The 203,329-nt window shown below is 41.5% G+C and overlaps 1 protein-coding gene across 1 annotated transcript; it reads left to right on the forward strand.

Annotated features, from left to right (window-relative positions):
• The first annotated feature begins 26,843 nt into the window (after positions 1-26,843).
• TRPM6 (transient receptor potential cation channel subfamily M member 6) lies at positions 26,844-177,071 on the forward strand. Its single transcript, XM_075278405.1, has 39 exons — positions 26,844-26,933; positions 48,946-49,025; positions 51,472-51,510; positions 53,647-53,827; positions 54,202-54,415; positions 64,544-64,672; positions 65,176-65,343; positions 68,896-69,070; positions 70,437-70,560; positions 71,625-71,697; positions 72,646-72,746; positions 78,127-78,261; positions 81,614-81,667; positions 82,534-82,674; positions 83,861-84,004; positions 89,154-89,434; positions 90,513-90,741; positions 91,769-91,921; positions 94,611-94,745; positions 94,857-94,985; positions 97,855-98,106; positions 98,243-98,417; positions 98,526-98,640; positions 99,107-99,306; positions 100,942-101,074; positions 103,939-104,948; positions 105,089-105,201; positions 110,062-110,191; positions 118,225-118,322; positions 118,842-118,882; positions 124,342-124,367; positions 126,751-126,798; positions 128,821-128,886; positions 132,316-132,602; positions 134,592-134,674; positions 135,127-135,332; positions 146,043-146,094; positions 170,436-170,542; positions 176,652-177,071. Exons 1-39 carry the CDS (start codon positions 26,916-26,918, stop codon positions 176,753-176,755), a joined length of 5,949 nt encoding a protein of 1,982 aa, XP_075134506.1. The 5' UTR covers positions 26,844-26,915; the 3' UTR covers positions 176,756-177,071.
• Positions 177,072-203,329: the final 26,258 nt, after the last annotated feature.

Below are 203,329 nucleotides of genomic sequence, written 5' to 3' on the forward strand. Positions count from 1 at the left end.
CAATATACAGGATGTTAAAGAGGACCTTTCATGACTTTGGGCACAGGCAGTTCTATATACTGCTGAAATTCAGCTCACTGTCGGCTTTCCCGAACTGTGCCCCGGGTGAAGAGCTATCGGTCCCAGTACCGTAGCGCTTTATAATCAGAAGGGCGTTCCTGGCAGTCTGTCAAGAACGTCATTCTCCACAGCAGCGCCTATCACGCTGTACAGTGTGAGCGGGGAGGAACGCCCCCTCCCTCTACTCACAGTGCTCGCCCACAGATGAGTATTATCAGGAGGGGAGGGGGCGTTCCTCCCCGCTCACACTGTGCAGCGCAATTGGCGCTGCTGTGGAGAAGGACGTTCTTGACAAAATTGCTTGACCACCTCACACACACATTCTGTGTAGGTTTTTGCTGTCCGCTTGAAAAGTGGGACATCTTTAGGAACTGACAGTTAAGGACACCCACGGACAGTAAAAGAACGCACCCGATGTCCATTTAAATCAATACAAAATGTCACGGACACAGCTAGTGTCCGATGCTAATGTCCGTGCAAGATTTTGAACAGACATTAGCAGCGGACACTAGCTGTCGGACACCGACGGTAGTGTGAACGCTCCCTTACTTTTTGTGATGCGAAATATCCTGCTGTTATATACATTCTTGCTGCATGCCGTTGTTTTCATGTTGGTACTTGAATGGTGAGGCACGCCTTTTCCTTCACAAATAGGCAAGGATACAAATGCCAGAAGACATTATTCTGTTTCTACATGTACAATGAAACTGCCCTCCTCTCACTACCTTGTTTTCCTTGCTATTGGGTGCTGGGTTTGAGCATGCACTTCACTATAAAACAAGATATTGCCCTGGCCATTGCCCATCATTTCTGACATTCTATCATTACATCGGCGCCATGTGCAGGCTGAAAATTTCCTGAACTCAGAACCTGGGCCAGAATTTTTAATAGCTGTCAATTACAAACATATTATATGCTTGACAAAATATGCATCAAGGAGCAGTTGTTGGAATCGAAAGAAACTTTGTGTGTGAGTGCAATGATGATATATGTAATTACTTACAATATTAGAACTCAAGGATAAACTTGTGAGGGAAAAATTGTACAATTGGAAAAGAGGCTCAAGATAAAGTTGGACATGGGGCCATAAAAGTTCTGTATGGAATCGTGGGGCACAATTGCTTACAAATTGTTGAAGCTGAGTCTGTAGATCCTGTAACTTGTAGGTTGCCGAAGATTACTTTCTAGTGGTACTAAAAATGCTCGATTGGCCAAAAATTTGGTGACTGCACAGGCCAAGGAACTTTTGCAGTTTGGTAGAGACATTGCTAGGAACGCATCACATTATTAGGGGGCATTCACACGGAGTAACGCAGCGCTGATTCTGCAATGATAATTCGCATAAGGATCAGCGCTGCAAAACAGAATCCCATCAAATTCAATGGGTTCCGTTTTACGCGCAGTACACATCGAACTCAATGGGATTCTGTTTTGCAGTGCTAATTCTTACACGAGTTATTGTGCTAGAATCAGCACCATGTTACTCTGTGTGAATGCTCTCTTAGAAGTGGGTTTTTTGCAAGGTTTCATAGACACACACACACTCTCTCACACACACTCACACACACACCTTACCAGTTACAACCATTTAGGTGTATGTACAAACTTTGAGGACATGAAGAGTTTATTGTGATGGCGTGATGCAGAATTTTCTTTGAAAATCTGCAATTTTCCTCCGCTGACTTTCTGCCTCTATTATACCTATATGGAAAAAGTCAGCGTTTGCTTAGGTATAATTGACATGCTGTGAATCACAAGAACATCAGCGTTAAAATCGCAGCATTTTTTTTTTCTGCAGTGTTTGGATGGGCTTAGCCAGAATGCCATCTACCGTATTTTTTGGACTATAAGATGCACTTTTTTTCCCCCCAAATTTGGGGGGAAAAGAAGGGTGCGTCTTATAGTCCAAATGTGGCCGCCTGGCATCCGCTGTAATAGAGAGGCGGATGCCGGCGAGGGATAGACTCCGGCACACCTCATAAATGTTTATTTACAAGTCAGTTGGCCGGTATGGGGTCTCAGCCGTTTTGTGAGGGAGAGAGTAGGGGTTGGTAACTGGTCACTCACTATATATTTTGCCAGTCTACAAGCTATAGTATCATCAATCTGGACGCTGGCTGGTGCTGACATGAAGCAGACAAGTATCAGCCCAAGAAACAAGCAACAGTAAGCAGAAACACAATCTAGGATTGGTGCAGTCGGGTGTTCTACAGGTAGGGCCCGACTACTGCTGCTTCTTTCCTTGCCTGAGGACAGTGAAGAAAGCAGCAAAATTATATTGAATTAATAAAGTGTCTGTATTGGCCAGGCTTTAATATTAACTAAGCGGGGTTTCTAAACACAGGTGCACGCCTGCGCATCTTATAGGGAACATTGACCAAAAGAGAGCCCCCACTGCAAAATGGTCTGGTACAAGTGCACTAATATAGATGACCAACTGTCATGTATAATGGCTTTCCAGAATATAAAACAAGCAGTTGGAGCAATGTGTCGCTCTACAGCAAAGACACTCGCGCTTAAATGCTTCTATATTCAAACCTGACCTCTATCAGATCAGAAGTTGGATTTGCCACTAAAGACAATACAGTTCCTGCCTGTGTCAGTTTCTCATTCACAATACCACTGCAAAACAAGATGTTGCTAGCGATGGCAGATCATGCAATTTGTTATGACATCATCTTTCCTTCTGATAAATGCATGTTGGTGGCTTGGGCAAAGACAGGATACATCATCAGGATGTGATTTGTCAGTTTCCTATACAGCTCTCCCTGCACAAATCAGCTCTTCTAGCAGCCTCCAAGGAGTGCTGCATAGTTGTGCTTCAGGGGAATTGCAGTGTACCCCTAACAGCTTCTGGCACTTAGACGCTGCTAGAACAGCTGATCTGTGCGGGGCCTGGATGTCAGACCCCAACAGATCACATACTGATGACATACCCTGTGTACAGGTTTTCAGGCTGGGTTCACATATGTGTCGGAGTACAAGTAAACACATTAAACAGTTACACAGGCCAATTTTGGGTAAAGTTCTAAATCAGCTGCTCACATAGGCCTGCAGCACTGATGTATTGGAACTAGTAAGGAGAGAATCAGCCTCTCAGTCACCCATCGCAGCAATGACATACCAATAGTATTGCTGGGTAAGTAAATGTATTCATCCGAACAGCACTAACCTATTAGGAAAAAAATGGTTAAGAGTGACAAGACACTGCTCGCCAGAAGCTTTGTGTGACCTCCTTCATGAACTCATGTACCTCTGTATGGAGGAATTTATCACGTGATCCCCTTCTATCACCATTTTATGGACATAACGTCTAATCCTGTTGTACATGTGCCTCTGAATTACAGCAAGCAAGGGGAGACGGTGGTTGTGAAAGTAATGCAAGTCAGTAATTACTGACAAGTGGTAAATTTATTTTTTGCCTAATTTAAATCCATGTAGCTATACTTATATAACAGTGGGCCATCCCTTTAAGGAAAAGTAATAGATGATTCTGTCACATATACAACCTACACTCACCGGCCACTTTATTAGGTACACCTGTCCAACTGCTCGTTAACACTTAATTTCTAATCAGCCAATCACATGGCGGCAACTCAGTGCATATAGACATGGTCAAGACAATCTCCTGCAGTTCAAACCGAGCATCAGTATGGGGAAGAAAGGTGATTTGAGTGCCTTTGAACGTGGCATGGTTGTTGGTGCCAGAAGGGCTGGTCTGAGTATTTCAGAAACTGCTGATCTACTGGGATTTTCACGCACAACCATCTCTAGGGTTTACAGAGAATGGTCCGAAAAAGAAAAAACATCCAGTGAGCGGCAGTTCTGTGGGCGGAAATGCGTTGTTGATGCCAGAGGTCAGAGGAGAATGGCCAGACTGGTTCGAGCTGATAGAAAGGCAACAGTGACTCAAATAGCCACCCGTTACAACCAAGGTAGCCAGAAGAGCATCTCTGAACACACAGTACGTCGAACTTTGAGGCAGATGGGCTACAGCAGCAGAAGACCACACCGGGTGCCACTCCTTTCAGCTAAGAACAGGAAACTGAGGCTACAATTTGCACAAGCTCATCGAAATTGGACAATTGAAGATTGGAAAAACGTTGCCTGGTCTGATGAGTCTCGATTTCTGCTGCGACATTCGGATGGTAGGGTCAGAATTTGGCTGCATTCACACTGAGTAAACGCTAGCTTATTCTGAATGTAGAACACGTTCAGAATAAGCGGAGTCTAAAGCAGCTCCATTCATCTCTATGGGAGCCGGCATACGATCGCTCCCCATAGAAATGAAGGGGCTGCTTCTTTCACTCCGAGCAGTCCCATTGAAGTGAATGGGATGTGCCGGCGTGTACGCTCCGGCATGAGCAGAGCTTGCCGTACATAAATAAAGTGGCCGGTGAGTGTATATGGATATACCGAAAATAATTTTATATATATAAATATTAGGTATCCAAACAGCACTAAAAAGTTATAAAAAACAATGTTCATGGTAGAGGTCCCATCACACTTCTAGACTTGGCTGCAGAGTATATATACAAGGTGTCACATGCAATCATAATAATTTAGAAATAGTACAAATGCATATATATATATATATATATATATACACACAAATAAATAAATATGAAGTGCGCTACCAACTAAAAAAAGAATGAAGTATGTGAATAATGCACTGCCAAGGTAATAATAAAACATCAAGGTTTACCTGTGCAGTCAGTGTCATGATATGAAATGTATTGGAAGCGAGTCACTACAGTAAAGTGAGCATATGACTAATTATCCCCTAAGGTAGTCACATTACCAAGAACAGGATGGGACCTCCACCACCAGCCCCAATGCACGTTTCGCCCCTTTTAGCTTCGTCACATGACCTTATTCTGATTGAGCATGCTTTTCATTTACTGAAGACAATGCTGGAGAAAGACCTGTAAACAAACAGCAAATAAAGATGACTGCTATAAAGATCTAGCAAAGCATCTCAATGGTGGAAAACTCAGTATTATGCTCAAACATTCCAGACTATAAGCTAGTATGTACATTTTTGCAGTTACAGAGATTTCCCATAGATGGAGCTCTTTGTCTTTATCAGTTATTTCATGTACATTAAGTAATATACATTGCAAAATTAAACAGTACTTGGAGTATTGTAGAAACATGTCTGCATGGAGCTTTTCATCACATTCATATTAATGTATGTTTTTATTAACAGCTACTGGTTGCCTATGCAAATTTCTCATCATTGGATACAAAAACAAGTAAAATTTGGATCTGTCATTGATCACAAATGTTCTAGATCTGCTCCTAATGTTCTGGATTTTGTTAATTCTTTGGATGATTAAAGGGGTTGGCCACTTTCAGACCTATATTGACAAACAAATGTACAATAAAAAGATATACAATATTCCAATATACTTTCTGTATCAATTCCTTACAGTTTCCTAGATCTCGGCTTACTGTCATTCATTCTGTTACTTCTAGAAGAGAAAACTCTGACCCTGGTCATGTGATTTACGGTCCATGGTCATGTGATGAGCACACAGGTGCACAGCTCGTTACCAGGCAGATATCTGATTACTGACTGTGATTATAACGAGCGGCACCTGTGTGCTCATCACATGACCATGGACCGTAAATCACATGACCATGGTCAGAGTTTTCTCTTCTAGAAGTAACAGAATGAATGACAGCAAGCCGAAATCTAGAAAACCGCGAGGAATTGATACAGAAAGTATATTGGAATATTGTATATCTTTTTATTGTACATTTGTTTGTCAATGTTAGTCTGAAAGTGGCCAACCCCTTTAAATTAAAGGAACTGTTGGGTAAGGGAGCCTTCACAAGGAGTTTACACTCCGCTCATTCTGAACGTAAACTCGTTCAGAATGAACGGCGTTAAAACAGATCCCATTGATTTCTATGGGTGCCGGCATACGTGCGCTCCCCATTGAAATCAATGGGAGACTTTTTTCCCTATTGCTTTCAATGTGATACGCGCATATTGCAGAAAAGCTGTGTTTTTGAAAAATGCAGCATGTCTATTTTACCTGCAGCAGCTAAGAGAAGACTCTCAGGATCCTCCCCCACTCCAGAACTCTCTGCCAGGGATATACACGTTATACACAAACTATGTATGAAGTAGCAAACTATATACATCACAAATATGGTATGTAAATTTTGCTGTGTCTCGTGGGATGCTGCAGTACGATCTACATGTATGTTCAAATGTGGCTTATGCTGTCTAGTAGCTGAATATTGGTTGTTATCCAGTTTATCAAAAACATGTGCAACTAAGAAATGTTGTAGTAAGATAAGTGTCTGATCCCTGGGGGTCACTGCTGAGATCCCTATCAATCACAAGAACAGAGGTCTCGAGTCACTACCTTAAATAATCACCGCCTTAAATAGTCACCGCTTTAAGTAATAATGCTTTATTTCATTGGAAAATCAGTTTTAAGGCTAAGTTGGGACCTCTGTTGGAGACTCCACTGCAGAAACTGATGAAAATTGGTGTAAATTATAGTCTATGGGGTCTGCGGGTAACTGTGGTTTTAGCGGTATGGCTCTCTGTTGTTCAGGTCCCCTGGGGGACCTGAGCAATTGAAAGTCCAGTGCAAATATGAACCTATCCTAAATCTTTCTACTTGATCATAAGGTATGTAATTTTTGCTATACACAAAGTTCTGCAGAAATACTTGAAAGCTTCAGGACTGATCCACGTTACGCTGGGTTCACACCTGCGTCTGGGGTCTCCGTTCTGTGGCTTCCGTCTTCTGCATGCCAGAAGACGGAAACTACAGACCGGGTCCGGCCGTGCGCGGCGGTGAGCGTTTTGCGCTCTCCGCCGCGAAACCGGATTTTTTTTATCCGGACACAGAGTACTGCATGTCCGACTCTGTGTCCGGATTATAAAACCCGGTTTCGCGGCGGAGAGCGCAAAACGCTCACTGCCGCGCACGGCCGGACAGCTTTCTCACCCATTCAAATGAATGGGTGAGAAAGTCTCCTGCAGGCTTCCGTCTCCTGCATCTGTTTTATGCAGGAAACGGAAACCTGCAATAAGGACCGACGACGCAGATGTGAACGAGCCCTTATTCAGACGTCCCTCAGTTATCTGAATCAACTGTGTAAACTCGTAACTAAACATTGATAAAGGAAGCCATGCATCTTTAATAATGTGACTACATTGCAATATTTTATTGCCATCTGTTCAGGACACAGAGTTCTTGTTATAAGTGACAAAGTAAATTTTAAAGACCTGTCTATGTAGCAGGATTAAACCAGGCAGATGCAGAACATGCCTGGTACAATTGTATGTGTAAGTTTCAGTAACGCTGGGTTCACACCTGCGTCTGGGGTCTCCGTACTATGGTTTCCGTCTTCTGCATGGCAGAAGACGGAAACCATAGATCGGGTCCGGCCGTGCGCGGCGGTGAGCGTTTTAGGCTCTCCGCCGCGAAACCGGATTTTTTTATCCGGACACAGAGTACTGCATGTCCGACTCTGTGTCCGGATTATAAAACCCGGTTTCGCGGCGGAGAGTGCAAAACGCTCACTGCCGCGCACGGCCGGACAGCTTTCTCACCCATTCAAATGAATGGGTGAGAAAGTCTCCTGCAGGCTTCCGTCTCCTGCATCTGTTTTATGCAGGAAACGGAAACCTGCAATAAGGACCGACGACGCAGATGTGAACGAGCCCTTACACATGCAAATTGTCAAGAATATTTACTGCTGATTTTTTTTAAAAAGTTGAAAGGCGTATTTTCAAATCCACAGCATGTTCAGTATGGAGCAGAAATGTTGTGAAATTTTACCAAAGATTTCACTCCTTCAGAGTATAGGGATAAAATCCATAGTCAATCAAAAACCACAATCCACAGCAAACATCTGCATGTAAAACAAGCAGATTTTATTCCAAAGTCATTGTGGCTTCACTGCAGATTTGTGGAAAGATCAGCTGCAGTGAAGCCACAATGCAGTGCAATGACTCTGCAATAAAATCTGCTTGTTTTACATGCAGATGTTTGCTGTGGATTGTGTTTTTCAATTAACTAGGGAAAAGGTCCAGACACAAAACTCATTACCCAAAGGGGATTAGGATGTTATCCTTGCTGTCTACACGATGGGGGTCTAGCCACAAATCCACCATACCCTTCGCCTGACTCTACGATCATCTGGTGAAGAAATATCACAAATTATGGTTATTTGGTTTCAAGGATGGAGGGTTGGACTTGTGACATCACTCAGGGAGGAGACTGGCAGAGTTAAATGGTCTCACCTGAGGGGACAGAGGCGGTTCTGACTCTGGAAGCCATGTGAGCAAACTGAGACTCTCTAAGGGTCGGTTCACTCTAGCGTATGTGTTCCATCCGGAAGGAGTCCACATGAGGACCCCCCCCCCCCCCAGACGGAATATAAGCGCAACTGCAAGCGCTGTGCAGTTAAACTGCACGGACCCCATAGACTATAATGGGGTCCGTGTGCTTGTGGGACGTACGCGGCAAGCACACGGACCCCGTTATAGTCTATGGGGTCCGTGCGCTTTAACTGCACAGTGCTTGCAGTTGCGCTTCTATTCCGTCCGGGGGGGTCCTCATGCGGACTCCTTCTGGACGGAACACATAAGCTAGTGTGAACCAGGCATTACTGACTTAAAGGGGTATTCCCATGATGCTTGTTCACTAACCTGCAGGCTGTTGTGCTCTCTTCACTTCCTGCTTTTGTCGGCACATAGGTGGGCGGGGTTTCACTTGCACGGGATTGGTTGTAAATGAATTACCACAGTGTGAAGCTGATGTAGCAGAGCTGGATTTGAGTCAGTTTGCATTACATACAGAGGTAATGGACTCCCTATCTCAGCCCTTATCAGCCAAATTCAATTAAACCGACTGATAAGAGCTCAGAAATCCCGGAGCTCTCACCTCCCCTATCTGAGAAGCTCAGCTACTTAAAAGACACAAACAGCTCAGAGCTGCTCCCAGCCCCTCCCTCCCCCTCTGAGAGCAGGCAGCTACATCACTTGACAAATGAGCATAATCCCAAGGGCCATAGAAATGGAGTGTAAACAATGAAGTGAATAAATTAAGATAGCAGCCAAACAAAGCAGTTTTGATAAAGCAATGCATTTAGGAAAAAAGTCTTAAATCCACATAAACTAGCAGTATAGATAGGATCCTTGTGATGGGACAACCCCTTTAAGCGTGCACCCTGAGGCCTAGGAGGAGATCCCAGTGAACCAACTTACAGACTCATGTTGGTATTGTTTCTTATCTATCTTTTATTCCCATTTTATGTATTGTATTGTACTTTTATCTGTATTTGCTTGTCATCCACTGATATCTATTTCTGTATATGTTAGTGGCTAGTACAGACCCACTCAGGTTAATAAATATATAAAATTTATGGGGCAGTACAGTGGCTCAGCGGTTAGAAGTGCAGTTTTGCAGTGCTGGAGTCCTGAGTTCAAATCCGTCAGGAACAACATCTCCAAGGAGTTTTTTTTAAACTATTTTTTATTGAAATTTTTAACAAAGAATGTGGTACAAACAAATAAACATATATAATATCAAATATTAATCCAATCAACAATGAAATACATCAAACCAAGAAGAGAAGGGGGAGGGGGATAAGGGCAGGGAGTCACAGACCATTAAGGATACAGTAGGAGTCCCAAGACGACCATACAACTTGGAAGGCCATCAAGTATTTCATACTTTGAACATCTTTCACCATGGCCACCAAGTCCGGACCAGTAGGGGGGAGGATCTCCTCCAATGAAGGGCTATAAGTGTTTTGGCCGCTGTGCAAATATATAGAAATAATTTAGAGGACTGCTTACCTAAGTGAGGGGGAGGGAGGTTGAGCAGATAAGTAAGGGGATCTAATGGGACACCCTGTATAAAAACCGTAGCAGAAAGAGATTGGACTTCCAATCAGAAGGGTTGTATGTCAGGACAGTCCCAAAAAACATGGCATAAGGAACCGATACCAGTCTGACAGCACCAACACAGGGGTGAAATGCTAGATTTAAGAGAATGGAGCAGGGCAGGAGTATGGTACCAGTGTATTAAAAGTTTGTACTGGGTTTCATGGAATGAGATACAAGTGGATGACTTAGCAGCACGGGACCAAATAACCTGACAGTTACTGGGCGAGATCTGCCTACCCAATGCATCTGACCATTTAGTCATATAACGATGGGAAATGGAGGGCCGCCCCCAGGAGAGGAGCCTATAGATGGTTGAAATGAGGCCTGCAGTAGAAGTGCCTGCTCTACACACTTTCTCAAAGATAGTAGGCTTCGAGACAGTGAGGGATCCAAACTGGGAGAGAGCAAAGTGGACAATTTGCTGGTAGTGGAACCACTCCGTGCAATTTAAGGGTAGAAGTGAAGTAGTTGAAGGGCCTGAGCTTCAGGGTCAGTGGGTCAACCAAATCAGCTATATGGAAGAGGCCCAAAGCACTTCAAGGTCGCACCATAGAGGCAGTGAGTCCCCCGGGAAAAGCGGGTTGTAAAGGAAAGAGACCATAGAGGAATGGGGGGAGGCTAGGGGAAAATGCTTAGAACACTTAAGCCATATTGCTCGCGTAAAGCGAATGGGGCCGAGGAGGGTTGCGGGACCACAAGTACGAATTGGGATGAGTAAGTGCTAGCCAAAGTTTTTCGATTTCAACCCACCTCGTGTAGGCCCTTGAAGCAGCCCAGAACGGAATACACCGGAGGTGGGAAGCCCAATAATAATGTAATATATGCGGGACCGCTAGCCCCCCCTCCTCTCTTCCTGATAGCATTACTGAAGGAGGGATACAATGGCGTTTTTTATTCCAGATACCGTATATACTCGAGTATAAGCTGAATTTTTCAGCCCAGTTTTTTTTTTTTTTTTTAAATTTATTTATAGGAGGGGCGGGGGGGGGGGGGGGTGTCTATGACCAGCCGCAATAGTGATGAATAGAATCTCCCATAAAGTAGTGCAAAAAAAAAAAAAAGTAGATTTAAAAAAAAAGTTCTAAATCCCTAGAATACATATAAAAATAGAAAATGACTGTGACACACATACACATTAGGTATCCCTGTGTCTGAAAGTGCCCGGTCTACTGAATATAGGGGATCTGCAGTGCTCCTATTCTGTCGGAAAGGGGTTAATAGGAATACTGCAGATACCCTATATTCAGCCAGCCTGAATTCCAAGTGGGGGAAGAAAAAACCCCAGTCCTCAAGCTCAGGAAAGGGGCAGACAGACAACCAAAACACCCCCTCCCCTTCCCCAGCACCCAGCATCTACTGCACCCCAAAACTCCAACCATTTTAATTTTTGAAATTTTCCAGTAGCTGCTGAATTTCCCCCCCTAGGCTTATACTCGAGTCAATAAGTTTTCCCAGTTTTTTGTGGTAAAATTAGGGGCCTCGGCTTATATTCGGGTCGGCTTATTCTCGAGTATATACAGTAAACTGGAAGATTGCTTTCTGAAGGGTGCGCAGATCAGACCGCAGGACAGTAACCGGGAGGGTTTCGAAAAAATAAAGCAGTTTTGGGAGGAGGGTCATTTTAACAGCATTAATACGGCCAATAAGGGAGATATGGAGGGAACGCCATCTATCTAAGAGGGCCTGGAGATCACTGAATAGACGAGGGTAATTGACTGAGTAAAGGGTGGAGTAGGAAGGGAATAGGTGAACCCCCAGGTAGCGGAGAGATTTAGCATGCCACTGGTAATTATAGTTGGACTTTAGGAGTTGAAGGGCCGTATCAGGGATATTAAGGGGGAGGGCCTCCGTTTTAGTGGGATTGACCTTATATCCGGAGAGGGCGCCATAAGCGTTCAGCTCACCAAGGAGGTTAGGGAGGGAAGTGTGAGGGTCAAGAGGACATGTCGGCGAAAAGGCTAATTTTAAATTCCCTATCTCTGACCATAACATCTGTGATATCAGGATTGGAGCGAATCCGAGAAGCTAAGGGTTCTATGCATAATGCAAATATAAGTGGGGACAGGGGACAACCTTGACATATCCCATTACGGATAGGGAACGGGGAGGAGACTGAATTAGGGAGTTTGACCACTCCCGAAGGGGAGGAGTACAGGGCTCCAATAGCCATGAGAAAGTCCCTGGACAAACCAAAACTTTTAAGGGTGGCCATCATGATGGACCAATCAAGGCGGTCAAAGGCTTTTTCCGTATCAAGGTTCAAAAGGAGTGCAGGGGTAGACAAGCAGTTCGCTACATCGACTAAGTCCACAGTCCTTCTGGTGTTGTCACCCCCTTGCCGGCAAAGGACGAAACCCACCTGGTCCTTGTGGATCAAAGACGGAAGCCAGGTATTAAGCCTATTAGGCAGAATTTTAGTAAAAAGTTTGAGGTCAGTATTCAGTAAGGCAAAGGGCGGTAGTTAGAGCACTCTTGATGATCCTTGTGGGGTTTAGGGATCAGGGTAGTGTGGGAATGGAGCATGGACGGAGGTATAGGAGCTCCCTCAAGGAAGGAATTAAAAAGACATTGCAAGTGGGGGAGAAGTTCAGGGGAGAAGGTCTTATAATAAAGATAAGAGAAGCCGTCTGGACCAGGGGCCTTTCCATTGGGTAAATTCTTAAGGGTGTCACAAAGCTCTACTTCTGATATGAAAGCATTTAGAGAGGAGAGTGCAGCAGGTGAAAGCCTAGGGAGGGAGCAGGAGTTCAGGAAAGAGCAGAGGTCAGCGTCCCGAGGGGCAGTACCCACTGGGGTTATAGCCTAGGTTATAGCCTAGTATAATTGTCCTGGATTAGAGAGGCAATAGCATCAGGATGTTGTTGTAGGACACCGTGTGAATCACTAATGGCATGGGGGACAGAGGAGACCTGGTGATCACGTAGAGTTTTAGTCAAGAGAGCATGGGCTTTATTGCCCCTCTCCTATTAACGCTGGCGACTGTAAAGCAGAAGGCGCCTAACATTCTGGGTAGCTAGATCACGGAGGTCTGCCCTGGCCGCCACTAACCGGCGGAGGATGGAAACTGAAGGGGAGGCTGCTAGGCAAGCCGATAAAGCTTGGATCCGAGAGGTTAGTGCAACCTCCTTAGCCTTCCTATCTCTCTTCAGTCGGGTAGCTAGAGCACTGCAGTGGCCCCTCATGACAACCTTATGGGCCTCCCATAGGGTAGAAGTAGAGGGGACCGAATCAGTATTTAGTGAGAAATAGTCCCTAAGGTGATAACGCAAAGTGTTGCACGAGGTGGGGGAGTGGAGGAGGGAATCATTCAGTCTCCAGTGACAACACTTGGTAGGAACAGAGACCGAGGATAGCAACAGTAAAACGGGGGCATGATCGGACCACAAAATGGGACCTATATCTGCATCGGCTATAAGTCGAAGGGCCAAAGTGTTACAAAAAAAAAAATCTATTCTGGAATGTGTCTTATGAGGGTTGGAGTAGAAAGTGTAAGATCAAGCAGTGGGGTTATTTAGGAGCCGAAATTATCTGGCTAGGCGGAGCTGCAGGGCAGAAGGAGCCGCACCAGACAATGTCAGTTTGTCCGAATTTTTAGAGAAGACCATATTGAAATCACCACCCAACAGCAAGGCCGAGCCAGAGAAATCCTGGAGGCGGCGCAGCACATGTTTAAGAAAAGGAATCTGAGAAGAGTTGGGGGCATATAAGTTACAGAGGATAATGGGACGACCCTGAAAAAGACCTTCAAGGATGATGTAACGACCATCTGGGTTTAAGTGGAAGGATGTGACCGAAATGGGGCAGGAACGGGAGAGGATGATAGTTACACCCCCGTTCCTACGAGTATTAAAGGCAGAATAGGCAAATGGGATATAGCGTTGGGCAAAGTTAAAGTTACCTGAGTGATTAAAATGGGTCTCCTGGAGGAAGACCACATCTGCTCCAAGAGAGCGCAGTTCACAGAGAACCAGATGGCGCTTGGAATTGGAGCCCAGGCCCTTGACATTCAGTGACACACACTTTGCCATAAGGAGGTGGGGGAACAACTACCAGCAAATGTAAATGAGAAAGTGTATAGGCAAATCTCACCCAATCCATAGATGAGGAGGCCATCAGTGGGGACCGGAGGGCCATGCACAGGAAGCAGGTGACTCCATACCCGAACATCAGGGAAGGGGAGAGAGAGAGATAGGGAAGGGTACAAAAAAATAAGACAAACATGAGTATCATACTAAACCTAAGTTTGACCGGGGGCTACAATCAAGCAGTAAAACAGATAAAGAAATTACAACACAAAGGGTCCAGTAGTACGAACCACAACTGGGAAATGCCCCTACAGTGGAGGGGTGGAGAGAGGCCATCCGCAAGCGGAACAAATAGAACTATAAGGATAGAAGGTGTGGGAGCCTCCTACTCTACCTGCAAGAGAATGCAACAGTGGTAAAACAATGTAAAACATAACAGTAAACACAGTGCAATACAGGGAGACCTGCGAAGGAAGCAAAGGCACATAGGGGGACAGAAACACCAATAGAGAACTGAATATCAACATCAATCAGCTCTCAAGAGTTCAGAGTAGGACCTGGAGGAAAGAAAAAGAAAAACAGTAGAGTAAAAGTTGATGCTGAGAGGGCGCGTGATCCAAGCGCCGGCGTTGGGTAGTAGCACCAGGAGGGGAGGAATGACCCCTCTTTGATTTATGCTGAGACCAAACCAGAGATAGAGGAGAGGGAGGGGGGAGCAGCCAGTTCCCAATCAGGTACATCTAAGGGAGGGTTAATATCCAGAGTCGAACAGAACTGCTGGAGGTCTGAATGAGAGCGGAGAACGGCTGTGCGGCCATTGAGCCTGGCTGAAAGCGCAAATGGGAAACCCCAACGGTATGGCATTCGGCAGTCCTGTAGCAATTTCAAGAGAGGACGGGGGTGTCAGCGTTTCTAGAGGGTTATCCATGATAGGTCCTGATACAATTGTATCTTAGCTCCTTCAAAATCAATTTCCCTCATGGTCTTGGCTTTGGCTAGAATCGCAACCTTTAGGGTAAAATCGTCTCTGGGAGTAGGTCCAGGCCCCTTAGGACGCAGGGCTCTGTGGGCCCGATCAAGCTTAATTTTCGCATGGGGGGCTCCTGCAGGATAGAGTTAAAGATAGCTTCCAAGGTAACGTGTAAGTCCTTCTCATGAGTCGCTTTTGGTAAGCCCTGATACGGATGTTATTCCTCCTACCCCTATTATCCAAGTCCTCAACATGGCGTTGAAGATCCAGGGAGAGGTGAAACTGAGACAGAACCGAGTCCTGTAAGTGGGAGATGTAAGCACGAGTCTGGTCATGGTTGTCCTCCAGGGTCTCTACATGGGTTGCAATGTGATGAAGGTCTTGTCTTAAAGCAGAAATTTCAGCTCGAATCTCTGTGCGTATTTCATTGCGGCATACTGCAGAGACCTCAGCAATTAGAGATTGAGTAAGGAAATGGAGCCATTGTGGCGGAGGAGAAGATGAGGGATAAGGAAGAGGACTGAGGGGAGAGGGCAGCTTAGGACAACATGGAGGGAGTAGCCCCTAAATCCAGTTCAGTCCCCAGTGTGTGAGCAGAAGGTTGTGGGCCTTGAAGCATGTTCTATACAGGGGGACTGAGGGGGGAGAGGCAGAGCTTATAGCCGCAGTGCTCAGGTCTCCCAGGCAGGCTGCTGGAGGGGGTGTAGTCAGATCAGGAGCCAGGGTTACAGGGTGATCTGAGGGCTGTGAGCCTTGAGGGATAGGGGATGCAGGAGCCTGCAGTACCTGATGTGTAGATGGAGATGCAGGGGGGGCTCCATGTAGCGGCGCCATCTTAGGTTCCAGGGCTGTAGCCGGGTGGGAGGCAGGAGATGACATCGCCGGTCCAGGGGTGACGGAGCACACAGCTGTGGACTGCTGAAGCTCCAGCGATGCAGCCAGAGGCAGGAGCGCAGCTGCTGCGGCTGTAGTTGGCCTGGCTGCGCCCTGTAGTGAGGCAAAGAGATAGGTGTGTGGTAGGCAGCAAGGAGGGGGTCCCAGGCTGCCTGGTGGAGACCGGAGGGGGCAGCAGGTCCAGAGGAGGAAGCAGAGGTGTTTCTATGCACCATGGGGCCGACAGCAGAGTGTATGGAGGTCCGTGCAGTGCAGGCAAGGTAGGAGCCGAGGTGAGCAGCGTCCTAGCACATTGAGTCCCAGACCATGCCCTCATCTCCAAGGAGTTTGTATGTTCTCCCCGTGTTTGCTTGGATTTCCTCCCATTCTACAAAGACACACTGATAGGAAAAAATAAAATAATGTATATCGTGATCCCTATATGGGGCTCACAATCTACATTTTAAAAATAAATAAATACATTTTATTGTTTCATATTATTCTATGCACCCAGGCACACTCATGGGGTATGAGTGGAAAGGAAGAAGGGTGATCGCAGGTATGCCAATTGGCTTGGTAAGGCAATATCCTTCACAAGGACCATGTCTCATTTGCAGAACCCTTAAAATACCAGTGCAATGAAAAATCCCAAAAAGTGACCCCATTTTGAAAATTACTGCCCTCAAAGAACAATGAAATGTGAAATTGAAAAAAAAATTGCCGAAAAACTGTCACCTTGTGAAAATGAAAAATTTGGGGCTAAATTGACAGGGTTTTTTTTCAAAAAAAAAAAAAAAAAAGCACCCCACAGATCGTTACACGATTTCTCCAGAAATTAGCAATAATCCACATGTGGTCATAAATTGCTTATATGGGTACAGGGCTCAGAGCTGAAGGAGTACTATTTGGTTTTTGGACTGCAGATTTTGCTGGAATACTTTTCAGGTGCCATGTCGCATTTAAAGGGCTCCTACAACTGCAGATGTCTGAAATTCTAGCTGTCGAAGAAGTTTAAGAATTTAGACTAAATTTGCCATTTGTACTGTAGAGTAACAACTGCTGAAAGATGGGCTTAGCAGTAAGATTTGAAATGTTATATAATATTATTACTACCGAGGTTTCACATTGTGGAAAGCCAGGGGAGGATTGAGCAGTATAAGAACTTCCTATATATTCCCCATTCCTTTTGTAGCCATGCTTGGCTTTGGCTGAACAAAAGCACTAAAATCTACAACCAAAAAAGCTGCGTTTCCGCAACATGGAGCCGCAGCCTAAAGGAGATGATCGGTGAGATGATTGTCAGACGAACATGATGATTTCAGCAGGACCTGCTGACTATCTAATGTATATGGGGCCTCCTGAGTCTCCCTGGATGGCAGATGCTGGGAGATAGAAAGCTTGGCCGGTTGGATTTGCATTTCCCAATCCTATGGTTCTTGTGGAGCTATGCCACCATCAGAGGTGTCTGGCGGCAGCTTTCTGCCCTTTCTCCAAGTCAAGCATGCAATTGTACTTTGGTATTGAAAGCGTCCCTATGGGGGCCCATGGGGATACCGCACCAGCTCCAAATTGTGTTTAATTTTATATCTTAATTGTTATTTTCTCTCATTAATAAATGGATCTGGTTTATCTGATACTCACTTTATTCTCTTTAGTTGATTGATGGTCAGTCACAGGCCATGCTGTGGTAATCCATCAGCAGCTTCTATGTTGTTCTGATATTCTGCCCAGCAGAGGCTTCTGTCATCTGATTGGCCAGCTGAGTTTTGGCGAGTAGATTTCTGTCAGATGTGGATTCTGCCCAGCAACTACTCTAAACAGCTGATTGGACAGCTGTGCCGGCCGGCGGGAAAAATAAACAAATACAAAGAGGCGTTTAGGGCTAGTTCACACGGGGATTCTGAGTGTGCACATTCCCTCAAGGCTGTAGCTCCGGATTAGGCCCAAATGAATGGGCCTAGTCCGGATGGTGCTGTCATGAGGCAGATGATTCAGCCGCGGAATCCGCCTGAAGAAAGGGCAACTCGCTTCTTTTTTGCGCGAGCGGGAACAAACCGCTAATGCAAAAAAGAACGCTAGTGGTCTACATAGACCTCTATTGTGATGATTATTGATGCCAAATCCACCTCAAAATCTGCCCCCTCTTGCCCCATGTGAATGAGCCCTGAGGTGTCAGTCATCACTCTGTCAAGACATGGAGCAGCTCCCACCCGCCCACACTTTTTTTTTTAACCATTTCAGTACCGGGCCAATTTGTGATCCAGGACCAGACATATTTTCGGGTGTTTTTATGTGCGGTTTTGAGGGCTGTAACATTTTTCTCGTATGTCTCACTAATATTCAACTAATTTTTGCGTCTTTTTTTCGGGGACACATAGGGCTTTATTTTTATGTTGTTTTTATTTTCGAATGTGTTTTAATTTTTTTTTATATCTGGGAAAATATAAATAAATAATAGGAGGGAAATTGTGTCTGGTTTTCACTTTATTATTATTTACTAACACAAAGTGCTACTGAAAAACTTTATAAAATAGTTTTCTCTCTCCGTTTTGGTAATTTTTATTTTTTATGGTGTTGTCGGGGGTGGGGCTATAACCTTTAATAACGGCGTTTTATTAGCGTATTATTTTATTTATTTTTTTAAATTATTTTATTTTCAATTTTTTTTAACTTTTTTGTTATATTTTATTTTTATTTATTTTTTTTCAGATTGTGTCCCCATAAGGCGATAAGAGACCTTTGGGACATCTGATCACTTTTTTTTTTTGTTAGGGAGGCTGATTCCCCCTATAACTGAGGCTGCTATATTTAGCCTCAGCTGCAGGAGGAATCCAGCCTCCTGCACACTGTTCTTTACACTTACAGAGCTGATCTGGGTCCTGTAAGACCCAGCAGCTCTTGTAAGACACTGAGCCCGGTGTATCACGTGACCGCCGGGTCAGAGGGCGGCCGCATCATGGCGACGCCCATAGCTGTGTATACAGCGCTGATTGAGTGCTGTATACACAGCGATCGAGAAGCCTGGGAAGGGAATAAACCTTCCCTGCCATCTCTCTGGGAGCTCCGGCTGAAGTTACAGATAGCTCCCAGCTTCAGTAGCTGCAGAATCTCCGTGCAGCTGCTGTGTTCTGATTGGACGTACCGGTACGTCCTGTCAGAACTAGGCAACCACTTCCAGGATTTTTATAGTCTATGGGCGGTCCGGAAGTGGTTAAATCATAGTTTATTGTTGCAATACTTTATTAGTGGGGAATTTTAGTCTCCAGCTAATGCTAAGAGGACTGGTTTCACTGACTTTTTGGTTATTGGTTGTAGTTATTTATTGATTATTATTATATTGATGATATTATTATTATTATTATTATTATTATTATTATTATTATTATTATTAGTTTATTTTAATTAATTATATATTTTGGTAACCCCATAATAAATGCATTGCGGCCTTTTTATCCAACAGAGATATGTTGTTTGTCCATTATTTATTTATAAGTTTAAGGTTGAAATATTAATAATTGGAGCACATTGGGGCGTGTATCACCATGAGTGAGATAACTGTTGGGTGATATCTATTTCATGTGTTTGTACAGCATAAAACAGCCCAGAATTGGTAGAGGCTATTCTCCATCTTATTTATAGGCCAGAGTGAAGACCAGTTACAAAGACATCTCTTTATCTGGAGGTTAGTTACACAGATAGTATACCTTTTTTTTAGTAGGCACCATGTAGTGGAACTGTGGTAAAAAAATAAAAAATAAAAAGATTTCTGCTTAGTTTCCACAGATTACAGCTGATTACTGGGGTTCAAGCAGCAAGGCAATCTATGATGAAGGACTACTCCACCACAAAAGCATGGGCAAAGTTGACAACCCCTTTAATTCAATAGAAGCTTCTCTGGTGCTCAAGCCTAATTGTATATTTTAACACGTGGTTGAAATTTGACCTTTTCCTTCTACATCTTCAATTGGAAAAAAAGCTTAAAATTAATTTCTAACTCACCAACATCACCTTTGTAAGGGTGCATTCAGACTACGTAACGCCGGGCGTGTATGAGAGCCGTACACGCCGGCATTACGGCAGACTGCCGAACACTTCCCATTCACTTCAATGGGAGCGCTCGTAAACGCCGCTTTTACGAGCGCTCCCATTGAAGTGAATGGGAAGTGTTCGGCAGTCTGCCGTAATGCCGGCGTGTACGGCTCTCATACACGCCCGGCGTTACGTAGTCTGAATGCACCCTTAATGATTTTCCACACCAGGGAATGACTGGGCTTAAAACCAGTTCACATATTCACCTGGGTTTAAAGCAAGGGACAAACTGTGCCAGAGTACACATTGGAAGTGTACTTTATATTTTTCTTGTGCTGGATTTTGAAGGGCTCATACCAAAATTAATGTTGTTCTTTCCTCCAATTTTTAAATGGAAACCTAGCGCAGTGATATTGTACTTCACACTGCTTGCAGAACGTATCCAAGAACTCAATGGCTGGAGGCTCCAAGTTTGCTACATACCAGGATGAGGCAGGTATGTGTGTGACCATCGTCTATGGTGATAACTCGGTGCTTATCTTCCTTGTGCTGATCTTTGCTTAGATTATAGTTGACATCTGTGTGCTTTGAGAGGTTCACAATTGCTGTTTTCATTTAACATTTCCCTTTAAATGAAGAACACACAGTCAGGAAGTCAAGAAGAGATACTATATATTACTGTAGTTTTGTTTAATACTGATAGAAATTCAAAAAGATGTTTGTCCATTGATAGATACTTTGAGGCTGAGGTCCCACGTTGCAGAAATGCAGTTTTTTTGTTGTAGATTTTGCTGCAGTTTTTCGAGCCAAAACCAGGAATGGATTGAGCAGAAGGTAAGAGTATGTATGAGGCTAAGGCCCCACAAGACGACCCGCAGCTATAAAGCCCTGCGGGAAAAACTGTGTCAGGAACGCATCGCGGTTCTTCCCGCAGCGCGAGTTTTCCTCCCTGGACTTTCTGTTTTAATTAAATCAACGGGGAATCTGCCAGCGTTTCCATAGATATAATTGACATGCTATGATTTCCAAAGCTGCGCCGGTTTTGGAAATCACAGCTTGTCTACGCCATGGTTTTTACCACAAAGTGGGCATGGGATTTGCATGAATCCCATCCACTTTGCAGTTACTGTAAAACACTGCAATTTTTCCCTGTGGTGGGCAAATCGCGGCGTTTCCGACCCATGAGGCCCTGGCCTAGGAGCTTCCTTTATATTTCCTATTCCTTTTGTAGCCATTCTTGGCTTTGGCTCAAAAAACCTCAGCAAAATCTGCAACAAAAAAAAGCTACATTTCCGCAACATGAGACTTCATCCTAACGGGCTATTCCCATCTCAGATATTTATGGCATTATTATAGAATATTCCATGATTACTAGATAAATGTAGGTTCTTACTCAGACATCAACACAGACAACCACCACACAGAGTGCAAAGGTGGCTCCTAATTCATTTGTACAGGAGTTCCAAAAACAGTTATGGGACCCGGCTCGACTATTTTCTAAACTCCTGTAGGTGTGGGTCCCAATGGTAGGACCAATATCTATCAGGTCTATATGGCTGTGTATTATAGGTTTTCTATGTATTTCTAATCTATCAGAGAATCCGAACAACTGGAAAGAAATAGTTTCCTTATATCGGACAGAAACAGAAGACTTTGCTTTTGTCTACTTTCTTCATTGACTTCTATTGTAAGAAACAAATTGCTAAGTAATTAGCCAAAATCCCATCCACTTTGCAGGTAATGTAAATGCAGCATTTTTTGCTGCAGCATTTCCTCTGCGGGCAAATTGATACATTTTTTCTGATTTCATGATCCTCTGATAAATCAGAACAATGGGAAAAAAATGGTATTGTGAACACAGCCTAGGTAATAATTGTTGTAAGCAACAGTCAGAATGGTTTTAGGGGAAATTTTGCTCTGGATTGACACATTCTCGAAGATTGGTACTGTAGATAATGTCAGAGAATGAGTTGTAGCTTGAGACAGATCTGGCATAGTTGTCATCACTCCATCATAACAAAAAAGGATCATTACCCAGGGGGGCGTCTTATTGGTGACTCCACTGGCAACCTGAACTTGATTCACATGTCCCCACCAGTCACCTTCCCCAGATACTGCCCTGAGTAATGATCTTTTTTGCTATGATAGATCATTGATAACTATGCCAGATCTGTTGTCGAGTAGATATTAGTGAATCCTAATGACTTTAATAAGACATGTTTTGGGTTTTTGGATTTGAGATCTGTCTTTTTATTGTCAGACTTGGTATTATTTTCTTGATATAAACTCTGCATTGTTTAAGGGATGGAGCCAGTACATATTGTGTTTATGTGTTTACTCTGTTTACGTCATGGATATGGTTGAACTCATAAGTAAAAATATCCATCATTTTCATTTCTTCAAACTGTCTCCAAAAATCATCTAAGCAGATATCCCAACTATTGATTAATGTGAATTTTCTTGCTATGGATGGGGGTAGATGACTGTCAAATTGTTTACCGCAAAGATCAACTGCATGGTTTTCTTTCAACTGATTCTGCTTAGTGTTACTCTCTGTATAGAAGAACTAACAATATCAAGTAAGAATACAGAATGAATTGTAAAAATAGAAGTCCAGGCATAATTGCCAGGTTGTGACTAGTTCACCATTTAGCAACTCACAAACCATAAGAACCTCCTCTGTTGTTTCATCTGTAATGATACTAAACCTCATATATCGTATCTTTTTTTGTGATAAGCGGTTGTTAAATTTGTTAACCTTTGCACTTATGTCAGCAAATGTTTCAGTGGCTCAGTCTTTAACACATATGCATTAAAATGTTACTCTTAACACTTTTATCACCTACTGACAACACTGTAAAAGCACACATATAAAAATGTGCAGAGCACAAACCCTTGGGACCTTGTTAAATTACATCATGATCATAGAAAACAGCCTAAATCCAGTATTCAGCCTTAACTTGACTAATAATATATCAGAATTTAGTTACATTGTTTTACTTAGTTGTGGTTAGCTCCTTAAAGGGAGTCTGCCACCAGAACCCAGCATATCAAACCAGACAGATAGATAGTCACCTGGATCAGTGTTTTCCCCTTTTGAATCGGTACCTACATTACAAAGGTATCAGAGTTTTTTTTAATATGCAAGTGATTTCTCTAAAGCAATGAGGGCATTAGTGCGTACCTCTACGGAGCATCGGCAATGACCTCATTGCTCCAGAGAGCTCCTTTGCATATTGACAAAAAAATGTTTTATCGTGGCCAGGGGAACACTGATCCGCAAAGGTGAAAACTGCAAGGAGCTCTACAGATCACAAGAACAGGGGTCCTGTTCTCCATGTATGAATGGAATGACAGCTAAACATGCATGCTGCCACTCCATTCATCTGTACTCAGCCTCTCTTTGGCAGTCCCATAGAGAGTAATAGAGCATCAGCACAAGTTATTAACTGCAGATCTATCAATTTAGGTACATGGAGCACCTCAGTCTCATTATTTTGCGAGGTCCCAGTGGTTTGACCCCTACTAACCAAACACTTATCACCTATCTTGTCAATAGGTGGCAAATTTAAAAACTATTGCCTTTATATGTTATAAATTTTGCGTCATTCACTGTGCTGCTTTGATAACCTAATAATTTTATTCACTGAGTCGATTTGATTAAATTGATTCTAAATATGTATAGTTTTTTATGTATAGTTTTACTTCTTTTGCATGGATTTGATGGGTTGTTACTGACGTCTGGTGAGAATTTCATGTGAATAGCAACTTTACGATGAGGCCCCATGTAGTGAGATGAAGTAAATGTACACAGAAAATCCACAGAGTTTTCAATTATACCTGTAGGGAAACCACGAGTGTTTTGTTAGTATTATTGACATGCTGTGACTTCAAAAAATATGTTGGTTTTGGAAATCACAGCATTTCTGCTGCATGTATTTTTCTGCTATGTGTAGATGGGATGCAAGCAATTCCATGTGGCTCCCCAGCCTTGGTGTTTCCACAGCGGACAGAAATCTCAGTTTACCTGTTGCTGTAAGGTTATAGTGAAAACCCGTGAATCTTCTCCAGTTTTCAGGTCTCTGCTATGCTGATCCAAATAGTAGTTGAGGAGGGATATTTAAATCCTGTTCCTGCTCATGTAGCTGCCTGCTATTTGGTTGTACTTACATATTCTGATTGTTTGAGCTGCACTGCTCTATATTGACCTTTGGTATGTTATGGGAAATCCATTTGTCTTCTAATTATGGCTCTGATGTTATATCTCAGTCTGACCTTTGATGTATTACTGGAAACCGCTTGTCTCCTGAATTTGGATCTGATGACTCTCAGACCAATTTGATTTTTGACTTGGACACGTTCACTCTCCTGATTGATCTTGCTGGTTTTAATCTGCCTTGTAAGTTTATAGTGGATTCTGGTTTGACTTCAGATTGTGGAGCGTTTATTTCTTATACCAATTTCTGTGCCAATAACTTGGGCCCCAAATTGAGCACAAGTCCATCTGGCTGCTTGGCTGGCGTTGGTGAAGGCTTTTGGGTGCCCGGGATTTATCTCTCAGTGCTCTATGAGATTGTCAGCCAGTTCCTGCGATTTCTGATATTTACCCAAGAGACACTGTCATGACATCAGGAAACTGACTTACTGATATGGAAATGAACACACTTGTACTGTGGCATACCTACATTACCCTGCATATATCATCCTGTTTCCAACAAAATAATAAAAAAAACCAATAAATTTGATCCTCCTCTTTTCTGGCATGGGCCTACCTGCCAGTCTTTGATTACTTGGCTGCAGCAATGTCGTGTCCATATAATGCTAGCATTACCCCTTTTCCTATAATGATATACTCTATTACTGTATCTTTTTTTCTGTCAGTCCTATAGCACAAAATTTTCCTTTTTTACTACTGTAGTTGCATGTACTATAACAAACACTCACATACTTGCAACATTTCTGATGGTACCAGAAAGAAATCAAATAAGTCATTAAGAGAGGTCTTTACATCCACGGGTGCATTCACACGATGTAACGCCTCGCTGATTCTTGCACTATAACTCGTGTAAGGATCAGCTCTGAAAAACAGAATTCCATTGACTTCAATGGGTTCCGTTTAGCGCATGTAGCACATTGAAATCAATGGGAGGCTTTTTAACTCATTGATTTCAATGTGTTACGCGCATTAAATGGAACCCATTGAAGTCATGCAGTGCAAAATCACGGCCGCAAAATAACGTGGTGTATACAATCCTAAATCCCATTGAAATCAATGGGAGCGTATACGGCGCGCAAACTCTCACACGCCATATACGTGCCACATCACGCGGCACGTTACTCCATGTGAACGCACCCTTAGATGCTGCAGTCAATAGAGTCCGTAGCATTTAAATGATGTTGAAGCGGAGGCTCCCTCTGTGAGACATTGGTACCCCTGCAAATACGATTATGGGGTGCCTTTGCAGTTACATGTCAGCCGGGGCTGCTAATGAAGGTCCCCAAGTCTAGTTACAGTGTATGTATTAGACCATGCCAGAGGCACCGCCTAACAGAGGAAACCTTACCACACCTGGGCCTCAATACCAAGTCTGCGCATACTTAATAGTGGGAGACTACTTCCCCATGGGGAAGCTACAAGTTTTACAGTTACAATTTCCAAAGTAAAGTTCAACCTGTTTCACTACATTACTATCTCCTGAGTCATTCAACATCAGGGCTCTTCCAAACACCATCATACTGTCTCAGGGTAAGAGCAGCCCTCTCTTAATGGAAGCTCCCCGGTGTACTACTACTACCACCACCATCCGGTAGCACAGAAGGTCTCCCTCATCGGTGTCCTGCCTAGGAGTTGTGCTGGGGAGATTGGTTGAGGGCACTCAGCCTATCCGGTGGCGCAACTACCGTCACAACTACAACCATTCTATAGTTTCCTCCATCTGGGCTTCGGCAAGTTTACCTGCATAGAACTGCATTTTCCCACACTGATGTGAGTGAGACAAAAATGAAGCAGAAAAGCATTAAGATATGCAAGCGTTTTTTATACATTTTGCTGCATGTGGCCTTAGGCTTTGGTGTTTTTTGTTTTTTTTTTGTAAATGACCATGTTCAGTGTATGTATTTTTTTCAGGTGTTTAGGGAAAATTAGAAAAAGAGCCAGAAAAAACACAGGAAAAAAAACTATATTAGGCTAAGGCCCCACGGGCCGTAATCGCAGCGCTACAGCGGTGCGGAAAGAACCACGGCGTGAACGCACTGCGGTTCTTTCCGCAACCCTTTCAACAGAAAATTCGCAGAGTTTTCCTCCGCGGACTTTCTGTCACAATTATATTTATGGGAAAGCCGCAATGGCTTTGCAAATTAAAGCATGTCCGCGCTGTGATTTCTTCCGCAAAGTGTGCATGGGATTCGCATGAATCCCATCCCCTTTGCTTGCACTGTAAAACACTGCAATTTTTCCCGCAGCATCTCCGCTGCGGGCAAATCGCAGCGTTTACGTCCTGTGGGGCCCCGGCCTTAATAAAATAAACACCATTAAAAACGCAAACAATTCAGAATTATTATTATTATTATTTTTTTTTTTTACAAGATAGAAAACACCATGAGAAAACCGTGTGTGAAATTAGCCTTTACAGAGTTTGCTCTACATGGTATACAATCATTAGTTTATCTATTGTTTATCTATTATCTAGTTATCTATTGCTGCTATGGGCCATGTGCATGCCATGGTTAGCTTTGTTCTGCAGTGGGAGCCATAAATGAAGCTCAGATTGCAGGAGCAGATCAAGGATCATTTTTGTACTAGATAGATCTTCAGCAAGGTGCATGTTGGAAGGATCCTCCTCCTCCTCCTCCTCCTTCTGCTGCTGCTGGATCTGCATGTGTGTTCCTGGAGGGGGGTTGGAGATATGAGGCTGTTCATTGCCCCCTGTATGAAAATCAGATGAGTCTGCATGCCAGGACTGGGAGGATCACTGCTTAGGGAATCCCTTGGGAGATCTTATCAATTACCACCCCCTGTGGAGTCTCCAGAGCCATGAAGGTGCAGCTGAAGGTAATGTATAGAGTTAACAAACTGAAGCTGAGTCTTTCACCTGACAGGTAAACTTTTCACTTGTGAATATGGTGCTAGGCTAGATAGCCTCTTTGTATGCAGATATTAATGCACTACAAAACTCAGCATTCCCTACTTCATAGCAGTCCTGCTGGGACTTTGAGTTTCCCAGGTAGCTTGACTTTCTATTATGATAACAATAATTTATTGCATATTATACATGTATAATCGGCCACTGGCTATATTTAGTCACACTGTCCGACTAAAGTGACAAGTATTACTTAGACTGCTGCATAAGAAAAAACCTGGAGTTCGGCTATATTATGTAAAAACATTGGGGTGTACGCTGGTAATGACTATAAAGCAATACATTAATAACAGTGGCGTTTTTGTTATTTCACCTGTTGTTGTCTGTGGATTGTCAGAAAAACCCTGATATTTGATGTTACTATGGTATCCTCATGGTGTGTAGGCTAATACATTTTGTCATACGTGCTGTGTATACACATCAGCATGATACATTGTCATAAATGCTCTACTATCTTAAACGCCATAATATTACACATCCAGGGTAGTGAAGGTGGGCATGTACGTATTGTGACAGGAAAAAAAAGTGGCCCATAGCAGTGTATAGGTTTACCATGGCAACCATACAGCTGGGATATATTATGTTTAAAACCGTATTTTAGATATTCATATTGGCATAGCAGTCTGTATCTCTGCCCGATTATACAGCTTTATGATTTAGGGCAGTTCACACAAATAGTCCATTTGGAGGACTGCAAAAAAGAAACATTGTTTATCCAAGTGGAGATCCATTTTTGAGCCATGTCTGTTTCATGAATCTGTTTTTCACTTCCATGTGTCACATGTTTGTGTTTTTGTTTTTGCCATTTTTTTTCCATCCCCTTTATTTTCTCATAGATCATCTGCATATGAGAAAAAAGGTTTGCATGAATGACTCTGTTGACTACAAGGACTCATTCATATGTTGAGGACTTGTGGGGTCTTTGCTCTTTTGCAATTGGCATCAGGGGTTGCTCAGCTTTTCACGCCTGTGAAAAGCAGATCCTTTTTTAAAAAATTTTATTCATTGTCAATGTGATCCATATATATATGTATTTTTTTTCTTCACGGACCGATAGACTTTCATTCATGTGATGAATTAATGAAAAACATGGTTCCATAGTTTTGTTGTTTTTTTTCCCCTGCATAGTTTATAATTTCAGCAATGCCTAGCACATGTTACTACACTGTCTACCAATAAGTATTTGGACACCCATGCAAATGAAGATATCTGCGGTCGTGATGTACGTCACGTCTTCCGCTGTTAAATATCGTGTAGGAAACAGCATTGGCATTTGTCTCATGCAAGATGCCACAAACTGCAGAATTGTCCAGTTTCGAGAAAGGGGTAATTGTGTGGTACCACAGAAATGGTCGATCCTTAAGGGACATAGCAAGCGAACTGAATTACCCAAAATCGACCGTGGCCTATGTTATTACAAAGTGGAAGGTGAATGGTGATTGTCAGAATGTGCCCCGAATTGTCAGACCTCCGAAACTGCAGCCGTCCAAAATCGGTGAAAGAACTTACCTGTCTTCTCCAAGCTAAATGGAATAAAATACCACTACCCGTCATAAAAGGACTTGTGGAAAGCATGCCCCAGAGGGTTGAGGCTGTAATTGCCACTCGTGGAGGTTCTACCAACAATTGAATATGAATAAATTGTTGTTTTTCTATTCTATCACAGGTGTCTTATTGGTAGACAGTGTATGTTACCTATACGCTACCGGACATTAGGCTTGAGACCGACAATGAGAAAATGCAGTATTTTTGGCTGCTGTGGGAAAAAAAACATTGCATTTTACAGTTACAGCAAAGTGAATTAGATTATGATTAATCTTATCCACATACTGCGGGAAAAACCGCCATGGAAAAGCTGTTTAGCTAAAGGTTTCATAGGAGAAGAAAAAAAGTAGAGAAAAACACAGTAAAAACTCAAAGCCAAAAAATGCAGTGCATTTTGGCTGTGTTTTTTTTTCTGCATTGTTTAGCTGCATTTCGCAATGTGGGGCCCTAGCCTTAGGCTGTGGCCACACACCGGCATGAGTCACGCAATTAAAAATTGGACTTATCATGGCCATAGGATTCTTGCACATCCGCACAATTTCTCAGATTACCCCCTAGTGCCACTAACAGTATGACTACCAGTACCACACCACCTGCCAATACTACCTCCACCACCTCTGCCTCTTCCACTTCCAAAATAATGCTGAATAGTCTCATCCAACTCCATAAAAAGTGGAGGAAAACTCTGATTAGGAGAAATATATCTTTCTCCACAGTTGCCACATCTCTACTATGGATTTGTGTCGGTAAAGAAAATGTTTACAGTCAAGAAAGACCCTGTGGCCTTTTGCAGACGACCCTGCTGTAACCGGCCAGTCATGAATTAATAGCACAGGCTTCACACGGGGGCCTGTGTGCTGCCTGTGCACGGGGCGTGCTTTCATGGCTCCATTCATTAATTGAATAGGAGCCATGAAAGCAAGGGCCGCAAAATAGAACAGGAATAGGACCTGTTCTATATATTTTGGCCCGAATTATCAGCCAGCACACAGGACCGTGAAATTCACAGTCATGTGTACGGGCCCATTGAAATGAATTGGTCAGTGTGCTACCTATGAAATACACGGATAGCACACTGACCATGGCCACGGTCATCTGCAAGGGGTCTTAGAACTAGGAGTAATACACAGATTCCTAACTCAGGATTACACCACTCTCGGATGCAATACCATCCTGTGACTGAGATGAGTGCGTAAGTAATCAGAAACTTCATCTTCATTCTCGGAAAACAACAACAATAATGCTGCTACTGGCAGTGCCACTGAAACTAGAAGTGTTGCTGTTCCCACCCACATTCTTATTGTGTATATTTGTATGAGTGTTCTACCTTTCCCCTCCTTTAGCCTGTCTCCTGCGCTGTTTCTTTCCCCAGTCAGTTTACTGCATATCTTTTATATGAGTGGCAACAATTGTGACACTGTGGGGTAAATTTATTAGTTATCTATTATTTATATTTATTACAAAAGGCTTCATAATTTTCTTGGGCCCTTCACCAGTTGGGCTGTTTATTAAGAGGCTGCAGCCTTTTCATCTACTGGCGTAGATTTTCAGTCTACCTGGCACCAGTTTCCAGTTTTAATACATCAACTTGGCCGATGCATCTCCAGCCTCAGCTCCCTGATTCCCACCCGCAATATTTGCAAAATGTACTGCCAAGACATGGATCGGGGCTTGACGCGTAACTTTAGAGCAAATAAAGGTATTGAGCCAAATGTGCGCCTCAATATCACCCCTCTAAGGCCTTGTTCACATCTGCGTTGGTATTCCGTCTGGAGGAGTCCGCATGAGGATCCCCACCCCCACCCCGAACGGAATACCGAACGCAACTGCAAGTGGTGTACCAGTTAAAGCACACGGACTTCATTGCTTGCCGCAAGGATCATGTGGACAGGAATGTACTTCACAATCTACTTTCCTGTCCACATGATTCGTGCAGGCAGCGTGTGGCCAGCATACGGACCCCATTATAGTGTATGGGGTCCGTGTGCTTTTACCGTACAGAGCTTGCAATTGTGTTTGCGGAGTCCATGCGGACTCCCCCGGACGTAATACAAATGCAGATGTGAATGAAGGGTAAGCTAGAAAATGATGCCCTAAAAAACCTTTAATATAATGGGTTTATTCACTAGAAGGAATGATTTTATCAATAAAAACAATGTCAGACACTGTGGACAGATAACAGTGTAGAACGTTTCACTAAATAATGGAAAATGTGACCCTGTATTACAAAAATAAAAAGCTCTACTGCAAAAAAAAGGCTTAACAAAATGAGATAATTGGCAAGGGTAAAAGGTAAACTGTCCAGTGTATGTGGAACTCTGTGAGAACAGCATTCACACAGACTGTAAACTTATCTCTCCCCCCCACCACATCTCTTTCTGTCTGTATAAAAAAAAAAAAAAAAATTCAACCTGTTTTTAGAGTGGTCGAGGAATTTATGTCAGGAAAAAATCCGATTCATGAATTAGGAAGCATTTTTTGAGGCGCCTTTTTTTTCAGTTTTTTTTCCTCCAGCACAGTGAATGGACCTTGAAAAAACTGCCTAGCGTTTTTTGAGGCATTTTTTGCCAAAAAAAACATGCCAAAAAAACGCTAGTGGTTTTTCCACCTCCCATTGATTTGTATGGATTTCCCGAGGCAGAATCCGCCTGAAGAAATCCTGAGGTGGAATCTGCGTCAAAATTCGCCCCCTCTTGCCCCGTGTGAACGAGCTCTAAGCTCCTCCTATGATTCTGTAGTTCATTGTTTTTTTTTTGTTTATGTTTTTTTTTATATGAATGTCTTTTTGATCACTTTTTCTAGCTTTTTTTTTTTTTATGGAGGGAGTGTGTGTGTGCATGATACATATAATTTTTTTTCCCCTGCATTCACTGTTTGGGATAGATAAGGCTATTTTTGGATAGTGTGCACTTATGCCCATATGAGATACGGATGAACTTCACACTGGGTATGCGTTAACCAATCACCGTTTTATTTAGTAAAGCATGAGTGAACGTTTTCAGTCCGATGGACCTTCCTCAGACTTTTATGTATCGGCAGCATTTCTACTGCATGAACCTTACTGGCTATATGCCATATCTATTCATATCCATTAACCTTGTTTTGCAGGCCTGGTGGGGATGGACTGGAGGCCTACAGCTTACAACCAGTGGCAGAGCCATGTTCAGAATCTTCTGCTGTCATCATACATAAGAGTCTGAGGAAGGACCGAAAACGTTCACTCATGCTTTACTAAATAATATGGTGATTGGTTAACGCATACCCAGTGTGAAGTTCATCCGTATCTATTATTAAAAGGGGTGGGACCCTAACTTCACCTACCAAGGGCAACGTCTGTATCCCTACGAATACTTATGCCCATATGGGGATACGTAAAATATTTGTATAATTTTTTTTTTTTTACGTTATGAGTTTTTTTTAAATTAAAAAGTGTGTTTTATATTTATATATATTTTTATATCTATACTTGAACCTGGGATTTGCTAGTCCACAGTGCAGTGCATCGCATATAGGCTCCATATGTGAAATAGAGATAGGCAGCCAGGAGGCCACTGTTCAGCCTCCTGGCTGCACTGGCAACCCAACGTATTCCGTGGTCTTGCCACAGGCACAGCTCTTGTGAGCATATTATATGCTCAGCATGGCATAATAGTATGGTGCAGACCAGGAAGGAGTTAAAATCTCCCACGTGTTGTGAATCTTCCAGGTTATACTTTGCTTTTTATTCACAACAATATTTGTGCATATCTTCTGATAAGAATTTTACTGCTATTACATTATATAACTAATTTTAATAAGTTATGTTTTGCAGTCTGCTATGAGTACTGCACAGAGATAAAAGTTGAAAACAAACTGTATAAACAAGAAATGTTCTTTGTCACTGTTTATCTCTCACGTTTGCCTGACATTAGGTTCACACTAACATTGGGGTTTCTGTCCTTTGGACCACTTGGATTCTGGATACTCCCATACACACATTGTAGAAAAAAATCCACAGCAGAAATGCTGTGATTTCAAAAACACTCCCACTTATGTAAATCACTGAATATCAGTTATACCTACAGAAATGCTGGCGGTTTCCGTGTAGGTTTAATCAAGACAGAATATCTCCAGAGGAAAACTGTGTGGATTTTCTGTGAAAAACACTGCAGAAAAAAAAACAAAAAACAAGATGCGTGTCCGCCTTAGTCTTTTCAACAGTGTTTTTCAGCTGCGGCCTTCTGCGTGGGGCCTTAGCCCGATGTGGAGCATTCAGTATGCTGTATATAAAAGACAGCATTCTGTGCTAAGCCCCATACACTGACGAGCAAAACTTTCAGGCTCCATATTTCACCATCCACTATAGGTTCGAACGTGAGACTACCATCATTTATAGACAATCATCTTGGCCATCTCATACATAAATTTGACTTACAACTATTTAACATATGATTTAGTTATGCAGATTCTTGATGTCTAATGGCATTGTTCCTGTTTTCCTCCTGGTGGTGGAAAGATATTTTTCTTCTTCTATGCTACAAATTACAACCTGTTCTCGCAGTATGTTATTAGATTGATTTCTAAGTGAAAGTTGAATCCTCGATTTGAAGGTTCAAATCGAGGATCAGCCATGAAAAAGATTTTCCAAGAAAAAAGTAACAGCATGTAAGTGATCTTGTCAGTTGAAAGAATACCAAAAAATGAAGTCCATTCATCCATTCAAAAACCAAGAGGCAGACGTCAAGGTAAAATATCAGTGTCAACAAGTTGACGCATCACAAGATTTGTCAGTTCTGGGGCGAGGATAGAAATTACTTCCTCCAGTTGCCCCCACAGTTTAATGTCCCCCCCTCCAGCTACTCTCACAGTTTAACATAAAAAACACTAATATTCGTCTCTCTTCGTTCCTCGTTGTCTAAAGAATCTGCTACCGGAAGCTTCAGAGAGCTGCAGGTGCGATGTGCGTGACGTCATCCCATCGCACCTATAGCTCCAGAGCACACAGGGGCTGAATGGCAAAGCCGGGAGTGGACAGAGCTTCGCTGCACCTTTGTATTCAACTCCTCTAAGTCTTCTGGACATCATTACATTGTGCCTACAGCTCCCATAGCACATCGGAGATAAATGATGAAGCAGGGAGCAGACACCTGCTTGCTTCATCTTTGTATTCAACTCATCTGTGTCTTCCGGATGCAGATGAGTTAAAACTGGGACATACTTCCCACCAACCTGAACAGCGGGACAGTACCCGGACTCCAGTACTGTCCCACTGAATCCGAGAAGGTTGGGTGGGACGCCTAAACTGTGGCCATGCATCACTGATTTGTACATTACATTACATAGTATATAACCCTTGCATAAGAACTAAACAAGGAAGTTATGTGTACTGTCATTATGGCTTGTACATGTTTGGTAAGGCCTTGTGCCAAAAAGAAACGCCTGCGGGAAAATAGTAATGCTGTTCATTTCAGGAGGCGACTCCGTGTTGGCAGTCATTATCTTTTATTTGAGGAGGAGGCAAATATTTCATCATGTCACTATGTAGCAGGCTATACAGTTACCAGAATATCACTTTCTTTTTATTTCTTTTTATAGGTGTAATTCATTATGCTGAAAAACAGGTGTGTTATGTTTTTACACTGAATTAACTCTGAGATAGTCAGGGGGACTTTTGTAATGCCAGTTCTTTTTTTTTTTTTTTTTTTTTTAAACACAAAACTGTTTTGTCCCCTTGTCCCTATGTTGACATGTTGCAAATGCATGTGAACTTTTCAATGTCAAAGGAGCAATCAGAGGGATTATAGCTGAAGCAGCTTTTGTACACTATAGAGTGTGCAGCCAAAGGCTATTCCGATCACGACCTGCTCTATAAGTATTGGAATGGAGTTGAGGCTGCACACTTAGTTGTGTGAATAAAGCCTAAAAATTAAAGTGTGAAATTATTTGAAGCTCTCAGGGATTGTATTGCTGACTATGCAAATATAAAAAAACAAAAAAACTCGATAGTCTTCAGTAGTTGATACCTTTTTAATGGTTAACTCATAATGATGACAAATTACTGACGTTTCGGACCTCTAGGGTCCTTTATCAAAGTAAATTTTAAACATTTCTGAAGGATGCATATTTATATACAGTGGGGCAAAAAAGTATTTAGTCAGTGACCAATAGTGCAAGTTCCACCACTTAAAAAGATGAGAGGCGTCTGTAATTTACATCATAGGTAGACCTCAACTATGAGAGACTAAATGAGAAAAAAAATCCAGAAAATCACATTGTCTGATTTTGTAAGAATTTATTTGCAAATTATGGTGGAAAATAAGTATTTTTCGGACTATAAGACGCACCTAGGTTTTAGAGGAGGAAAATAGGGAAAAAAAATTTTGAAGCAAAAAATATTTAATATATGGGAGTTGTAGTTTTGCAACAGCTGCAAGGCCACATTGACAGGTGACCCTGCAGCTGTACGTGGATGCATAGAGTGTTTTTTTTGCGGGGCCAGCTGTACTTTTTAGTTATACCATTTTGGGGAATATCTATTGCTTAGATCACCTTGTATTGAAAAAAAACCCGGTGGTTTATGATATATGATATATATATATATATATATATATATATATATATATATATATATATATATATATAATTTTTTTTTTCTAGGGACAGGAGGTGATTTAGAACTTTTATTTATATTTTTAAGCTTTTTTTTTTTTTTTTTTTTTTACTATTTTATTCCCCCCCCCCCCCCCCCGGGGGGGCTTGAACCTGCGGTCATTTGATTGCAAGTCCCATAGACTGCAATACAACTGTATTGCCGTCTATGGGACATTCTGTCTATTAGTATTACGGCTGGTCATAGAGACCAGCCGCAATACTAATACAGCAGTGACAGGCCTGGGAGCCTCATTAGGCTCCTGGCTGTCACCCGAACAGGTCGGCTCCTGCGATATCGCCGCCCAGGAGCCGGCCTGCAACTTTACAGGTACGGGGCCGGTGGGGACCGGCCTCGGGGGAGAAGGGGCCACTGATACTGACCCGGCATCCGCTGTACTAGAGAGGCGGATGCCGGGGAGGGATAGACGCTGGCACAGGTGCCGGGCCTGAGACATCGCTGCGCTCCACTGTCCTGCATGAAGCCATGCAGGGCAGAGGAGCGCAGCGATGTCTCAGGCCCCGACACCTGCATCTATCCCTTGCCGGCATCCGTCTCTCTAGTACAGCGGATGCCAGGCGCCACATTCGGACTATAAGACGCACCCTTCTTTTCCCCCAAAATTTTGGGGAAAAAAAGTGCGTCTTATAGTCCAAAAAATACAGTATTTGGTCAGTAACAAAATTTCATCTCAATACTTTGTTATATATCCTTTGTTGGCAATGACAGAGGTCAAACGTTTTCTGTAAGTCTTCACAAGGTTGGCACACACTATTGTTGGTATGTTGGCCCATTCCTCCATGTAGATCTCCTCTAGAGCAGTGATGTTTTGGGGCTGTCGCTTGGCAACACGGACTTTCAACTCCCTCCAAAGGTTTTCTATAGGGTTGAGATCTGGAGACTGGCTAGGCCACTCCAGGACCTTGAAATGCTTCTTACAAAGCCACTCCTTCGTTGCCCTGGCGATGTGCTTTGGATCATTGTCATGTTGAAAGACCCAGCCACGTTTCATCTTCAATGCCCTTGCTGATGGAAGGGGGTTTGCACTCAAAATCTCACGATACATGGCCCCATTCATTCTTTCATGTACCCGGATCAGTCGTCCTGGCCCCTTTGCAGAGAAACAGCCCCAAAGCATGATGTTTCCACCCCCATGCTTTACAGTAGGTATGGTGTTTTATGGATGCAACTCAGTATTCTTTTTCCTCCAAACACGAAAAGTTGTGTTTCTACCCAACAGTTCCAGTTTGGTTTCATCCGACCATAGGACATTCTCCCAATACTCTTCTGGATCATCCAAATGCTCTCTAGCAAACTTCAGACGGGCCCGGACATGTACTGGCTTAAGCAGTGGGACACGTCTGGCACTGCAGGATATGAGTCCCTGGCGGCGTAGTGTGTTACTAATGGTAGGCTTTGTTACATTGGTCCCAGCTCTCTGCAGTTCATTCACTAGGTCCCCCCGCGTGGTTCTGGGATTTTTGCTCACCGTTCTTGTGATCATTTTGACCCCACGGGGTGAGATTTTGCGTGGAGCCCCAGATCGAGGGAGATTATCAGTGGTCTTGTATGTCTTCCATTTTCTAATTATTGCTCCCACAGTTGATTTCTTCAATCCAAGCTGGTTGCCTATTGCAGATTCAGTCTTCCCAGCCTGGTGCAGGGCTACAATTTTGTTTCTGGTGTCCTTTGACAGCTCTTTGGTCTTCACCATAGTGGAGTTTGGATTCTGACTGTTTGAGGGTGTGCACAGGTGTCTTTTTATACTGATAACTAGTTTAAACAGGTGCCATTACTACAGGTAATGAGTGGAGGAAAGAGGAGACTCTTAAAGAAGAAGTTACAGGTCTGTGAGAGCCAGAAATCTTGATTGTTTGTAGGTGACCAAATACTTATTTTCCACCATAATTTGCAAATAAATTCTTACAAAATCAGACAATGTGATTTTCTGGGTTTGTTTTCTCATTTTGTCTCTCATAGTTGAGGTCTACCTATGATGTAAATTACAGACGCCTCTCATCTTTTTAAGTGGTGGAACTTGCACTATTGGTGACTGACTAAATACTTTTTTTCCCCACTGTACAGAGCAGGCACACAGGGTGTTAGAATTCCAGGAGGAAGGGGGGGGGGGGGTTTGTTGTTGTCTCTACCAATTACTAACAACCCCCCCCCCCCCCTTCCTCCTGGAATTCTAACACCCTGTGTGCCTGTATATAAATATGCATCCTTTAGAAATGTTTTAAATTTACTTTGACAAAGGACCCTAGAGGTCTGAAACGTCAGTAATTTGTCATCATTATGAGTTAGCCATTAAAAAGGTATCAACTACTGAAGACTATCAAGTTTTTTGTTTTTTTATATTTCCAACCCACTGGCTAACACGGTACAAGAACGAACATTTTCCTTAGACTATGCAAATAAAATAGTTCACTTAGGCAAAATGTGCCATCCTACTTCCTTATATTATTGGCCTCATTTACCCCATAAGATTTTGCCTCAATGTTCTTATTGGTGCACTGCCCCTATGCTTACCAGAATGCCAGTTTCAGGATTCTCTATCCGGCTGCTGCACCTTTAACGTTGCCATGCCAACATAGGAAGCTTTTTCGGTTTCAGAGGCTTCCTGGCTTGGTCCAGTTAGCAGCTGAGGAGGCCTATATAAGACCCTGCCCTTCTGACACAAGCACCAACTATTTAGTTTTCTATTTCTAGTTTGGCTCTCATTTTTGTGTGTGTACCTGTTTACTGATTTACCTTTGTCTTGCTCCCTAGATACCCTATTTGCCTCCTTATTCTGCTTTGACATGCATGCTTGGATTTGTGACCCTTGGCTTGTTTCCCCGATATTGCTTTCGTCTTCTGATTCTACCTATCATGTCCTCTACTGGTTTTGAGTCTGCTTGTAAGACTTCTCTTATCTCCATGCCACTGTATAAGTTTTAGTGGACTTTGTTTTGGTTTCTGCAGGAGTGTAATCATCTGTTTAGTGACTATGCAGATTCCCAGATTCAGCACAAGTCCAACTTGCCACACCATTAGCTCTGGTGAAGACATCTGGGGGTCTGTCTTGGCTTGCAGAAGTGTGCTATTTTTAAATAGTTGTCTCTACTCCTCACAGTTATCAGCCAATCTCCTGCTATTACTTTTATTGTGGGCTACATTTTTAACAGCCAATGAGTAACAGCCAGCAGTGTCCCAATGCCAGGGTTTTGCTCTTCTGCTTTAGGCTAGGGCTACACAATGACTTTGGCCGTTACTCCTCTTGCAACACCAAAGATTCACCCTGGAGGACCAGGACCAGGTCACCCTGAGACTCCTCCTAACTAGGGGTCGCAATGCACATTATTGATGGAGAGCAACCATGGGTCATACAACTGGAGTTGCATCCAAAATTTCCAAGTAGCCCCAGACCTATTGACAGGCTGTACAAGCAGACAGCCACTCACATATAACTTTATATAGGATTGCCACTGTCCTTCTTGTCAGAGAAATTAGGCAACTTTTCTGTATCATAAGTACAGTGCTCTTTGATTATTACTGCTGATTAAAGGGGTTGTCCCATCACAAGGATCCTATCTATACTGCTAGTTTATGTGGATTTAAGACTTTTCCTAAATACATTGCTTAAGCAAAACTGCTTTGTTTGGCTACTATCTGAGATTATTCACTTCATTGTTTACACTGTGTTTCTATGGACCTGGGGATGATCTTATCTCTCCACCCAGGACAAGTGAGGTAGCTCCCTGCTCTCGGGAGGGAGGGAGGGAGGGGGAGCTGAGTGCTTGGTGCTTGTATTTCTGAGCTGTTTATCTCCGGCTCTTCCAGTTATCAGTCGGCTAATTGAATTTTGCTGATAAGGGCTGAGACGGGGTGTCTGTTACCATTGCATGTAATCACAGACCTAAATGAGAGTATATTGCAAGCTGAATCTTGGTCCTGTCTCATCACCTAACAAATGCAGCTTTGCTACATCAGCTTCATATTGTGCATCTTCCAGTGATACTGTGCTAATTTATGTACAACCATCCCTCATTACTAGAAAAGTTTAGTTTTTTCAGCTCACCCCTTTCAATGTCCTTTAGTCCTGTGTCGGTGTGCACGGAAGCTGGTGGACTCATCCGGCTGCAAGATATCCAAATATAGAAAAAAGATCCAGCACCTCCCGACGTCTTAAAAACTTCCAATCTTTATTTTCAATACATTAAAATGGAAACATGGCAACCATCATAGGGTGGAAATATGGCTACTCGTTTCGGGACACGTCTGGTCCCTTCCTCATGCCATGAGGAAGAGACCAGACGTGTCCCGAAACGCGTAGCCATATTTCCACCCTATGATGGTTGCCATGTTTCCATTTTAATGTATTGAAAATAAAGATTGGAAGTTTTTAAGATGTCGGGAGGTGCTGGAACTTTTTTCTATATTTGGATATCCCTCATTACTGACTGCAAACAAGTACTGCTATGAAGAGATTTAGCAGAGCTGACTTTGCCTGTGAAATAGCAAGTGAAACCCCACTCACCAATTTACCGAGAAAACCAGGAAGTGAACAGAGCATACAGCCTGCAAGTTGGTGAACAGGCGAGTTGGGAATACCCCTTTAAGTTAGAATAGTATTGGGATATATTCCAATTGTATTTTCGCAAGGCAAGGAAGGAAGTTGTTCCTAGATTAGTTCAGCCAGCAGCTGTTTCTTCCCACATGCGCCTTTGGTAATAAACATGGTGAACTGTACATTATGTGTATAATAGGTTTCTCCAATTATATTTCAAGCATCGATTACTCTAGTTGATGATGGTATTGTTGTTTTCTACCTATTTATGTAGGTGTTGACTTTAAGTCTTTGTCTAGGTTTTTCAACAGCTGAAAGAACTGATAGTACCTTAAAGGCTTTAAGTTGTCATAGACTAAGGTCGCAGCAAAAAAACCCCCAAAAAACGCTGTGGGAAAAACCGCAGCGGCAATGCATCACAATTTTTAGCCGCAGTGCCTTTCAGCCTCTGCACACTTTCTGCTTCCATTATGCATATAGGGAAACCGCCATTGTTTCCATAGGTATAATTGACAGAATGTGATTTCCAAAATCATAACAGTTTTGGAAATCACAGTGTGTCCACCGTGCATATTTTTCCGCAAGATGTAGATGGGATTTGCTAGAATCCTATCCACCTTGCAGTGACTGTAAAATAGCCATAGCCAAATTGCAGCATTTACGCCGTGTGGGGCCCCAGCCATACTTATCATTCCCTCACATCTTGTGATTTTTGTCTCTGTATATTCCCTAAGAGCAATTGTTTAACAAATTGTGATCTCTCTAGCTGTGTCTTTTGTTCTTTCTCGCATACAGTGGTTTAGGTCTGACAGACTATTTGGAATAGCTACTGAAAACTGTCATCACTAAAAAGATTGTAGTATCCTAAAGGGGTTGTCTCAGAAATAGAACTCTGTTATTAATGTTGATTCGCTTCAACAGTTGGGACTGAAGATAATTTTATGGAAAAAAATTAAATACTCTAAAAAGTAGTTGCAATCCAAATAATCCACATCAGTTTTTTTTAAAAAAAACCCAAAAAACAACCAAAAAAGCGGATCTTGCAGCAAGAAAATTTTTTTTTTATATTGTCCAGAATTAAGAAAAACAAAAATGTGAATTTGTTATTGCCAAAATTATAACATCCTTTTTCTTTTTCTTATATACACAGACCCTAAAAACATCCCACAACAACAAAAAATAACCAATAAAAAAAGCTAAAGTTATTCAATACAATATGTGTACCCAAAAATGGTCAACAGAAAAATTCAAACGCTATAGCAGTTTGTTATTGACAAGTGTTTCTTGAGATACCTATGAGCAGCAATTCATTGGAGAAATTGTGGTGCTCGCCAGAGGTAGCCTGACTGCCATTAGATACCGAGATGAGCTCCTCAGAACCCTTGTGAAACTATATGCTGGTCCGGTTGGCCCTGGGTTCCTCCTAATACAGGACAATGCCAGACCTCATGTGACTGGAGTGTGTCAGTAGTTCCTGCAAGATGAAGACATTGAACCTGAATCCGATTGAGCACATCTGGGACATCATGTCTCGCTCCATCCACCAACATCATGCACCACAGACTGTGCAGGAGTTGGCAGATGCTTTAGTCCAGGTTTGGGAGGAGATCCCTCAGGAGACCATCCACAACCTCATCAGGAGCATGCCCAGGCATTGTAGGGAGGTCATACAGGTACGTGGAGGCCACACACACTACTGAGCCTTATTTTGACGTGTTTAAGGATATTACATCAAAGTTGGATCAGCCTGTAGTGTGTTTTTCCAGTTTAATTTTGGGAGTGACTCCAAATCCAGGCCTCTATTGGTTAATAAATTTGATTTCCATTGATGATTTTTGTGATTTTGTTGTTATCACGTTCAACTTTGTACAGAACAAAGTATTCAACGAGAATATTTCATTCATTCAGATCTAGGATGTGTTATTTGAGTGTTTCCATTTTTTTGAGCAGTGTATATTGTGTGAGGATTGGCTCAGTGGTAGCAGCAGCAGACCCAGACAGTCAAAAACAGACACAAAAAATGCAGGAGTAAACAGGGTCTTACCCTGTTTTCTTTTTTGGCAAAAACTGGCAAAAATAAAAAAGCCTTAACTTCAAGCAAAACGGTAACAAAAACACCTGCTCTGCTGAGCAGCTACCTAAACAGGTAATCTCCTAACTAAATGTGTGGCTTACTCTAGCCACACGGACAAAACTCAGGCAGAGAACTGGTAGTAGTTCACACCGGAGTCTCACCAGTCTTCACAACGTAGGACAGAACCCGGCACCTCCTCTCTCTCCCCCAAGAACTGCCTAGGACTGTAGTCTTATCAGGCTTTATAGGCCTGTATTGAGGCCCAGCTCCCACCTGTGCACGAAAACTCCTTCCTGCTATAGGATAACAATTGGTTAAAAAAAACCCAAAAAAACAGGTGAGGTTTTTCTACGGCCCTGTATTGCCCTCACTCACCACACATACGTGAGGAATCTGGGAGAGATACAGTCCTATGAAAAAGTTTGGGCACCCCTATTAATCTTAATCATTTTTAGTTCTAAATAAACAGCATTCCAAGAAAAACACATGCTACCCACTGTAAAATTTGGTGGAGGTTCCATCATGCTTTGGGGCTGTGTGGCCAATGCCGGCATCGGGAATCTTGTTAAAGTTGAGGGTCGCATGGATTCCACTCAGTATCAGCAGATTCTTGAGAATAATGTTCAAGAATCAGTGACGAAGTTGAAGTTACGCCGGGGATGGATATTTCAGCAAGACAATGATCCAAAACACCGCTCCAAATCCTCAGGCATTCATGCAGAGGAACAATTACAATGTTCTGGAATGGCCATCCCAGTCCCCAGACCTGAATATCATTGAACATCTGTGGGATGATTTGAAGCGGGCTGTCCATGCTCGGCGACCATCTAACTTAACTGAACTTGAATTGTTTGTCCAAAATACCTTTATCCAGGATCCAGGAACTGATTAAAAGCTACAGGAAGCGACTAGAGGCTGTTATCTTTGCAAAAGGAGGATGTACTAAATATTAATGTCACTTTTCTGTTGAGGTGCCCATACTTTTGCACCGGTCAAATTTTGGTTTAATGCATATTGCGCATTTTCTGTTAGTACAATAAACCTCATTTCAATCCTGAAATATTACTGTGTCCATCAGTTATTAGATATATCAAACTGAAATGGCTGTTGCAAACACCAAAATATTTAGAACTAAAAATGATTAAGATTAATAGGGGTGCCCAAACTTTTTCATAGGACTGTATAGCGTCCATCCAGGACTTTACCTGTCACTTTCTCACAATATATATATTATACACGGGTGAGTATTGAAGATAATCTAACAGACAGTCCGGTTCCGCGCTCACTTGGGAATGAATGATGTTTAATGGATTGAAGTTTGATCAACAAGTTGTTTGTTGTAATAAACTACTTGTTGATCAAACTTCGATCCATTGAACATCATTAATTCCCGAGTGAGTGTGGCACTGGACTGTATGTTGGATTACCTCCAATACTCACCCGTGTATATCAAGTCGACCTTGTGTCGTTTACCGGTAAACACTGCCTTCCCCACTTGGTCACTTAGACGCACAGAGGTGCGTATGTGACGTATATTGATTTCTGTAAGACAACCAAGGACTTGGAGAAGCGTGGTTGCTCTTGCCTATCTTATTTGTATTGTGCAATATATAGCTTGATAGCAACAATGGTGCGGACCCAAATAGTCAAAGATAAGGACTCAAAATATGCAGCAAACAGGATGATTTAGAAAAAACAGGAAAATAAATAAACCTTGACTTCAGGCACAAAATGATCAAAATGAAATACAGCCTTAACTTCAGGCAAAAACAAAATAAAATCCTGCTCGTCTGAGCAACTAAATAAACAGAGCTGATATTCTATCTATACATGTTGCTTACTAACTGCCACACGAACAAAACAAGCACAATATTGTCTCACCAGACTCAGGGTTACAGGACAGACTTGGATGCCTCCTCTCACTCCCTCGATCTGCATTGGATTGCAGGATCTGCAGCCTTTTTCTGGCCCAGTAATGAGCCAAGGACGCACGCCTGGAGCTGAGGCCTACTCAAGACTCGCACTGGACCATACATAGGTTAAAAACCTGGGGGAGATATAGCACAATTCCAGTACTTTGCCTGTCACCTTCTCACGAGATATGTAAAGCAGCTGCCAAGTAATGATATAGCTTACATGCTAAGAGATATCATTACTTGGCAGAGAACCCTGTTGAATGTATTTTTCAATGTGTATGTATGTATGTATATATAAAAAGCTAAATATAGGGCCCTGAAATAAATAAATATATATATATATATATATATATATATATATATATATATATATATATATATATATAGGTCTAGAAGATTTTGATACTCTTCACTGATCGTCCAATACTTTGATTATATTGCTGATGTTTTTTTAATTCCTGTTGACTGCCACAGACAGGAAATCCCTTGAGTTTCACACTCAGCCAATAACTGGTGGTAGTGGGTCACTGGTGTGGCCAGTGCTAGGTTAATCTAGCAGTTCCAAGGATTGTCTAAAGACATTATGATATACATGGTAAGGCTGGTTGCTGATCACCGTGCTGCAACCGGCGGGCATGAAATAAAAGCACGGGTGGCACACTGGGGGCATGGGATGACTCCTTGTATCACTGTTTACATGCAGTGAATCTGTTAACAAACTACTTTTCCCATTAACCATCTGCCTGCTCTCCCCTCCAATGAAATCACAGGTAATAAATCACTCCCACATCTGAGGTCACATGATGCTGAGATGTTTCATATAGGATTCTCGCTCCCCCCTCTCCCGTGGAGCAATAAACACAGAGTGGAAGAGCAGGCAGATGCATCATGGGAAATGGGTTTCTTCACAGATTCACTGCATGTAAATAACAGTGATACAGGGTGTCTCCTGTAAAATAAAGCCAAGAAAAGGGTCCACAAGTGAACAGTTAGTATTTAGCACCGCTCTAGATGTATTTGCAGGTAATTTTTGGAAGCTGAATAACTGGAGGTGTGCACATGCGCACTAAGACCACAAGAATGTTGCGTGCATGCGCCTTGCTCCATAGCAACAATTATTTGAGTGTTTTCTCTGCCTGAAACATGGAGAAGAAAACATATTTCTTTAATAAGATATATTACACAGTTTCTTTTATTAAGCTATACTATTCATTATGAAAAGTTGTTTATAACTGTAGGTACGCTTTAAAGGGATTCTAACACATAGGAAAAAGCCTTAAAGGCTATTCTTGTCTACCTTTAGAAATCTTTCCCATACGCTCAAACAGGCCCCTGTGCCGCCTGAAGACTCTCCAGCGACGCCCTTCTTCTGCAGCCGCGAGCATCCTCCTGCGTTGTCTTCCGCTGACTGCCTTCACTCTTGTAGCGGCCACAGAAAAATGGCCATCAAGACATTGGTAAATAGAGGATAAATACTTTTCATTTTATTACCCTTTTAATAGTATACTAAATCAAACAGAGCAAATACGGAAAATGAGGAGAAAGACATTGTGTTAGTCTCTATGTAAATCTTAACAAGGCGTCATTAACTTGTGTATTCATTATGACGTATCTTTCTTTGTTATCAATTAGAGATGAGCAAACAGTAAAATGTTCAAGATTCGATATTCGTTTCGAGTCGCCCCTCAATATTCGACTACTCGAATCGAATATCGAATCCTATTATACTCTATGGGGGGAAAATGCTCGTTTCAGGGGTAGGCAACGTTCGATCAAATTAGACTTGCCAAGTCCAAGAGTGAGGGTCGGGCTGGATCCTCCGAGAAGTCTTCTCCGTGCAGCGTCCCCGCGGCGTCTTCCGACTCTGAATTCACTCTGCCAGGCATCGGGCCTGGGCAGAGCCGACTGCGCATGTCCGCACTACAAGCGGGCATGCGCAGTTGGCTCTGCCCAGGCCTGATGCCTGGCAGAGTGAATTCAGAGCTGGAAGACGCAGCGGGGAAGCTGCACGGAGAAGACTTCTAAAGGTAGGAGAAGAACCAGCGTTGATTGGCCGACTGTATAGCATTCGGCCAATCAATGCTGGTTCTGCATCAAACTTTTCCATTCGAATAGCGATCGAATACCTACTCGATCATCTCTATTATCTATCAAATTTTCTTTGTCTGTTGAAGTTTAGTTTAGTGGAACATATAGGTCTGGGTCTTGCAGCTGGAACACAAAGTGTTCTGTTGTGACCTAAGTTTAATTTTAATTCAATACAACCGTAAGGAGGTGAGATATGGACCGGATGTCAACCATATTTCCCAGACCAAACTGTGAACTGGGACCTGAGCACCCAACATTATAGTCCTCTATGATGCTAGTAGTCTTTAAAAGAGCAGAAAGATCTTTTTATTGATCTGGAAGTGCATCTGGAAGGGCCTGACGTACCATATTTGCCCACAGACGTGATATAGAGAGAGGCTGAAAATACGTATAAACCCCACTAAAGGAATGGCAATTCCAGAGGAGAGTCAGAGTTCTTGTGGCTACTCCCAATATACAGCATATTCTTAAAAAGATTATCTCTGTATTGCTTCATTGGTTTGTGGCCACAAAGGTACATTTCTTTTCACAGTAAAGGCTCCTGAGCAGCACTTTTATGGTTTCGGGTCTGGCAGCCTCCCTTTAACATGTTATGTGTCAGTTTGCAACATCTGTATCGGTAAGCTTTATGTATAGTTAGTAGAGATGAGCGAACACTAAAATGTCCGAGGTTCGAAATCCGATTCGAACAGCCGCACACTGTTCGACTGTTCGAATGGATTTCGAACCCCATTATAGTCTATGGGGGGAAATGCTCGTTTCAGGGGTACGCAAAATTCGATAAAATTATACTTACCAAGTCCACGAGTGACGGTCGGGCTGGATTCTCCTTGAAGTCTTCTCCCGGCGCAGCGCCCCCCGCGGCGTCTTACGGCTGTAATTCACTCTGCCTGGCCCGACGCCTTAGCAGAGCCGACTGCGCATGCGAGGGCATGCCCGCGCATGCGCAGTCGGCTCTGCCTAGGCCGGATGCCTAGGCAGAGTGAATTCCAGCTGGAAGACGCCGCGGGGACGCTGCACGGAGAAGACTTCTAAAGGTAAGAGAAGAACCAGCGTTGATTGGCAAAATGTATAGCATTCTGCCAATCAACGCTGGTTCTACATCGTACCTTAAACTTCGAACAGCTAGTAGTACTCGATCGAGTATGAGTATTTTGAATACCGTAGTATTCGATCGAACACCTACTCGATCGAACACTACTCGCTCATCTCTAATAGTTAGTGTACTTGAAAATCCGGTAGAGGTAGAGTTCATTCACTCTAGTAAAAACTATTGGGCAGATTTATAAAGACTGGTGTATTGTTTGCCAGTCTTAATAAAGCCACTGGCTGGCTCAGGGAGCTAGTGTTTTGTGAAGAGGCTTTGTCTTTTTCATAAATCAGGCATTTGTCCTGGCGCTTGAATGGAGATCTATACTAGTTAGAAACTAATGTAGATTTCCGTTATAACTTGTGCATCCCCTCCCTGCTGCATCCACATTCGCAGAACAGAGGTTATGGTACACAGTTGGCGCTAAATTTGCACTACAATATCATCCCTCAAAACTGGTGTAGAGGGATTGATTAATGTCCTCCTATGTATATAGAGATTAAATTTAGCTAACATTGGTCGAGACCATTAACCAGGAACCTCACGTTTGTCCAAAGTCAAAAAACGTTGGGATAACTTGGAAAACCTTAGAAAGTGCATGTAAAGAGAGCCATGTTTTGTTTGCATACTATAAAGTAATGGTGGTTTAACATTCTCTTACTTTATTTTGGTTCTTATTCTTCATATTTAAACATGCTAGGGAATGTGAAGGCTAGTGTGCTATGTGCTATCTGGGTATAACATGGAAAGCGCACGGAATGAACAGTGACACATTGTAGTCAATACACCATTAGTCTGTGCAGAGAAAAACTAGGCATGCTGTGTAGGGTTGAGCCGATCTTGAGATTTCAGGATCGATTTCAAAATCTGATTTCCTATCATTTTCCAGCCTATCTTGATCGTGAAATTTGCTCCATCGCCGATCAAGATCCGATTTTTTTTTTCCGATCCCGGTCTTCAACCCTAGTCAATGCTTCTCTATGGGAAAAGTCACTTAAGGTTTGAGCCGATCTTGAAATAATCTCCGACCCCAATCCCGCTGGAAAAGATCGGTTTGAATTCCGATCGCGATCGTGAAATTTACTCGATCGCCGATCGAAATCTGATCTTTTCTGATCCCGATCGCTCAACCTTAATGCTATGCCATTAAAGGTCAAAACACTGACGCGACACCTAAAAGGATCATATCTAAATCTGTGGTATTATGTTTTAACAAATCTTTAACTGGGGGTTAAGGCCTTATTAGATCTGGGCAATTAATCATAAAATAACCAAAGCTGAAAGACGGCTCACATAATAGATATGAACGTGCTCACATCCATTATTTCAATTATTTTGCATTCATGCCATCCTGTCTTGTAAGCCTTTAGCTAAAGTATATTGTCACTAGCTTTACAGGATTGCTGATATTTGAATAACCAAAACCAAAATTTAGTGGCATGTAAAATGGAATGACCTAAAATAATCGCTCATTAGTTGTAATCAAGGTAAAATGTCCAATTTTTGCAGATTTTAGGAACTGGACATCTGTCCTGTAACAAGTTGGGTACCTGTGTGCCCATCACATGAAATTTGGACTAATTTTTATCCAGTGGAGATAAGCAAAATGTATGACAGCAAGCAGAGATCTAGAAAACCGGAGGAGTTATTACAGAAAGTATGTTGAAAAATTGTATAATTTTTCATTACACAAGCTATAACATGTATTTGCTGAAACTGGACAACTGCTTTAAATAGTGGGAGGCACACATTGCTTCATAGCTAAAGGATTCTAGGAAGAAGGTAAAAGAATACACTTAAATGGGGTAGATGAGCATATTGCTTCATTTTGCTAATTTATACATGACTACTGATATATAAAATTATGAACATAGGTATACTCTTACTTTTAATGGGTTATAGACTATAAGTCTATAATATATCCATCAGAAGTTTTCTTTAACTTGCGGTATCTGATCATTTTTATCTAGCACTTTGACACAACTGTAAGTAATTTTTTTTATCTAATTGTGGTATGTTTTTATTCTGTAGTCCCAGAAATCTTGGATTGAAGGCATATTCTGCAAAAGAGAATGTGCAAAAATTATACCAGCTTCCAAAGATCCCCACCGGTATGTTGTTGGCAACTAAATCTTAAATACTTAAAACAATTTAATTCTGTCACTGTAATAATTGTTGTTCTTGGCACCAGGATTGGTTAATGTATATATGGATTTTAGTGTAAGACCACATGTGGAAATGCAAAATGTTTTTGGCCGCTGTAGAAAGGCAAGTGTCAAAAATTACCATCCCAGCATTGAGAGTACAGTTTATGACTTCCTGACAAAGCTCCTTTTTTTAAATCCGACATGTATCTCTTTTAACTTTTACTATCCTTTGACTTGTAAGCCTTATAATTAGAGATGAGCGAACAGTAAAATGTTCGAGGTTCGATATTCGTTTCGAGTAGCCCCTCAATATTCGACTACTCAAATCGAATATCGGACCCTATTATAGTCTATGGGGGGAAAATGCTCGTTTCAGGGGTAGGCAATGTTCGATCAAAATATACTTACCAAGTCCACGAGTGAGGGTCGGGCTGGATCCTCCGAGAAGTCTTCTCCGTGCAGCGTCCCTGCGGCATCTTCTGGCTCTGAATTCACTCTGCCAGGCATCGGGCCTGGGCAGAGCCAACTGCGCATGCCCGCGCTACAAGCGGACATGCGCAGTCGGCTCTGCCCAGGCCCGTTGTCTGGCAGAGTGAATGAAGAGCCGGAAGACGCCGCGGGGAAGCTGCACGGAGAAGACTTCTAAAGGTAGGAGAAGAACCAGCGTTGATTGGCCGACTGTATAGCATTCGGCCAATCAATGCTGGTTCTGCATCGAACTTTTACATTCGAACAGTGAGTGGTACTCGATCGAGTACGAGTATTTCGAATACCGTAGTATTCGATTAAATACCTACTCGATCAAGTACTACTCGCTCATCTCTACTTATACTGTCTGAAAAAGTTAAACCACAATTTTAAAAATTTCAAGAAACTTAGAATCTTTCGAAAACCCATTTTTCAAGGGTCTAATTCTGTTCTGGAGCTTTGAAAGAAATCCCTATAAATCACCCCATTTGAAAAGTAAATCCCTTAGTTAAGTCAAAATAGCATATAAGAAGCTGAACCCTTTAAGCTTTTCTCAAAAATTAAAACAAAATAGAGGTGAAATTTGCACATTTCAACATTAGAAGTTTTATTGAAAGTTTTACAAATTTTACAAAACCAGAGGGGGGGGGGGGAGGAAATAACATACAGAGATGTCAAATAATGGCAAAACTTGGGGGAGAAAGAAGGGGGGGGGAGAAGGGGGAGTTGCAAGGTGGGAAATGAACAAGAAACGGGCAAATGCTCTGGCGCAGCAGAGCTGAGAAACGAAACATATGCAAAAACCTCAGAACATATGAATATCAATTGTCAGAGGAAATAAGGATAAGTTGAACAGACAAAACGCACAGGGGGACATTACACAGGGGACACAGAAGGGAAGAGGGAACGGAAGTCGGCAGAATAATAAAAATGGTTCCAAAGGAGCCAAGTCTGTTGATGTTTGGTATCATCCTGACGGAGCTCAGCCACCAGGGTCTCCATAGTTCGCAAGGCAAGAACCTCATTCAGCCAACAAATGAGCGAGGGAGGGGTTGTGGACTTCCATAGCCTGGGAATGACAGAGCGAGCTGCCACCAATAAAAATCCAAGATGTCTACGGGTAGGATTACGAAACGTCCGGGAGAACAGGGAAAGAAGTAGCGGGGCCGGGTCATCCTCCAAGAAATTTGCACATTTCAATTTCTTTTATTAATACATTCATATAGCCCTAGCATTTACACATTCACAAGGGGTTAAAGAAGAAAATGCATCCTACAATTTGTTATGCAAGTTCTTCCAACTTCCGAAATACCACACATGTGGTATGGGCACACGGCAAGATGCAGGAGGGAAGGAGCGCCAGTGAACTTTTGGAAGGCTGATTATGCTGATATCAGTTTTAGGCGCCATGTCCCATTTACAAATGCTCTGAGGTGCTAAAGCAGTTGAAACCCCAGCAGGTGACCTCATTTTGGATACTAGACTCCTAAAGGAATTCATCAAGGGGTATAGTGAGTATTTTGATCCTATGTGTTTTTTCACAGAGTTTATTACCATTGGGGTGTGAAAATAAAAAAAAAATAAAATTTGTCTTTAGCTCCAAATTTTTCATCTTTACTAAAGGTTAAAGGAGAAAAAGCAACCCACAGTTTATTACACAATGAATGAGCAACCTCCTGAATACATAAATACTCCATATGTGGTGATAAACTGCTGCCCGGGCACATATCTGTATGACTACACAGTTGTCTGTATGGTCACAGAGCGATTCAGGACAGCAGCCAATAGGGAGGCACAGCTATCCACATGTGCTCTGAATAGTCAGCATCACTTTAAAAGAAATAGAAGCCTTCAATAAAGATTAAAAAAATATATATATTAATGCTACTTCACAATAGTATATAATAGGATCTGCTATAAACTAGTGTTCTTTCTCCAACAGATGCCACGGGGGATGCCAGGTCTGCCAGAACCTTATCAGGTACATTACTTGTAATAATTATAATACTGCAATGTGTAAGTTCTTTGGTTATGAAGTTGTCATGAGTTAACTGAGTATGCTAGGGACGATGATGAGATGTTTGAGAAGACTTAAGAAAAATCCAGTCATTGCTACATAATCGCGCTAATGTTTGCATGTCTGTATTAATGGATATTGTACATAAAATGCTTTGACTCATTTATACTATGGTTTTGGCCATTGTGCATTGACTTGCTTAATATATTTCCTGTCAGCAAACACACTTACGTGTTTGCTTTATAAAATTCCTGCCAATAGACTATGTTTAAGCAGCATGGAGTAAACCAAGGCAAGTTATTCAGAAACTGATTAAACTTTTATGGTGCCCTCCACAAAATCTGCAAATACTCCACAGTCTAAGCAGTAGTCTAGTATGTACTTAGGATTTTATGTTTTTTACTTCGTTATTCATAAACCTTACATGCAAATAAACCACGCACAGGATATTAATCCAATATAAAGCAGGAACTATTATAATGTAACTGAAATAACTATTGTACTTGTGCCATAAATTGTTTAATTTCCTTGGTAAAACATGTCAGGAGATTTTGCATAAAGCAGCTACTATATAAGTAAATGGGTTTACAGGAGTACGGTTCAATTACTGGCTCTCTTGGTATATGGCTCCAGAATATTGCTACTACTACATAGTGTCACAGAATAATGCGCAAATAAAGCCAGTGTCCAAATAATAGCCAGCGAGCCATGGGTCCATTAATCCTTCTTTCATTGCTTATCATTAAAATAACATCCAGGCCAGGACACCAATCCCAAGAGTTATGCATTTGGCTCACACCTTTCTTAAGTGCTGGGATAGATTACATGTTTAAAAACCTGTGTGTATTATAATGTAATAATATAAGATTATACCATTTATAAATGTATTATAGAATATAAATATGTTTTTATATTCTTTCTATATGTAGTGCTGGTTTACTGGTCTTGTTGTTAGTTCAGTGATATGTAACAGAAAAAGGATGTTATGGATCCTTGGCTTTCTAACTAATTGGTTTTACCCCACTGTCAGGTGAGTGGGGTCAAGCAGGAGCTACTTCTACTTGTACCTTTGTTTTTCTTACGCAGGCAGCCGTTTTTGCATAAAATTTCTTTTTGCTGTTCTGCTAATGAAGCTCACGTTCACCCTTTGTGCTCTGAGAACCGCAGTGTCATACCCTTGAGAGTGTTCATTCCCTCCTTCTGGCCGTTTTCTTCATGCCCCCTTCAATGATGAGCTCTCATGGTCTCCTCCTCATCAGTAGCATCAGAGCCGATAGCGCATGCGTGGGATCTCACAGAATATAGATGCTACAGATGACGCAGTGAAGAGGAGGAAGACTATGAGAAATTAGGCATGTGGGAAACTTCATGATTTGCCATTTCTAACTAATCCTGAGCTAGTTTAAGCATCTTGAGTGCATCAGCTTTACTGTGTAGAATGATCATTCAGCTATGTCATTGTTAGAAGTCCCACAGCAGCTGCACTAACTCAAAAGGACCATGTCAGCAGCAGTGAAAAAAAAGAATTGGGGTAGAAACTATAGCCTTTAGTGGTGAGAAGAGATATGAGTAGAAAGAAGAGGGTTTCATGAATTTAGTGCCATGCGCATTGCAGTTTGCTGTGATCATAAAAGGGAGAGGACATCTGTAAAAGACAATGCCCCAAAGTTTTGTTTCTTTTTTTTTTTCCTTTCTATTACATACAATGCTAAAAAAAACACCAGTGAAATACAAGAGAGTATGCACATACCAATAAACTATATGTAGAATACAAGAAAGTGCCAACATAAGCTTTCTACCTTTTCTGCAGTCCAATGAATATAATGTTTTAGCTTACTTATAGCGCCATCATATTCTGCAGTGCTTTACAGATATTGCCAGTCACTGTCCAGTTTAGGGCTCACAATCAACATTCCCTATCAGTATGTCTTTGTAGTGTGTGAAAATTCCAAAGTACCCAGAGGAAACGTAAATACGGGGAGAACATACAAGTTCCTTGCAGATGTTGTCTTTAGCAGGATTCGAATCCATGACTCCAGCGCTGCAAGGCTACAGTGCTAACCACTGAACCACCGTGCTGTAAACACTCTTTGTTTTTAGGTGTTGCTGTGGAAGGTTAATTGGCGACCACCCTGGACTAGATTACGACTGGCCAATATATTCCGTACCACAGGAGGTAAATGATGAGGAATGGTCAGTGCAGAAGCATACAAAAACCAGCCCCACAGACGCTTTCGGCACCATCAATTTCCAAGGTGGTCATCACACATACCACGCAAAGGTACTTAATGTGACTTTATTTTTATTTATTTTTTTTTTTGCAAATGAAGTGTATAAATCCTGCCTGTTTAATTTATAGATTCTTTTTTAAGAAAGGTTTGAGGAGATATATATATATTTTTTTCTACAGTACGTGACCGCTACAGTGTCCTGTAATGATAGCCAAATGCTATCAGAGTGACAGTTACACCTATAAATGCCAGTAGAGTCACCCCCAAACAAGTACAGTGACTGCCTCTCCATTTACAGAATGCATTTTAGACAACAGGAGCAATAAAAATACATATGCAGCAAGCTCCACCTAGTTGTGCCCGCACACTTGTAGGACATTTACCAGAAGTGTTTAGTTCATAGACTTCTTATTTTTGTTTTTAGTATATAAGAGTATCCTATGACACCTCTTTGGACCAACTCATGCATCTGATGATAAAGGAATGGCAAATGGAGCTTCCAAAACTAGTAATATCCGTTCATGGGGGAGTCCAGAATTTTAAGTTTCCTTCTAAAGTCAAGCAGGTTTTTGGCAAAGGCTTGGTGAAAGCTGCAGAGACAACTGGGGCATGGATCCTAACAGAAGGCATTAACACAGGTATTTATTCTTTCATCTCCTCATCAGTTGTTTGAAAACTGTTTTTTATTATCTACAATGTAGAATACAACATGTTAAAGCAGACTTACATACGAGCATACGTTGTACAATTTTCTTTTTCGGGGGAAGAAACCAGAACAATCAGTAGGATAGTAGTAACAAGGTGGAGAGAGGGGGGGGGGACAAGAAAGGGGGAGGGGAAGCGTAAGGGGAGTGGAGAGAATTGAGGGGAGAGGGGGTAGGGAGAGGGAGAAGGATGGGAGCAGAAAACTTAATGGGATCAAACTAAGGACCATAGCGGATGGACGGGTAGGGGACCGTGGGAGGGAATCCAGAATATAAGTTAAGTTGCGATAGAAATCATGCAAATTTGACTTCTCGGCTACTGAAACCATAGCAGAATGACCGTATAGCAGCATAATAACAGTAACATAGTAACGTGAAAGGAGCGGACAGTGGGGGAGACCTAGTGGGTTGGCAGCGAAGTGGCGGACAGAGGGCCTGTCAGCAAAGACCCTTTGGCTAACAACCAGGGGGACCACATTTTAAGAAAGGAGGATTTAGTCATGGAGTTCCAGTGTGCCAGTTCTTCCAACCAGCAGATGTCTGAAACTTTAAGAACCCATTGGACTAGTGAGGGAGGATTGGTGTCCCTCCAATGTAGTGGGATGAGGAGTTTCGCAGCAGAGAGCAGGAAGGTAGCCAAATCCTTTTCCCCCCTACGTGGGCGGAATTGTTTGTGAGGGAGCCATAAAAGGACGTTTTCAGGGGAACGGGGGATAGATACTGAGCAGATCTTATCAATTACTTTAAGAACTTCATTCCAATAAGGAACAATAAGAGGGCATTGCCACCAAATATGCAGGAGATCCCCGATTCCCGCTGAACACCTCCAGCAAACATCTTAATTTTCTAAAACAATCCTAGCAAATTTTGCTATGTCCTGACAGAAAAAGTGGCTAACATAAATCTCCACCTAAAAGTGGGAGGCCCTTGGCAGTGTGGGATCAGTTGTGGGGTATCCCTATTGTGCAAATGGAAATGTTAGTAAGTTTGTAGCTGATACTGATATCTGTCACGTCTGACTGAATATGTATTATAGATATGATATTATATAACCAAGGGTAGCTCTTATAGGACAGCCTTTTCAAAATATTGTCCATTCTATACAATCCTGCCTTCCACTTGCTATATCTACACAGATATCAAGAGTTTTTACTTGCAGTGCTTTATCCGTTTTATGACCTGGACATTTTCCCTGGTTCATGACTGGGTTTTTGTATTTTTTATATATGCAGCTTTTGAATTTTTCTTTCTTTTCTTTTGGGTTATTCAAATAATTTTTTTTTTTTTTTTTTTAAAGTATGGAAGAACTTGTGTTTTTTATATTTAAATTTTTTATTTATTTTATGTTGTTGAAACATAGCTTTATATAGTGAAGTATTTTATTTTACATTAAATAAATTAAATAAATAAATTTTAATTTAATTAATTCATTTATTTGTCACCTTTTGGGGTCATTACTCTCTTGCTAATTTACATTGACCCCAGTTATAGGAGAAATACAACCTGCAAAAATTAACTGAAGAGATTGTGTGTCGTCTAGAACCCAGCAGCTCATAAGGGGGAAGCCTCAACATGGTGGCTCCTGTAGCTATGTACATAGTGCTTAAGCTAATTCAGTTGACACTCGCAATAATATAATGAGAGATCCTATAGGGGAGTACTGTGAGTATCCCCTTGTAATGGATCTATCAACAAGGAGCATGTCTTGTAATTTGAATTGGCTTAGACTAAAAACACCGGGTTTAAAATTTTCTAAGTAGAAAGTAGAGGAATCCTATCCTACTAATATTATAAATGTGAAAGTTTGTGTTTGTTCCTCAATGATGCAAAAACCGCTTAACAGATTTGAATGAAATTTGGCACATAGTTTGTAACCTCGATTAAAACATAGGCTACTTTTTATCTTGGTAAATGGCATGGCTTCACAACTGTTATGAATTTATGTTAATATACTATATTAAACTGCTCTTGCAGCAGCTTATCTCAGGTTCTGATAAATCCAGGTCTGTTATCTTTCTATGTAAACACTCAGCTAACCCTCAGTCCATTCTGTACATGTGTTTGCATATTATCTGATCAGCTCCAGACAGCATGCTGACACACTGGATGGGAAAACACCTTTGATCCAAATTGGCATGCCTGGAAAAAGAAAATCTAATTTGTTGCAAAATTCTAAAACAACGACATCTATGAAGGTAGCCAGAAGTCACAGAGTTCTCCTCAAGCGGAGCTGACGGGGATCATCGGCACTAACACGCTCGTTATATGGTGTGCCAGCGAGCTGCCGAGATGCTGGAACAATCACGGGCACAGCGCAAGGAATGAGTTTAGTGGCAGGCTAGCTTGACAGTTGCCGAAACGCTGGAGCAGGCGGATAATCAACGCCAACAACACGCTCATTATATGGCGTCCCAGCAAGCTGCTGAGATGCCGGAACAATCACAGGCATGGCATGGGGAACAAGTTCAGCAGCAGGACAGCTTAAGAGCAGCTGATGCGCCCGAGCAGGCAAACCATCAACGGCAGCAATTTGCTGAATATAGGCGGATCATCAACACCAACAACACACAGACGAAGTCACGGGCAGAGGCTAGTTACTTAATAAAAGTTTTCTGCACAATGCTTTGCCACCTTTAACAAATGGTATATTGCAAATTGTGGACCAGGTGCTTCATAAATGTAGTGCTCAGTCTGAACATATTGGGGCAGATACATATGAACCTCAGACCTCTTTGATGGAAAAGAGGAACTTACTCCTTTCACCATCTTTTGGAACTTATACCTGAGTTTCAAAGAAACCTAAAGAATAATCTGGGACAAGTAGTCAAGGCAGAATAGCTCCTTCAGATTATACGTTAAATTTCTTTGAAAACCTGATTTGCATATTCCTTAACTTGAATTTTTAGCAGGACATGCATGGTCTAAGACGTCCCTGTACGATCGGGTGTAATTTGTGCCAAAACACTGTTTACCTGTTTACCCCTCATCTGCTATAAAAAGACAGACGTTTTTTTTTTTTTTTTTGCTTATCTGCACAGTTGTTTTGGGAGGGAAATTTATGAAGCCAACTACCCCATATTTTTTTACATCAAATAGTCGCAGAATAGTGTTTTGTTTTCTTTTGGTCTTTTTTTGTGCTAAAATTTTATTAAAGGGGTTGGCCACTTTCAGACCAATATTGAGAAACAAATGTTATTGTTTGTAAAATGAAAAGATATACAATTTTCCAATATACTTTCTGTATCAATTCTGCTTGTTGTCATTCATTCTGTTATTTATAGTGAATAAAAGTCTGACCATGGTCATGTGATTTACGGTCCATGGTCATGTGACTAGCACACAGATGCACGGCTTGTTATCAGGCAGACATCTGATTACTGTGCTGTGACTATAATGTGCTGTGCACCTGTGTGCTCATCACATGACCATGGACTGTATATCACATGACCATGGTCAGAGTTTCATCCACTAGAGGTAAGCAGAATGAATGTGAGAGATTGATACAGAAAGTATATTGGAAAATTGTACAACTTTTTATTATAGAAACCATTATTATAGAAACCATAACATTTGTCTCTCAGTATTGGTCTGAAAGTGGAAAACACCTTTAAGTTTTGCCCTTTTGCACCTGTCACCCTAGTTTTGAAACGTGGGTAGGAAAGTGGACATGGGTTGGCCTGCTGAGTTGATGTAGGGTGTTATTGAATATGTGGGAAACAGCTCATGACACAAGTGTTAGACTTAAAATATACCAAATTTATCAAAAATTGTGTAACGTTTCATAAATTTGGCACAAGTTATAGCAATGCAGAATCCAGCAAATCTGGTTTTAAAAGCTCCTCCATGACAAATCTTCCTTTATATCGCATGCTTCCCTTTACAAAGTACTTGCTAAAAATGACTGCCACTAGTGGGGGCTCAGTGCAAAGGACATTATACAGCTATAACTGAACTCTGAGTACTCTCACTCAATACATTAAACTCCCCTAGTGATGGCTGCAGGAACATGCTAGGTCTCTGTGGCGGGAAGGAGGTTGAGTTTACAGGTAGTCCCCTTTTCACCATGAAACCCATAACAGGGTGTTTGCTTCTATGGTGCATATACCATGCCCTTAAATACATTTTAACCCCTTAAGGACCAGGCCATTTTTTGGTTTCGCATTTTCGTTTTTCCCTCCTCACATTTCAAGAGCCATAACTTTTTCATTTTTCAGTTCACAGAGTCACATGATAGCTTATTGTTTGCGGGACAAATTGTACTTTGTAATGGCACCATTCAATATGCTGTGCAATGTACTGGAAAGCTGGAAAAAAATTCAGAATGAGGCGCAATTGGAGAAAAAATGCATTTGCGCCATTTTCTTATGGGTTTAATTTTTACAGCATTCACTGTTTGGTACAAATGACATGTTACCTGTGTTCTACGTGTCAGTACAAACGCGGTGATACCAAATTTATATAGTATTTGACATTTTTTGATACTTTTAAAAAAATGATAAACTTTGCAAAATAGAAAAAAAAATTTGTGTCGTCATGTTCTAACACCTGTAACTTTTTCATATTTCCATGTATGGAGCTGGTTGTGGTGTCTTTTTATGCGGGACAAGATGACGTTTCTATTGATACCATTTGGGGAAAGATCCGATGGTTTGATCACTTTTTATTCAATTTTTTATAGGAGGCAAAGTGTTGAAAAAAAACGCTTTTTGGCTGTTTTTATTTTTTTTGCCGCTACGCCGTTCGCAGTACGGGATAAATGTTTTAATATTCTAATAGTTCAGGCATTTTGGAGCGCAGGGATACCTAATATGTTTATGTTTAATGTTCTTTAATTACTTTTATAGCTGATCTAGGGAAAGGGGGGTGATTTGAACTTTTATATTTTTTTTTATTTTTTTAATACTTTTAAAAACTTTTTTTTTTCTTCTGTTACATTTATGATCAGACCCCTTAGGTACCTTGAAACCTAGGGAGTCTGATCGCTCATACTATTCACTGCAATACTACAGTATTGCAGTGAATAGGAAAATCGCAGCACTTCTATTAGACGATGCCTCTGGCATCGTCTAATAGATCTAGTGCAGAGACAAGCCTGGAAGCCTTCAATAGGCTTCCGGCTGTCATAGCAACCGATCACCGCCCTCTTGTGACGTTCAGGAGGGCGGCGATCGGCAAAACATGGCGGCGCCCATGCCGCCGGCGCCGTTTACACACTGCGGTCACGTTTGACCGCAGTGTGTAAAGGGTTAACAGCAGCGATCGGCTCGGGCACCGACCGCTGCTGTTAGTGGCAGGTCCTGGCTGTATTATACAGCCGGCATCTGCCGTGTATGGAGCGAGCTCAGCGTGTGAGCTCGCTCCATACATCCCCATGCGACCCATGACGTACAGTTACGTCAAGGGTCGCTAAGGGGTTAATTTTTACAAGAGGGAAACCATTTTTCCAAGAGGAAATGTTAAGTTGATAAGCAACAACTATCATATTTAATGTATGCATGGTTTTATTGAATAAAATAATTCTATGCTGGGTTAAAGTGGTCATATCTCCTGCTGAGCCATCGATCAGAAATACTGTACATACATATGTTGTATTATTATATCCTTTAACTAATACTGAAGATATAATAGGACAGATAACATTGATCCTCCAAAGGGTTTTCGGCCTTTCCTCACCATTTCCAGCCTTGTTCTGCAAATATGATGTCAGTCATCTCACCTCAAATAAACAATAAAGTGTGCAGAGAACATTGTGCAATGTAAGTGAGGCCTTCTGTGTGCCTTATTGATTTAAACTGGAGGGTATTAAATCCTTATGTAATCTGTCATAGGCTTCACTGGTTTTAGTTTCCATAGTTTGTTTTATTCTTGTTTAATCTTTCATCTATAGTTGTGAGAAAAACAAATGAAACCTTTTTTTATGTTTTTACATATTAGGACATAATAAAAAAAATATCTGATCTTTAGAAGGTCTTAAAACTAGTTCACAAATGGAAAATATTCAAAACAGTTGACAATCTTTTCCAGGAGTGAATTTCTGAGCAGATTTACTCCATGGCCTGACTCTGCAATGTTCAGAGAAATTGCAAAAAACATACAGAAACCCTCCCAAGAGCTACGTCTATGATTCTACAGGCCTCAGTTAGCATATTAAATGTTCAAGTTCTTGACCGTATCATTAGAAAAAGGCTTAACTAGTATGGTGTCTTTTGGAAGGAGTGTCAGGAGAAAACCTCTATTGTCTAAAAAGAACACGGCAGCGTAGCTTAAAGGGGTTGCACTGGGGCGCCGGTTCTCCCATATTGATGGAGTAGCCCTGCCTTGGGAAATCTAATAAAGCTATTTGCATTTATCATATTGAGAATTAATTATCAATAAAGGGAGTCCATCACTAGCATATCAACCCAGCCCCACATCTAGATAGGGTGGGATAACCTGAATCAAACAATTCAAACAGTGTTTCCCCCTTGTTAATTGCATGCGTTGTCAAGATATTGATGTTTTCCCCACTTCCCCATGCGCCTGCCTAGAGTGTGGCTGCATGTGTTTACAGTTGCTGAAACTAAACTGATCTTTCTCTATCCCGTCCTTTTTTCTTCACTTTTTTCTATTACTATAAGGAGTATTAGTATAAGAACTTACCATGGGCTGGAATTTGATGCAGAAACTCTTATAAAGAAATCCTTTTTGAGCCTTTTTGTCTGAAGCATGCCTCCACACAGACAAGGAAGACTGGTTTACACTAAGGAGACACTATTACACCTTAGAAGCATGCTGCAGGACAAGCTGGACAAGCATGCTCTTACCATCCCCCACGAACTAATAAGGAGACTTAGAAAACGCAGAAAACGCGGAAAACGAGCCGGCATACTGAGACGCGAAGGAAGAAAACGCAAAAAGCATGTGATCCCGTCCATCATTATGGGGAATGTGAGATCAATTGTGAATAAGATGGATGAACTGACAGCACTGACCAGACATCAACAGGAGTTTCGTGAGTGCAGTATGATGCTGTTTACAGAGACTTGGCTTACTGAAATCACTCCGGACATACTTGCCTCCGTGGAGGGCTTCAAACTTCTTCGGGCGGACAGAACACTGGAGAGCGGTAAGCGAATAGGCGGAGGAATTGCAATATTTGTCAATGAGAGATGGTGTAATCCAGGACATATTGTGGTTAAGAAACAATTGTGTGGAAAGGATATTGAACTGCTAGCCATGGGCATGAGACCTTTTTACCTGCCAAGGGAACTATCACATGTTATTGTACTAGCTGCCTATGTCCCCCCCCCCTCTGCTAAAGCTGACGCTGCCTGTGAAGTCCTCCATGCTGTTGTGAGTGAGCTGCAATCATCTCACCCCCATGCCCTGCTCCTTGTGTCTGGAGACTTCAACCATGTCTCAGCATCCACTCTACCAGGCTTCACACAGTATGTAACCTGCCATACAAGAGACAACAAGACGCTGGACTTGCTCTTTGCCAATGTAAGGGATGCATATAACTCATCTGCCCTACCACCCCTAGGCAGATCAGATCACAACCTGGTACATCTGCGACCCACATACATTCCACTGGTGCGCAGAGAACCGGCGGTTACCCGTACCGTGAAGATTTGGTCAGAGGGAAGTGTCGAGTCTCTAAGGGACTGCTTTGATATAACTTTATGGGAAGTGTTTCAAGACTCATTTCCAGAGGACATTGAGGGACTCACACATTGCATAACGGACTACATTAATTTCTGTGTGGACAGCACGGTACCAACTAGGAAGGTGAGATGTTTCTCCAATAACAAACCATGGATTAACTCTGAGATTAAAACTCTCCTCAAGCAAAAAAAGAGAATTTTTAGGTCTGGGGACAAAGATGGCCTGGGGGCGGTTCAGAAACAGCTGAGACAATTGATCAGGGAAGGGAAAGCCAACTACAGACGGAAGATGGAGCTACAGATGGGGGAGGGTAGAATCTCTGAGGTGTGGGACAGCCTTAAGGCAATTTCAGGACACAAGGAAAAGACAAGGCACCGAACAGTAGGGGACAGGAAGTGGCTTAACGAGCTTAATCTATTCTTCAATAGATTCGACTCCAAGCAAATGCTCCCTCCACCAGCATGTCAGCCAACCGCCCTCCCCTCACACACCAAGACCCAACCCCCACCGACCTGCGGTCAACTGCAATCTGACTATCTGATCCTGCAGGAGTCTCAAGTGTGTAAGGAAATGAAGAACATTAGAGCGAACAAAGCGGGGGGACCTGATGGTATAAGCGCAAGAGTTCTTAAAATGTGCAGTGACCAGCTGTGTGGTATTATAACGCACATGTACAATATGAGCCTGAAGCTGGGGGTGGTACCTCAACTGTGGAAAACATCTTGCGTGGTACCAGTCCCGAAGAAACCCAACCCGATGGGCTACAATGACTACCGACCTGTAGCACTGACATCACACCTAATGAAGGTCCTAGAGAGACTGGTCCTGACACACCTACGCCCCCTAGTGAGCTCCGCTCTGGACCCCCTCCAGTTTGCCTACCGGCCAGGCATTGGGGTAGATGACGCCATCATCCACCTTCTTCACAGAGCTCTCTCTCACCTGGAGAAACCCGGGAACACTGTGAGAATAATGTTCTTTGATTTCTCCAGTGCGTTCAACACCATTCAGCCAGGGCTACTGAGGGAGAAGCTGAACCTTGGTGGTGTGGACCATCACCTGTCCAACTGGATCCTAGACTACCTGACAAACCGCCCTCAGTATGTGAGAGCCCAGGACTGTGTGTCTGACACTGTGATCTGTAATACGGGGGCACCTCAAGGTACAGTTCTTGCCCCATTCCTCTTCACACTGTACACTGCTGACTTCAGGCACAACTCATCCAGCTGTTACTTACAGAAGTACTCCGATGACTCTGCTATAGTCGGCCTTATCACTGATGGCGATGATAGGGAATACAGAGACTTAAACCGGGATTTTGTTGAATGATGCCAGCAGAACCAGCTCAGGATTAATGCTGGGAAGACCAAGGAGATGGTGGTGGACTTTAGTAAACGGAGAGGTGCTCCGACCCCGGTGGAGATCCAAGGAACATGTATTGAGATAGTCAGGACCTATAAGTACCTGGGCGTGCTCCTCAATAATAAACTAGACTGGGCTGATCACCTGGAGGCGCTGCACAGAAAGGGCCACAGCAGACTCTACCTGCTCAGGAGGCTGAGGGCCTTCGGAGTCCAGGGGACACTTCTTAGGGCCTTCTTCAACTCTGTGGTTGCCTCAGCCATCTTTTTCGGTGTGGCCTGCTGGGGAAGCAGTATATCAACCAGGGACAGAAATAGACTTGACAGGCTGATCAGGAGGGCCAGCTCTGTCCTGGGGAGCCCCTTGGACCCAGTACAGGTGGTGGGTGACAGAAGGATACTGTCTGTGGTGACCTCCATGCGGGAGAACAAATCCCACCCCATGTATGGGACCCTGATGGGACTTGGCAGCACTGTAAGCGACCGTCTGCTTCACCCCAAGTGTGAGAAGGAGCGCTATCGCAGGTCCTTCCTTCCAACCGCGACCAGGCTGTATAATCTACATCAGACCAAACGAACAGCTCTCCGCACAGAGAACTAATGATTATGAGGATGACCATGAGGTCTTCCTCTTTCTCTTCTGTTTTTCCTTAGCTGCCATGGACTCCTAGTATATCTTCTCTTCTCAGCTTATCTGTGTCTACGTCTGTAACATATTACTCTGTATTATCCTGTATCTGTATTACTATGCTGCTGTAACACGCTGAAATTTCCCCAAGGTGGGACTATTAAAGGATTATTTTATCTTATCTTATCTTTTTGTTAATGGCTCGTTGGAACAACTAAAGGTTTTTCCCTTCTCCAAAGAGGTAAGCACCAATGCTCACATTTCTTAAGGAGAGCTTATTTGCTCATTGACAAAAAACGCGATATCTGAGCAGTAGAGGCATTGATTAAACACTATTCTATTGATTTAGGTAACTCTAACCTATCTACAGGGCTGGATTTATATACTCCTTGTAAATATATCTTCTTTCATTTTATATTCTCTTTCCAGGAGTGTCCAAACATGTTGGTGATGCCTTAAAAGCTCATGCTTCCCAACACTTGAGAAAAATATGTGCCATTGGCATTCCACCCTGGGGAGTTATTGAAAATCAGAAGGATCTTATTGGAAAAGATGTGAGTATATCAATACCGTGTGTGGTTCTCCGATAATTTCTCCTGTTGGTCAGCAGAGATGGTTTAAATCTAAAATAGAGTAATGTGTTCTTGCTTTTTTTTTTTTTTTATTTTTAATAAAACTTCTTGAAGCTTACGTTTTCTTCCGTCTCCTCTTAGTGACTTAGGTTCTCAAATACTGCCTGCCACGTCATTTTGGACTTTTCTCTACATTCCCTAATTCCCCCATGTTTTATTGCTCCTTTTCATAGGTAATGGTCACGTTGACCTTATTGGATTACCCTATCTTTCGTGTAAATTTTTGTATACTTATTCCCCTATGTATGACGCCATGCATATGTATACTTTGTCATTGTATTGTTGCAGAAGTTGTATTTTATTTTTATATGCATGTCCAATTGTGTTATGATCTTCAATTATTGAAATACAATAAAAATTATTATAAAACAAAAACAAAAAAACTTCTTGAAGCTTTAACTTAAATTAAAAAAAATATATTTCAGGCAGTTTGTCTCTATCAAACTCTGGTAAATCCATTAAGCAAGCTTACCACTCTGAACAGTATGCATTCCCATTTCATCATGGTGGATGATGGTACAGCTGGAAAGTATGGAAACGAGATGAAACTTAGAAGGAACCTTGAGGAATACATATCTCATCAGAAAATACATACCAGTAAGTTTGGAACTAGTTTTAATTTTATGATTGTTAGACAAATAACATTGTAAGTTCCCACAATGGTAGAAATAAAAACTACATATTGCTCAGTAAAAAAAAAATAAAAAAATAAAACACTGTTTACATAACTCTGGAATACAAAAATGTTACAGGTGTCAGAATTTTTTTCTTTAAAATTTCGAATTTAAAACCTGAAACTATATATACATTTGGTATCACCATGTTTGTATTGACCCAGAGAATAAAGCTAAAATAATTTTTAATGCACAGTAATTAACTAAAACCTGTAAAACTTTGCTCAATTGTGGGTTTTTTTCTTTTCTTTTTTTTTCTTTTTTCAATTCTACCCTTTTCTGATTCTTTTCTTCTGGCTTCCTAGTACTTCCGTTGTATTCAATATCAAATGGTACCATTATGAAATATAATTTGTTCCAAAAAAGTTATGAATTTTGGACGGCGGGAGTAAAAAAACAAAAATGCAAAAATGGAAAATTGCCATGTCCTCAAGGGGATAAGAAATCCAATATCAGGGGTCGGCAACCCCTGGCACGCGTGCCAAGACTGGCACGCGAGGCATATTTTGCTGGCACGGCAGGCAGCCCGCAACTTTCATACACTAATTGAGAGAGAGAGCGTCCTTTCAGTGCTCTGGTAGAGCTGCTGTGTAGGACACGCCCCCTTCTCTCACTGCCCACCAATCAGAGGTGAGCCTCTCACTGCACAGGATAAGGGCTCCCTGGACCTGCTGCTACACGTGAGGAGCTCCTGCCGTCTGCAGCCCTGAGGAGGAGAGGAAGCAAAGTGAAAGTAAAAACACCAGGTACGTGTGTTACCAACTATTGTCATTACTGTCAGGCATTTGGGGTTATTACTTTAGTTTTAGTAACTCCATGTGCCTCACATTAATAGCAGTTAACCCCATCATGCCCCTCACATTAACCCTGTGTGGCTCACATCAGGGTTACTGATATGTGAGACATATGGGGATACTAATAAAGGATCTATATAATGAAGATATTCACTTATTACCTCCATATGTCTCACATATCAGTGTCCCTTATGTAAAGCACACAGGGGGTTAATGTGAGGGACATGATTTGGTTAACTGCTATTAATATGAGGCACATTGAGTTGTAACCTGCAATGCACATGACCAGACTCTTTATCTACAACTGTGGATAAAGTACAGACCTATATATTTCAATTGACCCATATATACAGCCATTCTTTTTGTGGCTGTGTATCTGGGCCAAATTGAAGAGCTGAAAACTATTGAGCAGGTCCTATATCTGTCCTATACATCCCCTATATCTGTCTGCATTTGCAGCCCTGTCAATTCATTTTAACATATAGGTCAGTGAAAACCACATCCGTGCCATTTGTATGCAGGAGGCCTAAGGCTGAGGCCCCACATTGCAGAAACGCAGCGTTTTTGTTGCAGATTTTGATGCGGTTTATTTCAACCAAAGCTAAAAATGGCTACAGAAGGAATGGGAAATATATAGGAAGCTTCTTATATGTCTCCCTCCTGCTCAATCCACTCCTGGCTTAGGCTCAGAAAAACACAGCAAAATATGTAACAAAAAAAGCTGTGTTCCAACAACGTGGGGGCCTCCGCCTTAGGCTAAAGCCCCACGTCAGAAACAGCTTTTTTTCGTTGCAGATTTTGCTGTTTTTTTTTTTTTAGCCGAAACCAGGAGTAGATTGAGCAGGAGGGAGACATATAAGAAGCTTCCTATATATTTCCTGTTCCTTTTCTAGCCATTCTTGGCTTTGACGGAAAAAAAACGCAGCTAAATCTGCAATAAAAAAGCTGCATTTTTGAAATGTGGGGCCTCAGCCGTAGTGTGATTCTATTGGGTGGTGACACTATAACTAGATGCAATTATAGCCAAATCCAGTTCCTGGGCACCAGTGCATTCACTTTGTTGAAAGTGTGACACCGATTAATTCCTGGCTGGGGTTTTTCTGTTACTGCACCACCAGGAACTAAAAGTGACTGAAATTAATCTGCGTTTCACTTAGGGAGCGTTCACACTACCGTCGGTGTCCGACAGCTAGTGTCCACTGCCACAGGTATGACCTTACTCTGCTCCCAGTCACATACATTACCACTAATTGTGGGTTACGCATGTACTTACATTGCTTCTAAAGGAAAAGAACATGTGTATCCAGGCAAATGGTGGTAAGTGCATGTGGCTGGGAGCGCAGAATGACAGCACCTCTATGTTGTGGTTTGTGCTATATGACTTTAGTGTAGGTGTCGTCAGCTTTACAATTATTGCCCGGCACTCTGAGGACCTCATCTTTGATTTTTTAATTTAAATCGGCACGCCGAACAAAAAAGGTTGCCTACCCCTGTCCTATATCCCCCATGAGCGGAAATCGCCTCCACCAAAGATTTCCAGTAGCTTCATATATGATTTTCATGATGTATTGAAGGTACTTTGGGCCATTTCTCCCTGATGACGTATATCGATTTATCATTATTTCTGGGATGCCTTGCACATGCAGTCCACTTCAACTTATGCCACAGCATCTCAATGGGTTTAGAGCAGTGGTTCTTAACCAGGGTTCGATCGATCCCTAGGTCATATGCACGGTTCATTTTGTGTACCAGTAAAAAAAATATATACATATGTCTTGAATTTGGATAAAAATCATATTTGATTTATCACTAAAAAAGGTTTCGGTGAATGTGCATATGAAACTGGTGGGTTCAGTACCTCAAACAAGGTTAAGAACCACTGGCTTAGAGTCAGGACTATGACTTGGCAATTCCAAAGTACAAATTTTCTTTGTCATTCTGTAATGGACTCATTTGTATTCCTGGGGTCACTTTTTTTTCATCTTTTTAGCTTGAGGTCATAGACTGTAGCGCTTGTGTTCTACTGTAAAATGTTCTGAGATATCTAAGAATTAATTGTGTCCTTCAATAATCAAAAGTTGTCCAAGTCCAGAGTTTGTGTTTGTGTGCAATTGTTTTGCTTTTAAGACATAGCATTGTACATTAGCGCTGAAGGTTTTGTTCATAGAACATTTATCCAAAAGCATTGGAGAACATCTACAATAGGTGATCTTGGGCAGTCATCAGACAGACTGCAAGGGTTCTTTTTTTTTCCTTTTCTTTTCCTTTTTTTTTCATTCGTTTGTTCGTTCTCTTCATTATGCTCTCCCAATATATAAACATCAAGTCTTCAGTAGATGTCTTGCTCTTCAATCTTCGCTTCATTTGGTCAAATCAATAAGGCTGGGTTCATACCAGTGCTTGAAGTCTGTTTCTGTCTGCAAGTGTATTTTTCGCCCTTTTCGGGCAGAAACCTGGCTGATTCATTATAGTTTATGGGGTCTGCGGGTTTCCGTTGGTAGCTTCTTTTTTAAGTGGATTAGGTTTCTGTTCTAGGTGGGGGGGTGTCCCCAAGTGGACCTCCCAAATGGAAACCCAGACGCAGGTGTGAACCTAGCTTAAGATATACAGTAAGTACATATATACTGTAACATATATAAAATGCATAGATAACTACAAATCTAACCATTTTTATTTAACAGGAATGGGACAAGGTGTCCCTGTAGTTGGCTTGGTAGTAGAAGGAGGTCCGAATGTTATCTTGATGGTATGGGAATATGTCCGAAGTACTCCATCCGTTCCTGTGGTGGTATGTGAAGGGACAGGGAGGGCAGCAGATATCTTGGCTTTTACACACAAGCACACTGCAGATAAAAGGTAAAATAGTTTTCATTCCTATTGTTTGTTAAAAGGATATCATATTACTAGCTTTGCCAGTCTGGTTTCAGCTACAGTACAGCTACAGTAAAATACTATATCAACTAAAACACAAAGATATAAATAAAGTACTTAGGCCCCGTTCACATGGGGCTAGGGACTGCTTATTTTGGTCCTGATATTCACGAGGAAAGCCGCGTCAGAGTAGGACCAAAATGCGCCTGCCGCGATTGTCGCATCTTCCGACAGTCGCTGCTTCCCACTCCGGAGTAGGCCCAAATGAATGGGCCTAGTCTGGAGGGTGCTTCCGAGAGGCGAATCAGCCGCAGAATCTGCCTGAAGAAAGGGCAGCTCGCTTCTTTTTTCCTCTAGCGGGAACAAACCACTAGCGGAAAAAGAACGCTAGCGGTCTACATAGACCTCTATTGTGAGGGGGCGTATTTTGAGGAGGATTCAGCGCCAGAATTCCCCTCCTCCTTCCTTTCTGTTAAATCCACTCCTGACTTTGGCTCAAAAAACTGCGGCAAAATCTGCTTTAAAACAAAAAAAAAAAGCTGCGTTTCCACAACATGTAGCATTAGTCTAAGGCTAAGGCCCCACGGGCTGTATCCGCAGCACTAAAGGGCTGCGGGAAGAACCGCTGCGTGAACGCATTGTGTTTCTTTCCGCAGCGCTTTTAAAAGAAAGTTCTGAGTTTTCCTCTGCGGACTTTCTCTTATCATTATATCTACGGAAAGCCGCCGGCGTTTCCGTAGAAATAATTGACATGCTGCGATTTGCAAAGCCACAACGGTTTTGCAAATCGCAGCGTGTCCGCACTGCAGTCTTTTCCGCAAAGTGGGGATGGGATTCGCATGACTCCTATCCACTTTGCCTGCACTGTATAACGCCGCGTTTTTTCCCGCAGCGTCTCCACTGCAGGCAAATCGTGGCGTTTCTGGTCCGTGGGCCCCGGCCTAAGGGAGTTTCTCTTTATAGTGAATTTCCAGGTTCCTCGCTTATGAAGGCCTATTTGAGCGTCAGTTATCTGATCATCTTTTAGTGCATTAGCTTTGTAGTCTGTTTCTCCCTGCTATAATTCTAGGAGTCAACTCTTCATGTTCTGATCTGAACATATAGAGCTGTATACAGTATAAAGCATGGGGAAAATGTCTGCAATGTATTACTACCTGTACATATACACATATTTATACATTTATTTTGGTAGAGATCAAGGTACAGGAAAATACTCAGTGTATATATTTTTATTTGGTTTGATTTGTGGATCAGAATAATTAATGTACATTATTAAAATCATGTTGACCCTGTGAGAGTAAAAAGTTCATATTGTACTTTTGCTAAGTTTCCTAATGTCTGTCTGCTATAGAGAGATTTCTGCACAACTAAAGGATGAAATTCTGCAAATGATCCAGCAGACTTTTAGTCTCGGTCATAGACAGGCTAATCACGTTTTATTTATTCTCATGGAGTGCATGGAATACCGGGATTCTGTAAGTGTTGTCCTCATTCCTAAATTACTTTTCCATGAAATGGATGTAGAAATGTCATATTTACTAGATGTCATCAAACACTGTATTTTGGATTGGATTTGGTATGGATTTTAGGTTTATTTTAAAATTGAAATTCCAATATACTACTTATCTTCGTTTTGATCCTTGTTGTAATAATAATAATAATAATAATAATAGTAATAGTAGTAATACTGTAGTAGTAGTAGCAGCAACACTGCATTCATTTTTCTATACTTACATTATTGTTGTAAGGGAATTAGATTATTTTTAGAATTTACACTGGAATTACATGTTCACTTGGAGTGAAAAAAAAATGAAAAAACTGATATGATAAAACACATGAAGTCTTGACTTCACATGTTTTCTCTGTTTTTAGCATGCTCTCCTGGTTTTAAGTTATTAAGAATGCAGTTTTCTTACATAGGAAGGCAGATGAGGTTAGCCAAGATAAACAGGTTGTCTTATCTAGAAAACTTACTGTAAACTGGATGTGGTCAGGTGATCGCTACAGGTCCAACAGCTAAAATCAGTGGTGATCAACTGTTATCCCTAGGGACATAGACACATCTCTGGTGTTGGAGCAGCATGTGTTTACAGAGGCTTTCTGATTTGTTTATAAGTGGGGGTCCTATCTATATCTATAATATGCTCTAAAAGTTCTTAAGCTATGTAGTCCAAACAGTTTCAGATGTGGGAAAAAACAATCCTGTTTTTCCAATAAAGTGTGCCAGTTTTGTCTATTGGCTTTGTCTGATATTGTACCTTATCATCTTTCCAGAGGATAGGGCTGAGCTGCAATACCAAACAGAGCCTATGAGCAAGATGGTGCCGTTACTGAAAACTAAAACTCATTTTTTTAAAATCTATTATGTAGATGGCAGCATTGTTGTGTTAATTCTAAAAAAAAACAAAACACCCCCCCCCCAAAAAAAAACAAAAACAAAAACACTTTACTGCATAAAAATCATCTAGAATGTTATATTGGGTTTAGTCTTTTATCTTTAACCAGTATGAGAAAATAATTACTATATCTTTTCTTCTAGATCACAATATTTGATGCAGAGTCTGAAGAACAACAAGATATTGATATGGCAATCTTAACAGCTCTTCTTAAAGGTTTGTTGCATATTTCCTTCATGGTTAGAGCTATACCCTGGACTGGATGGTAATGTACATAGCTTCCATACAGTCAGTCACTCCAATCAGCAGAAGCACAGTTCTGTACATTTTGATAGTGGGTCCTGAGTATCTGGCTGCCATAGATTAAATATTAATGACCCAACCTAAGGATAAGCCATTATAGGAGTTGCGTCACCAAAGACATTTATCTCCAATCTACAAGATAGGGATAAGTGTCAGATCGTTGGCAGTCTGACTGCTGGGAACCCTAGTGATCAGGAGAACATAGGGTCAAAAGTTCCCAAATATGCAACATGTGAATGAAGTGCTCATAATACTTCTGTGACGCTGCCAGAGATCACCATCCTGCAGCCAATAGAAGTGAATGAAGCATCCAGTCCCCCAGTCTTCTGATCACTTGTGGTCCCAACTGTTGGATCCTTGGCTATCTGCCGGTTTTCCCTGGAGCGATCAAACATTTTGCCAAAACTTTTTTTCAAGATTAAATGTTAATTTTGAATAATTACTTTACGGAAGTAGCAGAGTAGATCTAGTCATAGAACTATTTCTAGATAAATGAATGCTTTAGCTTAACTTAGTAGGTGTACTTGCTCTCCTATAGAAGACAACTGGCAAAATGATACAACAACAGGCTCATCTCTTGTGCATTAACGGATTAGACTTTGCTGGACATTAAATAAATTGTGATTCAATAATCTATATTATATTTCAAAACGCATAAAGGGTTTGAGACATAGCCAAGAATACAATACATGCCAAGTTATTGTGGACTGTCCTGCTTAATATGCCATGTGCCCATTTAGTTGCTAGAATAGGGAATCAGATGTGTATGTGTACATCTGATATCATTGCCTGTAGTAGTCTACAGTAAAATATCTGAAAAGCAATCTGATTGTAAATTTTGCATATTGTTCTGTTTTATAGGTACTAACATGTCTGCAGCAGATCAGCTGAGCCTGGCATTGACTTGGAACAGAGTGGATATTGCTAAGAATCATATCCTAGTGTATGGCCAGCACTGGAAAGTTTGTATTTTATAATGCTAAGATGTTTTAGTAGCATTGTATCTCCTAAAACAAAGCTGTCCCTTTTACATAAAGCACCAGAGTTTAGACCAGTTTAATGAACAAAATTACACTTTTTAAGAGGGTTTTTAGTGTTGGTGTTCACAACATGGCGCAATGATCCTTTTTCACCCTCCCATTGCCAATTGCCAATTTGTACATGTATTACATAATACATTTCGGCAAGGTCATAGAATGCCTGCATTATCCCTGGGGCTCTAAAGTGGCTTAACAGTATCTCTGCTGCTGTGAGGTGATGTTAGTATTAAAATTGATATTCATTGTCCATTGGACTTATCTAGAATGCTATAGGTTAAGAAAATTTAGAGATGAGCGAACACTGTTCGGATCAGCCGATCCGAACAGCACGCTCCCATAGAAATGAATGGAAACACCTGTGACGCCGGCCGACGGCAAAGTCAGCGTCACAGGTGCTTCCATTCATTTCTATGGGAGCGTGCTGTTCGGATCGGCTGATCCGAACAGTGTTCGCTCATCTCTAGTTAAGATCTAAGGTCTGGAGGTCTGGTACTGATACAATTTAATACTTCAACTATATGGTTATACTATTAGGCAATATTATATTTAGTTTATAATGGAGGGGTTGTAGGCTAGAATAGACATGTGTACCAAACGCTCTGTTTCCCTGCGCCCAACCGTCCAACCAAATTACAGAATTCAATCAATGTGTGGCTACCACTAGAGGGGGCTTACTACATAGACATTTATAAAGCTCCCATCTCCCCCTAGTGGTGACAGAAATATTTAGAATATTTCCTTAGCACTGCATATCAGGCACACTGATGTACATTATATAGTCATTGTGCTTGGTACTGAGGCATGATCTCATTTATTCAGTGGAAATGAGCATAGTCATGTATCCAATAAATGTAATATGACTCCCATGAAAAGTGAAAGCCTCACTCGCCTGAGTGTCCAGGCCTCTTAAATCATCTCAACAACGGAGGGGGTGCCAAGATTTAGACTCCCTTTCCCTATAGATGTGATAAGATAGGTCCTAAAAATCTAAATCCTGGAAAATCACTATGAGCTTTTAAAACTTTAGATTGTCATACATAAATGTATCCTTATGTAGTCACTGTGTGGGGGGAAAAGCTTCATATAGTTATCACTGTCTAATGTTATCCTTATATCTAACCCTATTGCCAGCTCTAGTGGTTGGAATTTAGTGTAATGACAGCATGGACCTGAACCGGAACAGAACAGAACCTGAGATAATCACTATTTCAAAACTGAGTCAGAAATGTGATTTTATATGCAGTGTGGACACAGTCAGGAATTTGACTTCCATGTGTAGCAGTTCATACTGCATGAAAATCACATTTCAGACTGAGTTATCAAATAGGTTCTGTTATAGCTAGTGCTTAAACTTGGTGAATGGTAATCTCAGAATCTCAGCTTTCTTGTGATACCAGAACCATTTTTCTGCTTGGTATGAAATTGGAGATACAGCCATTTGAAATGGCCTTCCCACTTTTTTGGTAAATGCCCAGTTCTCTTCATTGACTTCAGGTATTAGCTTGTCAACCCCTCCCCATATCAAATTTGCCCATAATATTTCCAGACTATATGAAATATCCTACCCCTTTGTCATGCTGTTTATAGAAATGAGGCCTAATGGAAAATTGCAGTAAATATTTCTATCTGCTCAATGTGTAAAGCCATGAAAAAAATGTGTTAAAACACTCAAGGGTAGAGAATATAGTATAGAAGTAAACCATTAGAATGCAGTGCAAGGGTTTCAATGTTCATTTCATTTGTTGGACTCATTGTGATTTATTACAAAGTCTTCTGTCATTCTATGAAGTTTCTGGGGTTTAAATATTCTAGATATTCCATCAAGGGGCTGAGCTTTACTTCCATCATCATACTGATCGGTGAATGACGCTTTTTTTTTTTTTTTTTGCTTTAGAATGTTCTTTTTCCATTTTATTTCTACCTCTCTTAAACCTGTTTTAACCTGCTGTGGTATACACATGACCAAATATGTGTAAACTGTTATTTTCCACTTGAATGAACATCCACTGATTTACAGCTTCAGATGCCTAGAGGAACAGATAACTTTATAGCTTCCCTTTAAAAACCCATTATTTGTGGGAACACTACTTTCTAATCAGGCTCCGGATCATACCCTCGGGTATCTGAGTTAATTACTTTTTTTCAATGATGCTTGTCCATTACTTATTCTAGTTATAGCCTTGTACCATTGAAGTTGTAATGCCTTGGGACAGACAGTTTTGCTTTAGAAAAACTTTATCGTATTTCTTTAATTTTATCTTGTAGGGTGATGTCAGACGCTAGGAAACACCTTTTTTCATATTTTTAAGTGTGTTTTTTCTGGTTTACAATATTTATGGACATAGTACAACCTAGTGTACTTCCAAGTGTCATCTGTTTTGTTTTTTTTGTTTGCCTTCAAGATAAAATGGATGCTGTCTTTTTTTTTATTGGTGAGCATCACCTTGCAATGAATCTTTAAAAAAAGGACAGGCCACAGAACGTGTGAAAGACCCTTTGTTATCATGCTTTGCAATATTGTCAATTCCTTATTACAAAATAATATGCAGGTTTTTAAACTACAGTTCATATGGAGGGATCTAAAATGTCTGAAGGAGTGTTCTGCACCTATACCTCATAATATGGAAACAATAAAGCTAGTTTCACTCCTGTGCCCGAATTCAGTTTGGGGATTTTGTTCCCCATTCCACTTGATAAATGCAAGCAGGACTTTTCTCTCTGCATTTTTCGGGCGGAAACCTGCAGAACTGAAGATGGAAACCCAAGTGTAGGTTTGAATCTATAGTAACTAGTATAGAATTTGTAGATCCCATAATATATTGTCACAATACCGTATTCCAAATGCTACACATAAGAGTATTGCTTTTGCTGCTGCAAAAAAGGCTAATAAAATTCTGGGATGTATTAAGACAAGCATTGAATCTAGATCAAGAGAGGTCATTATTCCGCTGTACTCTTCCCTGGTCAGACCACACCTGGAATACTGTGTACAGTTCTGGGCGCCTCAATTCAAGAAAGACATCGATATATTGGAGCAAGTCCAGAGAAGAGCAACCAAAATGGTGGAAGGTCTGCAAACCATGTCCTATGAGGAGCGGCTAAAAGAACTGGGACTGTTTAGTTTGCAGAAGAGAAGGCTGAGGGGAGATTTAATAGCAGTCTACAAATATCTGAAAGGTAGTCACAGTGCAGAGGGATCTCCCCTATTCTCATTAGCACAAGGAAGTACAAGAAGCAATGGGATGAAACTAAAGGGAAAGAGATACAGATTAGACATTAGGAAAAACTTTCTGACAGTGAGGGTAGTGAGAGAGTGGAATAGGCTGCCACGGGAGGTGGTGGGCGCCCCATCAATGGAAATCTTCAAGCGGAATCTGGATAAACATATAGCTGGAATGATTTAGGAAAACCTGCACTCGCAGGGGGTTGGACCCGATGGCCCTTGAGGTCCCTTCCAACTCTACCATAAGAATAAGAATATAGGGGACTGCTACATGCAAAATAGATGACCCACACCACTTAAAATAACAAACTGTCCTGCTTAAATCACTATATTGTGCATTTCTCACTCTTGTTCTGAACTTCATAGAACCCTGTATCTATTCCGACCCATATTAATGGACCAATCCTTAGGTGCCTCCTGATCAGTATAGATACAGGGTTTTATTAAGTTGCCAGAAAGAGTGTGCTGTTGTATGTAGAGATGAGCGAACAGTTTCGAGTAGCCCCTCAATATTCGACTACTCAAATCGAATATCGAATCCTATTATAGGCTATGGGGGGAAAATGCTTGTTTCAGGGGTAGGCAACGTTCGATCAAATTACACTTACCAAGTCCACGAGTGAGGGATGGGCTGGATTCTCCTAGAAGTCTTCTCCGTGCAGCGTCCCCGCGGCATCTTCCGGCTCTGAATTCACTCTGCCAGGCGCATCGGGCCTGGGCAGAGCCGACTGCGTATGCCCGCATTACAAGAAAATGGCCGCTTACAGTGAAAGCAGTCATTTTCTTGTAGCGCGGGCATGCGCAGTCGACTCTGCCCAGGCCCGATGCCTGGCAGAATGAATTCAGAGCCGGAAGACGCCGCGGGGAAGCTGCACGGAGAAGACTTCTAAAGGTAAGAGAAGAACCAGCGTTGATTGGCCGACTGTATAGCATTCGGCCAATCAATGCTGGTTCTGCATCGAACTTTTCCATTCGAATAGCGAGTGGTACTCGATCGAGTACGAGTATTTCGAATACCATAGTATTTGATCGAATACTACTCGCTCATCTCTAGTTGTATGATATAGTTATTAACCATGGAGGTATCTCTGTCGCTCATCTCTCTCTCAGCGCTGCAGGATATTTTTTTAGACTTGTAACACTAACTCTCCAGCAGTAATTTTCTTTGTCCCACACAAAGTTTAATTTTTTTTCCAACACTCAGGATAAATGCTTTTATATTTTGACATTTTTGGGCATTTTTAAATTTGGCAATATCAATTGTTTTTTTGTTTTTTTATATGTGAAATGAGGAAGATAGTGGGTCAAATACATTGTCCCCTTGTGCCAAAAAACTGGATGATATTGAGGTGCTCACAGCTTTTCCACCAAATTATGTGAATGTTGGCAGTGCGGGTTGAGGAACGCGGAGGGCTAAAGCATCTGCACATTGGTCCAGCATATTTATTATAACTCATGCCAGTTTTCTAGCATGAATTACAATAGAAATCTACTGGCATAGATTTTCATTATGGTACTGTAGAGATAAATCTCTCAGTCCCTGTGCCAGCTGGGCCATTTATTAAAAGTTGGTGTACAATACGCCAGTCTTAATAAATTTGCCCAGCGTTTTGAATTTCCTAGTCTTTTAAAAATATATATATATTATTTTTTTTACTTCCTGTATTGTAATATATTGTCATTTTATCACTGTTCTGTTACATCATGTAATAGAGCTGCTAGCAGGACAGTTGTTTGTGCCTTTAGGGGACTTCTGGCTCATGACAACGAATTGTCACACTGTTCAGATGTTGGTACTTAATGGCACAGATAGCATGGTTATGTAGCGTTATTGGTATTGTCTCTGACCGCTGTTGCTGCTTTTATAGGCAGATGTCAGCTGTATAACACAACCGACTTCCATCACATGAGGAGTGGGCTCTCTTAATAATTCCAGAGGACTTGCTTCATATTTGATGAAGCCGTAACTAGTTTTCACTTAGAGCTAGTGAACGAAATTTACATTATAAGACCCCAACTTGACATTTACCGTACTTTAATTTCTGTTTATAACTAATCTCTTATAACTTTTCCTGAAAGGTTGGTTCTTTAGAAAATGCCATGCAGGATGCCTTGGTCATGGATCGTGTGGACTTTGTGAAACTGTTGATAGAATATGGAGTGAACATGCATCGTTTTCTCACTATAAGCAGATTGGAAGAACTGTACAATACTGTAAGTATACTGGGAAATATTTTGAGATGGATGCAGATTGTTGGCAACCCTTGTCCGTCTTCTTGTTTTCAAGATTCTTTTGCTGACTGTAGTTAGTTTGCTGTAAATAGAAAGAAAGTAATCCTAAAACATGGCGTGTAGGCTATAGGACAACAGCATGATTAATAATTAATCCTATGATTAATGATTAATAGTAATACTATAACTGGCTATAATGAAAATGTTCTGCAGCACTTGATATGTAGCTATATACCGGTCTTATGGCATACTTTGGGTTAATATAAATGTATTCATGTGGAATGCTTTCTCCTTTTGCCAAAATTACATGAACACTTAAGGCCGTTTTCAGGAAAAAAAGACCTGCACTTTAGCACAGAGATGTACAATCGTTGTGGTATATTAGATTCTGCCAGCGGTACCTTTTTTTTTCTCCATTACCATAATACACGATTGCTGACCAGCTGCCATTTAGGGGCCATAGTCACATGCTAAAGCAATAGTTTCCCCACTCTAAACCTACCGCTTATTATACTGGTCTCATGTCCAAAATCAACCCTAGGCATAAGGATCTCATTTCTCCAGGGCCGCATAGTTTGTACTTGGTTTTATCTAATTAAATTAATTACTTACTGATCTACTTATGAAGAAATATAAACCAGCTTGTGCCAGTACTATAATACAAATATTCTTGTCTCAAAGACTTACCCAAAAATATGTAATGTAGCAGTGCCCACAGGGGTACTTAGTCATGACCATGCCCCTAGAATTGTTTTTGCCCCTAACACTCTAGTGATGGATGCTTCTTACTTCTCCACTTGGGCCCTCAGCTCTCCCTGGCATGGCACAGTGCATTCACTTTACTTCATACAGATATTCATCATACAGCATCTCAACCAGGCTATGCATTAGTATAATATACCACATTGATTGTTTGAGAAACTACCCAGTTCTTATATTTTCCGAGATCCCTGCTCCCTGAACCCCATCTTCTCAATCACTCTGCAGAGGCCATAACTGCTAATAACCTTGCAGGATTTTGCTACTGCCGGTGGCCTGAGGGCGTGCCAATCTGAGGTGAAGTTGGTAGAAAAATGCCAACTCCAACTCTGTTTTCAAAATAAAAATATTACTTATTACAATATATATTATTAAAGTTGTACAATAAAATGCTAATTAACCCTCTCCTCATTTGCTGATCATATACGTAGGTCTCAGTGTTCGGGAGTATTTAAAATACTTGTCCAGTATTTGTATTTTGCAATTAAAATACTTTTAGGAAGTTCAAAGAATATAAGGAAAGATTGTAGCTCACCGCTCCTGTTGGTTTGTAAGTATAATCCACTGGGTGCACGGCCAAATGGCTCCGGACTCCTGGAGCACAGTAAGTCCAATCACATGTAAAAAGATTAGGTCTGCACTCCTGTATTCCTTAAAATTTCATCTTTATTCCATTCTTTTAAAAGTTCATCTTCTTACAAATATAAAGTGTGCAAAAACTCCCCAAAGTGACTTAAAAAATCATCACTAGCTCTAACTGACGCGAGTACGCCCAGAATCGCGTCAGCTAGAGCTAGTGATGATTTTTTAAGTAACTTTGGGGAGTTTTTGCACACTTTATATTTGTAAGAAGATGAACTTTTAAAAGAATGGAATAAAGATGAAATTTTAAGGAATACAGGAGTGCGGACCTAATCTTTTTACATGTGATTGGACTTTTAGCAAGTATTTTACATATTTTAATTACTGTCTAAATTCAAAACAAATGTTGTAATTTAAATAACTCGCCTCACCGCAAAAACAACAACGCGAGTAACGTCATCACTCTCGTTTCTCGTATCTCGCGAGAGGTGCGATGAGAGGAGGGAAAATTCCAGCGCGTTCCATCAACGCAAGTCCGCCTTGCAGTGAAGCATGATTTATTTTTAGTTTTTAATCATCCCGATTGCGTAATCCATTCCGTAAAATTACTTCAAAAATGGAGGAAAATCGTAACACCAGTGAAGGGGATGCAACCGACAATGATTTAGATCTCGAAGACCCACATCTCCCTGCAATTTTGGACGGAATTTCAAAATTAGACAATTTATGGTCGAGTAACCGGAAAAGCTACTTCGGCGTCATTGCTCATTGGATCTCAAATGATTTGGAACGAAAATCAATCGCCATTTTCTGCAAAAGGCTCGTTGGGGAACATTGTTACAAAGAAGTTGCTGCAGCTTTATACCACACGCATGAGAAGTTCAGTTTAAGCGTCAACAAAATTTTGTACACTGTCACTGACAACGGCAGCAATTCCGTTAAGGCATTCAATGAATTTGGTGAAGAAAATCCATGGTGTTCTGATTTCTGTGCCTCTGAAGACGTCGATTCGGAAGATGAAGATAGTGGCCGTGTCAAGGATGACGACTTACAAAGGCAGGACATTAATGAAATTCTTCAGCATGAAGAAACGGACAATGACAGCACCAAAGATGCCCTGGATGAAGGTGATTTAGGTGATGCCATTATTAGAGATGAGCGAGTACTGTTCGGATCAGCCGATCCGAACAGCACGCTCGCATAGAAATGAATGGACATAGCCGGCACGCGGGGGGTTAAGCGGCCGGCCGCCGTCAAAATGGAAGTACCAGGTGCATCCATTCATTTCTATGGTGCGTGCTGTTCGGATCGGCTGATCCGAACAGTACTCGCTCATCTCTAGCCATTATCCTGCCTCAACACTTAAGCTGCTAGAGCCACACCTTGAACTTGCTTGCCACAACCGACATCAAGAACACTTTTACAAGCACTACAGGATCGGGTCAGTACAAAAAACTGTACCGGGTCACTTCCATTTAGCCTATGTTCAATTGTTCCATTTTTTTGTTTTTATTACATTTTTTGTTTACATTTTTTCAAGTATTTTAGTATTTTTAAAATAATTTAGAAGTAGTATTTAGTATTTGTATTTAAAATACTTCAGTCATAAGTATTTTGTATTTAAAATACTTTCCCAAAGTATTTTTCCCAAACACTGGTAGGTCTACATATACCCACCATATGCATATGCTGGACCCATATTCACTGGTATACTTTTATATTTTAAAATTAATATTTTATCATTTCTATAGTAAAATAGAATTGGTAAACCATGCAGTATTATGGTGGTGTGTGTGTGTGTTTGTTTTTTTTTCTTTACATTGGGAAAACAGTTTTTCATTGGAGGTATATGTTTGGGAATACTGTACATGTACTGTATAACTCCCACAGAAATAAAGACTGGGTCTAAACAAAACCTTACATTGACAGTAATTACATGTGATAAAAATCTTCACTGTGTTTCAAGAAAATGCTCTCTTTTGTATCTTTAAAGAAACAAGGACCTACAAATCTGCTATTGCACCATCTTATTAGAGATGTAAAACAGGTAAGATTTTAGAATTTGGATTAAAAAGTTAACATTGTGAATCTCTCAGAAAATTAATCTACTTGTCATTACGTCTTAAGGAGGGATTACATGTTGAACAGTTATGGCATATTCATAAGACACTTTATCCTTTATTCCCCCCACATCTGCATTGGGAAAGATTTAGGGTGTAGTGTACATATTAGTTTGTCAGCCAGTTTTGTGGAAATAGTCGCTATGGTCAGATTGTCTATTGTGTATAGACCCCTTTACTAAGCAGGGCTGCCCAAAATGTGTACTATGATAATTTCTCCCCACAATGCTGCTGTTTGTTTAACAAAATGCTCAGGTCAGACCCTTTATGTATTCAAAGGTATTCGTCGAAGGTAAGACAGATCACTAGGTTAGGGTTGCATAAATCAAATGGTGTCTGCAGCGCTGAGTTGATACGTTAGATACTGGTGATAGACTTCCTGTAATACATCTTGGTAAGATAATCTATGTTTATTTAAAGTATAATTTGCATTAAAATCTGAAAATTTGATGAGACTCTAGGATTATTTTAGACCCCTTGGACTTTTTATAAATCGAAGAAAGAAAGCCACATGGGACCTCTGTGTAATGTATGTTACAAATAAGCATAGGGACACTTTTGTGGTCTGTACTATATATTTGTGAACCTGACATTGAAGGATTGATACATTATAATCACATCTGAATTTTTAGATTTCGTGTGGTGTTACACTCTGACTGAGTTTTATCACACTAACATGGAAATAATTTGCCTATTTTATTCAGGAAATTGATATTTATTTTACAAGTAATGCAATATGACTTAGAGAAAATATGTACGTTTGACTATGTCTAATTCTATGTTATGTACACAGAGTAACCTCTCGCCAGACTACAAAATTACCCTAATTGATGTTGGATTAGTAATTGAGTACTTGATTGGAGGAGCTTATAGAAGCAGCTACACAAGGAAGAGTTTCCGTGCCTTATACAACAGTCTCTACAGAAAGCAAAAGGTGTTTTTTCTACTTATATTTTTTTATACCATACTTTGAAAACTAACAGAGGCACCCAATTACCCATTACACATGCACCTAACTATGTGCGTATCACAGTACTGTACAAGAAACATTGTAATATATTTTGTCAGAGAATAATTCCCTTCTGAACGTATATGAATATTTTCCTTCTCCACTTCCCTTTTCTGCTAAACTGATATTCACTCTGACATATTTGCTAGATGGTCAGAAGGTCACAGATGTGCCAGATTGCATCTCACAATAGAAGTCTATACAGAGGGGAAGAGTAAGCAGGAGAATATCAAGAAACTAAACAAAACTAAATAGCAGGCTTTATATCCTACCTCAAATGTTTATATTTTCACATCAGTATAGACTAGCTATAGGGCGTATCTATAATGTTCTGTATGATCAGCAGATTCTCCTTCTGTGTTGTTTATGGAAAACCTCATAGCAGGTATCTCCATCCACCAGCTCTAAGACAACTGAGAGTTTGAAATAAGATAAGATAATCCTGTAATAGTCCCACCGTGGGGAATTTTCAGTATATTACAGCAGCATGATAATACAGATACAGGATAACAAATAGTAATATATTACACAAGGAGACACACATAAGCTGAGAAAAAATACTAGGAATCCATAGCAGCTAAGGAACAGAAGAAGAAAGAAGGAAGACTTCATAATCATAATCATTAGTTTTCTGTGCGGAGTGATCTTCACTTGTTCTGATGTAGATTATGTAGCCTGACCGTGGTTGGAAGGAAGGACTTGCGATAGCGCTCCTTCTCACACTTGTGGTGAAGCAGTTGGTCATTTACATTGCTGTCAAGTGCCATCAAGGTCCCATACATGGGGTAGGATTTATTCTCCAGCATGGAGCTCACCACAGACAGTATCCTTCTGTTACCCACCACCTGTACTGGGTCCAGGGGGCTCCCCAGGACAGAGCCAGGATAGAGACTACATACAGAAAACTGATGGAAAATTGCTGAATGCAAGTCATACAATGGCGAGACCTAATGTTATTCCTCATGTACACGTGCAAAGTATGCAAATAGACTGTTAGACTCTCTAAAATTCATATAGATTTACATATACTATTATACCAACTTGAAATGATAATAGGTAATTGCCAATAAAATCACTTTTGTTTTTTCTCCCTCTTTGATCTTTCTGCCAGAGGAGCAACAATTCTAACAGCCTAGCACAAAACTTGTCTCATCTTTCGTTAAGCCAGAACAGCCAGATGAACAGCAAGCATGCTTCACCTGAGAATACCTTGCATTCCCAGTTCCTGCGGACAGCACAGCCTTATAAGCGCAAGGTGATCCTTCTAAGTTTTAGATCCAATTTAATTGAAAATGTTCCGGTAGAGTCAAGTTTCTAATCTACCATGTACGTGTGCCAGGCTGCAAGTTCTAATTCAGGGTATGATCTGTAACAAAAAGTCTTTCAGCACAGATGAACAATATTTCATTGTATACCGCATGTGTGTCTTGCTTTATTTGGATAAGACATGTATTGTGACTCTTATCTGATGATATAGAGTGAAATGCATATCTTCACCAATCCCATTGATTTTGCAATCTTCTGTATAACATGCATTTCACAATAAACTGACACAGAACATTTAATGTTTCCTTCGCAAAGAGAAACTTTATTGCAATTCACAAAACTACACCTAATCTTCTGCCAGAGTTCTATTATCCACGACCAGTGATAGGGCAAGCTGTTTAGGCATTGAAATATGGCCACCGGTGTTATTGTGCATGTGTTCAGCAAAAAATTATTTACAGTTTCATTACTTTGTGTAGGTCACCTATCATTGGCTTTCTATATTATTAAAAACTGGACTAGCACAGGGTACTGCCTCAATAATAATAGTTTAATTTTATATAGGGCCAATATATTCTGCAGCACTTTACACATCAGAGAGTACATGACAGACATCTGACATTACATTGTGACAAAAACTTAAGATATCAAACAATAGGAGTGAAGGTCCTGCTTGCAAGAACTTATAATCTATGAGAAAATATGGGTGCACAAGACCATTTGGTACAATGGTCTAGCCCTAATAGATAAGCTTAAATAACTGAAGCTATATGAGCCTGTCACTAACCAGTATCTGTGAATATACAGATACTAAGTGCGTGGCGTACAGGATAACCTCTAGGTGGAGGGGGTCAGGTTCTGAGGAATAGAGTAGATATGATAGTTAAGGATAAGAAATGTTTATTTAGTGTTCGGAGGTGTAGAACAATATGATCGGGTCGTGGGATAAGCTTGCATAAACAGATGTGACTTTAGGACATGTTTGAAGCTACTATAGTTGGGTAATAATTAGACTGATAATTAGGGTAAGACATTCAAGAGCACAAGTGCTGCTCGAGAAAAGTCTTGGAAAAGGGAGTGAGATGTTTGGATAACTGAGGATACTAGTCTAAGGTCATTGACAGAACGGAGAGGACTGTTAGGGTGGTAGACAGAGACGAGGGAGGGAGAAACGCCTCCCTCCCTCTGCTCACAGTGCTCGTCCATAGACAAGTATTATCAGGAGGGGAGGGAGCATTCCTCCCCGCTCTCACAGTACAGTGCGATAGTCGCTGTTGTGGAGAAGGATGTACCTGACTGACTGTCAGAAACGCCCTCCTGACTGTAAAGTGCTACGGTACCGGGATCGATAGCGCTTTACCCGGGGCACAGATCGGGAAAGCCGATAGTGCACTGAATTCAGCGCAGTCGGCTTTCCAGCAGTATATGAAACTGCATGTGCCCAGTCTGATGAAAGGTCCTCTTTAAAAGTGTGGTTGATATATGTGAAAACTATTCTCAAAATCTTACCCCTACTGTATACTTTGAGATGATTTATTTCTTGTTTTGATCTCCGATGCAGTTTTGAAGTCCATCAATGGATTAACATAGTTCACCATTTACATCAATAGACATACACATACCTTTTAATTCAGATAGGATCTAGATATTGATGTGGGCTGTGATTTGAATCTATAGAAGGTCTGTATAACAGTTTACTTATAGATTTTTGCATGGAATGCCCACTGAAATGTGCATAGGAGCAGAACAATGCACTGAAAAGTTGACAGAAAGACAGATGAAGACAGAGCAGCCTCTATTTACATCATTCGCTCTAATGTTAGAATAAAGACTGAAGAAGTTTTATTCCATCTAGTTTTAACTCCTTGCCGATATCCGCCGTAATAGTATGGGGGATACAGAGTTGTTAAAGATGATTCCCACCTTGTAATGTAATAGAAAGCGGAGAACCAGAGCTAATGCCCATGATCAGAGTTTACTCTGATCAAGGGCGATGCAGGACAGGACAAATTCCTCCTCACTTCCCAAAGTAGAAAATGGCAAGATTGCAGGACCTGACCTGTTGCTTTGGCAGCCAGAAGCCTTATGAACATAGTTTAAAAAAAAAAAAAACCCCTAAAAGTTCAAATCTCCTCCTTCCCCTAGAATACATACAAAACACATACACTTTAGGTATCACTGTGTCCAAAATTACCCAGGCTGAACGCCGTAGCAGGAAGATAAATCAAAAGTGCCAAACCACCATTTTTTTTCATTGTTTCGCCTCTGATAAAAATTTGAATAAAAATTGATCAAAGCAACATTCCCCAAAATGTTAGAACTAAAAAGTACACTATGGCCCCACAAAAAATACTTCCTCTGCATCCCTGTACATGGAAATATAAAAAAGTAACAGGTGTCAGAATGTTGACTTTCTGGAAAGAAAAAAAAAAAAATTCCAAAGTTTTAGATTTTTCAAGGGGTTAAAATGTAAATAAAACTCTATAAATGTGGTATCCCTGGAATCATACTGAAACATAGAATAGAGGTGACATGTCATTTTGGCTGCACAGTTAACACCATAAAAATGAAACCAGTAAGAAAGTTGCACAAATGCATTTCTTCTCCAATTCCACCCCATTGTGATTTTTTTTTTTCCAGCTTCCTAGTACATTGCACAGAATAATAAATGGTACATTTATGAACAGTTTGTCCCACAAACATTAAGCCCTCGTATGGCTCTGTGAGCAAAAAATAAAAAGTAGTTGTGGTGTTTGAACGGAGGGAAGTAAACAAAAAAACAAACAAACCGCAAAACGAAAAATGTCACTGGCAGGAAGGGGTTAAACTCAAGATACATTTTTAAGTGTAGGACTTTATTTTTTTATTTGTAAAATAAACATGATGTGTGTTTGTTTTTTGTTTTGTTTTTTGAACGCAGTGAATGTTGACAGATGCAAACAGAAGGTAGTGGTAAAATATAGGAGTTCTGTTTAATGCAGTTATGGAGGGGGATAGACAGTTTATTCAGTTGTTACAACATATTCAGATTCTGCACTTTTCTCCTTGAGTTTTACTGAACTGGAAATTAGAGTTATCTTGCCTGAACTTGAGGGTAAAACTACTATATAAATGTGAGCAGTTGGATGTGTTTTATGCAATAGTCGTAAATTTGAGAACAGTCATAACTCTGAAAGTATTCAGGTCAAGTACACAGATGAGAAGCAGTTTCATGTTTTATTGCTACCTGTAATATAATTTAAGAGGTCAAGATGAACTGTTAAATATGCTGTAATGAAAGATCCTAATCAAAATTAGCCAAATAATCTATTGAAATCAAGATCTTTATAACTTATGTTCCAACGTGAACCATGAGCCAGTTACAATGCTGATCTGCAGCAATGGCAAATCATTCACTAACGCCTGTTTGACATCTGCGGTCGGGTCGTTCCATTCCCCTCTCCGCATGAAAAATGCTGAGGGAAAAGTCCTGCAAGCTGCAATTTTCTCTCTGCGTTTTCCATGTAGAAGCCACGTGGACCCCATTATAGTCCACAGGTTTCCTAAGTTAACCGGATTACATTTCCATTCAGGAGGGTCCCCATATAGAAAACCCATGCGCAGATGTGAACCAGGCCTAAGACCTTTTTTTTTTTTTTTTTTTTACTACCTACTATAAAATATCATACAAAGTTTGATTGTCTCCTATCCTTCAAAATAGAGTGTTTCTTCTTCAGCAGTTTTAGGAAGGACTGAATAAAAGAAATTAACCAATAACGTAAAGCCTTTCATACTGTTCCCATCTTTAGTCTAAAGAGGACTTCTAACATAAGTTTAGGTGACCTCATCCTGGGTGCATGATTCCTTTCATAGTCCTATATTTAGAATAATAAATTCTCTGTAAACTAGGAATATGCAGTTTACCAGCGCTGATTGGCCAGTGTACAGCATTTGGCCAATTAACGCTGGTTCTGCCGGAGGCTCGTCTGTGAGGAGGCGGAGTCTAAGATCGGACCACAGCAGTCTCCATTGTGGTCCGATCTTAGACTCCGCCTCCTCACAGACAGGCCTCCGGCAGAACCAGCATTGATTAGCCGAATGCTGTACACTGTATAGTATTCGGCCAATCAACGCTGGTCAATGCATTCCTATGAGAAAAAGTCAGCCCCCACATAAACACATGTGGGATGCCATCTCTCCCGATTAGCAAGGATGAGCCAGCTGCAGAACCAGCGTTAATTTGCCGAATACTATAGAGTTTATAGCATTCAGCCAATCAATGCTGGTTCTGCAGGACGAGTAAGGGCCGGTTCACATTAGCGCTTGCCTTCCGTCTGGAAGGAGTCCACAGGAGGACCCGCCGAACGGAATATCAGCGCAACTGCAAGCGCTGTGCAGTTGAAGTGCACGGACCCCATAGACTATAATGGGGTCTGTGCGCTTTAACTGCACAGCGCTCCTCCTAAACACTCTCCTCCTGCTACTCGTGGACTTGGTGACTCTCCTTAGTCGAATAGTGTTTTCCCCTGAAATGAGCATTTTTTTCCCATAGACTATAATGGCATTCGATATTCGATCGAGTAGTCGAATATTGAGGCTCTACTCGAAACGAATATCGAATCTCAAATATTTCCCTACTCTCTCATCTCTACTGATTATATCACTCAGTATGCACTTGTGGTGAGATTCATTAAAACTTGACTTGTGTTGTTGAGATTTAATACTGGGACTGGCCCACCGTTTAGGGGTGATAAACACTGCCAGAGGTGCAAGTTGCTCCCCCCTCCCCATTCAGAACATATGCCTGCTCAGCAGAGCTGAACAGGCACATGTAATGGGGGATGTTAGGAGGGTCAGCAGCCATGAAATATATGCCCACCTTAACATCTTATGTAGGTGAAATTGTTCATCATAGGTGTAGCATGAAGTTCTTTGGACCAGATAGCTTGAAGTACAAGATGTATGTCCAATATAAACTTTTTTTCTAATATAGTGAGAGGGGTCTATTTAGTATGAACTGTGAGACTGAGGTATCCAGGTATTTTAACCACCATTGTCCCCTGCCCCTTTATACATATCTCATGACTAGCATATAAGTCAATTTTTGTCAAGGATTCACATATACTGTATTATTTCTAACCATTATGTCTTATTTAAAGGAGAAGACTACAAGTACGCTGAAGTCAAAGAAGAAACCAAAGGATGAGATGAATTCCATGGAAGATCCTGAGCTAGCTGGTTTTGTATATCCCTATAATGACCTCTTGGTTTGGGCAGTGCTGATGAAGAGACAAAATATGGCTATGTTTTTCTGGCAGCATGGAGAAGGAGCTATGGTAAAAGCAGTAATTGCCTGCAAACTGTACCGAGCAATGGCACATGAAGCAAAACAGAGCAACATGGTCGATGATACCTCGGAAGAGTTAAAGAAATATTCAAAGTACGTTCTCTAAAAAGGAAATTGAGTGACCATACTGAGTCCCTAGAATATATCTATTTTTTTTATCAAATTATACAAAACAATATATGCACAGTAAATATAAACTCCAAGTTAAGACTGCACCAGTATACAAAATGGTGCTCCCCATCGGCACTATCCCTAGAATATATAGCAACAAATAGGCAGCACTCCACAGATAACATGAGAAAACCGTGAGGGTAATTTATTATTAAGCCATGAGCTTCTGACAAGCAGTGAAATGGTGGCAGTATGCAAAATTTTATAGTGTGCAGATAATTATTCCAAATAAATAGCAATTACATAATTATCACACTTACAATCCACATAAATAGTGATACATTGTGCATTCATATATGATATTGTCATGTGTACACTCACACTCATATCCAGACATAACATTATACACATCTATACTAGTCCCAAAGTGGCAAATTCCACATTAAAGGCTTTGGGCTGCAATATGTCAAAAGGATGGATCCACTCAAGTTCCCTCACTTTAAGAATTTTTGCATGATCACCCACCCAAGGTGGGATGTGATCAATAATACAAAACCTTATCTGTTTCTCTGTGCGTCTAGCCTTCTTAAAATGTTTAGAAACTGGTAAATCCAGATTTTTCTTCCTAATGGGGTAAGGCTGGTTTAGCCGGGTCTTTAAATCTAGTGTTGTCTCTCCTACATACAAGGAGATTGTGACACGTATATTACATTGTATATTATATTATATTATATTACATTATATTATATGGTTAGTGTTACATGTAACAAAATGGCAGATTTGGAAGGAATCCCTCGTATGTAGATGTACAAACTGGGATCCTTTCTCATGAGGGCACAGTTGATACATCTCAGACAGGGAAATCAACCCAACATTTGGTTTTGCAGTATAGGTCTGGGCCACTTTTTTTAAGGAATCCATGTCTGATCTCACCAATTTATTGTGTAGGCTGGGTGACCTGCGATTAAGAAAATAAAGAGGATTTCCAAGACACCAGGGATACAGGGATATTTGCCTTCCTTGAAATTGTAAAATTTAACTGGTACCTTATTTTGCTCAGGGAATTTGGCCAACTTACTGTGAATCTTCTGGAAAATGCGTTCAAACGAAATGAACAAATGGCAATGAAGCTTCTAACATATGAACTAAAGAATTGGAGCAACTCAACATGCCTAAAACTAGCTGTGTCATCTGCTTTACGCTCCTTTATGTGCCACACCTGCACACAGATGCTACTGACAGACATGTGGATGGGGTGCTTAAAAATGAGGAAGAACTCTTGGCTCAAGGTATATTTGTGTATTGTAATCAGATGACTTCTCCTTAAATACAATACCTGCCATTGTTTAATTTATATATAATCACATGCATGAATATCAGTTTTATTCAAACCCTTCCAGACATTCGCCGTAATAGTTTGGCGGATATTGGGTATTTAAATATGGCGGCCGCTCAGGAACAGTGCAGCCGCCATAGCCGACAGGTCTCTGCTGTATTATTCAGCAGAGACCCGGGGTACAATTGCTTGTAATCAGTACCCATACTGATCACAGACATTAAACCCCCCCCCCCCCCCCCAGCACCATTGTCAAAGCTGACCGAAGTGCCATTTGCTGTCTCCATGTTGCCGGGGATCAAACCAATAGACATTCATCAAAAATGGTAAAACTAAAAATTACACCTGACCCCGCAAAAAAAGACACCCCTACTCATCCCTGTATACGGAAATATAAAAAAAGTTATGGGAGTGAGAATATAGCGACTTTGCAAAAAAACCCCATTTTTTTTCTTTAAAGTTTTGGATTTTTGTTAAGAAGTTAAAATGTAAATAAAACTATATATATAAATTTGGTATTTCTAGAATCATACCGAAACATAGCATACAGGTGATATGCCATTTTGGCTGCAAAGTGAACACGTAAAAACAAAGCCTGTAAGAAAGTCGCAGAAATGCACTTTTTCTCCAATTCCACCCACTTCAGATTTTTTTCCCCAGCTTTCCTGTACTTGTACAGTATAATTACATTATAAAAATAATTTGTTTTGCAAACCTTAAACTCTTAATATAAACAGAAAAATTAAAAAGTTATGGGATTTGGAAGGCAGAAAGTCAAAAACTAAAATCAAAAAAGGTCACCAGCGGGAAGGGGTTAATGATCGCACAGACCTGACTTGAGAGCTTCATTCTATCTTTATACCAATGACAAGTCCAGAACCTTTCTTTAGTATTAATTAACATAGAAATTATTGCAACACATTTATTTGCTTTAGAAACTCATTTGTGACTGTTATTTCTTAATCTCTTGTTGTTTTTAGGTTGTTTTAGGAATTCTATTTCCGCCCTGTATCTTGATGCTGGAGTTTAAAACAAAGGCAGAAATGTCACATGTACCTCAGGCACAAGATTCTAACCAATTTGTCAGGTTCTATGTAGACACCCCTTCCCCTAATATAAGGTTGGAACATACGGTTGTGAGTATTGCTTCTCTTTTAAATTACTGTAATATTATGTGTATTATTAGTATTTTTTTTCTTATAGCACCATTAATTGCAGGGACTACATATAGTATTGTGCAAAAGCTTTAGGCAGGTGTGGAAAGCATACTGCAAAATAAGAAAGCTTTCAAAAATAGATGTGTTAATGGTTTGTTTTTCTCAATTGAAGGGGTTTTCCTCCTCTTCTCACATCTTGTATTTTTCAACAAGCTGGTGGAATGGCTTGTATTCTTTGATGGACAGGGCACTATGAAGTACCTCAATAGATATAGACATTGCCTTTACCATGAGAGATTATGTATTATCATAACTAGAAATGTAACAAATGCAGATGAAATAATATGCACAGTAAATGTATATTATATTACACAGGTTTGGAGAGAAAAAATTACTTACACGAGAGAATGGACTTGCAGTCAACTCAATGTTATCTTTGTGTTTATATAAAGCTTTAACTCTGTCCGAGCTTTTATCAGCAAACCAGAATTAGCTGATCTGATTGTCCTGTCGGCAGTGCATAAGAGCTTTGCAAGCAAGCACGATCTGGAGAACTCAGTCCCCACAAAGCGCAGTGAGTCACGTCATCCGACCTGATATCAAATACAGGACGGGTGCCTTGACAACTATGTGTAAACAATGGGGAGGAATAATCTAACATAGCAGGTAACCAAAATAGGATTGCTAAATCAGTGTATTTAGGAATTTTTAAGTTTGCATAAGCTATCAGTATAGATAGGATCCTTGAGATGGGAATACCCCTTTTAGAGGTTGTCTGTAACCATTACCCAGCATATCAACCCAGTCCCACAAATAGTTAGAATCAGTTGAATCAAGCAGAGTTTTCGTTTGTGAATCAGTGCCTCCATTGAGGAATTGCTATTTTTGTCAATATACAAATGAGCTTTTTGGATCATTGAAGGTATTGCCATTTCTCTAAAGAGGTAAGTAGTAATGCCGGTTTTGATCCAAAGAGTTCATTTGCATATTGACAAAAACTTTTATACTAGGGGAAAATACTGTTTTATTCACGGTACCCTATCCTATGTATCTACGAGGCTGGGTTGATGTGCTGGGTTCTGCTTCAGATTCCTTTTAACAAAATTAAGTGAAAGAACAAAAGAGATTTCTAAATCAAATCAATATTTGGTGTGACCACCCTTTGGAGGAGGAACCTAGAGGTGATGTTATGGCCCCCACAGAGCCCCGATCTCTATCTCATTGAGACTATCTGGGATTACATGAAGAGATAGCTGGTTTTGAGAGAGTCTACATCGGTTAATTTCTCCTCCTTGCCGAGTTCCTTCAAAAACTGTGTGTAAGTGTGCCTAGAAGAATTGACGCTGTTTTGAAGGCAAAAGAGTGGTCATGCCAAATATTGATTTGATTTAGATTTTCTTCATTTTCTTTATGTCCTTCATTCAATTAATTTTGTTAATTGACAAAAATAAACTATTATAATACTTTTTTTTTTCTTTTTAAAGCATTCTTACTGTGCAGCATTTTTTCCATACCTGCCTTAAACCCCTGCACAGTGCTATATGTAATACCAAAAATGAGTACAATAAACATGAACTAAATGAGTGACTGACTGGTACAGTAGGAGAGAGGACTGTGCCAGCCAGGACATACAATATGTAAGGTAAGGAAACAGTAGATGGGTAGAATATGCTCATATGATATTATAATAGCCGCAGAGTTACTGTGGGCTGTGGACTTTCATGGAGAGGTTGGTTTTCAGGTTGGATTTAAGATTTTGATCATGGGGGACATTCTGAGGTGTTGGAGTAGTGATTTTAAGCATAGGGGATGCACAGTAAAAATCTTTGATGAGGAGATGACAGAAGAGCAAAAATTGCCTGTCGGGAGGTAACAGGAGATTGGGTCAGAGGTGTATGGAGAGGACGCTTAGTGGATGGCTTTGTGTGCCTTTGTTAATCTTTTTTAATTTGAACACATTTGGCAATGGATGACTAGTGTAGGGATTGGCAGAGAAGTGAAGGGAGAGATAGATTAACCAGGCAGCAGTGTTATGGCTGGATTGGGGAAGGTTCGAAGAATTTAAGATGGGTAGCCATTTGTAAGGATATTGTAGCAATCTAGGAGGAAGTTTATCATGGCATACATAAGCATTGTTGTTGACTCAGGGTGAGATTATTACAGACCCAAGAAATGTTTTGTGGTGAATGCAGCAGGTAATAATGTATTGGATGTGCAGTTAGTTAGATAGACTGGAATCAAAGATGACAGAGGCCATGAGATTGTGAGATTATTGACGACATTAACTGTGACTAAACCAGTAGGTCTGGTGGAGGCACAGGGTGAGATAGGAGAAAGATGACTAATTTTATTTTCTCCATGCCGAATTTTAGAAAAGGGAAGAGAAGGAAGAGGCTATAGTTGATAGGCCCTAGGGGATCCTGGACAGCAGAGAGTCAATCTGGGCCAAACAGATAAATTTGATTTGGTTGGGAGGGTATGAAGACATTCTTATTGCCTTCAGCCTGGTCACAAATCTTGCTCCTGCAGACAGTGCTTTGGATTTTCGTTAAGTGCTCAGTGTAGTCCTTATTTATTTTGGTGTCACAGGCTGCTTAACTGTGTAGTATTAAGTTACTGAATAACTTGCATCACTTTTCCTAAACATTTCTATTTTTTCCTCCAGCAAAGCTATGATGCTGAGAAGGGGCAAAAGAATTCACCTGAAGCAAGTAATCTCAATGCACAAATAAGCCTACCCATAACTAGAAAGATCAGTGAGTTCTACAGTGCCCCTATTGTCAAGTTTTGGTTTCACACTGTAAGTTGAGTTGTGTAGCAGTGTCACACGTTGAAAAATCTACTACAGAAAGATATTTTCAAGCACATATGCAGATGTATGTATTGATACTTTTCTTCTTGTTATTTCTAGATGGCATACTTGCTTTTCCTTATGCTGTTCACATATGTAGTGTTAGTGCAGATGGAGCCAGTGCCCAGTGTCCAAGAATGGCTGGTCATTACTTATATCTTTACGAATGCTATTGAGAAAGTCAGAGAGGTGAGTGTTTCTAATACATTAATCTGGCCACTTTGGTTGTTTCATTTGTTAGGATAGGCTAAAGTAAGAGAGATTCTTGATATTTATTCTGCTACTCTTTTAGAAAGATATCCTGGCGATAAAATTATCTCAAGATGTCCTGCTGCTGGGATCCCCAATGATCAGCTGTACTCTGTGCTCCTCAGACTATGGATACTACAGCAGGGTGTCAGTTATATATACCGTATTACAGAAGACACCCACTGCCCATGATGGCCTCTGTAAATGGTTGGAGGTGACCACAAACTACCTTCCCACTGCATTGTACATACAGCGTTAAGCTCCAAGGAGATAAGTGGGTGCTGTTGTATCGACAGTCTTTGCATAAAAAAATTGGTATAGGCAAATATCTAACATTTTCTAATATATTTTCAGATAGAAATGAATTTCTGTTCTTCGGGTTGATCAGGCAGTGTAGGGGATAAAGAGAAGTAAAACAAGCTTAGGATGATGCTAAAAGCAAAAAGAAATTTTATATCGGAATCAAAACACTTTGCTCACATGAGTACATATCAGTACTTCTCTATAGATGTACTGTATGGTCCTGGGGCTGTGTTTGATTGAGAGACAGTTAGAGCAGATTCTTCTGTACTCACTGTATGCCAGCTAGTTGCCACCTACCAGCTCAGAAAGAACACAAATTCCACAAACAGCAAGTAAAGGGGGAGGCCAAAACTGTAGAATACAAGTCATATAATGGGCAGAAATACTGTTAGTCCCAATATACACACAAGTAACAGCTTATCTGGAAAAGTCAAGTGAAAGGACAGCATCTAGATAGGGCTTTTGGAAAGCTAAAGCATCTTAGGGCAGGTTCACATCTGCACCTGCTCTCCGCTCCGGTTTTTTTAACCGGTCTTAAAATCGGATATGCAGGACTTTGTGTCCAGTTTAAAAAACATACAAAAAAACCCCAAAACGGTTTCGCTATGGAGAGGCAGAAGACGCTCACAGGCGGACACTTTGCAATCCCATTCAAGTGAATGGGTTTGAAAACTGACTGCTGGGTTTCAGTCTTCTGTCCAGTTTCTTGGGCAGAAGACGGAAACCCGCAAAACCGAGACCGGGTGCAGTTGTGAACCCGCCCTCAGTTGTTCCCTATTAGGATATATAAACTGAAGTGAGTAAAATGGCTTGTACAAGACAATTACTATATTTTCTTTTGTTGAGTTTATTGTATTGTCATAGAGTAGGTGAAGTTCATAAGGATAGTAAAATTATTGTTAATGTTTTTATTGCTTTTTTACAAAAGAATTATACAGTTCCTTCATTTTTTTTTATAGACAGAAAATTTTTTACATCTGCTGCAGGAACTTTTATATATATTAAGAATGTTTGTTTAGGGAAAACTTAACTCCGATCATTATCGGATATGAAAATGTTTAAAATCTCATCTCATTTTTAACCTTTATACCTAAAAGGGTAAGGTGATTGTTGCTCAACATATTGTAACAAAATGAGCCACTGTTTCTGAGCCTTTGGACTTTCTAGTAGGATTTAATATAAAAGACATTTTAATTAAAACTGTTGAAAACTAAAAAAAGTTAAATATTACAAAGCCTCTACAAATATAATAAAGAATGTGAACTGTGGATTATTAAATATATGTAATAGCCAACTAATTTAATACACTCTGATGTTGCTGTAGGTATACCCACAATTGAGGCAAGTTATCAGAGGCGTAAACCTGAATCTCCTGGTTTTGTTATGATGGGAAGAGGCACCTTATAGGCCCCTATGGCTCGTGGTGCCTGGGTGCAACTGCACCCCCTCTAGTTAAACTCCTGCAAGTCATGCTTGTAGCTGTATCACCTGGAAATGGTGTAGAGTTCCTTAGCTTTGCGTGCCTGCTGAATGTCGTAGAGTGCTGATTGTTCTGTAGATATAAGGTCTGCTTCATGCTCCATATTTACTTCCTATGTATATCATGCATGTGACAACAGACTGCATTCATTATTTATGTGAACTATAGGTGGTTCATGTAAATTAGAAGTAATGTTTATGCTTTGACCTACGTATAGTAGATTCTAAACGTATTCTCACATATTGATGATTAGCAGTAAAGTCTAGTTTCTGATGTAATACTTAGTTTCCTGAGCCTTTCCTGGTGTTAGCAAACCTTTAACTTTCTTGCAAGTAATTGAAAATGTGTAGCCTGTTATTATGTAGAGGTGTTCGCTGTTGATCATATCAGGTACTTGGCATGGGCTGTTACCTAGACTTTGTCCATTCTTATCATCAGGATCACACACAGAGTAATTGGTTGTATTATTATGCACATCATGTTTCTGACCTTCCATGTGCCAAGTGTTCAATGAGGTTGAAATGTCCCTTTAGGGCTACGCCATGTTTACAAAGTGCATGGAATCGTTGGGGTCACATACTAAATAAACTGTGATACTATGAATGCCTTTGTAATAGAAAAAGTGGTGTGAATTTAGTGCTCTTAGATTAATTCAAGGTTGGCAACATTTGCTACTAGAAAATTTAATGAAACATTACCACACTAAATGCTAAGTGTTTTCCCTATGTGATTTTTTTTTTTTTTTAAACTTTAAAGCATAAATAGAACTAAGAGGTAAAAAATATAATTGCGTCATTGTTAAAAAAATAAAGAATTACAAATTGTTGCTGTATGGTGGTAACAAAAGAAGGAAAAAAACAAGTTGAGGCTAAGGCCCCGTGTATTGCAGTATATTGAGAAATCCATTTACTTCTATTCTGGACTGCTTATGAGGGTAGTATTAAGGGGTTAATGTCACTTTGTTGTCATCAGTGTCTTTACATCTCTTTCCATGTATATTCCACAAATGATGTTCTCTTCTTTTAGGTTTTTATGTCGGAACCAGGGAAACTACTTCAGAAAGTCAAAGTCTGGCTCAGTGAATACTGGAACGTGACAGACTTCATAGCTATTGTTTTATTTGTGATCGGTTTTGCCCTACGCTGGGCTGATCCACCTCTGCAAACAGCTGGGAGAATAATTTACTGCCTAGACATCATATTTTGGTATACACGACTACTGGATTTCTTTGCTGTGAACCAGCAAGCTGGACCATACATTACTATGATTGGGAAGATGGTAAGAGCGAAACAAATGGACAAAATATGGTTGTAACTGTATCTAACTCCATATATCAGCTGATCTATCCTAGCATCTTGTTTGTGCTACTAATCTATGGGGTGTTTTTTTTTGTTGTTGTTTTTTTTCAAACTAGACATCAAACATGTTTGGTATTGTGATTATAATGGCTATTGTTCTACTGGCCTTTGGTGTGGCACGGAAAGCCATTCTTTCTCCATCAGAGCTTCCTTCATGGACCCTGGCTCGTGATATTGTATTTCAGCCATACTGGATGATGTTTGGTGAAGTGTATGCTGATGAAATAGATGGTAAGATATAATTCTGCTGGTACTGTAACATTAGTGATTATAGTGTTATACTGTGTTGTAGAATAAGGTTATAATTCCTTCATGTATGTCTTTTGCACATGGTTCCAGCTTGTGAAGAAGATCCAGATTGTCCTCCTGGCTCATTCATCACCCCATTCCTGCAAGCTGTCTACCTTTTTATTCAGTACATCATCATGGTCAACCTGCTGATTTCGTTTTATAAGTAGGTGCCAATTGGAATTCCCTAGGTGTCCTAAAGGTGGAACAAGGGGGCTGCCTTTTGTGGGATTTGGGCCAGCTGTTCGGTTCTTAGTTTGTCTTCCCTCTTTTCCTACCCCAACAACCCTTGTCATGTTCATTAGACTATTTGTTTGTGACGGATGGGTGTCCTCCTCATTGTCTTTTATTTGACTGCTTCCCATCATACTTTTGGTTTTTATGTTATGCCTACTATATAGGGGGCAGTCATGAGTCTGCCTTATTGGACGCAGGGACTTCTTTATAGTGCATTTTTGTTTTTTTGTCTGTGTGTCCTACCAAAACACCCTTTTCTATATGTGGGGGCAACACTGACTATTCAGTAGGGTTATGCCTACATGAGCACTCACAACTATTTTATAGATTATCCAAATCAAGTGTATCAGTGACCTTATCCATATAACAACTTTTATTTGTATTTTATTGTTTAGTAATGTCTATATGGCGATGAAATCTATATCTCACAAACTGTGGAAGTATAACCGCTACCGATATATCATGATGTACCATGATAAGCCATGGCTTCCTCCCCCATTTATCCTGCTGAGCCATATATATCTGCTCATCCAACGCCTTTGCCAGCATCACTATCACATTGAGAATGACCAAGATGAAGGTGATGTTGGATTAAGTAAGTAATTAATACTTCCATAATTACGTGTTGTGTTTGTTTTAGTGTTCAGTGGAGAATAGAAGTGTGTCCTTAAGGAATCTGTTATGATAATATACTTCTAACATCAGACTGTTTTATATAGGACATATAACAGGCAATCTAGCAGATGAAGTAGCAGATGTGTTGTAAGATCACAAGAGACAGGGGTACTGGTGATCTGAAACAGTCAAGTAGTTTAAACTGGGGCAACTGGAGGGGGACATTAAACTGGGGGCAAATAGAGGGAGACTTTGTCCCCCCTCCAGCTGCCCCCAGTTTAATATCCATCTGCAGTTGCCCTCAGTTTAATGCCCTCCTTCAGCTGACCCAAGTTTAGTGTCTGTCTTCATCTGTCCCCGCAGTTTAATACTCCTCTATCTGCCCCCAAAGTTTAATCTCGTCCTCTATCTTCCCCCCAGATTATTGTCTCTTTCATATGCCCCCCCCAGTTTGTCCCCCCTCCATCTGCCCCCACAGTTTAATATCCCCTCTTCATCTGCCAAAATTTAACATAAAAACCACTGATACTCACCTGTGCTGCTCTGTCTCAGGTGTCTTGTCCCGGAGTGTTCAGGGAGCTGCAGACTCAATGTGAGTGACATCATCACCTTGCGCTTACAGCTCCCGGAGCATATAGGGGGCACAGTAGTGAGGCAGGAGCTGTCCACTCCTGCTTCACCACTGTATTCAACTCATCGGTGTCCTCTCCAGACACAGATAAGTTGAATCCTGGACATGCTGCCTGGGACTGCGGGACAGAACCCGGAATCCGTTACTATTCTTCTGAATTCGGGACAGTTGGGAGATATGTGTTTGGCAAGCTGTATACCTTGAATGAATGAATGAATCTTTAGTTTTTTCTCTTTAAGATCTCTTATACTAGGGGTACTTTTACACTATGTTTGCAGTGTATGTCCGTGGATTTGTTGATTTGGAAAAGGCAGTAGAAGTGCTATTTCAAACAGGAAAATGTTTACCAACATATATCTTTTCTAATACTCTTTTGGCCTCTGGTGAATGGAGCCTGTGGATACATTTTGACATTCGATGAGCTCCTTGTGAATCCAGCCTTAACCGTAAACTGTTCTATAAATTAAAGAAACCCCAAAGGCCCGACGGACATGAAGTAGCAGTGTAGTCAGTGGGAAAATGTAAATTCGCCCCATGCCTTGATGTGTTTAATCAGTAGCTCTATTCTACAGGGCTTTATGGCTTGCTTTGACTGTAGCGAGCTGTAGAAACCTGTATTTTCCCTGTGATTAACACACTTGCAACCCACAGTTCAGCTTTGTTTTCATCCTTTTAAACTGCCTAATTAAATCCAGCTCCGTGCTGACATTATTGTACAATGTGGACATTCACAGGCTCACTTCTAATGTATCACTGGGAATCTCATTGTTGTTACAAATATCAAACAGACTCCTACCTCACCAGACCTAGCGCCATGCTTCTAAATGTCTTTCTAGGAAGAGCACTACTGCCACCTTGTGGTCAAATTTCATACTTGCTTCAATATTTTATCATTGTCTTGCTTTATTGTTCTTATTGTTTCCTAACACTCTGTATCCCCTTTTATTAAAAACCATTAAATGATTTTTTTTATTTTTTATAAAGAGCTTTATCTTAGTGATGATGAATTGAGAAAACTCCATGACTTTGAGGAAAGATGTGTGGAAACTTATTTGCATGAGAAGGATGAAAGTTTACATTCAAGCGACAGTGAAAGGATTCGCGCTACATCACTAAGGTATGGTTTTGAGTACCAGTGAGCCTTTTAAAAAACAAAACAAAAAAAAAAACAACAACAACAAAAAACAATGAGTAATAGCATCTATTCCTCATATTGTATGTAATGCAATTGCTGCTTCCAATAACAGTACCAATAAGGCTTTCTTCACATTTGAATCGAATACCACATTTTGCTAATTATTTTTCTTAAATTCTTTATAAAATTTTTGAAATATAAAAAATAAGTAAACAATATTGGACCCATGTAGGGGAATGTAGGCACTGAAGAAAATGCCGCAGGGTGACGTCAGAACAATAAATAAAAGAAATGGAGCTCTACAATGTAGAATCTAAGAGCGTTAAGAAGAATAGATGAAGACATAAGCAAAAGGAAAAAGGGATTAGAAGTGTAGAGGAAGCAGAATGAAAGGAAGGGAGAAGGAAATGAGAGAGAAGAAGAAGAAAAAAGAAGAAATGGAGAACAAGTCGGGACTAGATAGGCGATGTTAAATGGAGTCTGTCACCAGAATCCGGAATATGAACCCAGCCCTGCAGATAAAGCAACAGGGGCATTGCTGCTTATCACTTTGGCACAATAGTAATATCCTTATTGTGGCAAAAAGCTAATTTGCATATTGACTTAAACAGTGATACCTTGGCAATGAAGGCACCAAATTACAAAGAGAAAACACCTTTCCGTTCAGATGACCCTGACCTGTCAAAAGCCCTCAGTACATTTTGGTTGCGTGTGAGTCAGAGAGGGAGACACCCAAGTCATGGGCCCAGTTCCCTAAGGAGGAGGAGAAAAGTCTGGGGCCCGGGACCGTAAGGGCTAGTTCACACGTTGTTAGGTGGTCGAGGAATTTAGTCAGGAAAAATATCTGCTTTAGGGTGCATTCACACTACTGATATGCTGCCTGATTCTGAATGTTAAAACACGTTCAGAATCAGCACGTATACAGCAGTTCCCATTCATTTCTATGGGAGCCGGCATACGAACACTCCCCATTGAAATGAATGGGCTGCTTTTTTCACTACAAGCGCTCCCATTGAAGTGAATGGGAAGCGCTGCGTGTACGGCTAGCTCAGCTCATTCCGAGCCGTACACGCGAGCACATCCCATTCACTTCAATGGGAGCGCTCGTAGTGAAAAAAGCAGCCCATTCATTTCAATAGGGAGCGCTCGTATGCCGGCTCCCATTGAAATGAATGGGATCTGCTTTATACGCGCTGATTCTGAACATGTTTTAACGTTCAGAATCAGGCAGCGTATCAGTTGTGTGAATGTACCCTAAGGAATTTTCTTTTTTTTTTTTTTTTTTTTTTGGAGTGTTTTTTGACATGAGGCGGTTTTTGGAGTGTTTTTTGAGGTATTTTTATTTTCAGGTTTATTCCTCTAGCACAGTGACCTGTGAATTGTTGACCTGTCAATTGAGCTGGTCAACAATGTTAAAATCACACAAAGATTTTGCCAATTCAATCAAGGGCAATTATGTGGCACACAGGCTTTTCAGTATTGTCAGGCACCAGGGCCCTGGTCCAACTTCTACTGTAGTTGTGTATTTCCTATAGATGCACTACTGGATATAACATTTCCAGGATACAGTATGACCTACCCTAACTTATTGATGGGGCTATATCACTGGTTCTTTCATTGACCATGGAAGACATTAGCGCATATAATCAGGGGGAAGGATGCTAAGATGGCAGCCACTGACTTCCTTACTCCATTATAACAGAGAATTTCTAACTCCCTACACATTTAAGCAAAGAAATATAGAAGGATCTATCTTCCCATTCCTGACATCTTCATTTGATCAAAACAGCTTGATGGCAATTCTACACCAAGATACACACTGGATTAAACTGAGTTGTAAAAAACCCTCATACTGAACCACACATGTTTGCTCAACAGCAATGGACTGTGCCTACCAATTCAACAACAAGCCTTCATATATATTGCTATGGGGCTTGTCGAGGTACGTGGTCTTCCGGAACGCTTCCTATGGACGTCCTGAACAGTTCCATCCGCTTCAAACTTCTCTCTAATTCTAGTGATGGTAATTCGTGTAGGTGGTTCTTTGTTAAACTCCCTCCTAAATTGTCTTTGCACTTCTACTGCGTTTTCATACTTCCAGTAGCATTTTAGAATAAATTTCCTTTCTTCAAAGTCAAGTCTGTATGCCATCACTCGGTTTAATGGGTTCAGTCTGTAAAGAAAGAATAAATAATTGAGTTATCAGCTGCTAAAATGTGTATACATTTTTTGGGACACCCTGTATGTGTGTGTGTGTGTGTGTGTGTATATATATATATATATATATATATATATCTCCTGGACAACCCCTTTAATGGTAAAATGAAATCCACCAGCTAAGAAACACAACCTTTCAAAAGCACAGACAATGTACGAAACTTGGGCGTACTTATTGATGGGAAACTGTCTCCCAAGAACTAAATATCCTCCAATATCAAATGTTCATACTTCCGCCTGAGGAACATTGCAAACATCAAACATCTTGTTTCAAAAAATCTCTCAATGCTTCAATGCTAGTCCATGCCTTTATAACCTCAAGTCTGGACTACTGTAATGCGCTATAAGTAGGTCTTCCAGATAAAGAACTATATTGCCTTCAACTAGTCCAAAATGCTGCAGGGAGCTCAATAACTAAACAACCCCGACATGATCCCGTAAGCCCCATTCTCCACTAACTACCCTGGCCATGTATAAAATAGAGAATAATGTTTAACCCTTTTAGGACGCAGGGCCTGATGGAGATAGCCAAGCAAAACACAATACAATAGTAATATGACTACTTGTGAGTGTTCTGTTCAGAAGTTTAGTGTCTTAGTTTAATGCATGCTATGTTGTTTTTTTCACAGAACTGAAGAAATGTTCTTGCAGCTCAAGGAGATGAATGAGAAAGTTTTCTACATAAAGGACTCCTTGGTAACTTTGGATAGTCAGCTGGGACACTTACAAGACATTTCAGCTTTGACAGTGGATACACTGAAAGTAATCTCAGCAGTGGATACATTACAAGTAGAAGAGGCTTTTATACAAGATCACAAAACTTTGTCATGCAAGAAGATACCTCATAGTTGGAGTAATGTCACATGTTCTAAAAACAATAGCCAATATAATTATTACAGCATGCCGCCATCACTGCTGAGGACATTGGCGAGGAGTCAGTGGCCTTCAGAGTGCCATGATCCTTCTAAGCAAGCATTTTCTTTAGAACATTGTAAAACAAAAGAAACTGAGACAGAAGGTGACACCAAAAGTTGTGGTATATCATTAGAATGTAAGCCTACTTCACAATATGGAAATTTTTTACTAGTTCCTTCTACTCCCGTTAGGAAGTCCTACTCTGATGAACCTGTTTTAGACTTCTCTGTTCCAGAAGTTATTAATGGTGAAACCAAATATAATCTTTGTATCCCTCCAACTGACCATAATGCTAGTGAGCAGGAGGATTCAGAGAATAATAATAATATGCAGCTGGCAATCAATAATGAGCTAAAGATTCCAGAAATAATTGTAGACCAACATAATGTGAAAGCTGTTGGTGAAAATTTCACAGGAGGTTTTGTGAACTGGGCATTTTCAGAAGAAGGTGAAGTTGGAGTTTTTAATGGTGGCAAGAACCAAAGACGATGTATTCACCCCAATCACTGTGAGGATTGTCAATGCTTAAATAGCTTTGATCAAGTTATCCACCTCAAGGACACAAGTACACATTCTCATAGCACTAGTAAGGATATAACAAAAGATGACCAACAGCAAAGCACCTCATTCTGGGGCAACCATCTTAATAAGAACTGGAATTTCAATAAAACTAGTTTTAAGGGTCAAAAAGATAAGAAAGATGGAAAGACAAGTATGATAAAAGGTATGCTGTTGTATTAAATACAAATAACCTCCTGGAACCCCATTATTGATGCTCAATACTGTTAGTGTACAGTATGGGTGCAGAGTTATATGCTTAAGCATAACCTTTTGATACAGATGTTTAATTTTCTTTTCTTTTAGAAATTGCTAAATATTCTGAGATACGTCACGTTGCAAGGGCTAGAGAAAAAATACGGAACACTTTTAGAAGATCAAACAAAGAGAAGAAAAAGCAAACACCACTTCAAGTGCCTGTAAGTCCGACAAAGCAATTGTAACCATTACTATATTAAGAAATGACTAAGTATACTCTTAAAAATAATTTGTCACAATGCCTGACATGTTTTAATTGTACTGGCCATAAAATAACAATCATTTTCCTTTTATAAGTGACTGTGCTGTTTATACAGATACTAAGCACAGTATCATTGGTCTAGGACACTGGCAATCTTAGTATTGACTACTTAGACTCATAGAAAGCTTGTCACACTGTCATTGTGTGATGGTGGTGACAGCTGTGTTACATACAACTAGGGCTGGGCGACTATGACCCAAATCAAAATCAGCATTACTTGAACGTTTTACCTAGATTACGATTAATGAATGATTATTTTAGGAAACTCCCCTTTTTTACAAGCCACGCTCCCTATGTATGTGTCACGCTGCACCATTTAATTTTGGTTTTCGTTATTTACAAAACAGCAGTCCATATTGGACTATGTACAGTTAGTGACCTATCCATTAACCAATGGCATTGTGAGATAGGATGGCATGGATGCAAAATAATTGCTATAATCAATGTCAGCAAATTCACGCTGATTAATGGAGGTTACAGACAATTTTGGTTACATTTTTAATTGCCCAACCCTACATGCAAGGTTTACTTACAGCTTTTGATGTGCTGCAAACCCACAGCTAAGTTTGAATGTGTTTCATATGGATTTTTCTGTGGAATTAAACCCTATACTTCAAATTCACAGCAGAATGAGGCTGCAAATTCACAGATAAAATATGCCCCAATTCAGATCCCAACTTGAACCCAAAGGCTGGGTTCAACCATAGTAGAATTGCAGTAGATTTACAAAGGTTCTGACTTTTGAGCTAATACTTTTTAACCCATGGCCTGTTACTCCATTAGCTCCTATATCCACCTATGTCTTCTTGTCACCTTCTGTTATATTCTAAATTATGTAACATCTTACCACTCTAGTATCCCCTACCACCCTTGTCACTCTGTTATTCTCTTTTTTTCCCCCTATTGCCCTCTGTTAGACTCTATCACCATATGTCACTTTTTGCCAAACCCTGTCACTCCATCAAGAAACTAAAATAAGTAGCAGTGACACCAGGAAGACTGTGAGGTTTCCACTGAGGAGGATAACCCCATAGGCCTAAAACTTCAAGCAGTTCCAGCTACCGTTAAGACAGTATGTTATGTGCCGTGATAAGAGAACGTCTTCCTTATTTCGAATACAATTTAAATGTCTGGAGTCTTGTGATTTCCTGAATTGTTTTACCTTCATACATTCTAGAGAATTCACACTGCACTGTATAAGCAATGCCAACACTCCAACAGTTAAGATGTTGTCGTATATCATATTTATGCCCATTTCTAAGGATAAAAAAAAGGAATTAAAATGAACCTCTGCTGATTTGTGAGCCAATTCCTGAGATGGCTACTGGAAGTATCAAGGAAACTATGAACTAAATAGAGAAGGGTGTTACAGTAGTCTAAGTGGGAGATTATGAGGACATGGACTAGCATTTTTGTAGTTTAATGGGTGAGGAAAGAGCTGATTTGATGAATGTTCTTGAGTTGGTGGCCAAAGGAGTTATTGAGGGCTTGGATGTGATGCTTGAAGGATAGGGTACAATCAAAGGTTACACCCAGGCAACGGTCTGGGGTAAGTATGGCACCATGATTTTTGATAGATGGGTACTGTAGGGTGGCTGTGTAAGGTGGGGGGAAGATGATTAATTCCATATTCTCCATGTTGAATTTGAGAAAGAGTGGAGAGGAAGGAGCCTATGACTGCTAGACACTCTGGAACTCTGGACAGCAAAGCTGTAATGACGGGGCCAGATAAATATATTTGAGTGTTGTCACCATAACAATGACTTTGAAAACCATGGCAATCTGTGAATTGAGTCTGAGAGTGTATATGGAAAAAGTGAGGGGTCTCCTACAGAAAGTGGGCATGGTGAGAAGGTGGTGTTAAGTAAGAGATGCTGAATGTGTGGTTGATGTATGAAGAGATCATAGGAGAGGACCATAACTGTTAAGGTATGAAGAATTTGTAAGAAGATAGTGGTTAACTGTGTTGAACATGAAGACAAGATCTAGGAGGGGGACAACAGAGTAGTGTCATCTGTCTTTGGCAGTCAGTTATCTTTATGACTTTGGTTAGAGCTGTTTCTGTGGAGTGACTGGGTCGGAGGCCTGACTAGTCAGTGAAAGAGTAAGTTGGATGAGCGATAAGAGGATATTTCAAAGTGGACATAGTGTTCAAGGAGTTTTGAGGTATATCGAAGCAGTGTGAGAGGGTGAGTTGGCTGGACATGGCATGTTTAAAATCAGAAAGTAAGGCACCACTTTTTAGAGATGATTGAAGATGGTCGAAGAGGTGGGTTAGAGCAGGAGTAAAGACTTCAGTGAATTTAGGGGTGAGGTGTTCGAGTGTACAGGTGATAAGGTGGGATTTTGAAACTAGGATGGAGAGCTTTTCATTGTTGATGGTGGAGAAGCAGGTTGGAAGAAGAGCACCAAATAGTTGAATAGAGTGTTTGTGGGGGTATTGGTTAAGCCTCTCTCTCTGACTCCTATTTGAAAAACAAAAATTGACACCATCAAAGTCCTCAGCTGAGATAAGTGATGATGGGAAGGGAAGTTAAAAGTATTAAATAACTGTTTAACTGAACTGGGGTTGTTGTATAGGACGATACAACTGTGGTGAAATAGACCTTTGATGAAGACTTACTATGGAGTGGAACACAGTATATGGTGTCAGTCATATTTCAGTGATACCAAGAAAAGAAAGTTTGTGAAAAAAGAAAAGATTTTTGGTTTAATCTTGTTTGTTACATATGGAACAAGCACTCCATAATTCATTGAAAAGGTGGAGGAGGGGCAGGAGCAATGAATATGGATTTGATGTTTTTAAAGGGTTTCATGAGTTTGTGTTGGTTGTGTGGTGAGAAGAAGATCTGACAGTGAAAATATGCTGAGGTGACCCAGGAAAAATCCAAAACCAGTGTTGGTCTGGGATGCTTAGGGCTCACCAGTAAAACTACTAATATAATTTAATAAGTAGTGGTCGATTAAAAAAGAATGCACATCCCCCCTCCCTTCCCGGTTTATTCCATGAGGTGCTGCATGAGGCACTTGCCCCTCTTAGCTGCACCCTGTCAACATGGCTTTACCTCTCTTTCCTGATCCAAAGCATGGTATCCCTTTAAAATTGTGGTCATCAATATGGTTCCCCTTCGAGTTCCCAGTTTAGTAATTGTTTAAAATTTGGTCTAGATCATAATTTCACTCTCATTTTTAGCTTGGGGAAAGTTAGCTCGGTAGAAGCAATAGTGTGGATCCAAAAGTCAAGACCGGGACACAAAATGTGCAGCAATCTGGGTTTTTTTTTTTTTTTTTTGAAAAAAACAGGAACATAAATAAACCTTCACTTCAGGCACAAAATAAACAAAACAAAATACAGCCTTACCTTCGGCAAAAACAAAATAAATACCTGCTGATCTGAGCCACTAGCTAAACAGAACTGATGACCTAACTATACGTGTGGCTTTCTTCCAGCCACACAAACAACACAGGTGCCACACTGTCTCACCGGACTCAGGGATACAGGACAGAACCATACACCTCCTTTCACCTCATGGAAATGCACTGCAATGCAAGAGCTGCAGCCTTTTCTGGCCCAGTAATGAGCTTGGGCTGAGGCCTACTCCAGATCCACCCTGGACCACACATATGTCAGAAAGCTGGGGCTAATAAATCTGGACTCCAGCACCCTGCCTGCCATCTTCTCACACTTGGTATCCCTTTAAATGGTGGCCACGAGCATGATTCCTTTTTCTCGATCCCAACATGGCTAGCCCTTGTATTCCTGGTTCCTAGCTAGGCTCCCCTCTCAATCCTAGACCCCAGTATGTTATCCCCCTCATCTACTGTCTCTATCCCTGTTTCCTCATAGATTGTAAGCCCTTGTGGGAAGTATTCTGCCACAGAATTTGCAGGATAATTTGCAACAATTGTTTTCAGTATATATATATTCCCTATGGTATCTCCAGATGGGAAATTAGGCATTACACAGTGTCCATACAAATCAAAAGACACTCTTTGTAACCACTCTCAACACTTGCCAAAAGATGAGGATTCTGGAAAGAGATGAAACTTTTGAATAACTGACTGCCTTGACTTACTTTACTTTTATGATGCTGGATTCCTTTGTAGACACTGTGGGTTACATTTAACAGTATAAGCCAAAGCAAGAAGTGCCCTGTGATGTGAAATCTAATGGCAGAATACAGGGGTGCTGTCAGTGTATGTTTAGCCCAAAAGAGTATCTGAGGATTCTCCGGTGAGCCCAGACTCTTGCACAATAATGGACCAGCAGAAGACATTGGGAGATGTTGGAGGGTGGGCTTCCAGAACAATTTTAGCTGATGGGCCCAATCAATCTTGGTTCTCGGTACTGTTTAATAAGGCATAATACTATGTGACAAAAATCCATTTGAAAGTCCCAAATTCTCACTTTTTTTTGTTTTTTAATTTCTGTTTTGGCAGCTGTAGCAAATGAAGAAAACAATACAGTGACGGAGAAATCTTATACCATTTATTATGCTGGATTTTATGTTCAGGTTACCTAAGTGAATGAATGTTTTTAGTGTGGGTTAGACAATCTTTAGGATTAGGAAACCCATTTTGTAATGTGCACATAGAAGAAATGGACGGTTACATCACTCCCGCATTTGCTGGGATGGAGTAACATTGTCTGCAGGTTTAACTTGACCTGATGACCTGATGTTACTGGGAGATAAAATGTTCTTCAGCATAGGTAAGATATCCTACGTCTGGGCTTATTTCTGACGGTTTCCTCTTGCAGGTGATTACTGTTGATAGTTGTTCCCAGAGCACCCAGATGAGCTCTGGACCGGCAGAATGCAGCAGCCTGAAGAATGAAGAGGAGGAATATAGCAAGAACAGGCTCTCCGTATCCAGTTTTAATCAGCTAAGTAAGTGGCCACCTGCTGCTACCAAAACAATATGATCTCTTTCTTAATATACGTTAATCTCCCCAAGTAAGTGTCTACTGTAGCAGAGCAGATTCCTTACTTGTTCTTGATGTTCTTCTGCACAGATGCTTCTAAAGAACAAGCTTAAAGTAAAGTGTGTGTATATATATATATATATATATATATATATATATATATATATATATATATATATATATATATATACAGAATATATTAGTACAAAAAGGCCCTTTTTTCCTTCTAGTAGCGCCACTATTATCCCTGGACTGTACGTAGTATTGCAGTTCCAGTTGTCTGAGATTAGTGAATCATGGTTTCTTTATGCCAGAAATGGAGTCATTCTTGTCCATAAGCTATGTCTGATATTGCAGCCTTGTTGCACTGGAGTGACCAGAGCAGAGCAGACTCCTCCGGGAGATAAGGGTGTTGCAATTTCTGGTAGCAAGCTGCCATGTTTTATAGTGATATGCTACCCCTTAAGAGCTATATTCACTTTAATACAGCAAAGGTACAATATCGCGTATAACGTATTTACAATATAAGGGCGGGTTCACACGGAGTATTGTGGCTCGTCATTTGGTACGTACACGCCGCAAAATCACGGCCGCAAAATAGTGTACGTACCAAATGACAAGCCACAATACTCCGTGTGAACCCGGCCTAAGACAAAGTTTAGTCCAGCTCACCTTAGTGATGCATGGATATGATAGGTTGACACATTGAGGGCAGCAAGTAAGAAAAAAAAATCCAGTGTTGCGATTTCCATAAAACTTCAATGGGTTATAGCATGCAGTTAAAATCCATCAAGCTTGGATCAGTTCTTAGTTATAACTAGAGATGAGCGAACATCATTCAATCGAATATCAGGCTGTTCGAGGTATTCGTTTCCAATCGAACACCACGCGGCATACGCAGTAAAAATTTGTATCCCCTCCCACCTTCCCTGGCACGTTTTTTGCACCAATAACTGTGCAGGTGAGGTGGGACAGGAACTACGACAACGTAGGCATTGAAAAAAAAATTGAAAAAACCCATTGGCTGCCGAAAACATGAACTCCCATTTATAAGAACAGCGGCGGCCATATTCGTTAGATTTGCAGTGAGAGATAGGGAGAGAAACATATCTGCTGAGGGCTAGATAGGCATTAGCTTCTAGTAGGCAGGGAAAAACTGAAAAAAAACAACAGCTCTTTTCAGAGCTATATACTGCAGGGAGAGGAGTCGAGCTTTCCACAGGCTTTCCCCCCAAACACCTAATGGGGATACCGAGCAATTCATTGCAGCTACATACAGTCCTATGAAAAAGTTTGGGCACCCCTATTAATCTTAATCATTTTTAGTTCTAAATATTTTGGTATTTGCAACAGCCATTTCAGTTTGATATATCTAATAACTGATGGACACAGTAATATTTCAGGATTGAAATGAGGTTTATTGTACTAACAGAAAATGCGCAATATGCATTAAACCAAAATTTGACCGGTGCAAAAGTATGGGCACCTCAACAGAAAAGTGACATTAATATTTAGTACATCCTCCTTTTGCAAAGATAACAGCCTCTAGTCGCTTCCTGTAGCTTTTAATCAGTTCCTGGATAAAGGTATTTTGGACAAACAATTCAAGTTCAGTTAAGTTTGATGGTCGCCGAGCATGGACAGCCCGCTTCAAATCATCCCACAGATGTTCAATGATATTCAGGTCTGGGGACTGGGATGGCCATTCCAGAACATTGTAATTGTTCCTCTGCATGAATGCCTGAGGATTTGGAGCGGTGTTTTGGATCATTGTCTTGCTGAAATATCCATCCCCGGCGTAACTTCAACTTCGTTACTGATTCTTGAACATTATTCTCAAGAATCTGCTGATACTGAGTGGAATCCATGCGACCCTCAACTTTAACAAGATTCCCGATGCCGGCATTGGCCACACAGCCCCAAAGCATGATGGAACCTCCACCAAATTTTACAGTGGGTAGCATGTGTTTTTCTTGGAATGCTGTTTCTTTTTGGACGCCATGCATAACGCCTTTTTTTATAACCAAACAACTCAATTTTTGTTTCCAAAATGAAGCTGCCTTGTCCAAATGTGCTTTTTCATACCTCAGGCAACTCTATTTGTGGCGTACGTGCAGAAACGGCTTCTTTCTCATCACTCTCCCATACAGCTTCTATTTGTGCAAAGTGCGCTGTATAGTTGACCGATGCACAGTGACACCATCTGCAGCAAGATGATGCTGCAGCTCTTTGGAGGTGGTCTGTGGATTGTCCTTGACTGTTCTCACCATTCTTCTTCTCTGCCTTTCTGATATTTTTCTTGGCCTGCCACTTCTGGGCTTAACAAGAACTGTCCCTGTGGTCTTCCATTTCCTTACTATGTTCCTCACAGTGGAAACTGACAGGTTAAATCTCTGAGACAACGTTTTGTATCCTTCCCCTGAACAACTATGTTGAACAATCTTTGTTTTCAGATCATTTGAGAGCGGGCTGTCCATGTTCGGCGACCATCAAACTTAACTGAACTTGAATTGTTTTGTAGAAAGAAATGGTCCAAAATCCCTTCATCCAGGATCCAGGAACTGATTAAAAGCTACAGGAAGTGACTAGAGGCTGTTATCTTTGCAAAAGGAGGATGTACTAAATATTAATGTCACTTTTCTGTTGAGGTGCCCATATTTTTGCACCGGTTAAATTTTGGTTTAATGCATATTGCGCATTTTCTGTTAGTACAATAAACCTCATTTCAATCCTGAAATATTACTGTGTCCATCAGTTATTAGATATATCAAACTGAAATGGCTGTTGCAAACACCAAAATATTTAGAACTAAAAATGATTAAGATTAATAGGGGTGCCCAAACTTTTTCATAGGACTGTACGTTCAACACAGCTTTGCAGCCGCTGTCACCCCAAAAAGGGAGACAAATAATTGCAGCTATATACGTTCAACCCAGCTTTCCAAGCCGTATCCCCCCCAAACACCTAACAGGGAGACAGAGCAATTCAGTCCAGCGATATACGCTCAACTCAGCTTTGCAGGCGATGTGTAACCCCAAAACAGGGAAACAAAAAAAATCAGTGCTTTTCAGGCTGTGTGAAACCCCAAAACAGAGAAACAGAAAAAAATCTGTGCTTTTCAGGCTGTGTAACCCCAAAACAGGAAAACAGAAAAAAATCTGTGCTTTTCAGGCTGTGTAACCCCAAAACAGGAAAACAGAAAAAGTCAGTGCTTTTCAGGCTGTGTGAAACCCCAAAACAGGGATAGAAAGCAATTAGGTCCGGCTATGTACGCTTAATCCAGATATCCAGGGTGTGCACCCCCAAAACCTTGGTGGCAGACACAGAAACTCAGTCATGCTATGTACGCTCAATCCAGATATCCACGGTTTTTACCTCCAAAACCTAGGTGGGAGACAACGAAATTCAGTCATGCTATGTACGCTCAATCCAGATATCCATGGTTTTTCCCCCCAAAACTAGGTGGGAAACAAATCAATTCAATGAGGCTATATCAGCTCAATCCAATTTTTAGGAGTCTACCCCCAAAAGCTAAGTGTGACACACAGCAATTCAGTCACGCTATATAAGCTCAATCCAATTTTTTAATGCTGTACCCCCCAAAACCTACCAGGGATACACAGCAATTCAGTCAAGCTATATCAGCTTAATCCAATTTTTGGTCAATACAGATCTGCTAGCAGGTTCCGGTCATTATCACATATGCAAACATGCCTGGGCCTTGGGTGCAGTGTGTGTTCTGTCGGGCAAGCTGATGAGCTTCAGCATGGCCTGCTGACGTCTCCCCATGCCAGTGCTGCAGCGTTTCCAGCTCGCAGCTGGGGTCAATGTTACGGTGGCGAAGGAGGGTTTGTGAGATGGTCCCAGCTTTGACTACATTCACCCAGCCTGCCGTGAGATGTAGTGTCCCTGTCCGCATGCACTTGTCCATACGTCGGTGGTCAAGTGCACCTTAGAGCAAAGCATGGAACTCACTGATATTATGGGACACGTGGTGTCGCAAGTCGGGGACAGCACACCAAGAGAAGTAGTGACGGCTAGGGGCAGCATAGTGAGGTGCTGCAGCTGCCATCAGGTCACGGAAGGCCTGAGTCTCCACTAGCATAAATGCCAACATCTCCAGGACCAGCAGTTTTGAGATGAGGCCGTTGAAGGCTTGGGCATGTGGGTGGCTTGCACTGTACTTCTGCCTGCAATGAAACGCCTGGGAGATGGGGAGTGGCTGGGAAGAGGCGCATGATGGTGCAGGCAAAAAGGGCGGATGAGGGTGAACTCCTCAAAGTGTCAGAGGCAGATGTGGAGGTGTCCAGGCTAGTGGTCTAGACTGAAGCACCAGCACTGTAAACAGTGGAAGAGTCAGTGTCGGCAATGCCGGGCGACGATTGTCCTGCGTTTGCTCTCTCCCACTGAGCCCAGGGCTTGCCCTCCAAATGATAGCGCACGCAAAAGGTGATGAGGTTGCTCTTTTCAGAGTCCCTACTGAGTTTCAACTTGCAAAGTGTGCAAACTGCACTAAATTTGTCATGGAACTGGTGACACTAGGCACCTCAGTGGCGGTAGTTTGGCCAGGGGGTGACGCTAGCCTCCTGTGTGACATTGAGATCATCTGCCACTTCGTCATCCTCCTCTTACCCCATCAATATACGCTGTGAAGCCGATAGGAGTGTGCACTGACTATCCTGCTGGTAGGTTCTGCTCCTATGCCTGACTCCTCAGCGTACAATGCGTTATCCCTGATAGCGAGGATGGATTCTTGCATCACACACAGGAGCGGGATTGTTACACTCACAAGTGCGTCGTCTTGGACTCCTCAAAGACACGAGGAGATCTTTCATAAGTTTGTCAACATGGGCGAGTTTTGCATGATTGGCTAGTACACGGAAAATCTTTGGCCTTGCTGCCTCTGGACATGCCTCTGCCTCTAACCACCTTTTTAGCTTGCCTCCACATCTACACTGCTTTCGCCCCTAGACATTAGACATCACCCCAGTCCATGCCTCTGCCTCTAGCCACCTTTTTTCCTGATTAGCTTGCCTCCACATCTACGATGCTTTCGCCCCCTAGACATCACCCCAGTTCATGCCTCTGCCTCTAGCCACCTTTTTTTCCTGCTTAGCTTTCCTCCACTTCTACATTGCTTTCCCCGCTATACATCACCCCTGTCAATTTAGGGTTGGTCGGCCTCGTTGTCCACCAACTCCTCTTCCAATTGCTCACTCTCCTCTTACTGCAAACCGCACATGACAACAGCCTGCCCTCATGGCAACTGTGTCTCATCATCATCACTGAGGACGGAAAATGCTGGTTGCGGGTCCACAACCACTAAATCGCCAGGTGATGGTGGATGCTCCAGTGTTTGGGCATCAGTACACACATAGTCACCTGGTAGCTCCTGTGATTCGGGAAGTGGTTCAACAGAGGGAGAGACAGTAAAAGGACCCGTAAAGAGATCCTGGGAGGGGGCAAGGGTGGGATGACTCTGTTGGGAAGATTGGCCATGTTGGGGGGAAGGAGGGTTAGACTGTTGGGTATGAACACGACTGCAGGTAGTGGCTGACTGGCTGGTGGAAAAGCAGCTGGAAGCATGATCCACTAGCCATTGTAACACCTGTTCCTGGTGCTCGGGCCTGGTCTGCGTTGTACCCTGCTTAATGCAGCTGTCATATCAGGAATTGTGATGAGTGCATGCTAATGTTTCTTGTCCAGTGGAAAGGATGGGATAGGATTTCACATAAATCTGCCACCCATGGAAACTCATGGTACAGAAACTGAGGGAGCTGACTTTGATGAACCCTTGGGTTTTGGAGATGGAACTCCATCAATAGTCTCTGCTGCTCACACGCCCTGCTCAACATATGGTATCTACGGTTTCAGCGTGTGGTGATCTCGCACAACAGCCGGTGCTTCGGGCAGATTTAGGCGTTGCTGGAGTGTATTGAGGCTAGCATCAGCTACTGTAGACTTGCCAAAGTGGGCGCACAAGCACCGCACTTTAACCAGTAGCTTGTGTAGATTGGGGTATGTTATTAGAAACAGTTGCACCAATAAGTTGAAAACGTGGGCCAGGCATGGACCGTGTTGGAGGCTGGCAAGCTCCAGAGCCGCTACCAGGTTCCGTCCATTATCACACACAACAAAAATGCCTGGCCACAGGTGCAGCGGGGAAAAAAATATTGCCATATCATTCAGGATGGCATCCCTGACCTCAGAGGCAGGGTGCGGTCTGTCCCCCAAGCTGATGAGCTTCAGCACGGCCTGCTGACATCTCCCCACGCCAGTGTTGCAGCGTTTCCAGCTCGTAGCTGGGGTCGATTTAACGGAGGAGGAGGAGGGTGGTGTTTCAGCACTCCTGCCAGAATGTTGGGCGGGGAGACAAGGCAGGCCGCCACAGTTTGCGACCCGGTCCCAGCCTCAACTACATTCAGCCAGTGTGCCATGATTGAGATGTAGCGTCCCTGGCCGCATGCACTTGTCCATGCGTCAGTGTTCAAGTAGAACTTTGTACAAAGCGTGGAACTTAGGACCCACCTGATGTTACGGGGCATGTTCTGGTGCAAGGCTCAACTGGCCTAAGGGCAAAAAACTCTGCTGGTGCAAGGCTGAACTAACTTAAAGGGCTTAAAACTCTGAAGTCACATCAAAGGCCTCAATCTCTGCTGGTAACTCAGCTTAAGGGCCTCTAACTTAATTTGGAAGGGCTCACATTAAGGGCCAGAAAAGTGAATTTTGGAAGGTCTTACCACATCACGCACACACACTTCCACAATGACAGTTAAGGGTGGTTACTATTGGATTTCCCATTGCCTATTCCATCTGTGGTTGTCATGGGCAACGTGATTTAAAGGCGTGCTTGTTAATGTTTCTTGAGCTTAAATTTGGGTTTCTGTTCATCCATTTGGAGAAGAAAGAAGGTTTCCAGGTATTTTCCCACTTTGATAGAAGTTTATTTGAGTGTAGAAAGTGTGTAGTTGATAGGCTGTGATGGTGGGGTAAAACTGTGACTTGGGCATGTTAGATGTCCCCAGACATGCTTCCCCTGCTGTCCCAGTTGCATTGCAGAGGTTTTGGCATCATTTCCTGGGGTGTCATAGTGGACTTGGTGACCCTCCTGAGTCGAATGGTGGGTTTCCCTGAAACAAAGCATTTTTCCCCATAGACTATAATAGGGTTCGATATTCGTTCGAATAGTCGAATATTGAGCGGCTATTCGAAATGAATAACGAATATTGAATATTTTACTGTTCGCTCATCTCTAGTTATAACCTTTTTAGTATTGTGCAATTTCTGAAAAAAATCTGATCCCTTTTAATCTCAGAAAACCCTGTAACCAATTTTATTTCTATTGAAAAATGTGAAAGAACTGATTAACTGTTTGTGCAAGTCGTGAGGGGTTCATGCATGATATGGGTTCAAAGAACAGACTCCATATTGTGCACACCCAGGCCATGCATAACAGTGTGCATCAGCTTTGTGTGACCAGTGTATGTGTGTTGTTCAATCTAAAAGTTAGTGCTTCCCCCTGAATGGCACCTTAGGTAACCTCCTACTGTGCCTATCCATCATCTCAGAGATTTAATGTCCTTTGGGGGCCTGGGGGACTTAGCCAGGAATTGTCAATTTATCCTTGACAACCCTTTTAATAATCCTCTTGATCTGATAGTTTGAGATCTTGTGTATTAGACAATGACACCTCCAGTTTTCAGTGATATGTCTCATAATATCTAGAGTTTACTAAACTAAATATCTGGTCACTTTCCTATCCATCTTTCTGTGACTGGAGGCTAAGAAATACTGAAAGGTATATATTTTGCATCTTTATAACATAATGTATGTACTGCTTAATAGTATAAATCTTATATGATATATTCTACTGCTTTTTATTTTTATATACCATTTCTTAGTATGTAAAGCAGGGCTGGTATATAGTATATATGTATTTTAGATATTGTGTGCTGCATATGAAGACACAAAACACAGTTCTTTTTCATTTTTGACCAGGATTGGAGCACATGGCTTATGTTCGGCAGCAACTTAAGGCTCAAGAAATTGGAAGAAATCTATTACAGACAAATGAATACTTAAGACATTCCCAAGAGGTAAAGAGAGATGAGGAAAGACTTGAAAATTATGGTTTTACAATATTTTGTGAAATTGTTATGTCAATATTTTTACTAGTCATACCTCTGGTCTGTAAAAAGAATTGCTCCCCAAAACATTGGATATTGGGGGAAACTATAACCCAGGCTAAAGTCACATTTCCACTCTGAAAAGTAATAAAATGACGGATACAGATGGAACACACAGTGACTTTAATGGTAAAAACAAAGCTTTCTTCCGTCTTGTTTACTTTTCTAAGGAAAGAAAAAGTCCTGTGCTTCTTTGAATAAGCTTTGTGTTTATTACATAACCTCATTTTCTATAAAAATCCAGAATATAATGGAGCAGTTCTGTTGATCAATCCCATTCCATTTGATGTTACTTTCTATGCACTTTCAATAATCATTTACAAGTATTTATTGCATAATATAATTTCTCAGTACAATGCTGAAGGTGTTTTACTGTGTAATGGTTAATGGCGTGCTGGATTTTCTCCTCATCTTCTGGTCTTTCTTTAGGAGCTACACAATAGCACGGCTCAGCTGAGGAGGAGTTCCTTGTAAGTACAATAATCACCACCAAATCAGAGACTTTGCTTTGGCACTGTACAAAAGACTTAGCACATGCTCTTTTTCCACTAGTACTCGAGTATCTAGATTACCCTCTTATAGAACATTATTAGGACGCGCCTACACACTGCTGCTTTGGCAATGTATGAAGCATCTTGTACATTCATTCCTTGCTCAGTGTGCTAACTGTATTCATTCACTAACTGATGCAGGAGATGTATGGTGAGATTATGTAATATGATTGCAAGTAGCACAAAGTAAAAAGTGGGTTGTTATGTGGGTTGGAAGTGACAAGACAAGATATAATTTGGATATAACATATAGGAAAACTTGCCAGAATGAGTCAGTCCTAAACATATGCTTGTGTATAAAATTCAGATGGCAAATGAGATGGGGATCGTATTGGGGTAAATTGACAGCAACATATAGTTACACTAGCATCTGCCAGTGATTTCATCTGCGGGTCGGCATTAGCGCTGAGCCGCATATAGTCAGCCAAGTGCTGTTGTGTGTGATCGGCGCCGTGCACCCCTACACCGTCCACCTGCGCGCTGCCACCTACCGCTTGCCCCCGGCCACCCTTCTCCCCCTCGCCTCTGCCCTTTTCCGCCTGCACCCCAGCCCTCCTTCGCCTAGGTCCCTTCCCCCCCTGTGCGCCCTCCGCCTCCTGTGCCCATTCCCGCATGTTCCTTTCCTACAGACCCCCTTCTTCATCCTATGTGTGCCCCTGGGCTCCCCATGCGTCCACAGCCCGCCTTCCCACTGGGTTCCCCTTGCACAACTTCCCACGTGCGCCCTCATGCACCCCCCCTGCTCCTCTCGGCAACCCACTCCCCCCCTTCTCGGCACTCGCCAACACCCCCCCCCCCCCGCTCCTTTCGGCACCCCCCCACCCCGCTGCTCTGTGCTCCCACAATGTGCCTATGTACCTCTGCGTCCAGCCGAGAAGTTCATCAGCCGAAGTGTGTCCTACTTTCCCCAGCCGCCAACATACTCAGTGAAAGCGGGCAGCCGACCGCCGCATCACAGCCTCGACAACAAGGCTCCATGCCTGCGTTTGTCTGGACTGCAGCTGAGACGCCATGTTAATTCACTTCTCTCGGCGCCCGGCTTCTTCCTGTCTAGCACCGCCCACTGCAGCCCGTGGCCCTATTGGACAACTGTTTGAGGACCTGAGATGACGTCATCTTGGGTCCTCTAGCGTACAACCAACATAATTTAGGGGCTCACAGTGGGGACACCCAGTCCGTGACGGTGATTCTAACCAGCCTATGTTCTAATCTGGGTGCCATTGCAGTCGTTTTGGCGTGATTGAGGAACAAACATCCAAACACACAAACTTTCACATTTATAATATTAGTAGGATAGGATATATATTCAATGGGTTTTTTTTTCTTTATACACTACTTTCTTGTAGCTTTTATTATAATCTTCTGTCAATAGTGTCCATTCTAAAGCCAGACATACATGGGCTGATTTTTTTTTTTACTTGTACCACTTCAAGAACATCCCATTCTTTCTTTCTTAGGGCGGGGTCACACCAGCACCCAGCCTCCATTTTGAAGGTTTCTGTTTCTTGCCCGAGAAACTGGACAGGAGACGGAAACCTGTAGTCAGTTTTCAAACCCATTCATTTGAATGGCTTTGAAAACTGTCCGGCCGTGAGCGCCTGTGAGCGTTTTGTGCTCTCCGCGGCAAAACCGTTTTTTTTTTTTTTTTTTTTTTTTTTTTTAACCGGACACAAAGTCGGACATGTAGGACTTTGTGTCCGGTCAAAAAAAAAAAAACGGTTTCGCCGCGGAGAGTAAAAAATGCTCACGCTCACGGCCGGACACTGTCTACCAGGTTGCCATCTTCTGTCAGCAGAAGATGGAAACCTGAAAGCGGAGGCTGGGGTGCAGATGTGAACCCGCCCTCACTGCACAAGGTGTATCTGGACATGTTTATGGCTCATAGACCATCTATGGTGGGGAAACATCTTCCTCTGTATGACTAATAAAAGTGTATTATATGAACATTTCTATACAGAAGAAAGTATAACTCGGTACAGAACTATTTAAATGGTTTGTATGGACAAGCCACTGTAAGATCTGTGGGATTTCAAGGGTGCTGAATATTACAATGTAGATTGCTAGGATCTACATGAGGTTTTGTAAGTACTGACTGTAGACCATATTCATATTACCTTAGATTCTACACCCTGAAGGTGTCTGCAGGCACTTCTTGGTTTCTTATGCCTTGTTTATGGGAAGAAAACTATTCCTGAAATAGAATCTTGTAATGACATGGGTCTTGAGGTTTCATAAACTGACAAACACCTAGAGGGCAGGTTTTATGGAGAAGTTTATCATTTTCACATCCAGGAATTTTGTGTTGTGTGTGGTTTTTTTTTTTTGTTTTTTTATTTTTTAGATTCCTAAATTTTGTTTGTCATTACTATGTTGTTTTCCCTTCAGTTTAACTCTCCAAACTGTCTGCGTGGTCAGTTAACTATTGCATGATCCATCATCAGGTCAGAAGCCAAATCTGGGGGCCAGTTCATATAATCCTTAATAATGTCTGTTTTATTATTGTCTGTCCATCATAGAATGAGAGCAATGGACATTATAACTGCAATAGACTGACTGATGCAAATGGAGCATGATCCTAAGACATGATGGAAACTTTCTTCTGTCATGTTACTTTTGTACTAAAGAAAAGTCCTCAAGTTTTATCACCTTCTGAAAAGTAGCAAACAGGATGTATATTTTTTTTTATACAAGAGTGAATGGCAACAGACGCCAGACATAATGGGCTTCATCTTCATCAGTCACTCTTGTGAGAGTACAATGGACATTATTATTGTGAGTGTGAATTTTCCCTGAGGTGTAATATGTGTATTCTGACTAGTCACAGATTTAAGCCAGACACTTTATAAAATATTTAGATTTGAATCCGGTGCACACAACCAAGTGTACATTCGATGTGGGGTTGAGATTGCAGTGGAATACACTCGTAGTGCTGTCCGAGTGTCATCCGAGTGCATTCCGTGATACATTTGCATCTGTGGGAATTCCCAACACACTCTGTTCCGAGATGGATGATTATAGACCAGGCCCTATTCTACTCCACATCATCAGAACAGAAAGAATAAGAAGACCCCTATATATAGGAGTGCATTCGGATGTCACTCATTCCAGTGTCATCCAAGTGCATTTTGCTGCAAATTCATCCACACATTGGAAGCACTTGGTTTTGTGTATGGGACCTTACAGTTACTAATATAGGTAACATATATATATATATATATATATATATATATATATATATATATATATATATGAAGAGCTCAACGGAAAAATGGCCTAAGTCCAAAAATCAATATTGTGAGAAAAACGAAATTTAAAGTTTTAGCCTAAAGCAAACGGGCATTATTGTGGAATATATCTATCCAATGTAATCAGCTAAATATGGCTTACACATCGAAGGCGCTACAGCACACGTATCTTTATGGTTGCCGCAGCAGTCGGCTTAAGTGCAATCTTATGCTAATATCGTCAAATATACCGTAAAAATTATTAAACGATGAAGAATAATAATTACCTGCCTCCCTTTTCGGCGCTAAATATGTGCAAAAGTCGATTTAGAGCCTTTTAAACAATAAGACAAAGTTTTTACACTAATATAAACAACAGACCGGAAGTCACAATTTCAATGAAAAAATGACCAACGAGAGTGAAGTAAGTAAGTTTGTATTGGACTTAGGCCATTATTCCATTGAATGTAAATTCTTCTGCATTGAAATATATGGACTTAGGTCATTAATCCTAGGTACCTTGTAAACCCAATGCATAGAACGAGGTACAAAGAAGCTTTCTAGGTAATAATTTGAAATATGACAAAATGTGGACTTAGGCCATTTTTCCGTTGAGCTCTTCATATATATACTGTGTATATATATATACTGTGTATATATATGTGTGTATATATATATATATATATATATATATATATATATATATATATGTGTGTCTTGGCATGTAGATACAGTATATATACACAGGGCTAGTGTGATAATTCCCCTACCCAGTACCAGTGTCTTATACTGAGTAGCCATTCACATTAGATAATTGTCAGCAGATTTTGCCAATCTCAACAGGTTTTATAGGTCTTATATGCATGGAGATGGCCTGACTTTCTCCAATATGTTGAGAGAATATGAGGATATCGGACTATAAGGAAATTTTAGTCTCGGTTTTAGTAATCTCAGGAAAGATTTGCCCAAGATGGCAACTGACTTTGGATTGAGCTACATCCCCATCCAGTAGATCATTATTGCTGGGGAAAGATGTCCCCAGGCCACAGTGACTGTTAGGTCATTCGGGGAAGTTTACTGCTTATAGCCTAGGGTTAGGACAACAAAAAGAGGACTACTAACGCTAGGTTCACACTAGCGTTCACCTGTCCGTTCTGAGCTTTCTGTCTTCTGCATGCCAGAAGTCGGAAAGCTCAGACCGGGTCCAGCCGTGAGCGGCGGTGAGCGTTTTATGCTCTCCGCCACGAAACCGGATTTTTTTTATCTGGACACAGAGTACTGCATGTCCGACTGTGTCCGGATTAGAAAACCCGGTTTCGCGGCGGAGAGCATAAAACGCTCACCGCCGCTCACGGCCGGACATCTCTCTCACCCATTCAAATGAATGGGTGAGAGAGACTCCTGCAGGTTTCCGTCTCCTGCCTCTGTTTTAGGCAGGAAACAGAAACCTGAAGTACGGAGTTCACAACGCAGATGTGAACAAGCCCTCAGGGGTTCTTTGCTTATGCCTGAAGGAAGACTGAAGACCAAGGATGTGTTTTGTCCAATCCCCCTTCATATTTTGTTTGTTTTTGTCATGGCCTTGTTTGATAACCTTGGGTAAAATTCTATAATATCATGCTTGAGTTTACGGCTAAGCATATGGTTGACTGGACTAAAAAGTTGAGTTGATTATACTTATTGACTTAAATTTATTGGTATCAGTTATAACTTTAATATAATCTTTTATTATTGAAGGTTAGTAAATATACTCGATTAAGAATCAGTGTATGTTTTTTAATTCTAGGTTATGGGTTAGGATAATATGAGTTATAATCCCATGCCCCATCCTCTGTTCCCCCTACCAGTGAAAGGAGTCAGAAATGGTACATATGCCATATAATCCCTTCTTCTTATGGTTATGGACAAGAGAAGAAAAAGGAAGATAAGCAATTATGATAAGCAGAATAAAGGTCCATTAGATAAAATTTGGTTAACCACATTAGATGTTGGGAAAGAAAAGCTAGACATGATTAAAAAAAACAAACCCTAAAACATAAAGTGAGAAAAAATGCTTTTTTTTTTAAAATCATTTGTGATATTTAGATGCTAAGTTTTTTTTAGCAGTTGGTATAACGCTTCACATTGAAATGTACATTTTGTTTTTTGTTGTAGATTTAGAAATTCAGATTCCATTAAAAGTAAGTAAATACTGTAAAAACAATGGATAAAATGTTTGTGTTTTTAAAAGGGGGCTTACCACCCTCCTAGCATATTTAGCTGCTACCACTACATTATAGAGCACATTACAATGACTAACAACATATCTTTGTTATGTATATCACTTCTATAGATTTGAAGAAAAAATAATCTAATGCAACTGGTGCACTGTGGTGGGGCTTTCAGCTCCAGGAGCACTGTTCTTACTGATCATGTCATAACAGTGGAAGGATCAATTCTGACTGCACTGCTGAAGTCCCAGTGTCGCTCCCAGTGCACTATCTGCCTCATTTGCATAAGGCTTCAAAGTATTTTTTTTCCCCAAATCTACAGAAATGTCATACATAACAGAGGAATGATGTTTATTTACCACTGTAATGTGCTCTGTCGTCTGATGGTAGCAGTTTGATATGCTTAGGAGAGGTGGTTAAATTGTTTTGTAATTCATATATATTTATTTTTTAGCATACTATGTCACTGTATCTTTATAATTGTATGAAGCACAGTTATGGGGAAACCAACCATCTAAAGGAAGTCTGTCAGCAGAACCCAGCATGTCACTCCATCCCTGCAGATTGATGCCTGATATACTGGGCTCTGGTGACAGACTCCCTTTAACAAGCTGAGAACCAATTAGGACAATTTAGATGTAATTTAAGCATCTGTAGAATAGTATCATATGTATGAAATATATGGTGGTACAAGTAGGTCACGAACTTCAGCTATTGACTGCATAAGACCTTAGAAAAATGAAATTTATCCAGCATGGTAGACTGGTGACATAGTGGAATGGTGACATGGTAAAGTACTTGTGATTTTAAGAGCAACTATTGGCTATTTGTAAATACAAGAACCATAAATTAGTACACGGGACATTTCTAAAAGCTTGACATTCCAAATATTATTTAAGACCAGGTATGTTTAAAGCAGGGGCTCATGTATGTGATCATATTACAGCTACATACAAGCTCCATGTTGTACAGACACGATGTAAAGCACTCATAGAGGGTCATATCATACCAAGCTATGCCTGTGATTTCATGCAGAGACATACCAAAAGAGCTCAGTTAGTATTATGTGTCAAGTGTCCCCTTAGGGCTCGTTCACATCTGCGTCGTCGGTCCTTATTGCAGGTTTCCGTTTCCTGCATAAAACAGATGCAGGAGACGGAAGCCTGCAGGAGACTTTCTCACCCATTCATTTGAATGGGTGAGAAAGCTGTCCGGCCGTGCGCGGCAGTGAGCGTTTTGCGCTCTCCGCCGCGAAACCGGGTTTTATAATCCGGACACAGAGTCGGACATGCAGTACTCTGTGTCCGGATAAAAAAATCCGGTTTCGCGGCGGAGAGCGCAAAACACTCACCGCCGCGCACGGCCGGACCCGGTCTGTGGTTTCCGTCTTCTGGCATGCAGAAGACGGAAACCACAGAACGGAGACCCTGAACGCAGGTGTGAACCCAGCGTAAGTATCAAGGTTTGATATTGTGCAATTTGTAATGAATTGTACATACAATGTGCATGCTTCATCAGACAATGTAGTGGTGGGATATTCTTCCCTAAAAGCCTGATTTACAAGGTTGAGGATATCTATAACATGCTTAAAGGAAGTCTATTACTTCCTCCATGCATGTCCATTTGTCAACACACATTACAGTGATAAACAAACACACCTTACAACAAACCTGCCTGTTATGTCTGTCACTTTTGTAGATTTGGAGAAAAATGTTGAAGTCTTGTGCAAATGAGACAGTTGGTAGAGAAGGAGCGGGCTGTCAGCTCCCTGGAGCACTGCTCTTAGCACTTTCTACCATCTCCTGCCTGTACCAACCAGTGCAATATGAATTGATCACATGGCTGTGACATCACCCATACTACCTGACCAACAAGAACAATGCTCCCAGGGCTAATGGCCCATTCTGATATGCCAACTGCCTCTTTTGTATTGGACTTAAAAGTAGTTTTTCTCCAAATCTACAAAAGTGACATACGTAACAAAGGAATGTTGTTACAAAGTACAATACACTGCATGCTACTAAAACAAAAATATTATATGACATTTTCATAAAGCAAGAAGGTCCACTATATGTCCATGTTTAATATTTCTTTGATCCATGATAAGTGAATGAAAATACTTAGGGGGCACTTGCTGTATCGCAATTATTGAGCTCTCTTGCCAATGGTATTGAGATAATGGAATAAAAGAGATGCTAAAATTGATATGGAAAAACTGATTTGAGTGCTCTCTCTCTGTACTGGAAATATCAGATATTCATTTACTGGTGTTGACAGCACTGCGGACTTATTACTGAAAATCAATACTTAAATTATAAGTCCATTACAATGACTTTCATCCATTTTATTGCAGAAATGGCTTCTTTAAAAGCATCACAAGACTTAAACAGTCATTACTCAGGTGAGTCAAAGAAGAAAAGTTATTTAACTAAAACTAATTCTAAAATCTTGTTGAATATCCTTGTAGCCACATATGTATGACAGTTCTGAATTACCAGCACTATTACATCAAAGAGTTCTCACAAATGAAGCCTAAAATAAAGTACATGGTGTGCAACAAATCTATAGTGTTATGCAAATTTTATCTTTTTCCAAATCTTGTCTCTAGCACCCTTGTTGGAAGTTAACTATCCTAGAAGTCAATGTCTGAAACTTTAACAGGCCTTGCAACATAGCTATGATGTAAGCCAAACTTGGCACTACTCTTCAGACAACTGTTTACTATGAAACAATGGTCTTCAGATATAAGTGTCTGATTGAACGTATAGCCTAGTCATGTCACAAGGCCTGTTACATGTTTGGACATTGACCTTTAAGATGGCTAACGTCCAACAGGAGCGACTAAGAGGATATTGTTCTTTTTTGAAAGGTCTCATTTTTGTTGACATTTTCCCTTAGGTTTTTAAAACACTTTTGGTGACTATTTTGGCAATCTTGAAAGCTTTCAAAAAATTGACAATTTTTGATGTAAAATACTGTGGTACATTTTCACCAGCCATTAGGTTGTGTAACTTTGATAAGTATTAGTTCTCCAGTTATGCATCTTGTTACTTTCAGCAAATTGACCCAACATAGTTATTCTAACTTATGCCAGTTTTTTGGCACGAGTTATACAGGACTGGCATAATTTTCCATTATGGCGCTTGGAGCCTCTTGATAAGTCAGGCATGCCTTGAGTCTGTCATACAAAAAGTCAGTCTTGGTAAATCTGCAAATATTTGTTTGAGGCTCATCATCTAGTGATTTTTTTTAGGCATCTTCAGTAGTTTTTTAATGGCTAACTAAAAATAATGACATATTGCGAGCTTTCGGGACTACTAAGTCCCTTCATCAGGCTGGTATAACACAATATCTGAAGGCAAACATATTTATACAGAAATAGAGTGTTAGATGCAATATTGATGGAAAGCAGTACATGTAAATAAACAGTTTAAAAAAACATATAAATCAGTTCACAGGAAGGTTCACTGAGTTTATGGTTCCTTTGATCAGTCACATGGTGTCTAGTTGTTGTAAAATGTCATAAAACCCTGTGACTGGTTTAGCCCCCTTTGGAGTGTGTCAAAGGTCCTCATGAGTGTATATTCCCATATCCTTCTATGATCAGGCAGACACATGAAATTTCAGTTTGTGCAACTTTATGAGGACCTTATAGACAAGGGGCACAACAAATACAAAAAGTTACGTCTGTTGGATGTAACAGATAGTGAAAATGGGTCTTTTGGCTCAAAATTTACTGGTATTTGTGTTTTAGTAGTAAAAATCAAACCTTCCTCTGTATGTGTTCACCATTGGCTTTATTCTGTTTTTACTTCCCTAAGATCATAGGTTTACATTTTTTTTTTTTTTTTAACTATTTGTGTTAATGTGAACAAAAAACATAAAAAAGGGGAATTCCAATGAAAGGGAACATGCCTCAAAATCGAGCAGAATCAAGACCATTGATCACCTTTCTTCATAGTGTTAGATACTTCCTATATCTGACTGGCATAGTAATGTCCAAAAGCAACACTTTGCCCACCCCTCGGCTTTTCTTGCACGTTTCCCTGATCTTTATGATGTATTCATAGGAGATAAAGTTGCTTGATAGTTACTTGATATGTCTCATGGAACAAGGATGTGTTTGCTCACAGAAAAAGAAAGGAGTCAAGCTGTATAGGGGAGAATAAAGAGGCTAAAAAGAGTGAAAATGATACTGCAGAAAAGAGGTTTTTTTAATTGATGTTGTTGGGGGTATAATTGTGTGCACCACTCTGAATTTTTTTTTTCAGTTGATGGGATACAACTATTAAGTTATACAATCAAATTGCACATGAAAGCCCTTATATAATATATATGTAATTTCTAGTGTAAACTGTAGAAAAATATTTTTGCTCCTTGAAAATGTGAAATTTTGCATTATAGCAGTTTCTTATTGTTACAGCTGTGGAAAGAAACAACCTAATGAGGCTTGCACAGACTATACCATTTACCCCAGTGCATCTTTTTGGTGAGCTCTAATTTTTCAACATATCACATTGTTTAGAAGTGTGTTATATTGATCAATTCATAGATGTAATTTTTCTTTAGAAAATGTATTCTTTGTTAGACTTCCTGATATTTTGTATTGTTTAGTTTACTAATGATTCCAGTATGCTTAAAGGTTTAGTTGAAGATCAATCTTCCAGTAATCCCTACAATTCCTCCCTGGTTACTATATTAGATTATGGGAAAATTTAATTTTTAGTTAAATAACTTTTACTTCTAATCTGGGAAATGCACCAACTAGATCTGAACGTTTATTGCTTATTTCTACATCCATTATAAAATATTAACTTAATTAAATTAATACATAGAAGTGTCAGTCATTGATTATTTAGTATCTAGTCTTCTTGTTAGCACTAGTCACCTTCCTAGGCCAACACCAACACCTGTATACAGGGCATTATTGAAATAGGTAAAGTAGAAAACAGAAATATAAAATGAAATAAGTGGGGGATCCTCAGCAATGTCAAAATCGGGAATTCGGGAATATTTTATAATGAAACATTATAAAATATGTGCAATAAACAGGAAAATCTCCACATAAGATCAACTGAGACTGCAGGCTTACAAAATTAGTTCCCAAATAATGCTCCCAGAAATGGGCACCATGGTGTCATTCACCCTTTAAGTTCTTCACAAATGCCTTGAGCACAGCCGTCTCTGCAGGCTGTTTCTGATGTAACATAATAAGATGTTTCCACAAGCCCTCTCCGTTACTGCTTTGGACTCCAGAACTGTTACTGTGAAATAAATGTATTATTCTTTTTGCTTCCTGTGGTATGGAACAATATTACCTTCCTGATCTGATTTTGTTTTGTAACTCTGATTTGACCATAGCGTACCCTGTTACACTGTTAAAATTTGTTGAAGTCCGATGGACTACGCAAATAGCAGTCATGAATGCAGCCCAAGGCACCACATTGACTATAGAGGGGTCTTGCAGCCCTCTACACTACAATGGAGGCTCCATGCAGAAGTGAACATAACCTAAAGCAACAGGCAGTAGTCTTAGCAGGTTAGCTGCAGCACCCTCTACAACAGCTAGGTAACCCACGACCATCTATGTTAGCAGCACTGCAAATGAGATTTCTACCAATCTCATTTACATGATAGATCTAGAACCACAGCAGTCAGAACTCACAACATTTGAATTATATCTGAGGGTCACACCCATGGTTTTCCACTTTTGCAATAGAAAGGTTTGAAAGACTTACAACAATTCCAGCAGGTGTGCTGCAGCAAAAACCACCCAATTTTGAATGTTTTTTTGGCTTTGTGGCTCAAGGGCCTACACAGCCCTGGTGCCTTCCCTGTTTATCAGGGAACCAAGTATCAGGGAAATATGACAGTATATGCAGTATATGTTTAATATATAACTTAATTTTTTTATTTTTATACTTGTCCCGTTATATTCTGTGTCTGATAAACTTTAGCCAGTATGAGATGAATCTTCAGCAGATGCTTTCATTTTGGAGAAAACTACATGCATTTGCCTATATATAGCCATATTATTATATTCCATGTTTGCTTTTAAGGCCCGTTCACATGGGCACAGAGGGGGCGGATTATAGCGCGGAATCCACGTCATAATCCGCCCCCTCACAATAGAGGTCTATGGAGACAGCTAGCATTCTTTTTTCTGCTAGCAGCATGTTGCCACTAGCGGAAAAAAGAAGCGAGCTGCCCTTTCTTCAGGCAGATTCCGTGGCTCGTTGAGCCGCGGCGTCTGCCTCACGCCAGTAACCTCCGGGGTCGGCCCATTCATTTGAGCCAGCTCCGGAGGGAGAAGCTGCAACTGTCGGAAGCCGTTGGAGGCAGATTTTGGCCCGAGAGTGGTGCGGCTCCCCGCATCACTCTGTGCCAAAATCCACCCCTCCACCCCCCGTGTGAACGGGGCCTAACATGGTTTGTTACTCTATATTCAGCTGGTGACCTGTCATGGTGGCTCATGCTACAGACCCCAGAATTGTTGGAGCAAAAATACAGTGCTCTAGCAGCCACCTCAATGCTTCTGTTATCGTAGCACACTCTGCGTTGTAAATGTCCCTCTATTGGAGAAAAGCTCCATACTTTTGACCCAGGTCACTATTTGCTCCTTTAAAGTGGACCTTTCACCATTTCCATCATCTCAGCATTTTGCACCAATAGATGCTGCTCCACTGTCTCTAGTGCAGTTGGCATTTTTTCTGTAGCTCTCACTAATCTCTAATAATCAATGCTGTTAGTTTTGGTGCCTGATATACTATTTAGACTCTATACTGTCAGGATGGTGGTGTCAGGCAGAAGCAGGCAAGGGGTGTGATTCTGAGCTCTGACAATGGCTGCCTCTGATTGGAGCTCTGAATCACACCTTCTGCCTGACACTGCCCTTCTGACAATACAGAGCTTAAATAACACATCAGGCATTAAAACTAACTACACATATTGCTCAGGAATGGTGGAGGCTAGAGAAAAAATTCCAACTGTGCAAGAATCAGTGGAGCAGCACCAATTAACATATTCTAAGAACTTGGTGGAGGTGGTGAAAGGTCCTCTTTAATGTACTTATTGATGTGTATTAAAAAAATTGCTATATTGCTAGTATTTGTATATAGGACTTTAAATTCAATAATTTATTATTTGATGCAACTTAGACTGTAAAAACATCCATAATGTCAGTGCCTGATTTATGAGGAGATGTGTGCCCCCTCATAATTGAGGCAAACTCCCCGTTAGTGCAGGGGATATAAAGACTGGTGTTTAAAATGCCATTCTAAATAAATCTGCCCAATTAACTTCATTTTGGGTGTTGCCAGATTACTCGTAGACCTAGAAGTCTTACAGGGAAGCCTACTACTGCTGAATGACTCTATACACAAATTTTGTTGTTCCTTTAGACTAGAAACTAGGAGTGGATATAAGTTCATGCACTTGGCTATATATCTGTTGAAATGTCCCAATAACTTGTGCATTTACATTTAACAATAGTATATGTATACGAATGAAGTAAAGTAGAAATGGAATAATTGGGTGCTGAAGCTGTAGTGGAAGGTTATGCTGTATCTGTTTAAGAGCTTTTAAGCGTTCTTGTGTGTAAGAATAGAGGAAATAGATAATACATCTATGAGTGCCACAACTTTCCAGGATTTCAGTCACCGTCGTGAAATTTCTCAAGAAAACTGGAAGTGATCTTTTTCCTTGTATATGTCTTTCGGAAGTAACCTCTATTAGACCGTACCATTTTCTGCATTATAGCAATATGAACTTAATTCCAAATAGTTGAAAACACTATTGAAAATGTAAAGAAATTCTGTCACATTTGAGAATAATGCAAAATTGAACTAAGACACTTTGACCTTTATTGTGCATTTTTACATGCATTACAGTAACTTCTTTTAGCATGTTTGTTTTACAGCTGGAGAGGAGGTTACTGTATATAGGCTTGAAGAGAGTTCTCCAACTTCTCTGGATAAAAGCATGTCCTCCTGGTCTCAGAAAGGAATGGCAGCAATGCTTCAGGTCATCTCTGCTGAAGAAATGGATGGGGGTCTGCGGAGAGCTCTAAAAGTTGTATGTACATGGTCAGAACATGACGTCCTGGATCCCGGAGAAGTCTTTATAGTGAAATCCTTTCTTCCTAAAGTGGTGCAAACATGGCAGAAGGTTTTTCGTGGTGACACCGTATTGCAGCTTTGTTTAAGGGTAATGTCATATTAACATATGGGCACGTGTAAAAGAAAAGATAATATATTTTCAGGGATATTTTTAGTATTTAGGAATATATATGCACAGCATGGTGGCTCAATGGTTAGAACTGTTGCCTTTTAACTCTGGGATCCTGAGTTTGATTTGACCAAAGGCAACATCTGCATGGAGTTTGTCTGTCCTTGTTTGCTTGGTTTTCCCCCTGTTACTCTGCTTTCCTCCCACATGCCAAAATATACTGAAGCCTAAATTGGTTTATAAACTACTAGTAGAATACCCGCGGCTTCACTCGTAGAAAATATCTTAAATTGTTGGTTATGTTGGCTAAAATCATCCGTTTCTTTTCAAGCCGCGAGTTGTTCACTTGTCTCAGCTTTTTGACACAATTTTGCTTCCATAGCTTTTGGATGAACTTACCCAACAGATGGTCGTTTTTTGGGCGGCATTTAAAAAAAAATAGTCCTTAGTATTCTGTCCCTTTAGTATTCACCTGACACTGATAAGAGATGGAATAGGATGAATAGTAATACAGAGCAGCCCTCACACAGTAGTATTACTATGACCTGAAGGAGCTGACATCTCAGTAATGAAAACCGCCTCACAGGCAGACTTGTCGAGTTGCCCATACCAACCAATCACAGCTCAGCTTTCACTTTACCTCAGCAGTTTCAGTGATGAAAGCTCCCGGTATAATAAGCAATAATGACAAGCTTACCATGAGGAAATTTTTGCCTGACCAGTATTGCTGCTCATTAAGGCTGCTTGCACACTACAGTATTTTTCATGGGTTTTGGGGCCGCGGTTTCTACAGCTCCATAGACTTCTATGGAGCCTGCAAAATTCACAGCTTTGTGCACAAAGAAGTCTATGGAACCACAAATCCATGGCCTGGAAACCTGTGAAAAACCTGTGAAAAATTACGTTACCTGTATTCTTTGGGCCAGTACAATCACGATGATGCCAAATTTATATAGTAATTTTAATGTTTTGGTACCTTTTAAAAAATTTCAAACTTTGCAAAATAGAAAACAAATAGTGTCGCCATATTGTGACACCTGTAACCTGTGCTCAGGTTTCTGTTCTTCGGTTCTTAAAAGGCAGTTATTCGCATATTCCATAGACTATATTTGGGTCTGCCAGATTTCTGCCCGAAAAACGCGGAGAAACAAAGCAATGGGGAATGGAATTCCTGAACAGTCACACAGCACAAGTGTGAACCCAGCCTTAATCAGTCACATGGCCTGATTGCTGCTCAATCCCTTTCAAATGAATGGGATGAGATGCAGTACTAAACACAGCCGCTGCACAAATGGATGGCACTGTGCTTGGTATGTACTGAAGAGGCTGCAGTGCTCCCATGAATGTTGATGGCTAGGGGCTTGGGTGCCGGACCCCAGACAATCTTTAATTGATGACCTATCCTAAGGATCAGGATCATCAATTATAAAGCCTGGGAAACTCTTTAAGAACACTTTTGCTCTCTAGCGTAGTATTAACTCAGCTGCTGTATCGTGATTTGCTTATTTCCCAGGAGTTAATCTACATTCTTGTTATTCCGTCTTTGCGCTGGAATAATAAAGAATGATTAATTTCTGACTTCTTGAGGTTCTAAATGAATTGTATGTGCTACAAATAGCCATCTATAAATATTTACTGCACTTGGTACACAACTAGCAGCGGTGGAATTTCTACAGAGCTAATATTTCATGTCGTGGGTGCCCTGGTTTCCAGCTTCAACAAGTGGGAGTCCTAATTATGCTACTAATTGCTGTCATTCTATAGGGTGTTGCCAGCTGTGTTGCATACAGTCCTTCCTTCCCAAGTTGAATCATGCAGACAGCTCTAACCCTGTACTGTGCACCACAGGTGCAATCCCTCCGTCTGTATCCAGGGAAGAAATGATACAGGAATAGCAAAAAGGTTTCAACAAGACAAAAAGACTAATGGAAACCATTAAAGTTAATATGCCTGCTTTATATCATATAGGAAATTCAACAACAGAGGGCTGCACAGAAGATGATTTTCACGTTCAATCAAATGAAACCGCACAGTATTCCCTACACACTGAGGTAACATTATATTTATTATGTTTGCAGGTAATAGATTAGGTTACTTTTCCTTTATACTTTAGACATTATGATGTTCGTGTCCATGGAGAAATTTTCTATCCTATATTACCATATTCATTGTTAAGTGAGAAGACTTGTTACCGTACACTATTGTACTATGTACTACTACTAGACTGATCTGTGCAGATTATTATCTTAATATAAAGATGTGTCCAACCTTGCCTTCCTTTTAATATATAATATTGGGGTCTATAAAAAAACTTGTGCAGACATACACCGCATAAACAAAGCCTGACAGAGTGATACATTTTCTCTAAGCTGGTCAGTTACTGTTACTCTTTTCTTAGTCCATTTCATTAGCCAAGAGAAAGGACCCTTCTGTATATTCCTTAAGTCAATGGCTTTCAATAATTTTTTATGAGCTCTATTTTTTTTATTTGTTTTGCTATTAGGTTCCTAGAAGTGTTTTTGATCTACTGTCATTCTGCTAATCAATGGTTGACAATAGAAAAATATATGACTGGAGAATTCAGAAAGTATAATAACAATAATGGAGATGAAATAACCCCCACCACTTTACTGGAAGAGACACTGTTGTCATTTTCTCACTGGACCTATGAATATACCAGGGGAGAGCTACTTGTCCTTGACCTACAAGGTAAGGTTAGCATCTGAGTAGATGCTATAGAGAACACATAGAAAGTAAGAAGCTTCATGTCATAGAAAATACAGAATGAGACTGCTTTATTTTATTGGACCATTGAGTGAAGTTTACAAAAAAAAACTTTAGAAAACTTTAACTTCATTAAAGTGATATTGTGAGATTGTTTTTTCGTGACACATTGGACTTTGTGTTAGTCCTAAATTCTGGTCAATTTATTTTGTGTTTCATTATGAAAAAATAGAAAATTTTGTGAAAATTTTCATACTTTGAAATCTTTCATATAGTCATACGACCAAAATTACTTCATATAGTTTACCATATGTCAGATTTATGTTGGCATAAATAATAAGCCCCCTGGACCCAGTACTGGTGGTGGGTGACAGAAGGATGCTGTCTGTGGTGAGCTCCATGCTGGAGAACAATCCCATCCCATGTATGAGACCATGACATCACTGGGCAGTACTGTCAGTGACCGACTGCTTCACCTCAAGTATGATAAGGAGCATTATTGGAGATAATACCTCCCAACCGTGGTCAGGCTGTATAATCAACATCAGGCTAAGCGAAGATCACTCCACACAAAGAACTAAATGATCCTGATGTCGTCTGGATGGATGGATTTTCAAGGCCTTTCAGGGAGTTTTGAAAGGCCTCTGTAATATAACCTCCCATGAACCACCTCATTCTGAAAACTGCACTCTTGAAATAATTCAAAACCGCATATAGGGAAGTTTTTTTTAACCCTTCCATCGTTTCACAGGAATTAAAATAAAGTCAAGGTGAAATTTACAAATTTGTTTGTTTAACAAATACATTCCCTAGAACTTACACATTTACAAGGGAGTAAAAAGAGAAAATGTATTTCACAACCTGTTAAACAACTTCTCCCAGACATGGAATTATCCCACACGTGGATGTAAACATTTGTATGGGCACACAGTAGGAAACTAGACCCCTCAAGGACTTTAAGGGTATAGTGAGTATTTTTTTTAAAATGTAGATTGTGATCCCCATATAGGATCACAGTGTACATGTTTCCCTATCAGTATGTATTTGGAATATGGGAGGAAATCCACGCAATCACGGGGAGAACATACAAACTCCTTGCAGATGTTGTTCCTGGCAGGATTTGAACTCGGGACTCCAGCACTGCAAGGCTGCAGTGCTAGCCACTGAGCCACCGTGTTGCCCCCTGGGTATATTGAGCGTTTTGACCTTACAGGTGTTTCATAGAATTTTTTACCATTGGGAGATGAAACTGAATGAGTTAAATTCAAATGCAACCAACAATTTGTTACACAAGTTCTCGTGTATACAAAAGTACCCCTTATGTGGTGGTAAGCTGCTGTACAGGCACATAGAAGTCCTTGAGTTGGAAAAAACAATACCTGGCTTTTGGAGGACAGATTTTACTGGAATTTGTTTTCGGGAACCATGTCCCATTTTCAGAGCCCTAAGGTGCCAGAACAGAGGAAACCCTGAAAAATGTGACCCCATTTCGGAAACTAAACCACTCTCCGGCATTTACTAATGGATATAGTGAGTACTTTTTGACTTTTCACGTGTTACACATAATTGAGCTGTGATAATGGAAAACAACATTTTTTCCTATAAACTGTTGCTTTAAACCAATTTTTTTCATTTCTATAAGGACTAAATGGCATATTTTTCTTTAAAATATTGATTTGGGGGCGTTACCTGAAATGGACCAAATGCATCTTCTACTAGCTCACGCATCTTTCTCTGAATTTGGTGATTTTGGGGGTTACCCCCCGCTATTGCTACCTCTCAGACCCCCTTCTGAATTGCCTTGCCTTACTTAGTGAGGTCTACGAGCCTCCCTGTACCTACAACCTGGCAGCATCAACTTCGATTGCAGCCTCTCCATGTGCCACGGCTCCATCATTGCAGTCCTGAAGCGGCTAGGTGTGCTGTCTGGGCGAATCCTCACCAGCGGCGCCTGTATCTATCCGCATACACTGCTACGGCACCTCCCATGCCTGCTCCTGACTGCCATCTAGCTCTGTTCCTGCAACCCGCACACTGCCTCCATCTTGGACCCTGTGGGCGGTTACTGCCGGGGTCCTAAATTCTGCGGGCAACTGCACTCCATCCTCCCTGTGTGGCACGGCCACCATGTTGCCCAAGCTACAGCAAGATGTGTGGCATAAGGTACATAACCACTGTTTCTCGGTCTCTCTGCACTTATTCCAGTGTGTGCCTCTGCCTAATTTGTCTCTGTAGTCTTGCTACAGACTTATTATTGGAGGTGAAGAATAGAAAGGATGAGGGTACTGATGCCCTGGAGGAGGATAAAACCTGCCTCGATGACTATGCTCAGAAGTTTTAGGCAATTGATTTCAAACTGGAACACCTAGAAAATAGGTCTAGGAGAGCTAATATCCATATTAGAGTGGTGCCAGAATCCATAACCTCACTACGCGAGTCTATTACAATGCTGTTTACAACCCTGATTCCACAGTTCGACCCCACACACACACACTCTTTCTCATGAATCATATTCACCAAGCTGGGATGCCCTCAGAACCCAAATGTGCCCAGGGACATTATTATCAAGCTGCATTTCTTGAAGCTCCGTGACCAGTCTGAAATCTACAACCTCTGTCGGAGGCCAATGCGTCTACATGATGAGCAGTGGCGTAAAAAGGGTCTTGTGGGCCTAGGTGCAAACTTTTGTCCGACCCTCCCCCCCCTTTCTCAAGTGGTGGCACCCACGCCGTATTATATGCCCAGCAGTGGCCCCTTATACAGTATTATATGCCCAGCAGTGCCCCCCCCCTACATTATTAAATGTCCAGTGGTGTCCCCCCACAGTATTATATGCCCAACGGTGTCCCCCCACTGTATTACATGCCCAGCAGTGTCCCCACCCCTTAAACACAGTATTACATGTCCAGCAGTGTCCCCCCTACACAGTATTAGATGTCCGCAGTGTCCCCCCACAGTATTATATGCTACCCCAGTTTCTATGTCCTCACTTCTCTGTTGTAGAGGTTGTAATACCTTAGGCACTATTCTCCATATTTGGTGGACCTGTCCTCTAGCCCATTGCTTTTGGATAGTTATCCACAGAATGGCACAACAACATTCATTTCCATTCTGTCCCAGTTTTTCTTCTTGGCCTTAAGCCTACTACTCTCAAATACGCCCAATATGAATTACTCCAGTTCATTCTAATGGCTGTATGAATTAATCTCGTCTTCAATTGGAAAAGAGTCTAGAGTCTCTCATTGACAGATGTTGTTCAGTGAGTTGATGCAATAATGCTCCATGTAAGGATTAATATTACCATCTCTGTCATTCACCCATTTTGACAGTGTTTAGACACCCTGGATTAATAGGTCCAACATCCCAGGTCTGCCATACTGTCTTCAACTATAATTATGTAATAAGATCAAGTGCTGTGCTAATACCCCTTTTCCTAGGCAAGATCTCTCTCCCACCTTACCCTCTGATCAGTGGCCTGACAATCACAGTCTCAGGGGGTGTGACTGAGAGGGTTACGGTGCCCGTTCCCAGCTGGAGATGGCTGGGTCTCCTGATCACCATTATAGCGGTCAAGGAAAACCTAGTTCCCCAACTGAGATACATATATATATATATATATATATATATATATATATATATATATATATATATATATATATATATATATAATCTAATGGAAAGGGACCCAGCATATCTTTCCAATAGATGCCAGCCCAAGGAAGGTGACTATAAATAAAAATACTTTATACTCTCCTCTTCTGGGTTTCTGACATCCTTTCTGGGGCTCATCGACCTGTGATTGGGCCTCAGAGGTTACATGGGACATGCCAGTATAATAACGCAGCATAGCCCATGTGACCACTGAGGCCCAATCACAGGCTCCAGCAGTGATGCCTAGGACACATCGCCTCAGTCACAGGCAGAAGAGGACCAAAGAAGATGCTGAAGAGAGACAGAGTGAAGATGCCCAGGAGAGGTCAGGCAAAGTGAGTATAAGTGTTCGTTATTTTTTATCGCTTCCTATGGGCCTCTACTTACCATATACACTCGAGTATAAGCCAACCCCCCCTAATTTTACCACAAAAAAACTGGGAAAACTTATTTACTCGAATATAAGTCTAGGGGGAAAATGTAGCATCTACTGGAAAATTTCAAAAATTAAAATGGTTTTTGGGTGCAGTAGTTGCTGGGTGCTGGGAAAAGGGAGGGGGTGTTTTGGTTGTCTGTCTGCCCCTTCCCTGAACTTGAGGACTGTTTTTGGTTTTTTTTTTTGGTTTTTTTTCCCCGTCACGTGGAATTCAGCCTGGCTGAATATAGGGTATCTGCAGTGCTCCTATTAACCCCTTCCCGATGGAACAGAAGCACTGCAGACACATGGATATCGAATGTGTATAATGTGTTTCACAGTAATTTTCTACTTTTATATGTATTCTAGGGAAAGGAGGGATTTATTTTACAACTTTTATTTTATTTTATTTTTTTATTTTTATTTTTTTATGTGGATTGTGAGCCCCACATAGAGCTCCCAATGTACATTTTTTCCTATCAGTATGTCTTTGGAATTATTTTATTATTTTTAAAGATTCTTCCCCCCCCCCCCCACTATTTTATGGGAGACTCTATACATTACTATTGCAGCTAGTCATAGACCCCCCCCCCCCTTGACTAGAGTATAAGCCGAGGGGGGCTTTTTCAGCACAAAAACTGTGCTTAAAAATTTGGTTTATACTCGAGTATATACGGTATTATACTCTGGGGTCTGAGGAGACCCAGGAGTATAGTAATAGCACTGGAGCATATTCTATTGCATGGGGTCACTGTGGAGTATACTATACTGTGTGTGGTCCACTGTGGAGCATACCTTATTGTGTGAGGGCCACTGTGAAGCACATTTTATTGTGTGGAGGTCACTGTGGGGCACATTATACAGTTTGGAGGCCACGGGGGAGTATATTCATATTACATGTCATCTGTTTTATAGCAGTTGTGCACTATTATTACAGGCTGTAACAAAGTTGCATGATGTTTAACCACTTCCGGACCGCCCGTAGACTATATACGTCTGGATAGTGGTTGCCTAGTTCTGACAGGACGTACCGGTATGTCCAGTCAGAACACAGTAGCTGCACAGAGATTGTGCAGCTACTGAAGCTGGGAGCCGGCTGTAACTTCAGCCAGAGCTCCCAGAGAGAAGACAGGGAAGATTTATTACCTCCCCTGCCTTCTCGATTGCTGTGTATACAGCGCTCAATGAGTGCTGTATACACAGCTATGGACGCTGCCATAATTCAGCTGACCTCTGACCCGGCGGTCACGTGATCCGCTGGGAGCAGTCTTACAAGAGCTGCTGGGTCCTACAGGACCCCAGATCAGCTCAGTAAGCTGTATATACAGTGTGCAGGAGGCTGTATTTCTCCTGCAACTGGGGTTAAATGTAGCAGCCCCAGTTATAGGAGAAATCAGCCTCCAGTGCAAAAAAAAAAAAAAAAAAGTGATCAGATGTCCCCAAAGGTCTCTTATCACCTTATGGGGACACAATCTGAAAAAAAAATAAAAATAAATAAAAATATAATTAAAAAAAGTTTAAATTTTTTTAAAATAATATATATTTTTTTTATAATATGGTAATAAAACACCGTTATTAAAGGTTATAGCCCCACCCCCGACGACACCATACAAAATAAAAATTACCGTAACTGAGAGGAAAAACTATATTATAAAGTTTTTCAGTGACACTTTGTGTTATTAAAAAAAAAAAAAAAATTGAAAACAAGACACAATTTCCCTCCTATTTTGTTTATATTTTCCCGGATATAAAAAAAAAATTAAAACACATTTGAAAACAAAAACAACATAAAAATAAAGCTCTATGTGTCCCCGAAAAAAAGACGCAAAAATTAGTTGACTGAGACATACGGGAAAAATGTTACAGCCCTCAAAACCACACATACAAAATAAGCTGAAAACATGTCTGATCCTGGACCACAAATTGGCCTGGTACTGAAGTGGTTAAACAACAGATACTGTGCAATGTAAATAGCGGAGGAGTCACAGCGCTTGCAAAAGCACCACAGTATCTTCAAAAAATTGATCAGCAGGAAGTATGGACCATGCTAATGTTAACATTTTCAGGAGCCATGCTGCTTGCTTGCCATACATATTATAGAGGTGGGTTTAGGTAATGCAGTGGTGCACATCGCATAGCAGGTAAGCAGAATGGCATTGTTATTACCTGTAGCCACGTTGTGTTGGCACAGTTGATCTGCAAGGATCCTAGTGGTGGGCCCCTAGAAGCAATTCCACTGGTGGGCCCTAGGCATATTCTAATAAAAGGAGGGACAGCTTTTAACATTGACTATAGACTATTGCTGTGTAGAAACTCATTTGGAATTTCAAAGACTCTAGATTTATTTTGTGACTGAAGGAAAGGTATTTGCTTTACTTGCTTTAATACATCTGGTGGGATAACATCCAAAATTATCTATCTATCCATCCATCCATCCATCCCATACCTCCCAACTTTTGAAGATCTGAAAGAAGGATAAAATGTGTGGCGCGCCGTGGCAAATTTAGCCCCACCCACTTTTGTGTTATTATCTCATTAATTTTTCATGTGCCCGTGCATAGTATAATCCTCCTACAGTCACCCATAAATTATATGTTCCCCCTCTATCTCTGCCCCCAGATTCATGTCCCCCATCTCTGCCCCCAGATTCATGTCCCCCATCTCTGCCCCCAGATTCATGTCCCCTCCATCTCTGCCCCCAGATTCATGTCCCCTCCATCTCTGCCCCCAGATTCATGTCCTCTCCATCTCTGCCCCCAGATTCTTTTTTTTTTTTAATGTAGATTGTGAGCCCCACATAGAGCTCACAATGTACATTTTTTCCCCTATCAGTATGTCTTTTTGGAATATGGGATGGAAATCCATGCAAACACGGGGAGAACATACAAACTCCTTGCAGATGGTTTTTTGCCCTTGGTGGGATTTGAACACCAGGACCTAGTGCTGCAAGGCTGCAGTGCTAACCACTGAGCCACCGTGTGGCCCCATCTGCCCCCAGATTCATGTCCTCTCCATCTCTGCCCCCAGATTCATGTCCTCTTCATCTCTGCCCCTAGATTCATGTCCTCTCCATCTCTGCCCCCAGATTCATGTCCTCTCCATCTCTGCCCCCAGATTCATGTCCGCTCCATCTCTGCCCCCAGATTCATGTCCCTCCATCTCTGCCCCCAGATTCGTGTCCCCACATCTCTGCCCCCAGATTTGTGTCCCCACATCTCTGCCCCCAGTTGCATGTCCTCTCCATCTCTGCCCCCAGATTCATGTCCCTCCATCTCTACCCCCAGATTCATGTCCACACATCTCCGCCCCCAGTGTCATGCCATCCTCTCCTTCATCTGCCCCCCGTTTTACGTTCCACCTCAATGTAAACATTACACTTACCTTCTCCTCGTTCCCCCGCTGCTCTCTGCGCGCCTCTCTCTCTCACTCACGCACAGTTGTAGACGCGATGTAACGTCATCACATCGCGTCTACACAGCCAGTAGGCAGCGTTCAGCGGTGAAGCAAGGAGCTGAACTGTGACAGCTCCTTGCTTCAGCCACGTATGTGTTCAACTCACATCTGTGTCCTCTGGACGCAGATCTGATTTGAAATCGGGACATACCTCCCTCCAACCGGGACCGCAGGACACGTCACCGAAATCGTGAATATCCCACAGAAATCGGGACGGTTGGGAGGTATGCTATCCATCCATCCATCCATCCATTTATCAGCAGGCTTTGAGGACTTCAGTATTTATGTGGTTGTCTGAAAACATAGGAAGTTTCTGGGAATGCCCACTCATACCCACTGGGTATATCCAGTGTATCAAGAGAAACCAGGAACTAGAGACTATAGGGGGAGTGCAAGCAGTACACTGGATCAGTGTGCATATCATTTTTTTTTCTTTTAGGACTTCTATTGTGGGCAGTTTTTAAAGTATTTTACTTTAGCCAGTAGCCCCCTTTTAATATTAAACAATACCTCCATATAAGCACTGATGCACAAATACTAAAACTTAGCATTTATTAAATAACGCCTAAAAATGCTAATTAAAAGCATACATAAAATTGGCCAATGACAATCCAGCCACTGAAATATGTGCAAATAATCCCATAGGTTCAGGTAGGGACAAAAAAACATCACCATGTTATATATCCATTTGTCTATAAGTAAGAAAATGGATAGATCTTACCACTGTAGCTGATCATACAGTTGCTGTTCAAATGGATGCTGATGGGTGACAGTCCCTATATGTCCCTGGGTCATTGTCCCTTTCACCCTGTATTATAGCTCCCACCCTAACAAGGGCGGTCCCAAACTGAGCCTGTAATTGACCCTTACTAGTCCCTACGCGGCGTTTCAAGGGGTGTTCACACCCCTCTTCAGTGGACCTAACTAATCCTAAAACTGAAAGGAAAACTATCAGTTCAAAAAACCCCTCTCCAGCGCGTTTATGCTCTCGGGGAGGGGGCTTACACATTCAGCATAGTGGTGCATATGAGCAGGGATCACAATCCGGAGACTACTCTCAACCTGTCTCTCTCAAATACTTTGGGCATCAGTGCTTGTATGAAGATTTGACTTTCTGATGCTTTGGAAATTATTATCCTCAGAAGTGGGGAGTTATTCCATATAATAGCCTATGCTTTAGTTATTAAACAATACCTCCTCGAGTGTTTTGAGTCAATTAAAATTTTACTTTTATATACTCCTGTATTAATTTTTGATCCTATTTTGGAGATCACACGCTCAGTAAAATTATTATGACCCTCAGGGACAGAAAACTGCGAATAAATTTTTTTATTCTAAAGGGAAGACATCCAACCAGCCCAAGTTACTATATGCTTACCTAATCCTTTCCTTCTCAGAGATCCAGAGGAGTCTGCAGGTGGACGGCTTCTTCAGTGATCTGCTTGTAAAGTTACCAGATATAGAGACAGATATACTGTGTAGATTAATATTTTGTACATACAGTATGTGCTGAGAGTTATTTCCTGTACGGATTCCTGGACAGTTCATGCCAACGTCTGCCCAAATGCCACACAGACTATAATCAGAAAGTTGCCAACAAGAATAGCCCATCGGGGTTTCCTGGAGTAAAACACACATCAAGCGTTTTTAATCTTGTTGTCGCTGAGGATCAATATAAGGCTGTTGGTCCCGACCTCTAAGTGATGATACAGATCTCAGGATGACAGCTTTTTTTTTTTTTCTTTTAAAGGGGCTCTATCGGCAAAATTATGCTGATAAAGCCCCACATATGCATGAATAGCCTTTAAAAAGGCCATTCAGGCATTTCCAATGTTATATTAAACTACTCCCCCCATTTTAAAATAATACCCTAAAAAAGAATATGATAATCATACTTTATCGTGCACACTGGGCGGGCATGCACGGTCCAACATCATCTTTGGCCACGCCTGCATCTTCTTTCTTCTTGCAGCGATGTTCTCGGGTCCCGTCTCTCTCATCTCCTTCTTCTGGCATCATTGCTTGTAATCCCACACGGGCACAGTAGCAGGGGAACAATATGCTCAGTTCCCCTGCTACTGTTCCCCTGCTACTGCGCCGGCGCGGGATTACAAGCAATGACGCCGGAAGAAGAAGACGGGACCCAAGGACATCGCTGCAAAAAGAAAGAAGATGTAGGCGTGGCTAAAGATGACGTTGGACCGTGCATGCCCGCCCAGCATGCACGATAAGGTATGATTATCATATTCTTTTTAGGGTATTATTTTAAAATGGGGGGGGTAGTTTAATATAGCATTAGCAATGCCTGAATGGCCTTTTCAAAGGCTATTCACGCATATGTGGGGCTCTATCAGCATCATTTTGCTGACTGAGCACCTTTAAGTAGTGATCAGTGGTATAATGGTCACTGTGTGATCAGTGTTTTCTTGGGAACACCTAATAAAATGGGTTTTGCAAACAGTACCAACACCAGAACATTTGCCCCAGAGAAAGCTTATGGTTGTGGTTTGTTTTTACATGAAGAAGTGTAGATATAATATAAATTTTTACAATATACTGATTTTTATTTGCTATTATATGACACATTACATTTGGTAGTGTATAGCTGTTAGAAACTACATTACATTGTCAGTGAAAGTTTTAAAGCCTTTGGCTTTCACATGTAAAATTCCATTCTGGATTTACCTCAAATATACAGCAGATGTCCCTGTCTCTCTTTAAAGGATTTTATACTATGGCAGCTTTATCAGGCTTTCCATATTTAAACCCAGTGTGGCTTTCTACAATGATTCACTGTTCACAATCTCTCCTGCAAGCCATCTATTGTCTAAGAAGCTTTGTATCTGAACAGCATACTACTGTACTGTATAGTGTGTGTGTAAATGTATGTATGTATATGTATACGATATTTTAATTCACTAATAAAGCTTATTTATAGTTCTTCTATTGATTTAGCATATTGAGCACATAGTGAATGGCATCAACTGTAATAAGTAGGGCGATATATGGTATAGTTATATATATATTAGATGGGTATTAGATAATTATAAATGAGAGCGGTATCTATGGATTGACAACTATTGGATGTTTGATAAATTGATAGGTTAATGCATCTTTATTGTATATAAGACTCATTAGATAGATATATAATCATTTTGTTCTTTCTTTATCTACAGGTGTTGGAGAAAATCTTACAGACCCATCTGTTATTAAACCGGAAGACAAGCAGTAAGTTTAATCTCATTTTACAAACTGCCACTCAGAAAACACAAAAGCTGATGTGACATTCAATAGAGATTGTCTGTCCATCTGTGCTCATCATAAGGGGGTTTCTCTGCAGATTGCTACATTTCACATGAGAGACGGTTTGTCTTAATCTATGGTTAAATGAGTCTGAGATATATAAGGGGGTCTTCCAGTTTGAGTGCCTGGAACAATTGTGCATCCAGTAACTTAGAAGAGCTTTACCATATTTCCTGATAATTGAATAATATTGCCACATACATTAAAGTAGCAGATATGTAATTATTAGTTATTAATTTCCCTCTTCACTGCTGCAGTCGCCATCCCCTTGTTTTATCTTGAGCTTTTTATTTTAGCAATGCTCTATTATTTGCGGGGAAAGCAAGTTCTGTTCAGTGAGCAGAAATCCACAGCCTCGTGGGAACTCTCGTCTGGTGTCTGAGGTATAGATGTGTCTGTTCCCTGGGACCCCTCTGAGCTGGAGATGAGCTGTTGTTGTGTATATCACTTTATTATTGTACTAATTAAGTAGTTTCCACTTGTGTTGCATGAAATCACAATGTTCCCAGGGAGTCTGCACTTTCTAGCTAAAGACAATGCTCATGTCAGGAATGGGAACACTGGTTTCATATGCAATAATCCATTATGGAGATCAGCTATTTTGCTGAACCATCAAAGTGCATCAGTGTTATTTATATTGATGCATTTTACTAGTGATGTGCTAATATTATATTTGAGTTATCTTGTTTTTAACCAACATTTATAGATCAGGGAATATTATATTATATTATGGCATATTATATTATATTATATTATATTATATTATCTGACCTGAATCAGAAGGATGGTTCCAATAATCGAGCTCAGAAACTTTCCTCTCAACAAAATACAGGCTCTATTACAGCAGCTGACTTCTATACTAAAAGCACAGTACAGGCTGCTATAAATTGTGACTTCTGCTTTCTTCCTTGCAGAGAAGTGATTGGTTAATTTTATTTATCTATAGGAGTGATTCTTGTAATCTAAGGGTATAAATGGATTGCCTCATATACAGTTCCCTAGTATAGTATGCATTGGTTAATGTTTGGTATCAATAAATCATATAATAATGAACAACATAATCCTTACTATATGACACCCTGTCTGGCAAACCAGATGGTGTTAAATGGGATTGCCGTATTGGAGAACGGACCCTTTTGAGGCTGGCACAGTCAGATATATATACCAATCATATATAAATTAATCACCATGAAATATAAAAACTCAAGAATTCCCAAATAATTTTTGCCACATAAAACTTAGAACATAAGTATGCATCTAATTAGAGCTTTCTCTTCACTATATACATGGACCTACTCATAGGTACACTACGGCTATTTACGCTACGCAAATTAATATTAGAATAGATGCCAAATACACACCCAGATATCCTTCACATTAAATGGCGTACATGATCCAATAATGACCCCTTAGTACCATACATGGAATACTTTGGCTATTCGATGCTCCACCCTGCTGTCTGTGTGTTCCAAAGCAAAGTGTCTTATCTTGCATCATTGGGTGCCTGTATTGTGAAGTCATTAGGTTAATGGTGAGTATGAGATTATGCTCCTTATACTCCAGAGACTGAAATCAGACCTGCATCCAAGGATACCTAGGAGCAGCCGCTTGCTTCTGAAACTGAAAATACTTCTGTGCAGATCCTGCAGACAATGTCACCACTTGCTACAGATGGCCAAACAGGACAACATGATTATTACTCCAATGTGTTTCAGAAGATAATGTCTTCCTTCATCAGGGATTATCTGACTTTAATATTAAATGTGCATGCACAACTTTTTTTTCCCATTTGAAAAGTAGGCAGAAGCTTCCATCATATTTTTTTACACTGCAATAAATGCAGATATAGGATGCCATGTCTGTATCAGTGATTCCCGCCCTGTTTAAGTCTGTTGCCCTCATCCTTTGACAGCTGAGAGCATAGGGCTGTGCTAATGGAAATGTGAACTTATTGATATACGTTCCCAATTTAATTTGCATGCAAAAGTTGGTTGGTACATTCATATGGTTTTGGCATTCCTTTAAAAAAAAAATAACCTCTTCACCTGTATGAACTCCTCATATATTAGTTTTTTCGAGCGTGCAATTTACATAAGACACTTTCTTGAGTATGATTTTAAAGTTGCAAATTTGTTTTTGTTGCCATTTTACTTATAATCTCAGTTTGCTACAAAGTTGCAAGAAGGTGCTTATGTGTATTAATGACTGCACTGTTTCCTTTTACATTATATGCTCTGCACTCTCATGAAATGTAGATTTTAGTACGGTAGTAGCGACTTGTGGTGCGCAGTATATATTTTTAACAGGTTTCTGGATTTATAGTCAAATTACATGGCTATAGTTTAAGCATTTTTCTAAAAAAAAATAAAAAAAAAATAGACAGGTTTTAGATAGAATTGTCCTGCAAAGCAGTACTGTCTCAAGCAAATATGTAAAAAAATTTTAAGTGTGGTCTGATTAGACAGTGGCTGTTGCCACAAAGGTGGTAAAAGCACTGCCCTATAAAAAAAAAAAAAAAAAGCTCTAGGAGGCCACTTTTGGGTAGTGCACCTCTTGTTGGGAGATTGTTGACTGCTAGACCTTCTTCTACAATGCACTTGAAGACATTTTCCCAGTTGACAGATTTTGAAAGGGGCAGCTCATTTGATTGAGTAAGATGGCTGTTTTGATGAATTGCCTAGCATCTACGCCTAGCTTTTAAAAGGTGTTTGGAGGAGTGGTTATGTAGGGGTATGCACACTCATCAAGTGGCCCAGACAAACCACCATCAGAGAGGATCATTTGATCCACTGATAAGTGCGAACAGCTTCTACAATTTCCTTGTCAACCATTCATATAAAGATACCACCTTCATTACACCCCTGTCTCTATCCAGACCATTTCCACGCAATTAGCAGTAGGAAATTTGCTGTTATGGCGCTCATTACATGTCCTGCCATTGGCAGACTGGCACTTTTGCCATGGTTTATGATTGTGTTGTATATGAGAAACCTGAATTCCTATGGACGGGAACCATATCCTTTTTAGCAACTAAGGCAGCTTCTGATTGGGACCCAACGAAGGTTGGGTTAGATTATGGAGGCCTTGTACTAAACATTTCAGTACTACCTTTGCTGTGGAGGGACATACTGCTGGTGTAATGAGCTGGGCAGTCCTCACATATAACAGTTGGTCAGTCCTAGTAGTGATACGAGGGACACTAAGAGCTCAGTGATATGTGCAGGACATCCTGCGACCTCATGTGTTGTCTCTCATGGCCGGGTTTCAACTGGCATTTTTCCTCAGGATAGTGTGTCCCACGAATGTCTGACACCTTCTTTTCCTGCCTGGTCACCAGATTTATCACAAATTAAACATTTCGGAAACCAGCTGAGATACCTACAAGTGTACATGATCTACAGGTCCTGCTACAATGTCTTTGAGCACATTTACCACGGGATATCATATGGTACCTGTATGCCTCATGTCCAACCGTATCTCATTTTGTATCCAGGCTAGATGCAGCCTGACAGGGTACTAGAGCCTCCCATCAATTTTACAGTTTCTTCCAAATAAAGTTTTCCTTTGGCTTTAATAATGTAATCACTTACATAAAGCACCAAGGAGAAGTTAAAATGTATTTTTTTTTTGTAAATATGCTTCTCTGCTTATTGCTTAGTGTCTTCTGACTACATACAGTATGCGTTATCACATTTAAAAACATACTTATTTTAATATACAGCTCTCTGAAGTACAGTATCCTCAATCATAAGTCATTTCATATAGCGCAGATTTTCAATACCACAAGTCTGATGAAAAATACTGTACAAACCAGTGCATACTAATACAGTTTTAAAACATTCACATGGGGAGACTACCATTGGGTACCATTACCCTATGGGCATTACTACCCTAAATAATTCTACATTTCAGATGTACAATTCAGATACTCAATTACTGTTAAAAGCCTGAAAGGGTATTGTGCCTTGTTCGGTAGAGATGGGATAGAGAATTATCAGATCATGCATGCTCTGCTATGAAAATTGGGTAAAGAATATGCAAATGAGAGCTCAATGTTGGAAAATAATAATGAGCTCTAGCACAATCTCTTGTAAGGTAGCTCCCTATACATTAATGCATGGTTTTTAAAAAACCTAAAACATAATCTGGGATTAAAGGGGTTGTCACATAACAAGGATCCTATCTATACTGCTAGTTTATGTGTATTTAAGACTTTTCCTAAATACATTGCTTTATCAAAACTGCTTTGTTTGGCCGCTATCTTAATTTATTCACTCCATTGTTGACACCTGTTTCTATGGCCACTGGGCTTATCTGCTCATTTCCCAAGTGATGTAGCTGCCTGCTCTCAGGGGGAGGGAGGGGCTGACAAGCAATGGAGCTCCTCAGATAGGGGAGGGGGAGGTGAGAGCTCTGGGATTTCTGAACTCTATCTTCAGCTCTTCCACTTATCAGCCAGTTTAATTGAATTTGGCTGATAAGGGCTGAGATAGGGAGTTCGATACCTCTGTATGTAATGCAAGCTGACTCAAATCCAGCTCTGCTACATCAGCCTCTACATCAGCTTCATAATGTGGTAATGCATTTACAACCAATCCCTCATTACTAACGCAAACATAGCAGAGCAAGTGAAACTCTGCCCACCAATGTGCCCAGAAAACCAGGAAGTGAACAGAGCACAGAGCCTGAAGGTTGGTGAACAAGGGTTATGGGACTACCCCTTTAATAGTCCTACCAGAATAACTCCTCTAAAAGGAGGAGAAACCCAGCCACTGCCGCTGTTTTAAAGTTGTTGTCTCTCATCTGTGCAGAGCAGGGTTCTGGCTGGTTGTGTGAGAGGTCAGTCAGAAGAGGTACTGTGTCTCATTAGGGGGAGGCGCCACAGGGACTTAATAAATCATGCATGCCCTGCTGCATGATTCACTGGCTGAAAAGCGGAATGAGCTCTAGCTCCACCTTTTCCACCAATGAGGTTTTATTTGCATATTCTTTACCATGTAAAAGGCCTAGCAGAGATTCTGTGTCTGAAGAGATATTGATAACTTTTTTAGAGAAGTTATCAATATCAGATCAGTGGGGGTCCTATACTTGACATCCTCCCCAACTAATCAGCTGTTTTTAGCAGCTGCTGTTACTTACCTTGTACAGAGAACAGAGCTGGAAGCACAGTATAGTGCCTGTAGCAACTCGACTCCTGTCCTCTTTAACTACTTGATGACCGCCGGCCGTAAAATTGCGGCCTGCGGTTGTGGTCTCTGAAGACTGGCCAATAGTAAAAATACGGCCAGCCTTCAGAGACCCCCTTGGCGGTGATCGGGAGCGGGTTTTAGCTGTTACTAACGTGAAAACCCTGCTCCTTAACTCCCATCAGAGCTGAGCGCCAATGGTGGGTTTTAACCCCTTGGATGCAGCGGTCAAACATGAATGGAGCATCTAAGGGGTTCCGCCAAATTGCTGCCCCCACCGGCAAGATCAGGGGGACCCGGGGGGGTGCTGGTATCAGTATTCTGCAGCCTGGGGTCTGGTCAGTGACCCTAGGCTGCCTGGAGCCCCTGTTACGTGGTTGACTTCCTCTAGTCCCGGCAAGATCAGTCTATGCGTCTGCATAGGCTGACTTCCTCTATATACTGCAAGACACAGCAGTCTGTATCTCACAGTATATTTAATCAAATCGGTAATGAAACCATCACTGATTCTAGTGTCCTAAAGGGGCACATGAAAATGTAAAAAAAAAATGTAAAAAAAAAGTGTGAATTTTTTTTAATAAATTTATAAAACAACCAAAATTCCTTTTTCTATATGAAAGGTATTGTTTTAAAAAAAACCTCTAAAAATTAATAAAAACCATAGATATTTAGTATCACCGCGTCTGTAACAACCTGTACAATAAAACTGGAACAATATTTAATGTACACGGTAGACATTGGAAAAAAACAGAAAAAAACAGCTGAAAGTAATGATTTTTTGCCATCTTACCTTTCAAAATATGCTATAAAAAGTGATTAAAAAATCCATATGTACCCCAGATCAGTACCAATGAAAAGCACAGCTTGTACCTCAAAAAATAAGCCCTTAACAAAAAAAAAGAAAAAAAAAAGAAATGTTTCTCTTCTCAGAAGATGGCGATGCAAAAATTATTAATTTATGTCCCTAAATAGGTTTTTCGTCTGCAGAATTAGTAACGCATAAAAAATAATATAAATGAGGTATCGCCGTAATCGTCCTGACCCGCAGAATATAGATAACATGTTACTTATATTGTACACTGCATGGAAAAAAATTAAAAGGTAAAAAGCAATGCAAGAATTGATTTTTATTTATTTTTTTTCAATCCACCCAGTCAGAGTTAATAAAATGTATTGAATAAGTTGTAGGCACCCAAAAATGGTGTCATTAAAAAATGCATCTCATACCGCAAAAAATAAACCCTCATATGGCAACATCACTAGAAAAATATAGCTTGTACAATGTGAAGACAAAAAAATAAAAAATCACCAAATCATTAGAACACAAACGACTGCGGCAGGAAGGGAATGTATAAGCTGTGCGAGCGTATATCAGGGAGATTTAGAGGTTATGAGGGAAAATAAACTAAAGTGACCCTCCCCAATCATAGGAGCTATTGGGGACATAGTAGGGAATTTCTGTACCCAAAGTACTCCGCACAGCTTTATATTCTCTTTTCATTATCCGCTGTGCAAACCTGCTTGGGATACTAATGCTCATTGCACCCCTTCTCACTACTTTCCTTCTGTGAGGGGTGTAGTTTCCAAAATGATTTTTGGGGGTTTCCATTGTTTTGGTACTCTAGGTGCTTTGCAAATGAGACATGGCACCTAAAAACTATTCCAGCAAATCTGCTTTTCTAATGCCAAGTGTCACTCCTTCTCTTCTGTGCACTCCTTAGTGCCTGAAAATCAGTTTACACCCACGTGCGGGGTATTTCTGTGCCCAGGAGAAATTGCATAACAAACTGTCAAATGCATTTTCTCCTTTTAACCCTTTGTGAATGTGTTAATTTTAGGCATAAATGAATATATTATTGGATAAAAATGAAACGTCTAAATTTCATCTCCATATTCCTGTGACATGGTTAAAGGGTTAAGAAACTTCTCAAATACTGTTTTGAATTATTTGAGGGGTGCAGTTTTAAAAATGTGGTGATTTATGGGGGTTTAATATATATAGACCTTTATAATCCTCTTCAGAACTGAAGGCATCCCTAAAAAATGAGATTGGGAAATTTTCTTGTAAATCTGGAAAATCGCTGTTACACTTCAAAGCCTTCTAACATCTAAAATAAATTAAAGGATGATTAAAAAATGATGCCAATATAAAGCAGAAATATGGTAGATGATATTTATTCATGTATTTGGGTGGTATGACTATTTGCCTCAAAAGCAGAACATTTCACATTTTGAAATTGTGATTTTTTTTTTTCTCCAAATTTCCATCAAATTTGCTAATTTTTTTTTAGAAATGAATACAAAAATTTTGATCAGTGTTTACCACTAACATGAAATACAATCTCAAAATCACTTGTGTAAGTTATAGCGATTCAAAGTTATTGCCATATAAAAGTGACATATGTCAGTTTTGAAAAATGAGGCCTGGTCATTAAGGTACTTTTAGACCTGGTCCTTAACCGGTTAATTGGAGCTGAGCTGCAGTAATCCTAGAAAATGGTCATTAAAAATGTACTTTTTTTCACAGCCATTTTGCAATGAAGGGGTGCCAGTTTTCACGGATCACTCATACATTTCAGTGCATTGAGGGATCAGTGAAAATGAGTAAAAATAGGACATGACCTATTTTTTTGATGGTCTGTTAAAAAAATCAGTTATGTGAATATAATGTAACCACTATAAAAAAAAAAAACCTTACAGCTGATTTTCACTGTCATCTGAATTTAGGCTAACCTTGCTCAGCCACTACACTCAATTCTAGCAATGACTGACAGTAGGTGATCAGTGCAGTTATTGTGCGTTAGATATATAATATCTTTAATTTAGGAAACCAATTTAAGCATTTACAGTACCTGAAAAGTGGATGGGATCCTGACTAGAGATGAGCGAACAGTAAAATGTTCAATATTCGATATTCGTTTCAAATAGCCGCTCAATATTCGACTATTCGAACGAATATCGAACCCCATTATAGTCTATGGGAGAAAATGCTTCGCTACAGGGGATCCCACCATTCGACTCAGGAGAGTCACCAAGTCCACTATGACACCCCAGGAAATGATGCCAACACCCTGAAATGCAACTGGGACAGCAGGGGAAGCATGTCTGGGGACATCAAGTACCTTTATTATGTCGGGATCCCCTGTCAGCTTGTGATATGCCGGAGCTGACTTTTTCCCATAGGAATGCATTGACCAGCGTTGATTGGCCAGTGTACTGCATTCGGCGAATCAACGCTGGTTCTGCCTGAGGAGGCGGAGTCTAAAATCGGTCCACAGCCGTTTCCATTCTGGTCCGATTTTAGACTCCGCCTCCTCCGGCAGAACCAGTGTTGAATGGCCGAATGCTGTACACTGGCCAATCAACGCTGGTCAATGCATTCCTATGGCGAGATGAAGCAGAGCTAGCCATGCTTCCAGCTACTCCTCCAGTCACACACATCTCTGGTGTAACAGAGTTCAGCACACACTCAGCTCTGTTACATCTCTACACTCTATTGTAGAGATGTAGTAGAGCTGAGTGTGCGCTGAGCTCTGCTACACACGAGATGTGTGTGACAGGAGTAGATGGAGGGATGGTTGAGAGTAGTGCAGAGCTGCTACACCAGAGATGTAGCAGAGCTGGACAATGTTAGCAGTCCGATGCAGCAGAGCTGAGTGTGTTAGTCTGATGCATCAGACTGCTACATCTGCCAGCTCTGCTACATCGGGCCGTGCACTCAGCTCAACTCCGGAGTAGTTGAGCTGAGTGTGCAGTATCGGATTAACCCCCTCCCCCCCACCGTTGTCCACTTACCTGCAGCTCCCAGCTCCTCTTCTTGGTCTGGTCCGGTCCTCTGTCCGGACTTCAGAGTGCCTTGCCCCCCTCTAGTGCCTTGCCCCCCCAACTAGTATTATAGAGAAGGTGGGGCTTAGGAGAGTGTGGGCGGGGAGACGTCAGAATGGGGTGGAATTGAAGAAAAACTGTGTGTGACTTTCTTATGGGCTTGACATGTCATCTGTGTTCTGTGGATTGGTATGAATCCAGGGATAGTATAATTTATATATATTTTTTAAACCCTTTAAAAGAAATATTCCATATTCTGACATCCATAACGCTTTTATATTTCCGTGTACGGGGATGCATGATGCAAAATTTTTGTGGGGACAGGAGTACTTTTTAGTTATACCATTCTGGGAATGTCATTGCTGTGATTGCATTTTACCCACATTTTAATGGGAGGTGAAAAAGTAAAAAATCTGCAGTTCATCACTATTGGGTTTTTTCCCCCCACTACAGTGTTCACTGTACGGGAAAAAATTTTGTATATTAAGTATTTTTGGACACAGGGATACCTAATGTTGCCCAGCTCCTGAGTGGTTGCCATACTTAAATACCCAACATCCACCATACTATTAGAGGGATGTTGGCAATAGGATAACGGTGGTGGAAGTGGTGAAAGGACCTTATTAAATTGTTAAGGGAGTTTGTTTAAAAGAATAACTCCTATTGCCCCCCACCCAAAAAAGAAATGTCATTAAGAAATATTATAGTAAAAATATAAAGCAAGTAAAAAGGCATATGATAATGCTGAACAGAATAAAATTAACATATAAGCATAGGATCACACTACTGTCATTATAGTCCATAGCTGTCATCCATCATAGGAAAAGAGCAACAGACTTGAATGTGCATAGAATGACTGATGCAGACAGCGCCCCCCTCTGTCTGCATTCACTTTCTTCCACTGTGTTTGTTTACTTTTCAAACGAAAAAAAGTTTGTCATTTTGTTTTTTACATTAGAATAAATGGAAACTGACCCAGACTATCTGTATCGGTCACAATCTTGGATTTTAAGTGAATTGCTGTGATCCTATGTTCAATTAGAGCTATCGACTCTAATGACGCTTGTGTGAACATATCTTTAAAGGGATCCTATCTTTTAAACACATTTTTTCTCCCTAACATGTTGGAATAGCCTTAAGAAAGGAGACAAATAGCGTATCTTTCCTTGTCTTCTTCACGCAGTCGTTCGCCTGAAATCCCTAGGGCAAAGCTGCCCGCAGCCACAAGATAAATGGCCGCTTCCACAGTATTGTAAGCGGCCATTTTCACGTGGCCGGCGGGCATGCGCAGTCAGCTTACCCGAAGCCTAGAAGTTAGAAGCCACCATCGGAAGAAGACACGGTGAAAACCTTGTTGCAGAAGAAGATGGAGGCAGCGCTGGAGAGTTTTCTGGCAGCATTGGGGACGCCCCCAGTGCTGCGAGAGAGCTCATATACATACTGAGAAAAACTGGGCGCAAAGAAGACGACGAAAGGTAGGAGCCAAATAGCCTTTCTTAAGGCTATTCCGACATGTTAGGGAGAAAAAAATGTGTTTAAAAGATAGGATCCCTTTAAAGTTGCACTGAAAAAAGCAAAAAAAAAAAAAAAAAAATTGCTTTTCCCCCTCTCCTCCCACAAAAATCTGTATAAAAAATGGAATCAATATATTGTATGTACCCCAAAATGGTGCCAATAAAAACTGAAATAAGTTTGTCATACGGCTTCATTGGGGGAAAAATTTTGCCCAGAAATAGTAAAACAATAGAGATGAGCGAACACTAAAATGTTCGAGGTTCGAAATTCGATTCGAACAGCCGCTCAATGTTCGTGTGTTCGAACGGGTTTCGAACCCCATTATAGTCTATGGGGAACAGATACTCGTTAAGGGGGAAACCCAAATCCGTGTCTGGAGGGTCACCAAGTCCACTATGACACCCCAGGAAATGATGCCAACACCTCTGGAATGACACTGGGACAGCAGGGGAAGCATGTCTGGGGGCATCTAACACACCAAAGACCCTCTATTACCCCAACATCACAGCCTAACAACTACACACTTTACACACTCAATACCACCTCTCTGACAGTAGGAAAACACCTTGAAACATGTGTATTTGGCACTTGCAGTGAGGAGAGCTTGTCACCAGCAGTGAATTTGGCCCTTGTAGTAAGTTGAGGTTGGCACCAACATTTGTTTTGAAAATCAGGGTGGATTGAGCCTCTAACCAGCAGAGTTTGGGCAAATTCATGGTGGAGGGAGCCTCTAAACACCCCAGTTTGGGCAAATTCATGGTGGAGGGAGCCTCTAAAAACCCCAGTTTGGACCAATTCATGGTGGAGGGAGCCTCTAACCAGCCCAGTTTGGGCAAATTCATGGTGGAGGGAGCCTCTAAAAAACCCAGTTTGGACCAATTCATGGTGGAGGGAGCCTCTAACCAGCCCAGTTTGGGCAAATTCATGGTGGAGGGAGCCTCTAACCAGCCCAGTTTGGACCAATTAATGGTGGAGGGAGCCTCTAACCAGCCCAGTTTGGACCAATTAATGGTGGAGGGAGCCTCTAACCAGCCCAGTTTGAACCAATTCATGGTGGAGGGAGCCTCTAAACAGCCCAGTTTGGGCAAATTCATGGTGGAGGGAGCCTCTAAAAAACCCAGTTTGGACCAATTCATGGTGGAGGGAGCCTCTAACCAGCCCAGTTTGGACCAATTAATGGTGGAGGGAGCCTCTAACCAGCCCAGTTTGGACCAATTCATGGTGGAGGGAGCCTCTAAACAGCCAAGTTTTGGGAAATTCATGGTGGAGGGAGCCTCTAACCAGCCCAGTTTGGACCAATTCATGGTGGAGGGAGCCTCTAAACAGCCAAGTTTTGGGAAATTCATGGTGGAGGGAGCCTCTAACCAGCCCAGTTTGGACCAATTCATGGTGGAGGGAGCCTCTAAAAAACCCAGTTTGGACCAATTCATGGTGGAGGGAGCCTCTAAACAGCCCAGTTTGGGCAAATTCATGGTGGAGGGAGCCTCTAACCAGCCCAGTTTGGACCAATTAATGGTGGAGGGAGCCTCTAAACAGCCCAGTTTGGGCAAATTCATGGTGGAGGGAGCCTCTAACCAGCCCAGTTTGGACCAATTCATGGTGGAGGGAGCCTCTAACCAGCCCAGTTTGGGCAAATTCATGGTGGAGGGAGCCTCTAAAAAACCCAGTTTGGACCAATTCATGGTGGAGGGAGCCTCTAACCAGCCCAGTTTGGGCAAATTCATGGTGGAGGGAGCCTCTAACCAGCCCAGTTTGGACCAATTAATGGTGGAGGGAGCCTCTAAACAGCCCAGTTTGGGCAAATTCATGGTGGAGGGAGCCTCTAAAAACCCAGTTTGGGCAAATTCATGGTGGAGGGAGCCTCTAACCAGCCCAGTTTGGACCAATTAATGGTGGAGGGAGCCTCTAACCAGCCCAGTTTGGACCAATTAATGGTGGAGGGAGCCTCTAACCACCCCAGTTTGGACCAATTCATGGTGGAGGGAGCCTCTAACCAGCCCAGTTTGGACCAATTCATGGTGGAGGGAGCCTCTAAAAAACCCAGTTTGGACCAATTCATGGTGGAGGGAGCCTCTAAACAGCCCAGTTTGGGCAAATTCATGGTGGAGGGAGCCTCTAAAAAACCCAGTTTGGACCAATTCATGGTGGAGGGAGCCTCTAACCAGCCCAGTTTGGACCAATTAATGGTGGAGGGAGCCTCTAAACAGCCAAGTTTGGACCAATTCATGGTGGAGGGAGCCTCTAAAAACCCCAGTTTGGACCAATTCATGGTGGAGGGAGCCTCTAACCAGCCCAGTTTGGACCAATTAATGGTGGAGGGAGCCTCTAACCAGCCCAGTTTGGACCAATTAATGGTGGAGGGAGCCTCTAACCACCCCAGTTTGGACCAATTCATGGTGGAGGGAGCCTCTAAACAGCCAAGTTTGGACCAATTCATGGTGAAGGGAGCCTCTAAAAACCCGTTTGGACCAATTCATGGTGGAGGGAGCCTCTAACCAGCCCAGTTTGGGCAAATTCATGGTGGAGGGAGCCTCTAAACAGCCCAGTTTGGGCAAATTCATGGTGGAGGGAGCCTCTAACCAGCCCAGTTTGGACCAATTAATGGTGGAGGGAGCCTCTAACCAGCCCAGTTTGGACCAATTAATGGTGGAGGGAGCCTCTAACCACCCCAGTTTGGACCAATTAATGGTGGAGGGAGCCTCTAAACAGCCAAGTTTTGGGAAATTCATGGTGGAGGGAGCCTCTAACCAGCCCAGTTTGGACCAATTCATGGTGGAGGGAGCCTCTAAACAGCCCAGTTTGGGCAAATTCATGGTGGAGGGAGCCTCTAAAAAACCCAGTTTGGACCAATTCATGGTGGAGGGAGCCTCTAATTAGCCCAGTTTGGACCAATTAATTGTGGAGGGAGCCTCTAACCAGCCCAGTTTGGACCAATTAATGGTGGAGGGAGCCTCTAAACAGCCCAGTTTGGGCAAATTCATGGTGGAGGGAGCCTCTAACCAGCCCAGTTTGGACCAATTAATGGTGGAGGGAGCCTCTAACCACCCCAGTTTGGACCAATTCATGGTGGAGGGAGCCTCTAAACAGCCAAGTTTGGACCAATTCATGGTGAAGGGAGCCTCTAAAAACCCGTTTGGACCAATTCATGGTGGAGGGAGCCTCTAACCAGCCCAGTTTGGGCAAATTCATGGTGGAGGGAGCCTCTAAACAGCCCAGTTTGGGCAAATTCATGGTGGAGGGAGCCTCTAACCAGCCCAGTTTGGACCAATTAATGGTGGAGGGAGCCTCTAACCAGCCCAGTTTGGACCAATTAATGGTGGAGGGAGCCTCTAACCACCCCAGTTTGGACCAATTCATGGTGGAGGGAGCCTCTAAACAGCCAAGTTTGGACCAATTCATGGTGAAGGGAGCCTCTAAAAACCCGTTTGGACCAATTCATGGTGGAGGGAGCCTCTAACCAGCCCAGTTTGGGCAAATTCATGGTGGAGGGAGCCTCTAAACAGCCCAGTTTGGGCAAATTCATGGTGGAGGGAGCCTCTAACCAGCCCAGTTTGGACCAATTAATGGTGGAGGGAGCCTCTAACCAGCCCAGTTTGGACCAATTAATGGTGGAGGGAGCCTCTAACCACCCCAGTTTGGACCAATTCATGGTGGAGGGAGCCTCTAAACAGCCAAGTTTGGACCAATTCATGGTGGAGGGAGCCTCTAAAAACCCCAGTTTGGACCAATTCATGGTGGAGGGAGCCTCTAACCAGCCCAGTTTGGACCAATTAATGGTGGAGGGAGCCTCTAAACAGCCAAGTTTTGGGAAATTCATGGTGGAGGGAGCCTCTAACCAGCCCAGTTTGGACCAATTCATGGTGGAGGGAGCCTCTAAACAGCCCAGTTTGGGCAAATTCATGGTGGAGGGAGCCTCTAAAAAACCCAGTTTGGACCAATTCATGGTGGAGGGAGCCTCTAATTAGCCCAGTTTGGACCAATTAATTGTGGAGGGAGCCTCTAACCAGCCCAGTTTGGACCAATTAATGGTGGAGGGAGCCTCTAAACAGCCCAGTTTGGGCAAATTCATGGTGGAGGGAGCCTCTAACCAGCCCAGTTTGGACCAATTAATGGTGGAGGGAGCCTCTAACCAGCCCAGTTTGGACCAATTAATGGTGGAGGGAGCCTCTAACCACCCCAGTTTGGACCAATTCATGGTGGAGGGAGCCTCTAACCAGCCCAGTTTGGACCAATTCATGGTGGAGGGAGCCTCTAACCAGCCCAGTTTGGACCAATTAATGGTGGAGGGAGCCTCTAACCACCCCAGTTTGGACCAATTCATGGTGGAGGGAGCCTCTAAAAACCCCAGTTTGGACCAATTCATGGTGGAGGGAGCCTCTAACCAGCCCAGTTTGGACCAATTAATGGTGGAGGGAGCCTCTAACCAGCCCAGTTTGGACCAATTAATGGTGGAGGGAGCCTCTAACCACCCCAGTTTGGACCAATTCATGGTGGAGGGAGCCTCTAAACAGCCAAGTTTGGACCAATTCATGGTGAAGGGAGCCTCTAAAAACCCGTTTGGACCAATTCATGGTGGAGGGAGCCTCTAACCAGCCCAGTTTGGGCAAATTCATGGTGGAGGGAGCCTCTAAACAGCCCAGTTTGGGCAAATTCATGGTGGAGGGAGCCTCTAACCAGCCCAGTTTGGACCAATTAATGGTGGAGGGAGCCTCTAACCAGCCCAGTTTGGACCAATTAATGGTGGAGGGAGCCTCTAACCACCCCAGTTTGGACCAATTCATGGTGGAGGGAGCCTCTAAACAGCCAAGTTTGGACCAATTCATGGTGAAGGGAGCCTCTAAAAACCCGTTTGGACCAATTCATGGTGGAGGGAGCCTCTAACCAGCCCAGTTTGGGCAAATTCATGGTGGAGGGAGCCTCTAAACAGCCCAGTTTGGGCAAATTCATGGTGGAGGGAGCCTCTAACCAGCCCAGTTTGGACCAATTAATGGTGGAGGGAGCCTCTAACCAGCCCAGTTTGGACCAATTAATGGTGGAGGGAGCCTCTAACCACCCCAGTTTGGACCAATTCATGGTGGAGGGAGCCTCTAAACAGCCAAGTTTGGACCAATTCATGGTGGAGGGAGCCTCTAAAAACCCCAGTTTGGACCAATTCATGGTGGAGGGAGCCTCTAACCAGCCCAGTTTGGACCAATTAATGGTGGAGGGAGCCTCTAAACAGCCAAGTTTTGGGAAATTCATGGTGGAGGGAGCCTCTAACCAGCCCAGTTTGGACCAATTCATGGTGGAGGGAGCCTCTAAACAGCCCAGTTTGGGCAAATTCATGGTGGAGGGAGCCTCTAAAAAACCCAGTTTGGACCAATTCATGGTGGAGGGAGCCTCTAATTAGCCCAGTTTGGACCAATTAATTGTGGAGGGAGCCTCTAACCAGCCCAGTTTGGACCAATTAATGGTGGAGGGAGCCTCTAAACAGCCCAGTTTGGGCAAATTCATGGTGGAGGGAGCCTCTAACCAGCCCAGTTTGGACCAATTAATGGTGGAGGGAGCCTCTAACCAGCCCAGTTTGGACCAATTAATGGTGGAGGGAGCCTCTAACCACCCCAGTTTGGACCAATTCATGGTGGAGGGAGCCTCTAACCAGCCCAGTTTGGACCAATTCATGGTGGAGGGAGCCTCTAACCAGCCCAGTTTGGACCAATTAATGGTGGAGGGAGCCTCTAACCACCCCAGTTTGGACCAATTCATGGTGGAGGGAGCCTCTAAAAAACCCAGTTTGGACCAATTCATGGTGGAGGGAGCCTCTAAACAGCCCAGTTTGGGCAAATTCATGGTGGAGGGAGCCTCTAAACAGCCCAGTTTGGGCAAATTCATGGTGGAGGGAGCCTCTAACCAGCCCAGTTTGGACCAATTAATGGTGGAGGGAGCCTCTAACCAGCCCAGTTTGGACCAATTCATGGTGGAGGGAGCCTCTAAACAGCCCAGTTTGGGCAAATTCATGGTGGAAGGAGCCTCTAACCAGCAGAGTTGTGGGAAAGCAGGGTGGAGGGAGCCTCTAACCAGCAGAGTTGGTGGAAATCAGGGTGGAGGGAGCCTCTAACCAGCAGAGTTGGGGGAAATCATGTTGGAGGGAGCCTAGTATTAGCAGAATTGTGCAACGCTTATGGTGGATGAGTATGAGGATGCGGAGGAATTGGAGAGGTTGAGTACAGACATGGAGTTTCATGTTGGGGTGCTTTACACAGGTGGGCCCAAAAATGAAGGCTCTATCCAGTGGTGGTTCATTTTTATCAAAGTGAGCCGGTCGGCACTCTCAGCTGACAGACGGGTGCGCTTGTCAGTGATGATGCCACCGGCTGCACTGAACACCCTCTCAGATAGGACGCTGGCGGCAGGACAGGACAGCACCTCCAAGGCATATAGGGCAAGTTCAAGCCACAGGTCCAACTTCGACACCCAATACGTGTAGGGCGCAGAGGGGTCGGAGAGGACAGGGCTGTGGTCGGAAAGGTATTCCCGCAACATGCGCCTATACTTCTCACGCCTGGTGACACTAGGACCCTCCGTGGCGGCACTTTGGCGAGGGGGTGCCATCAAGGTGTCCCAGACCTTAGACAGTGTGCCCCTCGTTTGTGTGGACCGGTGAGAACTTGGTTGCCTACTGGAGGAACTGCCCTCCCTGCCGCCACTGTCACATGCTGGAAACATCTCCATCATATTCTGCACCAATTGCCTGTGGCAAGCATTGATGCGATTGGCCCTCCCCTCTACCGGAATAAAAGACGAGATGTTGTTTTTATACCGGGGGTCAAGGATAGCAAAGATCCAGTACTGGTTGTCCTCCATGATTTTGACAATACGCTTGTCGGTTGTAAAGCACCCCAACATGAACTCAGCCATGTCTGCCACAGTGTTAGTTGGCATGACTCCTCTGGCCCCACCGGAAAGTTCAATCTCCATTTCCTCCTCATCCTCCATGTCTACCCATCCGCGCTGCAACAATGGGACGATTCGAAGTTGCCCGGAAGCCTCCTGTATCACCATCACATCATCGGACAACTCTTCTTCCTCCTCCTCCTCCTCCTCCTCCTCCTCCATTAAACGCAGTGAAGCGGACAGATGTGTGGACCTACTCTCCAGCTGTGACGGATCGGATGCTATCCCTAACTCCTCTGTGTGATCTGAGTTATCCCTGATGTCAATCAGGGATTCTCTCAGAACACACAAGAGCGGGATTGTAAGGCTCACCATCGCATCCTCAGAGCTCACCCTCCTTGTGGACTCCTCAAAGACCCGTAGGATGTCACAAAGGTCTCTCATCCATGGCCACTCATGGATGTGAAACTGAGGCAGCTGACTTTGTGGCACCCTAGGGTTTTGTAGCTGGTATTCCATCAAAGGTCTCTGCTGCTCAACCACTCTATTCAACATCTGAAACGTTGAGTTCCAGCGTGTGGGGACGTCGCACAAAAGCCGGTGTTGTGGCACATGCAGGCGTTGCTGGAGAGATTTTAAGCTAGCAGCGGCTACTGTCGACTTGCGAAAGTGGGCGCACATGCGCCGCACTTTCACCAGTAGCTCTGGAACATTGGGGTAGCTCTTTAGGAAACTTTGCACCACTAGGTTGAAGACGTGGGCCAGGCATGGAACATGTTGGAGTCCGGCAAGCTCCAGAGCTGCTACCAGGTTCCGGCCGTTATCACAAACGACCATGCCTGGGCCCAGGTGCAGCGGCTCAAACCATATTGCCGTCTCATCGAGGAGGGCATCCCTCACCTCGGAGGCAGTGTGCTGTCTGTCCCCCAAGCTGATCAGCTTCAGCACAGCCTGCTGACGTCTACCAACGCCAGTGCTGCAACGTTTCCAACTCGTAGCTGGGGTCAATCTAACAGCGGAGGAGGAGGCGGTGGCGGAGGAGGAGGCGGTGGCGGAGGAGGAGGCGGTAGAGGAGGAGGAGGAGGGGGGTGTTCTTCTCGTGTCCCTGCCAGGAATGTTAGGCGGGGAGACGAGGTACACCGGGCCAGTTTGGGAAGCAGTCCCAGCCTCAACTACATTCACCCAGTGTGCCGTCAGTGAAATGTAGCGTCCCTGTCCGCATGCACTTGTCCACGCGTCGGTGGTCAAGTGGACCTTTGTGCAAAGCGCGGAACTAAGGGCCCGCCTGATGTTGAGTGACACGTGCTGGTGCAAGGCGGGGACGGCACACCGGGAGAAGTAGTGACGGCTAGGGACGGCATAGCGAGGTGCCGCAGTTGCCATCAGGTCCAGGAAGGCGGGAGTTTCAACAAGCCGGAACGCCAACATCTCCTGGGCCAGCAGTTTAGCGATGTTGGCGTTCAAGGCTTGCGCGTGTGGGTGGTTAGCAGTGTATTTCTGCCGCCGCTCCAATGTCTGAGAGATGGTGGGTTGTTGTAAAGAAACGCCTGATGGTGCCTTTGATGGTGCAGGAGAAGGAGATAAGACAGGACCAGGGGAGGATGAGGTAGAAGTCAACAAAGTGGCGGAGGCAGATGAAGTGGTGTCCTGGCTCGTCCTCTGGAGTGCATCGCCAGCACAGTCAGCAGTGGCAGTGGCAGAGGCAGAGGCAGTGGCAGAGGCAGTGGCAGTGGCGTGAACGGCAGGCGGCCTTTGTCCTGCCGTTGCTGCCTGCCACTGATTCCAGTGCTTGGATTCCAAATGACGGCGCATTGAAGTGGTGGACAGGTTGCTCTTCTCAGAGCCCCTAATCAATTTCGAGAGGCAAATTGTGCAGACAACACTATATCTGTCCTCGGCGCATTCCTTGAAAAAACTCCACACCTTTGAGAAACGTGCCCTCGAGGTGGGAGTTTTTCGGGGCTGGGTACGAACTGGAACATCTTGGGAGATTCCGGGTGTGGCCTGGCTTCGCCTAAGCTGCTGACCTCTGCCTCTGCCTCTAGCTACCCTTTTTGGTGCTGCACCTGCCTCAACATCCACACTACTTTCCCCGCTTGACATCCCCCCTGTCCAGGTCGGGTCAGTGTCCTCATCATCCACCACTTCCTCTTCCAACTCCTGTCTCATCTCCTCCTCCCGCACAATGCGCCGGTCAACTGGATGCCCTGACGGCAACTGCGTCACATCATCGTCGATGAGGGTGGGTTGCTGGTCATCCACCACCAAATCGAACGGAGATGGAGGAGACTCTAGTGTTTGAGCATCTGGACACAGATGCTCCTCTGTTAGGTTCGTGGAATCGTGACGTGGAGAGGCAGGTTGAGGGACAATGAAAGGAGCGGAGAACAGCTCTGGGGAGCAGGGACAGTTTGGGTTATTGTTCTGTAAAGCTTCGGAATTTTGGGAGGAAGGAAGACAAGACTGTTGGGTAATAGGAGGAGAGGAGGCAGAGTCTGACTGGCTGCTGGACAATGTGCTGTAAGCGTTCTCTGACAGCCATTGCAAGACCTGTTCCTGGTTCTCGGGCCTACTAAGGTTTGTACCCTGCAGTTTAGTTAATGTGGCAAGCAACCCTGGCACTGTGGAGTGGCGCAATGCTTGCTGCCCCACAGGAGTAGGCACGGGACGCCCTGTGGCTTCACTGCTACCTTGCTCCCCAGAACCATTCCCCCGACCTCGCCCACGGCCTCGTCCACGTCCCTTTCCGGGAGCCTTGCGCATTTTGAATTCCTAGTTAGAAATTGGCACTGTATACCAGTAGTAAAAATTGTGGGTGCACGTAACCCCAATATATTCTTTGAATTCCCAGTCAGAAACTGGCACTATATGGCAGTAGCAAGAAATGAGGGTATTTGTATTCCCAATATACTCTTTGAATTCCCAGTCAGACAATGGCACTGTATACCAGTAGTAAAAATTGTGGGTGCACGTAACCCCAATATATTCTTTGAATTACCAGTCAGAAACTGGCACTATATGGCAGTAGCAAGAAATGAGGGTATTTGTATTCCCAATATACTCTTTGAATTCCCAGTCAGACAATGGCACTGTATACCAGTAGTAAAAATTGTGGGTGCACGTAACCCCAATATATTCTTTGAATTACCAGTCAGAAACTGGCACTATATGGCAGTAGCAAGAAATGAGGGTATTTATAACCCCAATATATTCTTTGAATTCCCAGTCAGACAATGGCACTGTATACCAGTAGTAAAAATTGTGGGTGCACGTAACCCCAATATATTCTTTGAATTACCAGTCAGAAACTGGCACTATATGGCAGTAGCAAGAAATGAGGGTATTTGTATTCCCAATATACTCTTTGAATTCCCAGTCAGACAATGGCACTGTATACCAGTAGTAAAAATTGTGGGTGCACGTAACCCCAATATATTCTTTGAATTACCAGTCAGAAACTGGCACTATATGGCAGTAGCAAGAAATGAGGGTATTTATAACCCCAATATATTCTTTGAATTCCCAGTCAGACAATGGCACTGTATACCAGTAGTAAAAATTGTGGGTGCACGTAACCCCAATATATTCTTTGAATTCCCAGTCAGAAACTGGCACTATATGGCAGTAGCAAGAAATGAGGGTATTTGTATTCCCAATATACTCTTTGAATTCCCAGTCAGACAATGGCACTGTATACCAGTAGTAAAAATTGTGGGTGCACGTAACCCCAATATATTCTTTGAATTACCAGTCAGAAACTGGCACTATATGGCAGTAGCAAGAAATGAGGGTATTTATAACCCCAATATATTCTTTGAATTCCCAGTCAGACAATGGCACTGTATACCAGTAGTAAAAATTGTGGGTGCACGTAACCCCAATATATTCTTTGAATTCCCAGTCAGAAACTGGCACTATATGGCAGTAGCAAGAAATGAGGGTATTTGTATTCCCAATATACTCTTTGAATTCCCAGTCAGACAATGGCACTGTATACCAGTAGTAAAAATTGTGGGTGCACGTAACCCCAATATATTCTTTGAATTACCAGTCAGAAACTGGCACTATATGGCAGTAGCAAGAAATGAGGGTATTTATAACCCCAATATATTCTTTGAATTCCCAGTCAGACAATGGCACTGTATACCAGTAGTAAAAATTGTGGGTGCACGTAACCCCAATATATTCTTTGAATTCCCAGTCAGAAACTGGCACTATATGGCAGTAGCAAGAAATGAGGGTATTTGTATTCCCAATATACTCTTTGAATTCCCAGTCAGACAATGGCACTGTATACCAGTAGTAAAAATTGTGGGTGCACGTAACCCCAATATATTCTTTGAATTACCAGTCAGAAACTGGCACTATATGGCAGTAGCAAGAAATGAGGGTATTTATAACCCCAATATATTCTTTGAATTCCCAGTCAGACAATGGCACTGTATACCAGTAGTAAAAATTGTGGGTGCACGTAACCCCAATATATTCTTTGAATTACCAGTCAGAAACTGGCACTATATGGCAGTAGCAAGAAATGAGGGTATTTGTATTCCCAATATACTCTTTGAATTCCCAGTCAGACAATGGCACTGTATACCAGTAGTAAAAATTGTGGGTGCACGTAACCCCAATATATTCTTTGAATTACCAGTCAGAAACTGGCACTATATGGCAGTAGCAAGAAATGAGGGTATTTATAACCCCAATATATTCTTTGAATTCCCAGTCAGACAATGGCACTGTATACCAGTAGTAAAAATTGTGGGTGCACGTAACCCCAATATATTCTTTGAATTCCCAGTCAGAAACTGGCACTATATGGCAGTAGCAAGAAATGAGGGTATTTGTATTCCCAATATACTCTTTGAATTCCCAGTCAGACAATGGCACTGTATACCAGTAGTAAAAATTGTGGGTGCACGTAACCCCAATATATTCTTTGAATTACCAGTCAGAAACTGGCACTATATGGCAGTAGCAAGAAATGAGGGTATTTATAACCCCAATATATTCTTTGAATTCCCAGTCAGACAATGGCACTGTATACCAGTAGTAAAAATTGTGGGTGCACGTAACCCCAATATATTCTTTGAATTACCAGTCAGAAACTGGCACTATATGGCAGTAGCAAGAAATGAGGGTATTTGTATTCCCAATATACTCTTTGAATTCCCAGTCAAACAATGGCACTGTATACCAGTAGTAAAAATTGTGGGTGCACGTAACCCCAATATATTCTTTGAATTACCAGTCAGAAACTGGCACTATATGGCAGTAGCAAGAAATGAGGGTATTTATAACCCCAATATATTCTTTGAATTCCCAGTCAGACAATGGCACTGTATACCAGTAGTAAAAATTGTGGGTGCACGTAACCCCAATATATTCTTTGAATTCCCAGTCAGACAATGGCACTGTATACCAGTAGTAAAAATTGTGGGTGCACGTAACCCCAATATATTCTTTGAATTCCCAGTCAGACACTGGCACTATATGGCAGTAGCAAGAAATGAGGGTATTTGTATTCCCAATATATTCTTTGAATTCCCAGTCAGACAATGGCACTGTATACCAGTAGTAAAAATTGTGGGTGTATATAGCCCCAATTCTATTGCTAGGGGACTTGCAGGGTATTTCTGGGGTGAAGGTGGGGGGGCACACCGTTGGAACGGGTATCGGGGTATATATCGGGTATACGGGAATACACTGACAGTGTATTCCATTCAGGATCCTGGGAAAGCTGGGTTGCGGCGATTGAGCCCGTCAGTGCCACGTTACACTGACAAGCTTCTCCCTGGAATTTAGCTCTTACAAGAGCTGTTGGTTGTCTTCTCCTTCCTATCCTAGCCTGTCCCTGCCTACCCAGAATCTAAGCCCTAGCTAGCTGGACGGAAACCTCCGTCCTCGGTGAATTGCAAGCTCAGAATGACGCGAACCTGGGCGGCGCTGTTCTTTTAAATTAGAGGTCACATGTTTTCGGCAGCCAATGGGTTTTGCCTACTTTTTTCAACGTCACCGGTGTCGTAGTTCCTGTCCCACCTACCCTGCGCTGTTATTGGAGCAAAAAAGGCGCCAGGGAAGGTGGGAGGGGAATCGAGTAATGGCGCACTTTACCACGCGGTGTTCGATTCGATTCGAACATGCCGAACAGCCTAATATCCGATCGAACATGAGTTCGATAGAACACTGTTCGCTCATCTTTAATAGCAACCCATAGAATGATGCTTATATTTACGAAAAATAATGATGAAGTTTTAACCCATTCCCTCCCAAAAAGCAATACAAGTTAAGCAAATTCCATGTAGCCCAAATGGTTCCAATAAAACATAAGCATAAAACTCCTTGTACATCTATAAGAAAAATAATAAGTTTATCAATTTTGAAATGTGTAAATAACAAAAATAACTTGTACCTGAAGGCCAAAAGCATTCTAGTGCTAATGGATTGAAGATGAAGATAAAGGCATCCCCAATAAACTGACCTCAGCCATGTTAACATGAGCCTCAGTGATTATATACTGTTTATGGGATCATTTAACGTTTTTAAAATGATTAAGCCATTGAAAAAAATCAAGTTTGTTGTTTTATTTTTTTAAGGATGAAATTAAAGTTTGCTCCATCTGCTCATTTTTCCTGCAGTGCTCTGTGTCATAGAGTAGTTACAATTTCACCTGATCATTTTATACCATAGCCATCAATGAGTATTTGGAATGGCAGCTCAAGGAAAATCCCCCCTTACCCATAGCTAGGATTTTCAGCTTTTCTGTAAATTTCACAACTTAACTAGAGTCGCAGTGTAAGTACACAAAGTTCCACTTTTTTCCGAGGGATTTGCTAAACACCATGACATTTTCCACTTTCTGTATAGGTCAAGAGGTATGGTGTTTGGACCAGCCAATTTAGGAGAAGATGCTCTCACGCGCTATGTTTCCAAACATTGCTGCAACTCTTGCTGTCGGAAGCTGAAACTTCCTGGTATGTATTATACATGCTTGATTATGCCGTCACTCAACTTTTTTTTATTTTTTTATTATGTTGTTTAAATGTAGAACATGTGCCTCATTTCTAGTGCAGTGCTGACATTCTGCTTTCAAGATTATAAAAATATTCTGAGAGGAGTTTAGGAAAGGATTTACTTAAGAGCTGCTCAGAGAAGAGATTAAACAGCATTGACACTTTTACATTAAATGAGGCACATGATGAGACAGTCTTTCATTGCTGCTGAGTCTATTAAGTACAGCTGCTGCGCGCCTACCTCTCTGCCCTTGGCTTGTCAATCATTTCAAAGGAGAGGAATAGCACCGATACTGCCATAACCAGCCATGCAACGCAAAATTATATTAAAGTGACCCCCACCGTGTCAGAAGGGTGCACACAGTGTTAACAATTCCGTAATTAAACTCTTTATCCCTGTCTCTTATTTTAAGTCTTAGCTTTCCTCCAGAGTTTTGCAAGGATCATGTGGATCTTATATTCAGTTTATCTATGGTGAGACAGAGTCATGCAGTCCCACCTTTTCATTAGAAATGCTTGTTAACCTCAAGGGCATTTGCTGTATGTTTTCAGAGTTGTAATTGCAGACTGTTTGAAGTGCGTCTAAAAAAATCTATTTTTTGTTATGCTTTATCTTTTGTATTATACTTCTCTGAAGTGATGCTACCGAGGGCAACATTCATAATACCCTGCTCATTTCTTATACATTTCAACTATTCTGTTATTCACTAACAATAAATATATCCATTCACTGGAGAAGAAATTTAGTCATTAGAGTATATTTTGCTCTTGTTATGATGTTGTCATTAATGCATACACTTAGTACAAACTAAATGAGATTTCTGTTTACAGTAATTGTGTACAGTCTTAAAAGCAATTGTGTGAAATTCAATAGTTCCATTTAGTTTTATTATAACACCCCCCTCCCCAAAAAGTGCATCTTGAATTCGATTGTAAAAAAAAATAGTACAAAAGATATTCATATAATTTTGCTTTTCTTTGTAAGACTGTATGCCGGCACAAAACAGGATTAGTATATTTAACATAGGTATATAGAAAAATGTTTCCTGCAGCTGTGAGTAAGCAAAAAGAGTAGAAAGCTTTCATAAGTCATAATGAATGATAATTGGTCGAGAGAACTGTGTTATTTATATTGATCTTTTACAAGAAAAAATCAAGGAGCACTGTAGACAGGGGAGTGGTGAGTGAAGCCTATTATATCTGCACCATGACCATAAAGGATATGTTTATATTCGCATAGCAGTTGTACAAAACAGGTATGAAAAATGGACAAAACAGTCTGGTATTCATGGTGGATTTCTATCTGTGGGGTACCCACTTTCGTGGATCCTTTGGTTCTATAAATGATCTGTGAAAAACAAAAATAGGACATGTCCATGTTTAATTGTCCAAAAAAAGGATTGGTGAACAGCTAATATGTACAATTTTATTATGGGTACATGACCCAGTTAAAATATAGTTAAAAACGCTTGTGTTGTGTAGTTTTTGTTTACTGCGCTGGAACGACGTTCAAATAAGTTTTTACATCTGTAGTCACGTTCCTGCCTAGCACACTGTAACAGATAAAAAGGTAAGTATATACCACTCCCACATCTAGTTAGTTAACCCATACAGTACCCGCTGCCTAAAATTGTGGGCAGATCTTATTGTAATGCCGGTATACTCATAGGGAACAGAGAATCATAACTCTGTAATTCCTATTGGTTGGGTAGGTGATGAGGTTTACATTCACTACACTCCATCACCGATATGCCCCTCACCTATCCTCTCCGCATGCCCACTCCAGCCTGAATTAAGTTAGCCTGCTCAACCTCAGACCCTCCAGCTACTGTCGCCCAAATGATATGCCTGCTAATAGATGCCTAAAGCCTAAATAGGATGCATGAACCCTTGATCTACATGTTTCGCCGGCTTTCCTGCCGGCTCATCAGGGGTATATGTCGAGATATAGATATCAATAGGCTTAAATACAACTCCCTGAATGCAAGGCATCAGGCGGCCACTGGCTAGTGCCACCGCTCTGATGACCTGCCCGGTTGGTAGAATGACCGCTAGAATGTCCAAAAAAAGGACAATTAAATAGTTGTATAGACTCATTGGGACAGATAAACTAAATATATACGCTAGAGTTGTGTCATTTGCACAAAAACATGCTTTACACCTCATTTTCTAGGTGTTTTAAACATTTTCTAACAGTTTGTGTGCACTTTATAAGTCATGTGTGTAGGGTTGTTGAAAAGATAATCCTTTAATAGTCCTGCCATGGGGAAATTCGGTGGGTTACAGCAGCATATTAATACAGTAATATATTACAACAAAGAACACATACAAGCTCATAGCAGATAGAAAAGATACTAGGAGTCATAGCAACTAGGAAGAAAAAAGAAAGAATCAGGATCATTTAGTTCTCTGTGCAGAGTGATCTCCGCTTAGCCTGATGTTGATTATACAGGCTGACCGTAGTTGGGAGGAAGGATCTCCAATAACGTTCCTTCTCACACTTGGGGTGAAGCAGTACTGCCCAGTGCTGTCATGGTCTCATACATGGGATGAGAGTTGTTTTCCAGCATGGAGCTCACTACGGACAGTTTCCTTCTGTTACCTGCCTCCTGGGTCCAGGGGGATCCCAAAGACTGCCTGTCAAGTCTATTTCTGTCCCTGGTTGATATACTGCCCCCCCAGCAGGCCACTCGGAAGAAGATGGCTGATGCTACCACAGAGTTGAAAAAGGCCCTAAGAAGTGTCTCCTGGACTCCAAAGGCCCTTAGTCCCCTGAGCAGGTAGAGCCTGCTGTGACCCTTTCTGTGCAGCGCATCTATGTGATCAACCCAGTCCAGCTTATTATTGAGGAGCACACCCAGGTACTTGTAGGTCTTGACTATTTCAATGCCCATGCCTTGAATGTCCACCAGATTTGGAGCATATCTCTGCTTACTAAAGTCCACCACTATCTCCTTGGTCTTGATATGCTAAACTGTGAATTAGAAATTGGCCCAACATTTCGAAAGTTGTGCCAAAGTGTCAGCTAGTGAGCCAAATTTTTGTGTAAAAAATTTATCAGAATTTGTAATGCAATTCCATATTATCAATAGAAGATGTACGGTCTTAGATCCACTCATAGTCTGAATGCATAAGTAAGGCTACATTCACAGGAAAGAGGTGCAAAACATGTTATCTGAAAGTAAGCCAACTAATAAGTGGTGTAAAGTTAGACCTGTCAGTTAAAAGTCTGCCAGACATTCAAACAGCATTAAACATTGGAGAAATTGTGTGTAGTTTAAAACTATCTAGCAACGTTGCACTAAAATACTGTCTAAGGCCGGGGCCCCACATGGCATAAATGCTGCAATTTGCTCACAGCGTTTTACAGTCAGGGCAAAGTGTATGGGATTTTAGTGAATCCCATGCCAACTCTGTGGTAAAAACCACCCTTGTGGACATGCCGCAATTTCCAAAACTAGACTTTCTGATTCAATTATACCTATAGGGAAACCGCTGACATTTTTGTAGGTATAATTGACATGCTGTGCTTTCCAAAACTGTGCGGCTTTTACCGCAAAGTGGGAATGGGGTTCACTAGAATCCCATCAACTTTACCCTGACTGTAAAATGCCGTGATTTTTATTGCAGCATTTTTGTTGCGGGACGTCATATGAGTCTTAGCCTAAAAGATAGATAGTTTCTAGTTTATCTGCCCCAGTGTTTAAAAAGTGTCACTTGGGTGTTTTTAACTGTTGTGTGAATAGAGCCTAAGACAAGTTAGAACTCTCTCACTCTAGTTTGAAAAGCTATATTAAAGGGGTATTCTGATCACAAACATTTGGACTTGCATCTACCTCCAGAACAAGTTTCCTCCGTATGTCCATCCTACCTGGTACTGCAGGTATAGTGAATGGAGAAGTGGCCACACACATGTGGCTCTCTGCAGTCACTTTTGTGATAGTTCTGAGAAGAGCCAAGTGCACTTGCCCGGCGGTTCTCGAAACATCTCAATTCACTTTGGCAGGGTCCCCTGTTCTGCAGCTAGATTCAAGTTCCACCTCTGTGACCAACATCTTTCAGACATTTTCATAATATCCTGTGAATTTTTATGTAGGGTAGTTTACATTACTGTCTATGATGAGAATTACACTTTAGGTACTGAGCATCTATTCAAAAAGGACATTTAGGGGGGAGCATTGTAAGAAAACCTCTTTTATTCAACTGCTTTCTGCTAAGAACCCTATGCAATGTTGGGTAGCCAAGAACAAATGACCAATAGATAGCAGTTTACAAATTAATGGACGAGAAGTTGTATATGAATAACCAAAGCTAAAATTCAGTGGAATAGCATGGCATGTTACAATAGGAGATCATTCAACAATTATGATCGAGGACAGCTCCTGCTTCACCACTGTGCTCCCCGTTTGCTCCAGGCCCTTGTAAGGAGTTGTAAGTGTGAAGTGATGACGTCACTCACATCGTGCCTGCAGCTTCCACAAAACTCTGTGACGGAGACTGTAGACAGAGCAGCAGGGGAGTGAGGAGAGGTGAGTAATTGAGGGACAACATGAAACTAAGGGCAGATGAAAGGGGTACATTAAACTGGTGGCAGATGAAGGGGGGGCATAAAACTGGGGCAGATGAAGGGGATCTTTTGACTGGTAGTGGATGAACTGGGATATTTGACTGGTGGCAGATAATGGGCAGACATTAAACTGGGGGCAGCTGAAGGGGGGCATTAAACTGGGGACAGCTGGAGAGGACATTAAACAATGTGGGTCACTGGATAGAGACATTAATCTGGGGCAAATGGAAAGGGATATTAAACTGGACAAAAAATGTCCACCTCTAGTTGCCCCCAGTTTAATGCCTTCCTCCAGCTACCCCTATGGTTTATTGTCCCCCCTCTAGTTTCCCCCAGTTTAATGTCCCACTCAAGCTGTCATTAATTTGTCTCCCTCCAACTACACCTCCTGTTTAATGTCCCCCCTCCAGCTGCCCCAGTTTAATGTCTCCCCCACCCTGTTTGCCCCCAGTTTAATCTGGGGCACAAGGAGATGGACTTCATACTGTGGGGCAGTTTCAGGGGAACATTATAATGATGGGGCATATCATGTTAGGGTCTCCCCGCCCACACTCTCCTAAGCAACAAGCCCCGCCTTCTTCCTAGGTCTGTAACACTAAACTGGGAGGCGGGGGCAGTGAGGCGAAGAGGACCGAGAACAGCGGGGACTGGACCAGCGATCTGTGCAGGTAAGTGGACACCAGGGGGGACTACATAGCCAGAGGATTTTAAAAAAAAATCCCCTGGCTACTTAGTGATTAAAAAAAATCACTACACAGCGTGGATTCTGACAATTAAAGCATTCAATTTTTAGATTCCATGCTGTGTAGTGAATAGGATCGTTTATAAAATCCAATCTCCGATTAGTAAAAAAATCCCATTGACTTGCATTGGGATCGGAATTGGGATCGAGATCGGGTTCAAATGAAAAATGATCTTTTTGAACTCTGATTTGTAATAATATATGCCTAATATACAGTATATATCAATTGTACATATTAGATTTTTTTTTTACATCACTTTACTAAGAAAATTATATTTCAACTATTCACAAAAATATTCTATTGTTTCTTTTTTTTTTTCTTCAAACCTGTCATAAATTGTAACCTCTCCGTGATCTTAGTTCCTGTATGGAAATCTTCATTTAGTTTGTTCGAGGTTTGACTGCAAGTAGTGAACACTTCATGCCCAGTATCAATTCTCATGCTCTGCAACATTGTTCTATGTTCATTGTATGTGTGTGTGTGTATATATATATATATATATATATATATATATATATATATATATATATATATATATATATAGTATATGCCATGTTTAGGCATGTTCACATATTGTATTATAAGTATATGTATCTGATGCAGCTAAGTTTTCCAGTATGTTCTTTTGCCTCTAGAGTTCAAGAGAAACGAATGTAAAAGGAGCAGAGTTAGTCTGCTCCGGAATGTCCTCTCCTATCCATTGTATGATATGTCATTATTTTCGCTGCTCTCTCAAACATTTGATCTTCTTCACCTACAGATTTGAAAAGAAATGACTACTCACCTGGGAGGATCAATCTAGGGTTTGAAATTGGAGAAGCAGACACAGATGAAGACATTTTGGAGCAGAATACAAAATTGTAGAACAACATTCCACAAGAGCTGTGAAAAAATCTTTACGCTGGATACAGTAGTGTGATATTGGCCTCTCAATCACACCGTACATGCTTTCCTAGTTGTCACTCGTGTCCCACCCATAGGTTTTTATTAATCTGTGAAGAAATCTTTTTTTTGAAGATGTAGTATACATTTTTAAAGTTTATATTGAACTGCATAACTGTACAATAAAGTGCCAGAAAATCTTTTTCTATACATCTCAGTATAAGTTTCTTAGATTGTCATAGCCTTAGTGATGATTCATCTTATAAATATAAGTATATTTCATTTAGAGGGAGGTTTGTGTTCATTTTAGGCCCCTTTTACGCTTTGAGTTTTTTTTAAACAATCTGGTCCATCCCTTTTTTTATTAAATGGTTATAAAGATTGTGATCCTTACAAGATTCCCACTGGCATTTAGGATGAAGGAATTGTGCTGCTGTGTGGAATAATGTGGCACCTAATACTTTTTTTTTCCCCTGAATTGCCTATTTGTGCAAAAATCATGCTACTTGCTATGACTGAAGTACACTTTCAAAGTGCAAACTTTTTGCTTATGCATCACTGTTTTTTATTTCACCGTGCACACCAATTCCTTACAAGACAAATTGTGATTAAATATGTATAAATAACAGAATTATATTTTTTTTTCAGTACCTCTGGTAAATTTTCAGTATTGATATCTTCCCTCAATATAGTAGAGCACAAACCATCAGAACACCCTTAAAGGGGTTGTCCAGGAATTGGGGCCAACCATTGTGGAGGTCAGGAAGGTGTAAAATATTAAAAGCATAGTCCACCTGTCTTTGGCACTCTGTTGTTCTTCAACAGTGTCCATTTGGTTTCACACTGGGGCCTGACCACTGAAAGCTCTGTGCTCCATGAGTGCTGAGACCAATTAGTAGTCACTGGTAAGTAACCATTGGTATGTGTGAGTGATGCTACTGGTGATCGCTGAGGCCACTGAGAGGTCATAGCAGGCACATGGAACGTAAAACTTTCAGCATGCAGACTTCATTATCAACTTCCTCCATAGGGGTTATTCCAATTAATGAACAACTCCTTTAAATAAAGTAGATTTGCAGGATATAGAGGGAAGTGCTCTGTCCACACTAAAGGCCACACCTTCAGTTTCTAAACAAAGGATTGACAATGTCAAAATACAATATTTCTGATCACTGTTTTGCTGAACAGTTGTCCTTGGACTCAAACAGAAACAATAGATAGTTTTTGCCATCTCCCACCAATATCAACAATCTAATGTGTATGTCTGATATTAACGGATACTGATTCTGGGGAGGAAGCCTACATCCCACTTTTTTTTTTTAGCCCAAAGGGCTTCTACTAACCTTGATCTGGCCCTGTATTCAGGTTGCCTACAACTCAGAAACATGTAGGTTCTCAGTACATGGAAAATAGGTTTTAGATATTAGTTTTGTGGTATACATTCTTCTGTTAACTCTGTGGCTCTATCACAATTATGTGCAATAAACTGTTACTTCCAACCTTTTCTAAACTGAGGCCCCATGTTGTGGGAATGCAGCTTTTTTGTTGCAGTTTTTTTTTTTTTTTTGAGCCAAAGCCAAGAATGGCTACAAAAGGAATGGGAAATATATTGGAAGTTCTTACACTTCTCCCTTCTGCTCAAAACGCAGCAAAATCTGCAACATAAAACGCTGCGTTCCCACAACGTGGCACATTTGCCTTTAAAGAGGTTTAAGAAGCATGTTCCTCTATAACAAACAAAAAATATCTGTAAAAGTCTCTCTCTGTATCTTCCTCCAGAAAATTGGGTGGCAACCAGTCTGTCTTCTGCAACAGATTCAATATTGGGTGTTAAAGGAATTATTTTTGTAATTTCAATTTTCAAAAATTCCAAAACTAATGCTGACATGCTGTTAATTTACCAAAAGGTCATATTACATATTATACAATGTTTATCTATAACTTCTAGTCTTGTTCAGTTCTAGGTTAGATTCTACATTTGTTAATACAATGATTATGTTAACTCTGTATTTTATGTATGGATGTTTAATGTACAGTAAATATTCCAGATCTATTCCTTAATTATTTATTTTTATTGTAATAAAATTGGATCTTCTTCAAGTTTCATATTTATGTAGAAATGTGGTATTATTTGGTAGTGGCATATGATTTCTTTGGTAGCATTTTTTATTATATTACGGGGTTGCTAGCTACTTTTTCACTTTAGCATTACAAGTGCTCCTTGGTTTCAGCCTCAACCAAACCACAGTAATAGATTTTAATAATTACTATGGGATGTTTCCTATTAACCATGGAAAAACCAAATGGACCAGGAATGGACCTCCAAGAGGTCACCAAGAATGACCGCACTTCACCCAAAGATGTTCCAAATAAAATGTTCCTCCTTTATTGCTCAACTACACACACGACGCGTTTCGGTGTGTAAAACCCCTTTTTCAAGTGTAAATGGACAAGAAAATAGCGCATGACATGTCTACACACATAATAAACTTAAACAGAGAGTTGCTCAAAAACAGTTCCACCCACTCCGGTATTAGGAGGCATGTCCTCTGAGCCAAACAAAGATAACAATCACCGCAAGTTACACAATAAATCAAGCTCATAACTTAGCAATATTACTAAAGAAGCCAGTGCAAAATAATATTCTTATACAGAGGTGGCTATTGGTGGTTATTGTCTACAGAGGGGCCTGGTTAACTTTTTTAAAATTTTTTATTTTTTAATAATTTTCCTTCCAGTTCCACACAGACAAATTCAGACTGAGCCGATATGGGGTTCGCTTTGTCCGGAAAACAATTTTTCTAGGGTTCACCCATTAACCCCAAATACACAAAGTCATCATAAAATAACCATCGTAGAATATTTTCTGGAATGATAATGGAGTATATTAAGCATATCGTATAACTTACCCTTTAGACAGATTTTTATTTTCCTGAAACTCAACTTTCATGGATCTTACAAGCTTTTGAATCATGATATATAGCGATATATATATGAACACTACCTAAAAGTTTACACCACAGTTCTCCAAATAAGAGTCAGGTCGGCTAAAGTTGTTATTCCATCCATTACATATTTGCATCAGATAATAACTTTTCAATTTAAACATTGAAGTTGAGAACTAATTAAACTAGATTAATGTATAACAATACTAATATCCTTCAGTAAAGGACATTGCTATAAATCCTGTCGATCCACTATACCCAAGCCTCAGGTGATAATTCTCTAATCTCTGTATTAATAGTACAATTATTTACAGTGCATTTTATGCTAGTAAAAGGCACCAGTAATATTTTAGATGGTCATTATACTTAATAACATGCATATAATCTCATTAAAGCATACATGCGGCGTTATAGTCACATTATGAGAGGACAAGACTAAGTCACACAGTCAACCTATGACTCTGGATTGGCGGCACAAAGTAAAGTTGTAAAGTGCAAGCGTAGGCTGAGAACGACTTTGCAAACTTTCTATTTATTATCAGAAATGTTTCTGTTTTTCTTTCTCTTCTTACAGGGCCTATTAAAGGAGTTGGCTCTGGATACACTTAGGCTTGATCTAACATTGCATCAACAACTACAGTGTTAGCCAAAAGTATTGGCACCCCTGCAATTCTGTCAGATAATACTCATGTTCTTCCAGAAAATGATTGCAATCACAAATTCTTTGGTATTATTATCTTCATTTAATTTGTCTTCAATGGAAAACCACAAAAACAATTGTCAAAAAGCCAAATTGGATATAATTCCACACCAAACATAAAAAAGGGGTGGACAAAAGTATTGGCACTGTTTGAAAAATCATGTGATGCTTCTCTAATTTGTGTAATTAACAGCACCTGTTACTTACCTGAGGCACCTAACAGATGGTGGCAATAACTAAATCACACTTGCAGCCAGTTGAAATGGATTAAAGATGACTCAACCTCTGTCCTGTGTCCTTGTGTGTACCACATTGAGCATGGAGAAAAGAAAGAAGACCAAAGAACTGTCTGAGGACTTGAGAAGCAAAATTGTGAGGAAGCATGAGCAATCTCAAGGCTACAAGTCCATTTCCAAAGACCTGAATATTCCTGTGTCTACCGTGTGCAGTGTCATCAAGAAGTTTAATAAAGCCCATGGCACTGTGGCTAACCTCCCTAGATGTAGAAGGAAAAGAAAAATTGACAAGAGATTTCAACGCAAGATTGTGCGGATGGTGGATAAAGAACCTCGACTAACATCCAAACAAGTTCAAGCTGCCCTGCAGTCTGAGGGTACAACAGTGTCAACCCGTACTATCCGTTGTCGTCTGAATGAAAAGGGACTGTATGGTAGGATACCCAGGAAGACCCCACTTCTTACCCAGAGACATAAAAAAGCCAGGCTGGAGTTTGCCAAAACTTACCTGAGAGAGCCAAAAACGTTTTGGAAGAATGTTCTCTGGTCAGATGAGACAAAAGTAGAGCTTTTTGGGAAAAGGCATCAACATAGAGTTTACAGGAAAAAAAAAGAGGCCTTCAAAGAAAAGAACACGGTTCCTACAGTCACTACTGCCTCTGGCACTGGACTGCTTGACCGTGTGCATGGCATTATGAAGTCTGAAGACTACCAACAAATTTTGCAGCAAAATGTAGGGCCCAGTGTGAGAAAGCTGGGTCTCCCTCTGAGGTCATTGGTCTTCCAGCAGGACAATGACCCAAAACACACTTCAAAAAGCACTAGAAAATGGTTTGAGAGAAAGCACTGGAGACTTCTAAAGTGGCCAGCAATGAGTCCAGACCTGAATCCCATAGAACACCTGTGGAGAGATCTCAAAATGGCAGTTTGGAGAAGGCCCCCTTCACATCTCAGGGACCTGGAGCAGTTTGCCAAAGAAGAATGGACTAAAATTCCAGCAGAGCATTGTAAGAAACTCATTGATGGTTACCAGAAGCGATTGTTCGCAGTTATTTTGTCTAAAGGTTGTGCTACCAAGTATTAGGCTGAGGGGGCCAATACTTTTGTCAGTCACATTTTTGGAGTTTTGTGTAAAATGATCAATGATTTGACTTTTTTTTCATTCTCTTTTGTGTTTTTTCATTGCAAGCAAAATAAATGAAGATATTAATAGTACACAATGGGTGGTCAGAGAGTATTGTGCGCACATACTATTCTAATGAATGATACTCTGTGTTAGACTGTTTCCTCAGCATCCTAGTTGCTCATTGTACAGATGAGTCTGTCTATACCCAATATCAGAATAGGTGGGAGAGAATGCCTGGACATCTCCTTTAATGCATTACCTGAAGGAGCAATGTGGAGTTTTTTTGGTGACTATGTGTATGGTGTCATGCATACAGTCGGGCTGCAGTTTAGTCTAATTCAAGTGACAGAGACTGAGCTATAGTGCCAGATACAACCACTACAATGTACAGGATAGTGCCTGAGTAAACAATGAAGAGGATACGCTAATTGCTTGAGCAGTCTTAGAAAACTCTTTTAAAAATAGTTTCCTTCACTAAATGCAACTACGGTATTGTTTCTTGGCATCTTGTCCATAGAAATAATGAGCTGTCCTTTATATACAATATGCAGGAATGAGTGAATCAGCTAATAATGAGTTTTCCAAAAAATGTTGCCACAAATTGTTTACACTTTGAGGTCTCTCCAACCCCTCACCCCGAGTATAATACCTGGAGAATTGGGCGTTGCAATCATATGGGGCATGCTGACATCATGACACTTTGGCACAAGCCTCATGATGTTGATGCACCTCATGCCACCTCTGTTTGGGCAGACCTCCCTGGAGAGGTGAGGAAAGGTGAGTATGAGCTATTTATTATTTTTCTGCATTTCCTCAGGGTCTCCAGTTATCACACCCTGATTAGAGATGAGCGAACAGTAATATATTCGTTATTCGTTTCGAATAGCCACTCAATGTTCGACTATTCAACATATATTCAACAAATATTGAACCTCATTATAGTCTATGGGGAAAAATGCTTCGTTTCAGGGGAACCCAAATTCGACTAAGGAGAGTCACCAAGTCCTCTATAGTAGAAATAAAAGTGTACCGAGCAACCCACTCAAACCACCTTTGGTTAGGTGGTTGGAAATGGTAATTTGTAGCTGGTAATAAGTCCAAGGTTTTCAGATATGCCAAGCGGAGGGAATCAGCAGCAGTAAAAACATCCAACACCCGTATAGGGTGGAATAATGCAGAGAAGGACCAGAGGATGAAAGGAATACTGCGCTACTCCGTAGATCTTCAACAAACACGTACTTTATTTAACGATTTCAAAACACACTGTGACTGGAGTATGAGATATGATGTAACAAAAGAATAGTGAGTGTAGTTCACTATATGTAACAGGGTTCAGCACACACTCAGCTCTGCTGCATCTGAGGGTGTAGCAGAGCACAGCGTGCGCTCAATGCTGCTACATCTAAGATCAGACCAGAATGGAGACTACTGTGGACCGATCTTAGACTCCGCCTCCTTTGGCAGAACCAACATTGATTTTCCGAATGCTGTACTCTGTATGGCATTCGGCCAATCAACGCTGGTCAATGCATTCCTATGGGAAAAAGTCAGCTCCCGCATATCGCAAGCTGACAGGGATCCCTACGAGATGGTGGGAGGGGATACAAATCTTTAGTGAGTTTGCCTCGTGGTATTCGATTGGAATTGAATATCTCGAACGGCCTGATATTTGATCGAATATCTATTCGATCGAACGGTGTTCGCTCATCTCTAACCCTGATATCTTAAGATAATCTAGAATATAATAATAGCACTTCCATTTTTAACCAAACAAGTTCAGTCTGAAACAAAACTTGCAGCCAAATCTTGTAAATATTCGTGAGATAAATCTTACAAGGTTTGCCCTCCACTGTGTATACCTAAAAATTACTAAAAATAGATGACGTGGAAATAGTGTGTATATGTGTTTTTTTAACTGTATCATATTGTACATTATGGCATACATTTGTATTCATGACACATTCTTGGTTTGATAATGATATTTATGCCACATATTGTATTTCAACCCTAAGTTAACCAGACAAGTTACATTTGCAAGCATTCAACGCACAGAAGTCAACACTTAAGAGGGACAACATTTTTACAAGAGGTGATTCATTCAGTGGCGTAACTAGGAGTGGCAGGGCCCCAAGTAAAACTTTTGACATTGGGCCCCCCCAAAGAACCCAACCAACTGACTACCCCTCCAACATTCCTTCACACAGTATTATACCCCATAGTAGCCCCTGCAAACGGTATTATGCCCCATAGTGGCTCTTGCACACAGTATTATGCCTCATTATGGCCCCTGCACACATTTTATGCCTCATAGTGGCCCCTGCACACAGTATTATGCCCCATTGTGGACCACCCATAAACAATTATTATACTTTTCAGACCCCAGAATATAATAATTGGAGACTAAGGGGAGGATACAAACATAAAAAACACTGGGACTTACCTCTCCTGGGCTATGAGGCACTTCCTGCTGATTTCTGCCACCTTCAATGATGGAAGAGACGTCATTTGACCCGGGCTTACGTCACGATGCATAAGGATACAGGACCTGGCCCATGTGACGTCTGGGATGTCACAAAAGTAGACCTGAAGACTTCCGGAGCCCAGGAGAGGTAGATAACTGTTTTTATGTTCCCTCACCTCCCTTGGCCCTCCAATCTGAAAAGACCACCGAGTGTAATGATTTGTTTGTGCTGTTCATGGGCCCGTGGCTGATGCCAGGTGCTGCTCAGGGCCTCCACAGAAGGGAAGCATCGGCGACTGTGAGCAGGAGCCAAGGTCGGTAAGTAAATAGGGCCTGTTACCTGCTGGAGTTACGCCAGCAGGTAATAGCATATTTAAAAAAGAAAAATGCAGTGGTAATGGCCGCTGGGCCCCCTAGTATCCCAAGCCCCGTGGCAGCTGCTACCACTGCTACCCCGGTAGTTACACCCTGGATGTATTATTACAAGAAATCATAATAATAAGAAATAAAACAGGCATCTGAGACAATTGGAAGGGCAACAGAGATGATAAGATGAGCTCCTAGATCTGGAGGCAGGGCATGAATCGAGGATTATTTGACTGTGTTATACACCACTTCCTTAAGCATTGCACCAGGTATAACACTGTTTATTATATTTTAATGTTTTTGACCACTTGATTATTTATCATTTTATTATGTTTCTTTATTATCCTTTGATTTTTTGAGTCATTTTAGTGATTTGTCATTATTATTCCTTGACCAATAACACATATGTGTGATCCCACTGTCTAGAGAAATACTTAAACCTTGTAAATCGAGGAAGTATAATATTTTCTAATTGAATTTTACACCTCCCCTCAGATAATATTTATTTTAGATTAGTAAAGATGTCTTCTTGTACATCTGTAGTTACTACAATTGTAAAATATTGCTTCTGACCTTTACGACTGCCCTGTTAGAAATCTCAGAAATGAGAATGCAGTTTGGTAGCGTGGAGCCATCCGGGCAGGCACGAGGCGGTGATGTAAGTGGAACTATTTACATAACAACCTTATTACTATCTGTAGGGCACAAATGAGGATCCCACCGAGAACGTTAATTTATTTCACAGAGTGAGTGACCATAATGACAACATCCATGATCTTTTAGCCTTGTTAGCTTCCAAGTTGGAAGACATTGCTATTGTTTGTTGCTCTGTTTTGTTTTTTATCTTCTGCTGCAGGTTTTATTAACTCTTTTTAGCCCATGTAAACCTCACTTGGGAGGAAGAACAACTAATCTAGAGGCTTGAAGCCTTTTTGTGAATAACACCTACTGCTTTCAGTCGGATTCATTCTCTTTGAAGCTCCTTCATGTTTTTGCCCTCGTTTGTGAAGTCAGGTAATTTTGATGTTTTAACCCCCGGGACACTGATAAATTATTTCTGTACGACTTCTGTGATATAGATAGTTTAATGCAAGAAATATACCAGATGCTATTAGTGCAATAAAAGATCTTCTTATTAGAAGTGGCCTCTGAAAACAAATATAACAAAATGGAAATAAAATATTTATTTTATACATTTATTTGTACAATATTTTATTTTTAATAGTATTACCTATTCAAGTCTTTCGTAGTTTTTCTCCATAATATCTCTCCCAAACCTTACTCTCAATGTACAGCACCTGCTTTACAATCTTTGTTGTTTATGTACTTTTCCCCCTTGTATTGCCTATTTCTATTCTAAAACAGATGATGTTTTTGTGCAGTGTTCTCCCAATTCCTGTGTGGTTGAGATCTAATGCAAGCCATGCATCATAGAAAAGCTGTGCATTTTATAGAAGATTGTTGCTCAGCTATCCCGATTCCAAAACTGGATCCCCACTGGCTACGGTCACTCCAACTATTACCTGCATCTGGTTGGTATGGATTCTGACTCACTGCTTTTTCCTCTTGCGATGCCGCCAACTTGGGCTGCGGCATTTTGCTTTGGTAATGGATGTGTGATATCAGACATGTCGACCTATTTTGAGGGGACTCCAGCCTTAAAGGGGTTTTCCTATCTTAATGTTTTAGTTTCGCCTGCTGTCTCTTCTTCTCACTTCCTGTATTTCTCAACCCCCCCCCCCAGCTTGCTGAATAAGACTTTATGAAGTATCACAATGCATATCAGATAATATGCACATGCTTGTAGAGAACAGACTCAGAGTTATCTGTACCTTTACATAGAGTAGCTCCAACAGGTAATGGGCCCTATTTACGTACTGATCCTCACTTGTGCTCATAGCTGCCGGCAAATACTCTTCTGTAGAAAATAGCTGTGATCAGGAGAGGGGATCGGTAAGTCAAGCCGTAGGCCCGCACACCCCACAAACACCGCTATCATTGTACTCTGGGATCTTTTCAGACCACAGTACAGTGAAAGGAGGGCTAGGAGAGGTGAGAAAACATAAAAAACACTATTACATACCTCTCCTTTGCTTCGGAAGGCTGTGGATCTATTCAATGATGACCAAGATGTCTTGTGGGCCGGGCCTGCATCATTATTCGACACAAGCCCCGCTCACATGATGTCTGGTTCATCATTGAAGATGGACAATAATAGCATGGAGTTCGCTGGAGCCCAGGAGAGGTAATTAACAGTGTTTTTATGTTTGCATCCTCCCCTGGGTCTCTGATATTATACATTGGGGTCTGAAAAGACCCCAGAGTATAATAATTGTTCATGAGTGGACCACAATGGGGCATAATACTGTGTTCAAGGGCCTCTATGGGGCATAATACTGTGTGTAGGGACCACTATGGGGCATAATACTTTGTGCAAGGGCCACTATGAGGCATGATACTGTGTGCAGGGGACATTATGGGGCATAATATTGTGTACAGGGGCCATTATGGGGCATAATACTGTGTGAAGAAGCCACTATAGGGCATAAGAGTGTGTGGGAAGAATAAGTTCACATTGCAGGAAAACAAAGCAGAATTTCTAAAGCAATAAATTTATGAAAAAGCTTCCATTTAAATAAACTACCAGTATAGATAGAATGCTTGACATTGGAATACCCCTTTAACAAGTTGCCGGCAGATCAAGGTACATGCTTTAAGTAGCTTTTGTTCCTGTTTGATATTTGACCCTAACGTCACCTTCTTTCATATACTAAACTGGGGTACGTTCAGAAGAACATAGAGAGTTCTTCAACTTCAATCTAACCAGAACCAATCCAAACGAATATTATATGACTCATGAGATAAAAAAAAAGTCTGTGTCAGGTTTTAGAAACTATTCATTAATATGAATTTCATCTCCTTCCAAAAACATTATGAAAAGTATGAACATATCAGCAACACCAAACCAGACAATTTTTGAGTTTGGTCAACCATCTAATTGTATTAAGGTTCCTGATACTCCTCTAATGGGAGATAAGGTTTGGAGGTCTAGATTCTACTGCCCCATTCTTTTGTTCTCAGGGAGATAAAATGATCGTCAGAGGAGCAGTGGTGTAACTACTGGGGAAGCAGTGGAGGCAGCTGCCACAGGGCCCGGGACATTAGGGGGCCCGGCAACAGCTGCTACTACTGCATTTATTTTTTATTTATTAGGCCGTTACTGGCTGGAGTTACTCCAGCCGGTAACGGGACCTACTTACTTATCGATCCTGGCAGGGGCCGGGATCGGTAAGTGACACCGCGGTCCCCACAAACAACATTATTATACTCAGGGGTCTTTTCAGACCCCTGAGTATAATGATTGGAGGCTCGGGAGAGGTAAGCGAACATAACAAACAGTGTTAGTTACCTCTCCATGCTCCAGGCTTCGGGGCCCACTTGTGTGATGTCTCAGATGTCACATGACGTCCCTGACGTAATTGAAGATAGCTGACAGCGGGGAGCGCAGGGATAGGTAAGTAACAGTGTTTATGTTTTTATCCCCCCTGGGTCTCCGATTATTTTACTCTAGGGTCTGAAAAGACCCCAGAGTATAATAATTGTTAATGGGTGTCCACAATGGAGCATAATACTGGGTGATGGGGCGACTATGGGGCATAATACTGAGTGAAGGGGCCACTATGAGGTATAATGCTGTGTGCAGGGGCAACTATGGGGCATAATACTGGGTGAAGGGGCCACTATGGGGTATAATGCTGTGTGCAGGGGCAACTATGGGGCATAATACTGGGTGAAGGGGCCACTATGGGGTATAATGCTGTGTGCAGGAGCAACTATGGGGAATAACAGTGCGGGCAGGAATGCAGGGGGTGGTGGAAGGGGTCTTCGGCATCGGTCGGGCGGCCCCATGTCAAAGGTTCGGCACGGGGCCCCGCCATTCCTAGTTATGCCACTGCAGAGGAGTCTGGCAGTGTCTTTCCCCCATCACCTTGTTCAGTAGCCATACTTCAGTGGAGTTGAGCATGCCTGTTTATGGGGCAGTCAGGTGAGAGAGCTTTCAGCTGACAGATACCTAAAGTATTGCTGGCTTTAGGTTTATTCCTATTATCCACAGCATACTTTGTAATATTTGTTCTAAATGGACATAAGCTACAGTTACTGTCTCAGTCTTGCTGACCAGGAAAACTCTCTTCTCTATACTATTTTATGTAGATGTGCTCTGATCAAACATTGCAATATTCATTATATGAAATCAGAAATTGTGTCACCCTTGTGTTGTCGGCTTTATACTTATTGTTCCATTCCTTTCTTCTCCTTAGACTCTTAAGCTCCGATGGGCAGGCTCCTCTTAATTTTTCTCACTCTTCATTTTCATTATTTTCTGTTTTGTGTTTTTACTGCTTCCGTGCATAAAGTTTACTATAATTTTATAGATTTTTGGTCAAACACGCTTTAGTTTGTTGATGGTATATTTAGCACTGAGCAAATATGCTGAAGTTACCGATATACATAGAAGATCAAGCTAAAAACAGGACCATGTCTAAAAATGTTGAATGCCTTTGAGATTCATCTCTGAAGACTGCAGTAAAGCTGGCGACACGCCTGTGTGTATACTGTAAGTGCCTGTTGCGTCATGTTGGGTCACCAGTCCTCTGTTTCCAGACGATATAGCCACTTACAGAGTTTTGTAATGACTTATTCTTTTTCCTATTGAAGTGAGCTTGCATGTCTATGGTGGTGGTGGGAAAAAAAACTGTAGACCGAATGAGCCATGTGATGTGTATGGTAAGACTAAAGGTAAATTCCTAGTTTGGATTTTCAAAGTATAGTTGTTTTTCCAAACCTAAGAAACCTTGTCTAACTTCTACTCTACCTTGTCCACTCCTGCTCAATAGAAACAGCATGCACGTTCAGCCAAGAACATTTACAACCAAAGTCCGATAAGGGTTGGAACTTAATCTCCATGTTTGTATGACATCACATCACAATTCTAAGTATATAAATGTAACTGTTTAGTGAACAGATACTTTTTATGTATATAGCAATAGATCAGGAGCTGTGATAAGCCTGGGTACGACTTGTTTGTTTGATGTGTTGTTTTTCCTATGGTCACATGTTCGGGGTGTTCAGGATCAGTTATTGCGATGCATCACGCTTATTCAGGGCACATATATAATTGGTATACGTGAATTAAATAAAGCCGGTTGGCTGTGTTGTAGGAGCTATATATCTGTATATGGAAAGTGAATTACTCTACAGCCGGGTAAATAATTGCAAACATTTCATAGTAAAAAGCATAATGATAGCCTATTGTGGCTGCCCAATGTGAAGTCAATCAAACGCATTTGTTTGTTTTTCTATTGGGAATAAAGATACTTATTTCATATGATCTTCTTTGTCAGGTTAATGAATCTATTTTTATTATCGCTACCTTCCACTAAAGAGAAAAAGTTGGTAGAAATAAGAAAGAAAGCCGATAATTTATTAGAAATCAGGAGACTCCATCTCCAGCAAAGATGTAAACTCATGGTACAGTAGCCATGAACAAGAATGGATTAAAGAGCTATGCTACCATGCTGACTCTATCAAAGCTTGACTCTGTATATCTCCATTATCTGAACAGCTCTGTTAACCAAACCTATTATCTTTCCCCCCTTGGTTATCAACTTGAGAAAGTGAAAGCAACTTTCTATAATGGCCCACAGACTGATGATTAACATTTTACATGTCCCAGCTGGTAGGTAAAAGAACTGTTTAGTGGACATTTAGGATGCCTAAGAGGAGGAAGCGAGAGTCAAGTTGCTTTATTAAGTTGCGCTGCTTCATTAATCACCATCTTTTTTTTTATTGCACTGCTTACAGCCAAATTCATTGTACATTTCCAGAATAAGGTTGAATCAAAACCGAGGGGGCTTAATGCACCTTGACATCTGGCCCAGCAGCTGGCTATCCGCTAGATCATTCTTAAGAAGTGTCTGGAGTCACATTTGTTTTGACCATTGCAGTTCTCCTGAATAAAGCAACTGCAGAGGGCAATGAATTATCACAAAGTAGCTTCTTTCTAAAACCCCAAGTTATTTGGACCCCTGCCAGCCGAAGCACTTCATGAGTATGTACATTCAGACAATTGAACTGATTTAACTTTGCCACTCCCGGAGTTTCATTGCACTTAACCTGGGATATAATGTATTTGTGAAGGGATTAAGGGCATTTCTTGTCATGCTTTGTGCTTTCCTTACCAATGGGAATCTTCATTACAGTCTCAACTAGGGCACCCATTCTTGTTAATTTACCACTGTATTGGTTTACCGTGAAAAGAGGCTAAAATGCTATAAAGGCAACTGCAAATTAGGTTTAAACAAAGGTTAACTCTTTCACAACTAATATGACTAGCCTGCATACTGTACCAAAATGGAAAACAAGTCACTTCATCACCATGTACAATATTTATGGCAGTAAAAATTAATATGGTTACCATACAGCATGGTGGGGATGTCATGATGAGTTGGCATTGGGATATACATTGCCAGATACCTTTTACAGGCCATGCAGTAATACAATACTACGACAAAACTTCCATATAACTATGCCCACCATATATTCCTAGAAATATCAACAAAAATGGCAGAACTGAATCTTAATAGTAGAATAAAATATAATTTATTAGCACAGAAATCAAGATGAAAAACAGGGGGAAGTTGATAAATTAGCCCAACATGACAGAAACTACTGATGCTAACTATACATATATCTAGAAAGAATATGCACACTATACTATCAAAATATACAAGACATACAACAATATCTATGTTATAACGTGTCTTGAATATTAAGCAGAATCTATATGAAGATATGAAAGTGGGACCAGAAATAATATATCTGTTACAAAATAAACCTTTATAAATAAATAAATAAATCAATGAATGAAGATCACACCCCAACCAGTATATACACTGAGACATAATGTAGGCTCTGTATGACTACTGTATGGTGTACCCAGCATGAATCCTCAATGTGTTTCACCACTGACTACGGCGATGAAAGAGAGTTCATAACTAGAGATGAGCGAGTAGTGAAATATTCGATATTCGTTTTGAGTAGCCCCTCAATATTCGACTATTCGACCGAATATCGAATCCCATTATAGTCTATGGGGAAAAAATTCTCGTTTCAGGGGATCCCACTCTTCGACTAAGGAGAGTCACCAAGTCCACAATGATACCCCAGGCAATGATGCCAACACCTCTGGAATGCAACTGGGACAGCAGGGGAAGCATGTCTGGGGACATCTAACATGCCCAAGTCCCAGTATTACCCCACTATCACAGCCTATCAACTAGACACTCCAAACTCAATATGTAAAGTGGAAAAATACTTGGAAACCTTCTTTCCTCTACATTAGTATGGACAGAAACTTTAGCAAGCACCCCTTTAAATCACGTTGCCCATGACAACCACAGATGGCATAAGCAATGGGAAATCCAACAGCCCCCACCCTTAACTGTCATTGATTATGTGTGTGTGATGTGGTGAGACCTCCAAAAATTACTTTTCTGGCCCTTGAGGTCAGCCCTTCCAAATTAAGTTAGAGGCCCTTAAGCTGAGCCATACAAAAATTTACTTTTCAGGCCCTTGGGATGAGCCCTCCCAAACTTAGCTTCAGGCGCTTGGGGTGAGTTGAGCCTTGTACCAGCAGAGTTTTTGACCCTTGGAGTGAATTGACCCTTTAACCAGCAGAGTTTTAGTTATTGGCCCTTTAGGTGAATTGAGCCTTGCACGAGCAGTGTTTTTGGCCCTTGAGGTAAGTTGAGCCTTTAACCAACAGTGTTTTTGGTCCTTTGGGTAAATTGAACCTTTAACCAGCAGAGTTTTAGTTTTTGGCCGTTTGGGTGAATCGAGCCTTTAAACAGCAAAGTTTTAGTTATTGGCCCTTTGGGTGAATTGAGCCTTGCACCAGTAGTGATTTTGGCTCTTGGGGTGAGTTGAGCCTTTAACCAGCAGTGTTTCTGGCCCTTTGGGGGAATTGAGCCTTTAACCAGCAGAGATTTAGTTTTTGGCCATTTGGGTGAGTTGAGCCTTGTACCAGCAGTGTTTTTGGCCCTTTGGGTGAGTTGAACCTTTAACCATCAGAGTACTATGCCCTTTGGGTGAATTAAGCCTTTAACCAGCAGAGTTTTAGTTTTTGGCCCTAAGCAGCGGGGCCAACCATTATGTAGTGAATTGCGGTTTTCACTGCACATCGTACGCTCATTAGACCCTGCTCTGCACTTATATCCTCCTGATGAACTGATTATAGGGAAACGCATTGAGGAATAGACATGATTTAATATAGTGAACCAATGAGGGGTATCTTGACATTTACGGGCGCCATACTTACCTGTCCAGCCGGCACTAACAAGGTGGATTGACGGCATAGTGCGATATGAGAAGTTGAGACACTTGGGCTAAAGCAGGCAGTCCAGCTATTACCCACCCCTCTGAGTTGTAGTGAAACTGCAGCATGTTTTTAGTACTATTATCGGCCAGCAGTGTAGTGTGAACACTTGTTACTTTGTAATTAAAGGTAGTGTCTGTACCCTTGTTGAAACTGTCTCTACACTGGGGCTTTTATCCTCTGAAACTATCAAAGCAGAGGCTTATTGGGGAATAATCAAGGAGATTGGTTATTTGGGATTTTTAACTAAAATTATTAAAAGTTATATTTTATCTAATTTTGGCTTCCAGTAAGGACTTCTCAGTGTGTGTATCTTTAATCAGCAGACTTTTAGTTTTTGGCCCTTTGGGTGAATTGAGCCTTTAACCAGCAATGTTTTTGGCCCTTGGGGTGAGTTGAGCCTTTAACCAGCAGAGCTTTAGTTTTTGGCCCTTGGGGTGAGTTGAGCCTTGTACCAGCAGTGTTTTTGGCCTTTGAGGTGCGTTGAGCCTTTAACCAGCAGAGTTTTAGTTTTCGGCCCTTGGGGTGAGCCATAAAAAATTATTTTTCAGGCCCTTGGGGTGAGCCTTAATGGGGTGATTTTAAATGTTTTTCAATGGTGATGGTGGTGGTGATGGAGGAGGAGGAGGAGGAAGAGGAGGAGGACAAGGAACTTGTGAGCTGGCACAGAAACATGGAACTGTGTCTCGTCATTAGCACTGAGGACGGGACATGCTGGTCGCGGGTCCACAACCACTACATCTCCAGGAGATCCCGAACTCTGATCGACACTACAAGATCCCAGGTAACTTCACCTGCAGCACACCTAATGCAGTGTATTTGATATTGTGTACTAAGTGTCCTGGGGGCCTGTATGTAGGTGAGACATAGACATACGATTAGGGAACAGAGACTGGACCTCCCTGTGCCAAAACACTTCTGCAATGAAAATCATAATATGACCCAGGATATGAAGATCCTGGTACTAAGAGGGAATTTTTGGAACAATAAGGATCGCCGCATATGGGAGATTAAACTCATGATGACCTTCAACACTCTTCAAAAGGGGTTAAATCAGGCACAGGGTTTTATGACCTTTTATAACCACTAGACACCACATCACTGATCAAAAGAAGCTATAAACCCAGACAACTTTCCTGTGAACTGATATATATGTTTTTTTAAACTGTTTATTTACATGTTCTGTTTTCCATCTATTTTGCATCTAACACTCCATTTCTCTGTGTATATATATGCCCAACTTAAACTAGTCATAGCAGAACATGCGTGCTTGAAGAGTATTTTGCCCCACTTATACTGATAATAGCAACCAGCAGATCACAGCAAACCTAAAGTGTCCACAATGTTAGATATGCGATGCCTATCAGGGTATGTACAGTCATGGCCAAAAGTTTTGAGAATGACACAAATCTTCTATTTTCACATGACCTGCTGCCCTCTGGTTTTTATGTGTTTGTCAGATGTTTTTATCACATACAGAAATATAATTGCATTCATATTATGAGTAACAAAAGCTTATATTGACAGTTAGAATGAGTTAATGAAGCAAGTCAATATTTGCAGTGCTGACCCTTCTTCTTCAGGACCTCTGCAATTATCCCTGGCATGCTCTCAAACAACTTCTGGACCAAATCCTGACTGATAGCAGTCCATTCTTGCACAATCAATGCTTGCATTTAGTCAGAATTTGTAGGTTTTTGTTTGTCCACCCGTTTCTTGATGATTGACCACAAGTTCTCAATGGGATTAAGATCTGGGGAGTTTCCAGGCCATGGACCCAAAATCTCTATGTTTTGTTCCTTGAGCCATTTAGTTATCACCTTTGCTTTATGGCAAGGTGCTCCATCATGCTGGAAAAGGCATTGTTGATTGCCAAACTGCTCTTGGACGGTTGGGAGAAGTTGATCTTGGAGGACATTCTGGTACCATTCTTTATTCAGGGCTGTGTTTTTAGGCAAGACTGTGAGAGAGCCGATTCCCTTGGCTGAGAAGCAACCCCACACATGAATGGTTTCAGGATGCTTTACAGTTGGCATGAGACAAGACTGGTGGTAGCGCTCACCTCGTCTTCTCCGAATAAGCTGTTTTCCAGATGTCCCAAACAATCGAAAAGGGGATTCATCAGAGAAAATGACTTTACCCCAGTCCTCAGCAGTCCACTCCCTGTACCTTTTGCAGAATATCAGTCTGTCCCTGATGTTTTTTCTGGAGAGAAGTGGCTTCTTTGCTGCCCTCCTTGAGACCAGGCCTTGCTCCAAGAGTCTCCGCCTCACAGTGTGTGCAGATGCACTCACACCTGCCTGCTGCCATTCCTGAGCAAGCTCTGCACTGCTGGTAGCCCGATCCCGCAGCTGAAACACTTTTAAGAGACGGTCCTGGCGCTTGCTGGTCTTTCTTGGGCGCCCTGGAGCCTTTTTGCCAACAATGGAACCTCTCTCCTTGAAGTTCTTGATGATGCGATAGATTGTTGACTGAGGTGCAATCTTTCTAGCTGCGATACTCTTCCCTGTTAGGCCATTTTTGTGCAGTGCAATGATGACTGCACGTGTTTCTTTAGAGAGAACCATGGTTAACAGAAGAGAAACAATGATGCCAAGCACCAGCCTCCTTTTAAAGTGTCCAGTGATGTCATTCTTACTTAATCATGACAGATTGAACTCCAGCCCTGTCCTCATCAACACCCACACCTGTGTTAATGGAGCAATCACTGAAACGATGTTAGCTGGTCCTTTTAAGGCAGGGCTGCAATGATGTTGAAATGTGTTTTGGGGGATAAAGTTCATTTTCTAGGCAAATATTGACTTTGCAAGTAATTGCTGTTAAGCTGATCACTCTTTATAACATTCTGGAGTATATGCAAATTGCCATTAGAAAAACTGAAGCAGTAGACTTTGTAAAAATTAATATTTGTATCATTCTCAAAACTTTTGCCCATGACTGTATATAATTCTCCTATCAGCCATACTGACAATACCAGTAGGTCATGTTCACTGTACTGTAGTGTCCAGACACTCTGTGATGTTCCCCCATGCTCCTCCAATCCACAGCCGGTAGAGAAGAGGGTGCTAATCAGCTGATCATTGACATACAAGATGGGATCCACACACATTGCTGTAACAACCCTCCACACCATAACATTGATACTTCAGCATCAGATTATCAAAGTGGCATCCTGAAAGAATGATTAACCCCAATGCATAAGCACTAAACACAAGTAAATAAAATGATCATTGGAGAGTGATGAAAAATCTCCTTAAAGTGAATGATTAGAAGTGATACTTGGATGCTAAGAAACAAGGATATTTACTTAATAAGTACAGGGCTCCTGAATAGAATAAAATAAACCCTGAAGCTGTCTTATTCACACAAAAAGGATGCGGTAGTGATCTATATAGCAAAAACTTTCACCGTCATCATATATATACTGTAGATACCTTACTGCTCTGATTGAACCCATAATAACAGGGCTAAATGAATTGCGCCTAGGAAATTTGTTCATTCAGTCTCAGTGAATTCTCTGTATTCATATTCCATCTTGCTTTGTGCTGCAGATTGGTCAAAACCAACCCCTTTCATGTTGGGTTTCATCACCTCAATCCCATGATAACAGAGTTGCCTCCCTGGCAAGCAATAACTTGCCTTGCCATAGGTTTGTCCTCTCCTCTTTTGATATCTCTGATGTCATCTCTTATTCATCTGTTCTTACCTAGATTATGGAGTTCGCATTTCCATGTCATCAAATAGATCAAACTGGTTGTGCTAGAAAGCTAGCCCAGTAGAAGGACTCTTAAAGGATTTGCTGTCATAAACCAATGTACAGGTCTTGCAGGAACCACGAAAATAAGTACTCATAGGCTTTTTAGACCGGGTTCAGATGGGGTTTTTTGGTCCGGAATTTCGAAGGCTGCCTCAGATTCATGCAGTGCATCGGCATCCAGTGACGGTACTCCACTCTGGACTAGGCCCAAATGATTGGGCCTAATTGGGAGAGAGGTGTCGCGAGGATAATGTCTGAAGAAAGGGCATGTCGGCAACAAACCGCTCGCGGAAAAAAGAATCCCATTGATTCCGCTTCAAAAACCTGACCAAAAAACCCTGTCTGAACCCGGCCTTAGACAGTCAGGTCCCTGAATCATTCAGAGATGTAAGATGGCTTTACCCTCTTATCCTGAATGTTTTGTACCCTATGGTAGGTGATCAATGGTGATCTCCTCACAAGGGTCCCAATGTCAGGATCCGTTTGCAGAATACCCCAATACTTGTTCAGGACCATTCATACTTCTTCATATGCTGAGTTATAGGTCTCTATTATTTGGACCAGTGACCCCCTCATTTAGTGAATGTCCTGGATTAAGAAGGTCAACCCTATCAAGAATTAACAAATGCTAACAGGCCTCTTTCAAAACATCCCAACGTCCTCCTAACAAAGTGGGATTTCCTTGATGCAATGACTTAGGGTGCCAACTGTTCCATATCAACAAAATATTTGTTGCTGTTGGCTTTCAGAATAAAAAAATTACAATACTTCAATTCTTTGGACTGGAAATATCCAAACCTGGTAATTTGGGTCATTGCCATAGGTCTTTTATATTGTACATGACATAGATATACACACACATTATATATATAAGCAAACAACACATCTTAGAATTGCATACTTGCTGTATTAATTATAATGAGCACACTATATGTGGACAGAGAAGACTTAGACAGTATGGATCACTAAGCCAAGGTTTGAGCATCATTGGGCTTCTCGTTTGATTGTTCTATATTTGTATGGCCTACAGCCAACCCAAAGTGATGGTGACTTTACCTGACTATGCCACATACAGTCCATATCTTGTTCTAGCAAAGGATTTGACAGCTATTTGAACTGTCTTCGAGTTAGAATTAAAATGGTTGCAAAAAATTTTCAAAATTACACCTATTGTGAAAATATGGGTTCATGCATAAAACAGAACAAATGATATAAAAACAAATTCTTAATTTATCATCCATAAAGAGTCACATAGTCTATGAAATAAAGATTCACTGGAATGTGCATTACATACAATAACCAAACTGGAGGCATCAGAGTCAGTGAGTTGGTTTTGTAATACAAACCACCCCATGGAGAGTATGATTATCTCACAGCACTCCTTCCTCCAGCCATTCCCCCATGTTGAGTATGCGTTGCTTAATTGTTCCTGGATATTGGTATAATGATTCACTGTTCCTTATGTCAGTATTTACCAGCTGCTTGTATAACACATAGTTAACTGTGTGCTTTTGACCAGGTAGAAGCAAATTGTGCACTAAGACTTAAATAATTATAAAACCAAAACCTTAAAAGAAAATGACTCCCATAAAACTCCATGTTGTGCATCACCATTAACATTCCTCTTCCTGCTGTGAATAAAATAAGTGAGGTTCCGGATGTTTTATTTTGTCAGATAATTGAATGTTTACCAGTGCTATCCTGTGGTTTAGTTGTGGGATATGATAAAAATATATACTTTATTCTTTTTTATTTTTACTCTACAGGTTCATATGCTTGGTTTGCTGCGAGACAATATACAGGCTATATACCATAAGTGTTGGCACCCATAAAATTTTTCCAGAAAATTAAATATTACAATTACAAATGTTTTGTTATACACGTGTTTATTTCCTTTGTGTGTATTGGAACAACACAAAAACAGAAAAAAAGCCAAGAATGACATCATTTCATGCAAAACTCCAAAAATGGGCTGGACAAAATTACTGGCACCCTCATCTTAATATTTGCACATCCTTTGGAAAAAAATAACTGAAATATAAAGCTTCCTATATCCATCAACAAGCTTCTTACACCTCTTAACTGGAATCTTGGACCACTCACCTTTGGCAAACGGCTCCAAGTCTCTCATACTTGAAGGGTGTCTTCTCCCAACAATAATTTTAAGATCTCTTTTGTGTGAAATTATGTCAAATCTGCCATTTTAAAAAACAAAACAAAAAAAAGCTGTAGATTATGAGTCCCGTATAGGGATCACAATGTACATTTTCTTCCCCTATCAGTATGTCTTTGTAGAATGGGAGGAAATCCACACAAACACAGGGAGAACATACAAACTCCTTGTAGATGTTGTTCCTGGCGGGATTTGAACCCAGGACTCTAGAGCTGCAGTACTAACCACTGAGCCACTGTGTTGCCCTGAAGCTGCCATTTTTTCTCAGTTTTTTTGTGGTGTTTCAATACAAATAAGGGAAATACACATGTGTAATTGCAATAATTTTTTGGAGAAATACGCAATTTTCTGGAAAAATTTCAAGGCTGCCAACACTTACAGCTATGACTGTTATACCATAATCAAACCATCACTAGAATGATATTGCAGACTTACAAACCCTCAACCCTATTAATTTGGATGAATTACATTACCATGAGAAGCCCTATTATGTCTTTTTGAACATACAAAAGTGATAGGGAATGTTGGCAGGAACTTTAACATATTGAACTATTTATGTTATTTCTAGTTAGGAAATTTGCATTGTATTTTCTGTGTAATGATATCATAGTTAGCCTTTTGGCCAGTAGCACAAATGCACTTTGCACAGGGTATTACAAGTGCTTGCAAATGGAATTTATAAACCATCGTGCTAGAAGTGTGGTTGTACAACTCCAGAATCAACTCTAAAGAATTCATGCAATGTAATGGTGTAATGCTGTTGGTCGTGACTGCCTAAAGCTCACACTGCTCCCATAGGTGATTGGCATGGACAGTATACAGGATGCATAAGAGCCAATGAGAGAGAGGGAATGTACCCTTTATGCTGTTCCAATAAGCTATTTTATTGGAAAGCCAATTTTAGGAATGTGTCTGAACAATAAGGCCGGGTTCACACAGGGTTTTTTGGTCCGGATTTTGACACAGAATCCGCATCAAAATCTGGCTCAAAAAACACCTCCCATTGAATTCAATGGGTTCCTTTTTCCGAGAGCGGTTTGTTCCCGCTTGCAGAAAAAAGAAGCAATATGCCCTTTCTTTTCAACTGATTCAGCCGCGGACGTCCGCCTCATGACACTCCCTCCTGACTAGGCCCATTCATTTGGGCCTAATCCGGAGCAGAATGTATGCACTGCACTGGCATCCAGTCACGGCTAGCCATTTTTTGGACCGGATTCTGAGACAGCGTCTATGTCAAAATGCAGTCCAAAAAACTCCCGTGTGAACCTGGCCTTAGGCTCCTAAAGTTCTAGGTGTATCCAAATTTCCTGTTTCCTGACTTTGAATCTATTCCATCTGCCCTAAACCCTGCATGAGACTCCTACTGACCCTGTGACACTTGCCCTGTCCTTTGCTTAAAGAGGACCTTTCATCAAATCGGGCACATGCAGTTTTATATATTGCTGGAAAGCTGACAGTGCACTGAATTCAGCGCACTGTTGACTTTCCCGATCTGTGCCCGGTGTAAAGCGCTATCGGTCCCGGGACCGTAGCGCTTTAGTGTCAGAAGGGCGTTTCTGACTGTTAGCCAGGAACGTCCTTATGCCTCGCGGCGCCTATCGCGCTGTACTGTGGAGCGGGGAGGAACGCCCCCTCCCTCTCCTGATAATACTCGTCTATGGACGAGCTGTGTGAGCAGAGGGAGGGGGCGTTCCTCCCCGCTCCACAGCACATCGCGATTGGCGCCGCGAGGCAGAAGGACGTTCCTGGCTAATTGTCAGAAATGCCCTTCTGACTGTAAAGCGCTACGGTACCAGGACCGATAGCGCTTTACACCGGGCACAGATCGGGAAAGCCGACAGTACGCTGAATTCAGCACACTGTCAGCTTTCCAGCAGTATATAGAACTGCCTGTGCCCGATCTGATGAAAGGTCCTCTTTAAATAACTGGCTGAACACATCTCTCTGCTTATTCTTTCAGTGCCACACATAAGTGTCTCTTGACCTGCTCTTTTCAGCCACCATTGTACCAAGACATTATCCTAGAGGTAACATGGTGGTTCTTTGCAGTGAAGACCAGATAAAGAGTGAAATTCAGGGGAACACTTAGACCCTATTAAGTCAGTTCAGTGGCACAGTCGGTCCAGACCCAATGCATTACAATTTTTTCAAGTCATGCACCCAGCTGGGACCAGTGGCGGATCCAGGGTTTGCGGGGCCCTGGGCAATTGACTTTGGCGGGCCCCTACGCGCCGCAGCAAATTAGGCCCCGCCCACTTTTATGTTGACTCCGCCCATTCTCATTCATTTTTCATGTGATTCCACACAGTATAATCCTTCTACAGTCACCCGTAAATTATATGTCCCCCCCTCCATCTCTCCCCATTTTCATATACACCCTTCATCTACCCCTAGTTTCATGTCCCCCCCTCTATCTCTGTCCCCAGTTTCATGCCATTCTCCCCCTTTATCTGCCCACAGTTTCATGTCCCCCCCCGTCTCTGCCCCAGTGTCATGCCGTTCTCCCCCCTTCATCTGCCCCAGTATCATGCTGTTCTCCCCCCCTCTATCTGCCCCAGTGTCATGCCGTTCTCCCTCCGTTCATCCGCCCCAGCGTCATACTGTTCTCACACACACTCACCTTCCCTCGTTCCACCGCAGCTCTCTCCCTCATACACATATTGTAGGTGCGATGTGACGTCATCACATCGCGACTACAAATGCCGGAGCTCAGCGTTAAAACAGGAGCTGAGCTGTGACACCTCCTGCTTTAAACGCCTATGTATTCAGCTCATCGGCGTCCGTAGGAAATCGGGACATGCTGAACCAGGGCCAGCTCCAGGTTTTTATGGGCCCTTGGGCGACAGAGCCTCAGTGGGCCCCCTTGTAAAGGAGGCGGGGGAGTCGAGACACTGTGCGTCGCAGATGAAGCGAGTGACGTCATGCAGGAGTGTGGCGTCACTAACGCCATACCTCCTAATTTTGAATGAGTAGAAAGAGGGGTAAAATGTGTGGCGCGCTCTGCGTGCCGCGGCAAATTTGGCTCCACCCACTTTTATGTTGATTCCACCCATTCTCATTCATTTATCATGTGCTCCCACACAGTATAATCCTCCTACAGTCACCCGTAAATTATATGTCCCCCTCTATCTCTCCCCCAGTTTCATATACACTCTTCCTCTGTCCCCAGTTTCATGTCCCCCCTCCATCTCTGTCCCCAGTTTCATCACGTTCTCCCCCTTCATCTGCCCACAGTTTAATGTCCCCCGTCTCTGCCCCAGTGTCATGCCGTTCCCCCCTCCCCTTCATTTGCCCCCAGTTTCATTGGGCCCCCTCCACCTCTGTCCCCAGTTTCATGCCGTTCTCTCCCCACCCCCTTCATCTTCCCCAGTGTCATGCCATTTCCCCCTCCCCTTCATTTGCCCCCAGTTTCATTGGGCCCCCTCCACCTCTGTCCCCAGTTTCATGCCGTTCTCTCCCCACCCCCTTCATCTTCCCCAGTGTCATGCCGTTCCCCCCTCCCCTTCATTTGCCCCCCAGTTTCATGGGCCCCCTTCATTATGTTCCACCTTAATATTTAATACAAAACAAACACACTCACCTTCTATCACTCACCTTCCATCGTTCCCCCGACGCTCCTCTCTCCTCTCTCCCACTCCAGTCATATACGTGATGCAGGAGCTGTGACCTCAGCTCCTGCTTAGCTGCGGCCCGGCTTGCGTGTGTAAGCGTGATGTGATGACGTCATCGCGCCTACAAACGCAAGCCGGGCCGGAGCTTTAAAGCAGGAGCTGAGGTCACAGCTCCTGCTTTAATCGCGTATGTATTCAGCTCATCGGTGGACGGACGCCGATGAGCTGAAATCGTGACAGGCAAGTGCCGGGGGGCCCCCAGAGGCTCTGTGGGCCCCGGCACTTGCCCGACTGCCGAGCTGACCGGGACCATTTTGTTAGGGCCGGGATCACCCGACCCTGGATCCGCCCCTGGCTGGGACTCCCAAGTCTGATTTGCAAGAGCTATGCAGGGTACTTGTGAAGGAAGTGACAAGAATCAATTGCTCAAGAATATTAATACCATTTATACCAAACTAGCCTTCTTATTCCTACTGCCCAGTGAAGCTCTGGCTTCTTCATATGACCTAGTTGCAGGTTTATGGTCTAGCTTGACAGGTCAAATCAAAGATAAATAAGCAGATTATGACTTATTTGCTAACCTGTTATCCAGCCCTTTCTCATTCCTAGGTTGAACCTAATGGACATATGTGTTTCTTTAACCATACTATTTAACTATGGATGATTTATTTAAGTTGTGAATTCCAATGGCTGCTTGCAAGAGCGCCACAGAGGATTATTTTGTGAAAACAAGATTCTCATCTTGCA

This window comes from Leptodactylus fuscus, chromosome 1 (assembly GCF_031893055.1).
Source record: "Leptodactylus fuscus isolate aLepFus1 chromosome 1, aLepFus1.hap2, whole genome shotgun sequence".
NCBI lineage: Eukaryota > Metazoa > Chordata > Amphibia > Anura > Leptodactylidae > Leptodactylus > Leptodactylus fuscus.

What these genes read in the sequence shown, in the direction of transcription:
- TRPM6 (XM_075278405.1), top strand. An exon ending in ATCACACATACCACGCAAAG is followed by an intron (nt 53,828 to 54,201) that starts GTACTTAATGTG and finishes TTTTGTTTTTAG; the next exon opens with TATATAAGAGTATCCTATGA. An exon ending in CTGCTGATTTCGTTTTATAA is followed by an intron (nt 98,641 to 99,106) that starts GTAGGTGCCAAT and finishes TTTATTGTTTAG; the next exon opens with TAATGTCTATATGGCGATGA.